This window comes from Mustela erminea, chromosome 1 (assembly GCF_009829155.1).
Source record: "Mustela erminea isolate mMusErm1 chromosome 1, mMusErm1.Pri, whole genome shotgun sequence".
Classification (NCBI taxonomy): Eukaryota; Metazoa; Chordata; class Mammalia; order Carnivora; family Mustelidae; genus Mustela; species Mustela erminea.
This window is the reverse complement of record NC_045614.1, coordinates 160,842,122-161,130,479: the sequence shown is the minus strand read 5'-3', so window position 1 is coordinate 161,130,479 and position 288,358 is coordinate 160,842,122. Positions and strand designations below refer to the sequence as shown.

At 38.2% G+C, this 288,358-nt stretch overlaps 5 protein-coding genes, 1 non-coding gene and 1 pseudogene across 13 annotated transcripts; 1 reads left to right on the top strand and 6 right to left on the bottom strand.

Moving 5' to 3' along the window:
- Positions 1 to 7,963: 7,963 nt before the first annotated feature.
- On the bottom strand, positions 7,964 to 9,323 carry LOC116594036 (annotated as a pseudogene).
- Positions 9,324 to 94,304: 84,981 nt separating this feature from the next.
- On the bottom strand, positions 94,305 to 229,225 carry LOC116594003 (cell surface glycoprotein CD200 receptor 1-like). Of its 2 annotated transcripts, XM_032348829.1 has the most exons (7): positions 228,866 to 229,225; positions 211,017 to 211,079; positions 103,368 to 103,427; positions 100,308 to 100,622; positions 99,939 to 100,187; positions 95,318 to 95,441; positions 94,305 to 94,935 (listed from the first exon to the last, which is right to left on the bottom strand). In XM_032348829.1, exons 1-7 carry the CDS (start codon positions 228,930 to 228,932, stop codon positions 94,929 to 94,931), a joined length of 885 nt encoding a protein of 294 aa, XP_032204720.1. In that variant the 5' UTR covers positions 228,933 to 229,225; the 3' UTR covers positions 94,305 to 94,928. The 2 variants fall into 2 exon arrangements, with proteins under 2 accessions (XP_032204720.1, XP_032204727.1); XM_032348836.1 differs by lacking the exons at positions 211,017 to 211,079; positions 228,866 to 229,225 and adding an exon at positions 115,982 to 116,071.
- Positions 129,855 to 158,504, bottom strand: LOC116594019 (cell surface glycoprotein CD200 receptor 1-like). Of its 3 annotated transcripts, none has more exons than XM_032348871.1 (7): positions 158,396 to 158,504; positions 148,482 to 148,541; positions 138,620 to 138,934; positions 138,253 to 138,501; positions 132,865 to 132,970; positions 132,292 to 132,333; positions 129,855 to 131,622 (listed from the first exon to the last, which is right to left on the bottom strand). In XM_032348871.1, the coding sequence occupies exons 1-6, from the start codon at positions 158,454 to 158,456 to the stop codon at positions 132,324 to 132,326; spliced, it is 801 nt and encodes a 266-aa protein (XP_032204762.1). In that variant the 5' UTR covers positions 158,457 to 158,504; the 3' UTR covers positions 129,855 to 131,622; positions 132,292 to 132,323. The 3 variants fall into 3 exon arrangements, with proteins under 3 accessions (XP_032204762.1, XP_032204757.1, XP_032204751.1); XM_032348866.1 differs by having other exon boundaries at positions 129,855 to 131,611; XM_032348860.1 differs by lacking the exons at positions 129,855 to 131,622; positions 132,292 to 132,333 and having other exon boundaries at positions 132,362 to 132,970.
- Positions 137,242 to 137,367, bottom strand: LOC116581809. The gene has a single exon (XR_004282237.1). It is a non-coding gene; the product is annotated as a small nucleolar RNA SNORA40 (small nucleolar RNA).
- Positions 194,555 to 202,435, bottom strand: CD200R1 (CD200 receptor 1). Its single transcript, XM_032348849.1, is given in 7 exon segments — positions 194,555 to 195,944; positions 195,947 to 196,010; positions 196,684 to 196,729; positions 197,268 to 197,385; positions 200,724 to 200,972; positions 201,091 to 201,405; positions 202,289 to 202,435. Coding segments are annotated over 7 exon segments (882 nt in total). The 5' UTR covers positions 202,320 to 202,435; the 3' UTR covers positions 194,555 to 195,885.
- A 21,784-nt stretch (positions 229,226 to 251,009) lies between the features above and the next one.
- On the top strand, positions 251,010 to 266,308 carry GTPBP8 (GTP binding protein 8 (putative)). Of its 3 annotated transcripts, none has more exons than XM_032348812.1 (6): positions 251,010 to 251,422; positions 252,981 to 253,079; positions 254,624 to 254,754; positions 255,360 to 255,459; positions 257,620 to 257,733; positions 264,649 to 266,308. In XM_032348812.1, the coding sequence occupies exons 1-6, from the start codon at positions 251,087 to 251,089 to the stop codon at positions 264,715 to 264,717; spliced, it is 849 nt and encodes a 282-aa protein (XP_032204703.1). In that variant the 5' UTR covers positions 251,010 to 251,086; the 3' UTR covers positions 264,718 to 266,308. The 3 variants fall into 3 exon arrangements, with proteins under 3 accessions (XP_032204703.1, XP_032204712.1, XP_032204694.1); XM_032348821.1 differs by having other exon boundaries at positions 257,620 to 257,738; XM_032348803.1 differs by lacking the exon at positions 264,649 to 266,308 and adding an exon at positions 262,455 to 264,343 and having other exon boundaries at positions 251,011 to 251,422; positions 257,620 to 257,738.
- Positions 266,309 to 266,418: 110 nt separating this feature from the next.
- Positions 266,419 to 277,691, bottom strand: NEPRO (nucleolus and neural progenitor protein). Of its 3 annotated transcripts, none has more exons than XM_032348784.1 (9): positions 277,488 to 277,691; positions 275,698 to 275,852; positions 274,022 to 274,101; positions 273,521 to 273,652; positions 273,012 to 273,089; positions 272,019 to 272,380; positions 271,783 to 271,844; positions 269,036 to 269,289; positions 266,419 to 267,059 (listed from the first exon to the last, which is right to left on the bottom strand). In XM_032348784.1, exons 1-9 carry the CDS (start codon positions 277,588 to 277,590, stop codon positions 266,597 to 266,599), a joined length of 1,689 nt encoding a protein of 562 aa, XP_032204675.1. In that variant the 5' UTR covers positions 277,591 to 277,691; the 3' UTR covers positions 266,419 to 266,596. The 3 variants fall into 3 exon arrangements, 1 of the variants encoding a protein (XP_032204675.1); XR_004287017.1 differs by lacking the exon at positions 266,419 to 267,059 and adding an exon at positions 270,370 to 270,581 and having other exon boundaries at positions 269,201 to 269,289; XR_004287020.1 differs by lacking the exons at positions 266,419 to 267,059; positions 269,036 to 269,289 and adding exons at positions 270,012 to 270,180; positions 270,370 to 270,581.
- Between the last annotated feature and the right edge of the window lie 10,667 nt (positions 277,692 to 288,358).

The following is a 288,358-nucleotide window of genomic DNA, read 5'->3' as shown; positions in this document are numbered from 1 at the left end:
TATGATTTTACAAATGAGGAAACTGGGACTTAGAAAAGCAATATCCCACAGTGAGTAAATAAAGAACCAAGATTCCAACTGAACTATCAGATGCTAGATCCTGTGTTAGGAGGAGGTATGTGGAACAAGCTTTGCCTGTTTCATGGACGGTTTTATATTTGCTGTGGGTGCTCTGTGGAAAGCATCCTTCAGAAATCTAAATTCTATTAACAGACTCTGAATAAACTGGGTAACTGAAGAAGTGTTGCTCAGTTCACATTAACAACTCTCTGGCACCCAGACAAGAGCCAGAATGGGTCTCTCAAGAAAATTCGGAGTTGTCTTCTGCTGTGGACTCTCCAGGGCATGTTTCTGCACCTGTCCCAGGATGTCCTGTGCCCCACCCTTTAGGACGAGTAAGGGGATGCTCTGCAGCATCCCTATCACTTCAACAGCAGCTGCTAGGGTCCAAGCTAGTTGAAGAATATCAAAGATGGCTCAGTTCAGGAGGCCCAAGCGGAAACTCTAACCTTCTATGTGAATGCTCTAGGCCCCAGGTAGTCTTTCTTGGGACTGAGGTTTTTTCAGGGTAGACCATTTTTCTGGCTTTCAATATTTTTGGTTACAATTTATGTTGACTCAGCTGCAGGCACTCTAGCTCACACAGCTGTGTCATCAGCTAAAGACTTAATTCCTCATATAAATGGAATATATCAGCTTTGGTCTGGGTCTTTCTGGAAAATAAGTGACCAAGTTCCCCTCTCCAAAATTACATAGGAGTCACAAACCCAGTGGTGGGAGGCTACCACACATTCTAAACATCTTATACTGTTCACTGCTATACTAGCCAAGCTTTAAATTGTGCCACTCAAGTAATTTTCTCTCATATATATTCCTTCTACCAACTCGTGGCCCTCACCCTACCCCAGATGTTTCTGTAAAATATGTGAGATACAAAAAGAGCACCTCCAGTTTGTAACAAGGAAATCAAAGTCCAGAAATAAAGAGTATATTGCCTAATGTAAAGCTGAACCAGAACTCTGAAGTGGGAAGTCCTTATTGAGTGAACTTTGCAGTAGAGTACAGTTCCTGAGGTGAACACTCTGGCCTGCCCACCTTTGGCCTATCCACATATCCCTACTATGGAATAAGAATTGTCAGTTCCACACGGATACTCAACCTGTGAAAAATACTCTGCTTCCTCTGGACTTTCTGTAGATCCTGTATTAGTGTCTTATAGCTGTGATTAAAAAAAAATTATCACAAACTTGGCAGCCTAAAGGAATAAAAATTTATTCTCTTACATTCTGGAGGCTGCTGGAAGTCCACAGTCAAAGGGTAAGCAGACATGGTTCCTTCTGAAGACTCTGAGGGAGAATCAGTTCCATGGTTCTCTGTTAGTTTGTGGGGTTTGCCAGAAATAACTGGTGCTCCCTGACTTACAGAAGCAGCACTCCCAACCTCTGCCTCCATCTTCACCTCAGCTTCTCCTCTGTGTGTGTCTGTCATCTCTGGGTCTCTTATAGGACATCTGTTATTAGGCTTGGGACCCATGCAGATAATCTAGGATGATATCTCAAGATCTTCATCTTAGTTACATTTGCAAAGATCTCTTTTCCAAGTAAAGTCACATTCACAGCTTCTAGGGATTAAGACGTGGGCATATCTTTTTGCGGGGCCTCCATTCACCCCACTACAGATCCCCCATAGCCTATTCTTTAAGATTTATTTGAGTCATCTTGGGCTTGGTACATGCTGGAGCCAAGTAGAATACCAGCATCTAACTGAAGTTAGACAATTATGGAGTTTCTACCATGAAAAGAATTGAGCTTGGAGACATAAAAACAAATGGCATCTTGTTGCCCATCAAAATGTATAACTAATCTATTAACAAGTGCACAAGTAACTAACCCAGGACACTGATGAGGTTCAAGTGCAGCAGTAGACATTATGCCACCATCCTTTGGGAAATGCACTTAGCATATATGAGCATTTTTAAAAAAGATTTTATTTATTTATTTGACAGAGATCACAAGTAGGCAGAGAGGCAGGCAGAGAGAGAGAGAGAGGGAAAAGCAGGCTCCCTGCTGAGTGGAGAGCCTGATGCGGGGCTCTATCCCAGGACCCTGGGTTCATGACCTGAGCTGAAGACAGAGGCTTAACACACTGAGCCACCCAGGCACCCCAATATATGAGCATTTTCAATAACCACTACAACAAAAGAAGTCTCTCCTAAAATCCCACCCATAGTTAAAGGAAATGGCACTATTTCTTTTGCCCTTGGTGTGAACTCTAATATCAGAGATGACATTACAGGAAGCTAGCAGACTTAAGATGTGTCAAACTTGACCCTATGAAAAGATTTTATGTGGTATGTATCAGAACTTGGGCCAATTTCATCTCTCTTTGTTTCCTGTGGCCAGACACTTTAAAGTAAATGTGGGACTCAAAAACAAAAACAGAAACAAAAATTGTCGCTATATCAAGTGATCAACATTGTGAATAACTCTCCAAAGCAATGAAGAATCCAAAGATGGGACTCAATAAATGAGCCTTATAGAAAAATTACCACTCTTAATCTTTTTTCCCCTGAAGCTAACAAAGGAGTCCCTAGAAACAAGTACTAGTTCCTCTATGGCTCCATACTTTCACCTGGTTGAGAGACTGTCCTATCTCACTAACATTTTCTGTCAGTGTGGATTTCAGGAGTAATTCACTAAGCAAGACCCTAAACCAGCAGAATTTATAGGAATCAAGATCACTGAATGAATTATATCTAAAAATTAAGAAGTGCCAAATGCTTTTAATCTCACTCGGTATTGCATTCCATTCCCCAGTTATGACAGTTGATTATTCCTCTATTATTCTGAAACCTCAGCTCAGCAAGAGTGTGCCATTTTTTAAGCACAGGATCTTCAATGTTTTCTTAATGCAACAACATCTGAAAGATAGTGTTTGTGAGAAGAGAAAAGAAGAGAAGAGAAGAGAAGAGGAGAGGAGAGGAGAAATAGCATTTTATACCTTTATGTATGCATATTCTTCAGTTTTGCAAGAAATATTAGAAAAGGTTCAACCCTCTATAATTCTAAGAGAGTAAAACTTAAAAGCAAGACTTGAGCAAAGCAGTGAATTTTACCACCATTCTGTTGGCATGAGTTATAATTGAGATCAGAGGCCAGGATACTGTGGATTGGGCTTCCTAGGAAGAGAGAGAGAGAATTCATGAGTTAGGGTGTGGGGAGAGAGAAGGGAGAGAGAATAAAAGAATGCTTTTTGAATTTGGTAGAACTGGGTAAATGTCTGCCCTGATCAAAGGCGCTACTTGCCAAAGCATCTGGCAAGGGCAGGTATTTCAGAGAAAGGAATTAGGATGGAGCACTGTCAACAAGGTACTTGATTCAGATTCTAACTTAAATTAGCAAGACAGGAAACAACATGGGTTGGAGAGGATGTGGAGAAGGGGGAACCCTCTTACACTGTTGGTGGGAATGCAAGTTGGTGCAGCCTCTTTGGAGAACAGTGTGGAGATTCCTCAAGAAATTAAAAATAGAGCTTCCCTATGAAGGAAGCTGCACTGCAGTGCACTGCACTGCAATTGCACTACTGGGTATTGACCCCAAAGATACAGATGTAGTGAAAAGAAGGGTCATCTGTACCCCAATGTTTATAGCAGCAATGGCCACAGTCGCCAAATTGTGGAAAGAACCAAGATGCCCTTCAACGGACAAATGGATAAGGAAGATGTGGTCCATATACACTATGGAGTATTATGCCTCTGTCAGAAAGGATGAATACCCAACTTTTGTAGCAACATGGACAGGACTGGAAGAGATTATGCTGACTTATTTCAAAAGATTGAAATAAGTCAAGCAGAGAGAGTCAATTATCATATGGTTTCACTTATTTGTGGAGCATAACAAATAACATAGAGGACATCGGGAGATTGGAGAGATGAAGGAAGTTGAAGGAAATTGGAAGGGGAGGTGAACCATGAGAGACTATGGACTCTGAAAAACCACCTGAGGGTCTTGAAGGGGTGGGGGGTGGGAGGTTGGGGGAACAAGGTGGTGGGTATTGGAGAGAGCACATATTGCATGGAGCACTGGGTGTGGTGCAAAAACAATGAATACTGTTACGCTGAAAAGAAATTTTTTAAAAAATTGCATTTTCAGGCCTAGAGAAGGATGCTGTTTTGATTGATTCTTCTTGCTATTGTGATGACAAGAATTCTTCTGATCCACATCCAGGCTTAATTGGTTGGTTGCATTTTATCTGAGACCATGAGTTCCACTAGAAGATTATAGTATTTAAGAATGGTTCACTGTGGGGACTCCAGTCTGGCATTACACCAGATGGGAAGCTGCCTCGTGGCTTTTGGTCCTTTTACAGCAATGCATTTCTTGCCCCCAAAGTAAGTACCCATATGCTCTTCCCAGCCCCCCTTATGATTCTTTTTTGGCATTCTGCAAGCTGCAGAAATCTTCTAAGTTGCCTCCGGAAGATTTCTTTACTTTGAATTGCTTATCCTCAAGGCCACAAGACTATGGGAGATTTACCCAGACCCTGACCACTTTTCGCTTTAGGATGGACTCTAGATACCTTCATTATAGCTACAGCTACAGCAGCATTTCTTGTGTATGTAACCCTGTAGCTTTGATATTTAATGAAATAGACAATATGTATTCCCAAATGCAGAGATTTCTTGGGACATTTTCCAGGTGCTATGGTCCTTCAGATATGGTTATTAAGTCCACAAAAGTTGTGCTCCTTAGACTGCCTGGTCCTTTGCTTTCAGTCTCTGTTGTCTATGGGAAAACCAGTAAAGCCGGTCACAAAGTAGGTCACAAGGGATGCTCTCTTTTGCCTGTCACTTCATGATGCTGAACATCATTCAGCAAAAGATTGGAATAAGGATGTGCTACTTCTCTCTCCGTTGTGCCTTGAGGGTGAACCTAGCACATACAGGGAAAAAAAAAAAAAAAGCAAGCTATAAAGTACAAACACTATTGGAAGAGGACTAGAGAAATGTAGAAGATAATGGTTTCATTTGACCAAATGATCACGCTCATATGTTCGGTTAAGGTGCATTGGTTTTTTGTTCCTGCTGCATGTTCACTTTAGTGAATTTGTCTCAGAGTGCTAGATTTAAAAAGTCCAGGCACACACTGTCTTCTTGGAGGACGTGTGGATCCCAAGAGCATGAAATCATGATTTCTTAATTCAAATGTGAAGGTGATTGTAATAAGAAGTATTACCCGGAGTTGATGACAGTTAAAAAGAAAAGTTTAAAAAGGTAAGTTTTATTTTTTCTTCAAATTTTTAAAATTCTAGTCAGTTAACATGTAGTGTAATATTCAGGAGTAGGATTCAGTGACTCATCACTTACATACAACACCCATGCTCATCACAAATGCCCTCCTAAATGTCCATCACCATCTAGCCCATCCCCCACCTCCCTCCTTCCATCAGCCCAGTTTGTTCTTTATCAGTAAGAGCCTCTAATGGTTTGCTTCTCTCTCTCTCTTTTTCCCTGAAGAAGGTAAGTTTTGAGGTCAAGCCTGGCTTCTCTGTTTTCTCCTTTCCTGAACTTACTTAGGTCTGCTTTGTTATAGTGCCGTTTTAAGACAAAGAGAAAGCTTCTCGATGGACATAAACTTACAAAGATCAGAACTCTTCAGTCACTGTTAGTGACCACTTGGTAACCTCTATGATTAAGTCTTTTATTCTGGCCACTTTCTTTCACTGATAAATTTATGTAAATCCAAGAAAATAAAGAAAAGAGCTAGAAAGTTCAGCTGTATTTTACCTACCAGGGACAAGAAAGTAAATGGAATTGAGCCTATTAAGATGGCTCCACTACAACAGATGAATGTGGTTATTAGAGTAAGGCACTTCTTAGCTATGAAATAAATTCCAATCTGAAGAAATATTTCGAGGTAGAATAAACAAGCAATGGTGAAATAGTTTGAGATAGTTGGAATGTTGTTTTCATCTGAGACTAGAAATAATTCATTGGGACATACTTTTTTTTTTTAATAGAGTCTATTGAGTTTGCTTTTTATGATAAAACTAGGAAAAATTAGGGAAAAGAAACACAAAAAAGGAGGAAGGAAAAAAACCTACCTATAGTTCCCACTAGACTGGAAATCATCTGGGGTGTTGGTACGATTTTGTGAAAAAGACACAGCCTTTGGGATCAGAAAGATCTGGATATAATTGCAGTTCTAAGTTGTTTGACCATGGGCAAATTCCTTCAATTTGAGCAGATGCTTAATAAATAAAAGTTGATCTAAAAGAAAGAGAGAGAGAAAGGAGGGGCAAATGATGGAGAAGTAGGAGACCCTGTTTCAACTAGTCCCCTATAGTGAACTAGTTGTCTACCAAACACTCTGGACACCGATGAAATCAGCCTGAGATGTAGGATTATACACTTCTGGATCTCTACAGGGACAGAAGACACCAGTGGTGAGGTAAAGCAGCAGAGTTTGAATGATAGGACTGATATCAGAGGATTAACAGAAGGGGAAGGGAGCCATCAGAAGCTACCCATTGGAAAGTAATACCCCAATATGAAAGTGCCCTGTGCTTGGGGACCACCATTAACTTGGAGTCTGGTAAAAAGCACTCAAAAAGAGCAAAAGATCTTAAGGGGTAACTGGTGGAATTGGGCGGTCATGGGCATGGGCCTAAGCCCATGGACCCAGGATGGCCACCGCCGATGACCACCCATGCCAGAGAGAGTGCAACAGGCCTCCAGGCCATGGTCCCTGAGCCCTGGCTTTCTGCAGCTTGTACCTGTGCTGGCCACTGTCCTGCATGAGAGAGTCTGGTGTGGACACCAGCCAATGCTCTGTAGAACCACAGTCTTTTGCACTCTGCACACACACTGCGTGACCAGGGTCTGAACCATGCTCCCAACCCGTGCCTGAGAGAGGTCCATGTGGGTGCCGGCCAGCGGTCTCCAGGACCTGCGGAGAGTCTGAACACTCCCAGTCTGGGCATGCAAAACTCAGTACACTGTCTCTGATTGGGATCTCTCCATGGGGGACCTGAGAAACCCTGAGGTCTGAACCCCAGACAGCAGTCCCAACAAAGGCAGCCACTGGAAGTGGGCTCCCTGGACCAATATTGCTAGTGGTTTTAGTGGCACGGGCATGCAGAGACAAGAGCCCTTTGAGTGACTCCTGAGATGGTGGCTGGGGACATGCACTTTCTGCATGAGGTTGCATGGCTCAGTGGTCTGTGTGTTCTGAACCACCCAGAGGGGAGCAGATTGAGGCTTCTCTCTGAGATGGAGGTCTGGGTGCAGTTTTCTTTCCACTAAACCTCCAAAAATCTGCAAAAAGCCACCAAAGAACAAAAACCTCCGGAGAACAAAAGCCTGAAAAACCAGTTTCCACAGAGCCCAGCCCCTTGATAGGAGGCAGGAGGACTCAACCCAAGCAAGACTGACTGAAAAAGTATGTGGCAGGCCCCTCCCCAAGAAAGCCAGCCAAAAGAACAAGAGGACAACCACCACAGGGTCCAAATAAAACTGTAAAACCCCCAAATCAGGGGAAAACAAGATATTAAACTGCCAGTATTGCCCTAATATTGCCCCGTATATTTCATAGATACATTTCTTTTTAACTTGTTCTCACTATTCTTGTTCTTTTTAATTTTTTTAACCTATGTACTATTACAACGAGAGGTTCAACACAACATATTCTGTAATAACCTTTTAACTTGAACTTTTTTCATACATATACCTGTGTTTTTCTTCTGCTTTTCTATTTTTTTAATATACATATAGATATAAGCTTCAAGGTAATCCTCTTTCCCTAATCAATACTACCATTATATATAAACCAGATTTAATCTCCCTTTATCTCTGGAAAGCTGAGTCCTTTTTTTTTTTTCCCCAGAGCTTTTATATTTGAGTTTATTCTTCATTTAACTTTTAAGAGTCTCATGCTCTACCGACTGAGCTAGCCGGGCACCGCTCTCATTTAACTTTTAAAACACTACTATAGTTGAATATTAAAACAAAAACAATAGAAAGTAGTGAGCTATGATTATAGTCCTTCACTCATTCACTACTGCACATAAAATGCCAGCAGTGTTATTCACTGGCCCCATTAAGAGGTCTGACACTGAACACCACCCCTGGGATGATGTCCATCATCCTCATATGCTTCCCCATTGTAATGGCGCCATCTTTCCTGATTTGGATCAAAGTCCACCAGTTCTACCTGGTCCATTCCATCAGTCTCTTCTACTTCCTTCCTCTCAGGTAGGAGTTTTTCCAGCAAAGAGAGTTTATCAGGAGACAGAAAGCCATTCTCAGGAAAGTTTACCTTAAATTCGATGATGAGGCGACCCTTCTCATATGGCCTACAATAAATTGGCATGCCTTCATTTAGCACACACTTGATATCTCCATGCTTGACAATCTGACCTGGATGAGAGGTGATGACAGTGGCTCAGTTGTCAAGAGTAGATATTGGCTTTTGAAAACGGCACAGTGCTTCAACCAGCTGTATGTCCATACACATGAAAAAGTCTTCTCCTCGCCAAGTAAAAACAGCATGGTCCTTCTAATCTAAAACAATGATAATATCTCCTGGTTCCAGTCCTGGTTCTTGGTCTCCTTCACCATGGAATGTTATCTCCTTGCCATCTTTCATGCCTTTATCAATATGAACTTCTAGAATCTTCTTCTCTCGAACTACCTTCCTTCCATTGCAGCTTTTACACCTATCTTTAAAACTGACCTGTTCCCCACGGCCCTGGCACTCCATGCACACAGACTGAATTTGCTGAACCATTTCAGGTTCTATCTGATGAATTCTTATTTGCATTCCAGTACCTCGGCAACTGGGACAACACTCAACTGCTCCTTTCTTACCACCTCAGCCTTCACATTTATCGCAAATCACATTTTTTTGCAGAGCTTGTTTTCTTGTTGCACCATTATATAAAATCTTCTAAGGTTACTGAGAGCTGATGTACAACATTTTTACCTCTCCTTTCTCTCTGCATTCTTCCTCCTCCTCCATAAAACATATCAAAGATGTCCATGGGGGAGCCAAAACCACCACCAGGTCCACCTTCTTTAATTCCCTGTTCATCTCCTTTGTCATATAATTCCCTTTTCTTTGCATCAGAGAGTACTTCATAAACTTGAGAAATCTGTTTAAATTTCTCTCCTTCATTTGGATTCTTATCAGGGTGGTACTTCAAGGCCAGTTTCCTCTAGGCCTTTTTCAGTTCTTGGGTGGCATTGGGTTTGACCCCCCAAACATCATAATAAGTGGTTTCTTTCACCATTTTCTACAGCCAGTGAGAGGGCAGAGGCCGATGTGGGGGAGCAGGAAGGAGCGCGTTGCTGGGCGCAGCTCGGGTAGCCGCTGCTCCTCCGCATCTCACCAAGCATTCTGGAAAGTTCCCAAAAGTTGAGTCCTTTAACAAAGATATCAAGATACACCCAGGAAGAATTAAAATAACCTTCCTTGCCCACATCAAGGATTTATAACCATCTTCCCATCTTTTTCTTCTGTCAGTGTTTCTGTGTATTTGTTTTTGTTCTGGTATTATATAAATCTTATACTTGGGGTTCATTTTGGTTGGGTTCTTTTTTTTTTTCTTGTCATTTACTTTTGTTGGTCTTTTTGTTTGTTTGTTTTGTTTTGTTGTATACCTTATAAATCTTACCTTTGGGGCCCATTCTGGCTGGGTCTTCTCTCTCTCTCTCTCTCTCTCTCTCTTTTCCTGTCTCTCTCCTTTTTCTTTTTTCTTTCCTTTTGGTGGTGACTTCCGATTGCTTAGAAGCTTTCCAGGGTGCACTTTGCCTGGATCACAGTTGATATATTCAGCTACACATCCCCTCAACCACCTCTCACCAAAATGACTAGGAGGAGGAATACCCAACAGAGGAAAAATTCAGAGACTGCCCTCTCCATCAGAACTATTGGATATGGATGTAAACAGTATGTCAGAAAGGGAATATAGGGTAACAATTACTCAGGCAATGGCTAGGTTGGAGAAAATCATTAGTGGAATTGATTAGGACAGAAGTGAAAGTCACCCAGGAAGAAGGTAAAAGTGCTATCAATGACATCCAGTCTAATCTAAATTCTCTAACATCTAGGGTAACCAAGGCAGAAGATAGAATTAGTGATCTAGAGGACAAACTGATTGAGAAAAAGGATCAGGAGGAGGCCTGGAACAAACAGTTAGAAGCCATGAAAACAGAATTAGGGAAATAAATGATGCCATGAAACATTCCTACATCAGAATTATTGGGATCCCTGAGGGGGAGGAGAAAGAAAGAAGACTAGAAGTTATAGTTGAACAAATTTTCCCAGTCTGGGGAATGGAACCAACATTCATGTCCTAGAGGCAGAAAGATCACCTCCCAAGATCAACAAATCTGGAAAGACCTTGAGACACTTGATTGTGAGACTGATGAATCAAGAACTCTTGAGAGCAGCTAGGAGGAAGAGATTCCTTACATACAGAGGAAGGTCCATCAGAATAATGTCAGACCTATCCACAGAACCTGACAAGCCATATATGGCTGGCAAGACATATTCAGGGCACTAAAGGAGAAGAACATGCAGCCAAGAGTAATTTATCCAGAAGGCTGATGTTCAAAATGGATGGAGAGATAAAGAGCTTCCAAGACTGGCAAGGTTTAAAAGAGTATGTGATCACCAAGCCGGCACTACAAGAAATATTAAAAGGGGTTCTATAGAAGAAGAAAGAACCCAAGAGTGTCATAGAACAGAAATTTACAGAGACAATCTATAGAAATAAGGACTTCACAGGCAACATGATGTCAATAAAAATGTATCTTTCAATAATCACTCTCAACGTGAATGGCCTAAACACTCCAATAAAATGGCACAGGGTTGCAGATTGGATAAAAACAACAGGACCCATCCATATGTTGTCTATAAGAGACCTATTTAGAACCTAAGGGTACACCCAGACTGAAAGTGAAGGGATGGAGAAGCATCTTTCATGCCAACGGGCCTCAAAAGAAAGCTGCGATAGCTATTCTCATATCAGATAAATTAAAGTTTAAACTAAAGACTGTAGTCAGATATAAAGAAGGACACTATATCATTCTTAAAGTGTCTATCCACCAAGAAGATTAACCAATACCAAAAGATTGAGATTATTACCTGCATATTCTCGTACCGCAGTAATTTGAAACTAGAACTCAACCAAAAGAAAAGGTTTGGAAGGAATTCAAACACTTGGAAGCTAAAGACCACCCTGCCTAAGAATGTTTGGATCAACCAGGAAATCAAAGAAGAACGTAAAAAATTCATGGTAATCAATGAAAATTAAGACACTTCAGTCCAAAATCTATGGGATACAGCAAAGGTGGTCCTAAGGGGGAAATACATAGCCATCCAAGCCTCCCTCAAAGAAAAAGAAAAGAAAAATCCAGAATACACCAGCTCCCTTTACACCTTAAAAAACTGGACAATCAACAACAAATTAAGTCAATTCCACACACAAGAAGGGAAATAATCAAGATTAGAGCAGAGATCAATGAGATGGAAACTAGAGATACAGTAGAACACATCAATGAAACTAGAATCTGGTTTTAGAAAGAATCTATAAGATTGATAAGCCATTGGCCAAAATAATCCAAAAGAAAAGAGAGAGGACCCAAATCAATAAAATTATGAATGAAAAGAGAGAGATCATGACTAACACCAAGGAAATAGAAAAAAATCATCAGAAATTATTATCAAAACTTATATGCCAATAAGTTAAGCAACCAAGATGAAATACATTCCTGGAAATCTATAAACTTCCAAAACAGAATCAGGATGAAATTGACAACCTGAATAGACCAATATCTAGTAACGAGACTGAAGCAGTGATCAAAAACCTCCCAAAAAACAAGAGCCCAGGACCTGATGAATTCCCTGGAGAATTCTACCAAACATTCAAAGACGAAATATAATCTATTCTCCTGAATCTGTTTCAAAAAATAGAAACAGATGGAAAACTTCCAGACTCTTTTTAATAAGCCAGCATTACCCTGATCCCCAAACCTGGCAAGGACCCCACCACAAAGGAGAATTTCCGATCAATATCCCTGATGAATATGGATGCTAAAATTCTCAACAAAATCCTAGCTAATAGGATCCAACATTACATTGAAAAGATTATCTATCATGAGCAGATGGGATTTATCCATGATGCAAGTGTGGGTCAACATTTGCCAATCAATCAATGTGATAGAACAAATCAGTAAGAGAAGAGAGAAGAACCACATGGTCCTCTGAATTGATGCACAAAAAGCATTTGACAAGATACAAAGTCCATACTTGATTAAAATGATTCAAAGTATAGAAATAGAGGGAACATTTTTCAACTTCATAAAATCTACCTATGAATAATGCACAGCGAATATCATCCTCAATGGGGAAAAGCGGACAGCCTTCTCTTTGAGATCAGGAACACAAGGATGCCCACTCTTGCCACTGTTGTTCAACATAGTACTAGAATTCCTAGCAACAACAATCAGACAACACAAATAAAAGGTATTCAAATTGGCAATGAAGAAGTCAAACTCTCTCTCTTCACAGATGACATGATACTTTATATGAAAAACCCAAAAGACTCTACCCCAAAACTATAGAACTCATACAGCAATTCAGTAATGTGGCAGGATACAAAATCAATGTACAAAAATCAGTTGATTTATTATATACTAACAATGAAGATACAGAAAGGGAGATTAGAGAATTGATTCCATTTACTATAGCACCAAGAACCATAAGATACCTGGGAATAAACCTAACCAAAGAGATAGAGGATCTGTACTCAAGGAACTACAGAACACTCATCAAAGAAATTGAAGAAGACACAAACAGATGGAAGAGCATTCCATGTTCATGGATCAGAAGAATAAACATTGTTAAAATGTCTCTACTGCCTAGAATAATCTATACTTCCAATGCCATTCTGATCAAAATCCCATGGTGTTTTCCAAAGAGCAGGAAAAAACAATCCTAAAATTTGTATGGAACCAGATGAGACCCCGAATTTGCTCAGGAAATGTTGAAAACAAAACAAAACAAAACAAAACTGGGGGCATCACATTACCTGATTTCAAGCTTTACTACAAAGCTGTGATCACCAAGACAGCATGGTATTGGCACAAAAACGGACACATAGACCAGTGGAACAGAATAGAGACCCCAGATATGGACCCTCAATTCTATGGTAAAGTAATCTTCAACAAAGCTGGAAAAAATATGCTGTGGAAAAAAGACAGTCTCTTCAATAAATAGTGCTGGGAAAACTGGACAGCTATGTGTAGAAGAATGAAACTCGACCGTTCTCTTACACCATACACAAAGATAAACTCGAAATGGATAAAAGACCTCAACATGAGGCAGGAATCTATCAAAGTGCTAGAGAAGAACATAGGCAGTAATCTCTTGGACACTGGCCACAGCAACTTCTTTCAAGATATGTCTCCAAAAGCAAAGGAAACAAAAGTGAAAATAAACTTTGGGACTTCATCAAAATCAAAATCAAAAGCTTCTGCACAGCAAAGGAAACAGTCAACAAAACAGAGGCAACCCACGGAATGGGAGAAGATATTCACAAATGACACTACAGACCAAGGGCTGATATCCAAGATCCATAAAGAACTCCTCAAACTCATCACACACAGAACAGATAATCAAGTCAAAAAATGGGCTGAAGACATGAACAGACACTTCTCCAAAGAAGATATACAAATGGGTATCAGACACATGAAAAAATGTTCATCATCATTAGCCATAAGGGAGATTCAAATCAAAACCACATTGAGATACCACCTTACACCAGTTTGAATGGCCAAAATTAATAAGACAGTAAACAACATGTGTTGGAGAGAATGTGGAGAAAGGGGAATCCTCTTACACTGTTGGTGGGAATGCAAGTTGGTGCAGCCACTTTGGAAAACAGTGTGGAGATTCCTCAAGTAATTAAAAATAGAACTACCCTATAACCCTGTGATTGCACCACTGGGTATTTACCCCAAAGATAAAGATGTAGTGAAAATAAGGGTCATCTGTACCCCAATGCTCATAGCAGCAATGGCCACAGTTGCCAAACTATGGAAAGAACCAAGATGCCCTTCAACAGACGAATGGGTAAAGAAGATATGGTCCATATATACAATGGAGTATTATGCCTCCATCAGAATGGATGAATACCCAACTTTTGTATCAATATGGACAGGACTGGAAGAGATTATGCTGAGTGAAATAAATCAAGCAGAGAGAGTCAATTACCATATGGTTTCACTTATTTGTGGAGCATAAGAAATAGCATGGAGGATATTAGCAGAAGAAAAGGAAGAGTGAATTGGGGGAAATTGGCGGGGGGGAGACGAACCATGAGAGATGGCGGACTCTGAGAAACAAACTGAGGGTTTTGGAGGGGAAGGGGTTGGGGAGTTGGCTGAGTCTGGTGGTGGGTATTATGGAGGATATATATTGTATGGAGTACAGGGTGTGGTGCATAAACAATGAATTTTAGAATACCAAAAAGAAATAAAATAAAATAAAATAAAAAAGAAAGAAAGAAAGAAAGAAAAAAACCCACCCAAACCTGAGTATTTTTACATTCCAGAGTCATTGGAGAGGAATACTTCCCTTTCTTTTTCATGTATGACACTATTTTAGTGTCAATGTTTAACAACATTTAATATTCTTGTTTGGACTTGTTTATTCTTCATTGTTGTGAGCTGAACTGCATTCCTGGCTTTCTCACTTGGCACTCCCATTACAGCCTTATTTTAGTTTTTTTATTTTTTTAAAGTAATCTCTACATCAACATGGGGCTCAAACTCACAACCCCAAAATGAAGAGTCATATGCTTTTCTGACTGAGCAAGCCAGATGCCCCTATTTAAGATTTTGCCATGACTCTTCTCATTGTAGCTCTCACTTTCCTCCCATGAATTGGTTTTAACCCTTTTCAAGACACATTCAGTCTCTATCTACCAGCCTCAGCCATACCAGTAATGAATCACTCTCCACCCAGAAGGAGGATGGGCAACCCATGAACTTGAGTCTGCAATTCCTTCTTCATTCTTAAAGTAAATGAAGGTTAAAATAAAAATGGCTGTGATAAACCATACTGATGCTGTGTTTCAGAGAACTTACTATGGTATATATTAACATGATAAAGTAATTCAGAATTCAAATGTTGGAAAAGTCTACTCCATCTCATGCCTACTGGACTATCTCATCTGATTCTGTGTGCTTTGGAAGAGTACCCACCACTGCTCTGTAACTCTCCCTCAAACTGCTTGCAGAGCAGCATCCTAGAGTCCTAGAAACCACTCTCCTGGGTAGGAGGAAACTGAGGGTCTACATACAACCTCTTTTCTTTACTCTGGCCACTCAGAGAGCCTTCTGGAAAACATGGGCAAAATTCAAAAGGCCCACACAGTGGTGAAATCTTAATGCTTATCAAAGACCAAAGCAAAACCAGACAAAAATTGACCTTATTTATCAATATGTTTCTTGGCATAAGATGAATGGATACTTTATGAAAAGCCATGGATTGTGAAAATGAGTTTGATGAGAGGAGTTCAGCATTTTTTTTAAGTGAAAGAACATAATAAAATAGAAAATGTCAAAGTGTAAAATATGTGGTATATGCAGATATTATTTCATGAACATTATTAAAAAAAGTGTGTGTGTGTGTGTGTGTGTGTGTTCATAAGGCAAAATATATTTTCTATGGTCACAATAAGAAATGTTTTTAAAAAGCCCAGTGATACATGAAAATGGACTCAAAATGGATGAAAGACCTCAATGTGAGACAGGAATCCATCAAAGTCCTTGAGGAGAACACAGGCAGCAACCTCTTTGACCTCAGCCACAGCAACTTCTTCCTAGAAACATCACCAAAGGCAAGGGAAACAAGGGCAAAAATGAACTATTGGGACTTCATCAAGATCAAAAGATTTGGCACAGCAAAGGAAACAGTTAACAAAATCAAAAGACAACTTACAGAATGGGAAAAGATATTCACAAATGACATATCAGATAAGTGGCTAGTATCCAAAATCTATAAAGAACTTATCAAACTCAATATCCAAAGAACAGATAATCCAGTCAAGAAATGGGCAGAGGACATGAACAGACATTTCTGCAAAGAAGACATCCAGAAGGCCAACAGACACATGAAAAAGTGCTCCATATCACTCGGCATCAGGGAAATACAAATCAAAACCATAATGAGATATCACCTCACACCAGTCAGAATGGCTAAAATCAACAAGTCAGGAAATGACAGATGCTGGCGAAGATGCGGAGAAAGGGGAACTCTCCTACACTGTTGGTGGGAATGCAAGCTGATGCAGCCACTCTGGAAAGCAGCATGGAGGTTCCTCAAAAAGTTGAAAATAAAGCTACCCTATGACCCAGCAATTGTACTACTAGGTATTTACCCTAAAGCTACAAACGTAGTGATCCAAAGGGCATGTGCACCTGAATGTTTATAGAAGTAATGTCCACAACAGCCAAACTATGGAAAAAAGACCTAGATGTCCATCAACAGATGAATGGATAAAGAAGAAGGGGTATATATACACAATAGAATCCTATGCAGCCATCAAAAGAATGAAATCTTGCCATTTGCAAGATCTTGTATCCATTTGTGGATGGAACTAGAGGATATTATGCTGAGTGAAATAAGTCAATCAGAGAAAGACAACTATCATATGATCTCCCTGATATGAGGAATTTGAGAGGATGAGTAGGGAGTTTGGGGGATAGCGAAGGAAAAAATGAAACAAGTTGGGATTGGGAGGGAGGCAAGCCATAAGAGACTGTTAATCTCACAAAACAGAGGGTTGCTGGGGGTGGGGGGTTATGGAGATGGTAATTAGGTTATGGACATTGGGGAGGGTATGTGATATGGTGAGTGCTGTGAAATGTGTAAGCCTGATGATTCACAGATCTGTACCCCTGGGGCCAATAATATATTATATGTTAATAAAAATAAATATGTTAATAAAAATAATTAATAACAAAAAACCTATGATAATAACGTTGTCTAGGATAGAGTGGAAGTGATTCCAGAGGCTTGAAAGAGGCAGGTTGGGAAAAAGAGGGCAGTGATGGGGTTAGGCAGGCACCTGGGCAGGTACCAAAATCAGGCCAGTCCTCCCTTCACAGTTCTGTCAAACTCACACATACCACACCATATCATAGCCTACATACACATTTGCCCATCCGTAACACCACTCTCCTAAATTACCAAGCCCTACCCCTATAATTGTTGTCTCTGGCATAGATGCCATAGACTCCTGTCTTGACCCAAAGGAGTCTTCTTGGAAAATATCAGTCTGGGTGGATGTCCACAGGAAGGAGATCAAGAACAACCAGAGACTTCTGTTTCCTTCCTGGATTGGGTGTCATGAAGGGGTGACTGACCCACTTGTGTTTTACATAGCTTCCTATTTTAGAGTTTCTGCTCTAGAATATTATTTTTAAGATTTTATTTTTTTTTAATTTTTATTAATTTATTTTTTATTTTTTATTTTTTATAAACATATATTTTTATTCCCAGGGGTACAGGTCTGTGAATCGCCAGGTTTACACACTTCAGAGCATCATCTTAGCACATACCCTCCCCAATGTCCATAACCCCACCCCCCTTCTCCCAACCCCCCTACCCCCACCAACCTTCAATTTGTTTTGTGAGATTAAGAGTCACTTATGGTTTGTCTCCCTCCCAATCCCATGATGCAACATGGGTGGTTAAGGGGGTAGGAGAAGAATAAATGAAATAAGATTTTATTTTTAAGTAAACTCTACACACAACACAGGAATCAACCCACAACCCCGAGACCAACAGCCACATGATCCAGCCACCCAGTCAGCCAGATGCCCCTGCTTTTGAATATTTATATTAATAACATATATAGACAGAGCCACCCTCTCAGGTTACATAAGCAGCTGTCACTGAAACATGAAAAAGCCTTGTTTTATGTTCTTAGTCACCTGTATCACGTGCTTTACAAATGTTGCAAGAGTCTTTCCTGAGGAAGTGTCCAGTTAAACCACAGTCACCCTAGGTTCTCTCTGAATTGGGCAAGGAGAGCACGTGTGGTTCACTCATCCTGTGTTTGCTCTCAGGCAGAACCTTCAACTGCTGCAGTCCAGGCAGTTTAGCTAAAGCCACAAGTCTCTTTACCTCTCTTCATCTGGGGACCCTCACATTTTTCTCACCTTTCTTACCAAAATGTAAACCTCATAGAGAGAGTGTGAGAATGAGGTTGAGAGGGTCCCACAGAGATAACTGAGAAGCACTCAGCAGCTAACCCAGATCTCCTTGGTTGTGGGCTGTGGCTGTGATGTCTCCCCAGCCCCCAGTGGGGTGTGGGACGTGGAATGCTCAACCCTCCCCAGCCCCCTTCCTCCTCCTATGGGGCTGAGAGGCAGCCTCCTCCCTGTTCTTGGAGCTCCTTTCCTGCCATGACTCCCACCCCCTACCCTATAACACTTTGCAGTAGTGGGTACAAGCACTAGGCAGCTGTTCACATCACCTCACCATGAAACTTCCTTTCAGTGATCCTGACTTCATTTATTAGCATCTGAAAATTTAATTTCTACAACTATTCACCTTAATTTTGATCTGCCCTGTAGGATATTTAATTGTTAGTGCTCCTAACTCAAGGTCATGAAGGGAGATGCTGGGGTGCCAGTATTCTTCCATTTCTTGATCTAAGTGGTTATTTCATGCCTGTGTTCAGTCTGTGTTGGTCCATTAAGCTGAATACTTGTGATTTGTGTGCTTTCCTGTATATATGTTGTATTTCAATAAAAGGATTATTCCTATCTTGACTACTCCCTGAGAACCTTAGTTCCTACATATCTCTTAAACTAAAGCAAAATGCCTGGCACTAAAAGACATATCAAGAGGCATTGATTTAAATGTTAGTCACCCTTGGGGCACCTGGATTGCACACAGTAAATTAAGTGGCCTACTCTTGCTTTTGGCTCAGGTTGTGATTTCAGGGTTGTGAGATGGAGCCCTGTGTCAAGCTCTACACTCAGTGGGAAGTCTGCTTAAGATTCTCTCTCCCTCTCTCTTCCCCTCTACCCATGTACACACACTCTCTTTCTGTATCTCTTGAAAATAAATAAATAAATCTTAAATAAAATTGTTAGTCATCCTGCTACAGAGGTAGAAATGTCCAGTAGAAAAACATTGGACTAGAAATATGGAAACTTGAATTCTCGTCCTGGGCCTGATGTTATTAGTTTAACATCAGTTATTATTAGTTATTGAATAGTAGTTCATTAGTTATTGAACTAATGTAGACAAGATATCAGCCTCCCTAAAGGTCATCTTGTACATCTATAAAATGGACCCCATGCACCTGCCTTCTTGACCTCACAAGCATCCCCCTAGGGATTGGATGAGTTCATGGCATAAAAGTATATAGAAGTAAGACATACAGGACAAATGTGAGATCAGTTTTCTCAGGAGATTCCAGCTTATATCCACGCTCCTTGGTCCAGACTGGATTGCAGGAAGCCAGGGCTGGGGCCTTTGCTTCTCTTTTTATGAAGGAGCAATAATGAAGAATTATTTTAAAAGGATATCTCCACTTCCCCCAGGCTGGCTTTCTAAGACACCTCAGAGAGCCTCCCCTGCTCTTTCTGAGTTTCCGTTTTCAATATTCCATGAGGTGTGACTCATGAGGACCCCTTCTGCCTTTACCACTGGGGCCACACACTGGACTGGCTTGCTTCCCACCCTGCATACTGCTGTGACTGGGCAGGAAGCAGCTGCAGTGGACCTAACAAGTCTTTAGGAGGTGGGGCAAGAGGGAGGAACATGGGGTGTGTAAGAAGGAAAAGGAGCATGCAAAGAGAAGGGCTGGCTCACCTCCACCTTGGGGCTGAAGTGGAAAGGGGGGTTCCCTTGGACTGGAGGCTATTGAACTGCTCAGAAGTTGACTCTTTAGTCAAAAGAAATTCTATCTAGCAATTCTATAGGTCTTTCTATCCTGGGTAAAAGATGTGGGGTCTCATCAGGTCTAAAAAGCTACCTAAGGGCTGGGAGGGGAAGCATGATGGAAGTCTCAGGGACTTCAGTGGTCAAGTGGACTTCAGTCTGAAGCTGGGCTCTGTAGATTTCCAGCTAGAGACCTTAGCCTTCATAAACAACACTTTTTTTTATATCTGAAAATGTGTTAGTAGGTATCTGATGAATTTTTCATGACATTAAATGAGAAAACACATGGACTTAGCACACAGTAAGCTCTCAGTAAGTAGTATTAATTCTTTTCACTATTAAATTCAAAGGAGAGCCCTGTGAGATTTTGAAATAGAACACAAAGGTAGCCCCGGGGGATGTAAGGACAAATGGGGGGAAAAGACCACAGAGCCAGCATGAAAATATAAGTATGAGGTTTGGGGGAGTGAAGAAATTGAGTCAAGGCACAGAACTTAATGCCACGTAGAAAGAAGGATAACACAAATGGTTTGGTTTGTCACATGGTTTTCAGAATTGTTAGAGGTCAAGTCTGTTAGCTTTTAGGCTCTCCCACTGCGGAATGTGTTGGCGACATTCCCTAACTTTAAACTGGCTATACTTTAAACAGATTACAAAATTCATTAACTTTTAGAGGAAAAGATTAATTAGACTTCATTAAATTTAAGAACTGCTCCTAAAGAGACGTCCATTAAGAGCATGAAAAGATAAGCTATGGACTGGAAAAAAATGTTTGCAACCCAGGTATAACCCAAATAAATACAGTTTTAAGGGGAAGGGGCAAGTGGCAAAAGACTTGAACTATACAAGTCCGATATCCAAACAGCCACTAAGCATATGAAAAAGAGTGTAGTCATCTGGGAAATGCCAATTAAAACCACTCCTTGTCCTATAAATGGGGGGAAAAGATATTGGCAAAGATATGGAACATCTGGAACTCTCATACATTGCTACTGGGACTGGAACTTGGTGTAAACACCTTGGAAATTCTGCCACTGTACACATACATTTCCTGTAATCCCAAATTCCACTCCTTAGTGTGCGGGATAGTCAGAACAGCATAGTTCACATAGTCCCAAACTAAAACAGTCTGAATACACATTAACAATAGAATGAACAAGCCAATTGTGATACATTTATGGAAGTGGAATATTATACAACACTGAAAGTGAGCAGACGACTGCTAACATAACAACATGGATGGATCTCACAAACAGAATGTTGAATGAAGGAAGTCCAACACAAGGGTGCAACTGCATTACATAAAGCTAAAATGATGACCAATGGCAAGGCAGTCATCATCTTTAGGGGAGGGGAGATGTCTGAGAAGGACAATAAGGGGGCTGTTGGAAAGATTTTCATGATCTATTTCTTGATTTTATGAAGGTTATAAAAATTTTATAAACTCACTGATTTGTTCACTTGTGAATTTTATATTTTTTCCAAATGTATTATATGTAGGTCAATAAAAAATAAGTTTACTTATAAACCAAGGAGAACTTGCCCATCACCCCACTGTGTAACGCCTAAAAGAAAACTGCATCACTGTGACCTATGAGATGTAGCACTGTGTGTCCAATCACTTTGTCAGACGATGTGGGGCTCTGAAGCCCTGGTGGGAAAGGGACCCATCATCTCCTCCATGATGCTAAGGCATTGGCAGAAAGATCAGGAGGGCAATGAGGTATGAATCAGGCACAACTCCATGAGAATCTCTGTGAATTAATGAAACGGCTTATATACCTTTAGCCCAAGTATGCTCAGCACTACCAGCCCGCCAGGGCCCTGCGTCCTCCTAGGTTTATGCAACAGGGTGCAGGGGAGGGCCTCAAGGAGGCAGCAGAGACTGCATCTGAGCCTTGGACTTCCCCAAGAGGCAGGCACAGTGGCAGTTAAGTACCCAGCCCCAGGCACCTGCCATGAAGTGGCAAGGTCTGAAACCAGTCCTTGAACTCCAAAAGCCTGGCTCCAGAACTTGGAAACTTGGCTCCTATGCTGTGCAGCCTCTTGAAGTATCCATGAACTCTAAGACAGGGCTGTCAGCAGGTATGCAAAGGGAGCCACATATGAAAAAGAAAGAAGAAAGAGGTGAACTAATGTTAATGCTATATTTTATTTAAATTGATACATCCAAAACTTATCATTTTCACATGTAATAAATATAAAAATAATTCTGGATGATACCATTTCTCTAACACTAAGTCTTTGAAGTCCTGTAGGTATTTCACACTTACAGTACATCTACGCTTCAAGTCCATATGTGGCTAGGAGCCCCATTTTGGACAGCCCAGGTCTGGGAGGAGACCTGGAGGACCATCCAGGTAAGCAGAATGATTTGTGGAAAGACTTACAGGTGGGAGTGTTTAGTGCATTTGGGGCATCTTTCTGTATTGCCTAATTCTGAGCATCATGACAGCTGCTCCCAGGGAAATTACTCTGCCACTTGGCACTCCTCTCTGCCTCGAGTGTTTAAAGAGAGCTGAAAGCACAGATCAGTGAACTCAGGCTTTCAGACCCGTAGTGAGTATGAGCCAGCATGAGTCACACATTCAGCCATGTCACCATCAGTCCCATGGTGCAGGCCAAGCCTAGACCCTCACTTCCCAAGTTATCCCTCTCTCCCCTTCAGAGCTCATTCTTTACTGTTCTCGTCTCCCCGACCCACCCCTCACTCCTTCCTCACTTCTGCCTTCACAACTCAGGGACTGCTACCCTGTCTTCTTGCCTCTTCTCTCTTCCTCTCCAAACCCCATCCACCCTTTGCTTAGGACCCTGATATAGCCTCCTCACATAATTTATGAAGAGCCTTGCTCTAACCAGCAACCCCAGTTTGGCGGCACAATCCTATAGGTTCTTCCTCATGTATTTTTGTCTGGTCAGTTTCATAGCTAATTGGTCCCCCAATCAGAATTGTGTCTTCTGTCAATGTCAGATAGATTAAGGGCAACCTATAAATAAGTGTCGTGAGAATAAAACATTCAAGGTTTGGGGCGCCTGGGTGGCTCAGTGGTTAAAGCCTCTGCCTTCTGCTCAGGTCATGATCCCAGGGTCCTGGGATCGAGCCTCACATCGGGCTCTCTGCTCGGCAGGGAGCCTGCCTCCTCCTCTCTCTCTCTGCCTGCCTCTCTGCCTACTTGTGATCTGTCTGTCAAATAAATAAAAATCTTAAAAAAAAAAAAACATTTAAAAAAAAAATTAAAGGTTCAAAGAAACTGAATTCCCATGCCAATGCGACTCTCCAAACAGGACGAATGAGGTAACTGCACTTTATGGTCATTGCGCATTTGCCAAATAACAGCCTGTTGAATCATTCCCTGAAGTCTGTCTGATTACATCATTAATTATGAATTAATTCTCCATCTGCATAGGAAATAATGATATGCCATAATGTGAGCTATGCACATATTTAACTCCCTTGGAAACACTGGAATTCACATTTCTAGATGCTCCGACAGGAATGGGCTGAGACGCTCACTTACAGACAAGCATTCCATGGCGTGTGGGCAGGTCCTAAACAATGACAACTGTTAGGATCAGCCACTTCCAGAGACATATGAAATGTAAATAAATAATTTTCTCAAAAGGTTTGCAATAATACCTTGTTCTTCTGTCACCCTAGGAAAAATTTAATTAAAATAATTTTAATATTGGGGCTCCTGGGGGGCTCAGTCTGTTAAGTGTTTGCCTATGGCTCAGGTCATGATCCCAGGGTCCTGGGATCGAGTCCCGCATCAGACTTTCTGCTCAGTGGGAGCCTGCTTCTCCTTCAGCCCCTCCCTCTGCTCATGTGCTCTCTCTCTCTCTCCCTAAAACAAATGAATATTTTTAAATAATAATTTATTATCATCCTTGAATGTATAGACCTTGCTTTGAGGCCTCCATCAAACAATGCCAGAGAAATTCCTCTGATTCATGGAAACAGTGGCTATTTCTGCAGAGGAAACCAATGGGTGAGTTATAAACCACAGGACCACACCTCCACACTAGGAACTTGGGTCAAGTGCCAGTTCCACTGATAATCTGCAAGGTCACTACCTCTCTGAACTGCTTTTCTTCTCATCTGTAAAATGGAAGGAAGTAGACTTAGATTTTTAGGGTGAAGTAAAACACCAGCTAGAATGCACACATTGCAGGGTTCTGCTACTTGCAGGAGGGAGACCTGAGGAAGAAAATGAGAATGATCTTGTCTTCTTTGACCCTCTCTAAAGTTGGAAAGGAGCTTTGCATCTAGTTTCATGAAGAGAATTATGGGGGAGGGGGGCCATAGGAACTCCAGGGAACCTCCCTAACTCATGGCACCCAATCATTACCATCCAGGCAAGGCCTTTTCTTGTTTTGTTTGGTTTTGTCTTACACATTTCCTCCACTTGCCCTCACTCCAGATACTCACTAATATGTACTTGGATGTGTGTGTACACTTACACACTTGAAATTTTATGATGTTATGTTGTCTTTGTATGCATTTTAAATATTTATCTACCTATGTGTGTATCACATTCGTTTGTCATTGATGACACAGAGGTAGATCATAAAACACATGATTGGGTGTCTGGGAGCCAGACTGGCTGGTATCGTTCCAATTTGCCAAGAGTATGAACTGAGCCCATTCACTCAATTTCCCATATTTCAGCCTCCCATTTCTAAAGCAGAGAGAGTTGTAGTATCTACCTTGTGCACAGTGCTGAGAACATGTAAAATGCTAGGCACACATAAGCTCCTAGCAAGTGGTAACCGTCATTATCATCATCACCATGATTATTATTCCTGCACCCACTACCGCACAGAGCACCCTCCTACACATCCCTATTTGATCCGGGCCTGAGTTTCTCTGGGGCGTAGACTCCAGAGACTGATGGGTCATAGGGTGTGCACTTATTTTAGCCAACTACTGCCAAATTGCTGTCTGGAATGACTGCCCCAGTCCACATTCCCACCACCAGTTCCTGAGGGTTCCGGGAAAAGTTTTCTCAGCCAGTGAGAGCACAGATTTTAACAAGTCTTTTCTCTGGTTGCACTGACATCATCTGTCTGGGAGACTTCTGTCCAAGTTGGGTGGAGAAACAGCTTTAAGACACGTGGCTGATTTTGGAGTCTGTCCTATTCCATACTCCAGAGTCCTAAGACCTATAGTGATTATCAAATAGTAGGCTCACAACCTTAGGGAACATCAAAATCATCCTGGAGGGGGATGTTCAAAGTGCTTCCCTATGGGATTCTGGCCCACACACCTCAGGGGACCATGTACCTCCCTTTCTCTAACCCCAGGTAAGAGTCCCTGCCTCTGGGAGCCACTGCTGCCGATGGACAGATGTTTTCAGCACAGGACAAAAGGTGGAGAACCACTAGAAGAAGGGTAAGCCTGCAGTGGCCCTAGGCCCCGGAACTGCTGGAGACTATCGTTACAACCTGATGGAGTTGGAAGATCCCTTTGTCCAGAAAGTTCTCCTATTGCTAAAGATCTCTCTCTAGCCTGGATAATAAAGGAAATGACACTACTTAATTCAGGCTTTTAAATTAAGCCCATGTTTTCTCTGGAAGATCATGCACTGTCAACACGTTACTTGGGCTCTATATCACCTGACCTCTATTACCTATGGCTCAATGCCTGCCAATACCAGAAGGTGTAAACATCTAAGCAGGAGTCCCTGAGGGACTTGGACGTTTGGCAGGCCAGGTATGAGAAATGTCTGATAAATTTAGGAGATGCATTTGGCTCCACCGCGGTAGTGAGTACAGTTCCAGAGGAGATCCTGCGGTTCGTTTAAGGGTGTCATTTAAATTCACCTTGGCACCTACACCATCATAAAGATGCTAAAGAGTACACACTTAATAGCTAGCTACCAGTAATCCCAGATCTAGGTCTGGAACCCAAAGGCCCCCCAAATATCCCTTTTCAAGAGAGGTAAGTCAGTAAAGTTTTTTTTTCCCTCTGTGTCTAATGAGAGTTTATTAAACTTCAGGAGCAGAAAGCAGGTAATTCACCCATTGCCTCGCCCACTGGTGAGCTATTTCTTACCCAGGGCTCCTTTCTCTTTCTGAAAAGAAACCACAAGGATCCAATTTCATGAGAGAAGCAGAGAAGGAGGCTCTGCACCGGTGAAAGGCAGGCAGCATCCTGCCGTGTGTAGTAATGGTTAGTGATGGCCTTTGGCTGGAAGCTCACACACTCTTCTCGGCAGTGTCTGCCAGTGTGGGTGAATGGTGAAGCACATTTTTGGATGCTGGAGCAGATAAGGTTTAAATTGCCATAGTAATAGGTAACTAATTTTTAAATATTGTTCATATCTTTCTTATTACTCTTTGCTCTAAGTAATTTTTTTGTATGGATCAATAGCTGGCATCCAGTAGGTTCTGAGTAAATATTATTGCATGAGTGGCTGGTCATTGCACAGCATGGCTCTTCTGTTCAGATCTCACTCAGGCGGAGATGACTTTCACCTTTCCACATAATCTCTTGATACTATAAGGCACATATTGGTTAAAATAAAAAAAAATACTAGTCTATAATATAAAAATGCCAGGTGAAGTTTGGTCTAGCTCCAGCCAAAGAGCTAGCAGGAAGCATGCCTGGATGGGGATTGAGTGACCATAAGGCCAGATCATCAGCTGGTTCAAGAGGAAGAGAGGCCTAGGCCCTGTGGGGTCCACTGTTAGGAAATGGATCAGCCTGAGGAATGACCATGCTTACAATAAACTCTTAAAAGGCAAGGGCTAATGTTGCAAAGGCAAGGATGAATTAAACAGGAAGCATCTGTTAGAAGAACCAGGTTGGAAGCTGATATCAGGGGTGGGGTTTGGGCACAGAGGGCAAGGGCAGGAACCAGATGTCCAAAGTTGGGAGAGGTTTGGATGAGTAAAATAACAAAGAATAAAAGAGGTCATGTCTTGAGAACTGGACCTAGAGACCAGAGAGGGAGGTTTTTTTCATTTCCCTTTATCCATGTTTTCTCCCCTACAACATATTCTTTCTCTACCCTACCCCCGCTTCTATATGCAGACATCAGGGCTGAATTACATCCAAGGAAGGGATGCATCTTCTGAGATTTTGTCTTTCGAGTTCGGTGCCAAATTGATATTGGTAAGTGTCTCTGTTTTCTGGAATCAGGCCCTTCTGGGTCCCAGCTCCCATGGGCTCCCAAGTTCCTCAATCCCCATCAAAAGGTTTGCCCTGACCTAAAAGGAGAAATTTAAGCCAGTCCTGCCCAGCCATCATCTGGATTCTGGCCCCAATTATTGTGGTCTCAAAACTCTCCCTGACTTTGACCTTCAATTCTGAAAACTGGGCCTCAACCTTAGCTCAAAAATGTTTATGGAACCCCTGCTATGAACCAGGCATTCTGGCCTTCACTAGGGATAAAGTTGCAAATAAGTTACTGGCCTAGCTTCACAGTGACTACAGGATAATGAGAGACAGGGTCCGGTATACAGGAAGTTGCAAGCTGTGATAAATACTGGGATGGGGAAATAGAAACATGTAGGAGGGCAGCTAACCCCAGCTGGGGGAGGAAGGGTGGGGCAGGAAAGACTTCCTAGGGGAAGTGATAACTGAAACCTCATGCAAAGACAAGTAGACCTGCGCCCAGCAAAGAAGAGGGCCATGGGTGTGGGTGGGGCAGTGATGCTGCGTGAAGGAACAATAAGTTCAATGGCCTAACGATTAAAGAAAGCAGAACAGGTTTCAGGATCTGAACATGATTCAATAAGGCTGATGCTACAGTGGACTATGGAAGAAGGACGAAAGACATGACTCCAGTTGTAAGAGCCATATAATGACTGGGTGACTACATGAATTTATTGTCCAAATTGAGGACTGGGCCATTATAAAACTTATAAAGATTTACAGCTTTATAAACTTATGAACCAAGTTAACGATTTGCCTCTAACTGAATCTGGGTCTCAATTAGAGAGACCCAGCCTCACCACAGTGGTCTGCCTGAACTGTAAGTCCCTCCTGTATAGAGGCCCTGACTTGCTCTTGCTGAATTTCTCCTATATATGCCCGACACATGTCTAGTCAGTCTTATCCCAGGGCAGTCAACCAGAAGGTGTCAGAGAAATTATATATAGAATCTGCAAAAAGCATCTTCCTGTGTCATATACTTTCTAACAAAGCAAGTCAACTTTTCACACAAAGAATGCTTCATTTTCATAGTCAATGCTTTTGGTTGATCTTTTCCAAATTTTACGATATACATGCTCCCAGGAAGATGAACCACAAAAGGTAACCAGATTTTTTTTTTAAGATTGTATTTATTTATTTGTTTATTTATTTATTTATTTTTTATTTATTTTTTATTTTCAGCATAACAGTATTCATTGTTTTTGCACTACAACCAGTGCTCCATGCAATCCGTGCCCTCTCTGATACCCACCACCTGGTTCCCCCAACCTCCCATCCCCCACCCCTCCAAACTTCTCAGATTATTTTTCAGAGTCCATAGTCTCTCATAGTTCACCTCCCCTTCCAATTTCCCCCAACTCCCTTCTCCTCTCTAACTCCCCTTGTCCTCCATGCTATTTGTTATGCTCCACAAATAAGTGAAACCATATGATAATTGACTCTCTCTGCTTGACTTATTTCACTCAGCATCATCTCTTCCAGCCCCGTCCATGTTGGGTATTCATCCTTTCTGATGGAGGCATAATACTCCATAGTGTATATGGACCACGGTAAGGAGATTTTTACCTTTTTCTCCAGAAGAAAAAATCTATAATGGCTTCCCTAAGAGGCAGGAGTTGACAACCTAAGTAAGAACCCCTTGCCACATGGTTGAGTTATTGTATCTAATGCCCCACTCTCTCTCTGCCTGCCTGCCTAGGAAACTTCCTTTCTATTTACTGAAGTTCACAGTGACTTCATGGACCATAGAATCAGTTTGGGTCTACAGTAATAGCTGTGATGTAAATCTCCTACCTTCAGACTCAAGAGTTTGTGTGTGTATCCTTCTAAGGATGTGGTCTTGTCTTGAAGTTCCAATGTGTACCAGTCTTTGTGACATCCTAAAGAACAACCTGATCCTCAGTCACGATGGCCAAAGCCAGCTTCTCTCTGAAGCTGTGGGACATGGCACCTACCACAATGAGTGGTGGGCGCTGGATCCTACTGCAGCAAGTTCCTCTGTGAGCAGTGTTCCTGGGACACACCTGTTCCTAAAATTCACAGACTAAAGTCTCCAGAACAGAGTTCTAGAGTTAAAGAACAGGATGCTCATTGAGACAGGTAAGAATAGCAGGTCCACATTGTTGGAATCTCCTTCACCTTATTCACTGCTATTTTTTAATGTCTAGCCCAGGGTTTGGAACTTAGTGTTTGTTCAGCAATTTTTGCATGCATGAATACAAATAATATCTAACAGGGACACCTTGGTAGTATAGTCAGTCAAACACCAACTCTTCGTTTCAGCTCAGGTCATGATCTCAAGGTCATGAGATTGAACCCTCATCAGACTCCACACTCAGGAAGGAGTCTGCTTGAGATTCTCTCTCCCTCTACTCCTCCCACTCATGAGCTTTCTTTCTCTCTCTCTAAAATAAGTAAATCTTAAAAAAAAAAAAATCTAACAGACTTAAAGATTTGAAAAAGAAAATCTAAAAAGCTAAATATAACAATTTCTTCTGTTTCAAGAAGAAAAAAATGTAAGAGGATTTAATATTAAAACAGTTGATGGGCTTAATCAGAGATGGAATATAACAGGCAGTACTGGGTAGTATGAACAGTTGATTCCCACTGCCTGGGTTCAGATGGTGACTTTGATGTTTACCAGTCATGTCAACGTGACAAATTAGTGAGTCTCTCTAAGCCTCCATTTTCTTATCTGTAAAATGGGAATAAAAATAATAGCTACCTATTGAAACTGTTGTGGAAATAACATGAGCTAATACATAGACATGGCATAGAGCCCTGGCTATAAAGTCAGTACCCATAATTATTAGCTCTTATTAGTAATAAAATAGTATTAATATTCTCTCACATGCAAATACAAATCATTTGGCGATGGCTTCCTGGAGGGCTATATGGAAGAGTGTGTCCACTGAGCAGCTGGGTTCGGAAGGGAGTGTGTCACGTCTTCCCGGGATGCTACATGAAGGAGTAGTGGAGCACAAGCCCTATGTATGCAATTCGTAGCCTGGATTGCAAATTTCCCCCCAAAATAGGGAGTGTGTTTTTTCATATCTGTATGAAAAGTATTTGATACATAGTAGTTTTGTCAATAAACATTTGTTCAAGTGTTCAAACTTTTCATTGGCTGGCTAATAGCTTTTCTCTGCTATAAATCCATTCGATGGTTCATTGCATTGGTAATATTATAGTCTCACGGTAAATACTGAAGCAAACTCTAGTCTCAGACAGGTGGTGGTGGTATATTAAGAATGAATACTCACACTCTAACAAAATGTTCCACATTCCATAAATTCAGTGCATTCCAAGAGGGATTAATGCTATATCAGGCTTCCCCCACATGGCACCACATATAAACATTCTGTTGATTTATGTGTATCTTTCTCCTCAGATGTCTGTTTTTTACAACCACATTTACAATCTTGTGTAAAAATTCTTTGAGATTATTGCAGTTTTGTAGCAATAATCTGGCAATGAATTGTCTACATTTCATAATTAAATACTGTAAAAAGCAACACCCAAAGCTTGCCAGTGAATTCTTCAACTGTCTTCCCTATGAGCTATTGAAATAGCAAAGCCTTTTTCTGTCATCAGCACATAGATGACTGAAGATTCAGGGGACAGTCCTGTTTTTTAAAAATTATCCAACATCAGAATAATAGAACAGTAATTTGAATTACTTTGGTTTTTATCTCTAAACACAAATTCCAGATTACTAAAAACATGCAAGTTTTCCTAACTTACTATTAGGGTTATAGAAGGAAGAATATTCCTAATAAGAAGTCTGAGGAAAGAGAGAGTGTATTTAGAAATAAGACAGTGTTCAGTAAATAGAGGACAAAGTAAATTGTGATAACACCATGGCATTGGATTTATATAAAAGTTGCCCTTGATGTTCTAAGAGAAGAATGCATTCATGCTAGTCTGAGCTACCCTGCTCCAGTAGGAGCAGGCAGCTTGTTACTTATCCGGGATAGAACAGGTAGAGCAGATTTGGGAACCTAGCTCTAGACCCAATTCTGTGTTCTAGGTAGGATAGGAACAGGATGGCAGGTGAGGGCTGGCCCAATCGGAGTTGATGAAAGGAAGTAGAAAAAACAGGTAAAGGATGTATAGCCATATAAAAACTCAGTCTTGCAACTGAGTAGTCATCTTTATACCACCTTCTTGGGAAAACAACTGTACTCTAAAGATCAAAATTCTAGGACACCTGGGTGGCTCAGTCAGTTAAGTATCTGCCTTCAGCTCAGGTCATGATCTTGGGGTCCTGGGATTGAGTCCCACAGAGAACAGGCTCTCTGTTCAGCAGGGAGCCTTCTTCTCCCTTTCTCTCTCTTTCTGTGCTTTCTCTCTCTCTCTCAAATAAATAAACAAAATCTTAAAAAAAGATCAAAATTCTAGATCAGAAAAGTTATGTAATTAAGCACAAAATTCGTGTGAAGTTGGTGGTTGGAAATTCTTAAGGTACATATCTATTTCACACTAGCATATCTGTTTTTAAAAACTAATTCAGAAATGTCTCAATAAGGAACATGTTGATGGAAACTAACCAAACCCTAAAACTGCTGGTAGAAGCAGATTTATTTTTTAAATCTTGAATGATTTAGTTGTTTAATACACTCTCTTTCACAATCTGGAACAAAATAACACAAATTCTAGCTTCAAAGAACAGAGAATTATTACTTTGAAAGACAGAGAAACTCTGAAGCAAACCCTCTAATGGCTTTTACCTAGATCCAGGGGAAGTGTGAAGATCTCAAAGAATAACAAAGGCCAGCCTGATCTGTTCAAGAAGAAATAGAACCATGCTAGTAAAGTCAGATGAGGTTACAGCATGAAAGAGTCCTGCCCCAGGACATCCTACTTAAAATTGCAAATTAGTACTGCCCTGGAACTTCCAATCCCTGGATTTTGCTCTGTTTGCTTTTTTCCCATAGCACTATCTCCTTCAAATGACTTTATTTTTTATTGTCTATCTTTTCTCAGCAGAATGTAAGCTCTACGAGGGTTAATGTTGAGTGCCAGTTTTTTTCACTGAGGTATCCCAACATCCTAGAACAGTGCCTGGTAAAGGTTAGATGTTGAATAAATTCGTGTTGAATGTTTACTCAGTGAGCCCTATGTAAACAGAACTAGATGACAGAACACCAAGTAGGGAAGGTCAGTGTGTTAAGGGGATGAGTGATTCAAACTTACTTATGAGCAAGTAGTGAAATATCTAACAGAGAAGGACCAAGAGTTGAAATTTAGTGAGCCCCAAGATTATAAGCTGTTCTGAAGCTTTATTTTTTTTTAGTTTTTATTTTCTAGAAGAATCTAATGTATAGTATTGTTTTTTACTTTTTAAAAATGTTTTTATTTAAATTAAAATAATTAACATATAATGTATTATTGGTTTCAGAGTTACAAGCCTGTGATTCATCAGCCTTATATAAAACCCAGTGCTCATTATATCATGTGTCTTCCTTAATGTTCATCACCCAGTTACCCAACCTCTCTACACCACTCCCCTACAGCAACCCTCGGTTTGTTTCCTATGATTAAGAGTCTCTATGGTTTATCTCCCTCTCTGGTTTCATCTTTCGTTTTTTCCTCTCCTATGATCCTCTGTTTCATTTCTTAAATTCCACATTATCAGTGAGATCATATGATGATTGCCTTTCTCTGATTGACTTATTTCACTTAGCATAATACCCTCTAGTTCCATACACATCCTTGCAAATGACAAGATTTCATTTTTTATTGTTTTATAATATTCCACTGTGTATATGTTCCACATCTTCTTTATCCATTCATCTGTCAGTGGACATCTTGACTCTTTCCATAGTTTGGCTATTGTGGACATTGCCACTATAACCACTGGGGTGCAGGTGCCCCTTCAGATTACTATCTTTGTATCTATAGGCAAATACCCAGTAGTGAGATTGCTGGGTAGTTCTATTTTCAACTTTTTGAGGAGCCTCCATACAGTTTTCCAGAGTGGCTGCACCAGCTTGCATTCCCACCAAAAATGTAGGAGGTATCTCCTTTCTCTTCATCCTCACCAGCATCTGTCATTTCCTGACTTGTTAATTTTAGCCATTCTGACTGATGTGAGGTGGTATTGCATTGTGGCTTTGATTTGTATTTTTTTTTTAAGATTTTATTTATTTATTTGAAAGAGACCACAAGTAGGCGGAGAGGCAGGTGGAGGGGGAAAGCAGGCTCCCCACTGAGCAGTCACCAGCATCTGTCATTTCCTGACTTGTTAATTTTAGCCATTCTGTCTGATGTGAGGTGGTATTGCATTGTGGCTTTGATTTGTATTTTTTTTTTAAGATTTTATTTATTTATTTGAAAGAGATCACAAGTAGGCAGAGAGGCAGGTGGAGGGGGAAAGCAGGCTCCCCGCTGAGCAGAGAGCGCAGTGCGGGGCTCGATTCCAGGACTCCGGGATATGACCGGAGCCAAAGGCAGAGGCTTAACCCACTGAGCCACCCAGGTGCCCCATTGATTTGTATTTCTTTGATGCTGAGTGATGTTGAGCATCTTTTCATGTGTCTGTTGGCCATTTATAGGTCTTTGGAAAAATGTCTGTTCATGTCTTTTGCTCCTTTTCTTACTGAATTATTTGTTCTTTGGATGTTGAGTTTGATAAATTCTCTATAGATTTTTGGTACTACCCCTTTATCTCATGTCATTTGCAAATATCTTTTCCCATTCTGTCAGTTGTCTTTTCCTTTTGTCAACTGTTTCCTTTGCTTTTTTTCTTTGCAAATTTTGTTATCTTGATGAAGTCCCAATAGTTCATTTTTGCCTTTCTTCCCCTTGCCTTTGAACATAGGTCTAGCATGAAGTTGCTGTGGCTGAGGTCAAAGAGGTTTTTCCCTATGTTCTTCTCTAGGGTTTTGATGGATTCCAGTTTCACATTGAGGTCTTTCATCCATTTGAGTCTATTTTTGTATATAGTGTAAGGAAATGGTCCAGAGTCATTCTTCTGCATGTGGCTGTCCAATTTTTCCAACACCATTTCTTGAAGAGGCTGCCTTTTTTCCACTGGATATGCTTTCATGCTTTGTCAAAGACTAGTTGCTCATAGGATTGAGGTTCCATTTCTGGGCTTCCTATTCTGTTCCACTGATCTATGTGTCTGTTTTTTGTGCCAGTGCCAAGCTGTCTTTATGGTTACAGCTTTGCAATAGAACTTAAAGTCCGGAATTGTGATGCCACCAGTTTTGGTTTTCTTTTTCAACTTTCCTTTGACTAGTCCGAGTCTTTTCTGTTTCCATACAAATTTTAGGATCTTTGTTCCAGCTCTGTGAAAAATGATGATGGTATTTTGATACGGATTGCATTAAAAGTATAGATTGCTCTAGTAAGCATAGACATTTTAACAATATTTATTCTTTTTAAAAATTTTTTTAAAATTTTTTATAAACATATAATGTATTATTAGCCCCAGGGGTACAGGTCTGTGAATCACCAGGTTTACACATTTCACAGCACTCACCATATCACATACCCTCCCCAATGTCCATAACCCCACCACCTTCTCCCTACCCCCCTCACCCCGGTCACCCTCAGGTTTTGTGTGTGTGTGTGTGTGTGTGTGTGTGTGTGTGTGTGTGTGACAGTAAGAGTCTCTTATGGTTTGTCTCCCTCCCAATCCCATCTTGTTTCATTTTTTCTTTTCCTAACCCCCAAAACCCCCATGTTGAATCTCCACTTCCTCATATCAGGGAGATCACATGATAGTTGTCTTTCTCTGCTTGACTTATTTCACTCAGCATAATACCCTCTAGTTCCATCCATGTCATCGCAAATGGCAAAATTTCATTTCTTTTGATGGCTGCATAGTATTCCATTGTATATATATACGACTTCTTCTTTATCCATTCATCTGTTGATGGACATCTAGGTTCTTTCCATAGTTTGGCTATTGTGGACATTGCTGCTATAAACATTTGGGTGCACATGCCCCTTTGGATCACTACGTTTGTACCTTTAGGGTAAATACCCATGCTGGGTTGTAAGGTAGCTCTATTTTCAACTTTTTGAGGAACCTCCATGCTGTTTTTCAGAGTTGCTGCAACAGCTTGCATTCCCACTAACAGTGTAGGAGGGTTCCCCTTTCTCTGCCTCCTCACCAGCATCTGTCATTTCCTGACTTGCCAATTTTAGCCATTCTGACTGGTGTGGGGTGGTATCTCATTGTGGTTTTGATTTGCATTTCCCTGATGCTGAGTGATGTGGAGCACTTTTTCATGTGTCTGTTGGCCATCTGGATGTCTTCTTTGCAGAAATGTCTGTTCATGTCCTCTGCCCATTTCTTGACTGGATTATTTGTTCTTTGGGTGTTGAGTTTGCTAAGTTCTTCATAGATTTTGGATACTAGCCCTTTATCTGATATGTTGTTTGCAAATATCTTCTCCCATTCTGTCAGTTGTCTTTTGGTTTTGTTAACTGTTTCCTTTGTTGTGCAAAACCTTTTGATCTTGATGAAGACCCAGTAGTTTATTTTTGCCCTTGCTTCAGTTGGTGATGTTCCTAGGAAGAGGTTGCTGCGGTTGAGGTCGAAGAGGTTGCTGCCTGTGTTCTCCTCAAGACTTTGATGGATTCCTTTCTCACATTGAGGTCCTTCATCCATTTTGAGTCTATTTTTGTGTATGGTGTAAGGAAATGGTCCAATTTCATTTTTCTGCATGTGGCTGTCCAATTTTCCCAACACCATTTGTTGAAGAGGCTCTCTTTTTTCCATTCAGTATTCTTTCCTGCTTTGTTGAAGATTAGCTGACCATAGAGTTGAGGGTCTATTTCTGGGCTCTCTACTCTGTTCCATTGATCTATGTGTCTGTTTTTGTGCCAGTACCATAGTGTCTTGATGATGACAGCTTTGTAATAGAGCTTGAAGTTTGGAATTGGGATGCCACCAACTTTGGCTTTCTTTTTCAATATTCCTTTGGCTATTTGAGGTCTTTTCTGGTTCCATACAAATTTTAGGATTATTTGTTCCATTTCTTTGAAAAAATGGATGGTATTTTATAGGGATTGCATTAAATGTGCAGATTGCTTTGGACAGCATGGACATTTTCACAATATTTGTTCTTCCAATCCATGAGCATGAAACATTTTTCCATTTCTTTGTGTCTTCCTCAATTTCTTTCATGAGTACTTTACAATTTTCTGAGTATAGATTTTTTGCCTCTTTGGTTAGGTTTATTCCTAGGTATCTTATGGTTTTGGGTGCAGTTGTAAATGGGATTGACTCCTTAATTTCTATTTCTTCTGTCTTGTTGTTGGTGTAAAGAAATGCAACTGATTTCTGTGCATTGACTTTATATCCTGATACTTTACTGAATTTCTGTATGAGTTCTAACAGATGTGGGGTGGAGTCTTTTGGATTTTCCATATATAGAATCATATCATCTGTTAAGAGTGATAGTTTGACTTTTTCTTTGCCGATTTGGATGCCTTTAATTTCTTTTTTTTTTTTTTTTAAAGATTTTATTTATTTATTTGACAGAGAGAAATCACAAGTAGATGGAGAAGCAGGCAGAGAGAGAGAGAGAGGGAAGCAGGCTCTGCCGAGCAGAGAGCCCGATGCGGGACCCGATCCCAGGACCCTGAGATCATGACCTGAGCCGAAGGCAGCGGCTTAAACCACTGAGCCACCCAGGCGCCCCCTTTAATTTCTTTTTGTTGTCTGATTGCTGAGGCTAGGACTTCCAGTACTATGTTGAATAGCAGTGGTGATAATGGACATCCCTGCCATGTTCCTGACCTTAGCAAAAAAGCTCTCAGTTTTTCTCCATTGAGAATGATATTTGTGGTGGGTTTTTCATAGATGGCTTTGATAATATTGAGGTACGTGCCCTCTGTCCCTACACTTTGAAGAGTTTTGATCAGGAAAGGATGCTGTACTTTGTCAAATATTTTTTCAGCATCTATTGAGAATATCATATGGTTCTTGTTCTTTCTTTTATTAATGTGTTGTATCACATTGATTGATTTGTGGATATTGAACCAACCCTGCAACCCTGGAATAAATCCCACTTGGTCATAGTGAATAATCCTTTTAATGTACTGTTGGATCCTATTGGCTTATATTTTGGTGAGAATTTTTGTATCTGTATTCATCAAGGATATTGGTCTGTAATTCTCTTTTTTGATGGGATCCTTATCTGGTTTGAGGATCAAGGTGATGCTGGCCTCTTAAAATGAGTTTGGGAGTTTTCCTTCCATTTCTATTTTTTGGAATAGTTGCAGTGGAATAGGGATTAATTCTTCTTTAAATGTTTCGTAGGATTCCCCTGGGAAGCCATCTGGCCTTGGTTTTTGTTTGTTTGGAGATTTTTGATGACTGTTTCAATCTCCTTACTGGTTATGGGTCTGTTCAAGTTTTCTATTTTTTCCTGGTTCAGTTGTGGTAATTTATATGTCTCTAGGAATGTATCCATTTTTTCCAGAGTGTCAAATTTGTTGGCGTAGAGTTGCTCATAGTATGTTCTTATAATTATTTGTATTTCTTTGGTGTTGGTTGTGATCTTTCCTCTTTCATTCATGATTTTATTAATTTGGGTCCTTCCTCTTTTCTTTTTCATAAGTCTGGCCAGGGGTTTATCAATCTTATTAATTCTTTCAAAGAACTAGTTCCTAGTAGTGTTGATTTGTTCTATTTTTTTTTGGTTTCTATTTCATTGATTTCTGCTCTGATCTTTATTATTTCTTTTCTCCTGCTGGGTTTAGGCTTTCTTTGTTGTTCTTTCTCTAGCTCCTTTAGGTGAGACCTTTCTTGTTTCTTGAGAAAGGCTTGTATCGCTATATATTTTCCTCTCAGGACTGCCTTTGCTGTGTCCCACAGATTATGAACCATTGTGTTTCCATTTTCACTTGTTTTTGTGATTTTTTTCAATTCTTCTTTAATTTCCTGGTTGACCCATTCATTCTTTAGAAGGATGCTGTTTAGTCTCCATGTATTTGGGTTCTTTCCAAATTTCCTCTTGTGATTGAGTTCTAGCTTCAGAGCACTGTGGTCTGAAAATATGCAGGGAATGATCCCAATCTTTTGATACTGGTTGAGACCTGATTTATGACCCAGGATGTGATCTATTCTGGAGAATGTTCCATGTGCACTAGAGAAGAATGTATATTCTCTTGCTTTGGGATGGAATGTTCTGAATATATCTGTGATGGCTATCTGGTCCAGTGTGCCATTTAAGGCCTTTATTTCCTTGTTGATCTTTTGCTTGGATGATCTGTCCATTTCAGTGTTAAAATCCCCTACTATGACTGTATTATTGTCAATGTGTTTCTTTGATTTTGTTATTAATTGGTTTATATAGTAGGCTGCTCCCACTTTGGGGCATAGTTATTTAAAATTGTTAGATCTTCTTGTCGGACAGACCCTTTGAGTATGATATAGTGTCCTTCCTCATCTCTTACTATAGTCTTTGGCTTAAAATCTAATTGATCTGATATAAGGATTGCCACCCCAGCTTTCTTTTGATGTCCATTAGCATGGTAAATTGTTTTCCACCCCCTCACTTTAAATCTGGAGGTGTCTTTGGGTCTAAAATGAGTTTCTTGTAGGCAGCATATTGATGGATTTTGGTTTTTTTATCCATTCTGATACCCTGTTCTTTTGATTGGGGCATTTAGCCCATTTACATTCAGGGTAACTATTGAGAGATATGAATTCAGTTTCATTGTATTGCCTGTAAGGCGACTGTTACTGTACATTGTCTCTGTTCCTTTCTGGTCTACTACTTTTAGGGTATCTCTTTGTTTAGAGGACCCCTTTCAATATTTTCTGTAGAGTTGTTTTGGTGTTTGCAAATTCTTTCAGTTTTGTTTTGTTTTGTTTTGTCCTGGAAGATTTTTATCTCTCCTTCTATTTTCAATGATAGCCTAGCTGGATATAGGATTCTTGGCTGTGTATTTTTCTCATTTAGTGCTCTGAACATATCATGCCAGTTCTTTCTGGCCTTCCAGCTCTCTGTGGATAAGTCCACTGCCCATCTAATGTTTTTACCCTTGTATGTTACAGACTTCTTGTTCTGAGCTGCTTTCAGGATTTTCTCTTTGTCACTAAGACTTGTAAATTTTACTATTAGATGATAGGGTGTGGACTTATTCTTACTGATCTTGAGGGGGGTTCTCTGCACCTCCTGGATTTTGATGCTTGCTCCCTTTGCCAAAATTTGGGGTAATATATATATTAGACTGGTGACTAGAACAGGATCACCCACTTAATTTTGGGAGTATTTTGGTCTCTTAGAATAAACTACCTCCCAAAATTTTAAAGAATGAAAAACATATATAAGGGTAAAGACAATGAAGGGATAGAATATGACTACAAAGATGAAAAAAAAATTTTTTTTAATTTCTAAGAAAAAGAATTGATAAGGTAAGTTGGTTGGGAGAATAAAGAAAAAGAAGTTGGAGAGAATTTGCTCAGGCCAGAGAGTAAAACAAGCCTGGTGCTAGATTTAGGGTGTATTCTGATCTATTAGAAGAAGTTGTACCCCAAATTTTTTAGAAGAAAAAGCCCTATGTGTATACAAAAATGAAGTTAGATACAATGAAGGATAAAATATGAGTATAATAATGAAGGTCCAAAAAAGATTTTTTTTTTATGAAAGGTATTGTTAAAATAAACTAGTTTAAAAAAACGTTAAAAGAGGAAAGGGTAAAAGTTAAAAAAAAATTAGCAGTAGAAAAAAAAAATTAAAAAAAAATAATTAACTTTGCAAGACTAAAGAATCAGGGAGAAAGCCATGAATTCCATGATTTGCTTTCTCCTCCTCTGGAATTCCACTGTTCTCCTTGGTAAGTGAGCTTGGTCTTGGCTGGATTTCTTGTTGATCTTCTAGGGGAGGGGCATGTTGTAGTGATTCTCAAGTGTCTTTGCCTGAGGCAGAATTGTACCGCCCTTACCAGGGGCCAGGCTAAGTAATCCCCTCAGGTTCGCTTTGGGGAGCTTTTGTTCCCTGGTGCTTTCTGTAGAGTTCTGGAGGACGGGAATGAAAATGGCGGCCTCCCAATCTCTGGCCCAGAGGAGCCGAGAGCTCAGGGCCCCACTCCTCAGTGCACCCTCAGAGAAAAGTGCTCAATCACTCCCATCTCCCTGGCCTCTTGCTGCGCTCCAAGCTCACCCAGCCTGTGACCAAGCATCTCTGTCTCTGGCACACAGCTCTGCCTGGATTCTACGAACCCTGAAGATCCCTGAGCTCTTCTGGGGGGTGTCTCTCTAGTCTTGTGGGGACCCCACTCACAGATCAGTGGCCTGTGCCATGGATTACGGTTCAAGCTGACCCCGAACTGAGAGCTCACTCCTCAGCTCTGTCTCTGTAGCTGGCTTCCCTGTTCTAATACCTGCAAGCTCTGCGATGCTCAGACACCCCCTATCCTTCTGTGACCCCAGGGGACCTGTGACCATGGTGTCCCCACATGGGCTTCACCCCAGTTTAGCCTCTGGAGTGATGTCCCTTAGTGGAGCAGACTTTTAAAAGTCCTGATTTTGTGCTCTGTTGCTCTGCCACTTGCTGGGAACTGGCCCCGCCCCCCGCGGTCTATCTTCCCGTCGCTTTGGATTCACTTCTCCACTGTCCTACCTTTCAGAAAGTGGTCGATTTTCTGTTTCTAGAAATGTTGTTCTACTTCTCTTTGATCTCCTGTTAGATTTGTAGGTGTTTGGAATGGTTTGATAAGCTATCTAACTGATCTCCTGCTACCTGATGTTGTCTCAGCCTGCTGCTTCTCTGGCATCTTGACTCCTCTCCCCAACAATATTTATTCTTTCAATCCACTAGCATGGAACATTTTCCATTTCTTTGTGTCTTCTTCAATTTCTTTCATGAGTGTTCTATAGTTTTCTGAGTACAGAAAACTTAGGTTAGATTTATTCCTGGTATCTTTTGGTTTTGGGGGCAATTGTAAATGGGATAGACTCCTTAATTTCTCTTTCTACAGTCTCATTGTTAGTGTATAGGAATGCAACTGATTTCTGTGCACTGATCATATATCCTGCTACTTTGCTGAATTCCTGTATGAATTCTAGCAATTTTGGAGTAGAGTCTTTTGGGTTTTCCACATAGAGTATCATGTCATCTGCAAAGAGTGAGAGTTTAACTTCTTCTTTGCTGATTCTGATGCCTTTCATTCCTTCTTGTTTTCTGGTTGCTGAGGTTAGGACTTCTAATACTATATTGAACAGCAATGGTGAGAGAGGACATCCCTGCCCTGTTCCTGATCTTAGAGGAAAAGCTCTTTTTTTCCCCATTAAGCATGATATTCACTGTCTTTTCATATATGGCTTTTATGTTATTGAGGTATGTTCTCTCTAGCCCTACACTGTGAAGCGTTTTAACTAAGAAAGAATGCTGTACTTTGTCAAATGCTTTTCTGCATCTATTGAGAGTATCATATGGTTTTGTTCTTTCTTTTATTTATTTGGTGTATCACATTGGTTGATTTGTGGATGTTGAATCAAACTTGCAGCCAAGGAATAAATCTCATTTGGTTGTGGTGAGTTATCTTTTTAATGTACTGTTGGATACTATTGGCTAGTATATTGGTAAGAAGTATTGCATCCATGTTCATCAGGGATATTGGTTGGTAATTCTTTTAGGTGGGGTCTTTGTCTGGTTTTGGGATCAAGGGAATGCTGGCCTCATAAAATTAGTTTGGAAGTTTTCTTTTCATTTCTATTTTTTGAAACAGCTTCAGAAGCATAGGTATTAATTCTTCTTTAAATGTTTGGTAGAATTCCCCTGAGAAGTTATCTGGCCCTGGGCTCTTTTGGGGGGAGCCCAAAAGTCCTGGGGTTTGGTTGGGAGATTTTTTATTACTGCTTCAATTTCCTTGCTGATTATGGGTTTGTTCAGGTTTTCTGTTTCTTCATGGTTCAGTTTTGGTAGTTTACATATCTATAGGAATGGATACACTTTTTTCAGATTGCTTAATTTGTTGGCATATAGGTGTTCATAAAATGTTCTTACAATGTTTGTATTTCTTTGGTGTTGGTTGTTATCTCTCATCTTTCATAATTTTATTTACTTAGGTCCTTTCTCTTTTCTTTTTGATAAGTCTGGCCAGGGATTTATCAATCTTATTATTTCTTTCAAAGATCTAACTCCTAGTTTCATTGATCTCTTCTACTTATCTTTTGGTTTCTATTTCATTGATTTCTGCTCTGATCTTTATTATTTCTCTTATTTAGAAATTATTTGCTATTCGCTCTTCAGATCCTTTAGGTATAAGGTTAGGTTGTGTATTTGAGAAATTTCTTGTTTTTTGAGAAAGGCTTGTATTGCTTTTTACTTCCCTCTTAGGACCACCTTTGTTGCATTCCAAAGATTTTGAACAGTTATGTTTTCATTTTCATTTGTTTCCATGAATTGTTTAAATTCTTCTTTAATTTCCTGGTTGACTAATTCATTCTTTTGTAGGATGCTTTCTAGCCTCCATGCATTTGAGCTCTTTCCAAATTTCCTCTTCTTACTGAACTCTAGTTTCAAAGCATTGAAGTCCAAAAATATGCAGGAATGATCCCAGTCTTTTGATATTGGTTGAGACCTGATTTGTGACCTGGTATGTGATCTATTCTGGGGAATGTTCCATGCACATGAGAGAAGAATGTGCATGCTGTTGCTTTAGGATGGAACGTTCTAAATATATCTATGAAGTCCATCTGGTCTAGTGTGTCACTGAAAGCCCTTTATCTTTGTTGATTTTCTGCTTATATGATCTTTCCATTGCAGTGGGGTTTGTTAAAGTCCCCTACTGTTATTGTATTATTATGGATATGTTCTTTGATTTGGTTATTAATTGGCTTATGTATTTGGCTGCTCCCATGTTGGACACACAAATATTTATAATTGTTAGATCTTCTTGTTGAAAAGACCCTTTAATTATGATATAGTGTTCTTCCTCAGCTCTTTGATTTAAAATTTAATTTGTCTGATATAAAGATTGCCACCCAGCTTTCTATTTTTTTATTTTAACATCTTAATTTTATTTAATTTTTTTCAGTGTTCCAAAATTCATTGTTTATGCACCACACCCAGTGCTCCATACAATACATGCCCTCTTTAATACCCAACACCAGGCTCACCATCCCCCCTACCCCTTCCTGTCCAAAACCTCAGTTTGTTTCTCAGAGTCCACCATCTTTCATGCTTCATCTCCCCCTCCAATTTCCCCCAATTCACTCTTCCTTTCCTTCTCCTAATGTCCTCTACCTTATTCCTTATGTTCCACAAGTAAGTGAAGCCATATGATAATTGACTTTCCCTGCTTGACTTATTTCACTCAGCATGATCTCCTCTAGTCCCATTCATGTTGATATAAAAGTTGGGTATTCATCTTTTCTGATGGAGGTGTAATATTCCATTGTATATATGGACCACATCTTCTTTATCCATTCATCTGTTGAAGGGTATCTTGGTTCTTTCCATAGTTTGGTGATTGTGGACATTGCTGCTATGAACATTGGGGTAGAGATAGCCTTTCTTTTCACTTCTTTTATGTATCTTTGGAGTAAATACCCAGTAGTGCAATTGCAGGGCCATAGGGTAGCTTTATTTTTAATTTTTTGAGGAATCTTCACACTGTTTTCCAAAGTGGTTGCACCAATTTGCACTCCCACCAATAGTGTAAGAGGGCTCCCCTTTCTTCACATCCTCTCCAGCACTTGTTGTTTCCTGTCCTGTTGATTTTGACCATTCTAACTGATGTAATGTGGTATGTCAATGTGGTTTTGATTTCTTTTGATGTCTATTAGTATGAAAATTGGTTTTCAACCACCTCATTTTAAATCTGGAGATATCTTTGGGTCTAAAATGAATCTCTCACAAACAACATATCAACGAGGCTTGCTTTTTTTTTTTTTTTTTTTTTTTTTTTTTTTTAAATCCAGTCTGATACCCTGTGTTACTTTTGGGCTGTCTTTTCACTTAGAGCATTCCTTTTAATATTTCTTATAGGGCTGGTTTGATGATCACAAAGTCTTTAAGTTTCTGTTTGTCCGGAAACTTTTTATCTCTCCTTCTATTTTGAAAGTTATCCTAGCTGAATAAAGTATTCTTGGCTGCATATTTTTCTCATTTAGCACTCTGATTATATCATGCCAGTCCTTTCTGGCCTGCTAGGTCTCTATGGATAGGTCTGCTGCCAGTCTAACGTTTCTACCCCTGTACATTACTGACTTCTTGTCAAAGCTACTTCTAGTATTTTCTCTTTGTCTCTGAGATTTTTAAGTTTCTCATCATACGTTGCGGCATTGACCTGTTTTATTTATTTTGAGGGAGGTTCTGTATGCCTCCTGGATTTTAATGTCTATTCCCTTCCCCAGATTAGGGAATTTCTCTGCTATAATTTGCCTCAATATACCTTCTGCCCCCTCTCTCTTTCCTCTTCTGGGATCCTACTTATTCTAATATTGTTTTTGCTTTACAATATCACTTATTTCTCAGTTTTTCCCCTTGTGATCCAGTAGTTGTTTATCTCTTTTTCTCAGCTTCTTTGTTCTCCATCATTTGGTCTTCTATATCACCAAAGCCTCCATTTATGATTGCATCTCATTAATAATCTTTTTGAATTTGACTTGCTTAGACTGGTTTGGACTTGTTCAGAAAGGGATTCTCTAGTGTCTTTTATACTTTTTTCAAGCCCACTTAGCATCTTTATAATTGTTATTCTAAACTCTAGTTCTGACATCTTTCTTAGGTCCATACTGATTAGGTCCCTGACAGTCAATACTGTCTCTTGTTCTCTTTTTTTGAGGTGAGTTTTTCCATCTTGTCATTCTGTCCAGAGAATATGAATAAGAGAACAAAATACTAAAAGGTCAACAGTGACCCCAGGGAAATACATACGAAACAAATCCGATGTGTCCTGAAACTGGGAAAGAAAAAAAAAAAGAATATAATTAGACAGATGAGCAGAATAGAGCAAAACATGGATTCTCTGTGTATTTTGGTCTGTTATTTATAGAAAATTAGATCCCAAAATTATAAAGAAAAAATTAATATATGTACAAAAATATAATTACATATATGAAGGGATAGAATGTAACTGTTAAAATAGAAATTAAAAGATGAGAAAAAAACTAACAACAACAAATAAAGGAAGGGAATAGTATTCCCTTCCTTTTATTTAATCACCTACTGTTTTATTCACAGTAGGTGAATATTATTCACCTACTGTGAATAAAACAGAGCAATATCTATCTCCTGAGTATAATTTGGCCAGTTTGTTCAAAGAAACTATGTCTCAAAATTATAAAGAAACAAAAACTTATATATACAAAATAAAATTAAATATATTGAAAGGATAGAATGTAACTGTGAAGGTGAAAGATATAAAGACCAAAAGGTCTTTAGCAAAAAAAAAAAAAAAAAAAAAAAGAAGAAGAAGAAGAAGAAGAAGAAGAAAAAGAAAAGAAAGGAAAAAAAACCAACAACAACAAAAAGAAAGAGAGAGAGAGAGAGAGACTATGATCAGACAGAAAAATAGAACAGAGCCATACACTAGATTTTGGTTGTATTTTGGTCTGTTAGAAGAAACTGCACTGCCAAATTGTAAAGAAAGGAAAGCTTACATATATATACAAAAAAATAAGATTAAATACAAGGAAGGGGTAGAATATAACTATAAAAATAAAAATTAAAAAAGATTTTTAAAAAGAGTTGATAAAATAAGAATTGGTTGAAAAGGGAAAGAAAACATTTTTTAAAACATTAAAGTTGAAAGACTAAAGAATCATGGGGAAAAAGCTGTGAATTCTATATTCTGTTTTCCTCCAGCTCTGGAGTTTTGCAGTTCTCATTGATCCGTAACTTGGTCTTTGCTGGTTTTCTTGCTGATCTTCTGGGGGAGGGTCCTGTTGTGTTGATTCTCAAGTATATTTGCCCCAGGCAGGATTGTACAGCTCTTGCCAAGGGCCAGGCTAAGTAAGCTGCTCCTGGTTGCTCTATGTGACTTTTGTTCCCTGAAGGCTTTCCACACAGGTTTAGAGGATAAGAATAAAAATGGCAGCCTCCCAAACTCCAGCTCTAGAGCCAAGAGCTCAAGTATCAGTCACTCCGTTCTCCCAGGTCTCCAGCCACACTCAGTGCTCACTCAGACTATGACCAAGTGTTTCTATCTCAAGAACATGACCCCCTTTTGAGTTTCCAAAACTTCCAGACTCCTAAAATGTGTTCCTGCCCCCACTCCTCTCTGGAGAGGAGGGGGGAGTCTCATGAATTCTGCCACTTGCTGGGCCCTGCATGTGGAGAGCAATCATGTGACCATACCATGGTTCATGGTATATGGTAACCCTTAGCTGAGAGCCCACTCCTGGGTTCTCTTGCAGTTTGTTTCCCCAATCTGGTGCCTCAGAGCTCTGCCATGCTCAGGCATCCCTGGTATTCCTGTGACCCCAGGGTTCTGAAACCACATTCTCCCAGTTAGGGTTCTCACTCTGCTTGGCCACCTGAGTGATGTCCCTCAATGGAGCAAACTTCTAAAAGATCTGATTTTGTGTTCCACCACTATATCACTTTCCATTAGCTGCCTGATGGAGGCCCCCTTCCTCCTGCAGTCTATCTTCTCATATATCACTTCAGATTAACTTCACACTTCCTACCTTGCAGAAAGTAGTTACTTTTCTATTCATAGAGGTGCAGCTATTCTTTTATTTGATCTCTGGTCGAGTTCACAGGTATTCAGAATGATTTGATAGTTATCTAGCTGAATTTCTGGGACCAGATGAAATTAAGTTTCCTTAGTCCTCTGCCATCTTAGACTCTCCCCCTACCCTAAAGTTTTAAAGCCTGAAGCAAGTCAGTTAATAAGTGGGAATCCAGAAGACCTTTGACTCTGGCAGCCACTGTTAGCTAACTAACCACTTTCCATTCCCAACTCTTAATTGCCATCTGAAATCTATCTTTGTTTATACTGACATTATACACAACTTCAGAGATGGAACCATAGTTGTTCTAAGCCAATTGTGGCTTTTCCCAGTTTCTCAGTCTTTCATTCTGATCAGTAAGAACTCAAGTGGAAGTCAACCAGACATATTTCTAGAAAATTAAAATTAAATTTCTGATAAGTAGAGACATAAATGATTTCATGACCCTTCCCTCTCCTTCTTGTCTTGCACATATGACATAAGAAATGGAACTGCACCAGCCATCTCAAGTGACTAAGGAAAGACCAAGAGAATTTCAGGGTCACCTGCTTTTACCTCATTGACACTGAACCAACACTAACAGGTATTTATTTTGGGATCTCTTATTAAATAGGAAAATTAAATTTTCCTTATTTAATCTACTGTACTAGTTACTTACCTTTTATTCTCAAATTTATTGTACATCCTTTCCTCTAAGTGTTATTTCCAAATTTTCTTGCCAGCTAATGTCCAACTAAATATAGGCCATTGGCAGGCTAGCAGGGGATTGAAAAATGAGAAGAAAGGAGAAGCCAGAGAATTTCTCCATCTGTTCCTCTGCTTTAGGCTATATTTCTAGCATTAGCTGTATCTTCTCCATAATCTTAATTCCTGATGATCATTCCTCTTCCATGGTCCCATCTTCCTCAAGCATCTATCTTCTAGATCCAGCCCCAGGTGGCAAAGATTCCTAAGTTAGAGTAAGCATCATCTCTTTCATTTGTCCCTGAATCCCTGTGAGTGGTGGTGTCTTCCCACTTTTACCAGTCTTTGAGCTATTACTCTTTGAAACACCTTATTTGGTTTCTTAGCTTTTCCAACCCCTTTGTAACTAGTTCTCTATATTAAATTATTATTTATTGTATTACCTTTGGAGATTGTATTACCCTTCGGAGATTGTATTACCTTTTTAAATCGAAGTATAATTGACATACAATATCATATGAGTTTCAAGTGTACAACACAATGATTTGTCACTTATATACATGTTATGAAATGTTCACTAGGATAATTGTAATTACCATCTGTCACCATGCAAAGTTATTATAATATTATTGACTATATTCCCTATGCTGTATATTACATCCCCATGACTTATCTATCTTATAACTGGAAGTTTGTTCTTCTTAATCTTATCCACTAATTTCATCCATTCTCCCTCCTTCCTTCCCTCTAGAGACCACCAGTTTGATCTTTGTAGTTATGATAGTTATGAGTTTGTTTTTATTTTGTTTTATTTGATCTTTTTTTTTTTAGATTCCACATTTATAAGCGAAATCATACAGTAGTTGCCTTTCTCTTTCTGACTTATTTCACTTAGCATAATACCCTTTAGGTCTACCCATGTTGTTGCAAATGGCTAGATTTCATTCATGTTCATGGTTGAGTAATTCCTCTGTGTGTGTGTGTGTGTGTGTGTATCTCACATCTCTTCATTCATATAAATTATTAATGTTAGATTACTTGGCATGGACTGAGCTTTCCTGACTGGATCCTGACTGATATAGAACCTTAGTTAGACTTTCCCTTACCCAAAAAATCACTTCCTGAATTGATGTTGATTCACACCTTAAGAAATAGTTAAAGCTCTTTTACCTTGTGGATGTGTATATTTTAGTGAAGACCACCCTCCTTTATAATATATCTTACCATACCAAATCATTGTCTTTACTCTTTCCTCCCCCACACTGAGGTAATAGTCACCTTGTAAAAGTCATGGTTGCTCCCTGCCTGGAATCTGAGAATTATTCTGAAATTTGACTTTCCTACACCGTATTTGGAACACCCTTTCTTATCTGATCTCTAACCCACTCTATCCCAGTGGCTCTACCCTGATTCACCCTCTCTACCCTTAAGATTTATAACATATGTACATGTATGACCTTCCCACTTATTTTCTTGGCTGTGGTCACCAACAGCCATAAAGCAAATGAGGTGCTGCTCTGTCTAAAACCAATGGTCTGCAGGAACCAAAAGCAGCCTGGACCTAGAAACCTCTGGCCTGCTATCCCTGCAAAGAAAGATCCAAACTCTGTGCTCTGTGAGTGCATGTATGCATGCATGCATGTTTGTGGGTGTGCATACTTACTACAGGATGAATTTAGAAGTCCTTCCTTCTAATGGGTGGTGGGAAGCATAGGAAGTTTGGAGCATAAATATATTCATTATTTCAACCAATATATATTGAGCTATTTTTGTGTGTTCAGCCCTATTCTATATGCAAGTGATATAGCAGGTAACACAACAGAAAAGTCCCTACTCTCTGTTCTCCAAGAGTTGTTTCTGACTCTCCAGAATGGTAAAAAGAGCCACTTACAGCTAGCAAATCATGTTATTTAAGGTTATTAAAGTAATGTTTTCACAAAAAGTGGAGTCAAAACCTTAATATCAATATTTATTTTCATCCTATGAGATGAGATTATGTTAGTTGTCTTCTCCTAAAATGAATGTTCATCCTGGCAAGGTATGTTTGATTTCAGGGCAAATCAGCAAGAAAATAAGCCAGAACTCCTGATGATAGGTGGACCAAAATCAAATGGAGCCCCCACTTTTGCTTTTTTTCACTGACTAGAATCCAAACCTTCCCCCAACCATAGTCAACAACATCTAAGTTGCAGAGTCCTCATGAGCAACCAGTCCAGACTGAGGCATCTAGAGCACGCAGGATGCAAAAAGGATTTAAGTGGAGGGAGGTGGAAGAGAGAATCTCTGATTTTGGAAGTAGAATTCTCAGAGGAGAGAGATACACACACAGAGAAAGAGATTGAGGGTGTGGCACGAGAGATCATGTCTTCATGGGTATTCATTTTGAACGCTTAAGTATGTCAGACTCTGTAGCTACACCTGAAAAAAATGCGTTTTAAGTTTCAATTTAGCATTAATACTCCAGGATTCTAAGATCTAGAGCAAAATTTTTTAAAAAATTTATCAGTTGGATTATATTGCAGTTGCTAAGACTCGATTTTTCTATAGAAGATGTGCTGTGTTTTTATTAGTGCTCACAAAGAAATAAAAATTAAATCCTAATTTTCAAAAGCAGTTGTAAATTTTAATGTGGGAAAATCCAAGTTCAGTTAACATCACATTGGTCTTTAAAATCAAGATTACCCAGTGATGGGTATTAAGGAGGGCACATACTGCATGGAGCACTGGGTGTTATAAACAAACAATGAATCAATATTCCTTCTAAAAGTAAAAAAGCAGTTTCTGCGTTAAAATTAAGTGAGATCTTAAATTGTTCTAACAACACTAACTTAACTTTTATGATCTGGTTTAATTTTCACAAACACCCTATCACGTAAGTACTATTTTTAAATCCTATTTATAGTTGTTAAAATTAGAATGTGGAAAAGCTGAATAAACTGTTTAAATTCACCTGGCCAGTTAAGTGATGGAGCCAGAATTGGAATGTTCAAATCTTGTAGCTAGTTCACTATCCTATAGTGCATCAGATTGACTAGCAGATGTTACAGGAACAAAAGACTAAGAAAAATCTTGAACTCTGTTTACTTTGATAATTTTTCCTAAGAAATTTCAAACAAAACATGTTTTGTGTATTTTTTCTTAATAAACATATATTGTTCTCCTTGGTAAAATTCATACTTGTGGGGGGCGAGGAGTCAAGATGGTGGAGAAGTAGCAGGCTGAGACTACTTCAGCTAGCTGGAAATCAGCTAGATAGCTTATCTAAAGATTGCAAACACCTGAAAATCCATCGGCAGATCGAAGAGAAGAAGAACAGCAATTCTGGAAACAGAAAAACAACCACTTTCTGAAAGGTAGAACCGGCGGAGACATGAATCCAAAGCGACGGGAAGATAGACCCTGGGGGGAGGGGCCGGCTCCTGGCAAGCGGCGGAGCAACGGCGCACAAAATCAGGACTTTTAAAAGTCTGTTCCGCTGTGGGACATCGCTCCAGAGGCTAAACCGGGGCGAAGCCCACGCGGGGTCAGCGTGGCCTCAGGTCCCGCAGGGTCACAGAAGGATCGGGGGTGTCTGAGTGTCGCAGAGCTTGCGGGTATTGGAACAGGAAAGCCGGCTACAGAGACAGAGCCGACAGTAAGCTCACAGCTCGGTGTTACCTTGAACCGGTTGCAGGCTCGGTGAGCTCGGAGCGCGGCCGGAGGTCAGGCAGACGGGAGTAACTGGGCGCTGTTCTCTGAGGGCGCACTGAAGAGTGGGGCCCTGGGCTCTCAGCTCCTCCGGGCCGGAGACCAGGAGGCCGCCATTTGTATTCCCCGTCCTCTGGAACTCTACGGAAAGCGCTCAGGGAACAAAAGCTCCTGAAAGCAAACCCTAGCGGATTACTCATCCCGGCCCCTGATAAGGGCGGTGCAATTCCGCCTGGGGCAAAGACACTTGAGAATCACTACAACAGGCCCCTCCCCCAGAAGATCATCAAGAAATCCAGCCAAGACCAAGTTCACCTACCAAGGAGTGCGGTTTCAATACCAAGGAGAGCAGCAGAATTCCAGAGGAGGAGAAAGCAAAGCACGGAACTCATGGCTTTTTCCCTGTGATTTTTTTTAGTCTTGCAGTTAATTTAATTTTTTTTCTTTTTCATTTTTTGTTTTTTTTCTCGCCTTCTGGTAAAAATTTTTTTTAACTTTTACCTTTTTCTTTTTTAACGTTTTTTAACCAGTTTATCTAATATATATATTTTTTCTTTTTTATATTTTTCTTATTTGTTTTTTTAAATTCTTTTCTTTTTTTTTTTTTCTTTCTTCCTTTTTGAACCTCTTTTTATCCCCTTTCTCCCCCCTCACGATTTGGGATCTCTTCTAATTTGGTTAAAGCATATTTTCCTGGGGTTGTTGCCACCCTTTTAGTATTTTCCTTGCTCCTTCATATACTCTTATCTGGACAAAATGACAAGACGGAAAAATTCAACACAAAAAAAAGAACAAGAGGCAGTACCGAAGGCTAGGGACCTAATCAATACAGACATTGGTAATATGTCAGATCTAGAGTTCAGAATGACAATTCTCAAGGTTCTAGCCAGGCTCGAAAAAGGCATGGAAGATATTAGAGAAACCCTCTCGAGAGATATAAAAGCCCTTTCTGGAGAAATAAAAGAACTAAAATCTAACCAAGTTGAAATCAAAAAAGCTATTAATGAGGTGCAATCAAAAATGGAGGCTCTCACTGCTAGGATAAATGAGGCAGAAGAAAGAATTAGTGATATAGAAGACCAAATGACAGAGAATAAAGAAGCTGAGCAAAAGAGGGACAAACAGCTACTGGACCACGAGGGGAGAATTCGAGAGATAAGTGACACCATAAGACGAAACAACATTAGAATAATTGGGATTCCAGAAGAAGAAGAAAGAGAGAGGGGAGCAGAAGGTATACTGGAGAGAATTATTGGGGAGAATTTCCCCAATATGGCAAAGGGAACGAGCATCAAAATTCAGGAGGTTCAGAGAACGCCCCTCAAAATCATTAAGAATAGGCCCACACCCCGTCACCTAATAGTAAAATTTAGAAGTCTCAGTGACAAAGAGAAAATCCTGAAAGCAGCCCGGAAAAAGAAGTCTGTAACATACAATGGTAAAAATATTAGATTGGCAGCTGACTTATCCACAGAGACCTGGCAGGCCAGAAAGAGCTGGCATGATATTTTCAGAGCACTAAACGAGAAAAACATGCAGCCAAGAATACTATATCCAGCCAGGCTATCATTGAAAATAGAAGGAGAGATTAAAAGCCTCCAGGACAAACAAAAACTGAAAGAATTTGCAAACACCAAACCAGCTCTACAGGAAATATTGAAAGGGGTCCTCTAAGCAAAGAGAGAGCCTACAAGTGGTAGATCAGAAAGGAACAGAGACCATATACAGTAACATTCACCTTACAGGCAATACAATGGCACTAAATTCATATCTCTCAATAGTTACCCTGAATGTTAATGGGCTAAATGCCCCTGTCAAAAGACACAGGCTATCAGAATGGATAAAAAAACAAAACCCATCTATATGTTGCCTCCAAGAAACTCATTTTAAGCCCGAAGACACCTCCAGATTTAAAGTGAGGGGCTGGAAAAGAATTTACCATGCTAATGGACATCAGAAGAAAGCAGGAGTGGCAATCCTTATATCAGATCAATTAGATTTTAAGCCAAAGACTATAATAAGAGATGAGGAAGAACACTATATCATACTCAAAGTGTCTATCCAACAAGAAGATCTAACAATTTTAAATATCTATGCCCCCAACGTGGGAGCAGCCAACTATATAAACCAATTAATAACAAAATCACAGAAACACATCAACAATAATACAATAATAGTAGGGGACTTTAACACTCCCCTCACTGAAATGGACAGATCATCCAAGCAAAAGATCAGCAAGGAAATAAAGGCCTTAAACGACACACTGGACCAGATGGACATCACAGATATATTCAGAACATTCCATCCCAAAGCAACAGAATACACATTATTCTCTAGTGCACATGGAACATTCTCCAGAATAGATCACATCCTCGGTCCTAAATCAGGACTCAACCGGTATCAAAAGATTGGGATCATTCCCTGCATATTTTCAGACCACAATGCTCTAAAGCTAGAACTCAACCACAAAAGGAAGTTTGGAAAGAACCCAAATACATGGAGACTAAACAGCATCCTTCTAAAGAATGAATGGGTCAACCGGGAAATTAAAGAAGAATTGAAAAAAATCATGGAAACAAATGATAATGAAAATACAACAGTTCAAAATCTGTGGGACACAACAAAGGCAGTCCTGAGAGGAAAATATATAGCGGTTCAAGCCTTTCTCAAGAAACAAGAAAGGTCTCAGGTACACAACCTAACCCTACACCTAAAGGAGCTGCAGAAAGAACAAGAAAGAAACCCTAAGCCCAGCAGGAGAAGAGAAATCATAAAGATCAGAGCAGAAATCAATGAAATAGAAACCAAAAAAACAATAGAACAAATCAATGTAACTAGGAGCTGGTTCTTTGAAAGAATTAATAAAATTGATAAACCCCTGGCCCGACTTATCAAAAAGAAAAGAGAAAGGACCCAAATAAATAAAATCATGAATGAAAGAGGAGAGATCACAACTAACACCAAAGAAATACAAACTATTATAAGAACATACTATGAGCAACTCTACGCCAATAAATTTGACAATCTGGAAGAAATGGATGCATTCCTAGAAACATATAAACTACCACAACTGAACCAGGAAGAAATAGAAAGCCTGAACAGACCCATAACCAGTAAGGAGATTGAAACAGTCATTAAAAATCTCCAAACAAACAAAAGCCCAGGGCCAGACGGCTTCCCGGGGGAATTCTACCAAACATTTAAAGAAGAACTAATTCCTATTCTCCTGAAACTGTTCCAAAAAATAGAAATGGAAGGAAAACTTCCAAACTCATTTTATGAGGCCAGCATCACCTTGATCCCAAAACCAGACAAGGATCCCACCAAAAAAGAGAGCTATAGACCAATATCCTTGATGAACACAGATGCGAAAATACTCAACAAAATACTAGCCAATAGGATTCAACAGTACATTAAAAGGATTATTCACCACGACCAAGTGGGATTTATTCCAGGGCTGCAAGGTTGGTTCAACATCCGCAAATCAGTCAATGTGATACAACACATCAATAAAAGAAAGAACAAGAACCATATGATACTCTCAATAGATGCTGAAAAAGCATTTGACAAAGTACAGCATCCCTTCCTGATCAAAACTCTTCAAAGTGTAGGGATAGAGGGCACATACCTCAATATCATCAAAGCCATCTATGAAAAACCCACCACAAATATCATTCTCAATGGAGAAAAACTGAAAGCTTTTCCGCTAAGGTCAGGAACACGGCAGGGATGTCCATTATCACCACTGCTATTCAACATAGTACTAGAGGTCCTAGCCTCAGCAATCAGACAACAAAAGGAAATTAAAGGCATCCAAATCGGCAAAGAAGAAGTCAAATTATCACTCTTCGCAGATGATATGATACTATATGTGGAAAACCCAACAGACTCCACTCCAAAACTGCTAGAACTTATACAGGAATTCAGTAAAGTGTCAGGATATAAAATCAATGCACAGAAATCAGTTGCATTTCTCTACACCAACAGCAAGACAGAAGAAAGAGAAATTAAGGAGTCAATCCCATTTACAATTGCACCCAAAACCATAAGATACCTAGGAATAAACCTAACCAAAGAGGCACAGAATCTATACTCAGAAAACTATAAAGTACTCATGAAAGAAATTGAGGAAGACACAAAGAAATGGAAAAATGTTCCATGCTCCTGGATTGGAAGAATAAATATTGTGAAAATGTCTATGCTACCTAAAGCAATCTACACATTTAATGCAATTCCTATCAAAGTACCATCCATCTTTTTCAAAGAAATGGAACAAATAATTCTAAAATTTATATGGAACCAGAAAAGACCTCGAATAGCCAAAGGGATATTGAAAAAGAAAGCCAACGTTGGTGGCATCACAATTCCGGACTTCAAGCTCTATTACAAAGCTGTCATCATCAAGACAGCATGGTACTGGCACAAAAACAGACACATAGATCAATGGAACAGAATAGAGAGCCCATAAATAGACCCTCAACTCTACAGTCAACTAATCTTCGACAAAGCAGGAAAGAATGTCCAATGGCAAAAAGACAGCCTCTTCAATAAATGGTGCTGGGAAAATTGGACAGCCACATGCAGAAAAATGAAATTGGACCATTTCCTTACACCACACACAAAAATAGACTCAAAATGGATAAAGGACCTCAATGTGCGAAAGGAATCCATCAAAATCCTTGAGGAGAACATAGGCAGCAACCTCTTCGACCTCAGCCGCAGCAATATCTTCCTAGGAACAATGCCAAAGGCAAGGGAAGCAAGGGCAAAAATGAACTATTGGGACTTCATCAAGATCAAAAGCTTTTGCACAGCAAAGGAAACAGTTAACAAAATCAAAAGACAACTGACAGAATGGGAAAAGATATTTGCAAACGACATATCAGATAAAGGACTAGTGTCCAGAATCTATAAAGAACTTAGCAAACTCAACACCCAAAGAACAAATAATCCAATCAAGAAATGGGCAGAGGACATGAACAGACATTTCTGCAAAGAAGACATCCAGATGGCCAACAGACACATGAAAAAGTGCTCCATATCACTGGGCATCAGGGAAATACAAATCAAAACCGCAATGAGATATCACCTCACACCAGTCAGAATGGCTAAAATCAACAAGTCAGGAAATGACAGATGCTGGCGAGGATGCGGAGAAAGGGGAACCCTCCTACACTGTTGGTGGGAATGCAAGCTGGTGCAGCCACTCTGGAAAACAGCATGGAGGTTCCTCAAAATGTTGAAAATAGAACTTCCCTATGACCCAGCAATTGCACTATTGGGTATTTACCCTAAAGATACAAATGTAGTGATCCAAAGGGGCACGTGCACCCGAATGTTTATAGCAGCAATGTCCACAATAGCGAAACTATGGAAAGAACCTAGATGTCCATCAACAGAAGAATGGATCAAGAAGATGTGGTATATATACACAATGGAATACTATGCAGCCATCAAAAGAAATGAAATCTTGCCATTTGCGACAACATGGATGGAGGTAGAGCGTATCATGCTTAGCGAAATAAGTCAAGCAGAGAAAGACAACTATCATATGATCTCCCTGATATGAGGAAGTGGTGATGCAACATGGGGGCTTAAGTGGGTAGGAGAAGAATAAATGAAACAAGATGGGATTGGGAGGGAGACAAACCATAAGTGACTCTTAATCTCACAAAACAAACTGAGGGTTGCTGGGGGGAGGGGGTTTGGGAGAAGGGGGTGGGATTATGGACATTGGGGAGGGTATGTGCTTTGGTGAGTGCTCTGAAGTGTGTAAACCTGGTGATTCACAGACCTGTACCCCTGGGGATAAAAACATATGTTTATAAAAAATAAAAAATTAATAAAAACAATTCATACTTGTGATATATATACTAATTCACTTTCATCAAGTGATTAAATCATTTCACATAAGAAACTGAACATACAAAAATAAATTTGAGCAAACAATTGTAAAGCTAAGCACAACTCAAGAAATTGTTTCCCCAGATATCACATCCCACAAAGGCCACAACCATATGCAAAAACAGCTAGGTGTGTAAGTTTTCCAAGAACAGGATCACGGTTTTGTGCTTTTAGCACTATAATTGGGAGAGGTTAAAAACAGAGTAGAATACCTTCTCCAGACTTCTTAGGAGAGGCAAGAATCTTAGCAATTACTTCCACTTGAAACTTCTGTCTATCCTGCTTAGCATAGGATTTTCATCATGTGTGGTATATGAATTTTTTGGATCTTGAATTGTTTACTATTTCTTCCTCTGTAAGTGAAAAAGATAATTTCCTGGGTGAAATAGATGGGAAGATAACAGATGTGTTCCAGGACCTACAGCAAAGGCACTTGAAGACTGGAGTTCTGCCCATTATTGAGTTTATCAGGGGCCAGCCTCAAGGAACTAGTCAGAGACAACACCAAAGAGCTTCCAATTCTAAAGGCCCTTGTTTTCCAAGCTCTTTATCTTCAATTTAGGAGATAAGTAGCAACAAAATTGTGTATATCACTTCCTATAGCACCCTTGCTCCCTTTCTTCATATCCCTTCATCCAGTTTCAAAAAGGAAATACAACAGACTTTATCACCCTCGCTCAGTGATCTCTTTAAGCTCAAAGCATGATTGTCCTCAACTGCTTATTGGAACAAGTCCACGTTCCACATTTTGTGAACACAGCTGCTGACTGCCTTATCAGAGGGGCAAAGAATGGTCAGCACAGCCCACAAATTTATTTTTCTTCGTTAAAAATAAAAACACAGCCAGACAGCAGTCTGGGGATGGGCAGCAAATGGAAGGATATAGAACACTATTATGGAAAGGAGGAGAAAAATGGCAACACTCAGCTCCACGGAGCCTGGCTTTTTTATAATTTTTTAATGTCTGTGAACTGATAGCTATTGATGGAGTTTGTGAAATCAATTGATTCCAGCTGTATTGAATTTATAGTGAAGATCAGTCCTACCCTAAACTCCCAAACTTCTATGTATAGTACATTACCCCAGAGTTTACTGGAGCCCTCCAAAAAAGCCCACATGCCACAGGTTAGGAGATAGAGGATACTGATTCTCCAGCATTGAATGTAGAACTTGAAAACAATGTTCTCAACTTGAATTGCATATTGAAACCCCTCAGCAGCTTTAAAAACTGCTAATACCTGAGCCCTGGTCCTCGGCATTTCTGATTTAATCGAGTTAGGTAAGCTTAGGATCAGAATCTTCTCATTCATCATTTTGTCATTCATTGGTTTTTCTCATTGTAGACAAAACTGAGACCCACTCCTGCGGAATGCCACATCTGAGGTCCAGACCCCCTGCCTGGACACCAGAAGATTCTGGAGGATGGGGAAGCAGGATTTGAAAGAGTGCCAGTGAATATGGTTTTGGCCATATGAGGCAGTCTGTGGCTTTGCAAATCACTTCTTTAAATGATAACTACAGTTTAAGGATGGAAGTCTACCCGAGCATACCCACATGTCTCACTTTCCAACAATATAAAACCTCAGATATGAGTCAAAACTACAAAGACTGATCAAAGCCTCTCTTTCCTCCTACTAACCAACAATAGGTAGTATTAGTGGGCCAAGGATGAATCCCTCTAATCTGCTATTTGCTTCCTGGATATGACTTTCAGCCTAATTGAACTTAAACTCAGAATTAAATCACAAGAACATATCTTTGCCCCATAAATCAGGCTGGCCTGAAAGATATGCTACCTCTTCCCTTATTGCTGTGTCAAACACAGGTATTTGTCCCTCAGAGGACTAGGAATACGGCAAGGTCTTCAGAATTCTCAGAATTAGAGGTACATCCAATTTGACTTTAAAGATTTCCTGAAATCATGCATTGAACAAAGGCCTTAACACCCCTCTCTGGTTCCCTTCAGAGTATGTGAGTAATAAATTTATTACCCATGTTACATAAAAGTCCTTTGTGGACTTTTCCAGAGTCTTGAATCTAATCATGGTTAAGCCAACAAAGGGATTATAGCCTTATCAGGAGCTTATTTTGCAGAACTGCCACATAGCTTTGCCAGAGAGAGTATCCTGTTTTTCTCACTATGTTGAGCTCAAAGATCCCGTTAAATAAAGTTGAGGTCTTCAGTTATGCAGAAATATAAACAGACTGCTCAGTGTGATTTGGAATTATATTTTTATTTAGAAAAAAATACTGTCCAAATACTAAACAATGTTGACCTCCATAATTCAGAAACCTGGATATGATAGAAGGAGAAATTCTAAAGTCTCTCCACTGGAAAAAAGGCAATACATATTCAAAGCATGCACACACACACACACACACACACACACACACACACACACTTTGCCATTTTCTGTATCCTAGCCATGGAGTCTACTTGATTATTAATGAAGTCTAAAGTTTTTCAATGGATAAACTATTAAGAACTATTAAGAATATGGGACAATTTGAAAGCTTTGTAAAATCAAGTCTAAACCTTTCTCTTTTTTTAAAGATTTTATTTAGTTATTTGAGAGAGAGAGTGAGAGAGAGAAAGCGTGAGATAGGGGAGGGTCAGAGGGAGAAACAGAGTCCCACTGAGCAGGGACCCCCATCCCCCAACACAGGACTCTCCTGGAACTCCAGGATCATGACCTGAGCCAAAGGCAGATGCTTAACTAACTGAGTCACCCAGGAGCCCTAAACCATTTTGAGATGCAATTAGTTTAGCCTAATAGAAGCATATGGTATTTTGTGGGCTTGGTGATAGGTAGCTTGAGAAAAATATTATAGATAGGCTGAGGTGGCTGTATTATGTAGATTTCCATAGACTAAAGATCTAATTCTGCCTTAGTTGTAAGTAGGACAAACTAGTGAAATACAAGGTCCATGCCCACCCACATAGGACTAGATCCAATCAATCACTTTAAAACAAAATAATTTCCAATTTTGATGAAGTCCCAAAAGTTCATCTTTGCTTTTGTTTCCTTTGCCTTTGGAGACATATCTTGAAAGAAGTTGCTGTGGCTGATATTGAAGAGATTACTGCCTATGTTCTCCTCTAGGATTCTGATGGATTCCTGTCTCACATTGAGGTCTTTTATCCATTTTGAGTTTATCTTTGTGTACGGTGTAAGAGAATGGTCGAGTTTTATTCTTCTACATATAGCTGCCCAGTTTTCCCAGCACCATTTATTGAAGAGACTGTCTTTTTTCCACTGTATATTTTTTCCTGTTTTGTCAAAGATTATTTGACCATAGAGTTGAGGGTCCATATCTGGCTCTCTACTCTGTTCCACTGGTCTATATGTCTGTTTTTATGCAAGTACCATGCTGTCTTGGTGATCACAGCTTTGTAGTAAAGCTTGAAATCAGGTAATGTGATGCCCCCCATTTTATTTTTGTTTTTCAACATTTCCCTAGCGATTCGGGGTCTCTTCTGATTCCATACAAATTTTAGGATTATTTGCTCCAGCTCTTTGAAGAATACTGGTGGAATTTTGATCGGAATGGCATTAAAAGTATAGATTGCTCTAGGGAGTATAGACATTTCAACAATGTTTATTCTTCCGATCCAAGAGCATGGAATGGTCTTCCATCTTTTTGTGTCTTCTTCAATTTCTTTCATGAGTGTTCTGTAGTTCCTTGAGTACAGATCCTTTACCTCTTTGGTTAGGTTTATTCCCAGGTATCTTATGGTTCTTGGTGCTATAGTAAATGGAATCAATTCTCTAATTTCCCTTTCTGTATTTTCATTATTAGTGTATAAGAAAGCCACTGATTTCTGTACATTGACTTTGTATCCTGCCACGTTGCTGAATTGTTGTATGAGTTCTAGTAGTTTGGGGGTGGAGGCTTTTGGGTTTTCCATATAAAGAATCATGTCATCTGCAAAGAGAGAGAGTTTGACTTCTTCATTACCTATTTGGATACCTTTTATTTCTCTTTGTTGTCTGATTGCTGTTGCTAGGACTTCTAATACTATGTTGAACAAGAGTGGTGAGAGTGGGTATCCTTGTCGTGTTCCTGATCTCAACAGGAAGGATGCAAACTTTTTCCCATTGAGGATGATATTTGCTGTGGGTCTTTCATAGATAGATTTTATGAAGTTCAGGAATGTTCCCTCTATCCCTATACTTTGAAGCATTTTAATCAGGAATGGATGCTGGATTTTGTCAAGTGCTTTTTCTGCATCAATTGAGAGGACCATGTGGTTCTTCTCTCTTCTCTTATTAATTTGTTCTATCACATTGATTGATTTGCGAATGTTGAACGATCCTTGTAGCCCAGGGATGAATCCCACCTGGTCATGGTGGATATTCTTTTTAATGTGCTGTTGGATCCTGTTTGCTAGGATCTTGTTGAGAATCTTAGCATCCATATTCATCAGTGGTATTGGTCTGAAATTCTCCTTTTTGGTAGGGTCTTGGCCTGGTTTGGGGATCAGGGTAATGCTGGCTTCATAGAAAGAGTCTGGAAGTTTTCCAAAATCAAAAGCTTCTGCACAGCAAAGGAAACAGTCAAGAAAACAAAGAGGCAACCCACAGAATGGGGGTACAGACAAAAGGTTGATATCCAGGATCTATAATGAACTCCTCAAACTCAACACACACAAAACAGACAATCATATCAAAAAATGGGCAGAAGATATGGACAGACACTTCTCCAATGAAGACATACAAATGGCTATCAGACACATGAAAAAATGTTCATCATCACTAGCCATCAGGGAGATTCAAATTAAAACTACATTGAGATATCACCTTACACCAATTAGAATGGCCAAAATTAGCAAGACAGGAAACAGCATATGTTGGAGGGGATGTGGAGAAAGGGGAGCCCTCTTACACTGTTGGTGGGAATGCAAGTTGGTGCAGCCTCTTTGGAGAACAGTGTGGAGATTCCTCAAGAAATTAAAAATAGAACTTCCCTAATGACCCTGCCATTGCACTACTGGGTATTTACCCCAAAGATACAGATGTAGTGAAAAGAAGGGCCATCTGTACCCCAATGTTCATAGCAGCAATGGCCACGGTCGCCAAACTGTGGAAAGAACCAAGATGCCCTTCAATGGACGAATGGATAAGGAAGATGTGGTCCATATACACTATGGAGTATTATGCCTCCATCAGAAAGGACGAATACCCAACTTTTGTGACAACATGGACGGGACTGGAAGAGATAATGCTGAGTGAAATAAGTCAAGCAGAGAGTCAATTATCATATGGTTTCACTTATTTGTGGAGCATAACAAATAGCATGGAGGACATGGGGAGATGGAGAGGAGAAGGAAGTTGGGGGAAATTGGAAGGGGAGTTGAAGCATGAGAGACTATTGACTCTGAAAAACAATCTGAGGGTTTGGAAAGGGTGGGGGGTGGGAGGTTGGAGTACCAGATGGTGGGTATTATAGAGAGTACAGATTGCATGGAGCACTGGGTGTGGTACAAAAATAATGAATACTGTGATGCTGAAAATAAAAAATAAATTAAAAAAAAAGGAAGGAAGACCAAGATTCTGAACAAAAATTTTTTATTAGGCAAAAAAAAAAGAATATGTATATATAAAAAAATAAATAAAATATAATATAATATTACATTAGAAAAAAATAATTTCCAATTATATGTAAAATTATGAACCTCAATTACAAGGAAAAAAATCTCTTGTATATCCTCAGATGGCCGTATCTTTCTACTGACAGATGAAACTCAAGCCACATCTCCTCGGGTGCATTTCTTACAGTGCAGGGATGAGTGATTTAGTACAAGACAGTGGCAATGGAAGAGGGCTATAGAATTGGCTCTTCTGAAAGGACAATGATAACTCAATTCCATGTTGCATTTTTGTCCACTCACATTGTGGCTATAAAAGCAGAGTGGTTGAGCCTCTGGCTGTGACCCCCATGTAACCAGAGAGATTAAACTTTCAAAAATGGTTGCTATAAAATCCACCATTCTTCTCTCTCTTCTAGTATAAGACCTTGCCACCCTTCCCCCCCATCAAGAAAGGAGTCTGATTCCTCTTGGTGCAAATCTGGGCAGAGCTTGTGGCTGCTTCTACTATTAAAGCATGGTAGAAGTGATGCTGTGTGAGTTCCAAGATGGGTCATAAAAGGTAATGAAGCTTTGTCTTGTTTGCTAGAATACTTATACTTGGAGCCTGGAACTGACATGTAAGAAGTTCAACTACCATGAGGTCACCATGCTATCAGGAAGCCAAACCACATGAAAAAACCACAAGTAGGTGCTGCATCCAACAGTCCCTGTGACACTCCCAGCAAATAGTCAATACCAACTGTCAACCCTCTGAGTGAGTCATCTTGAACATCCAGCCCCATCTAGCTTTCAGATAATAGCTCCAATGACATCTGATTCCAACTACTGGAGAGACCCCCAAGCCAAAACCATCTAGCCAATCTCTTCCCAAATTCCTGACTCAAAATAGTAATAATAATAATAATAATAAGCAAAATAAAATTTCTGTTTTAAGTTACTAAGTTTAGGGGGTAATTTATTATGCAACAATAGCAGCCAGAACAGAATATTTTCAGAATTACTTTTACTTCCTACTATGCAAACTATTTTAGAATTTAAGAACATCAGAAATTTCTGACCACCTTCAAGAAAGGAGCCTCTTTTTGAGACACTTGACCCTGAATCTTCCAACATCCTGCTGCTCTTAGAATTTTCTAACAGCTAATGGCTCTGACAAGCAGTTATATTATGTAATCAGGTAGAGAAAATTCTATTCATTACAACTCTTCTAAGAGAGATTGCTCTCTATATTTGGGAAAATACTCTTTGATCACTGAATTGTGGGAATGAGATGAGAGTAAGGAAGAAAGAGACATTTAAGTTCATGTTCAAGTAGTAATAAGTAGTTGCTGAACATTTAAGTTCATGTTCAAGTAGTAATAAGTAGTTGCTGAACTTCCTTTTATGGGGGGAGGGAGAGCCCTATTCACTGTAGTAGACCTTTTTGCTTTGTTAAGCACCTAGCCGAGAGGACATTTCAAGTTTAGGAAAAGAACTGCATTGCTTAGCAAAACAGAGGAAAATGGACCATGTTTGGGAAAATGAAAAGGAGAACACCCTGCTTGCTGAGTAACCAAAATGAGAACTTTGGGGAACAGAGATATTTAACAGTGTGTTAAAGGAGTTTGCTATTGAATGTATAAGGAAAATTTTATCCCTTTTCAACCTTATGAGGGTTTTTGCAAATAATATGTTGCTCAATAATTCTCTTGTTGCTAGTGATCTAGAGAAGTAAAGAGATGTTCAGGTTAGCAAGAGGATGAAAAATAGAGTCCATATAGCATGAGCTGGTAGCTAGGGTACCCATATATTTGGAAGGATGTAACAGTGAAAAATTATTTTTTGAAAAGAGAAAGAAAACTGTCAAAAATAATTTACCCTATATGGTGAGTGCTGTGAAATGCGGAAGTCTGACAATTCACAGACATGTACCCCTGGGGCTAATAATACATTATATGTTAATTAAAAATAATAATAATTTACTCTAGCTATCACCCAGTCATGGAAGGCCCATTTTATTTAATTTTTTAAAGTCTTTTTTTTTTTTTTTTTTTAATTTGAGAGAGAGTGCTAGTAGGAGCAGGGGGAGGGGAAGAAGCAGACTCCCCACAGAGCAGAGAGCTTGATATGGTGTTTGATCCCAGGACCCTGGGACCCTGGAATCATGACCTGAGCCAGAAGCAGACACTTAATCTACTAAGCCATCCAGATGCCCCAGAAGGCCCATTTTAAAGGAAGAGTTTTACACATACTGTTGTCCCCTAAAAATTGCAAAAAAGGACAGGTACACAAAAGAATTCCCGAGCATTGTTTACTATTTGTTTTGCTTTGTTTTTTCCCAGTGCTAACAGTTGTTTAGTTTTGATGAAGAAATTTGTGGGAAAAGTTGAGCTGTTGATACACAGAAAGGGTTATTTACCAGAGTCGCATAAAAATGTCCCAATGCTTTTACCAACAGCTAACAGTGAGCTTTGTCTCTTGCTATCAATTTCAACCCTTTAAAAACTTTCTTCTTATCTGCCCCATTTTTGAGAACAAGTTGTAATGTGTTCTATTCTGATGAACAAATCTGCACTGATAATTAATAACTGGCAATAAGTGAGTCTATTTTATTCAGTTTAGTTCCCTGAGTCATTTGCATTTTATCTGTAGCCTATTTGAACTTTGCCCCACAAACTTGGGCAGGAGGAAAGGATATCATTTTTTTTTTTTTTACTTTTTTCAAATTAAATCCAAGTTTGAGCCTCTTCCCTCCTGAAATTGTAGAAAAAGTCTACTTCTGTCATTATTTTTATTGGTAGAGAGAAGTCTTTTCCTTTTTAGTTTCCAATTATAAATTAAGAGCTCGATGTGCTTCCTCAAAAGAGAGGGGGAAAGTGTGAGCCTTCCGTCCCTCTTAACCTGCTGATAGACACTGTTCAGGTTCTGTTGCTCTCTGCAGTCTGGTGACCCCATAGTTTCCTCCGCTATATATGGATATTACAGCTAAGGCAGGATCCCTGTTCTAGGGTTCAGTCTCCTCAACTGCAGCATTCCTAGTCCTGTCTCCAGCCTGAGTCTCTTTCATGGGTCAAGATTCTCCATGCAGAGTTTCTCCCTCCAGTCTTGGGAGGTCTGCTTTCCCAAAGAAAACTCACTTCTTTCCCATCTCCCTAGCACAATTCTCTCAAGCACTGGTCTCTGGGAACCTAAAAGCCAGGAAGCTCTTCTGCTACTGTCCATATCTCATTTTTCCTTCCCGTACCCATAACACAAACCTCCTCAGAGGCAAGGGAGGGGCTCAGAGAGTAAAACTATCTTCTTGGGAGAGGGAGAGGAAAACATGTAGCAAAAAGAAAACACAAAGTGACGTTTCAACAAAATACTCCAATATGTATTTAAGGAGACACTGCAGAAGCAGTAATATTTTTACACAAAGGAAGGGGACTTTTTAAATGGGTCCTTTAGTACTCCTCAGGGTTGGGCAGTGGTCTCTCTCCAGACAGGGTCCACTAAATTTCAAAGCACAATGCATTTGAAAAAATCCTGAGTTTAGGGATGTTGTTCTTGGGGTTGCCCCTTGGCAGAGGAGACATGCCTGTGAGGACACAGTCCTTAGGAATATATTTTCCTATCCCAGCCCCTACCCTCCAGGAGAACACCAGCAATAATTCTGGGTTAGTTAGCCAAAAGGCAGGCTCTGCCTTACCTGACTCCTGCCAGAGGCAACTCCCTTTGAAAATAGCTTTCTGTGTCAGAAGGAAGGAATAGGACCCTGGCACTGAGCAGACCTCGTACTTCCCTCACACCACTTGTTTACAGGCAGCACAGAGAAGGGGAAATAAGGTCAAGGAGCTGTTGCTATTTCCCTCTTTACTGAGGGAGGGGGCAGATGATCTTCAGTAGCAGATACCTTGATCCACTGCTTGGTGTCAATGAAGCTGTTAAAGCTGACATGTGACTTCAGAGAAGTTCTACTGAAAGCCCCTGTTAGTCGTCCAAGAATGGTAAAATTAGAAGTCTAAAGGGATATAGATCTTCGTATCCAAACTAAGAGAGGTATTCTAGAAAATCAAAGGTTATATTTTTCATAGGACATTTTTTTTTTTTTTTTTTTTTTTGCCTTTCACTCTGCTTAGGCAACCATCAGCTGAAGACCTTCTCTCCAGTTTCTTATTTCTTTTAACAGCCTCACTTTGCAGATCAGGTAAACTGAGGATCAGAGGGATTAAATGACTCATTTCAGATCCCCTATCTAGTAAATAATATAGTCCAGGACTGCAAGCTAAGATTTCTTATTGTATTTACCCATTTGTGGTCTTTTTGGGTGAATATTTCACCAAAACATTTTTAGGATTATCTGTTCTTTTAAGATAGATGCTTGAAGAAGACTGAAGCTTCCTAGCATTAAGAGGGGTTGAATCCGTGTTAGGAAAACCAGACAAGTATTAACAAAATTCTGAGTAAATTGTCTGTCTCTGCAGATACCAGTAGATCACAGTTGGCAAAGGAAGTCTAAACAGTTCTGTCAATTGCTTTACAAAAAGTTGCTTTCTATTTATGAACCATTAGCTCAATTTAAGCATTAGTGTGTATATTGTGTGTGTATGTGTGTGTGTGTGTGTTAGAAGGATCCAGCGGGTACACAAACAAGCTTTAATATAGAGCTGGAAAGAGCCAAAGAATAAGCACATTGTAGACAACAGAACAACTAGAGCATTCTGTAGCTTTGAAAAACATTGTGGCCAAACAAAATGTTCTGCCAGGGGCAACATGGTTAGCTTTCTATCATTTCAGTATGAACAGGTTATATTTTCAGGTGCTATTGACCTTCAAGGCCAACCTAATAAACTCTGTTCTTAGGCTGTTCAGTAAGACCAACAGTGACATTTGGGGAGCTGAGACAGGAGGAGCTAATGTTCAGTTCCCTGCAAAGAACTGCATATTTTCCAGAAAGAATCTTAGTCCTCAAAGTATCCTCTAAAGAAGGGGGCGGAGAGATTTTTTTTTTTTAACAAATTATAACATTTTGAAAGCACTTTTTTCAATTGGATGAGGGTTTCATTAGGACCATGTAATAGTAACTTAATTGAACATTAATTAGTAAAGATTAATTGAACACTCACTACAAAGAAGTACCATACCAACATGATCTCATTTAATCTTGAAGAAGGTTCAGGACAAAGGCAGCATTTATCAGACTTTCAAACCAGAAACTGGGGTTCAGAGGTTTTAAATAATTTGCTTACAAAGGTGCTATAAAAAGTAATGAAACTTTCTTATCTCAGCTCAAGTCTTTCTGACTCCCAAGTCTTACCATTGGGCACACTGCCTCGCAATTTGATATAAGGGAAATGATACCCACGTAGGAGAGGTAGGTGTAGGTTCTAGAGAACCAAGAACTAATCTGTGAGCATCCATCCTTCCAAATTAGAGTAAACTTGTAATCTTGATGTTCACTTTGAAGGGAACTCCTTTCCATAAGCACAGTCTTTATTTTTCCAGTTTTCTGCTGGGTCTACTGGAGGAAGAAAAGATATTAAAATAAATTTCCTTGAAGGAAACACTACTTTTTTCAACTTCTGGGACATTAAAAAGAACAACCCAGACACATAAAATTAGATCAAAATTAATTCACATGTAAAAAATTCTGAGCTAATCACATAAAGATTATTTTGTCCAAAAGGAAAATTACATGAAAATTTAAATGTTTCTATTTAAAGACACATTTAATGTCATTTGGATGTTCTTGGAAAGTAAAAATGGTAGCCCCCAAAATTGCGAAATTGTGATTGGTTTTGTCTGCTTGATATTACCAATGCTAAGGTCAAGAAGATAAATCACTTTTTTCAGTGCATACACAGACAAAAATAATGTATATCCATAATATACAAAAATACCTATAAATCAATAGGAAAAAACAATAATGCAATAGAAATATAGACGTAAAAATGAACAAGCAGAAAAACAAATGGATTAAGAACATATAAAAAGCCACTCAACTTCACTAATAATCAAAAATATGCATTTTAAAATCATGAAATATTTCTTAAAACATTCAGATTAGCAGAAGCTAAAAACAACAATTACAAGCACTGGAGATAATTTAGAAAAATAAAACTCTTGGTGTGTAAATTGACACAACCAGTTAGAACAATTGGTTGTATTTTACTAAAATTAAATACATAAACCTATTGCCTAACAATTTCATTTTGCAGATTATCCCCAGAACTCTCAACATATACATAATGAAACACATGGAAGAATTAGAAGCATAATTTGTCATAGTCAAAACGTGGGGAAATATATCAATTGTAGAATGTCTAAATAATTGTGATATATTCATATGACGGGATACTATTGAGCAGTAAAAATGAATGAACTAGAGTTAAACACATTAACATGGATGAATATTGTGGACATAATGAGAAGTAAAACAGATATTTCATGGGAATACACAAATATGCATCCATTTCCATTAAATTTAAAGTGTGTAAAATTATATGTTATAAGAATACAAACAAATGTGAAAGTTGTAGAGATTTTCGTGACAATGATACACTCCTAATTTAGGACACAGATTTATCTCTGGAGGAGAGGGAAGGAAATGAAATCTGGGTGGGGTACATGGAGGGCTTTAAATGGGTTTGTTTGTCAGGTTTTATTTCTTAAACTGGGAGATGGCTGAGATATTTCTCTTATACTATTTGCATCTTTTGGTGTTTTGAAAAATTCATACTTTTAAAAGTTCCTCAGTGACCAACATGAATAAAGAAAAGTCCTGCTCATCTCCTTTGGAAAACATTACCTTTTTTTGATCATGGCTGTGATTGAGTTTTTGAGAACTTAATTTCAGATGAAATAATGCAGACAGCTCAGAAGATCCCATTCTGGAAGAATGTGAAGCTGTCTCAAATTTACAATCTGTGGTCTATTCAACAACTCAAAAACTCAGTATGGATTCCACTCCCTTGCCCTCTGCCTGGAGCCAGTGTAGCAAGGACACTGACTTTCAAAACAAAGCTAGATTTAGGTTTAATTCCACCCTTGCCACTTTCTGGCTAGTTTCTTCACCTGTAAAATGGAACTAATAAACTACTTCATTGAACTTTTGTTAAGGATGGAATTAATTACGACATGCAAAGTGCCCACGGTGCAATAAACACTCACAAATAATGTCATCATGATTTACAGAAATTGCGAGGCTAGAAAGTTGTTCTGGTTCTCTTTCTTGCTCTCACTTTCTTCCAGATGTCTACCATTTTGGAGTTTGCCATGTAGGTAAATATTCTCATTCAAATCACTTTCCTGAGGCTTATAGTAACATGCATCCTGATTCATTGTTTGGATAGTCCATTTTCTAGGTATTTCTGAATTTAAAATTGAAATGTTCTATTTATCCACATTTCTTTCTTTCTTAAAAACACTAGTTGAGATCATGAGACCATTACCTCAGAGATCTCAGACATTATTAAAACAAATTACTCTGGATCAGTGTAAGGGGAGCCCTAACACCCACTCTTACCGAGGAGGCTGGGAGGTCCCTTGAGAAGGAGTGAAAGAATGGATCTCTTGTTGGCTCACACATGGCATTATTTAGACATAGCTGTTTTGCTAATATCACCAGATGGTTCCCAGCCATATATAAAAAATTCTAACCCACACTGATTTGTTTGACAAGTGTCCCACAACAAAAGTAGTTAACTGGACTGAAAAACATGTGTCTGTTTAGGAAAAACCTTGTTCAAGGTTCATGTCTGCTGATGAGAGCTCCTTCTTGCAAATAATAAAATCGTAATGCTAATGAGGAAAGTACGTGCTTGAGCCAGAAATTATGCATTTGTAATTTTATTCTACTACTTCCTGGTGACGTGCATGAGTAAACTGTTTAATTTCTAGGCTGTCATTTCTTCATTTGTAAGGCAGAGATAATAATATGTATCTCACAGTGTTCTAGTAAGATTTAAGTGATTATTATGAAAGAATTTGGAACAGAGATGAATCTACAGCAAACATCCAACAAATGTTAGGTGAAATATTAGTTGACTCCGTAGATCAATTTGAATATGTATCTTCAAATTTCAGAACCTAGTTTCATGAAGGAAGAGACAATAATGGAGTGGAAAAAGTGTTAAACTTTGAATCAAGGAAAAAGAACTGTACTTACTACTCACTGTGTGGATTTGGCAGATTGCTAAACTTTTCTGAGCCCTATTTTTTTTAAAGACTTTTTTTTTTTTTTTTAAAGATTTTATTTATTTATTTATTTATTTGACAGAGAGAAATCACAGGTAGATGGAGAGGCAGGCAGAGAGAGGGGAAGCAGGCTCCCTGCTGAGCAGAGAGCCCGATGCGGGACTCGATCCCAGGACCCTGAGATCATGACCTGAGCCGAAGGCAGCGGCTTAACCCACTGAGCCACCCAGGCGCCTTATTTATTTTAGAGAGAGGGGGGAGAGAGTGTGTGTGCATGGGTGGGGGAGGGGGATGGGGGAGAGAGAATCTCAAGCAGACTCTGCACCAAGAACAGAGCCCAACATGGGGATTGAGCCCATGATCCTGAGATCATGACCTGAGCAAAAATCAGAAGTCAGAGGTTTAACTGACTGAACCACTCAGGTGTCCCGTGAATCTTATTTTTTTAATGTGAAAAATGGGACATCATAATAATAATAATAATATCTCCACTCTGCAGTTTCTAGGATTACTGAGGGGGCAACATTTGTCTCTCTGTATCCCCAACCTTCAGATTCTTCCTTCCCTTCTGTTCTTAAATGTAACAATCATTGTTAAGTGTGTATTTGTGTTTTCTCAAAATACTGACTTCTAATGGAATGAATAGCTTTCAAAAAAAAAAAAAAAAATCCAGTGGTAGAATTACAGTTGAGTTCTGGAATTCAACAGTCTTTTCTGAGGAAGGACTTTATATGCATAGATGAATAGTAACTGCACAGCAGAACACTATTAACAGCTGTGGTTAAGATAATTACCCATCTCTGGAGAAATGCCACCACCTTCTGTGACATTATGCTTTCAAATTCAATAAGATGGAGTAATTTCATGATAATTTCAATCTCAGAACTACCTTTACTAAAAGTCTGAATATTCACTTCTTAACACTCTACAAATCAAATTTTATAGCCAATTGGCTGTTTTGTTGGATAAATCAAAGAATAAGCCTAGTGAAAGCCTGAGTTCATCAAAGATTCAGACCCAGTGACCTGGGCGGTATTCTAGAAAATAGGGTATGCATGGAAGTTACATAACATTGCCCAGAGGACAATAGCTTGAGTTTGATTTAATTTAGTTGAATAGAAAAATGCTCGAGTTAAGTTCTCTTCTTTCATTGTGTGTGTGTGGGGGGGAGGGAACACCTTCTCTTTAATTGATAAACAATACATGAATGTATTCTTACTTGAAAAATAATGTAAATCTTTTAAAGTTGCAGTCTCTTGCATCACCATTTCCCTTCTCAAATGTAAGTTTGAGTGCACTGTGCACTATTATCAGTGCACTGTGTAGATTTATTTTTTATTTATTTCTTCATTTTAGAGAGAGAGGGAGAGAGAGATCTTGTTGGAAAGGCAGAGGGAAAGAGAGAAAGAGAGAGAGAAAGAGAGTCTCAAGCAGGCTCCACATCGAGCATGGAGCCTGACATGGGGCTTCATCTCACAGCCCTGAACCTGAACTGAAATCAAGAGTTGGATGCTTAACTGACCCCAGTTGCCCCTCATTGTGTATCTTCTATGGAGTCTAGTACAGGGCTTGAACTCATGACGCTGGGATCAAGATCTGAGCTGAGATCAAGAGTTGGACACTTAAATGACTGAGCCAGTAGGTTCACCTGTGTATCCTTTTAACATATTTTCTCTGCCTTTTTCTTAATATGTAACATATTTATAGAAACACATAGTTTTTTGGTGTGTATTTGCCCATAAATATACAAACTGTCCTATAACTAGCTTTTTACCTCCAATGTATGTTAGAGACAGTCCCATGTCAGTACGCATTATCTGCCTCATCTTTTTTAACTATTACATAATACTCTACGGTGTGAATGTGTTCTCATTTGTTTAACTATTTAGCTATTGACTTACAAGGGAGTCATTTCAAATGCTTTGTTCTTATAACTGCAATAATAAGTTCTTAGGCATATGAGTAAATATAAAAAAGTAATTTCTGATCATAAGATATATACTTTTAAAATTATAGCACTGTCAACTTATCTTTCAAGATGTTTATGCCAGTTTATACTCTGAGCAACAGTATTTCATGGTAACCACTTCCCTATACTTTCACCAAAATTTGATAACAATATTTCAATGTCTTGCTTAATGGCAGGAAAATGGTATCTCATTGTTGTCTTTATTTGTATTTCTTTGGTTGATAGCAATACTGAGCATTTTTAATGAATGTATGGGTTTTTTGTACCTTCTCTTAAATAAACTACTGCTAATGCATGCATAAGCTCTTTCTGTACTTTATTCTATTCTTTTAATCTATTTTCATCTTTCTACAGAGATGGAACATGTGTTTAATCTAGATATTTAATATGTTTTAAACCTTCAGGGGAGAGACTTCTTTTCCATGAATGCTTTTACTTGCAAACTTCTTATGCAAGGTAGTAGCTAATCATGTACTGCACCTGTGACCAACAGATAGCTATTACTCTTTATTTCTTAGAAATAAGGAAATAAAACCACAAAATGTACAAAGTCAGATCTAAACCCCAGATTTTTGGGTCTAGTGCCTTTGCCTCTAAAGTTCTGCAATTATACCCAGATGCCAGAGGCTATTAGAGGGGAAGTAGAATAATCTATTTAATCTCCTCATTACAGATGAGCAAACTAAGGTATGGGAAAGCTAAATATCTATGACATGATACTAGAACACAGGTCTACAGGCTCTCCGTTTGGATTCTTTCCACTAAACCATGTAGATTTACATAATGGCAACATTTCACAAGCAAACTCTAGTGTTTTAGCCCTACCAATCACCTGGAAGGGCAAAAGAGTTGAGAACTCATTGCCAGACATTTAATTTTGTTTCCATTCTCTTATTTATTTATTCTCTTAAATAAAGGGAAACAAAATTGTTAAAGTTAAAACCGAACACACAAAAGTTAAAGCTCAATAGTCATACATTTTCACACTGGCTCTGTGAAAAAGACAAAGAAAATAGGGACATCCTCAGTTACAACAATATATTCTGTTTATCTACTGTCCACCTATTGAATGTTTCAAGTACTTCATGAATAGTGTTGCATCTATAAGCAAAGATGGGCAAACATGCTTGGAATGAGCAGTCTTGAGTTTCATGAGGACTCCCCTGGAACAAAAGTTGATTCAAGCTCTTCCCTTGATCAAGATCCAACACACACACTGGTTTTCAGTATTCTCAGCTGGGAAGTATAGGAACACTGGATTTCAACAGCTCTGTGGTTTTACCTGATAACACTTTTGTTTGTCTGGACAAAGGACAAGCATAGATTGACCTGTGTCACAAACTTCAAAGTTTTTGTAACTACTCTTGGAAAAACACATATTTAAGACTACCCTGAAAGAGAGCAATAAAATAATACTAGGTGACTTCAATAACACACTTTCAGCACTGGATAGATTATCCAGACAGAAAATCAACAAGGAAAAGTTGTACCTAAACTACACATTAGATGAGATGGACCTAACAGGCATTTATAGAACATTCCATTCAATAGCAGCAGAACACACATTCTTCTCAAGCCCACATGGAATTATTTCCATGTGTTAAGATACAAACCAAGTCTTAATAAATTTAAGAGCATTGAAATACTATCAAGTATCTTTTCTGACAGTGGTTTGAAACTGGAAATCAATTAAAGGAAAAAAATAGGAAATTCACAAGTATGTAGAAATTAAGCAGCATGCTCCTGAAAAACTGATGTGTCAAAGAATAAATCAGTCAAAATTAAAAAAAAAATATCTTGAGACAAATGAAAACTGAAACACAGCATACCAAAACATGAGATTCAGCAAAAGGGATTTTAAGAGGGAAGTTTATAGTGATAAATGCCTGTATTAAGAAAAAAGAGAGGTCTCAAACAGCTTAACTTTACACAACAAAGAACTAGACAAAGAAGAACAACTGAAGTCCAATGTTAGTAGAAGGATGAAAAACTACAAAGATCAGAGGATAAATTATTGAAATAGAGACAAACAAGACAATAGAAAAGAACAATGAAACTAAATGGTGGCTTTTTGAAAAGATAATCAAAATAGATAAACCTTTAGCTAGACCTACCAAGAAAAAAAAGAAAGAAAACTCAAGTAAATAAAATTAGAAGTGAAAGAGGAGACATTACAACTGATACCACAAGAGACAACAATGAACAATTTATGCCAACATATTGGACAACCTACAATAGGATAAATTCCTAAACACATACAACAAATTATGAACAAATAGATAAACTGACCAGACCAATTAATAGTAAGTAGATTGAATAACTAATCAAAAACTTCACAATAAGGCCCAGAATCAGATGGCTTCACTAGTGAATTCTACTAACCATTTAAAGAATAATTAATACCAATCCTTTTCAAAAGTTTCCAAAGAATTAAACAGGGTTGAACACTTTCAAACTCATTTTATGAGGCCAGGTTACTCTAATACCAAAACCAGAAAAAGACACTAAAAGAAAAGAAAATTAAATCAAATAACCCTGAAAAAAATAGTTGTGAAAATCTCAACAAATATTAGAAAGAATTCACAGTATTTTTTTTTTAAATCATACATCATGATCAACTAAGTTAATTCCAGGGATGCAAAGATGGCTCAACGTCTACAAATCAATCAATGTGATACACCACATTAACAAATAAAAATTACATGATCTTCTCAATTATTACAGAAAAAGCATTTGACAAAATTTGACACCCTTTCATAATAATAACCCTCAAAGAAATGGATATAGAGGGAACATAAGTCAACATAATAAAGTCCACATCCGACAAGCCCACAGCCATCATATTTAATGAAGAAAAACATTAAGAGCAACTCTACAAGAAATAAAAATAAAAAACATACAAATTAGAGAGGAAGAAGTAAAATTGTCTCTGTTTTCAGATGACATGATATTACATATAGGAAACCTTAAAAATTCCACCTAAAAACTGTTAGAATAACAGTTAGAATTCAGTGAAGTTGCAGTATAAAAAATCAATATGCAAAAATCAGTTGCATTTCTATACACTAACAATGAATTATCAGAAAGAGAAATTTAAAAAAACAATCCCACTTACAGTAGGATCCAAAAGAGTAAAATACTTAGAAATTAATATCCAAGACATGAAAGGTTTTTACACTGAAAATGATGACCTTGATGAAAGAAACTGACAAAGATACAAATAAATGGAAAAATATTCCATGTTCATGGAGTTAATATTGTTAAATTATCCATGCCACCCAAAGCAGTCTACAGATCCAATGCAATCCCTATCAAAATCCCAATGGTATTTTTCACAAAAATAGGGAAAAAAATCCTAAAATTCATATGGAGCCACAAAATATTCTGAATAGCTAAAGCAATCTTGAGAAAAACAAAGCTGGATACATCACAATTCTTGTTTTTAAACTATATTACATAGCTATAACAATTGAAACAGTATGGTATTGCATAAGAACAGACACATCGATCAATGAAACAGAATAGAAAGCTCAGAAATAAACCCAGGGACAAATACTTTATGACAAAGGAGCCACAAGTATACATATGGGAAAGGATAGTTTTTTCAGTGAGTGGTGTTGGGAAAACTGGATAGCCACATGCAAAAGAATGAAAGTGGATTCCAATTTTATACTGTACAGAAAAATCTAGTCAAAATGAACTAAAGATTTGAACATAAAACCTGAAACTATGAAACTCCTAGAAGAAAACATAGAAAGTAAGTCCTTAACATTGGTCTTGGTGATGATTTCTTGGATGTGATACCAAACGCAAAAGTAACAAAAGCAAAAATAAACAAATAGGAATACATCAAACTAAGAAGCTTCTGCTCAGCAAAAGAAACCATAAACGAAATTTAAAAAGCAAACTTTGAGATGGAAGAAAAATATTGGAAACCACATAGCTTATAAGGGATTACTATCCAAAATTTACAAGGAAGTCTTACCACTCAAGAGTAAAAACATAACCCAATTAAAAATAGGCAAAGGATCTGAATAGAACTTTTTCCAAAGAAGACATACAAACGGCCAACAGATACATAAAAAGGTGCTCACATCACAAATCATCAGGTAAATGCAAATCAAAAAAATAATGAGATATCACCTCTTACCTATTAGGGTGGTTATTATCAAAAAGACAAGAGATAGATAATGCTGGCAAAGATGTGGAGAAAAAAGGATGCTTGTACACTGTCATTGGGAATATAAACTGGTAGTCACTATAGAAAACAGTATGGAGATTCTTCAAGAAATTAAAAACAGAACTCCCATATGACCCAGCAATTCTACTTCTGGATATACAAGAAGGAAACAAAATCATTATCTAAGACATAATGTATTCCCATGTTCATTGTAGCATTATTCACAACTCAAAAGATACAACCATTATTCATTATTCAGAGTATGGAAATAACCTGTGTCCCATCAGTGGATGAATGGATCAAGAAAATGTGGTATATACATGCAATGGAGTATGATTCAGCCTTTAAAAAGAAGAATTCTTGGGGCACCTGGGTGGCCCACCTGGCTAAGCCACCAAGTCTAAATTTGCTTAGGTCATGATCTCAGGGTCATGAGATCAACCCCTGTGTCAGGCTCCAAACTCAGCAGGGAGTCTTCTTGGGATTCTTTTCCTCTCCCTCTGCCCCCCTTCATTCTACTCATGCTCTCTCTCTCTCTCTCAATCTCTCTCTCTCTAAAATGAATAAATAAACCTTTAAAAAAAGAAGAAGAATTCTTATCATTTGTGACAACATGGATGCAACTGAAGGACATTCTACTAAATGAAATGAGTCATCACTTATATATGGAATCTAGAAAGAGAGAGAGAGAAAGGGAGGGATGGAAGAAGGAAGGCAAGAAGTCATGAAGTCATGAAGGCAGGAAGCAAAGAAGGGAGCAAGAAAAGATGAAAGAAAAGAAAGGAAAAAAAAGAAGGAAAGGGGGAAAAGGAAGGAAGGAAGACAGGAAGGAAGAGAAAGAAAGAAATAAAGGGAGGGAAGAAGGGAGGAGGAAGGAAAGAAGGGAGGAAGGGAAAGAGAAGAGAAGTTGAACTCATAGAAAAAACAACAAAAAAAGTGGTTATCAGAAGCTGGAGGAAATATAGAGAAGTAGGTAAATGGATATAAATTTCAAATATAAGATATGGTCTGAGGATCTAACGTATAACATGGTCAACCATAGTAGGGAGCACTGTATTACATAATTAAAATTTGCTAAGAGAGTAGAACTTTCTGCAAACACACAAACTTAATATGTGAGGTGATATATTATAAATTAATTTGGGAGATCCTTTCATAATGTATATGTATATCAAATCATCACATCGTCTAACGTGAATATGTTACAGTTTTATTTGTCAGTTTTACCTCAGTAGTGCTGGGTGGAGTGGAGTGACAAACAAGGCTGTCCTTGTCTCAATATCTTCTGGATTTTGAGCCAGAATGAAAACAAAACAAAACAAAAATACAATGCTTGAGGTTTTAACCAAGTTTGGATCAAAGGCCTCAGAACCTCTGCAGGGTAAGTTACACAGCAGGAATGGAAAAGTCCACTACAGGGTCATGAGCCACGTAGTTTGAATGAATAATTCCTGCTTATTCTTGGGGTCCCCAAATTTCCATCTTACAACCCGCATTTACTCCATTTGTAGTCCTCAGGCAAATTCTTTAAGCCTTTTGGTTGCATTTTCTATTTCATCTTGTTATAAATAATAAGTCAGAACACATGTCTTGAATAGCTTAAGATCTAAAACATATGTTTGCGCAGTGAGACCACAGAGGTAGAACTACAGAACCTGAAACCAATTTTGTTTTCAGCAGAGACATTGGATGTCTGTTCAACACATTTATTAAAAAGTAATTTTTGTTCATCCCATGTACCATGCTGTCATGAAACATACCAAAGAAGACAACCAACTTCTTGTCCTCCAGGAGCATATAATCATTTTGGAGAGAAAATAGTCTCATTCCTCAATGCCCTTCTTCATGCATAGTAAATACCAGTTTAAGGAACTAGAGGTTCAAAAAAGGTAGAATAAAGATAACCTGAAGAGGAATGCGTTGTCCCTTTTAGGTCAGTTCCAAGCCAAAGAGAAATCCTTACCTATTATCTTTGAGCCCTTTAATAAGGGCTATAGATCTGTCAACTGAGTATGATGGCTCAGGTCTAATTTATAAAAACATTCCTTTGGCTCCTACAAGAATGCAGTTCTCCTATTCATGCACATAGTTTCCTGGCTCTACAGCAGAAACTTAGATGAAAAACCCATTTCATAGGTCAGCCTAGCTCCTTTCGATGAGGAAGGTTTTTGTCTGTTCAGATATTTCTCCCTTAAACTTTCTGTCTTTCTTCACTAACTTGGAAATACCTTTCTGCTCTTTCTGGAGATTTCTGGTCCGTAAATCATTTTACTTCTTCCTTTCCCTGTTCACAATTTGCTTGAGGAAGGTCTGGGAGATAACAGTACCGTGGGACAACACTGAGTTAGAACTTTAGCTCTCCACCACTTACTAATTAGAGCATCAATGTTCTCAACTGTAAAATAGATAAAATCATTAATAACTGCCTTCCTGGGAAGATTGATGAAATGATTATAGCACTCAAAGCTGGTGCCTTTATAAGTATGAGCATCTGTCTCCTTTTCCTAATGAAACCTTAAATTCTTCCTCTAGGCTATACACTTTCACATGCTGATCTGCAGTTACCTTTACTTCTCAAAAAAGCTTCTGGGGTTCTAGATTCTAAATATATCCCTGAACCAGTTTTTTCTGTCCTGTGAGCATTGCCCCACTTGGACCAACCAGCTTTATTTCCAGATGAAGCTCAGTTTTGTTTTTGTTTTTGTTTTATTTTGTTTTGTTTTGTTTTAAATAACTATCACCACCGCTACTACCTACTGTTGTAAACTAAATCATGGTAGCACCTTTTCAGGGTGTCTCCATTATAAACATCCTATAGGTACCAGGAAATTGGTGAATTAGTTCGCTAGGGCTGCCATAGCAAAAATATTGCAGACTAAGTGGTTTTAACAACAGAAATATGTTTGCTCACAGTTCTGGAGGTTGGAGGTTCAAGATCAGGATCGGCAGGTTTGACTTCTTCTGAGACCTCTCTCCCTGTCTTGCAAATATCCACTTTCTCACAGTGTCCTCACATAATCTTTCTTCTGTGCATCCATCATCCCTGGTGTCTCTTTCTGTGTCCATTTCCCTCTTCTTATAAGGACACCATTCCAATTGGATTAGAGCCTACCATAAGGGCCTCATTTTAACTTAACTGCCTCTTTAAAGGCCCTATCACCAATATAAATGTGTTCTGAAGTATAGGGGTTAAGGTTTCAAGATAAGAATTTTGGTGGAAAAAAAAGATATGAATTTTGGGAAGAGATAATTCAGCCCGTAACAACTGGTTCTTTCACAAGGTGCAGGGAATTAAAGAGGGAGCCCTGAGTTGCACCATGATGTAAGTATTCCTACTGTGGCCTACTTCAAGCTACCAATAATAGCTTGGTAACCAATTGCTAAAATTTCCTGAACAACCAATTGCCAAATTGCCTGAATATTTGGTATTAAATCTCACAAGCTAGTAAGAGCTGGCTCCAGCACATGGCTAGTACAGATTCTGGCCAAATGTTCCTTCTTTTATTGGGATGGGAGGGGTCTCCTCTGTATTCTGTATTACCCTATCAACCTTCGTAGGACATTCTACTATCTCGTTCTTTCAGCTGAGGGACACTTCTAATTTTTTACCCCTTTGCAGTGCTAGTTATTGACATACCCTTGTATGGGTATGCTCAATCTGTTTTCCAGCCCTTCCAGGATTAGATTATACATTCACTCACTTCCTGAGGATGGTAACTCATTCTCTCTGCACTTGAGAAGTTGGTAATCTGGAAGTTTTCCTTCCTCCCTCCCTCCCTCTCCTTCTCCCTTTCTCCTTTTCTTTTCTTTTCTTTCTTTCATTAATTCTTTTTTTCTCTCTTTCTTTCCATCTCAAGTGCAGTGATATTTATTTAAACCCAAAGGGACATACCTACAAATAATTTCACTTAGGACCAAAGAAGGAAAAACTTGTTAGATTTTTTCCATTTCTCAACTGATCTTGTGGGAGCAGCTGGATAAGAAAAAAGTGAGTCAACTTTGTGAGAGTTAAACAAGAAAAAGGTTTAGACATGTCCTAGCATGAAAAATAGTGGTCTTTATCTTTATCTTTTACCATTCATGTCCAACACTGCATAACTGCTCATAATTCCAGGTAAAGAGAATCTAATATTTTAAACAATTTAAGAACTTAACCAATCAGTTAGCACTCCAGCCAAACAATGCACCAAGAAGAACAAACCCCCTTAATTTTCTCATTTCTTATTTTATTCTGACAGCTTTGGAAGAGTAACAGGAAGTATCTTTTGATGAAGAAATTCTAAACTGGATTCAACTGAAAAAAAAATTCTTGAATCTATTTTGTGAGAGACTCTTAATTTCTGGCTTTTGTTTAATCATCATAATTTAATAGATTCAGGAAAGTTTTTGGCCTTCAAATCAAATAATTATGATACCCTCATTCCAAGTTTGTGTCTACATATCCGAGAGTCAAATGAATAGCAAATCTATTTGATTTTCCACTTTGATTATGAAATTAACTAGATAGTCCCCAAATTTCTCTTGTGTTTAGTGTGATGTCTGGCCTCCAGGGGTCCTCGCCTCCTGGTGTTCATGCCCCCAGGGTAGTTTTTTCCTATATGGAATGGGACTAACCTGTATTAGCAGAAGAATACTGTGCAGAAAACATTGCAACTTCTGCTTTGCTCTTTCTTGGCTTACTACAGTTTCTGTGTCATGAAAGCACTCAAATCCTGGAGGGAGGTTACGTGGGGAGAAACAGAGGCCTCCTTCCAACTGTTGGTATTAACTGTTAGCCTGTAAGTGCACCCTTAGAGGTGGATCCTTCAACCCCAGTCAAGCTTTCAGAAGACGCAGTTCCAGCTGATACCTTGTCTGCAACCTCACAAGAGATCCCAAGCAGGAACTGCCCAGTCAAGTTGCCTCTCAATTCCTGGCCCACAGAAACTGTGTGAAAGAATAAATGCTTCTTTTGGTTTTAAACTACTAAATTTTTGGTGTCATTTGTTATATAGCAACAGAAAACTAATACACTCAGGCATTTAACACCCAATATGCAGAGATCCAGTGTTCATACGTCTTTCAGGGTCAGGAAAAGAAAAAAGGCTCCACTTTAATCCCTGTGATAGACATTTATGGGTTTTTGCAATTCCTTGGGCTTTGAACCCCCCTCTTGTGTTTCTGACTTTTCCACCTTCCAAGTCTTGGTGAGATGTTCCTTCCACTCTAGACCCAGAGAATACAGAATACTTACTTTGCCAGTCTGTCTGGCAGTTGTTGGACAAATGCCCAGTCAGGCACACTTGTTCACAGTGATGGTTGTATGGCATCCACTGTGGTCCGCAGTTATGACAGCAGTGCTCCTCCTCATTAGACTGGTTTGCTCCTGCCCTTTTCCCAGTGCTGGTTTTCCAGTTACAGAGATTCTATGAGCTACCCGGTATTACTAGTTCTCTTTTGTGCATAATCATCATGATGCATTATGCATACTGTATCGTGGTAGGTCCAGTGGAAATCACAAGGGCATCAGATACATCAAAGGTCAATAGGAACTCCCTGAGAGAGAGGATTACTTGATGCTGGCCTCTTGAACTAGTCTTTGAAGGCACAACTTAATTGGCAGAAAGCTGAATTACAATACAGAAAGAAAAAGGTTAACGGAACACATTATCTTTAAGATAAATTATTATAGGTAGGCGTCAGTGCACCCAGAGTTTGGGACCCTCAAACACTGATGATTTATAAATGAAACACTTCTCAAAGTCTGAGTTTTTGTACTTCAGTAGTTTTATAATTACATGTTTATTAACTTGCTAAAATTTTTTCATATCATTCATTACCTACAAGAAACAAGGACATCAAGAAATGAAAAACAAAATTAATTTTAAAACCATACTAGTTAGAGCAAGGACACGTAGAAAATGAAATTTAAGTACATAATTGAAACCAGCTATAAAAGTATGAGATAGTCATAAATATCAGAATGTTATACTGTTTTCCTAAGTAATTAAAAAGCCATATCTATGACAGAACTTAGATTTAATGTTTCATTTTTCTCCTCATAAGCCTTTGATTAATTCTTGAGTTATAAATTCTGGCATTTTTAGGATGGTAGACAAATCTTTAGGGAGGCCAGAGGAATTACCTACATGAATAATCAGTAAAAATGTAGAATCACAGCTTTCTATAGGTTAGATTTAGACAGCTCTACCCCAGCCTTATCAGGTTTTCCCCTTAGAAGCCGTCAGCTCTAAACTCAATCCCTCTACATAGACTCAGCAAATATAACTCTTACCCAACCTTTGGCAAGAAAGTATATTGGGCTGTCTTTTTATCTTTTATCTTTGGAAATTTTTATTTTTAATTACACTGACTACATGAACACATTCTTTGTACAGAATCCAAACATTACAGATCAAGCCAAAGCCTCTATTCACTGCTAACCACAGTCCAAGTCCCCTGTGCATGCTTGCAAACTTCTAGATGTTTATCTATGTATCTACTGGATTATATAGGTACAAGTGTAATGCTCAACCTTTACTCTAAGTTGCAAAGAAAATAATTAATATTTAGAGTACTTATTCTGGTAGCATAGAAAGCATTGTTCCTAGTACATTGGACACTTTCCTCCTCTCTTCTGCTATGGCTGCATAATATTCTTTCATATATATATATATATATATATATATATATTCCATTATATATTGTATTCCATTATAATATTATAACAAAATATTATAATATTCCATTATATATTATTATATTCTATTTTTATATATTCCATAATATATAGATATATAAATAAGATATATTTATATAGATATATAAATAACACATCTTCCTTATCCATTCATCTACCAACGGGCGCTTAGATTTCCTCTGTATCTTGGCTCTTGTAAATAATGCAATAAACATATAAACATAGGGGTGCACATACCCTTCTGAATTTGTATTTTTGTTTTCTTTGGGTAAATACCCAGTAGTAGAATTATTACATCATATGGTAATCCTATCTTTAATTTTTTGAAAAACCACCATACTGTTTTCCGCAGTTGACTTACCAATTTACATTCCCACCGACAGTATACAAGTATACCATTTGTGACAACATGGGTAAACCTAGAGGGTATTATGCTAAGTGAAATGAATCAGACTGAAAAAGAAATATACTACATGATTTCACTCTTATATAGAATCTAAAAAATTTTTTAAAATTAAAAAAAAAAAAAAAAGCAGAATCAAACCTGTAAACACAGAGAACAAACTGATGGTTACCAGAAAGGAGAAGTGGTCGGGGGTGGGGGGCAAAATGGGCAAAGGAGAGTGGGAGGTAGAGGCTCCCAGTTATGGAATGAATAAGTAACAGGAATAAAAAGCACAGCATAAGGATAATAGTCAATGACATTGTAATAGCGTTGTATGGTGACAGATGGTAGCTACACTTGTGGGGAGCATAGCATAATGTTTACACTTGTGGAATCACTATGTTGTGCACCTGAAACTAAGGTAACATCATGTGTCAACTCTACTCAAATAAAAAAGTTAATGAAAATAAAATGGGATAAAGATAAGGTACATTTGCTGGCAATTAGGGAAGCATCTGGTCCTCTAAGTCATCTGTCTCACAGGCATTTGTGGCGAAAACCCTTGTTTCCCTCTGCTTGGCTCCTTAGAAATGGAGCCTGCCTTTGCCACGTCAAGACTGAAGAGTAAGAATCGGTCTACTGGTACTGCCTGTTAAAACAAGAGAATCCCTGCAAAGCCATCCAGGTTTTCTTCCACCAAAACTTCCTCTGCCTTTCAGCTTCTGACTGCTGTCTGGGTGAGATCGCCCCCGAAAAGAATCTGTATTCTCATCACATACCCCATTTTCCCTTCTTTGCTCAGCTCAAGGTTGGTTGTTGCTGTTGTTTGGGTTCTGGGGAGGGAAGAGGGAAAACATTCAGAATTCTGTTTCCCTAAAGGAATTTACACTATTGAAAACCAGAGTTAAGAGGAACCATGTATGACACATTCTTACCCTCTGCCCAAATATGTTTTTTTGTTAAGGTGATGAGCTTAAGATGGCCAAGTTTGAAATGAAAGGGGTTATGGAGAGAACAGAATTGTTAAAAAGACACTGAAAAAAAGTTGGTTTTATAATTACTATGCATAAATTATATCATCCTAGCTGTATTATTCTGTAACTTGCTTTTTCTTCTTGTTCATATGCCTTGAAGAAATGTCCATGATGCTACATATAGCTCCACATTCATCTTTCAATATCCACTTATTAAGCCCCTATTATGTGCCAGAGCTGCATATATAGCACTGGAAAAATAGACTAAGTATCTATTCTTGTCATTTTACATGTTAGAGAAGAAGAAAGATAATAGTCAAATATACACAGAGAAAGAAAGTAAGATAAAGGGGCAAATAGAAAAGTGGTATTTCAAAGAGTAGAGAGGACCCCTCTGTAGGGTCAACCTCATTCTTTACAGTTCTACACAGCCTAGCATGACATAGCCCTGCAGAAGGGTAGCAAGATTTGCTTCTCATTATAAACCATGTTGTTGTATTACCTCCTTGTGCACATGAACAAGAGTACTTTGAGTAGATGCTGAAAAACTGAAATGTTGAATAATCTCTGGAAACTGCCCTTTGAAGTGGCTTTACTGATTTTTACTCTCATCAGAAACTGCTCCCCATAAATCTCTTAGTTAATACTATAAAAATTATTGATTTTACAAAATGGGTGTATCCAAAAAATGGTATCTTGGATATTTTTTTTTTGTAATTAGCACTTCCCTTTACTACTCAGGTTGAATATGTTTTCATATGTTTGTTAGACATTTATATTCCCTATCTTGTAGAAATAGCTATACATAACCTTTTCCCATATTTCTATGGGTTTTTTTTTCTTTCTCTTTTGATTTGTTGGAACTAATGTACTCAAGCTAATAAAGGTTGCCTTACATATGTTCTAAATATTTTCTACCATTTTATTCATACCTTTAATACTCTTACCTTCATCAGTCTTCATTATTTTGAATTTTAAATTCAAATTCAGCATACATTTACTGAGTACTCACTACGTATAAGACACTTCACTAGGCGCTTTGGAAAATATAAAAATAGTTGAGGCCTGACATCTGCCCTCATTGATCTCACGATTCAGTGTTGGGGACACACGTACACAAGTATCTATAAAGCCAAGGGTCTTAATAATCCACAAAGTACTATAAAAAGAGGTACTACAGTGGGGCAATATCTCGCTCAGAACAAATCATGTGCAAAAATTTCACAGATGCAGTAGAATTGAAGAGACAGGCCTTTTGAAAGGCAGGGAGAGGTAAAAGTCTTCATCACAGAAGGAACAGCATAAGCCTGGCAGAAAGTGCAGTCAGGAAGAGCTGGGGAGAAATTTCTGGGAAGGCTGGAGAGTGGCTGTTCACTTAGGAATCAGAGGAGTCAATTCCGTGGAAGACCAGAGTGAAAAGGTCAGGTGGAAATATCTTAATCTTCTATCCATAAATAAGAACTAAGTGATAACTTCTACAACTCATAGTCTCCCTGAGAGGTAGTCATTCACGAAAAGAAGAACACTGTTGACTGTAAGATGTTAAGCAAAGATTCGGAGTAACTGGGAGAACAGGAATGGCCTCATCGGCAAGCTTGACAAACTCCTGAAGAGGGAAGCGCTGCAGCTCCCCCAGAGTGTGTCTGCTGATTTCCACCGGCCAGAGACAGCCCTCGCCTGAGAACAGCTGCATTTGGCAAGTCTTGAGTCTGTTTTACCATCCTGCAGAGGTAGGAGTTGGATAGCTTATGCACTATGACTTCACAGTCTTCTGGGGAGGCTGCCAAAGAAAGCATGTTTTGGAGAGGAATCTGAAAAAAAGTAAAAATAAAAAAAATAAAAATTTGAAATACCCAAGAGGAGTTTGGCATAGGGGTAAGGTTTCACATCCAGCTCCTCCCTAGGCTCTGCCATTTAATCATCCTCCAGAACACAGGGGCTGCCATGGATAGTGATTAGGCTTCCTTGGGCTGCATCAGCAAACACCCTCCTTTGATAGGCAGTTGGAAAGTAATGGGATTTGGGTTTTAGTTGCAAGAGGGAATGGTGGAAAATGTTACAAACAGGCGACCTTCTTTGCCCCCACTGAAATGGCTGCCTTTCTCTGCACATTTTATGTTGCTTTAGGGAGAATGACAAAAGACAGATGCTTCTTGCTGGAATGTGAGTTGTTTAATCTTTCTTTCTAGTCCCAAGACAGTTACTGTAGTTTCTTGGAGCAGACATCTTGGGCCACTCCTTGGTTTTCAACATCTTGTAAATGGTGTTGTGTTGTAATTTTCCATTATACGGAATATAGGAAAATCTGTAGGAGAGATTTTTTTTTAAGGTGTTGTGTCATAGATGATGTCCTCAGGCCAGAAGCCTTAAATTGGGTGTGTATAAATTGTAAATAACCTGTAAGCTGTTGTAGTCAATCACAAAATACATAACTGGACTGGCCTCATCACCTACAGAACATCAGCTAGGTGTACAGAGATGCGTATTTCCATTTGAAGGGTCACTAGCAATGTACAGAATCATCTTTTCACTAGCATGACCTATTTTCAAAGTACCCACAAAAGAGGAGAACTGCTTTCTCTCCAAGTTCTGCGACCCCCATGGAACCCCAGAAAGCTGCACAGTAGACAGAAATGCCCTTCAGAAACAGTAAAACTCATATGTTAGCACAAACCACTCTGCTGTCTGCTGCTGTCTCTTTTCATAAAGACAAAAAGTTTCATAAAGGTAATGAGATAAAGGAGAACCTAACAGGATGTGATGAACTCAAGCACTTGCATCATGTTAAGGCACAAGAGTAAATACCTAATCTCATAGCCAACCTCGCTTTCCCAGGAGAAGCACATTCTTATTAATAGGCAAATCATGACAGCAATTTGGAAGGTGATTCATATCTCCTAAAAGTCTTAACATTTGATGAAACATCACAAATCTTTTTCTTTTAGTGCATTTTATTTCATTTTTTTTTCTGATTTTGAGCCTGTGTATGTTTTTTCACTCCCTCTTATTAAATTTTCAAATTGCCTTGATTAGTCACATGTCCTCCTCCTACCTGTGCAGAGAAGATCACTTCCTCCCTCTCTAGTGATTGTCGTACCTCTACAGATCTCTTCCCTCAATGTGTGGGAACTTCAAGGTAGGCGACACAACTGGAAATGGAAATCTATGTCTATGGTTGTCTGTGGGTCGGGTCTCTGTGTTTTATGTAGGAGAGGTGTTTTAAGGCAGAGCACATTGCCATTTTTTTTTTTTTTTTTTACTTTCCTATGTGTGCATGAAAAGACATTTGAAAGCAGGGATTAATAACAAGACATTGTATTTCTATAGCATTTTTCCCAAGGATATTTGTAAGTTTATAAAGATTATCCTCAAAACTTTCTCTTCACTTGGGTTAAGAACAAGAATTATTTTCATATTTCATTAGAGGAAACCAGAATGAAGAGAAGCATCTCAACTCTCCCAGCTTTACCACATTCAGAAACTGAGTCCCGCCCTTCAGAGATGAGTGACATCATCCCGCCAACTTATTGCCTTTCTAGGCTGAGCTCCCCTGCCTTTCTTTGGTTGTCCACTGCGTATAAGCCAATGTTCTTGGCTCCTTATTTGATCTTAAAATCAGTGTTGGGTGAATCAGTCAGAAGATTTGGACATTCTGTTCAGAAAATGTTATAAATTCATCAAGATTTGCTCGATCTGCAAAACTCTTCTGGCATTCCCAATAGAATATCAGTCTTGTGTCCCCAGATGACTTTCTGAAATGCAGGACTTGTGTGGGATGATACAGTTTCCCCATTGCCTGGAAAGAGACATGCTCTGTTACAGCCCTTTACCTTTACCCTTTCGTCCCTGCCCTTGTCCACCTGTAGCATTCCTGTGCATCTTTTAGAACTCAGCTTGACTGTTACCATCTTTTTCACTAAGGCTTCTCAGGCATTCTCTCTGAAGTTCCAGTTTTTGTTTAGGTCTCTATTCATTCCTCTCCCACTAGGATATGTGCCTGGTGAAAGGTGCTGACTTTAGCCCAGCTCCACAGAAGTCCAAATCAACACAAAGAAAATCTCTGTCTCTGATTAGATAAAGAATTGTCCTGTGGCCTTGGCCAATTAGGTAAGAGAAGAAATGAATGTGGGGCTGTTGGTCCTCACGAGTAAGATGGAATTTGAGAAAGATATGGTCAACCCTTTCCCTCTGAACATGCCTTATGGTCTTGGGGTGGCTGCTGCCTTCTCACTTTCAGTCTGAGGATGAAACAAACACTGAAAATGGCAGAGCACAGATGAGGATAAAATCCAGGCCCTTCAAAGATTTCATAGAGCCACTGAAACAACCAAACTTGAAGTTGGTTCTACTTCTGGATGCCTCCTCCCCCTCCTCCTCCTCCTCCTCCTCCTCCTCCTCCTCCTCCTCCTCCTCCTCCTCCTTCTTCTTCTTCTTCAAGATTTTATTTATTTGAGAAAGAAAGAATGAGAGAGAGAGAAAGAGAAAGAGAGTATGAGCAAGGGAGGGGGCAGAGGGAGAGGGAGAAGCAGACTCCCTACTGAGCAGGGAGCCCAACACAGGGCCCAATGCTGGGACCCCGAGATTAGGACCTGAACGAAAGGCAGATGTTTAACCAACTGAGCCATCCAGGCTCCCCTTCTGGATACCTTCTTATGTAAGATAATAAATTTTTTAGAACCCTACTTTCTGTTTATTGCAGCTAGAAGCTCCCTAATTCATCCAATGCTTTTACTGACCTTCAACCCACATGTTCAGTCAGAATTGAGTATTCCTTCCTTTGATTGCTCTGGCACTGTGTACCTACCTCCATTACTGCATCAGTACTAGGTTTTCATGGTCTGCCTTTCTTTTCTGGCTTCTTGTTATCTCTTACTATAAACTTTAAATTCCAGATCAGTTTCTTAATCACCCTTAGTTTCTCATTACCTGAGCTGCCAGCTTCTGCCTTCCGTGTACTGTTTTCCCCAGGATGTGGGTAGGGTTCCCTTTTCCTTCATTTCTAAATCACGATTAATCACATGAAGACTGTTGTATATAACAGACTTTAACTCAATGCCAACAGAGAGGCATCCTTAATTCAAGAATTCTTTAGCTACCCTGTCATGGAGAATTTACAACCACCCAACTTTCTTTTTGTAGCTAATATCTAGTCTATTTCTTTTACTTGATTCCTTAAGAGTCCCCAGATTCCCATCATTGAAGCCCAGAAGCAACACTTTTTAAAAAAAATTATGCTGACCATTTTAGTTCCCTTTATTTTGGAATTCCCAATGCATTCTATCACCTGAGCTTTACCTTTCCTCTCTAATCTGTTGGTGTGTTTCACTAAACAGACAAAATTTCCTCTTCTGTCTCCTCCTGCTTCCAAATTGTAGGAAGGACTGAAGTAAGATTTAAACAAGGAATTTTTAAAAATTTTCTCCGTTGCAATTGTATTCTCAAACCTTAAATGTGGGGACACCTTAAATGTGGCTTCATTGGTTAAGTGTCCAACACTTGATTTTCAGCTCAGGTCATGACTCAGGGTCATCAACCCCTGCATCTGGCTCTGTGCTTGGCCAGGAGTCTGCTGGAGATTCTCTCCCTCTCTCTCTCTCCTCCTTCCCTCTCTCTCAAATAAATAAATAAATCTTTAAAAAAAAAAAAAAGAAAGAAAGTTTAAATGTGGTATCCTTGACATGTGGTGATGCTCAATTTTTAATGAGAATATCCAATCCTTCCTTGAAGATAATAGTCTCATGACATTTCATATGTTATTTCATTTTGTTACCCTTTCAAAGACCCCCATAAATTCCCTCTTGAACCCCAACTCTCACTGCAAACAAAACAAACTGTAAAGTTCACTGTGTGAGTGCTCTCATCAGCAAGCAAGGCAGGTCCACACTCCAGCTGGCTTCTTAGTAACACCCGACAGTCCGTTAACTCTGAATGTCTTAGTTTCCTTTTTTTGTAAAACGAGGATGTTGGTCTACTTATCTGTAGCTTCCTTCCAGCTTTAAAATACCACATAGGCCTCTAAAAGTCATGGTCCATGAGAAATGGGGCTGGACCCAAGAAGTAGAGAAGGCCAGCTAATTTTTATTTGTAGCTCAAACCATCTGCTGCTGTTAACACTAACAAGCAGCTATTTGTTCTTTAGTGATTGAAGAACTCAACACTCCATTTAAGAAATAAGTGAGTACTGATCTTGGTTTAACCACCAAGATATTCTTACATTTCCTCTTTCCCTGAAACTAAGCTATTAATATCCATCCTTATCTTGTTTGATAAACAAAATATTTCTACCAAAATTAAGTGGCAGGAGTAGTACAATTCAAGTTTGGGAACCAAACATTTTTTTTCTCTTTAATTTTAGCAATGGTTTTCTTCCTTCTGTAATTGTCCTAAAATTACCCAAGAAAACCTAAAGAATTAATAAATGTAGAAGCAGTTGAATGGAAAAATTAAAGAAAAAATGCAGGATTACTATCTGAGGCTAGATTTTAGCTTGCTTCAAAATGTTGAAAGAATTAAGTTGAAGCACCATCTAGTGGTTCTCAATTATGTTTTGCTAAAGGTTGCTCCCAATTTTCCTCAGTTTAGGACACAATTAATTTGTTGTGCATGTATATATGTATGTATATATGTATTTAGAAAAGAAAATTTTATTTTTTTATCTTTATGCAGGGCTAAGAGGTTGAGAGACAGTAGCTATAGCTTTTTACTCTTCCAGTCTGATATCACACAGAAAATCATGGCAGTGAAGAAGCGTGAATTCAGATAAATCTCTTCCAGGAATAATGGAGAGTAAAAAGGATTAACATAATAAAGCCCTATAGATTTCAGTTCTTCTGTTTCTTCTGATCAGATCCTCTCTAAGAGTCCAGAACAGTGTCTTTATCTTCCCAATCCTATGATGTAGACATGTCCTCACATGTGTAGGGATTGGTTGACTATTAGATGATCTTTGCACATTTCGAGATTCCCAAGTCTTTCCTATAACAAGCCCACTACTGTCCTTCAGTTTTATACAACCAGCAATTTTTCTGGAACTATCACAGAGATATCTCTTATACCTATGATTATTACCTTCGGAAGTTACATCTGTTTCATAATCTCTATGGGAAGAATGAAAATAGAATATGAAAAATGCACATGAATAGAATATAATATGTGTTGCAAGATTAGTAGCAAACTTTGAAATTGGCAAAGTAAGTACTTGTGTTAAGCAGGATTAAGTTCAACTTTGTATTGAGTAAAACTCAAAATAACAGTGGCACGAACACAATAGAGTATTTTCTCTCACATAAAGATGGTAAGGGGCGCCTGGGTGGCTCAGTGGCTTGAGCCTCTGCCTTCAGCTCTGGTTATGATCTCAGGGACCTAGGATCGAGCCCCATATCAGGCTCTCTGGTTGGCGAGGAGCCTGCTTCTCTCTTTCTCTTTCTCTGCCTGCTTGTGATCTCTGTCTGTCAAATAAATAAAATCTTAAAAAAAATTATAATCTTATGGTAGGTATTCTAGGGTTAGTATGGCAAGTCCATGCATTAGGACCCAGGAAACTTCTTTCTTTTCCATCATCTTATTGAGTAGCCATCCCCAATGTCACCCATGGCTCAAGTTGGCTGCTGGATCTCTAGTCATTACACCACTGTTGTAGTCCAGAAGATAAGGAGGAAAAGGAAAAGAGGATCTCTTATCTTTAAAGAGATATCCTAAAAATATCACACAAGTTATGTGCTTACACCTTATTTGTGAAAATTTTAATGCATATTCATACTCAGTTGCAATGGAAACTGAGAAATGTCTTACAGTTAAGTGTGTCTCCTTACAAAATAAAACTGGAGTCATGTTATTAAGCACTGTATCAGGAATCTATTACCACAATAATGCTGTGTAACAATCACAAAACCTCTGTAGCAACAATTGCTTAAATGTCTAGGATCATCTGAGGGTCAGGTCCGCAGCTCTTCTGACCTTGACTGAGCTTCTCCCTTGTTTAAGAGATGACAAACTGTTGCATTATCTAGGCTGACCTCAGCAATGAAGTGGCGAATGGGACTAGGATGACCCAGCTCTGCTCTACATGTTTCTCAACTTCCAGCAGACTAGCCCAGGCATATTCTCATGGACTAGCAACAGAAGTACACAGGACTTCTTGAGATGTAAGCTCAAAACTCGGTACACTGCCATTTCTGCCTCATTTGATTGGCTAAAGCAAATTACATAAGTTACAGAAACATGTACTTGCTTTATGTTTCCAACTCAAAAATTACTGACAAATTACATGGATAGAGGGAGGCGGAAAGATCTGGAGTCAAGAATGCAATCTTCTACTACTAACAGAAAGGGGAAGATGAGCATTGGCTCAGGCAGCTAGCAACCAGTATCACAGTGTTTTTGAGTCTGTAATGGAACGATGGCACTAGACTTTTTTCCATTCTATGCCCTGTTTTAAACACGCAGGAGTTACAATAAAAAAGAGAGAGCGAGAGAGGGAAAAGTTAATATAAGCTATAAATGAAATTATTTACTAGTTTATTTCTTGGCTCATGTTCAGTTACTAATGAAGTAGGTATTAATCTTAACACTTGTCCTTTCCTTTCCTATAGGTAGAAACTAGCTATCTACTAGCTATCTGTACCCAAACCCTGACTCTGTTTCTGCTGAGGCAGCTCCACTACATTCTCCAACTTACACAGAAGTTAGTGTGGCCATGTGACAAATACTAGCCAATAGAACATGAACAAATGTCTTTACTACTCCAGGCCCTGCTCATAAAAACCTCCTATATAAAATCCCTCATTCTCTATTTTTCCCATTCACCAGCTGAATGGAGAACACTTTGAGAAGGGCAGAGTTATAGGATAAAGTGTTACCTTAGAGAAGAACCATTCCTGTTCCCTCCCCTAGATCCACTAACCTGCCCTATGATATGAAGTGAGCAAAAACTAAACTTTCGTGGTATGAATACACTGAGATTGAGATGTTCTTTGTTTCAACAATTAGATTATCTTACTTATATATTATCTTCCAGATAGTAGTATGCATTCATTTTCTCCTTCTGAGACTTGCTAAAAATAAAAGTAATTGCTTGAATCACCTGCCACCTTACACAAGAAATTTTTCCTTTAAATAAAAGGATACTTTTTACTATAGAATTACCAGGTGTACCAATGAAGATAGGGTTCCAGTTTACAGTGGCCCTAGATATTGGGGTTTCACCAAGAACTCTTAACCTTCCTACCATTAATTCATTCCAACCTGGAGTACAGATAGGAGAGAATTGAGACAGTGGAGCTCTAAAAGTGAGGTTACATTCAGCATAGTCTCCAATGACTCTAAGAGCTCTTTATTTAGGATCCACTTAAAATTCCTTCAGCAGTAAAGGTACTACTAAAAATGACTTCTGGCCATTTTTTCAATAATCAGGCCAAACATGTACTAATTGCTAGCAAGCCAGAAAAGGATGGGAAGTTGGCTACAGGTCAACCAGAAGGCAGTGTTTGTAGTAGCTTCTGACATTGCAACGTTATTTAGCATTTTAAAAGGGCAGAGGAAACAAGAGGAAACAAGAAACAAGGATGAAAGCACTATCCAAAGAACCCAAAGGGGTGTAGAAAAACTGCAAAGCATTGTAATTTGCCATTTCCTGAGCCATCTTCCTCTTTAGGCTAAGAAGCTGGGCTATTTCTTGTTTGCAAATAAGAACTCAGTAAGGCGAAGGGGAAGGTAGATGAGTCATCGCAGGCATTTATAATGGCAGGCAGCAAGCCTTGGCTTATATATAAATACATGTTTGCTAAGAGTTTGAAACAGGATTTTACAGCTATCATAGTGATTCACATAAACACAAAGGTAGCAAATAGTAACAGGAGCAGTTGAGTTAGACGCTAAACCCCAGGTCTGATCTTCATGATGCTTCATCAAATCTAAATTGACTTCCAGATTTTTCAATTTTCATGCACTATGAAAAAAACATAAAATATATAATTAGCACAATGAATACAAGCTTTTAGAGACAGATAAACTAGGGAGTGAACACCTAAGAAGCACCTGTTGAACTTCATTTTCCCCACAGAATTCTTGAAGGGTGCCCCAGGACAGGCTATCTCTCAGGAAAGCACTGTAATGAAATAGAAGCTTTTGCCCCAGTGCTGCAGGCATCTCTTCCTGGGCTTCCATGTGTTAACAAAGATTATATACCAAAGAAAGGGCTAGGGGAACAAACAATGTGGGGAAAAAAAAAAAAAACCCATCATGCTGTTCCTAGGACATTGTAAACTTAAAGCCTTACAATGATGATTTCTTTCTGATAAATCTTTATTTTTTTAGACTTCCTCTCTTACCTGCAATCATTTGCTTTCTTGAAGTAGATGAATCCCACGGTGACCAGGATAACCAAGAACAGAGAGAATTTCACATAGAGAATGATCAGTAAGTCTGATGCTGGAAATTCCAGAGTTATGACACCTTTAAATACAAGCAACACAGGCAGAGGTAAGGAGCCATTTCAAGGATCCTTCTAATGAAAAAAGTAGGGTCAATTGTTTAAAAGAGGCATTTAAAATATTCTTAAAAGTTCACAGACTGTCGTAATCAATCCACTTTCTAGACGACAATTCAAATGCTGCTAAGATATTCTTTCATGACAGAGTTTAGAAACTATATCTGTGTTTTGTAACCTGGTAGATTTTCAATATTTTCTAAATTAATAAATGCACAGTAAATATTGCTAATACATCCCAACTTTATAAGAAAAAAGGAAATATGCTTTCTAACTTCCTGTGTAAATGTTAGTCTTTTAGGGTACTATTTTTAATATTTTTAGCACTATCTGCTATTTTCCACACAGTGAAGTAATTTTGTCTTTTTACTTTCATTTATTCGTCTGTAAAAGATGGCCCCAAGAATTGTTGAAAAGGTAAAATGAGACTAAGTAGGACTGTCATTCTGAAGTTTATTTCTACTATGAAAATGGCAACCACAAGTAAACTTTAAGTATTATTCTGACTCTTGGCTCCAAAAGTCATGTCACCCTGTTAAATGAGTTGCTTAAATACTAAACTAGAAGTATGTCAGACAATCTCCTTCTTATGCACTGTCAGGGAAGAAGAAGTCATGGTCTCAGCCTGAGCTCAAAAGACTCACAATCCAACTGGAGCCATCAGAGCCATACAAATGAAAAGATCACTTATGAGAGAACAAATATTGCTCAGTGATCATTACAGATTAGAAATCATCTCAGGAGTAAGAACGCTGAAACAACCCCAACTGGGAGGTTAGGGTAAAGTGGGATTTGAACTGGGCCTTGCCAATAGCAGGATTAAAAAGGTTAAGAAAAGAAGGAAGAACTTCCCAAGGGAAAGAAACAATTTGAACAAAAATTTGAAGAACTCATTAACTTAAATCAAATGTGGTAGAGCATAGAGTGGGGTATATCAAGATGAAGTCTGTGATGATCTGAACCTAATTCTGTAGCTATTTGTGTATGTTAGGCTCTATGTCAGACCCTGGATATAGAAATGAAGAATATAGTTCTGACTCTCAAAGAGTTTATCCTGCAGTGGGAGTCAGAGAAGTTACAGTCAATTCCAGTGCTATGAAGTACTCTGAGGCATGCATGAGGCATTACATGAGCTCAAAGTAGGAGCAACTAACCAAACTGCAGGGTGAAAAAAAAAATTAGCCCAGTTTCTAAGCCTTAAAACTTCATTAGGAGGGGCACCTGGGTGGCTGTCAGTTAATTGTTCAACTCTTGATTTCAGCTTAGGTTCTGACCTCAGAGTTGTGAGATCAAGCCCCGCAATAGGCTCTGTGCTCAGCAGGGATTCTCTCTCTCCCTCTGCCTTCCACCCAACCTTATTCATTCTATCTCTCTCTCTCTCTCAAATGAATAAATAAATCTTAAAAAAGAAAAAAGAAAGAAAACACTTAAATAGGAATTGAGCAACTGGAAGAAGAGAGGATGAGGAAAGAAGTACCTGGGGAAGAGGTAGAAATTGCATGTACAATGTACAATTGCATGTACAGAAGAATAAGAAAGATAAACACTTTTGAGGAGTCCAAAGAGGTCCACATGCATGGGGTGCAGGCTAAAGACTAGCAAGACATGAGACTAAGGAGAGTGACAGATCAAGCATTTAAGTAGGGAAGGGCATGTTTTTCATTTTAGGAAACTCAATGTGGTAACAGTTTAGGTGATAAAGTAGAAGGAAGTAAGATAGGGGCCAAGAGACCTGTTGCAAGAATATTGTAATAATTCTGGTGAGAGATGACCACAAGCTCAACTAATATGAAGGAAAGAAAAAAGTATAGATTTAAGAAAAAAAATTAAGATAAAATCAACAGAACATAGTGACCAATTTTGAATATGGGAAATAGGAGAGAGTGATATTGTATGATATCTTTAATTTTCTGGCTTGAGTCATTTATCAAAGCAAAATATAAGTATGGAGCTTATGAAGGGATAGAGAAGAGGAATTCCTTTTTAGGAACATGCAAGTTGAGGTGCTCTTGGTACATTCAAGTGCATGTGAAGCCCATTCAGTTGGAAATTGGTTTTGATCATGGCATAGCCAAGGAGAGAAATCTGGACTGAAAACAGAGATTTGAGCATCAGGAATTAGGCAGCAGTTGCAACCATATGTATGGATGAGGTCCTTCAAGGAATAGGGGTAAATGTGAAAAGAAAATATTTTCTTTTCAGTTCCTATTTAAGATGGAACTCAGAGAAATGCCTTCCTTCATATAATGAAGAGATGGAAAACTATTTAAGGAGGCTAAGGGTTTACTGAAGGTTAAGAAGAGAACCAAGTGATTATGGGAGGGAAATAGGTGAGAAGAGAGGAAAGACCATATCAAATATCACAAGGCTAATTCGTAACTACATATTAAAATGTTATATTTTGCTTGGCATTTGAGAGATCTTTAGCTTTTCATTAGAACATTTCCTGTGCAGAGAAATGCAAGAGAGTTAAGGAGTGGATGTGAGGTGCCATAGAAGGGACAATGAGGGTAGATCCTTCTTTTTAAAAAGTCTTGGGTGAATGAAGGGCAAGAGCTAAGAGTTTAAAGAATGCACAACATCTACTTTAAAAAAAAATGTATTAACATATAACATATTACTACATAGCATCTACTTTTTTTTTAACAGTGTTATTTATTATTTATTATTATGTTATGGTTTTTTTTGGATTTTTTTTAATTTATTTGTTATAAACATATATTTTTATCTACTTTTAAACTCAGAAGGAAAAGAGGCAGATTCATATAGTCAGCCTTAGGGAAAAGATCTGTGGAATAAAAAGGACTTAACAAAGGAGAGCAAAGGTAATTACTGAAGCCAAGTCTCTCAGGATATGGGAAGGGAGAAACAAGTACACAGTATAGGTTGAATATTTGATCTATGGAAAGGAAAGTCAGGTGGTACTGCAGATAAATGCATATGTCTAGAGACAAGAAGTATAAAATAAGAACGTAGAGATAGTGGGAAATTGAAGATCGAAAATAATGACTAGAAGTGAATGTATTAGTACATGCTACAGCATTGATGATGCTTGAAAACATTACCCCAAGTGAAAGGAACAAGTAACAAAAGTCATATATTATAGGGTTCCATTTATGTGAAATGTCCAAAATAGGAAAATCTATAGACAGGGAGTATGTTAGTGGCTACCTAAAGCTGGAGGATTTCTGGGATTATAGAGTGCTGGCTAAAGGATAGACGTTTCTTTTTGGAGTGATGAATACATTCTAAAATTGATTGTGGTGATGGTTGCACAACTCTGAATGTGCCAAAGATCACTAAGTGGTACACTTTAAATGGGTGAATTGTAAGGTATATAAATTAGGTCTTAGTAAAGCTGTTGCAAAAAAGTTTAATATGAGAAGTGTTATGAACAATAATTAATAGGATATGATGATCTTAATAATATGATAGTGAATATAATAGCTAATATATATTAATATAATAAACATAATAGCTAATATTTATTAATATAGAAGCTAACATTTGTCAGTAGAGTAAATACAGTAGCTAAAATTTACTGAGTACCAACTATGTGATAGCTATCATGTTAAGTAAATATAATTCTCCTTTTTAATTATTATGATAACTCTGTGAGGTAGGTTCTATCATCCCCTTAACAAATGAAGAAATCATGAGACATTCACTAAACTAATTGTAGTGATAATTTTGCAATATCTACAAATATCAAATCATTATGTTGTATATCTAAGATTAATTTATTATTATATGTCAGTTATATTTCCTTAAAAAGCCATGAAACAGAGAAATTAAATACTGTTCCAAGTCACATAGCTAGTAAAGGAGAAGCCATATTATACCAAAGATTTTGCTCCTAATCACGAGGTTTTACAGCCTGGAATGATATAAGACATGAACCTTGTCTTTTCATCTTTACATGGTTGCTTCAAACACATAATAACAATAAACAAATATTTGGCAAATAAATTGATGTATAGGTTTCAGAATGCAGTGGAGAGGGGGGGCAAAAACTTGTCTCCTACTCAGACTAACAAAAAGTGGTGAATACTACATAAACTATAAAAATCAAGAAGAGAATAATTATTGTTCTATGTACAGAATCAGTATTGTTATATATATAAAATTATTGCCATTTTATATGAATATTAATTTCAAAGTAAAAATCAATAGATATTAAGTTAACACAATTTTTGTGGCTTCCAGAATAAAAGGTACTTAGAGAATGTAGAGATAAGAAGTTATTAAATTCTTTCTTTTATTTGATAAAGGAATAGGAATTATTTCCCTAGCATACTAAGGAATTAATTACCCAGTTAAGTTTTAGAGAATATCTTCAAATGATTAGTACAAGTTTCCTTATTTTGTTCTTGGTTACTCATAATCTATGGAAGAAAATGCTAAGCATCAAGTTCATTACTCTACAAAAAAAAGCAAACAGAAACAAAAACCCAGGTGATTACCTTGATTCAAGGTGAAGTTCAAGTTCTTGTTGCCAGTCACATGGGAGACAGAGCAGGACACTTTAGACACCTGGCGGCCCTCCCAGTGGCATGTACTCTTGACGGTCACTGTACCATTGCCCAGGGGTTCTTCCTCAGTGTGACAATCTCCCTCTGGGGTCCAGAAGATCTGTGCAGATGGCTTCCCTGCAGCTGCCCTGCACACGATGGTTCCATTGCTGTCTCGAAACAGGGTCACCTTGGGGGGCACTGCAGAGACGCAGGGGAAAATGCTTCAGGCTTAACACATGGGGTATGGAATACAGAGACACATATGATTCAATCCCAGATCTGGTTATGTGACATAGCACAATATGTCATGCTCCTTACCTAACACTCGGAGGTAATATGTATGACCAAAAAGCCCATCATCTGCAGCCACTTCACACCTGTAATATCCATCATGAGTGAGGGCCACGGGGTCAATCTGAAGGGCAGGATTCTGATCAGGTCTGGACTCCCAGGATATTCTCGCATCAGTACAGTTTCTTTCACTGGTCTCATTGTTGTCTCTCCTGTGGACTCTAGTGCAGGGAGGCTGGTCTCTGGGGCTTATTGTCCATGTTACCAGCAAAGCTGTGGAGTTGTCAGGAGGACAAAGGAGCACAGCCTTTGTATCCACAAGTACGGACAGAGAAGAGTTAGCTGGACACACACACAAGGAGAATGATGAAAGAAAAGCTGGATTAAAAACACTTCAAGTGCTACATTTTCTACTACATATTGCATAAAGTGTACTAACGCATGACTTTGCTGGTCATCCTATTCCAAAATATTAGGCTTACATTAAAAAATTAAACATGCACAAAATGTGTATAATGCATTAAACCTAATCCAAAGATGAACTTGTTTTTCTCCTATATTTGTATTATTAGATAAGCTACATTTATTATTATATGTGTGAAAAATATTTTAAGGGCTTAAAATTGCCTCAGAGGTTTTATTGAAAACAAACAAGAAAACACAATATAAATTAAAGGACAAAGACATCTAAATCTAATCCTTCAGTCTAAGAAACTATTAGACTTATAACTCGTGCTCCTTCCACAGAAAGTGGAAAAATTGGTGATGTGCTTTTCTCCTAAGTTTTGATCAGAGACAATAAATCAGTAGTAGAAGAATGAAATTCCTATACCAAAGGGTACCCCTTTGGACAAACCCCAATAAAAACTATCAGATGACATTCAGGTTGAACAGACTGGACCTTCTTAAGCTACTCTTCACTTGGAGATTCACAAAGTCAGTAAAACCAACAAACCAACCTTTCTTCCTTCCTTCCTATTCATGGACTGCCAAACAGTCCAACCCTGAACTTTGTTTACAGATCTTGTTTATGTTTTACTTAATTATGAGTATTAAATGAAGAAGGTTACTGCTTTTGCCCATCTTCAGTATAAAAAATTAACTCTGAAACCTACAATTATTCTCCAATCTAGAAGCTCCAGCTCTCCCATAAACACTCATAATTCATCCATGACTGGCTTTGCTGAGAGAGGTTTGGGGCATCAGGTACAACATACCTGCAAACCCAGGTGAGTGGCAGCGAGCTCATCACCTTAATAGGAGCAGAGCCAGCTGAGGTGGAGCAAAGTGTTATGTGGATGAAATTCCTAATGCTAAACTGTGCATGTGAGGTCTCTCCTCTCCTCCTTTGGTTCATTTGCCTCTTCTGTGATAGACTCAAGCCCTTGCATTTCACAGCCAAATCAAGATCCCATAGATACAGGAAGCAAGTGGGGATGGATTTTAGAGCAGACTTGAAAGGCAGTTAAATACATGTTCCTTCCCCCACTGCAAGTGTGTCCCTACTCCGGGCACAGGGAGCCTGCAATTTGGCCAAGGCTTAGAGGTGAGCGGCAACACAGGGGCTTGGAGATCAGCTAGAGGTGAGTATGGGTGAGCACACAGGTGCCTGAGGGCAGGATGCAGAAGATGAACCCAGAAAGAGAAGAGGCTGGTGAGAAGCAGGTTGAGAGTGTTCTCTGTTTGCACTTCAGCTTGTGAGCAGTCTTAGGCTCTCATATTTTGCCTGATACTTATTCTCAAGATCTGGCTCTATTATTTTAAAGGAACCTACGAGCTGATCAATCAAACATGTGCATTGTAACAAGGGCACCGTCTCCTGTGAAGGAGCTCCATCAGTGAGGATCCCACGCACCATGCGTAGTCTCTGCTCTTTCTCCATGCTCTGCTCTGTGACCCTCCAGCATTCCTACTTCACTCTCAATGAGACTTCTTACCTGATTCCTGTTATTCACCTTTTCTTAATCCTCTTCTTCCTCTTTTCATACCTGTTGTGATAATTTGCCAATGCCCAGTCCCTCCCCCACACTCAGTGGGTTGGCCCTTGTCCAACAAATATAATCTCCACACAGCCCTGTGATCAGCTATGGTGACCTCACCTCCCCCTTCACAGAGGGGTAGCAGGTAGATTCTCATATTTGCTCCAGAACAGCAGCGATGTCCCAGCATTGCTGCATCCTGTGTCTCTGACTCCCCTCCAGCCTCCTGCCGCCTTCTGCACACAGGCAATCCCTTTTCCTTTCTCTTCTCACTGCCATACCCTACTTAAGACCCCATCACCGCACCTGGGTTACTACAGAAGGCTCCTACCATCTCCTCTGTCTCAAAACTCTCCTCTCCTCAGCTCTCACCTTACCTTGCAGCCAGGTCCAGGATTCTGTAACACAGGGGTGATCCCCTCCACTCTGACACCCTTCAGAGATCTCTCACTGCCTGAAGACAACACTGGCATGTCTTTGTGCTGGCTTTGAAATTCCTCTTTTTCAAATTGACTCATCTTGGCAATCTTATCACCCCTCTGTCGCCCCCACACTTGAGAAAGGAAACAGCAAGCACAACTGCGTATCTAGGTCTTCCTTCAATAGTCCTTGCAGTCTGGGATGCCTGCACAGCACTTCTGTCTATGAAAATGTTCCTCTTCCTTTAAGAGCTAATTCACATGCTGCTTCCTCCGTGATGCCTTCCCAGAGCCTTGGTGCTCACGCTCCCTCCTCTACATTCCCAGCACACTTGATGTGAGGGCTTATCTCCCCTACTTTATATGGCATCTGTGTTTATTTCTGGGTTCCCCCATAAAACCGAGTCCCTTACGGTGCTCTGGCAGTCTAGCTTCTTGTTCATCTCTGTTCTCCCCACAAAACCTGGCACAGGGCATGATAGAGAGAGAACTCCAGAATAGTCACATGGAATTGAACTGCCTTGGGGGAGGAGGACGGGGTCCCCCACATTGCAGCATTTGGTTCACCACACTCTTCAACTGTGCTCAAGTCTGGCCTCCTGACCAGTCCATCAGATATGTTTCTAAGGCAATTCCACATTTACTCCCTTTAGTACTGGATTCTAGAAAAAAATTAAAAATCACTTTACCTTCTGCAGGAGGTGTGAGGCTTCTCTCCTTTCCTTTCACAGATGAACTATGTGTTGAAGCTAGAAAATATTCAGAGAAAAGTAAAAGAAATCAATTTCAGGTGCCTAAAAGTGCAAACCACTATGTATCCACAAATCTTACAGCCACCATGATAGAAAATCAGTTAACTGTAAGTGAATCCCATGAAAAGCTTTGCAAAATAGAAATTAGATGTCATTCCATCATTAAGTGGAAAAACATGTTAACACTTAAAAATTACATTATAACTTCTTAATCAATTATTTCCTGCTTATGGGACACTATGCTGCACACTTGATCATTATTCTGTCCAAGATAACCCTGCTTCCACCTCTTTCCTAGCCACTGGTTTGGCCCATCATGGGTACCTCACACGAGCTGGGCTGAGTAGTGCTTTCTCCAGATGCCACCCCCAGGATTAAAGTTGTTTTATCTACTGGTGGGCCTCACCTAGCTGCACAAATGAGATTACTTTCAGGAAAATTTGGAACCAGATTCAGAGGAATAATTCATCCCTTTTTTTCCCCATTTTTCCTACTGTGACTGCTAATTTTATGTGTCAGCCTGGCTTGGACATGGTTCCCAAGTATTCAGTTAAACAATATTCTAGATGTTTCTGTGAAGGTAATTTTTTTTAGATAAGATTAACATTTAAATGAGTAGACTTTCAATAAAGTAAATTACCCTCCATATGTGAGTGGGCCTTATCCAATCAGTCAAAGGCTGCTAGTAAAAAAAGAGTGGCCTCCTGGGAAAGTGAGTTCTACAGCATATTGTCTCAGACTCAAACTTCTGTGCTCTCTGGGTCTCTAGCTCTGGCCCATCCTGCAGATTCTGGACTTGCCAAGGCTCTGCAATTATGTGAGCCAATTCTTTAAAATAAATATCTCTCTCTCTGCCCCTATTCTTCCTCCCTCCTCCTCCTCTCTCTCTCCTTCTCCTTCTATTATTCTGTTTCTCTGAGGAACTGATTAATATGCCCATCTTGGGAAGAATGAACAAGAATCAGAAAGATAGATAATGATACTCTTCACCTCACACATTTCTAATTCCGTAGTCCTAAGATCCACATGCATTCCTTCACTTAGGTTCTACAAAAGTTTCTGACAAAGTACTCCTAATGTACTTCAAAGCCGGGTTCTGAAAAATTATTTATTAAGTGATTTTTATAAATTTGAAACTATGATATATCTTTTGGAATATTCTGTGTGTGCTTAGAAGATAGCGTTCTACTGTGTTTGGAAGGAACGTTCTGTACATCTCTGTCAGGCCTACAGGTCTACAGTGTTGTTCAAGTGCAGTGTTTCCTTACTGATTTAATGTCAGAATGATCTATCCATTTTTCAATGTGGGGTATTATAGTTCCCTACAACAGCTGTATTGTTGCCCATTTCTCCTTCAGTTCTGTTCCTATCTGCTCTACATATTTAGGTGCTCCAATGTTGGATGCATAAATATTTACAAGTGTTATGATGAATTGACTCCTTCACCATTAGATAGTGACCTTCTTTGCCATAAGTTACATTTTTTTTTACTTAAAGTCTATTTTCTCTAAATTAAGAATAGCTATTCTTATTAGCATGGGGCGCTTTTCTCCACCCCTTCACTTTCAGCTTATTGTATCTGTAGAGCTAGAGTCAGTCTCTTACAGGTAGCATATTGTTGAATCTTGATTTTTATCCATTCAGTTACTATATACCATATGATTGGAGAATTTATTCTATTTATATTAGGATAACTGATAGGTAAGTACATACTATTGTCATTTTGTTCATTGTTTTCTGACTATTTTGAAGTTCCTTTGTTCCTTTCTTCCTCTCTTTCTGTTCCTTTGTGATTTGCTGGTTTTTCATAGCAGTATGCTTCGATTCCTTTTTTTATATCTTTAGTGTGTCTACCAAATATTTTTTTATTTGCGGTTACTAAAGCTTATATGAAACACCTTATGGTTATTTTAAGCTGCTTACAACTTAATTATCATTACATGCAATATTCAATGCTTTTACTTCTCTCCCCTTTTTATTTTATTGATATACCAATTTGCATTCACTAACAGATTATTAAAACTATAATTATTTTTATACTTTTCTTTTTGACATTTGTTTTAGAGTTAAAAGTGCTTTCCACAACACTGTTGCAGTATTAGACTATTCTGAATTCAACTATGTATTTACCTTTAGCAATGTGTTTTATTTTCCATATTTTTCATATGTCTTCATTAGCATTCTCTCATTAAACTTGAAGAGCTCCCTTTAGGATTTCTTCTTTTCTTAAGATTTTATTTATTTTTTTGAGAGAGAGCCCAAACAAGAGGAGCAGCAGGCAGAGGGAGAGGGAGAAGCAGACTCTCCACTGAGCTGAGACCCCCAACGTCGGCTTGATCCCAGGAACCTGGGACACTTAACCAACTGAACCACCTAGGTGCCCTCCCTTTATAATTTCTTGTAAGCAGGTCTAGTACTGACAAATTTTGTCAGATTTTATTTTTCAAGGAAAGTTATTATCTCATCTTTATTTTTTGGTTTGTCAAATAAAGTATTCTTCCATGCCAGGCTTTTTCTTTCAGCTCTTTGAATATATCATCCCACTCTTCTAGTCTGTAAGGTCTATGCTGAGAAATCTAGTTTTATGGGGCTACTTTATATGTGATGAGTCACCTATCCCCTCCTGCTTTAAAAGTCTCTCTTTTCCATTTGATTATAATGTATCTCAGTGAAGATTCCTTTATGGTCAGTCAAGTATTTGGGCTTCTGGATTTTGATGTTAATTCTCCATACCCATTGCCGCCAAAGTTTTATGAAGTTGTCTCCCATTATTTCTTTAAATTAGATGTGGGCTCTATTCTTTTTTATGTCCATTTGAGGCTCCCATAATGCTCACATTATTTTGTTTATTGGTGTTTCATAAGACCCATAGAATTTCACCACTCATTATTTTGTTCTTGCTTTTCTATCTCTGACTAGGTGATTTCAAATTATGTCTTTACATTCACTGATTCTTTCTTCTGCTTGAAGAATTTGCTGTTGAAACTCTATATTGAATTTTTCAATATCGTATCACCCTCTCTATGGCCAGCACCACTATACCACACCACAGATGGTGTGCATCTCCTTAGTTAGAGATGGCACACAACCACACAAGTCATTGCATTATTCAGCCCCAAAATTTGTGTTTCTTTTCATGACTTCTATCATTTTCTTGAAACTTTGTTTTGTTCATGTACTGTTTTCCAGATTTTGTTTTGTTTTGTTGTCTATCTGTGTTTTCTTACAGCTCACTGAGCTTCCTTACATAGACTGTTTTTGATTTCTTTGTCAGACATGCAGATATCCATTTCTTTGTTATTAGACCCTAGAGTTTTATTTTTTTTCCTTTGGTGATGTCACCTTTCTTTAATTTTTTGGAATTTTGCATTGCTAGGGTCTTCACATTTGTGGACGCTGTCACTTCCTTCTGTCTTTACTGACTGGCTTCAGGGAAAAAAAGGTCTTCACCTGTCAGCCCAGCTAGTGATTCTGGTAGGTTTCTAAGACCTTTCCTAAAGATGCATTCCTTCTCCATTCCCTCTAGCTCCTTCTCAGGGCAGAAGGCTTAAGATTTTGTGTCTTCTTTTAAATCCACAAAAACAGACAGAATTCTGAAAGTCTTCCATTTATTTACACTAGCGAATTACCCTGAAGTGTTCAGGGTTGTGTGCCATCTCCCTATTCATCAGAATAAAGTGAGTACTCTTATCCATGCACACTAACTAAGGAGATGCACACCATCTGTGGTATAGTGGTGCTGGCCATAGAGAGGGTGATACGATTCTGTAGTACCAGGACAAGGTGACAGCACTTAACAGTCACAGGAAAGTGGATAACCATAAACACTAACAAGGCCAGAATGACAATGAAGAGGCTCTGACCTAAAGGATTTGTGAAAAAAATTAAGTAAACCTTAACCTGGGATAAGATGAAAGGGCAGCCAAAGAGGGTATGGTTTGCCTTATATAACTAAATCAAGTGTAAACAAGCATCTTAGTTTTGCCTCCTGCAAAAAAACCACCACAGAGTGGCTTAGATAACAAACTTTTTTTTTTTTTTTCTTCACAGTTCTAGAGGCTGGGTAGTATAAGATCAAATCACCGGCAGATATGGTGTCTGGTGAAAGCCCACTTCCTGGCTTGTGGACAGCTGCCTTCTTACTGTATTCTAATATGTCAGGGCCAGAAGGGGAGAGAAAGACATAAAGCAAGCTCTCTTGGGTCTCCTTTTGTAAGGGTACTGATCAAAAGCACCACCCTCATGACAAATTCCCTCACAAAGCTTTCGTCTCCTAATACCATCACATTGGAGATTACATTCCAACATATGAAATTTGGAGGACATATTCAGTCCATAGCAGTGAGTAAAGACTCAGGTTAGCTATCATAATGGAAAATGATGATCCTTCACCAGGTTTCTATAACCCAGTTCTCAGACACAAAGTCACATAATTATGAGTTCATATTCCAAAGTTACAAAACATGTAGGGGGGGAGGAATGCAACCACAAAATGAGATAATGTACTTTTTATTGGCTGCCCTCCCTTTCCTAAACGGAGAATAAGATTCAGAACTTCTGAGTTTAGAATTATTAAATGTAGGGTATAAAATAAATATATGGAGAGTGTTTAAAGAAATAAAAGCAGAATTTAAAAAAAAAAAAAGAAAAAATATATACTCTCTTCACATACTCTCACCCCCCAAAAACTATACCAATTACAAGAACACAGCAGAGGTCTCATTGTTACTCATTGATTCCTTACTTACCCAAACTGAAAAATGAGAGAGAACAACACAAATATACATGAAAAGAAAAAGGCAATAGAATTTCACAAAGTCCTTTAGGACCTCTTCTTTCAATATAAGATGGTTTCCTTTCAATTAAAAATCTGTTGTTTATTGTAGCCACCTTCATGAATTATTTGAGCTAGATCTTCTGGATAACTTGCTGCAGCTTCTACATCAGCAGTTGCTGTTTTACCTGGCACTTTTATGGTTTGGAGATGGCTTTTTTCTTTAAACCTCATGAACCAACCTCTTCTAGCTTCCCACTTTTATTTCTGCAGCTTCTTCATCTCTTTTAACCTCCACAGAATTGAAGAGAGTAAGGTCTTGCTCTAGATTAGGTTTTGGTTTCAGGGAATGTTGTGGCTGATCTGACACTCTATCCAGATCACTCAAGCTTTCTCCAAATTACAATAAAGCTGTTTCATTTTCTCATCATTAGTGTGTTCCTTAGAGTAGCACTTTTAATTTCCTTCAAGAATTTTCCCTTCACATTCACAACTTGACTACTTCTTTGCACAAGAGGATTGGATTTTGATCTGTCTTAGCTTTCAACATGCCTTCCTCACTAAGCTTAATCCTTTCTAACTTCTAATTTAAAGTGAGAAATGTTACTCCTCCTTCTACATGAATATTTAGAGGTCATTTTGAGCTTCATGTTCAATATTGTTGTGTCTCAGGAAAGAAAGAGGTTTGAGGAGAGGGAGAGAGACATGGGAAATGACCAGTTGGTGATAGAGCTAGAACACACACACATATGTGTCATTTGGGTTCACCATCTTCTATGGACATGGTTAGTGACACAACAAAAAATTAAAATAGTAACATCATAGATCATTGACCACAGATCACTACAACAAATTTAAAGTAATAACAAATTTTCAAATATTTCTAGAATTACCAAAATGAGACGCAGAGAGGCAAAGTGTGCAAATGCTGTTGGCAAAATGGTGCTGATCGTGTTACTCCATGCAGGATTGCCACAAACCTTCAATTTCTAAAAACCACAATATCTGCAAAGTGCAGTGAAGTGAAACACAATAAAACAAGATATGCCCATAAACCTAATAAGAGTTTCAAAATACATAAGGCAAAGTTGACAAAATTAAATAAAAAAACACTGTAACAAAAATGAAGAATGTCTTTGATGAGCTTATTAATAAATTGGCTATGGCTGAGGAAAAATCTCTAAGCTAGAGAATATAACAATATAAACCTCCAAAACTGAAAAGCAAAGAGAACACTAAAAACAGCAACAACAACAAAAAAAAAACAAACAAAACAAATAACAAATCCCCCCATACAAAGAATATCCAAGGATTATGGGATAACCATGAAAACATGTAAAACAGGGGAGCAGCAACATGGCGGAGGAGTAGGAGACCTAAATTCCATCTGGTCCCAGGAATTCAGGTAGGTGGTTATCAAACCATTCTGAATACCCTCAAACTCAACAGGAGATCAAAGAGAAAAATATCATCAATTCTATGAACATAAACCATTTTCTGGAAGGTAGGACATGTAGATTAGTGAATCAGAGATGATATACTGGAAGATAGACCATGGGGGAGGGGCCAGCTCCTGGCAAGTGATAGAGCAACAGAGCACAAAATCGGAACTTTTGGAAGTCTGTTCCATGGGGGGACATCACTCCAGTGAATAAGTGGGGGGTGGAATCTTTGATGGGACAGTGTGGTCTCGGGACCCTTGGAGTCACAGAAAGACCAGGGGTGCCTAACTGTGGCAGAGCTCCCAGGTTTCAGAGCGGAGAAACCAGCTTCAAGGACAGAGACAAGGAGTGGGCTTTCAGCTCAGGGTTTCCATAAACCATGATCCAAGTCACAGTCAGGCCACTGCTCTTTGAGCAGGAACCCCACAAGTGTCAGATCCAGGGAGACTCTCCTTCCCCCACCAGGAAGAGTAGTACAAAAGTGTGCTGCAGGAATCTGCTGGGTTTGGAGACGACAAATGGGGTCATGTGCCAGATAGAAATGCTTGGTCACAAGCTGGGTGAACTCAGAGTGTGGCCAGAGACCGGGGAGACAGGAGTGATTGATTGCTTTTCTCTGAGGGTGCACTGAGGAGTGGGGCCCTGTGCTCTTGGCATCTCTGGGCCAGAGACTTGGAGGCCACCATTTTCATTTTTGTCCTCCAAAGCTGTACAGATCTTTCAGAGAACAAAAGCTACTGAGAGCAAACCCGAGCAGATTCCTTAGCCTGGCCCCTGGCAAGGGCAGTGCAATTCCACCTTGGGCAAAGATATTTGAGAATCATTGCAACAGGCCCATCCCCCAGAAGATCAGAAAGAGCATCCAGCTGATCAATGAGAACTGCAAAACTCCAGCACTTGGGAAATACAGCACATGGAATTCATAGCTTTTTATCCCATGATTTTTTAGTCTTTCAAAGTTAAATATTTAAATTTTCTTTATTTTATTCTTTTTCTTTTTTTTAATTTTTCCTCTTTCCTATTTTAAGAAACAACTTACAAATACTCTTTTTAAAAATCTTTTTTAATTTTCATTTTTACAGTCAAGTTACATCCCCCCATTGTATTTGATCTTATTTTTTTATATGTATGCAAGTTTTTCATTCTTTAAGATTGTAGGGATACAGTTTTTTCTAACAGACCAAAATATACCCTAAATCTAGTGTCTGGCTTTGTTCTAGGCTCCTGCCTGAACACATTCTCTCCCTTTAAAAAAAAAAAAAAATGTTTCTCTTTCTTTCTTCAACTAACTTCTTATCAATTCCTTTTTAAAAAATATTTTTCTATTTTCATCTTTACAGTAATATTCTATCCCTTTATCATACTTACCCTTATCTTTTGTGTGTGTATATACATATATATGTGTGTATATATATATATGTGTGTGTGTGTGTGTGTGCGTGTGTGTGTATTTTTTTTCCTTTCCTTAAAATTTGGGAGGCAGTTTCTTCCATCCCAAAGCAACAGAATACACATTCTTCTCTAGTGCATATGGAACATTCTCCACAATAGATCATATCCTGGGTCACAAATCAGGTCTTTACTGGTATCAAAAGATTGGCATCATTCCCTGCATATGTTCAGACCACAGTGCTTTGAAACTAGAACTCAATCACAAAAGGAAAGTTGGAAAGAGGTAAAATAAATGGAGGCTAAAGAGCATCCTACTTCAGAATGAATGGATCAACCAGGAAATTAAAGAACCAAAAAAATTCATGGAAACAAATGAAAATGAAAAAAACAACTGTTCAAAATCTTCAAGATGAAGCAAAGGTGGTCCTAAGAGGAAAGTATATAACAATACAAGCCTTTCAAAAGAAACAGAAAGGTCTGAAATATACAATCTAACCTGACACCTAAAGGAACTGGAGAAAGAACAGTAAATAAGGCCTAAACCCAGTAAGAGAAGAGAAATAATAAAGATCAGAGAAGAAATCAATGAAGAATCTATAAAGAACTTATCAAATTCCACACCCCAAGAACAAATAATCCAATCAAGAAATGGGCAGAGGACATGAACAGACATTTCTGCAAAGAAGACATCCAAATGGCCAAGAGACACATGAAAAAGTGCTTGACAGCACTCGGCACCAGGGAAATACAAATCAAAACCACAGTGAGATACTACCTTGCACCAGTCAGAATGGTTAAAATTGACAAATCAGGAAATGACAGGTATCGGCAAGAATGCGGAGAAAGGGGTACCCTCCTACACTGTTGGTGGGAAAGCAGGTTGGTTTTCACTATGGAAAACAGTATGGAGGTTCCTCAAAAAGTTGAAAATAGAATTACCCTATGACCCAGCAATTGCACTACTAGGTATTTACCCTAAGATACAAATGTAGTGATCCAAAGGGGCATGTACACCCCAATGTTTATAGCAGCAATGTTCACAACAGCCAAACCATGGGAAGAGCCTAGATGTCCATCAACAGATGAATGGATAAAGACCTGTGTGAGATAGACAGATAGATATATAGAGAGAGATATATAGATATAAATATAGATATGGATATAATGCAGCCATCAAAAAGAAATGAAATCTTGCCATTTGCAATGATGTGGATGGAACTAGAGGGTATTATGCTAAGCAAAATAAGTCAATCAGAGAAAGACAATTATCATATGATCTCACTAATATGAGAAATTTGAGAAAAAAGACAGAGGGTCATAAGTGTAGGGAGGGAAGAAACAGGACAAAATCAGAGAGGGTGACAAACCTTAAGAGACTCTTCATCTCAGAAAACCAACTGAGCATTGCTGGAGTGGAGAGGGTGGGGTAAGATGGGGGCAGGGTCATGGGCATTGGGGAGGGTATGTGCTATGGGGAGTGCTGTGAATTGTGTAAGGCTGAAGAATCACAGACTTGTACCCCTGAAATAATACATTATATGTTAACTTAAAAAGAAAGAAAAAGAAAACATGCAAAACACATGTAATGGAAAAATTAGAAGGAAAAGAAAGAAAGGAACAGAAGAAATCTTTGAAACAATAATTGAGAATTTCCCCAAGTTACTATCAGATACCAAACCAAAGTTCTAGGAAACTTGGAGACACCAAGCAGGCAAAATGTCAAACAACAACAACAAAAGTCCAAAAACATAAAATAAAACAAAACAAAAAAACAGAGCCTGACATATTATATTCAAACTACAGAAAATCAAAGATAAAGTACAAATTCTGAACAAAGCTAGAAAAACAAAACATCTTATAGAGGAACAAAGGTGAGAATTATATCCAACTTCTCCTAGGAAGCCAGGCAAGAAAAAGAGAAAGAAGTAAAATTTTTTTTAATTTTATTTTTTTATTAAGTTCTATTAATCAACAGAGTACATCATTAGTGCTTTATTTATTTTTTTTTCTTTTTTAAAATTTTTAAAAGATTTTATTTATTTATTTGACAGGGATGACAAGTAGGCAGGGAGATAGGCAGAGACAGAGGGGGAAGCAGGCTCCCTGCTGAGCAGAAAGCCCAATTTGGGGCTTGATCCCAGGACCCTGAGACCATGACCTGAGCCAAAGGCAGTGGCTTAATCCACTGAGTCATCCAGGAGCCCCAGGTCTTTTTTTTTTTTTTTTTTTTTTATGTTAAGTTAGTCCCCATACAGTACATCATTAGTTTTTGATGTAATGTCCCATGATTCATTGTTTGCATATAACACTCAGTTCTCCATACAATATGTGCCCTCCTTAATACCCATCACAGGGATAACCCATCATCCCTTCCCTCTAAAACCCTCGGTTTGTTTCTAATCACCATTACAGTACATCATTATGTAAAAGTCTGGTGGGGATGTAGTGGTCAATGATTAATTAGTTGCTTATAACATCCAGTTTTAAATGTTAAGAGGGAAAAAACCTGCAACCTAGAATTCTATATCTTATGAACTTACCCTTTAAAAGTGAAGGAGAAATAAAAGACTTTCTCAAGCAAACAAAAATTGAGGTCAGTTGATTCCAGTGGACTTGCCTTGCAAGAAATGTTAAGAGTTTTTCAGGAATAAGGAAATAATGTAACAAGAAACTCGGATGTATATGAAGGAAGAAAGAATACTGGAGAATAAATAAGTATAGGAAAAATAATAGATTTTATTTTCTTCTTAATTGATCTAACAGATAACAGTTTATTCAAAATAATAAGACAATGACATATTCTTTAGGTATATACTTCTATGCTCTATCTTATATATGTACTATATAAATATATCAGATATATTTATATATTATATAAATATTTAACCTAAGTATAAATATATACAACATAGAAATACATTTATATCTTGTTTAATTAGATAGAGTATATTTATATACAATTGAAATGAGTGACATCAATAATACAAGAAATGTCCAAAATCTATTAGTGGTCACTAATAAAACCAAATATTGGCAATGTTGTGAAGCAGCATGGACTCAATGATTACCAGTGGAATTGAAAAATGCTACAGCAACTTTGGAAGACAGGTTGGCAGTTTCTTAATATACTAAACATACTCTTACAATATGATCAATCAACAGCATTGCTTGGTATTTACCCAGTGGGATTGAAGATGTATGTCTTCATGAAAACCTGCACCCAGATGTTTGTAACAACTTTATTCATGTTGACTCAATGCAATGGCAACATTGTCAACACCTGGAAGCAACCAAGATGCCCTTCAGTAGGTAAGTGGCCAGATAAATGGAGGTAAATCCAGATACTGGAATATTATTCAGAGCTAAAGTCAATGAGCTATCAAGCCATGAAAAGACTAAGAGGAAACTGAAATACATATTACAAAGTGAAAAAAAAAAAAAAACCTTTGGAAGGCTACATACTGTGCAATTCTAACTGATATTATGCAAAAGGCAGAAACTGTGGAGACACTAAAAAGATTAGTGGTTTTCATGGTTTAGTGGCAAGTGAGGATGAATACACAGAACACAGAGGAATCTGGGGGCAGTGGAACTATGCTATATAATACTATATACTATAATACTATAATACTATAGTTGTGGATATGTGTTATTATACTTTTGTTCAAACTTATAGAATGTACCACCAAGAATGAGCCCTGTGTAAACTATGGCCTTTGGGGGATAATTATGTGTCAGTGCAGGTTCACCACTTATAACAAATGTAAAAGTCTGGTGGGGATGTTGATAATGAGATATAGGCTATGCACAGGTGGGGTCAGGAGGGATTTGGGAAATCTTTTGCTTTCCTCTCAAGACTGCTGTCAACATAAAACTGCCCTTAAAAAAGGGGGGGGGGTCTTAAAATTTTTTAAAAAAATCTTTTTATAATAAATGGATGTTTAATTTTATCACATACATTGTGCAACATTATGTTTATTCTCCTTCAAACAGGGAATGGAGTCAATTACATTAACTGGTTTTAATTACACTCTTCAATTACACCCTTTTGTTGCCATCTCTTTCCTGCCATGTCTCAATACTTCTCTAGCACTTGTCATGAGTCAGTTCTGTTAATCCTGTGTTTTGAGTTCTTCCCAAGTGTTCCCCCCTCCCTTCCAATTTCTTTCACCTTTTCCTCACCTTAGATTCCCACTTGTCTTTCTCCTAAGAGCTGGTTCTCTTCTCCCTTAACTAGACATAATATGGAAATGTGAAAAACAGTGTTTCTCAGAATGTTTTGGAACTTTTTTTGCAATAATTGCAAGGAACACAGAATGGATTCAAGTTTGTTTCCACTTTCACTCTAGTCATTTCTTCTATCTGTTCATGCTGTGGGATAAGATTCCCTTTATCTAAAGTATTCTGGTGTAGACATGAAATCCTTGACTTCAAGTAATTATTTATCATTTATATATTCTTATATTCTCTGATCCTCATTTTATGAAACAAATTTTACCCATTCATTTTTGCTTCTATTTTAAAATTTAACAACCATAAAAATGGAAACATAGGGTTTCCTTCTTAGCCTATGTGCTAGAAACATTAGAAATATCAAAGGAGAAAAAATACACATTAATAAATATAAGGCCAAAAAAATAAGAATTCAGGGAGACAATAAAAATACAAACCTAGAAACAGAAGGAAACACTGCATTTTGTCTAGTCACACAAGTTCAGTTTCACTCCATTCCAGGGCCCCTAGTATTACCCTGGACTCAGCTAGACAACTAGTCCATGCATGAATGGCATAAGGTAAATATGAAGGTTTGCTGGGTAATACACATATTTATCACTGCTACTAGGACAAATTAGAAAACATTTTATGAGTGGCTAAAGAGCCTCCTTGTCAATATTGAAATACAGCTTTACATTTTGCTGAAAATGCTACAGCATCATACTTACCAGATATGATGATATTGATAGAGATCACTACTCTCAAAGTTGAAATCCTCCCCAGAGTATGCATTTGGAGTGGTTAGCCACCAAGTAGCCAAGAACAGGAAATGTCACTGAGTTTTGTTGAGCAATGAAGCAATGAAGCAAAAAAGCCAATACTTAAGATCATTGGTTCTCCCACAGTACTGAAGTAACGCAATAAATTATAGAGCAATTTACTTAGAAAGCAGCATTTTAGGATGCATAAATTACATATGGTAAAATGCAAAAATATTTAGTGTACAGATTGATGAATTTTTATATATGAATGAACTCAGATAATGGTTTCCAAAACCAAGGTAAGACAGTTTCCACTATTCAAGATATTTCCTTCATGCTATTTCTCTGTCAATAGCCCTTCTCCAGAGAGAAATATTACTCTGATATCTATCACCATTTTTCCAGTTTTTAAATCCCATATAAATGAAATTATTTACATAGTTCATTTTTGTAATACTGTGTAGTGGTTTTCTAATCAGATCATGCCATAATTTTTTCAGCCATTTTGCTGTGTACTTGGATTTTCTATTTTAAGACTAACACGAATAAATCTTCCATGAACATTCCTGTTTTGTACATACCTTTTAATCTACTTATGCATTTGTTTCTTGCATGTATACCAGGAATAAAACCAGAGGATCACATGATAGGAGTAATGTGTGGCTTTGATAAATACTTCCTGTTATGAGTTGACTTTTGTCCTCTCAGAATTCATGTGTTGAAATTCTAATGCTCAGTACCCCAGAATGTGGTCTTATTTTGAACAGGGTCATTGCAGATGTAATTAGTCATCGTAAGGCCACTCTAGAGTCAGGTGAACCCTAATCCAATGACTGGTATCATTATAAAAAGAGGGAAATTGGACACAGATGCATGCACAGGAAGAATGCCATATAAAGATAGAGAGACCAAGGCAGATCCTCTGCAACCCAGTGAACTCCAAAGATTTCCAGAAAACCACCAGAAGGTAAGAGAAAAGCAAGAAACAGATTTACATTGTGTCCTCACATGGTAGAAGGGAAGAGCTAACTCTCTAGGATTTCTTTTATAAGGGCATTCATCCCTCTCGTGAAGGTTCTGTCGTTATGATCTAATCAGCTCCAAAAGACTACAACTCCAAATACTGCCTTTTAGAAAAACTGGTTTCAATATGTAAATTTGGATGAGGGGGACACAAATATTCAGTCTACAGTAGACTGAAAACACAGCTTAAGGGTGGACCCTGGAAAGTGTGGCTCAGGTGGCCTATCACTCCCGTTGCTCCAAGGTGACTGCCACCTGGGCTAGTAACTAGCCTGTGGAATTTAACCATTGAGGACTGTTGTTTGTTTTTTATTAACCTTCCAAAACCAAGAATATCTGAGTAAGGAGAGACATGGAAACCACCAGCAGACACAGCAGTAAGTTGCAAGGTTAAAACTCCCACTTACCAACAGGAAACAGTTCCTTCCCATGCTCTTCTTCTGGTGATTTGGAGTAAATTAGTAAGCCCAAAACAGAGCCCCAAGAAGCTATGCAAGAGTAAGGAGTCTTAGCGATGCTTTCTTGCTCACAGTGCCAAATGTTTTATAAGATTGAGAGTTTTGTTCTTTTGTTGTTTTGTTTGTTTGTTTTTTGATGGCGGAACTCAACAAATGACACTCACAATAAATGAAAGGCAGACTCTGTGACAATTCCAAATGAAATAAGGCTGCCATACAGGGCCATACAGAAAATAAACTGGGCTCAGAGTAACAGTGAGAACTGTAGGGAGAAGCTTATGTATGGCAGTAGGGCAGAGTTCACTAGATTCCCTGAGTTCTCATGCATTGGTCAGTTTGAATAATTTCATAGGATCAGGGCACAAGGGTGGTCCCTAGTTGTCTGGTGTTGGTCCTGGCAATCAGGGCAGGTGCATGGTGTCCCAGAATGGCAGCTCTAATAAGGAAGTGGTTGAGAGGTGGACTTAATCAAGTGTTCAAGAAGAAGAACTGACAGACCTCTAACTAGGGCCTCAAACCAAATAAAAATAGCATTAAAAAAAAAACACTGTAAAAAAAAAAAAAACACTGTATCAAATACTTCTTAGAAAGAACCAACCCTGCTAATGCCATGATCTTGGACTTCTAGCCCTCAGAACTGTGACACAGAATTTTTTGTTGCTTTAGCCACTTAGTTTGTGGTACTTTGTTAAGGCAACCCTAGAAAACTAATACACTTCCAAGCTAATAGTGCCATTTTCATTCCTACCATTGCAGAGAGCCAGTTACACACATACTCACCATCTCCCAAGATAATTTGCCACATCTTACATCTCAGCTCAGAATAGCCACAATTCAAGTGGTCAACAGCATAACAGCATTTGTGGCTGCCAACTAACATATTGGACACCATCATTCTAGAGCATTAATTGTTTTTATGGTCAATACAATGCTCTAAAATTTTCTGATAAAATTATTTCTTAAAGAAACAAATATGTTTAATCTTTCCTCAGAACTAGAAAATATTGCCAAAAAATTATTTTGAACTATTTTTCAACATACAATTTTAAAATATTTTATTTATTTATTTGAGAGAGAGACAGTGAGAGAGAGCATGAGCGAGGAGAAGGTCAGAGAGAGAAGCAGACTCCCCATGGAGCTGGGAGCCCGATGCGGGACTCGATCCCGGGAATCCAGGATCATGACCTGAGCCGAAGGCAGTCGTCCAACCAACTGAGCCACCCAGGTGTCCCACAACATACTATTTTAAATGGTAGATATACAGTTTATAACACAGCCATTAAAACATACACAAATTTTGAATTCTCCTGAAATTATTTACACAAGTTTTGCAGTAGAATTTAAATGAGTTGATACATGATTTTGGTAGGAAACATAGAAAAAAAATTCAGAAGAAGAAAAAAGAGGAAGAGGGGGAGGAAGAAAGAAAAGCCCATTCTCTTTTAGTTTTGGCTTTGATTTTGGTTTTTGTTTTGTTTTGTTTGGATTTTTGTTAGGTTTGGTTTGGTTTTAGTACAGGTAACTAAAGAGCATTTAGAAGAATTTGACAATATTCAACAACAAATTGTCTTTGTCCGGTAGGGCTGCTAGGCAAAATATCACAACCTTAATGACTTCAGAGGAATTTCTCAGTACTCTGGAGGATAGATGTCCAAGATCAAAGAACCAGCAAGGATCTGATTGGGGCATCTCTTCCTGGCTGAAAGAAATCTGCCTTCTCTCGTCATGTTTTCAGATGGCTTTCTTCTGTGTATGTGTGAGAGATACCTCTCACCTCTTTTGTTCTTCCCTTAAGAATAACAGTTTATTCCTTTAAGAATAACAGTTACAGAAACAGTTAAGCAAATGTCTTTAGTTCAGGTTATGATCCCAGGGTCCTGGGATAGAACCCCACATCAGGCTCCCTGCTCAGCAGGGATTCTGCTTATCCCTGCTTATCCCTCTCTCTCTGTCCCTTCCCCCCACTCAAGCTCTCTCTCTTACTCTCTCTCTCTCTCAAACAAATAAAATATTCTAAAAAATAAAGAATAACAGGTACATTAGGTTAGGGCTCCATCCTTTTTTTTAATTATTTTTTTAAATTTATTTATTTTCAGCATAACAGTATTCATTATTTTTGCAGCACACCCAGTGCTCCATGCAATCTGTGCCCTCTATAATACCCACCACCTGGTACCCCGACCTCTCACCCCCCGCCCCTTCAAAACCCTCATATTGTTTTTCAGAGTCCATAGTCTCTCATAGTTCACCTCCCCTTCCAATTTCCCCCAACTCCCTTCTCCTCTCTATCTCCCCATGTCCTCCATGCTATTTGTTATGCTCCACAAATAAGTGAAACCATATGATAATTGACTCTCTCTGCTTGACTTATTTCACTCAGCATAATCTCTTCCAGTCCCATCCATGTTGCTACAAAAGTTGGGTATTTGTCCTTTCTGATGGAGGCATAATACTCCATAGTGTATATGCACCACATCTTCCTTATCCATTCATCCATTGAAGGGCATCTTGGTTCTTTCCACAGTTTGGCGACCGTGGCCATTGCTGCTATAAACATTGGGGTACAGATGGCCCCATCCTTATGACTTAATTAAAGACCCTACTTCCTAATACAGTCACATTGGGGATAGGACATCAACATATCTATTGGCATAACACAAATTTGTGATAAAAACTCTAAAAAAATAGCAATTTGGGAAAGTTTTCCATTTTGATAAAGAGCATCTATAAAAGCCTACAGCTCGCACTATAAATAATTATGGAAGACTGAATGTTTTCCACCTAAAAGAGTGAATGAGGGAAGGATGCCTAGTCTCACAACTCTTATTCAACAGTGTTGAATAAGTTGTGAACAGTGCAACAAGGCAAGAAAACTAAATAAAGGGAATACAAATGAGAAAGAAAAAAGGAAAACTGTTCCTATTTGAAGATTACGTGAGAGAACTGTTTTGTATTTTAATCAATGTCAATATCCTAGTTGTATTGTTATAAATACCTAGATATAAAAACTATACTTTTGCAAAATGTTATTGTTGTAGAAAACTGGATTAAAAGCACATAAGATCTATAGATTATTTCTCACAACTATTTGTGAATCTATAATCATCTCAAAAAAAATTTAAAGTGAAAATTTTTATTTATTTATTTTTATTTGGGGGGATTCTTTTTTTTAATGTTATGTTAGTCACTATACAGTACATCATTAGTTTTTGATGTAGTGTTCCATGATTCATTGTTTATGTATAACACCCAGTGTTCTATGCAATATGTGCCCTTCTTAATACCCATACCAGGCTAATCCATCCCTCTACCCCTCTCCCTTCTAAAACCCTGTTTCCCAGAGTCCATAGTCCTTCATGGTTCATCTCCCTCTTTCATTCGTCTGCTTCATTTTTCCCTTCATGCTCCTAACACCCTTCGTGCTATTCCTTATGTTCCACAAATAAGTGAAACCATATGATAATCAACTTTCTCTGTTTGACTTATTTCATTTAGCATAATGTTCATAGCAGCAATTTCCACAATAACCAAACTATGGAAAGAGCTGAGATTCCCTTCAACAGACAAATGGATAAAGATGTGGTCCATATATACAATGCAATATTACTCAGCCATCAGAAAGGATGAATATCCAACTTTTTCATCAACATGGATAAAAGTGGAAACTTTTAAAAAGATTCCATTCTTGTATTTGTAAGATTGTCTAAACAATTTCCCTTCAGTTGTTACAAGAAAATAAAATGCACCTTTTTGTAGAAAATATGCATAATGTAAATTTTAACAGTTTATCCATTTTAAACTGTACTATTCAGTAGCCTTTAGTCCATTCGCAATGTAAAGAAGCCATCACCACTACCAAGTTCCAGAAAATTTTTGTCACCCTAAAGGAAACTGTAGTCATCAGTACTAATCCCATACCACCTGGCAATCACTAATCTTCTTTCTGTCTCTATGGATTTGCCTATTATAGATATTTCAGATAAATGTAATCCTAATATGTAGCATTTTGTGTCTGGCTTCATTCATGTATGATAGTGTTTTAAAGGTTTATCCATGTTGTGGCATGTATCAGTACTTCTTTTCTTTTTGTGGCTCAGTAATATTTCATGTATGGATCTACCACCTTTCTGTAAACATCCAACAACTGATGAGCTTTTAGATTGAGTACTACTTTGACTGTTATGAATAGTGCTGCTATGAACATTAGGTACAAGTTTTTGTTTGAACATCGGTTTTCAATTCTCTTGGCTATGTACCTATAAGTCGAATTGCTGAACTATATGTAATTCTACATTTAACTTATTTATGTACTTGCCAAATTATTGTTCATCATGGCTACACCACTGTATATTTCTATTAGCAATACATGAGAGTTCCAATTCCTCTACATCCTTTCCCACACTTGTTATTTTCATTATTATTAACCACCCTAGTTAGTGTGAAGTGTTATCTCATTGCAGTTTCAATTTGCATTTTCCTAATAACAAATAACATTGACCATCTTATCATGTATTTATTGGCTATTTGTTATTCTTTTTTGGGAAAATGCCTATTCAAGTCTTTCATCCATTTTTAAAAATTTGATTGTTTGCCTTCCAGTAGTAAAAAAATTTTATGTATTCTGGATATTTGAATCTTGTCAGATCATTTGCAATTATATTTTCACATTCTATGGGTTGTTTTCCACTCCTGATAGTGTACTCTAATACACAAAATTTTGTACATAAAACCTCTTAATATTGTTGAACTCTGATTTCTCTATGTTTTCCTTGGATGTTTGTCCCTTTGATGCCACACTTAAAAATGATTACCAAATCTTAAAGTAATGAAAACCTTTCCTTCTATGAATTTGATCATTTTAGCAATCATGTTTGGACTTTAACATACTTGGGGTTAGCTTCTTAATAGAGTGTCAGATAAAAACCCAACTTCATTCTTTTGTAGGTGATTATCTAGTTTGTTCATTTGTTGAAAGGACCATTCTTACCTCCCTGTGAATGGTCTTGGCATCTTTGCTGAAAATTAATGAGCCATAAAAGTGTGGTTTTATTTGTGGACTCCTCAAGTTCATTTTCCACTGGTCTGAATGTCTAGGCTTTGGTCAGTACCAAACTGTTTTATTATAGATTTGTAGAAGTTTTAAAATTGGGAATGTCAATTCTCCAAACTTATTCTTATATTTCAATATTGTTTCTATTTTTTGGGGTCTCTTGACATTCCATATGAATTAGATGATTTTCTGTTTCTTCCAAATAAGGCCATTTCTGATTTTGATAGTAATTGCATTGAATATATAGATCTCTTTGAGAAGTATTGCTGTTTTATCAATATTGCTTCTAATCTATGAATATAGGAATATATGTCCATCTGTTTAAATATATTTTACTTTCTTTTAGCCATGTCTTACAGTTTTCAATGTATAAGTCTTGCAACTCCTTAGTTACATTTTCTCTTCAGTATCTTATTCTTTCTGATGCTATTGTAAGTGGAACAATTTTCTTAATTTCCTTTCCAGGTTATTCATTGCTAATGTATAGAAATACATGCTTCTGCATGTTGATTTTGACTTCGTATCCTGGAACTTTGTTGAATTTGTTTATTAGCTCTAAATGTATTGGGGGATGGGAATTGGTAGTATGCTTCAGATTTTCTATATGTAAGTCATGTCATATGTGAAGAGCTGGTCCTAGGTCTTCCTCTGCAATTTGGATACTTTTCACTTTTTTTCCTTGTGCAATTGCTCTGGCTAAAATTTCTGGCATGATGTTGAATAGGAGTAGCAAAAGTGGACATTCTTGTCTTACTCATGATCTTAGAAAGAAAGCTTCCATTTTTTCACCAGTAAATATGATGGTTATTGATTCTTTCATCCCTCTTGGAACTTATTTTGTGGCAACGTGTGAGTTTTGGTGTATTGTGTTTCCATTCTCACTTCCTTCCAGATATTTTTTGATTTTCCTTTTTATTTCTTCATTTACCCATTTGTGGTTCTGGAGTGTTTAATTTCCAGATATTTGTGAATTTTCCAATTTTTCTCTTATTGTCAATTTCTAGTTTCATACCTCTGATTTAGAAAAGATAGTTGTTATCATCAAACTTCTTAAATTTGATAAGACTTTTTTTTGCCTTAACTTTGTGATCCATCCTGGATAATATTCTGTGTACACTTGAAAAGGATGTGTATTTTGCTGCTGCTGCTGAATGAAATGTTCTGTGTATGTTTATAAGGTCCATTTAGTCTACAGTATAGTTCAGGTTCAATGTTTCCTTTTAATTTCCTAAGTTGGGTATTGAAGTTTCTTGCCTTGATTTTATTCTTGTATTTCAGGTCTATTAGTACCTTGATATATTCAGGTTTTCCAATCCTGGGACATATATATTTGCAATTGTCATAACTTTGGTGTGTGTGCCTGTGTGTCTCAGTCAGTTAAACAGCTGACTTTGGCTCAGGTCATGATCTCAGGGTCCTGGGATCAAGCCTTGCATCTGGCTCCCTGCTGGAGGGAGTCTGCTTCTCCCTCTTCCTCTCCCCCTACCCTCTTTCAGGCTCTATCTTCTGTGTGTGTGCTCTCTCTTATGCTTTTTCTCTCAAATAAATAAGTAAAGTCTTCAAAACAACAACAACAACAATTATTATATCTTCTTGAGGAACTGATCCCTTTATGGTGATATAATGACTTTCTTTGTCTCTTGTTCAGGTTCTGATTTAAAATCTATTTTGTTTGATATAAGCATAATTATCCTTGCTCTCCTTTGATTTCCATTTGTGTGGAATTATCTTTTTCCATCTCATCACATTCAGGCCATGTGTGTCCTGAAAACTGAAGTAAGTCTCATAAGTAGCATAGATTTGGATCTTGGTTTTTTTGTCCATTTGACCACTCTCTGTCTTCAGATTGGAGAATTTGATCCATTTACATTTAAAATAATTACTGAAAAATCAGGACTGAGTACTGTACTTTTATTGATTTCTAGCCCTTTTGTCGATACTTTGTACTTTTCTTTGTCTCTTGCAGTATTGCTTTGTGACTTGATGACTTTTTATACTGATACACTTTAGTTACTTTCTCTTTATTTTTTGTGAATCTACTGGAGGTCTTTCCTTTATGGTTACCATGAGGTTTATATAAAACATCTTATAGTTATACCAGTCTATTTTAAGTTGATGACAGCTTCACTACAGTTATATAAAAACTATACTCTTTTACTGCTCCTCATTTTATGTTTTTGATGTCATAATTTACATCTTTTTATGTATACATTAACATTGTCATAGCTATACTTACTTTTAATGTTTTCATCTATTCATCTTTGTACTAGAATTATGTGATTTACATACCAGCATTACAGTGTTAGGGTAGTCTGAATTTGAATATACACTTACCATTGTCAGTGTGTTTTATACTTTTACATATCTTCATATTAGTAACAACTGATTGTTGAAAAGTTTGATCTAATGTAGAATCTGATTTCAGTTCTGTTTAGGACTTCTCTTTCTGGAAATACAGTTCATCATATACCCTGAAAAAAAATCTAGAGTTCAAAACACCAAAAATAAGAGCTTAAGTATATATAAATTTGTAATGCTTAACTAAGCTCACAAGTAATTAAGGAGAATTTCTGGAATCAAAAGTGAAAATCAGCAAACATGGAGAATAAAGATTGATTTAACCCAAACCATCAAAACTGATATTAGGAACATAGACACTAGGATTTTAAGACCCATTTAAGAAACAGAAGAATACTGGACCCAGGCAAAGCAGAAAGTAGAAACTGAGATTCCCCTCCTCTGAATAAAGGCCAGAATAAAGTTTAAATAACTTATTATTTGAAAAGAAAGAAGAGGAAATTACTTGCCATACCTTTCTTATTTTTATAAGAACAATGGAAAGTTTTCCACCATGAGTGTGTTACCACACTGCCCTCACATGCTTCTAGGGGTTGAATTTATATTGCTTATATCAAAGCAACTTTAATCTCAGAAATTAAAATGCACTATCCTCATCTTACTAGCGATCCCAAGAGCAGAAAATCCTCTGTCTCAAGATTCCAGATATAAATTAGTGAAATATGCGTACAAGATCCAAAATTACAACAGAAAGAACATCAAGGCAAATATTCATAGCAGGACATGACAAATAAAAATAAAGTAAGCAGACTTACAAAAAGATAAAAGTATTATAACATTAAAATAGATTTATAGAATATATACTTAAAATATTTAGAAAATGGTTATTTTTAACATGTTTATAAAAATTCAAAATGATACTCAAACTAAAAAAGAGATTTAAAGGAACTTAGTAGAACTTAGTAGAACTTAGAAATGAAATTTAATGTTAAAAGTTAAAATGCTAAGAACAGCCCAAATAGTAGATAAGAAACAAGTGAGGAAAAATTTGTGATCTCTAAGAGAAACCTGAAAAATATCACAAATACTACTATATAGCTAGACAAATATATAGAAAATATGAAACATGTTGAGTCATGGAAGATAGAGAAGACTTCATTAGATTTCCAGAAGAAGAGAACAGATAAAATTAATGAAACCTAGAATCCTGGGATTAAGTCCCGCACTGGACCCCTTGCTCGGTGGGGAACTGGCTTTTCCCTCTGCCTACTCTGCCTGCTCTGCCTGCTGCTCCCACAGCTTTTGCGCTCGCTCTCTCTCTCTCTCTCTCTCTCTCGCTAACAAATAAATAAATAAAAGCTTTTTAAAAAAGTAATGAAACCTAATGTCAAAGGAGATAATAACTAAGAGTTTTCCAGTATTGAATTAATTTTTAAAAATCCAGAATTTCCAAATTTGGGATACAGAGAAAATCATAAGCCAGAATAATAAAAAGAAATGCATATTTAGGTACACAGCAGTAAAATTACAAAACACTGATGACAAAGAGATGATCTTAAAAGCAATGAGGAAGAAAAGACAGATTACTTACCAGGCAATAACACTTGTACTGACATTAGAATTCTTAACAACAAATATGAAGGCCAAAATACATGGAATATCTTCAAACTGCTCAAGGAAAATAACTCTTTAGATTTAGCTATCCAGAAAATATATACTTTTTACAAATGAGGAGAAACTAAAGACCTTTCTTCTAGACAAACAAAAACTGACAGCTTATTACCAATAAATATAGAAAACCTCACTACATAAACTCTTGAACAAAATTTAAAAATGAGGAATGGAAAAAGGAAACTGATGTCAAGAGGAATGTCTACGTTTCAGAAAGAAATACGGAACAAACAAAATTGGTAAATGTAGGGATAAACTCTTATAAACCATTATAGTAATATCTAGCTTGGAGAATGGTTTCTAAAAAAAAATTATAAAGTCTCAACCTTTAGATGGAAGATGAAGTAATATGAGTTAAAATGTACTAAGATATTTTAACACTTTGAATAAAGTAATATTGATTAGCTCTAGATTTCAAGCATAAATATTGAAGGGGAATCTCAAAAGAATAAAAATAGAGTGTGAAATTTCCAGTACAATAAAAAATAGAACTTTTCATGCTCAGTAAGTCTAAGAGGAAGGGAAAAACATAACCACAGAAAAATCAGGATAAATAAAAATGATTATATGTTAATATGTAAATGTTATCATTTCAAATATATAACAATAAATATTAAAATTATCACAATTTCTTAACCCAATATATGATATATAATAAAAAACTTACTTAATCCTATACATTTAACAGTAGTAATGTACTACTGAACTGTATACTTAAAAATGGCTAAAATGGTCAATTTCATATTATGAATTATTACAAAAAATATTTTTAATTACAAGGTATTCAAAGAAACAAGAAAATGCAATTCACAATGAGGAAAAAAGACATTCAATTAAACCAACTCAAAACTGACACAGATGAAAGATAAGTGGACAAGGACACTAAAAGTCATTATATTACTATCCTCCATAAATTCCAAAGGTTTATTCAACATACAGAGGGAATTAAATAGACCAAAATCAGATTTCTAAAGATGAGTACTACAATATGTGCAGTGAAAAATACACTGAATAGAACAGCAGATTATACACTGCAAAAGAAAAAATATTGACCTTGATAATAGAAATTCTACAAAGATAAAAGGAGAGAAAAGATTACATTAACATGAAAGGAGTATCAGTCAGCTATGGGCCAATTTCAAGAAGCCTGATTACATATATATTTTTTGAATACCCTGGTTACATATTTAAATTTGGAATACCCAAAAGACAGAAGAGAGAAAAGGGACAGAAAAAATTTGTTGAGAAAATAATAACAAAACTGAGCTGTTTTTAGGTGTTCTAAAATAAAGCATAACCACTAATACATGTATACTACAATGGATTTTTTTGAACTAGAAGAGGTAAAATAAAAAAAAGAGAAAAAATATTAGCCACTCTAGCAAAGCAGTGTGAAAGAAATAGGTGACACAGAACATGGAGAGTAAACATAGAAAACAAGACATACAAATTAAAATTGTAAAAATATGACCAAATACATGTAATTAACCACAACAAATGTGGATGGTTTAAATTCTCATTAAAAGTTTAAATTCTCAAATAATTAATAAAAATCACCTTTACCCTGTCTATTAAAAAGCTAGAGTTTCTTTGTTAAAGGTATACCTAGAAAGAAGGGTGATTGGGCAGATGGGTGAGACTGGTGATGGGTGTTAAGGAGGGCATGGATTGCATTGAACACTGGGTGTTGTACACAATGAATCATGGAACACCACGTCAACAACTAATGATGTGTTGTATGGTGACTAACATAACACAATAAAAAAAATAATAAAAAAATAAAATTAAGCATCACATAGACGTTGAAGAGAGACAGGTGACAACATACCCAGCAAATACTAACTAATGAAAGGATGGACTGGGCAGCCATGGAGGTAAGGGGTTCAGACCTCCCATCAAGAGAGAATTTACCATTCACATGCAAGGAGTGCAATCAGCTGATGCCCTCCAGTTGCTAAGGCCTTCAGGATCCATTTCAGCTTTTGAGCTGAGACCTCAGCTCAAACTTCCCAGCCATTGATTAAACGTTTTGCACTTCTGTTCATGAAAGATTCTTCTTAGAAGCAGTCTTTTTTTCTCCAGGGTTTCTCATTGGTTTGGCTAAGACTTTGGCAGTTTTATGTCTGGATCTGAGGGTCTTGTATCCTGCTTCTTTCCCTTTCCTTTCACAGGTCTCTTTCAGATCAGTGTCATGGTCTGAAGCCTCTCCCTTCCCTATCCTACTTCCTGCCCCTTTAATCTTACACACAGAAAACCCCTCTCTCCCAAATAACCTTTACTGCTCCTAACTCCATCTCAGCCTCCACTTCCTGACCTGATACACCTGTTTTAGTTTCTAGATTTCTCCTGATTCAGCAGGTCTAAAGTGGATTTGGGTAATCTATGTAATTTTTTATTTCCCCACATAATTCTCAGGTTCAACCACATTTAGCACCCCTGTAGTGGAAGATTGTAATACATTTGTCTCCTGTGTATCATAATTTAGTATTTAACTATCTTGAAGTCTTTATTACATGATATTTTGACATATATTATCAAGATAAGGTGTAAACACAATTTTGCTTTTTTTGTTTTTCAGCGATACTTAAGCATATTTTTAAAATTTATTTTTTATTTATTTTCAGCATAACAGTATTCATTATTTTTTCACCACACCTAGTGCTCCATGCAATCCGTGCCCTCTCTAATACCCACCACCTGGTACCCCAACCTCCCACCGCCACCCCCCCCCCCCGCCACTTCAAACGCCTCAGATTGTTTTTCAGAGTCCATAGTCTCTCATGGTTCATATATTTTTGAACCCAGTTAACTGTGAGCCTCGTCCCGCCCAGAGATGGATGAAGAATTAATAAAACGTCAAGGACATGGTTTGATGTCTATTGTAGTGCACTGCTTGATAGTGCACCCGGCCCGCTACTTTGCCTTGGGCTACTGGCTGCGCTGGCCCGGAGCAGCCCCCAGGTGATGCTACTTGCCACCTACTTTCTGGAACTGTCTCTGCTGGAGGCCGAGGCTGCAGGATGGGAGCCCGGTCGGCGCGCAGCCGCGGCGCTGAGCCTGGCGCATCGCTTGCTCGAAGGCGAGGGCTCCAGCCTCGAGCCCTCGCTTTACAGATATGAGAGACCATGGCGGGGAGGCGGGGCCCAGACTTGACTTTTCTGGGTGTGAGAGAAAATGCCCCGCAGAGCTGCGCCCGCTCGAGCGGTGCATGGCCCGCGCCGCGCTCCGAGGCCCCGCTCCCGGCCGTGCCGCCATCTTTCTCAAGTACGCGCGGCCCCAGCGCCAGGGCACCAGCCTCGCCGCCGCCGCCTGCTCCGCCGCCCTCAGCGGCGCGGGTTAATGGACTGGTTTGGGGGCATAGTCAGATGGGGTCAAAATGGTTTGGTCATAATTATGTGCTCAATGTGATGAGACTAGTTTACCTCCAAAAGAAACTAAGAATCTTTTTAACAATAAAGCCTAGTATAACCAAAATGTCTGGAGGGAGGAAAACAGTGACAAAACCTCTGTCTTAAATCTTTCACATGGCAAAACGGAAAAATAAATGGATTTTGTTTTAATTTCTACCATGATTAAAAAATTAATGTTTTTTCTTTAGTGGAGAAGCAGACTGGTTCTTTTCATAAACTTCCATAAATAAGATATATTTTTCATAAGATTAAAAACAATTAATATACACATTTGTAAGACTGTATTCCACAGAAAAATTGACAGAAAATCATGTCATCCCTTCACAATTATCTTAACACAGAGAACTTATTTTATGGATACCCAAGTTCTTTACAATGCATATTAATTCATCTGCTTATATAGTCAATGAACATCTGTTATTTGTTAAATACCTCACAGTAAAATGTACATCGTTAAAACACACAATTTCAATTTATCACATCTGAGAAACTGTTAGGCTGTAGCTATCAATACCTCGATAGCAATATAACAAGTTCAGAAAGCTAACTCCTCGTGTGTTCCCTCTGTCTTAGTCCTGCTCTTTCTCATAAACATGACAGAAAATCATAAATCTGCTTTTATTGGTATAATTCATCTGGTTTTATTGGTACAATTCTTATTATAATGTTACATCACATTAGTTTGTTGTTAAAAAAAAGAAGTGTCAAATTACAGAAAATAAAATAACAGTATATGGAAAGGCACATTCAAACACAGTTGATGGGAATGAAAACTGATACAATTTGAAATATCAGTCAAAATAAAAATGCACCCCTTTGACCATGTAATTCCACTCAGGAATATTTTTATAGATACACTCAAATAAATACAAAAAGATCTACCCACAAGAAACATTCTATGTGTTATTGTTTATAATAACAAAACAAATAATCTAAATGTCTATCAATAGGTCTATGGTTTACTAATTATTACATAACCATACAATGGAATCTTTGTAATCATTAAAATGAATAAAACTGCTCTGCTTGTGTTGATATAGATCTCTAAGACTTATCATATTATTAGTAAGTACAGAAGAGTATCATGGTATGTTTCCATTCGTGTCTTGACAAGCATATGGCTATATATGTAAATAGACTCACAAATGTACATACATACCTGGGGTGTATAGACATATGTACCCTAAAATTTTCTGGAAGATTATATAAAAGCTGTTGATGGTTCCTCCTGCAGAGTTCTTTCGTGAGGAAACTCAGTTTTCATTATCTACTATACTGAAAAATTTGAGTATTTTATCATGAGCATTTGCTTTCTTTGTATGAATATCAATTCTTCAATATCTAGCTAAAAGCAGCTAACATTCTAAAATTTCTCAGTTGTATAAGAATATGAATTAAAGCCCTTTAAAATGTGTCTGTCTTAGAATCTTTGGGGGAAAAAAAAGAATCTTTGAAAAGCTAATTTCAAAACAGGTTTTCCATCCTAGAAATCTAAGAAAATCAAAGTGGTAGCTCTGCTGTATCTTTATTCATTTGTCCTGCTGTTAGATTCCAGTAACTTATGAAGAACTGTAAAGACACAGCCTCTCAACTTCACTTTGTAACACCTGAGACCTCTTCACTTGCTCACAGCATCATTGAGTGGAGTATTCTTCTCTGTATAGCTGACATAAGACTTCATTTCACCCTAAGAAAGAACTTAAAGTCAAATCAAATTAAAAAAAAAAAAAACAGAAGTCATCAACTACCTATGTTTTTCTCAAAGGTACACATAGCTTTTGTTTTCATAAGAGTACTTATATTTGTGTCTCTGGGCTTACGTGGATATAAGAAAAAGGCTGTTTTCTATTATTTTGTCAAAAAATTTACTGATTACTTAAGTCTCAGTGTGAGATGATAACATTTGCTTGACAGTAGGAATGGAGAAAAATGAAGTAATATGTGAAGTATTTCAATGGAGAAGGTCAGAGACTTGGTAAGTTACTGGTTATAAGAGATAATGGAACAGGAGAGGGAAGCACAAGAGGGAAATGAAGATGGTATGGAGAAAAGGAAGTCAAGGATTGGAGATGGTTTCATGGCAGAGAAAAGACCAATTCAGTTTCTCCAAATGTTACAGTCCAAATTTGACAAATATTATGTACTATATAGGATATAGTTCTTGAAATTACAATATTGTTCAGAATTTGTAGAAGTAGTACATGGTATATAATTAACAAAATAAGTACACTTGAGTGTTAGCATCATAAATTAGAATTTTTGCTTTTTAATTAAAATACTAACATTGATGTAAGTTATAAATTTCATGGCTATATTTTGACTTTGTGTCTTAAAAGTTTGCAAAAATACTTTTTAATGTTATCTTACCTCCTCAACATCTGAAGTGGTTTGTTTTTTAATTAGCATTTTCTGCAAAAATAAAAATAAGCTGGGGTGAATGTAATAAACATCATTTTTGAAAAGTGGGAAAACAAAAAATATACTATTGATGTGTGGTTTATTTTATATAGAAATCATTATAAGTCGGGAAAGGACTACAAGAAATAGAATGTTGCCTGCAATTAATACACCTAAACAAGATAATTCTGGATATGGGGAAAGGAAGTGGAATTATGCAACAGAAACCTAATACATGAAATAAATGTGGCACATCATTTTTGGTACATAAAATGAATTATTGTAATTCTTTTCTCAAATACAGATTAGCATACAATGTCTCTACCAAGATCTTGCCCTAAATGTCCTATTTCACTATGCTTATATGTCTAAGTAACCAAGTAAAACCCTCTTGTCATTTAGAGTAGTCCAAATATGACACCTTTAGGACACGCTTCTTGATTATGGGGGAGTTGATGTTAGCATATTAATTCTACCCCATCAATTCCATATACCTTACCCCTTCTAGCCCAATAAAGCTGAAGAAAAAACATTACTGAATACCTGCAGCAACCGATTCTCCAAAGCCAAATGGATCCCACAATGACCAAGGCAACCGAAATAGAGGAGGTGATATATAAAATAGTTAAGTTTAGTGATAATTGGTCACCTGCAAACATAGACACAAAAGTGTATGGTTAATCTGTGGTATATCCAGACAATGAAATATTATTTAGCACTAAAAAGAAATGAGCTATCAAGCCATGAAAAGACATGGAGGAAATTTAAATGCATAGCACTCAGTGAAAGAAACCAATCTAGCAATGCTACATTCTGTATGCTTCCAGGTATATGACATTCTAGAAAAGGCAAAACTATGAAGACAGAGTAAAGATCAGGGTTTCTAGAGGTTAGGGTGGAGGGAGGGATGAGTAAGTGGAGCATAAAGAATTTATAGAAAGGTGCAACTGCTCCGAGTGAAACTATGATGGATAGAGGCCACTTCCACATTTGTTAAAACTCATAGATGCACACCTAGAGTGAACCATAATGTAAACCACAAATTTTGAGTGGTAATGTTGTGTTAACTTAGGTTCATCAATTCTCATAAATGTACCAGTGTGGCATGGGGGATGTAAAGAGAGGGGGAGACAGTGCGTGTGTTGGGGCAGGGGTAATATGGGAACTCTTTGCACTTTCCGCTCAATTTTGCTATGATCCAAAAACTGCCCTGAAAACTAAATTCTAATATATATATATTATATATATATATAATTTAAAAAATTAAATATTATATGTATAAATTCTAATATATATCTTTTTAAATATATTTTTATATTAAACATTAAATGAATATTTAAATATATAATATAAATACAAATCATATAAATTTTATATATATATAACTGCAAAATAAAATATATGTTCAAGGATGTTCCAGAGTTCATGAAGTTCACTTTTGTCATTTTATTTTAAAGATTTTGATTCATTAATAGGTCAAATCACTGTTATAATAAAATTGCTTTATTAATTCTAATTCTAGGGTGTTTAGCAAGACATCATCCTAAGTAAAGTTTTTGTGGCTTTAAGGATTCATGAATAGTGAATTCGTATAGGAGAGACATGCAGACTAGATTTTTCAGTTAATAGCAGGGTGTTTCTCATCTCCATCATTCAGAAGTAAATGGGGAGATGTAAAGGAGGTAATCGGAAAACACCCTAATCCTGAAATCAGCTTTCTTCCAGGTCCTTGAAACTGACATGAGCGCATGGCAGCAACTTTCAATCATTTATAAACTCTGGCGGCAGTATCAAGCTCAGTCTGATAAAAGGAGATGTCAACAAAGGAATTGCCAGCTTTGAGAGGCGCAGCTTGTGTGTTTAAATTCAACTTAGTTAACATCTACTGTATTATTAGTTCTAAGCATAGAATTTAATGATTCATCAGTTGCTTATAACACAAGTGTACGTTCCATAATGTACCCTCTTTAATGCCCATAACCCAGTTACACCATTTCCCCCACCTATCTCCCCTCCAGCAACCCTCAGTTTCTTTCCCAGCATTGAGTCTCTTATAGTTTGCCTCTTGCTGTTTTCATCTTGGTTTATTTTTCCTTCCCTTCCTCTATGTTCATCTGTTTTGTTTCTTAAATTCCACATATAACTGCAATCATATATGGTATTTGTCTTTTTCTGACGGACTTATTTATCTTAACATAATATCCTCTAGTTCCATCTACATTGTTGCAAGGGGCAAGATTTCATTCTCTATGATGGCTGAGTAATCCCCCTCCCCCATATATATATGCCACATCTTCTTTATCCATTCATCTGTCGATGGACATCTGGATTCTTTCCATACTTGAGCCATGATGGGCATTGCTGCTATAAACTTTGGGGTGCAGATGCCCATTTGAATCGCTATGTTTGTATCCTTTAGATAAATACCTAGTAATACAATTGGGGGGTAAGGGTAGTTCTATTTTTAACTTTTTGAGGAACCTCCATACTGTTTTCCAGAGTGGATGCAGTAGTGCGCATTCCTACCCACAGTGTAAGAGGGTCACCCTTTCTCTGCATCCTCACCAAGATCTCTTGGTTCCTGTGTTGTTAACTTTAGCCATTTTTACTGATATAAGGTGGAATCTCATTGCCGTTTTGATCTGTATTTCCCTAATGTGGAGTGATGTTGAGTACTTTTTCGTGTGTCCATTGGCCATTTCTTTGCCTTTTTTGGAGAAACATCTGTTCATGTCTTCTGCCCATTTCTTCACTGAATTTTTTTATTTCTTTGGGTGTTGAGTTTCATAAGCTCTTTATAGACTTTATATACTAGTCTTTCATCTGGTAAGTCATTTGCAAATATTATCTGCCATTCTGGCAGTTGTTTTCCAGTTTTGTTGACTGTTTCCTTTGTTGTGCAAAAGTCTTTTATCCTGATTACGTCCCAGTAGTTCATTTTTTCTTTTGTTTCCCTTGCCTTGGAGACATGTCCAGCAAGAAGTTGCTGTAGCCAAGGTCAAAGAGGGGGCTATCTGTATTCTCCTGTAGGATTTTGATGGATTCTTGTCTCACATTTAGATCTTTCAACCATTTTAAGAGGCAGTGGTTCTAGGACCTTGCTCCTGCTGTACCCTGAATGGGGCTAAGGGCAGCAGACAGAGGTAAGCAGAGGCTTAGTTGGCTGATGCCCTCTCCCTCCACATCCTTTCAACAGTTTGTTTGTTTTTTTTTTTAAAGATTTTATTTATTTATTTGACAGACAGAGATCACAAGTAGGCAGAGAGGCAGGCAGAGAGGAGGTAGCAGGCTCCCTGCAGAGCAGAAAGCCCAATGGAGGGTTCGATCCCAGGATGCTGGGATCATGACCTGAGCCGAAGGCAGAGGCTTTAACCCACGAGCCACTCAGGCACCCCAAAAGTTTGTTTTTCAAACATGGCATTTCTCTCTTTTATTTGAAAAAAAAATTTTTTTGCACTTATAATCAACAGTATTGTTTTGAAACCTTATCTTGCAAATCAATGCATTCTCTTTCATTGGAAGTATAGCCACACAGGCTAAGGACCTGCCCTGCAAGGAGGCAGGAGGAGACCCCAGCACTGGCTGAGAATGAGTGAGACAGTCCCTTCAAGTCTAAGCATCCATAAACATGACAACATATTCTAATACCAGGTGGTCAGATTGCATACATAAGCATTACTCTCCTCAGTTAATACTCCCAAAATCTTTTTTAAAAAATCATTTTAATAATGGATATTAGAAAATGGTGGTTTAAAGATATGGGTTTTTTCTCTTCTCCCTTCTTAAACTTCCCTAAATTATCAATAGAAAAATTTTTTCCATAAAACTTGCAAAGACGAAGAATACGGATGAGATGAGCAGATAAAAATTTTCAACTTGTGGGGCGCCTGGGTGGCTCAGTGGGTTAAGCCGCTGCCTTCGGCTCAGGTCATGATCTCAGGGTCCTGGGATCGAGTCTCGCATCGGGCTCTCTGCTCAGCAGGGAGCCTGCTTCCCTCTCTCTCTCTCTGCCTGCCTCTCCGACTACTTGTGATTTCTCTCTGACAAATAAATAAATAAAATCTTTAAAAAAAAAAAATTTCAACTTGTGTATAGGTGAAAAATGAACAGATGAAGGCAAATAATTTAGGGTAGAATAAGTAAGAATCTTAGTATTCACAGAACACCAAAAAGACTCTAGAACAAGAAGGTCTAAATATATTAAATGGGATAAGTGAGGGGTAAAGTGTGAGTTAAAAGTTGGAAACTCCTTTGAAGGTCTATATTAAGAAAAGATAGGCAGCCAAGTCCACTCCCATCCTGAGCAGCCAGGTCACCAGTCACCACACCTTCCTAAACTGCAAGAAACAGGAAGTTTGCCCAGAAAAGCTGAACTGGAGAGATTCCAGAGTCAAGGATCCAAATGTAATGGAGGGTGGTGAGGAAGTACCAGACTGAAGAGAGACATTAAAGAAAAGTCTGAATTCTGAACAGTCTCTCTCTCTCTGTCACACACACACACACACACACACAAACACGTTCCCGTCTTATTTCCTGCTCTCATACCACTAATAGGTTTATTCCTCTAAGACAATAGACTGGAGAGTTATTTTCTTCAGAAACTGGACAATCTCAGAGAAAAGAATTTCAGATAACTGAATAACCCATATTTTAAAAACTTTTTTTTCATTTACCTCCTTTTAGCCTACTGAAGCTAACTAGCTGACAGAACCACCCACAGATGACATAGCTTCCAATAAGTTCATTTTTTTTTTGAAGATTTTTATTTTATTTATTTGACAGATCACAATGAGAGAGAGAGGGGAAAGCAGGCTCCCTGATCAGAGAGCCCGATGCAGGCCTTGATCCCAGAACCCTGAGATCATGACCTGAGCCGAAGACAGAAGCTTTAACCCACTGAGCCACCCAGGCACCCCGGATCTTGTTCCTTCTTATCTGTATCAAAACTCATACTGAGCCATGAGTTCTGGGTTGCAAAAGAGGATTTATTTTTTGCACTTTGTCTAAGTCTTTGTTCACAAACTAAACAAAAACAGCAAAAGTGTGATCAATAAGTTCATTTTTGAATGTTCACTTTGAAATTAATGGATAGCCAAGGATTACCAGAGAGTAAAGGAATGCTACATGCATAAAACAAAGAGATTAAAACTAGCAAATGTCTGGAAGGCAGAAGGAACTCAGAATAAACAGACATGGAATCAAGCAGAGCACTGTGGGAAAGAGAGTGCCCAGGACAATAGTTGTGCAGCAGGTCTAGTGACTACCGAGACCAGATTAGAACAAGAGTATGTAAAACTAAAGAAGGGAAGTCTGCAAGAAAAAAAAAAAGTAGAACTGATGGATTACCCAATAAATTTGACCATGTGGAAATTAAGATTAATAGGAGTTTTCTAATTTTGTCACTGAGCTTAGTGACAATTAACAATAAGTACATATATTTTTAAGGAAATTAAGAGTAAAGTTTAAATCAATCATAGAGGTTATTATAATATAGCCAAGAAATTCTAGGAAAAACCTAGAGGAGAAATTTCACCAAACTAAAAATATGTAAAGAAAACTTACGAGTGACTTGATCTTTCTTCTAAAAGCACAAAGAATTTTTTAAATACAATTTATTCTTCTCCTAAATCCATAAGTAATAATTTAAAACTACACTACCCAAGCCAACTTACTGCTTGTATACAGCGGATACGAAATTATTAAATTATTTTTCATTTTACTTTATTAAATAATAAATTTAATTCTAAAATCTGACTTCTTGAAAACAAATTTCTGTGTCATTCTTCTGGTTATAACTCTTAATGATGGAGAAGGACAGAAGAAAGAGTGTGGGGAGACTATGCTAGAGTGAAATTCTCCACACTCTCCTTTTTATTCTTCTATAACTTCCCTGAAAGAATGAACATACAAGCAAACATTGGAATTACTAACCTGTTTCCAGCTCTAAGAACAGACTCTTGTTGCCAGTCACATGGGAGACAGAGCAGGACACATTAGACACCTGGAGGTCCTCCCAGTGGCATGTACTCTGGACGGTCACTGTACCATTGCCCAGGGGTTCTTCCTCAGTGTGACAATCTCCCTCTGGGGTCCAGAAGATCTGTGCAGATGGCTTCCCTGCAGCTGCCCTGCACACGACAGTTCCATTGCTGCCTCGAAACAGGGTCACCTTGGGGGGTACTGCAGAGACGCAGGGGAAAATGCTTCAGGCTTAACACATGGGGTATGGAATACAGAGACATTTGATTCAATCCCAGATCTGGTTATGTGACGTACCACAATATGTCATGCTCCTTACCTAACACTCGGAGGTAATAAGTATGACCAAAAAGCCCATCAACTGCAGCCACTTCACACCTGTAATATCCATCATGAGTGAGGGCCACGGGGTCAATCTGAAGGGCAGGATTCTGATCAGGTCTGGACTCCCAGGATATTCTCGCATCAGTACAGTTTCTTACACTGGTCTCATTGTTGTCTCTCCTGTGGGCTCTACTGCAGGGAGGCTGGTCTCTGGGGCTTATTGTCCATGTTACCAGCAAAGCTGTGGGGTTGTCAGGAGGACAAAGGAGCACAGCCTTTGTATCCACAAGTACGGACAGAGAAGAGTTAGCTGGACACACACACAAGGAGAATGATGAAAGAAAAGCTGGATTAAAAACACTTCAAGTGTTACATTTTCTACTACATATTGCATAAAGTGTACTAACACATGACTTTGCTGGTCATCCTATTCCAAAACACTACGGTTACATAAAAAAATTAAACATGTACAAAATGTGTATAACCTAATCCAAAGATGAACTTGTTTTTCTCCTATATTTGTATTATTAGATAAGCTACATTTATGATATGTGTGAAAAATATTTTAAAGGCTTAAAATTGCCTCAGGAGTTTTATTGAAAACAAACAAGAAAACACAATATAAATTAAAGGACAAAGTCATCTACATCTAATCCTTCAGTCTAAGAAGCTATTAGACTTATCTTATAACTCATGCTCCTTCCACAGAAAGTGGAAAAATTGGTGATGTGCTTTTCTCCTCCTAAGTTTTGATCAGAGACAATAAATCAGTAGTATCAGAATGAAATGCCTCTACCAAAGGGTACCCCTTTGGACAAACACAAATAAAAACTATAGGATGGAGGGGGAGGAGTCAAGATGGCGGAGAAGTAGCAGGCTGAGACTGCTTCAGCTAGCCGGAGATCAGCTAGATAGCTTATCTAAAGATTGCAAACACCTGAAAATCCATCGGCAGATCAAAGAGAAGAAGAACAGCATTCTGGAAACAGAAAAACAACCACTTTCTGAAAGGTAGGACCAGCGGAGAAGTGAATCCAAAATGATGGGAAGATAGACCCCGGGGGGAGGGGCCGGCTCCCGGCAAGCGGTGGAGCAACGGTGCACAAAATCAGGACTTTTAAAAGTCTGTTCCGCTGAGGGACATCGCTCCAGAGGCTAAACCGGGGCGAAGCCCACGCGGGTTCAGCGTGGCCTCAGGTCCCGAAGGGTCACAGAAGGATCAGGGGTGTCTGAGTGTCGCAGACCTTGCGGGTATTGGAACAGGAAAGCCGGCTACAGAGACAGAGCTGACAGTAAGCTCACAGCTCGGTGTTACCTTGAACCGGTCACAGGCTCGGTGAGCTCGGAGCGCGGCCGGAGGTCAGGCAGACGGGAGTAACTGGGCACTGTTCTCTGAGGGCACACTGAGGAGTGGAGCCCTGGGCTCTCGGCTCCTCCGGGCCGGAGACCAGGAGGCCGCCATTTGTATTCCCGTCCTCCGGAACTCTACGGAAAGCGCTCAGGGAACAAAAGCTCCTGAAAGCAAACCCTAGCGGATTACTCACCCCGGCCCCGGGTAAGGGCGGTGTAATTCCGCCTGGGGCAAAGACACTTGAGAATCACTACAGCAGGCCCCTCCCCCAGAAGATCAACAAGAAAGTCAGCCGAGACCAACTTCACCTACCAAGGAGTGCGGTTTCACTACCAAGGAGAGCAGCAGAATTCCAGAGGAGGAGAAAGCCAAGCACGGAACTCATGGCTTTTTCCCTGTGATTTTTTTTTAGTCTTGCAGTTAATTTAATTTTTTTTCTTTTTTATTTTTTGTTTTTTTTTTTCTCGCCGTCGGGTAAAATTTTTTTTTTTTAACTGTTACCTCTTTCTTTTTTAATGATTTTTTACTAGTTTATCTAATATATACATTATTTCTTTTTTACATTTTTCTTAGGTGTTTTCTTTTTTTTTAAATTCTTTTCTTTTTTTTTTTTTTTTTTGTTCTTTTTTCTTTTTTTTTCTTTCTTCCTTTTTGAACCTCTTTTTATCCCCTTTCTCCCCCCTCACGATTTTGGAACTCTTCTAATTTGGTTAAAGCATTTTTTCCTGGGGTTGTTGCCACCCTTTTAGTATTTTACTTGCCCCTTCATATACTCTTATCTGGACAAAATGACAAGACGGAAAAATTCAACACAAAAAAAAGAACAAGAGGCAGTACCGAAGGCTAGGGACCTAATCAATACGGACATTGGTAATATGTCAGATCTAGAGTTCAGAATGACAATTCTCAAGGTTCTAGCCGGGCTCGAAAAAGGCATGGAAGATATTAGAGAAACCCTCTCGAGAGATATAAAAGCCCTTTCTGAAGAAATAAAAGAACTAAAATCTAACCAAGTTGAAATCAAAAAAGCTATTAATGAGGTGCAATCAAAAATGGAGGCTCTCACTGCTAGGATAAATGAGGCAGAAGAAAGAATTAGTGATATAGAAGACCAAATGACAGAGAATAAAGAAGCTGAGCAAAAGAGGGACAAACAGCTACTGGACCACGAGGGGAGAATTCGAGAGATAAGTGACACCATAAGACGAAACAACATGAGAATAATTGGGATTCCAGAAGAAGAAGAAAGAGAGAGGGGAGCAGAAGGTATACTGGAGAGAATTATTGGGGAGAATTTCCCCAATATGGCAAAGGGAACGAGCATCAAAATTCAGGAGGTTCAGAGAACGCCCCTCAAAATCAATAAGAATAGGCCCACACCCCGTCACCTAATAGTAAAATTTACAAGTCTCAGTGACAAAGAGAAAATCCTGAAAGCAGCCCGGAAAAAGAAGTCTGTAACATACAATGGTAAAAATATTAGATTGGCAGCTGACTTATCCACAGAGACCTGGCAGGCCAGAAAGAGCTGGCATGATATTTTCAGAGCACTAAACGAGAAAAACATGCAGCCAAGAATACTAAATCCAGCCAGGCTATCATTGAAAATAGAAGGAGAGATTAAAAGCTTCCAGGACAAACAAAAACTGAAAGAATTTGCAAACACCAAACCAGCTCTACAGGAAATATTGAAAGGGGTCCTCTAAGCAAAGAGAGAGCCTACAAGTGGTAGATCAGAAAGGAACAGAGACCATATACAGTAACAGTCACCTTACAGGCAATACAATGGCACTAAATTCATATCTCTCAATAGTTACCCTGAATGTTAATGGGCTAAATGCCCCTGTCAAAAGACACAGGCTATCAGAATGGATAAAAAAACAAAACCCATCTATATGTTGCCTCCAAGAAACTCATTTTAAGCCCGAAGACATCTCCAGATTTAAAGTGAGGGGGTGGAAAAGAATTTACCATGCTAATGGACATCAGAAGAAAGCTGAGGTGGCAATCCTTATATCAGATCAATTAGATTTTAAGCCAAAGACTATAATAAGAGATGAGGAAGGACACTATATCATACTGAAAGGGTTTGTCCAACAAGAAGACCTAACAATTTTAAATATCTACGCCCCCAACGTGGGAGCAGCCAACTATATAAACCAATTAATAATAAAATCAAAGAAATACATTGACACTAATACAATAATAGTAGGGGACTTTAACACTCCCCACACTGAAATGTACAGATCATCTAAGCAAAAAATCAACAAGGAAATAAAGGCCTTAAATGACACACACTGGACCAGATGAACATCACAGATATATTCAGAACATTCCATCCCAAAGCAACAGAATACACATTCTTCTCTAGTGCACATGGAACATTCTCCAGAATAGATCACATCCTCGGTCCTAAATCAGGACTCAACCGGTATCAAAAGATTGGGATCATTCCCTGCATATTTTCAGACCACAATGCTCTAAAGCTAGAACTCAACCACAAAAGGAAGTTTGGAAAGAACCCAAATACATGGAGACTAAACAGCATCCTTCTAAAGAATGAATGGGTCAACCGGGAAATTAAAGAAGAATTGAAAAAAATCATGGAAACAAATGATAATGAAAATACAATGGTTCAAAATCTGTGGGACACAACAAAGGCAGTCCTGAGAGGAAAATATATAGCGGTACAAGCCTTTCTCAAGAAACAAGAAAGGTCTCAGGTACACAACCTAACCCTACACCTAGAGGAGCTGGAGAAAGAACAAGAAAGAAACCCTAAGCCCAGCAGGAGAAGAGAAATCATAAAGATCAGAGCAGAAATCAATGAAATAGAAACCAAAAAAACAATAGAACAAATCAACGAAACTAGGAGCTGGTTCTTTGAAAGAATTAATAAAATTGATAAACCCCTGGCCCGACTTATCAAAAAGAAAAGAGAAAGGACCCAAATAAATAAAATCATGAATGAAAGAGGAGAGATCACAACTAACACCAAAGAAATACAAACTATTATAAGAACATACTATGAGCAACTCTACGCCAATAAATTTGACAATCTGGAAGAAATGGATGCATTCCTAGAAACATATAAACTACCACAACTGAACCAGGAAGAAATAGAAAGCCTGAACAGACCCATAACCAGTAAGGAGATTGAAACAGTCATTAAAAATCTCCAAACAAACAAAAGCCCAGGGCCAGATGGCTTCCCGGGGGAATTCTACCAAACATTTAAAGAAGAACTAATTCCTATTCTCCTGAAACTGTTCCAAAAAATAGAAATGGAAGGAAAACTTCCAAACTCATTTTATGAGGAAGGAAAACTTCCAAACTCATTTTATGAGGCCAGCATCACCTTGATCCCAAAACCAGACAAGGATCCCACCAAAAAAGAGAGCTATAGACCGATATCCTTGATGAACACAGATGCGAAAATACTCAACAAAATACTAGCCAATAGGATTCAACAGTACATTAAAAAGATTATTCACCACGACCAAGTGGGATTTATTCCAGGGCTGCAAGGTTGGTTCAACATCCGCAAATCAGTCAATGTGATACAACACATCAATAAAAGAAAGAACAAGAACCATATGATACTCTCAATAGATGCTGAAAAAGCATTTGACAAAGTACAGCATCCCTTCCTGATCAAAACTCTTCAAAGTGTAGGGATAGAGGGCACATACCTCAATATCATCAAAGCCATCTATGAAAAACCCACCGCAAATATCATTCTCAATGGAGAAAAACTGAAAGCTTTTCCGCTAAGGTCAGGAACACGGCAGGGATGTCCATTATCACCACTGCTATTCAACATAGTACTAGAGGTCCTAGCCTCAGCAATCAGACAACAAAAGGAAATTAAAGGCATCCAAATTGGCAAAGAAGAAATCAAATTATCACTCTTCGCAGATGATATGATACTATATGTGGAAAACCCAAAAGACTCCACTCCAAAACTGCTAGAACTTATACAGGAATTCAGTAAAGTGTCAAGATATAAAATCAATGCACAGAAATCAGTTGCATTTCTCTACACCAACAGCAAGACAGAAGAAAGAGAAATTAAGGAGTCAATCCCATTTACAATTGCACCCAAAACCATAAGATACCTAGGAATAAACCTAACCAAAGAGGCACAGAATCTATACTCAGAAAACTATAAAGTACTCATGAAAGAAATTGAGGAAGACACAAAGAAATGGAAAAATGTTCCATGCTCCTGGATTGGAAGAATAAATATTGTGAAAATGTCTATGCTACCTAAAGCAATCTACACATTTAATGCAATTCCTATCAAAGTACCATCCACCTTTTTCAAAGAAATGGAACAAATAATGCTAAAATTTATATGGAACCAGAAAAGACCTCGAATAGCCAAAGGGATATTGAAAAAGAAAGCCAACATTGGTGGCATCACAATTCCGGACTTCAAGCTCTATTACAAAGCTGTCGTCATCAAGACAGCATGGTACTGGCACAAAAACAGACACATAGATCAATGGAACAGAATAGAGAGCCCAGAAATAGACCCTCAACTCTATGGTCAACTAATCTTCGACAAAGCAGGAAAGAATGTCCAATGGAAAAAAGACAGCCTCTTCAATAAATGGTGCTGGGAAAATTGGACAGCCGCATGCAGAAAAATGAAATTGGACCATTTCCTTACACCACACACAAAAATAGACTCAAAATGGATGAAGGACCTCAATGTGCGAAAGGAATCCATCAAAATCCTTGAGGAGAACACAGGCAGCAACCTCTTTGACCTCTGCCGCAGCAACATCTTCCTAGGAACAACGCAAAAGGCAAGGGAAGCAAGGGCAAAAATGAACTATTGGGATTTCATCAAGATCAAAAGCTTTTGCACAGCAAAGGAAACAGTTAACAAAATCAAAAGACAACTGACAGAATGGGAGAAGATATTTGCAAACGACATATCAGATAAAGGACTAGTGTCCAGAATCTATAAAGAACTTAGCAAACTCAACACCCAAAGAACAAATAATCCAATCAAGAAATGGGCAGAGGACATGAACAGACATTTCTGCAAAGAAGACATCCAGATGGCCAACAGACACATGAAAAAGTGCTCCATATCACTCGGCATCAGGGAAATACAAATCAAAACCACAATGAGATATCACCTCACACCAGTCAGAATGGCTAAAATCATCAAGTCAGGAAATGACAGATGCTGGCGAGGATGCGGAGAAAGGGGAACCCTCCTACACTGTTGGTGGGAATGCAAGCTGGTGCAGCCACTCTGGAAAACAGCATGGAGGTTCCTCAAAATGTTGAAAATAGAACTGCCCTATGACCCAGCAATTGCACTATTGGGTATTTACCCTAAGGATACAAACGTAGTGATCCAAAGGGACACATGCACCCGAATGTTTATAGCAGCAATGTCCACAATAGCCAAACTATGGAAAGAACCTAGATGTCCATCAACAGATGAATGGATCAAGAAGATGTGGTATATATACACAATGGAATACTATGCAGCCATCAAAAGAAATGAGATCTTGCCATTTGCGACAACATGGATGGAACTAGAGCGTATCATGCTTAGCGAAATAAGTCAAGCAGAGAAAGACAACTATCATATGATCTCCCTGATATGAGGAAGTGGTGATGCAACATGGGGGCTTAAGTGGGTAGGAGAAGAATAAATGAAACAAGATGGGATTGGGAGGGAGACAAACCATAAGTGACTCTTAACCTCACAAAATAAACTGAGGGTTGCTGGGGGGAGGGGGGTTGGGAGAAGGGGGTGGGATTATGGACATTGGGGAGGGTATGTGCTTTGGTGAGTGCTGTGAAGTGTGTAAACCTGGTGATTCACAGACCTGTACCCCTGGGGATAAAAATATATGTTTATAAAAAAAATAAAAAAATTAATTAAAAAAAAAAAAAGAAAGAAATGTGGGAATCATCAAACCCATTCACTGGCTTCAGGGCCAAAAAAGAAGAATTGGGTTCTAGATCTCTGCATATAGCAATATATTTCTTAAAACCAGCCACAAAATAAAATTTGTATTAATAGGCAAACTTAATAATGAAAAAAAAAAAATCTATAGGATGACATTCAGGTTGAACAAACTGGACTTTCATAAACTACTCTTTATTTGGAGATTCACAAAGTCAGTAAAATCAACAAACCAACCTTCCTTCCTTCCTTCTTATTCATGGACTGCCAAACAGTCCAACTGTGAACTTTGTTTACAGATCTTATTTATGTTCAACCTAATTATAAGGATTAAATGAAGAAGGTTACTGCTTTTGCCCATCTTCAGTGTAAAAAATTAACTCTGAAATCTACAATTATTTTCCAATCTAGAAGCCCCAGCTCTCCCATAAACACTCATAATGCATCCATGACTGTCTTTGCTGAAAGAGGGTTCATCAGGTACAACATACCTGCAACCCGGGTGAATGGCAGCAAGCTCATCACCTTAATAGGCGCAGAGCCTGCTGAGGTGGAGCAAAGTTGTTATGTGGATGGAGTTCCTAATGCTAAACTGTCATGTGTGGTCTCTCCTCTCCTTTGGTTCATTTGCCTCTTCTTTGATGGACTCAAGCCCTTGAATTTCACAGCCAAATCAAGATCCCACAGCTATAGGAAGCAAGTGGGGATTGATTTTAGAGCAGACTTGAGAGGCAATTGAATCCATGTTCCTTCTCCCACTGCAAGTGTGTCCCTACTTCATGAACACAGAACCTGCAATTTGGCCAAGGTTTAGAGGTGAGCAGCAATACAGGGGCTTGGAGATCAGCTAGAGGTGGGTGTGGGTGAGCACACAGGTGCTCAAGGGCAGGATGCAGAAGATGAACCCAGAAAGAGAAGAAGCTGGTGAGAAGCAGGTTGAGTGCGTTCTCTGTTTGCACTTCAGCTTGTGAGCAATCTTCAGCTTTTATATTTTGCCTGATACTTATTCTCAAGATCTGGCTCTATTATTTTAAAGGAACCTATGAGCTGATCAATCAAACATATGCATTTTAACAAGGGCACCGTCTCCTGTGAAGGAGCTCCATCAGTGAGGATCCCACGCACCATGTGTAGTCTCTGCTCTTTCTCCATGCTCTGCTCTGTGACCCTCCAGCATTCCTACTTCACTCTCAATGAGACTTCTTACCTGATTCCTGTTATTCACCTTTTCCTAATCCTCTTCTTCCTCTTTTCATACCTGTTGTGATAATTTGCCAATGCCCAGTCCCTCCCCCACACTCAGTGGGTTGGCCCTGGTCCAACAAATATAATCTCCACACAGCCCTGTGATCAGCTATGGTGACCTCACTTCCGTTTTTACAGAGGGGTAGCAGGTAGATTCTCATATTTGCTCCAGAACAGCAACGATGTCCCAGCGTTGCTGCATCCTGTGTCTCTGACTCCCCTCCAGCCTCCTGCCGCCTTCTGCACACAGACAATCCCTTTTCCTTTCTCTTCTCAGTGCCATACCCTACTTAAGACCCCATCACCGCACCTGGGTTACTACAGAAGGCTCCTACCATCTCCTCTGTCTCAAAACTCTCCTCTCCTCAGCTCTCACCTTACCTTGCAGCCAGGTCCAGGATTCTGTAACACAGGGGTGATCTCCTCCACTCTGACACCCTTCAGAGATCTCTCACTGCCTGAAGACAACACTGGCATGTCTTTGTGCTGGCTTTGAAATTCCTCTTTTTCAAATTGACTCATCTTGGCAATTTTATCATCCCTCTGTTGCTCCCACACTTGAGAAAGGAAACAGCAAGCACAACTGCGTATCTAGGTCTTCCTTCAATAGTCCTTGCAGTCTGGGATGCCTGCACAGCACTTCTGTCTATGAAAATGTTCCTCTTCCTTTAAGAGCTAATTCACATGCTGCTTCCTCCGTGATACATTCCCAGAGCCTTGGTGCTCACGCTCCCTCCTCTACATTCCCAGCACACTTGATGTGAGGGCTTATCTCCCCTACTTTATATGGCATCTGTGTTTATTTCTGGGCTCCCCACAAAACTGAGCCCCTTAGGATGCTCTGGCAGTGTAGCTCACCTTGTTCATCTCTGTGTTCCCCACAAAACCTGGCACAGAGCGTGATAGAGAGAGAACTCCAGAATCTTCACATGGAATTGAACTGCTTTGGGTAAGGAGGACCGGGTCCCCCACATTGCAGCATTCAGTTCACCACACTCTTCAACTGGGCTCAAGGCTGGCCTCCTGACCAGCCCATCAGACATGTTTGGTTTTTTTTTTTTTTTAAGATTTTATTTATTTGACAGACAGAGATCACAATTAGGCAGAGAGGCAGGCAAAGTGAAAGGGGGAAGGAGGCTCCCCACCGAGCAAAAAGCCCAACACAGGGCTCGATCCCAGGACCCTGAGACCATTACCTGAACCGAAGGCAAAGGCTTTAACCCACTGAGCCATCCAAGTGCCCCCATCAGATATATTTCTAAAGAAGTTCCACTCTTCTCCCCTTTAGTACTGGTCTCTATAAAAAATTAAAAATCACTTTACCTTCTGCAGGAAGTGTGAGACTTCTCTGCTTGCCTTTCACAGATGAACTGAATGTTGAGGCTAGAAAATATTCAGAGAAAAGTAAAAAAATCAATTTTAGGTGCTTAAAAGGAGTACAAGCCAGTATGTATCCACAAATCTTACACATATCATGATAGAACATCAGTTAACTATAACTAATTCCATAAAAAACATTGCAAAATGAAAATTAGAAATTATTCCATCCTTAAGTGGAAAAAAACACGTTAACACTTAAAATTACGTTATAATTTCTTAATCAGTGATTTCCCATTTATGGGACACTATGCTGTATACTTGACCACCATTTTGTCCAAGGTAACCCTGCCTCCACTTCTTTCCTAGCCACTGGTTTGACCCATTATAGACCAGGCTGAGTAGTGCTCTCTCCAGGTGCCATCCCCAGGATTAAAGTTGTTTAATCCAGTGGTGGGCCTCACCCAGCTTCACAAATGAAATTGCTTTCAGGAAAATTTGGAACCAGTTTCAGAACCCATTTGGAACCCATTTTTCCTACTGTGACTGCTAATTTTATGTGTCAACCTGGCTTGGACATGGTTCCCATGTATTCAGTTAAACAATATTCTAGAGGTTTCTGTGAAAGTAATTTTTAAAGTAAGATTAATATTTAAATGAGTAGACTTTCAGTAAAGTAAATTACCCTCCATATGTGAGTGGGCTTTGTCCAATCAGTTGAAGGCCTCTAGTGAAAAAAGAGTGGCCTCCTGGGAAAGTGAGTTCTATAGCATATTGCCTTCAGACTCAAACTTCTGTGCTCTCTGGGTCTCTAGCTCTGGCCCACCCTGCAGATTCTGGACTTTCCAAGGCTCTGCAATCATGTGAGTCAATTCTTTAAAATCAATCTCTTTTTTTTCTCCTCCTCAATTCCTCTTCCATCCTCCTTCCTTTCTCTCTCCCCATCTCTCTCTCTCTCTCTCTGTTATTCTGTTTCTCTGAGGAACTGATTAATACACTCATCTTGGGAAGAATGAACCAGAAGCAGAAAGAGAATGATACTCCTCACCTCACTTGTTTCTAATTCCATAGTTCCTGAGATCCACAAGCATTCCTTCACTTAGGTTCTACAAAGTTTTCTGGGAATCAAAGTACTCCTAATATACTTCAAATCCAGGTTCTGAAAAATTCTGTATTGAAGTAATTTTTGTAGAAACTTTTTTTTTTGAAACTATGATTTATTCTGTGGAATAATCTGTGTGTGCATGAGAAGAATGTGTTCTGCTGTTGTTGGAAGGAATGTTCTGTACATGTCTGTTGGGCCACTGGGTCTACAGTGTTGTTCAAGTGCACTACTTCCTTAGTGATTTTATGTCGGAATGATCTATCCATTTTTCAGTGTGGGGTATTACAGTTCCCTACAACCCTATATTGTTGTCTATTTCTCCTTCAGTTCTTTTGCTGTCTGCTCTACATATTTAGGTGCTCCAATGTTGGATGCATAAATATTTACAAGTGTTATATCCTCTTGATGAATCGACTCCTTTACCATTAGAAAATGACATTCTTTGCCATTAGTTACAGTTTTTGACTTAAAGTCTCTTTTCTCTTATGTATATATGGCTATCTCTACTCTCTTTTGGTTTTCATTTGCATTGAACACCTTTTTGCATCCCTTCCCTTTCAGCCTAGTGTATCCATACAGCTAAAGTCAGTCTCTTACAGGTAGCATATTGTTGACTCATTATTTCATCTGTTCAGACATTATGTACCTTTTGATTAGAGTACTTAGTCCGTTTATATTAAGATAAGTGGTAGCTATGTACTTAGCACCCCATTTTGTTCTTTGTTTTCTCACTGCTTTGAAGTCCCTTTATTATTTTCTTCCTCTCTTTCTGTTCCTTTGTGATTTGCTAGTTTTTTGTAGTGGTGTGCTTTGATTTCTTTTTCTATATCTTTTGTGTATTTACCAGATGTTTTTCTTCATAGTTACTGTGAGACTTACATAAAACATCTTGGAATAAGGATGCCTGAGTGGGTCAGTCAGTTAAGCATCCAAATCAAGATTTGGCTTAGGTCATGATCTTGGGATCCTGAGATTGAGCCCTGTGCCTTGTTCCACAATCAGAGGGAAATTTGCTTGATATTCTCTCTCCCTCTCCCTCTGCCCCTCCCCCAGCTCATGTTTTCTCTCTTTCTCTTAAATAAATAATTTTTTATAAAAATACCTTGGACTTATTTTAAGCCAATTATAACAGTGCCTTGCATATAATACTGAATACTTTTACTTCTCCTCTCCCCAATTTTTATTAATGTCACAATTTATATATTTTTAGTTTGTGTAATCACTAACAGATTATTATAGCTATAATTGTTTTTAATGCTTTTCTTTTTAGCATTTGTACTAGAGTAAAAAGTGAATTATGTACCACCATTACAGTATTAGACTATTCTGAATTCAGTTTTATATTTGCCCATTACAATATTAGACTATTCTGAATTCAATTATAAATTTGATTTTATTAGTGTGTTTTATTGTCTATGTGTCTTCATTATGCTGATTAGCATCCTCTCATAACAATTTGAAAAGCTCTCTTTAGAATTAATTTTAAGCAAATCTAGTACTGATGAAGTTCATTTACTTTGTTTTTTTCTAGGAAATTCTTCATCTCACCTTTATGTCTGGTTTGCCAAGTAAAGTATTCTTCCATGACAGGATTTTTTTTTCAGTACTTTGAATTTACCATTCCACTCTCCTGGTCTGCAAAATTTCTGCTGAGAAATATGCTAGTTTTATGGGGCTCCTTCATAGGTGACCAGTCACCTTTCTCCTCCTTCATTCAAGTCTCTCATTTCCATTTGAGTATAATGTGTATCCGTGAAGATTTGTTGTTGTTGTTGTTGTTGTTAGGTGTAATGTAAGATTTTTTTATATATTTGAGAGAGAGAGAGAACAAGCAGGGGGAGTAGCAGAGGGAGAAAGAGAAGCAGGCTTCCAGGACCCTGAGATCATGACCTAGCTGAAGGCAGACACTTAACTGACTGAGCTACTCAGGCACCCCTCAGTGAAGATTTCTTTAGGTCCGTCAAGTTCTTTGAGCTTCATGGATCTGAATGTTCATTCCCCACAGGGAAGAGCTGGAGCAAATAATCCTAAAATTTGTATGGAATCAGAAGAGACCCCGAATCGCTAAGGAAATGTTGAAAAACAAAAATAAAATGGGGGGCATCACGTTACCTGATTTTAAGCTTTACTACAAATCTGCGACCACCAAGACAGCATGGTACTGGCATAAAAACAGACACATAGACCAGCGGAACAGAGTAGAGAGTCCAAATATGGACCCTCAACTCTATGGGCAAATAATCTTCGACAAAATAGGAAAAAATATACAGTGGAAAAAAGACAGTCTCTTCAATAAATGGTGCTGGGAAACCTGGACAGCTATATGTAGAAGAATGAAACTCGACAATTCTCTTACACCATACACAAAGATAAACTCAAAATGGATAAAAGACCTCAGTGTAAGACAGGAATTCATCAGAATCCTAGAGGAGAATAGGCAGTAATCTCTTCAATATCAGCCACAGCAACTTCTTTCAAGATATGTCTCCAAAGGCAAAGGAAACAAAAGCGAAAATAAACTTTTGGGACTTCATCAAAATCAAAAGCTTCTGCACAGCAAAGTAAACAGTCAACAAAACAAAGAGGCAATGGGAGAAGATATTTGCAAATGACAGTACAGACAAAAGGTTGATATCCAGGATCTATAATGAACTCCTCAAACTCAACACACACAAAACAGACAATCATATCAAAAAATGGGCAGAAGATATGGACAGACAATTCTCCAATGAAGACATACAAATGGGTATCAGACACATGAAAAAATGTTCATCATCACTAGCCATCAGGGAGATTCAAATTAAAACTACATTGAAATATCACCTTACACCAGTTAGAATGGCCAGAATTAGCAAGACAGGAAACAATATGTGTTGGAGAGGATGTGGAGAAAGGGGAACCCTCTTACATTGTTGGTGGGAATGCAAGTTGGTGCAGCCTCTTTGGAGAACAGTGTGGAGATTCCTCAAGAAATTAAAAATAGAATTTCCCTATGACCCTGCCATTGCACTACTGGGAAGTTGTCTCTTGTTTTTACTTTAAATTAGTTTTCTGCTCCTTTCTCTTTTATGTTTATCTGGGGCTCCCATGCCTATGTTATTTTGTTTGTTGGTATTTCACAAGACCTACAGACTTTCTTCACTCACTTTCATTCTTTTAGTTTGTTTGCTTTTCATCTCTTAGTAGCTGGTTTCAAATTACGTCCTTTTTTTAGCATTTTATTTATTTATTCATGCATGACAGAGTAGGGAGAGAGAAGCAGAGGCAGAGGGAGAAGCAGGCTCCCCCAGCAGGGAGCTCACTACAGGACTTGGTCCCAGGATCCTGGGATCATGATCTGAGCCAAAGGTAGATGCCCAACCAACTGAGCCACCCAGGCACCCTCAAGTTATGTCTTTATGTTCACTAATTCTCTCTTCTACTTGACAAATATGTTGCTGAAGTTCTCTATTGAATTTTTCAGTGCAGTCATTGTATTATTCAGCTCCAGAATTTGTGTTTGGTTCTTTGTCATGATTTCTATCTCTTCCTTGAAGTTTCCCTTTGTTCATGTGTTCTTTTCTAGAGTTTGTTTAATTGTCTATCTGTGTTTTCTTGTAGCTCACCTGAGCTTCTTTGAGTAGACTATTTTGTAATTCTTTGTCAGACATACAGATCTCTATTTCTTTGAGATGAGGCACTGGAGCTTTATTATGTTCCTTGAGTGGTATCATGTTTCCTTGATCTTTTGGAAGATTTACACTGTTAGTGTCTTCACAGTTGTAGAAGCTGTCATTCCACCCCTTCCCCCAGTCTTTACTGATTGGCTGCTTCAGAAAAAATCTTCACCTGTCAGCCCAACTAGAGATTCTAGGGGGTCTCTCAGATTGTTCTTCAAGAGGCACACTTTCTCCATTCCTCCTGGATCCTTCAGGGTGGAAGTCTTACGATTATGTGTCTTCTCTCAACCCCACAAAAACAGACAGAATTCTGAAATCCTGCCATTTATGGGTATGGTTTGCCCTATATAATCAAATCAAGGGTAAATGAGTATCTTAGTTTTGCCTGCTGCAACAAAAACACCATAGAGTGGCTTAGATAACAAACATTTTTTCTCACAGTTCTAGAGGCTGAGAAGTAGAAAATGAAAGCAGTGGCAGATATGTTGTCCAGTGATAGCCCACTTCCTGGCTTGTAGATAGCAACCTTCTCACTATATTCTCACATGGGAGGGCCAAAGGGAGAGAGAGAAAAAGAAAGCTCACCTGGCTCTCTTCTTATAAGTGTCCTAATCTGGAAACTTCACCATTATGACCTAATTACTTCCTAAAACTTCCACCTCCAAATACCATGGAGATTAGGTTCCAACATTTGAATTTTGGCATTCAATCCACAGCAGTGAGTAAAGACTTACATTAGTTGCCATAACGGAAGATGATGATCTTTCACCACGTTTTTATACTCAAACCAGTTCTCAGACTCAAACCAACACAGTTGTGAGCCACATTCCAAAATTTAAAAACCAGGAAAAAACAAGCAACCATAAAATCAGATAATGTACTTTTTAAAAGATTTTTAAAAATCTTTCTGTTGGGGTGGGGGGAGACAGAGGAGGAGAGAGAAAGAATCTGAAACAGAACCCATACAGAATACATAGCCCAACATGGGGCTCAATCCCACCACAGAGAGATCATGACCTGAGCCAGAACCAAGAGTCAGATGCTTAACTGACTCTGTGACCCAGGTGCTCCTGGATAATGTTCTTTTTATTGGCTACCCTCTCTTTTTCCTAAAGAGATGAATAAGATTCAGAACTTCAAGGGTGCCTGTGTGGCTCAGTGAGTTAAAGCCTCTGCCTTCAGCTCAGGTCATGATCTCAGGGTCCTGGGATTGAGTCCTGCATCAGGCTCTCTGCTCAGCAGGGAGTCTGCTTTCCACCCAACCTTGCCTGCCTCTCTGCCTACCTATCTCTGTCTGATCTCTCTCTATGTCAAATAAATAAATAAAATCTTTAAAAAAAAAAAAAGATTCAGAACTTCAGAGTTTGGAATTATTGAATATAGGGTATAAATTAAATGTGTTGAGAACGTTTAAAGAAATAAAAGAACAAATATATATGTCCCACCTGTTCTCCCAAAAGCCCTAGGCAGATTAAAAGAACACAATAGAGTTCAATTTACTCATTGTCTACTTTCTCAAACTGGAAAACTAAGATGAAGAACAAACATAAATGATATGAGAAAGGGAGAATTTCAGAAAGTCCTAGATGGCATCTTCTTCCAATACAAAGCAGTTTCATCTCCATTAAAAAAAATCTGTTGTTTAGTGTAGTTGCCTTTATAAATTATCTCAGCTAGATCTTCTGGTGAACTTGTTATAGCTTCTACATCGACATATCCTGCTTTACCTGCTTTACCATGCCTTACCATGAAGCCATGGAAATGGCTTCTTTCCTTAAACCTCATGAACTAACCCCTGCTAGCTTCCCATTTTTCTTTTGCAGCTTCCTCAGCTCTCTCCACCTCCACAGAATCAAAGAAAATAAGTGCCGTGGTCTAGATTAGGCTTTGGTTTAGGGAAATGTTGGTCTTCTTTCCAGGCCACTGAAACTTTCTCCTTATCAGCAATAAGGCTCTTTCACTTTCTTATCATTAGTGTATTCACTTGAGTAGTGTTTTTGATTTCCTTCAAGAATTTTTCCTTCACATTCACAACCTGGCTAAATACTTGGCATAAGACACACAAATAGCTTTTGGTCTATTTCGATTTTCAACATGTCTTCTTCACAAAGCTTAATCACTTCTAACTTTTGATTTAGTGAGATGTATATGACTCTTCCTTTCACTTGAATATTTAGGAGTCATTATGAGGTTATCAATTGGCCTAATTTCAACATTGTTGTGTCCTAGGGAAGAGGGAGGCCCAAGGAAAGGGAGAGAGAGAGGGCGAGTCAGTCGAAGAACCATAACACACACAAATATAACTTAAGTTCACCAACTTCTATGGGCATGGTTAGAGACATGGTGAAACAATTACAATAGCAATATTAAAGACCACTGATCATAGATCACCACACAAAATTTAATATAATAATAAAGTTTCAAATATTGCAAGAATTGCCAAAATGTAACACAACGAGACAAAATGAACAAAGGCTGTTGGAAAAATTTTACTAATACCCTCCATGCAGGGTTGCCACAAACCTTCATTTACTAAAACCACAATGTCTGTGAAGTGCATTAAAGTGAAACACAATAAAAGAAGATATGCCCATATACCTAATAAGAGCTTCAAAATACATGAGGCAAAGTTGACAGAATTAAATAAAAAATACTGTAGTAGAAATGAAGAATGTCTTTGATGAGCTTATTTATAGATGGGATATGGCTGAGGAAAGAATCTCTAAGCTAGAGAGTATATCAATAGAAACCACCAAAACTGAAAAGCAAAGAGGACACACACACACAGCAAAACAAACAAACAACAACATCAACAACAAAACACAGCATATCCAAGGACTATGGGACCACTATGAAAACATGTAAACACATGTAATGAAAAAATCAGAAGGAAAAGAAAGAGAAAAAGGAAGACTAGAAATATCTGAAGAAATGACTGAGAATTTCCTTAAGTTACTCAGATACCAAACCAAAGTTCTAGGAAGGTTCGAGAATACAAGCAGAATAAATGCCAGGAAAATCTTAGACCTGTGATATTAATTGAAACTACAGAAAATAAAAGATAAAGAAAAAATTGTGAAAAAAGCCAGAAAAACAAAATATCTTATAGAGGAACAAAGATGAGAATTATATCCAACTTCTCCTAGGAAATCAGACAAGAAAAAAGAATGAAATAAAATATTTAACATTGTGTGTCAACTCTACATTAAAAAAAAAAAAGAAAAAGAAAAAAGAAAAATGTAAACTAAATACTTTAAACTTCTCTGTAGCAATAGGGACACTGTTTTTTTACTAAAAAAAATTAATTTTTAAAAATTTTAATAAGAAAAGACCTCACCACACTAGAATTCTGTACCCTAGAAAATTACCTTCCCTTCTAAAGGGATGGAAAAATGGAAGTCTTTCTCAAACAAACAAAAATTGAGGTCAGTTGATTCCAGTGGACCTGACTTGAAAGAAATGTTGGCTTCAGGAACACAACAAGGATGTCCACTCTCACCACTGTTGTTCAACATAGTACAGAAGTGTTAGCAACAGCAATCGGACAACAAAAAGAAGGATAAGGTATTCAAATTGGCAAAGAAGTCAAACTCTCTTCCCAGATGACATGATACTTTATGTGGAAAGCCCAAAAGACTCCATCCCCAAATTACTAGAACTCATACAGCAATTCAGTAATATGGCAGTATACAAAATCAGTGCACAGAAATCTTATACACTAACAATGAAACTGTAGAAAGGGAAATTAGAGAATCAATTCCATTTGCAATAGCACCAAAACCCATAAGATACCCTAGAATAAACATAACCAATGAGGTAAAGGATCCATATTCAAAGAATTACAGAACACTCATGAAAGAAACTGAAGAAGACACAAAAAGATAGGAAAACATTCCATGCTCATGAATCGGAAGAATAAACATGGATAAAATGTCTATGCTGCCCATAACAATCTATACATTCAATGTCATCCCAATCAAAATACCATCAGCGTTTTTCGAAGTGGTAGAACAAACAATCCTAAAATTTGTATGGAACCAGAAAAGACCTCAAATTGCTAAAGAAATATTGAAAAAGAAAAACAAATCTGGGGGCATCACATTGCCTGTATTCAAGCTCTATTACAAAGCTGTAATCATCAAGACAATATGGTACTGGCACAAAAACTGACACATTGATCTATGAAACAATAGAGAGCCCAGAAATAGACATTAACAGGTTTTAATTACACTCTTTTCAATTACATCCTTTCGTTGCCATCTATTTCCTGCCATGTCTAAATATTTCTCTAGCACTTGTCATGAGTCAAATCTGTTATTCCCTGTCTTTTGAGTTCTCCCCAAGTGTTCCCCGCTCCTCCCAATTTCTTTCACCTTTTCCTCACCTTAGATTTCCAATTTTCTTTCTCCTAAGAACTGGTTCTCTTCTCTCATAACTAGACATAATATGGAAATGTGGAAGCCAGGGTTTCTCAGAATGTTTTGGAACTTCTTTGGAATGATGGCAAGGAAACACAGAATGGATTCAACTTTATTTTCACCTGCCTATGACTGCTCTAAATTCAGTCTCTCTACTCATTTCTTCTACCTGTTCATGTTTCAGGATAAGATCCATCATATAAAGTGTTCTGGTGTGAACTTGAAATTATTGACTTTGAATAACCATTTATATATTCTTATATTCTCTGACCCTCATTTTCTTAAACAAAATTACCCATTCACTTTTTGTCCCTATTTTAAAACTTAACAACCCCAAAAAGAAACAGGATTTCCTTCTTAACCTGTGTGCTAGAAATATTAGAAATATCAAAGGAGAAAAAAATAATTACACATTAATAAATATAAGGTTCAAAAAACAAGATTTCAAGGAGACAAAAAAATACAAACCAAGAAACTAGAGGAAACACTACATTTTGTCTAGTTACACAAGTTCAGTTTCACTCCATTCCAGGATCCCCAGTATTTCCCTGGGCTCAGCTAGACAACTAGTCAGTGTATGAATGACATAAAGTAAATATGAAGGTTTTCCAGATAATATACAAATTTATCACTGCTACTAGAACAAATTAGAACACATTTCATGAGTGGCTAAAGAGCAATCTTGGCACTTCAAAATACATTACATTTTGCTAAAAAATATCACAGCATCAGACTTACCAGATACCAGGATGTTGACAGACATCAGTACCCTCAAAGCTGAAGTCCCCAGAGTATGCATTTAAAGTGGTTAGCTGCCGACTGGCCAAGGACAGGAAATCTCACTGAGTTTTATTGAGCGATAAACCAAAAAAGCCAATACTAATGATTCATTGGTTCTTCCACAGTGCTGAAGTAACACACAATTTATTTAGAAAGTAGCATTTCAGGAAACATAAATTACATATGGAAAAATGCAAAAATATTTAGTGTAAAGCTTGATGAACTTTTACATATGCATGAATTCAGATAATGACCTCCAAAACCAAGGTAAGACCATTACACTATTCAAAATCTTCTTTCTTGTTTCTTCTCTGTCAATAGCCCTTCTCCAAAGAGAAACACTGCACTGACATCTATCACCATTTTGCCTAAATATAAATGAAACTGTTCCCATAGTTCATTTTTGTAACACTGTATAGTGTTTTTTTGGTCTGACCATGCCATAACTTATTAATCCATTTTGCTGTGGACCTGGATTTTTCAATTCAAAAATAACACAAATGAAACTTCTATGAACATTTCTGTTTTGTACATACCTTTTGGTCTGACTATGTATTTAATGAGTACATTAAACAAAATTCTTTGTATGAGAATGTTATTACTGTAATGTACTATGTGTGTTCATGGGGAAAGGTGGATGCACTTAGACTCCTGTATGCAAAGCCCATGTGTGATGGCAGGTCTGCTGAAGTACTCCATGGGTAGTCAAGTGAGGATGTATTGTGTCCCTTTGGAGAAGAAGGCAAACTGAGAGGCTGTTGAAATAAGCACTGAATGAAAGATACTAGATGATATTACTAATTTTAATAATGTTGGATATTGGACATGTGACCTTTAATGGATGTAGCAATGGTATTAAGTTTGCAATAATTTACCATGAGGAACCATTCATTCTTTGCAGATTTAAGAACCAGGCAAATTGAGCTGTCCAATGCAGAAGCAGTGGGAATAATCCCCTATTTATTGATTAGGTCTTTTTTTTTAACCTCCCTGATTTTTTTTTCTTATTCTTTTTTTTAATTAAATTAATTTATTTATTTTCAGCATAACAGTATTCATTATTTTTTTCACCACACCCAGTGCTCCATGCAATCCATGCCCTCTATAATACCCACCACCTGGTACCCCAGCCTCCCACCCCCCTGCCACTTCAAACCCCTCAGATTGTTTTTCAGAGTCCATAGTCTCTCATGATTAGGTCTTACAGAATGTTTCAGTCTATCAGGAGACTGTTTTAACTTGCACTGAGCCATATTAACTATTTTCACTGAAGGTCACCAGGTCCCATTTTGTCAAATTTAATTGATGACATAATTAATTCATTCATTCATTTTTTATTACTTATTGTATCAGAGTGTGTATGGCTTCTATTTTAGTCTGTTTGGGCTAATACAACAAAACATTATAGGCTGGGTAACATATAAACAATAGGAATTTCTTCCTCATACTTGTGTATGCTGGGAAGTCTAAAAACAAGTCACCAGTACATTCAGTACTGCTGAAGACCTGCTTTCTAGTTCATAGACCAATTTTACATTTCCTCCTCACATGGTAGAAGGGAAGAGCTAGCTTTCTAGGACATCTTTTCTAAGGACATTCATCTCATTCACGAAGTCTCTGTCATTCTGATCTAATCAGCCCCCAAAGGCCACACCTCCAAATACTGCCTTTCAGAAAAACTGGTTTCAATATGTAAATTTGGATGAGGGGGACACAAATATTCAGTCTATAGTAGACTGAAAACACAACTGAAGGGTGGACCCTGGAAAGTGTGGCTCAAGTGGCCTAGCTCCAAGGTGGCTGCCACCTGGGCTAGTATCTAGCCAGTGGAGTTTAGCCATTGAGGACTGTTGTTTGTTTTTTTATTAACCTTCCAAAACCAAGAAAATCTGGGTAAGGAGAGACATCATAGACACAGCAGCAAGCTGCAGGGTTAAAGTCCCCACTCACCAACAGGCAACAGTTCCTTCTCAAGCTCTTCTCCTGGTGGTTTGGAGTTAATTAGTAAGCCAAGAACAGACCCCAAGAAGCTATGCAAGAATCATGGTGATGCTTTCTTGCTCAGAGTGACAAAAAATTTATAAGATTGAAAAATTTTTTATTTTGATGGTGAGACACAACAAATGATACTCAGCATAGATGTAAGGCAGACTCTCTGTGACAATTCCATATAAAAGAAGGCTGACATACAGAGTCACACAGAGGATGAACTAGGTTCAGGGTAATAGTGAGAACTGTAGGGAGAAGTTTGTGTATGGCAAGTAGAGCAGAGTTAACTAGATTTCCTGGTTTCCCACACATTGGCTACTTTGTTCTTTTTTTTTTAAAAAAAATTATTATATTTAAATTCAATTAATTAGTGTATCATTAGTTTCAGAGGTAGAGTTCAATTATTTATCCATTGCATTTAACACCCAATGCTCATTATATCAGGTACCCTCCTTAATGCCCATCACCCAGTTACCTCAACACCCACCCCCTCCCCTTCAGCAACCCTCAGTTGCTATAGTTAAGAATGATTATGGTTTTTCTCTCTCTCTAATTTCATCTTGTTTTTTTTCCTCCCTTCCCTTATGTTCATCTGTTTTACTTTTAAACTCCACATATGAGTGAAATCATGTGATAAATTTATTTCTCTGATTGATTTATTTCACTTAGCATAATATCCCCTAGTTCCATCCACGTCATTACAAATGTAAGATTTCATTTTCTTTGAGGGTTGAGTAATATTTATATATCTATGTAGATATATATAGATATATGTATCTCACACTTTCTTTATCCATTCATCTGTCAATGAACATTGAGGCTTTTTCCGTATTTTAGCTATTATGGACATTGTTGCTATAAACATTGGTGTGCAGGAACCCCTTCAGTTCACTGTATCTTTAGGGTAAATACCTAGAAATGCAGTTGCTGGGTCATAGGGTAGCTCTATTTTTAACTTTTTGAGGAACCTCTATACTGTTTTCCACAGTGGCTGTACTAGTTTGCATTCCCCCCCAACACTGTAAGAGGGTTCTCTTTTAGCCACATCCTTACCAATGTTTGTCATTTCCTGACTTGTTAATTTTAGCCATTCTGACTGGTGTGAGGTGCTATCTAACTGTGGTTTTGATTTGTTATTTCCTTGACACCAAGTGATGTAGAGCATTTTCTCATGTATCCTTTGGCCATTTGTATGTCTTCCTTAGAAAAATTTCTGCTCATGTCTTCTGCCCATTTCTTGACTGGATTGTTTTTTAGGTGTCAAGTTTGTTAAGTTCTTTATAGACCTGGATATTACCCCATTATCCAATAAGACATTTGCAAATATCTTCTTCCATTCTGTAGGTTGTCTTTTTGGTTTTGCCGACTGTTTTCTTTGCTGTGCAAAAGATTTTTATCTTGGTGAATTGGCTAATTTGAATAATTTCATTGGCTCCAGGGCACAAGGGCTGCTCCTAGCTGTCTGGTGTTGGTCCTGGGACAATTAAGGCAGGTGCATGGTGGCCCAGAGTGGGAATTCTAGCAAGGAAGTTGTTGAGAGGTGGGATTTAATCAAGTGTTTAATAAGAAGGGGAACTAACTGGCTTCTGACCAAGGCATTAAAACTAAATAAAAACAGCATTAAGAAAACTCTGTCAAATAGATCTCAGAAAGAAGCAACTCTGCTGACACCATGATCTTGGACTTCTAGCTTTTAGAACTGTGACAGAGTATTTTCTGTTGATTTAGCCACTTAGTTGTGGTACTTTGTTAAGGCAGCTCTAGAAAACTAACACATTTCCAAGCTAATAGTGCCATTTTTATTCCTACCATTGCATATAGCCAGTTACACACATCCTCACCACATTTTCCAGTACAATTTGCTGCTTCTTACATCTCAACTAAGATTAGCTACAATTCAAGTGGTCAACAGCCCTGTGGCTGCCAACTAACATATAGGACACCATCATTCAAGAGCATTATTTGTCGTTATGGTCATTATGATGCTCTAAAATTTTTTGACAAAGGAACAAATATACTTAATCCTTTCTCAGAACTTGATAATATTGCAAAAATATTCTAATATCTTTCAACATAAAATTTTAAATGGTAGAGATGCAGTTCATAAAACAACCATCAAAATATGCATAAATTCTGAATACTCAAAATTTGCAATAAAACCTAAATGAGTTTATGCATGACCTTGGTAACAACGGAGTGAAGAAGAAGAAGAGGAAGAGGAAGAGGAAGAGGAAGAAGAAGAAGAAGAAGAAGAAGAAGAAGAAGAAGAAGAAGAAGGAGAAGAGGAGAAGGAGGAGGAGGAGTGGAGGAGGAAGAGGAAGAGGGAGGAGGGAGGAGGAGGAAGAGGAGGAGAAGGAGGAAAAAAAGGAGGAAGAGGAGGAGGGAGAGGAGGAGGGGGAGGAAAATAAGGAGGGGGAGAAGAAGGAAGAGAAAGAAAATTCCCTTCTCTTTAAATTTCCTTAAAGTTTCTCTCTCTCTCTCTTTTTTTTTTTCTCTCTTCCACATGCTACACATAACTAAAGTGCATTTATCAATCACTTCTACAATCAATTGTCTCAGTCCACTAGGGCTACTGTAGGAAAATATCACAAACTTAGTACCAGCAGGGTTCTGCTGAGGCTTCTCTTCCTGGCAGATAGCTGCCTTCTCATCATGTTTTCAGATGGCTTTCTTCTGTGTATGTGCTTGAGTGAAATATGTTTCTGGTGTCTCTTCGTCCTTTAAGAATAACAGTTATATTAGATTAGGACCCCGTCTTTAAAGCCACATTAAAGACATACTTCTTTTTTTTAAATTAATTAATTAATTATTTTTAATAAACATATATGTATTTTTATCCCCAGGGGTACAGGTCTGTAAATCACCAGGTTTACACATTTTGCAGCACTCATCATAGCACCTCCCCTCCCTAATGTCCATATCCTCATCACCCTCTCCCGTCCCCCCTCCCCCCAGCAACCCTCAGTCTGTTTTTTGAGATTGAGTCTTTTATGGTTTTTCTCCCTCCCAATCCCATCTTTTTTTCATCTTTTTCTTTTCAAACCGCCACATTGCATCTCCACTTCCTCATATCAGGGAGATTATATGATAGTTCTCTTTCTCTGATTGACTTATTTCGCTAAGCATAATACCCTCTAGTTCTATCCATGCCATCTCAAATGGCAAGATTTCATTCCTTTTGTGGCTGCATAGTATTCCATTGTGCATACATACCACAACTTCTTTATCCATTCATCTGTTGATGGACATCTAGGTTCTTTCCATAGTTTGTCTATTGTTGACATTGCTGCTATAAATATTCGGGTGCACGTGCCCCTTCGGAGCACCACGTTTGTATTGTTAGTATATATACCCAGTAGTGCAATCGCTGGGTCATAGGGTAGCTCTATTTTCAGTTTTTTGAGGAACCTCCACACTGTTTTCCAGAGTAGCTGCACCAACTTGCATTCCCACCAACAGTGTAAGAGGGTTCCCCTCTCTCCGCATCCTTGCCAACATTTGTCATTTCTTGACTTGTTAATTTTAGCCATTCTGACTGGTGTGAAGTGGTATCTTATTGTGGTTTTGATTTGTATTTCCCTGATGCCGAGTAATGTGGAGCATTTTTTCATGTGTCTGTTGGCCATCTGGATGTCTTCTTTGCAGAAAAGTCTGTTCATATCCTCTGCCCATTTCTTGATTGGATTATTTGTTCTTTGGTGTTGAGTTTGATAAGCTCTTTATAGATTTTGGATACTAGCCCTTTATCTGATATGTTGTTTGCAAATATCTTCTCCCATTCTGTCAGTTGTCTTTTGGTTTTGTTAACTGTTTCCTTTGCTATGCAAAAGCTTTTGATCTTGATTAAATCCCAGTAGTTAATTTTTGCCCTTGTTTCGGTTGCCTTTGGGGATGTTCCTAGGAAGAAGTTGCTGCGGTTGAGGTCAAAGAGACCTGTGTTTTTGCCTGTGTTCTCCTCAAGGATTTTGATGGATTCCTTTCTCACATTGAGGTCCTTCATCCATTTTGAGTCTATTTTCGTGTGTGGTGTAAGGAAACAGTACAATTTCATTTTTCTGCATGTGGCTGTCCAATTTTCCCAACATCATTTGTTGAAGAGGCTCTCTTTTTTCCAATCAGCATTCTTTCCTGCTTTGTTGAAGATTAGCTGACCATAGAGTTGAGGGTCTATTTCTGGGCTCTCTACTCTGTTCCATTGATCTATGTGTCTGTTTTTGTGCCAGTACCATACTGTCTTGATGATGACAGCTTTGTAATAGAGCTTGAAGTTTGGAATTGGGATGCCACCAACTTTGGCTTTCTTTTTCAATATTCCTTTGTCTATTCAAGGTCTTTTCTGGTTCCATGTAAATTTTAGGATAGTTTGTTCCATTTCTTTGAAAAAAATGGATGGGATTTTGATACGGATTGCATTAAATGTGTAGATCTCTTTAGGTAGAATAGACATTTTCACAATATTTGTTCTTCCAATCCATGAGCATGGAACATTTTTCCATTTCTTTGTGTCTTCCTCAGTTTCTTTCATGAGTACTTTATAGTTTTCTGAGTATAGATTCTTTGCTTCTTTGGTTAGGTTTATTCCTAGGTATCTTATGGTTTTGGGTGCAATTGTAAATGGACCCTTAATTGTAAATGGACCCTGACTCCTTAATTTTTCTTTCTTCTGTCTTGTTTTAGTGTAAAGAAATTCAGCAGATTTCTGTGCATTGACTTTATATCCTGACACTTTACTGAATTCCTGTACAAGTTCTAGCAGTTTTGGAGTGGAGCCTTTTGGGTTTTCCACATATAGTATCATATCCTCTGCGAAGAGTGGTAGTTTGACTTCTTTTTTGCCAATTTGGATGCCTTTAATTTCTTTTTGTTGTCTGATTGCTGGGGCTAGGACTTCTAGTACTATGTTGAACAGCAGTGGTGATAACGAACATCCTTGCCATGTTCCTGACCTTAGCGGAAAAGCTTTCAGCTTTTCTCCATTGAAAATGCTATTTGCAGTGGGTTTTTCATAGATGGCTTTGATAATATTGAGGTATGTACCCTCTATCCCTACACTTTGAAGAGTTTTAATCAGGAAGGGATGCTTCACTTTGTCAAATGCTTTTTCAGAATCTATTGAGAGTATCATATGGTTCTTACTCTTTCTTTTATTAATGTATTGTAACACATTGATTGATTTGCGGATGTTGAACCAACTTTGTAGCCCTGGAATAAATCCCACTTGGTTGTGGTGAATAATCCTTTTAATGTACTGTTGGATCCTATTGGCCAGTATTTTGGTGAGAATTTTCGCATCTATGTTCATCGGGGATATTGGTCTGTAATTCTCTTTTTTGATGGGATCCTTGTCTGGTTTTGGGATCAAGGTGATGCTGGCCTCATAAAATGAGTTTGAAAATTCTCCTTTCATTTCTATTTTTTGGAACAGTTTCAGGAGAATAGGAATTAGTTCTTCTGTAAATGTTTGGTCGAATTCCCCTGGGAAGCCATCTGGCCCTGGACTTTTGTTTGTTTGGAGATTTTTGATGACTGTTTCAATCTCCTTACTGGTTATGGGTTTGTTCAGGTTTTCCTTTTCTTCCTGGTTCAGTTGTGGTAGTTTATATGTCTCTAGAAATGTATCCATTTCTTCCAGATTGTCAAATTTGTTGGCATAGAGTTGCTCACAGTATGTTCTTATAATTGTATTTCTTTGGTGTGATCTCTCCTCTTTCATTCATGATTTTATTAATTTGGGTCCTTTCTCTTTTCTTTTTGATAAGTCTGGCTAGGGTTTGTCAATCTGATAATCCTTTCAAAGAACCAGATCCTAGTTGCGTTGATTTGTTCTATTGTTTTTTGTTTGTTTGTTTGTTTCTATTTCATTGATTTCTGCTCTGATCTTTATGATTTCTCTTCTCCTGCTGGGTTTAGGCTTTCTTTGTTGTTCTTTCTCCAGCTCCTTTAGGTGTAGGGTTAGGTTGTGTATTTGGGGCCTTTCTTGTTTCTTGAGAAAAGCTTGTACCGCTATATATTTTCCTCTCAGGACTGCCTTTGTTGTGTCCCACAGATTTTGAACCATTGTGTTTTCATTATCATTTGTTCCCATGAATTTTTTCAATTCTTCTTTAATTTCCTGGTTGACCCATTCATTCTTTAGAAGGATGCTGTTTAGTCTCCATGTATTTGGGTTCCTTCCAAATTTCCTCTTGTGATTGAGTTCTAGCTTCAGAGCATTGTGATCTGAAAATATGCAGGGAATGATCCCAATCTTTTGATACTGGTTGATACCTGGTTTATAACCCAGGATGTGATCTATTCTGGAGAATGTTCCATGTGCACTAGAGAAGAATGTGTATTCTGTTGCTTTGGGATGGAATGTTCTGAATATATCTGTGATGTCCATCTGGTCCAGTGTGTGTCATTTAAGGCCTTTATTTCCTTGTTGATTTTTTGCTTAGATGATCTGTCCATTTCAGTGTGGGGAGTGTTAAAGTCCCCTACTATTATTGTATTAGTGTCAATGTATTTCTTTGATTTTATTATTAATTGGTTTATATAGTTGGCTGCTCCCACGTTGGGGGCATAGATATTTAAAATTGTTAGGTCTTCTTGTTGGACAGACCCTTTGAGTATGATATAGTGTCCTTCCTCATCTCTTATTATAGTCTTTGGCTTAAAATCTAATTGATCTGATATAAGGATTGCCACCTCAGCTTTCTTTTGATGTCCATTAGCATGGTAAATTGTTTTCCACCCCCTCACTTTAAATCTGGAGGTGTCTTCGGGTCTAAAATGAGTTTCTTGTAGGCAGCATATTGATGGGTTTTGTTTTTTTATCCATTCTGATACCCTGTTCTTTTGATTGGGACATTTAGCCCATTAACACTCAGGGTAACTATTGAGAGATATGAATTTAGTGCCATTGTATTGCCTGTAAGATGGCTGTTACTGTATATTGTCTCTGTTTCTTTCTGATCTACTACTCTTAGGGTCTCTCTTTGCTTAGAGGACCCCTTTCAATATTTCCTGTAGAGCTGGTTTGGTGTTTGCAAATTCTTTCAGTTTTTGTTTGTCCTGGAAGCTTTTTATCTCTCATTCTATTTTCAATGATAGCCTAGCTGGATATAGTATTCTTGGCTGCATGTTTTTCTCATTTAGTGCTCTGAATATATCATGCCAGTTCTTTATGGCCTGCCACGTCTCTGTGGATAGGTCCGCTGCCAATCTAATGTTTTTACCCTTGTATGTTACAGACTTCTTGTCCCGGGCTGCTTTCAGGATTTTCTCTTTGTCACTAAGACTTGTAAATTTTACTATCAGGTGACGAGGTGTGGACCTATTTTTACTGATTTTGGGGGGCGTTCTTAGCATCTCATGGATTTTGATGTTTGTTCCCTTTGCCATATTAGGGAAATTCTCTACAATAATTCTCTCCAATATACCTTCTGCTCCCTTCTCTCTTCTTCCTCTGGAATCCCAATTATTCTAATGTGTTGTCTTATGGTGTCACTTATCTCTCTAATTCTCTCCTTGTGGTCCAGTATTTGTTTGTCTTTTTTGCTCAGCTTCTTTATTCTCTGTCATTTGGTCTTCTATGTCACTAATTCTTTCTTCTGCCTCATTTATCCTAGCAGTCAGAGCTTCCATTTTTTATTGCACCTCATTAATAGCTTTTTTTATTTCAACTTGGTTAGATTTTAGTTCTTTTATTTCTCCAGAAAGGGCTTTTATCTCTCCAGAGAAGGTTTCTCTAATATCTTCTATGCCTTTTTCGAGCTGGCTAGAACCCTAAGAATTGTCATTCTTAACTCTAGATCTGTCATATTACCAATGTCTGTATTGATTAGGTCCCCAGCCTTCTTTACTGCCTCTTGTTCTTTTTTTTTGTGGTGAGTTTTTCTGCCTTGTCATTTTGTCCAGATAAGATTTGCTTTCTCCTCCTCTGGAATTCCACTGTTCTCCTTGGTGAGTGAAGTTGGTCTTGGCTGGGTTTCTTGTTGATCTTCTGGGGGAGGGGCCTGTTGTAGTGATTCTCAAGTGTCTTTGCCTCAGGCGGAATTGCACCACCCTTACCAGGGGCCGGGCTAAGTAATCCTCTTGGGTTTGCTTTTAGGAACTTTTGTTCCCTGAGCACTTTCTGTAGAGTTCTGGAGGGTGGGAATAAAGATGGAGGCCTCCCAATCTCCAGCCCGGAAGAGCTGAGAGCTCGGGGTTCCGCTCCTCAGTGCACCCTCAGAGAAAAGTGCCCAACAGCCCCTGTCTCCCTGGCCTCTTATCACGCTTGGAGGAAAGCACTCAATCACTCACACTTGGAGAAAAGCACCCAGTCACTTCTGTCACCGTGGCCTCTGGCCGTGCTCTGAGCTCACCCAGCCTGTGACGGGTTCAAGGTAACTCCAAGCTGAGAGTTCACTCGTCGGCTTTGTCACTGTAGCCAGCTTCCCTGCTCTAATACCTGCAAGCTCTGCAGCACTCAGACACCCCCAGTCCTTCTGTGACCCCGCAGGACCCGGAGTTACACTGACCCCATGTGGGCTTCCCCCCAGTCTAGCCTCTGGAGCGATGTCCCTCTGTGGAGCATACTTTTAAAAGTCCTGATTTTGTGCTCTGTTGTTCCGCCACTTGCCGGGAGCCGGAACTTCTCCCTATGGTCTATCTTCCCATCACTTTGGATTCACTTCTCCTCAGGTCCTACCTTTCAGAAAGTGATCAATTTTCTGTTTCTAGAATTGTTGCTCTTCTTCTCTTTGATTTCCCATTGGATTTGTAGGTGTTCTCAATGGTTAGATAAGCTATCTAGCTGATCTCCTGCTACCTGATGTCGTCTCCGCCTGCTACTTCTCTGTGGAGAAGACCTACTTCTAAAGTAGGAGAAGTAGGAGAAGTAAAGTAAAGTAGGAGAAGACCTACTTCTAAAGACCTAAGACAGCTAAATACCTACTTCTTAACACAGTCACACCAGTGATAGGACTTCAACACACCTACTGCCATAACACAAACTTGTGATGAAAACTTTCAGAAAAATAGCAATAAAGGAAACTTCCCCATTTTGATAAAGGGCATCTATAAAAACCTACATCTCACCTTATAATTAATTGTTGAAGACTGGATGTTTTGCACCTTAAGTAGTGAACAAGGCAAGGATGCCTATTCTCAGAACTCTTATTCACAGTGTTGAAAGTTCTACCCAGTGCAAAAAGGCAGGAAAAAAAAAAAAGACTACAGATGATAAAGGAAAAAAAGAAATCTGTTCCTATTTGAAAAGAACACAAGTGAACTACTTTATATCTTGATCAATGTCAATGTCAATATAATAGTGATTTTGAGAGACTATGGACTCTGAAAAACAAACTGAGGGTTTTGGAAGGGAGGTGGGTGAAGGAATGGATAAGTCTGGTGGTGGGTATTAAGGAGAGCATGTATTGCAAGGAGCACAGGGTGTGGTGCATAAACAATGAATCTTGGAACACTGAAAAAATAAAATTAAATTAAGATGTTAAAAAAATAAAATAAAATAGTAATTATTATAATATAGTTTTACAAAATGTTACTATTGGGGAAAAAAAAGGGTTAAGGTGCATAGGATCTCTAGATTATTTCTTCTTTTTTTTTAATAGATTCCACAGCAATTCAGTAACATGGCAGGATACAAAGTCATTGTACAGAAATCAGTGGCTTTCTTATACACTAACAATGAAAATACAGAAAGGGAAATTAGAGAATCGATTCCATTTACTATAGCACCAAGAACCATAAGATACCTGGGAATAAACCTAACCAAAGAGGTAAAGGATCTGTACTTGAGGAACTACAGAACACTCATGAAAGAAATTGAAGAAGACACAAAAAGATGGAAGACCATTCCACACTCTTGGATCAGAAGAATAAACATTATTAAAATGTCTATACTATCTAGAGCAATCTATATTTTTAATGCCATTCTGATCAAAATTCCACCAGTATTTTTCAAAGAGCTGGAGCAAATAATCCTAAAATTTAGAATCAGAAGAGACCCCAAATTGCTGAGGAAATGTTGAAAAACAAAAATAAAACTGACAGCATCATGTTACCTGATTTCAAGCTTTACTACAAAACTGTGATCACCAAGACAACATGGTACTGTCATAAAAACAGACACATAGACCAGTGGAACAGAGTAGAGAGCCCAGACATGGACCCTCAACTCTATGGGCAAATCATCTTTGACAAAGCAAGAAAAAATATACAGTGGAAAAAAGGTAGTCTTTTCAAAAATTGGACAGCTATATGTAGAAGAATGAAACTCAACCATTCTCTTACACCGCACACAAAGATAAACTCGAAATGGATAAAAGACGTCAATGTGAGACAGGAATCCATCAGAATCCTAGAGGAGAACATAGGCAGTAACCTCTTTGATATCAGCCATAGCAACTTCTTTCAAAATATGTCTCCAAAGGCAAAGGAAACAAAAGCAAAAATGAACTTTTGGGACTTCATCAAGGCCAAGGAAGGGCTTGAACTCAAAACCCTGAGATCAACTCCTAAGCTAAGATCAAGCGTCAGACCATTTAACCAATTGAGTGACCTAAGTGCCCCACATCTAGCTTATTTCTTACAGTGGCTTGTGTATCTCTAATCATCTCAAAATTAAAGAAAATAATAATAATATAAAGTGAAAATCCCATTCTTGGGGCACCTGATGGCTTAGTGGGTTAAAGCTTCTGCTTTCAGCTCAGGTCATGATCTCAGGGTCCTGGGATCGAGCCCTATGTCAGGCTCTCTGCTCAGCAGGGAGCCTGCTTCCTCCCTCTCTCTGTACCTGCCTCTCTGCCTACTTGTGATTTCTCTCTCTTTCAAATAAATAAATAAAATCTTTCCCAAAAAATTCCATTCTCTTATTTGTAAGATTGCCTAAATAATTTTCTCTCAGGTGTTAACAAGTAACTGAAGTGTACTTTTTTGTGTTATGGCAAATATATATAACTTAAATTTCACCAGTTTTACCCATTTTAAAGTGTACAATTCACATTTGCACATTTAGTACATTCTCAATGTAAAGAAATCATCACTACCAAGTTTCAGGGGACTTTCAACATTCTAAAAGGAAACTCCATACTCATAAGTGCTCAACCCATAGCCACTGGCAATCACTAATCTGCTTTCTGTCTCTATGTATATGTCTATTTTAAATACTTCAGATATCCAATATCTTCAAAGTGCTGAAGGAAAATAACTGTTTAGATCGACTTATCTAGAAAAACATATTTTTCACAAATGAGGAGAAAATAAAGACCTCTTCTTGAGACAACAAAAACTGAGAACTTATTACCAACAAATACAGACCTCACTACCAAGACTCTGGAAAAACTTCAATTTAGGAAGGGAAGAAGGAAAATGGTATCAAAAAGATCTAAGTTTTAGGAAGAAATGCTGAACAAACAAAATTGTTAAATACATAAATAAACTTTTATAAAACATTATAATAATATCTAGTTTGGAGAATGTTTTTTTAAAACATGTAAAATTTCAAAAATAGATAATATAACTCTTAGATGGAAGATTAAGTAATTGGAGTAAAAATATCCTAAGATATTTTAATTCTTTAGCTAAGATAATATTGATTAATTTTAGATTTTAAGTATATATATACTGAAGGGGAATCTCAAAGAATAGGTATGCAGTATGTGATTTCCAGTACAATAAAAACAGAACTTTAAATGCTGTGTGAAGTCTAAAGGGAAGGGGGAAAGGATAAGCATAGAAAAATCAGGAAAATATAAAATATAATATATTAATATTTAATATTATATCAATCAAACATTAAAATAACAATAAATATTGAAATTGTCATTATTTTTGAACCTAGATAACATAATATGTAACAAAATACCTACCTAAAATACACACAACAGTGAGAATGTACTTAATATCACTAAACTGTACACTTAAAAGTAGTTAAAATGGTCATTTTATGTTATGAATATTTACAAAAAATATAAAGTGCACAGAGAAACAGGAAAATGCAATGCACAGTGAGAAAAGAAGACATTCAATTAAAACTAATTCAAAATTAACACGGATGAATGATATAGTGGACAAAAACACTAAAAGTCATTACAATATTATCATCCATATGTTCCAAAGGTTAATTCAACATATGGTATACATTAACTGAGACCCAAATTATATTTCTTTTTTTTTTTTTAATTCCAGCATAACAGTATTCATTATTTTTGCACCACACCCCGTGCTCCATGCAATCCGTGCCCTCTATAATACCCACCACCTGGTACCCCAACCTCCCACCCCCCGTCCCTTCAAAACCCTCAGATTGTTTTTCAGAGTCCATAGTCTCTCATGGTTCACCTCCCCTTCCAATTTCCCCCAACTCCCTTCTCCACTCTAAGTCCCCATGTCCTCTATGCTATTTGTTATGCTCCACAAATAAGTGAAACCATATGGTAATTGACTCTCTCTGCTTGACTTATTTCACTCAGCATAATCTCTTCCAGTCCCGTCCATGTTGCTACAAAAGTTGGGTATTCATCCTTTCTGATGGAGGCATAATACTCTATCCCCAGGGGTACAGGTCTGTGAATCACCAGGTTTACACACTTCACAGCACTCACCAAAGCACATACCCTCCCCAATGTCCATAATCCCACCCCCTTCTCCCAAACCCCCTCCCCCCAGCAACCCTCAGTTTGTTTTGTGAGATTAAAAGTCACTTATGGTTTGTCTCCCTCCCAATCCCATCTTGTTTCATTTATTCTTCTCCTACCCACTTAAGCCCCCATGTTGCATCACCACTTCCTCATATCAAGGAGATCATATGATAGTTGTCTTTCTCTGCTTGACTTATTTCGCTAAGCATGATACGCTCTAGTTCCATCCATGTTGTCGCAAATGGCAAGATCTCATTTCTTTTGATGGCTGCATAGTATTCCATTGTGTATATATACCACATCTTCTTGATCCATTCATCTGTTGATGGACATCTAGGTTCTTTCCATAGTTTGGCTATTGTGGACATTGCTGCTATAAACATTCGGGTGCATGTGCCCCTTTGGATCACTACGTTTGTATCCTTAGGGTAAATACCCAATAGTGCAATTGCTGGGTCATAGGGCAGTTCTATTTTCAACATTTTGAGGAACCTCCATGCTGTTTTCCAGAGTGGCTGCACCAGCTTGCATTCCCACCAACAGTGTAGGAGGGTTCCCCTTTCTCCGCATCCTCGCCAGCATCTGTCATTTCCTGACTTGATGATTTTAGCCATTCTGACTGGTGTGAGGTGATATCTCATTGTGGTTTTGATTTGTATTTCCCTGATGCCGAGTGATATGGAGCACTTTTTCATGTGTCTGTTGGCCATCTGGATGTCTTCTTTGCAGAAATGTCTGTTCATGTCCTCTGCCCATTTCTTGATTGGATTATTTGTTCTTTGGGTGTTGAGTTTGCTAAGTTCTTTATAGATTCTGGACACTAGTCCTTTATCTGATATGTCGTTTGCAAATATCTTCTCCCATTCTGTCAGTTGTCTTTTGATTTTGTTAACTGTTTCCTTTGCTGTGCAAAAGCTTTTGATCTTGATGAAATCCCAATAGTTCATTTTTGTCCTTGCTTCCCTTGCCTTTTGCGTTGTTCCTAGGAAGATGTTGCTGCGGCAGAGGTCAAAGAGGTTGCTGCCTGTGTTCTCCTCAAGGATTTTGATGGATTCCTTTCGCACATTGAGGTCCTTCATCCATTTTGAGTCTATTTTTGTGTGTGGTGTAAGGAAATGGTCCAATTTCATTTTTCTGCATGTGGCTGTCCAATTTTCCCAGCACCATTTATTGAAGAGGCTGTCTTTTTTCCATTGGACATTCTTTCCTGCTTTGTCGAAGATTAGTTGACCATAGAGTTGAGGGTCTATTTCTGGGCTCTCTATTCTGTTCCATTGATCTATGTGTCTGTTTTTGTGCCAGTACCATGCTGTCTTGATGACGACAGCTTTGTAATAGAGCTTGAAGTCCGGAATTGTGATGCCACCAACGTTGGCTTTCTTTTTCAATATCCCTTTGGCTATTCGAGGTCTTTTCTGGTTCCATATAAATTTTAGCATTATTTGTTCCATTTCTTTGAAAAAGATGGATGGTACTTTGATAGGAATTGCATTAAATGTGTAGATTGCTTTAGGTAGCATAGACATTTTCACAATATTTATTCTTCCAATCCAGGAGCATGGAACATTTTTCCATTTCTTTGTGTCTTCCTCAATTTCTTTCATGAGTACTTTATAGTTTTCTGAGTATAGATACTGTGTCTCTTTGGTTAGGTTTATTCCTAGGTATCATGGTTTTGGGTGCAATTGTAAATGGGATTGACTCCTTAATTTCTCTTTCTTCTGTCTTGCTGTTGGTGTAGAGAAATGCAACTGATTTCTGTGCATTGATTTTATATCCTGACACTTTACTGAATTCCTGTATAAGTTCTAGCAGTTTTGGAGTGGAGTCTTTTGGGTTTTCCACATATAGTATCATATCATCTGCGAAGAGTGATAATTTGACTTCTTTGCCGATTTGGATGCCTTTAATTTCCTTTTGTTGTCTGATTGCTGAGGCTAGGACCTCTAGTACTATGTTGAATAGCAGTGGTGATAATGGACATCCCTGCCGTGTTCCTGACCTTAGCGGAAAAGCTTTCAGTTTTTCTCCATTGAGAATGATATTTGCGGTGGGTTTTTCATAGATGGCTTTGATGATATTGAGGTATGTGCCTTCTATCCCTACACTTTGAAGAGTTTTGATCAGGAAGGGATGCTGTACTTTGTCAAATGCTTTTTCAGCATCTATTGAGAGTATCATATGGTTCTTGTTCTTTCTTTTATTGATGTGTTGTATCGCATTGACTGATTTGCGGATGTTGAACCAACCTTGCAGCCCTGGAATAAATCCCACTTGGTCGTGGTGAATAATCTTTTTAATGTACTGTTGAATCCTATTGGCTAGTATTTTGTTGAGTATTTTCGCATCTGTGTTCATCAAGGATATCGGTCTATAGCTCTCTTTTTTGGTGGGATCCTTGTCTGGTTTTAGGATCAAGGTGATGCTGGCCTCATAAAATGAGTTTGGAAGTTTTCCTTCCATTTCTATTTTTTGGAACAGTTTCAGGAGAATAGGAATTAGTTCTTCTTTAAATGTTTGGTAGAATTCCCCTGGGAAGCCGTCTGGCCCTGGGCTTTTGTTTGTTTGGAGATTTTTAATGACTGTTTCAATCTCCTTACTGGTTATGGGTCTGTTCAGGCTTTCTATTTCTTCCTGGTTCAGTTGTGGTAGTTTATATGTTTCTAGGAATGCATCCATTTCTTCCAGATTGTCAAATTTATTGGCGTAGAGTTGCTCATAGTATGTTCTTATAATAGTTTGTATTTCTTTGGTGTTAGTTGTGATCTCTCCTCTTTCATTCATGATTTTATTTATTTGGGTCCTTTCTCTTTTCTTTTTGATAAGTCGGGCCAGGGGTTTATCAATTTTATTAATTCTTTCAAAGAACCAGCTCCTAGTTTCGTTGATTTGTTCTATTGTTTTTTTGGTTTCTATTTCATTGATTTCTGCTCTGATCTTTATGATTTCTCTTCTCCTGCTGGGCTTAGGGTTTCTTTCTTGTTCTTTCTCCAGCTCCTTTAGGTGTAGGGTTAGGTTGTGTATCTGAGACCTTTCTTGTTTCTTGAGAAAGGCTTGTACCGCTATATATTTTCCTCTCAGGACTGCCTTTGTTGTGTCCCACAGATTTTGAACCGTTGTATTTTCATTATCATTTGTTTCCATGATTTTTTTCAATTCTTCTTTAATTTCCCGGTTGACCCATTCATTCTTTAGAAGGATGCTGTTTAGTCTCCATGTATTTGGGTTCTTTCCAAACTTCGTTTTGTGGTTGAGTTCTAGCTTTAGAGCATTGTGGTCTGAAAATATACAGGGAATGATCCCAATCTTTTGATACCGGTTGAGTCCTGATTTAGGACCGAGGATGTGATCTATTCTGGAGAATGTTCCATGTGCACTAGAGAAGAATGTGTATTCTGTTGCTTTGGGATGAAATATTCTGAATATATCTGTGATGTCCATCTGGTCCAGTGTGTCGTTTAAGGCCTTTATTTCCTTGCTGATCTTTTGCTTGGATGATCTGTCCATTTCAGTGAGAGGAGTGTTAAAGTCCCCTACTATTATTGTATTATTGTTGATGTGTTTCTTTGATTTTGTTATTAATTGGTTTATATAGTTGGCTGCTCCCACGTTGGGGGCATAGATATTTAAAATTGTTAAATCTTCTTGTTGGACAGACCCTTTGAGTATCATATAGTGTCCTTCTTCATCTCTTATTATAGTCTTTGGCTTAAAATCTAATTGATCTGATATAAGGATTGCCACTCCTGCTTTCTTCTGATGTCCATTAGCATGGTAAATTGTTTTCCACCCCCTCACTTTAAATCTGGAGGTGTCTTCGGGCTTAAAATGAGTTTCTTGGAGGCAACATATAGATGGGTTTTGTTTTTTTATCCATTCTGATACCCTGTGTCTTTTGACAGGGGCATTTAGCCCATTAACATTCAGGGTAACTATTGAGAGATATGAATTTAGTGCCATTGTATTGCCTGTAAGTTGACTGTTACTGTATATGGTCTCTGTTCCTTTCTGATCTACCACTTGTAGGCTCTCTCTTTGCTTAGAGGACCCCTTTCAAGATTTCCTGTAGAGCTGGTTTGGTGTTTGCAAATTCTTTCAGTTTTTGTTTGTCCTGGAAGCTTTTAATCTCTCCTTCTATTTTCAATGATAGCCTAGCTGGATATAGTATTCTTGGCTGCATGTTTTTCTCGTTTAGTGCTCTGAAAATATCATGCCAGCTCTTTCTGGCCTGCCAGGTCTCTGTGGATAAGTCAGCTGCCAATCTAATATTTTTACCATTGTATGTTACAGACTTCTTTTCCCGGGCTGCTTTCAGGATTTTCTCTTTGTCACTGAGACTTGTAAATTTTACTATTAGGTGACGGGGTGTGGGCCTATTCTTATTGATTTTGAGGGGCGTTCTCTGAACCTCCTGAATTTTGATGCTCGTTCCCTTTGCCATATTGGGGAAATTCTCCCCAATAATTCTCTCCAGTATACCTTCTGCTCCCCTCTCTCTTTCTTCTTCTTCTGGAATCCCAATTATTCTAATGTTGTTTCGTCTTATGGTGTCACTTATCTCTCGAATTCTCCCCTCGTGGTCCAGTAGCTGTTTGTCCCTCTTTTGCTCAGCTTCTTTATTCTCTGTCATTTGGTCTTCTATATCACTAATTCTTTCTTCTGCCTCATTTATCCTAGCAGTGAGAGCCTCCATTTTTGATTGCACTTCATTAATAGCTTTTTTTATTTCAACTTGGTTAGATTTTAGTTCTTTTATTTCTCCAGAAAGGGCTTTTATATCTCTCGAGAGGATTTCTCTAATATCTTCCATGCCTTTTTCGAGCCCGGCTAGAACCTTGAGAATTGTCATTCTGAACTCTAGATCTGACATATTACCAATGTCTGTATTGATTAGGTCCCTAGCCTTCGGTACTGCCTCTTGTTCTTTTTTTTGTGTTGAATTTTTCCGTCTTGTCATTTTGTCCAGATAAGAGTATATGAAGGGGCAAGTAAAATACTAAAAGGGTGGCAACAACCCCAGGAAAAAATGCTTTAACCAAATTAGAAGAGATCCAAAATCGTGAGGGGGGAGAAAGGGGATAAAAAGAGGTTCATAAAGGAAGAAAGAAAAAAAAAGAAAAAAGAAAAAAAAAAAAGAAAAAAGAAAAGAAAAGAATTTTAAAAAAAAAAAGGAAAACACCTAAGAAAAATGTAAAAAAGAAAATATATATATATTAGATAAACTAGTAAAAAATCGTTAAAAAAGAAAAAGGTAACAGTTAAAAAAAAAAAATTTTACCCGAAGGCGAGAAAGAAAAAAAAAAAAACTGAAAAAGAAAAAAATCAAATTAACTGCAAGACTAAAAAAAAAAAATCACAGGGAAAAAGCCATGAGTTCCGTGCTTGGCTTTCTCCTCCTCTGGAATTCTGCTGCTCTCCTTGGTATTGAAACCGCACTCCTTGGTAGGTGAACTTGGTCTCGGCTGGATTTCTTGTTGATCTTCTGGGGGAGGGGCCTGTTGTAGTGATTCTCAAGTGTCTTTGCCCCAGGCGGAATTACACCGCCCTTACCTGGGGCCGGGTTGAGTAATCCGCTCGGGTTTGCTTTCAGGAGCTTTTGTTCCCTGAGCGCTTTCCGTAGAGTTCCAGAGGACGGGAATACTAATGGCGGCCTCCTGGTCTCCAGTCCGGAGGAGCCGAGAGCCCAGGGCCCCACTCCTCAGTGCGCCCTCAGAGACCAGCGCCCAGTTACTCCCGTCTGCCTGACCTCCGGCCGCGCTCCGAGCTCTCCGAGCCTGCGACCAGTTCAAGGTAACACCGAGCTGTGAGCTTACTGTCGGCTCTGTCTCTGTAGCCGGCTTTCCCGTTCCAATACCCGCAAGGTCTGCGACACTCAGACACCCCTACTCCTTCTGTGACCCTGCGGGACCTGAGGCCACGCTGACCCCGCGTGGGCTTCGCCCCGGTTTAGCCTCTGGAGCGATGTCCCACAGCGGAACAGACTTTTAAAAGTCCTGATTTTGTGCACCGTTGCTCCACCGCTTGCCGGGAGCCGGCCCCTCCCCCCGGGGTCTATCTTCCCGTCGCTTTGGATTCACTTCTCCGCCGGTCCTACCTTTCAGAAAGTGGTTGTTTTTCTGTTTCCAGAATTGCTGTTCTTCTTCTCTTCGATCTGCCGATGGATTTTCAGGTGTTTGCAATCTTTAGATAAGCTATCTAGCTGATCTCCGGCTAGCTGAAGCAGTCTCAGCCTGCTACTTCTCCGCCATCTTGACTCCTCCCCAAATTATATTTCTAATGATGAATGCTACAATATATGAAGTGAAAAGTACACTGAATATAATTAACAGGAGACTACACATTGCAAAAGAAATAAATTATTGACTTTGAAAATAGAAATTACACTAAGATAGACAGAAAAAAAGAATGGAATATCAGTGAACTGTGGCCAATTTCAAGAGGATTGACTACATATACAAATTTGGAGTCGCCAAAGGACAAAAGAGAGAAAAGACCAAAAAAAAAAGAAAAAACTTTCGAGGAAAGAATAGCAAAAAAAAATTTCCTAGTTTAATAAATGGTACAAAACTACAGCTCCAAAAATGTAAAAATTCCAGGCACAAAAAATATGAAGAAAACTACACCAAAGCACACAGTAATCAAATTGCTCAAAACCACTGATAAAGGGGGGAGGAGACAAAATGGCAGAGAAATAGGACACACTGTTTCAACCTGTTCCCTAAAGTGAGCTGATTACCTACGAAAGAATTCTGATCACCCATGAAATCAGTCCGAGATTAGAATTATACACTTCTGGATCTCTATGGGGGCAAAAGATGCCAGTGGACAGGTAAATCAGAGTGGGAACATCAGACTGATATCATAAGATAAAAAGGAGAGGAAACCACCAGACCCCATTGGAAAGTGACCCACTGGAGAAAGTAATACCCCAATAAGAGAGTGCCCAGTGATTGGGGACCAGCATTAACTTGGAGTCTGGTTGAAAGCACTCAAAATGAGCAAAAGATCTTAAGGGGAAATTGGTGGAATTGGGCAGTTAGGGACAGGGACTTAAGCCCATGGACCCAGGATGGCCACCGCTGGCAGGGAACCCTCAGAGAGTGCAGCAAAGCCCAGTCTTGGTCCCTGAGCCACCAGCATGCCTGAAAGCATCTGGGTGGCAGTTGCTGTGAGGTCTGGGGTGGACGCCAGCAGGCAGAACCACAGCCTTTTGCACTCTGCACGCCCACTGCATGACCAGAGTCTCAGTCACACCCCACACACTCCCCTGAGAGGTCCGGCTGGGTGCTAGCCGGCACTCTCTAGGACCTGGAGAGTTGAGCACTCCCAGCCCAGGCCACTGTGAAAATCTCAGTGTGCTCTCTGCACGGGACCTCTCTGGTGGTCTGGACCTGCTCAGACAGCTGCAGCTAGTATTTCTCATGGTTTGGGGTACAAGCAAGAGTTCCTGTAACCCCAGAGACCATGACTGGGGACTTGCTCTGCCAGCAGCAGAGGGGGAATTTATGTGCTCTGGAGCACCCAGAGAGGAACAGACTGAAGCTTCTCTCTGAGAGGGAGGTCTGGGTGCAGTTTGCTTTCCTCTAAACCTCCAAAGAACAGCCAAAAGCCACCAAGGAGAGAGAAAACTAACAAACAAACAAAAACCTCCAGAGAACAAAGACTTGAAAAACGTTTCCTCAGAGCCCAGCCCCTTGATGGAGGCAGGAGGACTCAACTACAGCAAGACTCCCGAAAAAACCACGCAGCAGGCCCCTCCCCCAGAAAGCCAGCCAAAACAAACAAACAAACAAAAGAACAACTACACTACTTCATAGGTACTTTTATTTTTAACTCATTCCCACTATTCTGGTTCTTTTCATTTTTATTTTTTATATAACTCTTTAACCTATTTACCATCACAATGAGATGTTCAGTACATTAAATTCCATAATAACCTTTTAACCTGAACTTTTTTGATACATATACCTGTGTTTTTCTTTTGCTTTTCTGTTTTTTAATTTACCTTATTTTATTTTATTTCTTTAATATTCATATAGAGATAAGCTTCAAGGTAATCCCCTTTCCATAATCAATGCTATCCCTATATGTAAACCAGTTTTAATCCCCCTTTATCTCAGGAAAGTTGAGTCCTTTAACAAAGATATCAATATACACCCAGGAAGAATCAAAATAAACTTTCTTGCCCACACTGAGAATTTATAACCACCCTCCCATCTTTTTCTTCTGTCAGTGTTTCTGTGTATTTTTTTTTTGTTCTGGTAGTATATAAATCTTATACTTGGTGTTCATTTTGACAGAGTTCTCTTTATTTATTTATTTTTTCTCTTGTTAACTACTATTGTCAGTCTTTTTGTTTGTCTGTTTTTGCTTGTATACTTCATAAATCTTACCTTTGGGGCCCATTCTGGCTGGGTCTTCTCTTTTTCTTTCCTGTCTCTCTCTTTCTCTGTCTCTTTTTTCTTTTTTTCTTTCTTTTTGGTGGTGACTTCCAATTGCTCAGAAGCGTTCCAGGGTGCACCTTGCCTGCACTACAGTTGATACATTCAGCTACACATCCATTCAGCCATCTCTCACCAAAATGACTAGGAGGAGGAATACCCAACAGAAGAAAAATTCAGAGACTGGCCCTTCTCCATCAGAGCTTTTGGATATGGACATAAATAGTATGTTGGAAAGGGAATTCAGGATAACAATTGTCCAGGCAATAGCTAGGTTGGAGAAAGTTTTGATGACAAAATGGAATTGATTAGGGCAGAAATGAAAGTCACCAGAGAAGATGTTAACAATGCTATCAGTGACATCCAATATAATCTAAATTCTCTAAAAGCTCGGGTAACTGGGGAAAGAAAAGATAGAATTAGTGATCTGGAGGACAAACAGATAGAGAAAAAGGATCAGGAGGAAGCCTGGAACAAACAGCTTAGAAGCCATGAAAACAGAATTAGGGAAATAAATGATGCAATGAAACATTCCAACATCAGAATTATTGGAATCCCCGATGGGGAAGAGAAAGAAAGAAGACTAGAAGATGTAGTTAAACAAATTCTCCACGAAAATTTTCCCAATCTCGTGAAGGAACCAGCATTCATGTACTGGAGGCAGAAAGGTCTCCCTCCAAGGTCATAGAATCTAGAAAGACCTCAAGACACCTGATTGTGAAAATGATGAATCATAATTTTAGACAGGAGCTCTTGAAAGCAGCTAAGGGGAAGAGATTCTTTATGTACAGAGGAAGGTCCATCAGAATAACATCAGACCTGTCCACAGAAACCTGGAAAGCCAGAAAGGGCTGGCAAGATGTATTCATGGCACTAAATGAGAAGAATATGCAGCCAAAAATACTTTATCCAGCAAGACTGCAATTCAAAATGGATAGAGAGATACAGAGCTTCCAAGACCAGCAAGGTTTAAAAGAGTATGTGACACTGGCACTGCAAGAAATATTAAGGGGGATTCTATAAAAGAGGGAAAAAACTAAGAATATCATTGAACAGAAATATATGGAGACAATCTATAGAAACAAAGACTTCACAGGTAACACGATGTCAATAAAAACGTATCTCTCAATAATCACTCTCAACGTGAATGGCCTAAATGCGCCCATAAAACGACACAGGGTTGCTGATTGGATAAAATGACAGGACCCACCCATATGTTGTCTACAAGAGACCCATTTTGAACCTAAAGATACATCCAAACTGAAAGTGAAGGGCTGGAGAAGCATCTTTCATGCTAATGGACCTCAAAAGAAGGCTGAGGTAGTGATTCTCCATCAGATAAATTAGATTTTAAACTAAAGACTGTGGTCAGAGATACAGAAGGACACTACATAATTCTTAAAGGGACTATCCACCAAGAAGATCTAACAATTGTAAATATTTATGCCCCCAATATGGGAGCAGCCAATTACATAAGAAAACTGTTAATCAAGATAAAGAGTAAGATTGATATGAATACATTAATAGTAGGAGATCTTAACATGCCACTCCCAATAACAGACAGATCATCCAAGCAGAAAATCAATAAAGAAACAAGAGCATTGAAGGACACATTGGACCAGATGGACCTCATAGATATATACAGAACATACCACCCTAAAACAACAGAATACTCATTCTTCTCCAGTGCACATGAAACTTTCTCCAGAATAGATCACATACTAGGTCACAAATCAGGGTTCAACCCATATCAAAAGATTGAGATTATTCCCTGCATATTCTCAGATCACAATGCTTTGAAACTGGAGCTCAACCACAAGGAAAAGTTTGGAAGGAATTAAAACACCTGGAAGCTAAAACCACTTTGCTAAAGAATGTTTGGAGAACATGGGGAGTTAGAGAAGAGAAGGGAGTTGGGGGATATTGGAAGGGGAGGTGAATCATGAGAGACTATGGACTCTGAAAAACAATCTGAGTGGCTTGAAGTGGCAGAGGGGCGGGAGGTTGGAGTACCAGGTGGTGGGTATTATAGAGGGCACGGATTGCATGGAGCACTGGGTGTGGTGAAAAATAATGAATACTGTTATGTTGAAAATAAATAAATAAATTAAAAAAAAAAGAATGCTTGGATCAACGAGGAAATCAAAGAAGAACTTAAACAATTCATGGAAACCAATGAGAATGAAGACTCTTCAGTCCAAAACCTGTGAGATACAGCAAAGGCAGTCCTAAGGGGGAAATACATAGCCTTACAAGCCTCCCTCAAAAAAATTGAAAAATCCAGAATACACCAGCTGTCTCTACAGCTCAAAGAACTGGAGAATCAACAACAAATTAAGCCAACTCCACACACAAGATGGGAAATAATCAAGATTAGAGCACAGATCAATGAGATAGAAACTAGAGATGCAGCAGAATGCATCAATGAAAAAGAGGCTGATTTTTTGAAAGAATCAATAAGATCAAAAACCATTGGCCAAACTAATCCAAAAGAAAAGAGAGAAGACTCAAATTAATATAATTATGAATGAAAATGGAGAGATCACAACTAACACCAAAGAAGTAGAAACAATCATAAGAAATTGTTATCAACAGTTATATGCCAATAAATTAGCAACCTAGATGAAGTGGATGCATTCCTGGAAAACTATAAACTACCAAAATTGAACCAGGAAGAAATTGACAACCTAAACAGACCAATATCTAGTAATGAGATTGAAGCAGTGATCAAAAACCTCCCAAAAAACAAGAGCCCAGGACCTGATGGATTCCCTGGGGAATTTTACCAAACTTTCAAAGAAGAAAAAACACCTATTCCATGAAGCTGTTTCAAAAAAAATGAAGAAGAAGGAAAAATTTCCAGACTCTTTTTATGAAGCCAACATTACCCTGATACCCACACCAGGCAAAGACCCAACCGAAAAGGAGAATTTCAGACCAATATCCCTGATGAATATGGATGCTAAGATTCTCAACAAGATCCTTAGCTAATAGGATCCAACAGCACATTAAAAAGATTATCCACCATGACCGGGTGGGATTCATCCCTGGGTTGCAAGTATGGTTCAACATTTTCAAATCAAACAATGTCATAGAACAAATCAATAAGAGAAGAGAGAAGAATCACATGGTCCTCTCAATTGATGCAGAAAAAGCATCTGACAAAATCCAGCATCCTTTCTTGATTAAAAAGCTTCAAAGTATAGGGATAAAGGGAAAACATGCAGCCAACTTCATAAAATCTATCTATGAACAACCCACAGCCAATATCATCTCCAATGGGACAAAACTGACAGCCTTCCCATTGAGATCAGGAACATGACAAGGATGCCCATTCTCACCACTCTTGTTCAACATAGTATTAGAAGTCCTAGCAACAGCAATCAGACAACAAAAAGAAATAAAAGGTATTCAAATTGGCAGTGAAGAAGTCAAACTCTCTCTCTTTGCAGATGACATAATATGGAATACCCCAAAGACTCCACCCCCAAACTACTAGAACTCATACAGCAATTCAGTAATGTGGCAGGATACAAAGTCAATGTACAGAAATCAGCTGCTTCCTTATACACTAACAATGAAAATGCAGAAAGGGAAATTAGAGAATTTATTCTATTAACTACAGCAAAAAGAACCATAAGATATCTGGGAATAAACCTAACCAAAGAGATAAAGGATCTGCACTTGAGGAACTACAGAACTCTCATGAAAGAAACTGAAGAAGACACAAAAAGATGAAAGACCATTCCATGCTCATGGATCGGAAAAATAAACATTGTTAAAATGTCTGCTGCCTAGAGCAATCTATACTTTCAATGCCATCTCGATCAAAATACCAGGAGCATTTTTCAAAGAGCTGGAGCAAACAGTCCTAAAATTTGTATGGAATCAGAAGAGCCCCTGAATTGCTAAGGAAATTTTGAAAAAGAAAAACAAAACTGGGGGCATTATGTTGCCTGATTTCAAGCTTTACTACAAAGCTGTGCTCACCAAGACATCATGGTACTGGCATAAAAACAGACACATAGACCAGTGGAACAGAGTAGAGAGCCCAGATATGGACCCTCAATTCTATGGTCAAATAATCTTTGACAAAGCAGGAAAAAATACCCAGTGGAAAAAAGAGAGTCTCTTCAATAAATAGTGCTGGGAAAATTGGACAGCTATGTGTAGAAGAATGAAATTTGACCATTCTCTCACACCATACACAAACATAAACTCAAAATGGATAAAAGACCTCAACTGAGACAGGAATCCATCAGAATCCTAGAGGAGAACATAGGGAGTAGCCTCTTGGACATTGACCACAGCAACTTCTTTCAAGATACGTCTCCAAAGGCAAAGGAAACAAAAGCGAAAATGAACTTTTGGGACTTCATAGAGATCAAAAGCTTCTGCACAGCAAAGGAAACAGTCAACAACAACAACAACAAAAAAAAAAGGCAACCCACAGAATGGGAGAAGGTATTCACCAATGACACTACAGACAAAGCACTGATATCCAAGATCTATAAAGAACTCCTCAAACTCAACACACACAAAACAGATAATCATGTCAAAAAGTGGGCAGAAGACATGAACAGACACTTCTCCAAAGAAGACATACAAATGGCTAACAGACACTTGAAAAAATGTTCAATATCACTAGTCATCAGGGAGATTCAAACCAAAACCACATTGAGATACCACCTTACACCAGTTAGAATGACCAAAATTAACAAAACAGGAAACAACATGTGTTGGAGAGGATGTAGAGAAGGGGGAACCCTCTTACACTGTTGGTGGCAATGCAAGTTGGTGCAGACACCAACTGAGAGTTTTAGAGGGGAGTGGGGGAGGGGGTTGGATGAGCCTGGTGGTGGGTATTATGGAGAGCACTATTGCATGGAGCACTGGGTGTGGTGCATAAACAATGATTCTGGAACACTGACACTAAAAAAAAATTTAAAATTAAAAAAAGATAACATAAAATATTTACATCTTTTCAATATTTAAAAATAAAATACAGAATTAAAATAAAGAAATAATTTAAAACTGTTTAATCCACAAAATTAGTTTAGTACATAGTTAGGTATGTGTACTATTTAACATAATATTAATATCATAGGTAAAGTTATAGCATGACACAAAACACAAATGCTGAGAGGAAGAAATGGAAGTTTACTATTTCGAGACAATTATATTATATGTGAAACATCATAATATCACTTGAAGGTAGAATACAATCAGTTAAAGAGATATACTATAGATCCTATAATAACCACACAAATAACAACAACAGAAAGTGTTGTAGCTAATGAGGATATAACATAGTATCATAAAAATTAGTAAATTCTCAAAGTGGTAAAAGGGGGGAAGGGAAATATACAAGAAATAAAATATGAAGGAAAGTAGAAAACAAATAGTATATTGATAGATTTCAACCTAAGCATATCAATAAGCAAATGTCAATGGTCTCAATCTGAAATTAAAAACAAAGATGTTCGGGGCACCTGGGTGGCTCAGTGAGTTAAAGCCTCTGGCTTTAGCTCAGGTCATAATCCCAGGGTCCTGGGATAGAGCCCCATATCGGGCTCTCTGCTCAGCAGGGAGCTTACTTCCTCCTCTCCACCCCGCCCCCCGCCTCTCTGCCTACTTGTGATCTCTGTTCAAATAAATAAATAAAATCTTTAAAAAAAAAAATATGTTCAAAATGGATAGAAAAGACAAAACAATTATATGTTGCCTATAAGAAACATACTTTAAATATAAAGATAAATAATTTAACAGGAACATAATGGGAAAAGATACATGGTATTAACATTAATTGAAAGAAATCTAAAGAGACTGTATGAATATAAAAAATGGTAAATTTGAGAGAAAAAAATATTACCAGGGGCTCCTGGGTGACTCAGCGGGTTAAAGCCTCTGCCTTTGGCTCAGGTCATGATCCCAGGGTCCTAGGATCAAGCCCCACATCCCCACATCGGGCTCTCTGCTCGGCAGGGAGCCTGCTTCCCCACCCCACCCCCCACTCTCTCTGTGCCTGCCTTTCTGCCTACTTGTGATCTCTGTCTGTCAAAGAAATGAATAAAATCTTAAAAAAATATATTACCAGAGATAAGAACTTTATTTCATAATGATAAAGGAGTGAATTCATAAAGCAGATGTAGCATTCCTAAAATTTTTTACCTTTATACCAGAGCTTCAAAATATGTAAAGCAAAATCAGATAGAACTACAAGGAAAATGAAACAAATTTACAATCATAATCAGATATTTCACTAGATCTCCTCAATAACAGAAGTACGCAGACATCAACAAGTACATAGAAGATCTGAACAACACTATCAACCCATTGACATTTGTTGAACACTCCAAAGAAGAGAAGAATACACACTATTTTCAAATATACATAGAACATTTACCAAGTTAGTCCTCTATCACAATCACACACCATGTCTCAATAAATTTGAAAGATCTCAACCCATCTATACAAAATATGTTCTCCGATCACAAAGGAATGAAATAAGAAATAAATTATAGAAAGATATCTGGAAAATCCTCAAATATTTGGAAATTGAATAGCACGTTTTTAAATAATCCACAGGTCAAAAAGCAATCTAAAAAAAAAAATATGATGTATTTTGAGCTAAATGAAAATTAAAACCTTCACAAAAGAAGATTCCAAGTCCACATGACTCTCTTAAGCCATTTTAAAAGATATTCCCAGTTATACAAAAATTCTTCTAAAGTAACTAAAAGGAGGGATTACTTCCTATCTCGGTCAGCTCAGGCTATTATAACAAAATACCATAGACTGGATGGCTTTAAGTAACAGATATTTTTTTCTTTCAGTTGGAGAGGCTGGGAGGTCCAAGATCAAGGTGCTGACCAATTTGGTTCCTGATTAGATCTTTTTTATGGCTTGTAGACAGCTGTTTTTTCACTGTATCCTTAGTGGTAGAGAGAGAGATCTTGCCTCTCTTTCTCTTTTTATAAGGACACTAATCCCATCATAGATCCCTCATAATCTTGTCTAAATTATCACCCAAAACTGTGGCCTCCTGACACATCACATTGGGGACTGGATTGAATTTTGAAGGGACACAAACATCAGTCCATAACCTTGTGCCAACTCCTTCTATAACACCAGCGTTAAGTTGATACCAGATAAAACAAGGGAAAATATTACTGGGAAACTACAGATAAGAAGTGACCATAGATGCAAAAATTCAAAGGAAAATTTTAACAAATATAATACAACAATATATAAAATAAGGATGATACATATATCCAAGTGGAATTAAATCCAAGAATGCCAGCTGATTTAATATTTTGCAAAAATCAATATTACCATATTAAAAACTAAAAGGAAAAAAATTTTGATCATCTCAGTTGGCACAAAAAAACCTTGCAACATCAAAGATCTGTTCCTGTTTAAAACTTTGAGAAATGAGGACTATAAGAAACACTCTTCTACCCAATAGAGGGCATCTGAAAATAAAACAAAGAAAACAAACAGAACGCTGCAACTAATATTGTATTTCATAGTGAACGTCTACATGCCCTGCCCCAAGACCAGGAATAAGACAAGAATGTCCACTTTCACTACTTCTCATCAACATTGTACTAAAGGATTTAGCCAGTGTAATAAGTAAACTTGATCTTGGGTTCAAATAAATACATACTTTATTGTTCCCACAGAGGTCTTAAAACTCTTGTAATTTCCTGAGTAATAGAGATGAGAGGAATGTCCTTTATTATTCATAAGAAACCCCTTTCAATCATGCCTGAGTTTATGCTAGTGAGTGACTTTGATCAGCCTCTGAATACCTTCAGGAAAGGGGACTTCTTGCCAGAGGAACAAACCACATGATTACAGAGTTGGAAACTTCAAGCCTACCCCATGACCTCCAGGACCAATGATTTAGTCATCATGCCTACACAATGTAACCTGTATAAAAGTCCTAAACAAAGGGGTTCAGAAGACTTCTGCTTTGGTGTATACATCCATGTGCCAGAAAGGTGGCACACTCCAAACTCCATGGGGACAGAGTTCCTATTCTTGGGAACTATTCACACCTGGTGTATATACATCTTCATCTGGCTGTTCAGTATAATAAGCCAGAAATAATAAGGGTGTTTTCTTGAGTACTGTGAGACATTATAGCAAATTATCAAACCTGGGGAAAGAGGTCTTATTGGAACTCCCAATTTGTAGCCAGCTTGAATGAAAAGTGTAAGTAATGTAGAGACCCACCACTTAAAATTGGCCTCTGAAGTAAGGGCTGTCCTTTGGTACTCATCCCTTAATCTATGGGGTCTAAGTTAATTATGGATAATTCACGTCAAAATTGAATGAAATTGGTCATCCAGTTTGTATCCAGAGAGAATTGGAGAATTGCTTGGTGTTGAAAATCCACAAGTATTAGAAGTGTTGTGAGTAGAGAAGCAGTTATTTATTAAGTAAAACAAATAAAAGCCTTCCATATTGGAAAGGAAGAAATGAAATTGTCTGCATTCACATGCATCATGATCGTCTATGTAGTAAATCTGACAGAAATTACAAAAATTATTAGAACCATCAAGTACATTTATCAAATTTACAGAATATATAAGGTCAACATACACAACTCAACTGAAATTTTTTTGAGATTTTATTTATTTATTTGAAAGGTAAAGAGAGAGAGAAAATGAGGGAAGGATGGGCAAAGAGAGAGGGAGAAACAGACTCCTCGCTGAGCAGGGAGCCAATACAGGGCTTAATCCCAGGACCCTGAGATCATGACCTGAGTCGAACGCAGAGTTGAAGGTAGAGCCACCCAGGTGCTCCATCAATTCAAGTGAGTTTTTATATAATATCAAGGAAAAATTAGAAATTGACATTTAAAAATAATATCATTTATAATAGCATCAAAGAATATGAAATATAGTATTTAGGGTTAAGCCTGACCAAGATTTATAAAAACTATACACAAAAAAATTACAAAACACTGCAAAGAGAAATGGGGAAAGGCCTGAATAAATAGGTAATCTACTATGCTCATGGACTGGAAGAATTATTATTGTTAAGATATCAGTTCTCCTCAAATTGACATAAACTTCAACATAATCAAGTCACAATCCTAAAAGTCTTCTTTGCAGAAATTGATAAACTAAGTCTAAAATTCAGATGGAAATGGAAGGTACCCAGGATAGCCAAAAAAAACTTTGAAAAAGAACAAAGCCAGAGAGCTAAAACTACCTGACTTCAAGATTTATAAAGCTACAAGACAGTATGATATTGGTGTAACATAGACAAATAGTTCAATAAAACAGAACAAAGTGCCCATAAGTAGGCCCATACAGATGGGCACAAATTAGTTTTGACAAAAATAGAAGGTAATTTACTGGTGCTGGGATATGCACATGAGTATCAAAATGCAAAAAAAAAAAAAAAAAAACTTCAGTCTGTATGTCACATAAATGTCATATGTCATACAAAATTCCATCAAAATGGATTCTAGACCTAAATGTGTAACCTAAACTATGAAACTTCTAGAATAAAACACTCTAAGATTTTGTGATACCAAAAAATTTTCTTAGTTGCAATACCAAAACTATAATCCATAAAAGAAAAATGTCAATAAATTATTCATCAAAATAAAAAAGAGTCCTCTTTTAAAAACAAAACAACCAAAACCAAAAACATCTCTTCAAAAGACACTGAACACTGTAAAAAGAAAGAAAGAACTTGTATTCAGAATATACAAAGAATTTTCAATAAAGAGAAACTGTACCCCAGGTTTTTTTTCTGATTAAAAGATATTTGTTATCAGAGCCTATGAATTATATTGACTACCCAGTTTTTCTAAAGGAGAAAAACATTTCAGCACTTACCAAAGAAAATATATGAGTGTTAAGTAAGTTAATAATAGGACAGTCATCAGTCTTTATGGAGATTATATTAAAACCACAATGAAAGATAATTAATACATAACACTGTATGCCAACTATACTTCAATAATAATTTTTAAAACCATAAGAGAAAATACACATATACCGTAATGTCTAAAATTAAAAAGACCAACCATACCATATATTGATAAAAATGCAGGAGAACAGGAAATCTCAGACATTGGTGGGAGGAATGTAAAATAGTGTGACCACTTAGAAAAAACACTTTTGCAATTTCTTTAAAAGTTAGACAACTACATACTGTGTGATACAGCAATAGCCTTCACAGGTTTTTACCCAGGAAAACGGAAGGTCCACAAAAATATTTGCACAAGAATGTTTACAGCTTTATTTATGATGGCATAAAATTGGAAACAAACCAAATGTCCATCAACAGATAAACAGATAAACAAAATGGTATATTCATACAAAGAAATATTATTTAGCAATAAAAAGAATGAGCTATTAATGTGTGAACTTATCTCAAGTAATTATGCTCAGTGAAAGAAACCAGGAATCCCCACCACCAAAAAAAGAAAAAAAAAAAAGGGAGCACATATTGTATAATTACATCTATATAAAAATCTAGAATATGCAAACTGAGATATAGTTATAGAAAGCAGATCAGTGGTTGCCTGGGGATGGAAGGAGGGCAAGAGTTTTGGGGTAGGATTATAAAGAAGAATAAGAAAACGGGGATGATGGATAAGTTCATTATCTTGATTATGCTGATGATTCACAAGTATAAAACAAGGTCAAGATGTAATAAATTATATGCTTGAAATACGTGCAAAATTTAACAAATTGTTATATCAATTATACCACAATAAAGCTCTTTTTAGGTGTTCTGAAATAAAGCATAAGCACTAATACATTTATATTACAAGGAATATCTTTTAAACTAGTACTCAGAAAAAGAAAGTATAGCCAAAATGTTAGCCAATCTAGCAAAGCAGGGCAAAGAAAAAAGTGAAACAGGGCATGGAAAGTAAACATAGTAAACAATATATAAAAATTAAGATTGTAAAACAGTGACCAAATATGTAAGTAACCACAACAAATATGAATGGTTTAAACTCTCCTATTAAAAGTTAAAATTCTCAGAGTTCATAAAAATGGGGTATATATTTTCTATTAAAAAGCTGTAGCGGGCGCCTGGGTGGCTCAGTGGTTTAAAGCCTCTGCCTTCGGCTCAGGTCATGATCTCAGGGTCCTGGGTTCAAGACCTGCATCGGGCTCTCTACTCAGCGGGGAGTCTGCTTCTCCCCCTCTCTCTCTGCCTGCCTCTCTGCCTATGTGTGATCTCTGTCAAATAAATAAATAAAATCTTAAAAAAAAATAGCTTTGGCTGTAAAAGGTATACATAATATAAAATGTCACAGAGAATTGAAGAGAGACAGACTACGACATATCTGGCAAATACTAACTACTGAAAGGATGGACTGGGCAGCCATGGAAGTAAGGGGTTCAGATCTCCCATCAAGAGAGAACTTACCATTCACATGCAAGGAGTGCAATCAGCTGATGCCCTCCAGTTGCTAAGGCCTTCAGGATCCATTTTAGCTTTTGAGGCTGAGGTCATACACTTCCCAGCCAATGACTAAATGTTTTGCACTGCTGTTCATGAAAGATTCTGGGTTTTTCATTGGTTTGGCTAAGACTCTGGCAGTTCTATGTCTGGATCTGAGGCTCTTGTATCCTGCTTCTTCCCCTTTCCTTTCACAGGTCTCATTCAGATCAGTGCAATGGTCTGAAGCCTCTTCCTTCCCTATCCTACTTCCTGCCCCTTTAATCTTTCACACATAGAACCCCTCTCTCCCAAATAAACTTTACTGCTCCTAACTCCATCTCAGCCTCTGCTTTCTGGAGGACCTAACATATAGCTGTTATAGTTTCTAGATTTCTCCTGATTCAGCAGGTCTAAAAAGTGGATCTGGGTAATTATTTTTTTTATTTCCCCACATAATTCTCAGGTTCAACCACATTTAGCACCCCTGTAGTGGAAGATTCTAATACATTTGTTTCCTGTACCTTATAATTTAGCATTTGTAAACTATCTTGAAGTCTTTATTTACAGGGCAAATACATTCTATTTTGTTTGTTTTTTAAGATTTTATTTATTTATTTGACAGACAGAGATCACTAGTAGGCAGAGAGGGAGGCGGAGAGAGACATAGAAGCAGGCTCCCCGCCGAGCAGGGAGCCCGCGACGGGGCTCCATCCCAGAACCCTGGGATCACAACCGAAGTCGAAGGCAGAGGCTTTAACCCACTGAGCCACCCAGGTGCCCCTACAGGGCTGTTTTGACATATGTTATCAAGTTAAGGTGTAAACACAATCTTGCTTTTTTGTTTTTCAGTAATATTTAAGCAGGTATCTTGGAACCCAGTTGTTTGTGAACCTCATCCCACCCAGGAATGGATGAAGAATTAAGAAAAGGTCAAGGACAGGGTTTGATGTCTACTGTGTATTGCTTGGTAATATTTATATGGGGAAACTTAATGGACTGGTTTGGGGGCATACCTAAATGGTGTCAAAATGGTTTGGTCAAAATTATGTGCTCAATGTGATGAGATTAGTTTACCTCCAAAAGAAACTAAGAATCTTTTTAATGATAAAGCCTAGTGTAACCAAAATGTCTGGAGGGAGGAAAACAGTGACAAAAGAACTGTCTTAAAAGTTTCATGTTTCTGGGGCACCTGAGTGGCTCAGTGGGTTAAGCCTCTGCCTTTGGCTCGGGTCATGATCTCAGGGTCCTGGGATCAAGTCCCACATCAGGCTTTCTGCTCAGCAGGGAGCCTGCTTCCTCCTCTCTCTCTCTCTGCCTGCCTCTCTGCCTACTTGTGATCTCTGTCTGTCAAATGAATAAATAAAATATTTAAAAAAGAAAGTTTCATGTTTCTTCATTGTTTCATTTCATTCATTTCTTCATGTTTCATTCATGCAAAATGAAAGAATGAATGGATTTTGTTTTAATTTCTACCATAATGAAAATTTTTAATATTTTTCCTGCTATGGAGAGCCAGGCTTTTTTTCATAAATTTTTATAAATAAAATATATTTTTCATAAACTTAAAAACAATATGTACATTCTTTTTTTTCTTTTTTCTTTTCTTTTCTTTTATTTTTTCAGTGTTCCAAGATTCATTGTTTATGCCCCACACCCAGTGCTCCATGTAATACATGCCCTCCTTAATACCCACCTCCACATTATTAATACTGTATTCCACAGAAAAATTGAAGGCAAGAGTCATGTCATCCCTTGGCCATTCTCTTAGCACAGACACCAAATTCTATGGATATTCAAGTTCTTCATAATGCATATTTAGCTGCTTATATGCTCAATGAACATTGATTATTTGCTAAACACCTCACAATAAAATGTACATCAGGAAAATACACAATTTCAATTTATCACATCTTTAGAAACTATTAGGCATTAGCTATCAATTTCTATTGAGATATGAGTTCAGAAAGTAATTCCTCACATGTGTTCCCTCTCTCTTATTCCTGCTTTCTTTCATGACAGAAAAACATAAATTCAATTTTGTCAAACAGTGTAATTTTTATTATAATCATATATTACATTAGTTAACTGATTAAAAACAAGAAGTGGGAATTTGTAGATACTAAAATAACAGTATATGGAAAGGCACATTCAAACACGTTTGAAGGGAATGTAAATTGATACAATTTAACATATCAATGCAATAAAAAAAAATGCACAAACCCTTTTGACCTGAAATTCCATTATATTTATTCTATAAATATACTTAAACAAATACAAAGAGATCTTTCTACAAGAAACGTTCTATGTGGTATTGCTTATAATACTGAAACAAACAAATAAAACTTAAAGGAATCTAAATGTCTATCACTAGGACTTTGATTAATTAAATTATGACATAACCATACAATGGAATTTTATAACCATTAAAAAGAATGAGGTAGCTCTGCTTCTTTGATATAAAAGATCTCCAAGACCTATCATATTATTAGCTTTCTATAAGTGCAGAAGAACATCATGATATGTTCCCATTTGTGTCTTAGCAAGGATATGTGTATATATATGTAAATAGATCTATGAATATACACCCATACCTTGGGTGTACAGATGTATGTACATAAAATTTTCAGGAAGAATACATAAAATATGTTGATTGTTTCTTCTACAGAGTTCTTTCTAGAGGAAACTCAGTTTTCATTATCTATTACACTAAACAATTTGAGTATTTTATCATGAGCATTTGCTTTCTTTGTAATAATATCAGTTCTTCAGAGAACTAGCTAATAGCAGCTAATATTCTAAAATTTCAATTACAAAAGGATATGTATCCAAATTCTTTAAAAATCTCTATCTTCTCATAATCCTTGAAAAGCTAATTCCAAAATGGGTTTTCCATAATAGAGCTCTAAGAAAATCAAAATAGTAGCTCTGCCTTATATTTACTCATTTGTTCTGCTGCTCCAATAACTTATGAAGTATGGAGATACAGTCTATCAATTTTACTTTGTAACACCTGAGACCACTTCACTTGCTCACAGTATCATAGAGTGGATTGTTCTTCTCTGTGTAGCTGGCATAAGGTTGCATTTCTTCCTAAGAAAGAACTCAAAGTCAAAAGCAATTCAAAAAAGCCAGAAATCATCAAGTACACCTATGTTTTCCTCACAGGTGCCCCCAGATTCAGTCATCTACAGGAGTGCTTATATTTGTGTCTCTGGGCTTATATGGATATAAAAGAAGGACTGTTTTCTATTATTTAGTCAAAAATTTATTGATTATTTAAGTGTGAGATGGTAATGTTGTGTGATGGTAGGAATGAAAAAGAATGAGGTAACATGAAAGGTATTTCAAAGGAGAGGGTCACAGACTTGGTAAGCTACTGGTTATGAGATTATGGAGCAGGAGATATTTAAGACCAATTAAGAAGGAAATGATGATAGTATGGAGAAAGAGAAGTCAAGAATTAGAGAGTTTTATGAGGGAGGAAAGACTAATTCAGTTTCTCCAAACATTACGATCAAAATTTGGCAAATATTATGAGCTATATAGGATACAGTTCTTGAAATGAAAATGTTGTTCAGAATGTGTATGAATTGTATAAGATAGATAATTGACAAAATAAGCACACCCGAGTATTAGCATTATAAAATTAGAATTTTTGCTTTTTAATTAAAAATACTAATATTGAGGCAACTTACAAATTGCCTGGCTATATTTTGACATTGAAGCTTAAAATTTGCAAAAATACTTTTTAATATTATCTTACCTCCTCAACAACTGAAGTAGCTGCTGTTTTTTTTAATTTGCATTTTCTGCAAAAATAAAAATGAGCTGGAGTGAATTCAGAAAACATCATTATTTAATTAAAAATGGGAAAACAAAACAGTATACAATTGACAAGTGTGGTTCATTTTTTTTATAGAAGTTATAATAATATAGAAAGGAATTAACAGAAATAAGAATGCTAGTGGTAGCTAATACACCTAAATGAGATAATTCTCATATGGGAAGAGGAGTGAACTTATGCAAAAGAATCCTGATATATAGGATAAATGTGACACATCCTTTTTGTTACATAAAATGAATTATTATAATTCTTTACCCAAATAGAGAATTAAAATCTGTCTCTACGAAGATATTGCCCTAAACAGTTTAATTCACTATGTTTGCATACCTAAGTAACCAAGTAAAATCCCTCTTGTCATTTAGAGGAATCCAAATAGAACACCTTTAGGACACGCTTCTTGATTATGGGAAAGTTAATGTTAACATATTAATTTTACCCCATCAATTCCGTATACCTTACCCCTTCTAGCCCAATAAAGCTGAAGAAAAAGCATTACTCAATACCTGCAGCAATGGGTTTTCCAAAGCCCAATGGATCCCACAACGATCAAGGCAACCAAAACGAAGGCAAACCAAAAAAAGGAGGTTATATAAAAAGTAGAGTTTAGTGATAACTGGTCACCTGTAAACATAGACACAAAAGCATACGGTTTATCTGTGGTGCATCCAATGAAATATTATTTAGCACTATAAAGAAATGAGCTATCAAGCCATGAAAAGACATGAAGGAACAAACTGAGGGTTTGGAAGGGAGGAGAGTGGGGGATTGGGAAAACCCAGTGGTGGGTATTAAGGAGGGCACGTACTACATGAGCACTGGGTGTGGTGCATAAACAATGAATCTTGGAACACTGAAAAAATAAAATTAAATTTTAAAAAAAGACATGGAGGAAATTTAAACACATAGCACTCAGTAAAAGAAACCAATATGACACTGCTACATTCTGCATGAATACAAGCATATGACATTTTGGAAAGGACAAAACTATGGAGATAGTATAAAGATCAGGGGTTGCTAGAGGTTAGGGTGGAGGGAGGGATGAGTTAAGTGGAGAACAGAGGACCTTCGGGACGGTGAAACTGCTCTGTATGAAACTACAATGGTGGAGAGATACCAGTTCTACATTTGCTAAAACTCATAGAATGTACACCTAGAGTGAACCATAATGTAAACTATAAACTTTGAGTGATAATGTTGTCTTAATGTAGGTTCATCAATTCTCACAAATGTACAAGTGTGACATGGTTGATGTAGAGAAAGCGGGAGACCGTGCGTCTGTTGGGGCAATGGAAATATGGGAACTCTCTGCTGTGGACCTAAAACTGCTCTAAAAACTAAAGTCAGACACATACACACACACACACACACACACACACACACACAGTTCAAGAATGTTTCATGGTTCATGAAATTCACTTCTGTGATTTTAAACAGTTATGACTCATTAATAGCTCAAATCATTATAATAAATTGATGTATTTCTGATTCGTGAGTGTTTATCAAGACATTAATCCGCAATCAATATTTTGTGGCTTTCAGGATTCATAAATGGTGACTTCATTGGTGGAGGCGGGGGTCTGAAGATTAGATTTCTCAGTTACAGAAATAGCAGGGTGTTTCTCATCTCCAATATTCAGAAGTAAATAAGGAGTTGTAAAGGAGGTAATTGGAAAAACAATCTAATCCTGAAGTCACCTTTCTTCCAGGTCCTTCAAACTGACATGAATGCATGGCAGCAACTTTCAAATATTTATTAACTCTGGCAACAATATAAGGCTCAGTTTGACAAAAAAAGTCAACAAAGGAGTCGCCAGCTCTGGTAGGCAGGGGTTCTAAGACCTCACTGGGGCTGCATCATGAATGGGGCTGAGGGGAGCAGACAGAGGTGAATGGAGGCTAAGCAGAGTGGTATCCTTTTCCTCCACACTCCTTCAACAGTTTGTTTCTAAACATTGCATTTTTCTTTTATTTGAAAAAGAAAAAAATTTTTTACAGTTAACATCAACATCATTGTCTTGAAACCCTCTCTTGCAAACTGATGCATATTCTTTTGTTGGAAGTATGGCCACAGACACTGAAGATCCACCCTGCAAGGAGACAGGGAGGAGACCCCAACACTGGCTGAGAGTAAGTGAGACAGTCCCTTCAAGTCTGAGGATCCATAAACATGACATGATATTCTAATACCAGGTGGTCAGAATGCGTACAAAAGCATTACTCTCCTCAGTAAATACTGCTAAAAACTTTTTTTTAAATCACTTGAACAATGGGTATTGGAAAATGGTGGTTTAAAGACACAGGTTTTTCCCTTCCCTCTTCTTAAATTTTGCTAAATCATCAGTAGGAAATTTTTCTAAGTCTAGTCTACTTAAATATAGACAATGAACATGGATGAAGATAAGAGGATGAAAAAATTCAACTTGTTTTTAGGTGAAAAAGGAACAGATGAAGGCAAATAATTTAGGGTAGAATAAGTAAGAATCTTAGTGTTCACAGAACACCAAAAAGACTCTAGAACAAGAAGGTCTAAATATATTAAATTGGATAAGTGAGGGGTAAAGTGTGAGTTAAAAGTTGGAAACTCTTTTGAAGGTCTATATTAAGAAGAAATAGGCGGCCAAGTCCATTCCACCCTGAGAAGTCAGGTCACCATGTCACTACACCTTCCTAAACTGCAAGAAACAGGAAGTTTGCCCAGAAAAGGTGAACTAGAGAGATTCCAGAGTCAAGGATCCAAATGTAGTGGAGGGTGGACAAGAAGACCAGACTGAAAAGAGATATTAAAGAAAAGTCTGAATTCTGAACAGTCTCTCTCTCTCTCTCTCTCTCTCTCTCTCTCTCACACACACACACACGTTCCCCTCTTATTTCCTGCTCTCATAACACTAATAGGTTTATCTCTCTAAGACAATAGACTAGAGAGTTATTTTCTGCAAAAACTGGACAATCTCAGAGAAAAGAATTTCAGATAACTAAAGAATCCATATTTTAAAAACTTTTTTCATTTACTTCCTTTTAGCCTACTGAAGCTAACTAGTTGACAGAACCACCCACAGATGACATAGCTTCCAATAAGTTCATTTTTGAATGTTCACTTTGAAATTAATGGATAGCCAAGGATTACCAGAGAGTAAAAGAATGCTACATGCATAAAACAAAGAAATTAAAACTAGCAAATGTCTGGAAGGCAGAAGGAACTCAGATTAAACAAACATGGAATCAAGCAGAGCACTATGGGAAAGAGAGTGCCCAGGACCATAGTTGTGCAGCAGGTCTAGTGACTACAGAGGCCAGATTAGAACAAGAGTATGTAAAACTCAAGAAGGGAAGTTGGCAAGAAAAAAAAAAAAGAAGAACTGATGGATTACCCAATAAATTTGACCATGTGGAAATTAAGATTAATAGGAGTTTTCTAATTTTGTCACTGAGCTTAGTGATAATTAACAATAAGTACATATATTTTTAAGGAAACTAAAGAATAAAGTTTAAATCAATCATAGAGGTTATTATAATATAGCCAAGAATTCTAGGAAGAACCTAGAGTAGAAATCCCACCAAACTTTAGTTATGTATGTAAAGAAAACTTATGAGTGACTTGATCCTTCTTCTAAAAGCACAAAAAAAAATTTTTAAATGCAATTTATTCTTCTCCTAAAACCGTAAGTATTACCTTAAAAGTACACTACCCAAGCCAAATTACTGCTTGTATAGAGTGGATATTAAACTATTAAATTATTTTTCATTTTACTTTATTAAATAATAAACATCATTCTAAAATCTGGCTTCTTGAAAACAAATTTCTGTGTCATTCTTCTGGTTATAACTCTTAATGATGGAGAAGGACAGAAGAAAGAGTGTGGGGAGACTATGCTAGAGTGAAATTCTCCACACTCTCCTTTTTATTCTTCTATAACTTCCCTGAAAGAATGAACATACAAGCAAACACTGGAATTACTAACCTGTTTTCAGGTGTAAGAACAGACTCTGGTTGCCAGTCACATGGGAGACAGAGCAGGACACATTAGACACCTGGAGGTCCTCCCAGTGGCATGTACTCTGGACGGTCACTGTACCATTGCCCAGGGGTTCTTCCTCAGTGTGACAATCTCCCTCTGGGGTCCAGAAGATCTGTGCAGATGGCTTCCCTGCAGCTGCCCTGCACACGACAGTTCCATTGCTGCCTTGAAACAGGGTCACCTTGGGGGGCACTGCAGAGACGCAGGGGAAAATGCTTCAGGCTTAACACATGGGGTATGGAATACAGAGACATTTGATTCAATCCCAGATCTGGTTATGTGACATAGCACAATATGTCATGCTCCTTACCTAACACTTGGAGGTAATATGTATGACCAAAAAGCCCATCAGCTGCAGCCACTTCACACCTGTAACATCCATCATGAGTGAGGGCCACGGGGTCAATCTGAAGGGAAGGATTCTGATCAGGTCTGGACTCCCAGGATATTCTCGCATCAGTACAGTTTCTTTCACTGGTCTCATTGTTGTCTCTCCTGTGGGCTCTAGTGCAGGGAGGCTGGTCTCTGGGGCTTATTGTCCATGTTACCAGCAAAGCTGTGGAGTTGTCAGGAGGACAAAGGAGCACAGCCTTTGTATCCACAAGTACGGACAGAGAAGAGTTAGCTGGACACACACACAAGGAGAATGATGAAAGAAAAGCTGGATTAAAAACACTTTAAGTGTTACATTTTCTACTACATATTGCATAAAGTGTACTAACGCATGACTTTGCTGGTCATCCTATTCCAAAATACTAGGGCTACATAAAAAAATTAAACATGTACAAAATGTGTAAACACATTAAACCTAATCCAAAGATGAACCCATTTTTCTCCTATATTTGTATTATTAGATAAGCTACATTTATTATATGTGTGAAAAATATTTTAAGAGCTTAAAATAGTCTCAGGAGTTTTATTGAAAACAAACAAGAAAACACAATATAAATTAAAGGACAAAGTCATCTACATCTAATCCTTCAGTCTAAGAAGCTATTAGACTTATCTTATAACTCATGCTCCTTCCACAGAAAGTGGAAAAATTGGTGATGTGCTTTTCTCCTCCTAAGTTTTGATCAGAGACAATAAATCAGTAGTATCAGAATGAAATGCCTTTACCGAAGGGTACCCCTTTGGACAAACACAAATAAAAACTATCAGATGACATTCAGGTTGAACAAACTGGACTTTCTTAAGCTATTCTTTACTTGGAGATTCACAAAGTCAGTAAAATCAACAAAACAACCTTCCTTCCTTCCTATTCAGTCACATATATACTGCCAAACAGTCCAACTGTAAACTTTGTTTACAGATCCTGTTTATGTTCTACCTAATCATGAGGATTAAATGAAGGAGGTTACTGCTTTTGCCCATCTTCAGTGTAAACAGTTAGCCCTGAAATCTACAATTATTCTCCAATCTAGAAGCTCCAGCTCTCCCATAAACACTCATAATGCATCCATGACTGGCTTTGCTGAGAGAGGGTTGGGGCATCAGGTACAACATACCTGCAACCCGGGTGAGTGGCAGCGAGCTCATCACCTTAATAGGAGCAGAGCCAGCTGAGGTGGAGCAAAGTCCTTATGTGGATGAAATTCCTAATGCTAAACTGTGCATGTGTGGTCTCTCCTCTCCTCTCCTCCTTTGTTCATTTGTCTCTTCTGTAATGGACTCAAGCCCTTGAATTTCACAGCCAAATCAAGATCCCACAGCTATAGGAAGCAAGTGGGGATGGGTTTTAGAGCAGATCTGTGAGGCAGTTAAATCCATATTCCTTCCCCCACTGCAAGTGTGTCTCTACTCCGAGCACGGGGACCCTGCAATGTGGCCAAAGCTTAGAGGTGAGTAGGAACACAGGGGCTTGGAGATCAGCTAGAGGTGGGTGTGGGTGAGCACCAGGTGCCTGAGGGCAGGATGCAGAAGATGAACCCAGAAAGAGAAGAGACTGGTGAGAAGCAGGTTGAGAGTGTTCTCTGCACTTCAACTTCTGAGCAGTCTTAGGCTTTCATATTTTGCCTGATACTTATTCTCAAGATCTGGCTCTATTATTTTAAAGGAACCTACGTGCTGATCAATCAAACATGTGCATTGTAACAAGGGAACCTTCTCCTGTGAAGGAGCTCCATCAGTGAGGATCCCACGCACCATGCGTAGTCTCTGCTCTTTCTCCATGCTCTGCTCTGTGACCCTCCAGCATTCCTACTTCACTCTCAATGAGACTTCTTACCTGATTGCTGTTATTCACCTTTTCTTAATCCTCTTCTTCCTCTTTTCATATCTGTTGTGATAATTTGCCAATGCCCAGTCCCTCCCCCACACTCAATGGGTTGGCCCTGGTCCAACAAATATAATCTCCACACAGCCCTGTGATCAGCTATGGTGACTTCCCCTCCCCCTTCACAGAGGGGTAGCAGGTAGATTCTCATATTTGCTCCAGAACAGCAGCGATGTCCCAGCGTTGCTGCATCCTGTGTCTCTGACTCCCCTCCAGTCTCCTGCCGCCTTCTGCACACAGACAATCCCTTTTCCTTTCTCTTCTCACTGCCATACCCTACTTTAAGACCCCATCACCACACCTGGGTTACTACAGAAGGCTCCTACCATCTCCTCTGTCTCAAAACTCTCCTCTCCTCAGCTCTCACCTTACCTTGCAGCCAGGTCCAGGATTCTGTAACACAGGGGTGATCTCCTCCACTCTGACACCCTTCAGAGATCTCTCACTGCCTGAAGACAACACTGACATGTCTTTGTGCTGGCTTTGAAAGCCTTCTTTTTCAAATTGACTCACCTTGGCAATCTTATCACCCCTCTGTTGCCACCACACTTGAGTAGGAAATAGCAAGCACAACTGCATATCTCGGTCTTCCCTCAGTGGTCCTTGCAGTCTGGGATGCCTGCACAGCACTTCTGTCTACGAAAATGCTCCTCTTCCTTCAAGAGCCAATTCACATGCTGCTTCCTCCGTGATGCCTTCCCAGAGCCTTGGTGATCACGCTCCCTCCTCTACATTCCCAGCACACTTGATGTGAGGGCTTATCTCCCCTACTTTATATGGCATCTGTGTTTATTTCTTGGTTCCCCCATAAAACTGAGCCCCTTAGGGTGCTCTGGCAGTCTAGCTCACCTTGCTCATCTCTGTTCTCCCCACAAAGCCTGGCACAGGGCCTGATAGAGAGAACTCCAGAATCTTCACATGGAATTGAACTGTTTGGGGGAGGAGGACGGGGTTCCCCACATTGCAGTATTTGGTTCATCACAATCTTCGACTGGGCTCAAGACTGGCCTCCTAACCAGTCCATCAACTATGTTTCTAAGGCAATTCCAAACTTACTCCCTTTAAGCTGGATTCTAGAAAAAAATTAAAAATCACTTTACCTTCTGCAGGATGTGTGAGGCTTCTCTCCTTTCCTTTCACAGATGAACTCTGTGTTGTAGCTAGAAAATATTCAGAGAAAAGTAGAAAAATCAATTTTAGGTGCCTAAAAGGAGTACAAGCCACTATGCATTCACAAATCTTACAGAGACCATGAAAGAATTTCAGTTAATTGTAACTGATTCCATAAAAAGCTTTGCAAAACAGAAATCAGAGGTTATTCCATCAAGGGGAAAAGCATGTGAACACCTGCCAAATCAGAGTACTTTCTCAAGAATTTTGGAACCAGGGGCACCTGGGTGGCTCAGTGGTTAAAGCCTCTTCCTTCAGCTCAGGTCATGATCTCAGGGTCCTGGGATCCAGCCCCACATCGGGCTCTCTGCTCAGCGGGAAGCCTGCTTCCCTTCCTTTCTCTCTGCCTGCCTCTCTGCCTATTTGTGATCTCTGTCTTTCAAATAAATAAATAAAATCTTTTTTAAAAAAAAGAATTTGGGAACCAAATTTAGACAAGTAGTTCATTCCCCTTTCTCCTTCATTTTTCCTACTGTGATGGCTAATTTTATGTGTCAACTTGGTTAGGCCATCGTTCCTAAGTATTTAATTAAACATTATTCTAGATGTGTCTGTGAAAGTGTTTTTTATATGAGATTTACATTTAAATCAGAAGACTTTTAGTAAAACAAAGTACTCTCCAACTTGTGGGTGGGCCTTATGCAATCAGTTGAAGACCTTAGTAGAAAAAGGCTGACTTCTTGAAAAAGGAATTCTGCCAGTTCACTGCCTGCAGATTCAAACTACAACTTTTCCCTGGGTCTCCAGGCTGCTTGCCCACTCTGTAGATTTTGCATTCGCCAAGCATCCACAATCATATGAGCCAATTCTTTAAAATAAATATTTCTCTCGATATACTGATAGGTATTTGGATATAGAGATGATGACAGATAACAATAGGTAGATGATAGATGATAAACAGATAGATGATAGATAGATGATAAATATCTCACTGTTCTTTTTCTCTTAGGAACCCTGACTAATACACTTACCTTCTGAAGAATGAAGCAGAAACAGAGAGAGAAACGACATCCTTCACCTAGCTCAAGTTTCTAAATATGTATAGTTCATGAGATCCACATGTATTCTTTTCTTGTGTTCTGTAGTCACTGAAAATCAAAATAGTGCTAATCTACTTCAAACTTGGTTTCTGATAATTCCCATTTAAGTATTGTTTTTTAAAAGCAACACCAATGAAAAAAATATTTCTGTGACTTAAAAACCTAACAAAGTTCTTCCTTGGGTTTATAAGACCACGATTTAATAAGCATTTTATGCTCTCTGCTTATAAAAATATACTTCTTGCTCCCCATTCTAATTATATAACCAATTCTACCACATTAAAAAATAAACAAAAAAATTCAGTAAAGGTCTTAGAAATAAACATAGTCAGATCTCTACAATAATTGGGCTTTTTTAGGCAACTAAGTTTTATTAGTTTGGTCTGGAAGGAAGGCAAAGAATGAAGTTGTGGGGCAACCTGGGTGGCTCAGTTGGTTAAGTGTCTGCCTTCATCTCAGGTCATGCTTCTGAAGTTCCAGGATCAAGTCCTGCATCTGGCTTTCTGCTCAGCGGAGAGTCTGCTCCTTCCTCTGCCCCTAAACCCTGCTCATGTGCACTCTCTTTCTCTCTCTCTTTCAAATAAAAAAATAAAATCTTTTTTTAAATGAAGTTGAATGATTAAATTTAGCTCAGATTGGGCTCAAGAATCGATTCCAGAAACAAGTCAGAGCTGACCTCAGAGGGCTTACTGAAATTGAGCTATAAATTAGATATTCTAGATTTTAAAGCTCAATTATAACAATATAGTTTAGTCTTTCCAGACCTCTCCAATCCTATTATATCTGGCTTCTCAGAAGCCTCAGGTCTGACAATTTCTTCCTTTGTCAAATTCACCAGCAACCAAGACTGAGGGTTTATAATGAGATAAAACTTAGGATGTGGGTAGTTTTGATGATGGTACTGTAGTTTCCACTTGGAAGTGTCAAAAAGAAATTTCTTTTTTATTTTATTTTATGCTATTATGTTATGTTAGTCACCACACAGTACATCATTAGTTTTTGATGTAGTGTTCCATGATTCATTGTTTGCATATAACACTGAGTACTCCATGCAATACATGCCCTCCTTAATACCTGTCACTGGGCTAACCCATCCCCCCCTCCAAAACCCTCAGTTTGTTTCCTGTAGTCCATACTCTCTCGTGGTTCATCTCCCCCTCTAATTTCCCCTCCTCCCTCTTTCCCTTTCTTCTCCTAATGTCTCCATTCTATTCTTTACGTTCCACATATAAGTGAAACTTTATGATAATTGTCTTTCTCTGCTTGACTTATTTCACTTAGCATAATCTCCTCCAGTTCCATCCCTGTCAATGCAAATGGTGGGTATTCATCCTTTCTGATGGTTGAGTAATATTCCACTGTATATACGGACAACATCTTTATCCATTCATCTGTTGAAGGGCATCTTGTCTCCTTCTACAGTTTGGCTATTGTGGACATTGCTGCTATGAACATTGCTGTGCATGTTCCCCTTCTTTTCACTATATCTGTATTGCTGGGTCATAAGGTAGCTCTATTTTTAACTTTTTGGGGAAACTCCATACTGTTTTCCAAAGTAGCTATACCAGCTTGCATTCCTACCAACAGTGTAAGAGGGTTCCCCTTTCTCCATATCCCCTCCAACATTTGTTGTTACATTTGTTGTTTCCTGCCTTGTCAATTTTGGCCATTCTAACTGGTATAAGTGGTATCTCATTGTGGTTTTGATTTGCATTTCTGTGATGGCTAATGATGTTAAACATTTTTTTATGTGTTTGTTAACCATTCTTATGTCTTCTTTGGAGAACTATCAGTTCATGTCTTCTGCCCATTTTTGACATAATTATTTGTTTTTTGGGTGTTGAATTTGAGAAGTTCTTTATCAACGTGAGACAGGACTTGGCTGAAATCCAAGAGGAGAACATAGGCAGTAATCTCTTTGACATCGGCCACAGCAACTTCTTTCAAGACACGTCTCCAAAGGCAAGGGAAACAAAAGCAAAAATGAAATTTTGGGGCTTCATCAAGATCAATAGCTTCTGCACAGCAAAGGAAACAGTCACCAAAAGGAAATTTCTAAGTTGTATTAGGTCTAAAGGGCATAAGTGAGGTGGGCTGGGGTTACTAGAAGAGAAAAATCAAAAACTGCAAGCTTTTTCCATAAAAGAACAAAGAGTAAACATTTGAGGTTTTGCAGTCTATATGGTCTCCATTGAAAGTATTCAATCTTATGATTGCAGCAAGAAAGCAAACAAGTATAATATATGAATAAATTGGCATGTTTTTTTCCCAATAAAACTTTAATTACAAAAATGAGCTGGCTGGATTTTACCCATGGGCTATAATTTACTGACTCTTGATTTAAAGTACACTGTTGGTGGGAATGCACGTTGATCTGGCCACTTTGGACAACAGTGTGGAGATTCCTTAAGAAATTAAAAATAGAGCTTCTCTATGACCCTGCAATGGCACTACTGGGTATATACCCCAAAGATACAGATGTAGTGAGAAGAAGAGCCATATGCATCCCAATTCATATTAGCAATGTCCACAATCACCAAACTATGGAAAGAACCGAGATGCCCTTCAACGACGAATGGGTAAAGATGTGGTCCATATACACAATGGAACATTATGCCTCCATCATAAAGGATGCATATGAGAGACTGTGGACTCTGAGAAACAAACTGAGGGGTTTGGAAGGGAAGGGGGTGGGGGGATGGGCAAGCCTGATGGTGGGTATTAAGGAGGGCATGTACTGCAGGGAGCACTGGGTATGGTGCATAAACAATGAATCTTGGAACACTGAAAAAAATTAATTTAATTTAAAAAATATAATATTTGAAAACTTCATTTAAATCAGTTATGAAGGCATCACTTAATGCCAGACCAGGCTCTTCTAACAGACTCCTATACTATCCAGACACAGACTTAGTTATATCTGCTAAGAACTAAATTGCCGATACTTCCAGACAAGATGACTACGACTTCTCATGCCAGAGATAAAACCCACAAGTCAGAATGTATTCTTAAATGTGCAAAAGGATTGTTTTCAGAAGAGAAGAAAATGCTTCTTTTCACAAATATTCCTCTAATTACTTTTACGATATTGGAAATGACTTTTAAACTTTGTTAACTGTTGATATAGGAGTCCTTTAGTTTTATTATCTCAACTTCAGCAAGTTGCCATGAAATTTTGATTTCATATCAAGTATCTTCACTGAAAATTCCTTATCCAGTCTTGCTTGAAGCTTCGTGTACACCAAAGTAGTAAAACAGATGTGTCAGCCTTCTGGTCAGTGGTCCTGTGATTTCTTTCTTTACTTTATTTATCTGAAACCAAATTTTCTTTAAAGTTCATAAAAATTATACTTTTACACTGTTAAGATCAGAAGCCTAATTTAATACTTTATATATATATATATATAGATAGATATATACAGAAACAAATGTGAATTGTGTTTGTTTTGTAGAAAAGTAACTTAATGACTCATTAGATTAGCCACCGAGGGCTGCCTTAATATAAAATGACCAACTTGGTCAAATTAAAAAATAACAAAACAGAAATGTATTTGTTTATATTTCTGGAATCCAAGAGTCTGAAACTAACATGTGAGTAGGGCTGTGTTTCTTCCAACAGCACAAGGGAAGAATCCTTCTTAGTTCTTCCAGCTTGTGGTGGCAACTAGCAATCTGCGGTGTTCCTCAGCTTGTAGACATGTCATTTCAATCATGGTCTCCATCTTCATATTGCCTCTCCCTGTGTCCTCTTCTTTTCTTTTCACTTCTAAAGACTCTTTTCATTGGATTTAGGCCCACTCTGATCCAGGATGATCTCTTCTCAAGAGCTTTAACTTAATTGCATCTTCAAAGATCCTTTTCCTAAATGCAGCCACATTCGCAAGATCCAGCTGGACTTTCTGTTGGGGGCGACACCATTCAACCTACCATTCTTGGGGAGGCACCACTGATGCATTGTTTCCAACCTTTAGAGTCATAGTTTATATAATTATTTTACTTATTTACCTATAATTATATAATTATTTTAATTATTTACCTGGAATCTAATTTTTCTAGATGGTGAAGTAATTGAGTGAAATTAGAAAGTATATTTATAAGACCAGCAATGCATTTTGGAGTCACGGGAATTATTTTTCAATGAAGTAAGGTATACAACAAAAATTAAAATTTAAAATATAAAGAAGAAGTTAAGTATAATGGCAACTTTGGAAGACAGTAGGGCTGAGTGGGGAACAGAGACAATAAATTACTAATATCTGCTAAGACCTATTTTTTAAACCCATTTTTCAAAAACTGAATGAGAATTTTTTCTTTTTTTTTATTAAGTTATGTTAATCAACATAGAGCACTTCTTTAGTTTTTGATGTAGTATCCATGACTCATATTTGTGTATAACACCCAGTGAAAATTTTTTAACATGCCATTGGTTTGTTTAGTGATCACCATTCTTGAAAAAGTCACTAAATAAGCACAGAAATCATTTTAGAATGAAAAAATTATGAACTCTTCATAAAACAGGCAATATTATATTTAGACACTTTTAAACAAGAGCCTATAACTACACAGAAGACGATTCAAGTTCTATTTTTTTTTAAGACGATTGACAGAGAGAGAGGTCACAAGTAAGCAGAGAGGCAGGCAGAGAGTGGGGGGAAGCAGGCTCCCCACTGAGCAAAGAGCCTGATGCGGGGCTTGATCCCAGGACCCTGAGATCATGACCTGAGCCGAAGGCAGAGGCTTAACCCACTGAGCCACCCAGAAGCCCCTAAGCTCTGTAGGGTTTTTTTGTTTGTTTGTTTTGTTTTGTTTTCATATTTTTTTAATTTTTTTATTTTTTATAAACATATAATATATTTTTATCCCCAGGGGTACAGGTCTGTGAATCACCAGGTTTACACACTTCATAGCACTCACCAAAACACATACCCTCCCCAATGCATAACCCCACCCCCCTTCTCCCAACCTCCCTCCCCCCAGCAGCCCTCAGTTTGTTTTGTGAGATTAAGAGTCACTTATGGTTTGTCTCCCTCCCAATCCCATCTTGTTTCATTTATTCTTCTCCTACCCACTTAAGCCCCCATGTTGCATCTCCTCTGCCTCATATCAGGGAGATCATTTGATAGTTGTCTTTCTCCGATTGACTTATTTCGCTAAGCATGATACCCTCTAGTTCCATCCACGTCGTCGCAAATGGCAAGATTTCATTTCTTTTGATGGCTGCACAGTATTCCATTGTGTATATATACCACCTCTTCTTTATCCATTCATCTGTTGATGGACATCTAGGTTCTTTCCATAGTTTGGCTATTGTAGACATTGCTGCTATAAACATTCGGGTGCACGTGCCCCTTCGGATCACTACATTTGTATCTTTAGGGTAAATACCCAGTAGTGCAATTGCTGGGTCATAGGGTAGTTCTATTTTCAACATTTTGAGGAACCTCCATGCTGTTTTCCAGAGTGGTTGCACCAGCTTGCATTCCCACCAACAGTGTAGGAGGGTTCCCCTTTCTCCGCATCCTCGCCAGCATCTGTCATTTCCTGACTTGTTGATTTTAGCCATTCTGACTGGTGTGAGGTGATATCTCATTGTGGTTTTGATTTGTATTTCCCTGATGCCGAGTGATGTGGAGCACTTTTTTAGGTAAGACGATTCAAGTTCTTAACATACAAACTGTACCAGCATCAAGCACACTTCTAATAGAACTATCGTTAAAAGATGACCATTACCCAAACTGTAATTGTCCATACCTGTTTGTTGCTTCGTTGAGTTCCCTGGTGTCCCAGAACTTCCCACTCCTGCACGTATGCACTCTGAAAAGACATATGGGGTGATCAGAAGAATAACATTAGTATTTCTGACTCCTACTTAAAGTCACAATTTTTTCACATTCTACATGCCATTTTTGGATTGCAGTTGCCAAAAGAAACATAAGTTATGACAGTCAAGACGCCTCAGGACAATTTTCCCCATGATGAACTTTGACTTTAACTTCTTACCTTTTTGGCATACACCTACTTTAGATGCAAAGTGTCTGTCACCACCCAGCTATCTTTATATTCAAGTCAAAGTATTTCTTATTCCTGGCTTATATGCATTTACTTTACCTCCAATCGTGAAAAGGGTTTTACCATCCATTATAGGCTTTGGGGCCACCAGTTAGTAGGTCAAGAAAGTTTAGTAGTGATGTGTTCATTGGGGGCTGGTATGGAACAAAAAAGGATTTTCCTAAGCATTGTTGAAATCATATCATATGGACAATGGTCTATTAAGTTCAAATCTTGTAAGGCAAACTCTAAGTGGGAATTGCTAATAAACTTTTTTTTTTTATTATTTTGAGCAGCAACTTCTGGCAAAGTACTCACCAAGAATAGAAACATCATAATAAACAATGCCCACTTGTCTCCAAGACAAGAGGTCCAGATAAGGAAGCAGCTATTTATATGATCAGAAGGTAAAGTTTTCAGGGTGATGATAGAAGTAAAATAATGTCCAGAAGTTAAAAAGAAAAAATGGTACTGGGAAAACTGGACAGCTATATGTAGAAAAATGAAACTCGACCATTCTCTTACACCATACACAAAGATAAACTGAAAATGGATAAAAGACCTCAACATGAGACAGGAATCCATCAGAACCCTAGAGGAGAACATAGGCAGTAACCTCTTCGATATCAGCCGCAGCAACTTCTTTCAAGATATGTCTCCAAAGGCAAAGGAAACAAAAGCGAAGATGAACTTCTGGGACTTCATCAAGATCAAAAGCTTCTGCACAACAAAGGAAACAGTCAGCAAAACAAAGAGGCAACCCACGGAATGGGAGAAGATATTTGCAAATGACAGTACAGACAAAAGGTTGATATCCAGGATCTATAAAGAACTTCTCAAACTCAACACACACAAAACAGACAATCATATAAAAAAAATGGGCAGAAGATATAGACAGACACTTCTCGAATGAAGACATAAAAATGGCTATCAGACCCATGAAAAAATGTTTATCATCATTAGCCATCAGGGAGATTCAAATTAAAACCACACTGAGATACCACCTTACACCAGTTAGAGTGGCCAAAATTAACAAGACAGGAAACAGCATGTGTTGGAGAGGATGTGGAGAAAGGGGAACCCTCCTACACTGTTGGTGGGAATGCAAGTTGGTGCAGCCACTTTGGAGAACAGTGTGGAGATTCCTCAAGTAATTAAAAATAGAACTTCCCTATGACCCTGCCATTGCACTTCCTCAAGTAATTAAAAATAGAACTTCCCTATGACCCTGCCATTGCACTATTTACCCCAAAGATACAGATGTAGTGAAAAGAAGGGCCATCTGTACCCCAATGTTTATAGCAGCAATGGCCACAGTTGCCAAACTGTGTAAAGAACCAAGATGCCCTTCAACAGACGAATGGATAAGGAAGATGTGGTCCATATACACTATGGAGTATTATGCCTCCATCAGAAAGGATGAATACCCAACTTTTGTAGCAACATGGACAGGACTGGAAGAGATTATGCTGAATGAAGTAAATCAAGCAGAGAGAGTCAATTATCATATGGTTTCACTTACTTGTGGAGCATAGTAAATAGCATGGAGGACAAGGGAAGATGGAGAGGAGAAGGGAGTTGGGGGAAATTGGAAGGGGAGATGAAACATGAGAGACTACGGACTCTGAAAAACAATCTGAGGGTTTTGAAGGGGTAGGGGGTGGGAGGGTGGGGGAACCAGGTGGTGGTATTGGAGAGGGCACGGATTGTATGGAGCACTGGGTGTGGTGCAAAAACAATGAATACTGTTATGCTGAAAAAAATTAATTAATTAAAATTTTAAAAAAAATGTTTAATTCTAAAAGAGCAAGGGTTAAAGGGAAGATTTTAACAGGTGATATTTGAGCTGGATCTCAGTAGATAAGTTCTGCAGAGAGAAAGAAGGAAATCTTTTTGCATACAAAAAGAAAAGTCATTTAGAAGAAGATAGGAAGCTCAGTGGGTTAAGCCTCTGCCTTCAGCTCAGGTCATGATTCCAGGGTCCTGGGATCAAGCCCTACATCTGGCTCTCTGCTCAGCAGGGAGCCTGCTTTCTCCCCCTCTCTCCCTGCCTGCCTGTCCGCCTACTTGTGATCTCTCTCTCTCTCTCTCTCTCTCTCTCTCTGTAAAATAAATAAATAAAATCTTTAAAAAAAAAAAAAGAAGAAGATGATAAGAAGCTACATGGGACTTTCAAAGAATTACAAATAGCTCAGTGTTGTCATTAAGTGAGAAAAACCAGATGTGCGATTAGAGTTGAGGCTGGTTATTGGCAAGTTCTCACTGTGGAAGGCGCAACACTCCTAGAAAGTGTTCACAAGAAAATGATACATCTCCAATACATCTAGAGTGGGTGCACCTGACTAGCAAAGAGAAACATTTTAGCATAAGATTTAAGGCAGTGTTTTTCTGAAGAAATTTTGAACCCACTGCTCCTCCAAGCTACCATTTACTTTAATAAAACACTGTTTTTAAAAATTAACAGTTTTTGAGCACTTGCTCAAAAGTTTGCTAGGAACAAATTTTGGGTAACTAGCATATGCTATTTATTTCAGTCTCCCCACACTGTCAAGTATTTTAACATCATCTTACAGACAAAGAAATGCAGACTCACGGTGATGAAGCAATTCATCCAAGGCTGCCCAGCTTGAAAGCTGCTCTAATTGCCCAACTATTCTTGTACAAAGGTCCTACAATTGAATAGAAACCAAGGCTTGGATCTAAAGAATGCACTGGGATAAAAGCAGTACCCAAATTAATCTAAATTAAGAGAGTCAATGAAGCAAATCCAACCCATGTTTTGGGGGAAACACAGAGACAAAGGTCTGAAAGAGTACATCAAATGATTAAGTCAATAGAATCAAGATTACAATGGTGTATGGACACAAGCAATATGAATTCCAAATCTGAACAGAAATAGTTAAGGTAAGGAGGACGGTGGGAGACAATTGCCAAAATTTGTGGGCCAAACTCATCACTCCCTCACTAGATTCTAAACTAGATTATATACTAGATTATAAATTCCATAAATGCAGGGATTTTCATTTATATTTTTCATTCCACATCTTCAGTGCTTAGAAGAGTGGTTTGCACAGCTGCCTGTCATGTAGGTGACTCAAACTGTGCTAAAAATATAAAGGTCAACACAACCTTACAGTAAACTGTACCTAAAGATATGGAGATTTAGTTTACAGAAGCAGTACAAAAGTCTTTTAGTCATATAGGAAGATGCTCGTACAACATTCATGGTAAAATAAATGCAAATTAAAACTATGCAGAAATACCATTTCTCACCTATTAGACTGCCAAAGGCCAAAAAATTGACAATGTATTTTGGAGCTGTGGAGTGATAGGCGTGCCAATATCAGGCTGGCAGGAATGTAGAGCATTACAATGTCCACAGAAGGAAATTTGGCAAGATATAGCAAAATTACATATGCATTTCTCTTCCCCAGCAATACCAAATCCCAGAATCTATCCTAAAGAAACGCAGGCAACAGTATGAAAAGAATATATGCAAGGACTATTCGTTACAACATTGTCGTGGCAAGACTTTGAGAAATAACCCAATGACCTCTCATAGAGGGTTAGTTTTCTATACTACGGTACATACACCAAATTAAATATAATGAAACTCTTAAAAAGAATGAGGGATAGCTCTATAAACTATTATGGAGGGATCTTCAAGATAAATTGGGTTTTTTGGGGGGTTTTTTTTTTTAAGATGTTATTTATTTATTTGACAGACAGAGATCACAAGTAGGCAGAGAGGCAGGCAGAGAGAGGGAGAGGAAAGCAGGTTCCCTGCTGAGCAGAGAGCCCGATATGGGGCTCGATCCCAGGACCCTGGGATCATGACCTGAGCCGAAGGCAAAGGCTTTAACCGTCTGAGCCACCCAGGCGCCCCATCCAAGATATATTGTTAAGAAGAAAAAGCAGGATACACAAAATCGTATATAGTACACTACTGTTCATCTAAGTGTGTATGTGTGTGTGTGTGTTCTTTCTTTCCTTGCTTATAATTTCAAAACTAAATGGATGAATTGGGAACAAGCATAGAAATAATAAGTCTCTGATTTTATAGATTTGACTTTGGAACCATGTAACCATTTTCTGTAATTATAAAACATGACCAAATTACTTGTAAACACTAAAATTATGAAGCAAAGTGAAACAAATGAACTTATGCAGGTAGAACTGGTTGCATAACCACATACAGAGAAGCTATTCCAACCGATTTTCAAAACACAACAGTTTGACTCTATTAGTGGAATGTAAGTTAATAACAAAAATAATTGCAAAAAAAAAATCTTTACCTATTTTCAATAATCATATTGTTAGTGTTAGTGGAAACTACACTAAAAAAGTCAAACATCTGTCCACCATACAACCTAACAATTCCAATCTCGGTATTTACTCAAGAGAAATGAAAATATATGTCCACACAAAGACTTGTGCATGAAACTCATAGCCGCTTTGTTCACAATGGCCAAAAGCTGGACACAACCTAAACATCAATTAATGGATACATGGGTAAATTGTCTGTGTGATGGAATATGACTCAGCAACAAAAGGAGTGCACAGCAACCTTGATGATTCTCAAACTCATTCTGTTGTGTGAAACAAGCAGACACAAAGAATATACACTATACACTGCACAAAAGAACGCTGCTGAGATGAAATGCTAACTCATCAGTCTGTGGTGCCAAACAGCAGATCAGTGGTTGCCTGCAGATAGGGACCAAGGCAAGGATGGACTGCAAATATACATGAAAGAATGTATGGGGAATGATGGAAATGTCCTGTGTCTTGTTTGTGAGGATTCACAGGAATAGGTCAAAACTCATCAAATTGTACCTTTTAAATGGATACGGTTAATTGTACATAAATTGTCCCTCAATTGAACTAAATACAGTATCAGAAACATCAGGTTTTAACACATGTAACTTTAGAACATGCATCCACACAAACACAAAACAAAATACAAATGGAAAAACCCTTTACACTGAAAATAATGGTTAAAAAAAAAAAAAAAACTTTTCCATCTAAGTCAAAAGTATCAGTAGAAGTAAGATTGTTTTGTGATTTTAGTACAAATGAAACCTCTTACTCACTTTGAGCACCAGAAGTTTCCTTTCCCAAATCGTCATTGTCATATGCCTGAGCAAGCATACACCACCCACATGCAGACATTGTATGGGCATGACTGTGCAAAGCCATACTCCAAAGGCTTCCTCCAGTGAAGGGGGGAAAAGGCTCTCAGAAAGAACACATGGTTTTTTGTGTGAGGTTAAATAGTTTTTATCTCTTCTAAAACCCTGTGGTCTGCTGTGCTGTCCTGACTAAAAAAGGGAGAGATAGGCATTGTTCATACTTAAACCACTCCCAATAAAAACCCCTGGTCCAGCAACTGCTAGTAACCTAATTAGAATGTGGATTATGCCATCCTCCAATAGTTACTAGGGTTGCTAAAATTCATGTATTTCCGGCATATGGGGATGGGAAACGGAAAAGTTAAAGATCTCTTGTCCTTTCATTCATTTGCAGGTTCTTTGAGGAGAAGGCATACAAAGCAGTAAGGAGGCTAAAACAATGAATTTTAAGTTAAAATAATGCTTAACTGGGGGACAAAATTGGAGCCTAAACCATTTGTTATGCTCTAATAAGATGCCCAAGTGTCTGCAAAAGAAAATCATGTGGCATAGTTCCATTTTTAAGTTTCTTTTGACATTTCTTTACAGAACCTGGAGCCTCTATGCTAGTACTAACAAGAACTCATTCTTACTGCTTATTATGGTCTTTCCGTCGTCACTGGTCATCTTTCTTGTTATTTAACATTGAATTTACTACTTTGAAAAATACAGAATACACTGAAATAAATACATTTCAACACATTGAGATACATGGAAATACCCTGATATGGTGTGTATGTGTGTGTGTAACAGAAAACCAAGTAACAGAATTATTTCACTCTACATTTGATGTTTCAAGCTTTCAAACTTCAGAACTCTACTGGTTATTATAACAAATATAGTGCTGAACCATCATGGATTAGCAATGGCTACAAAATATGAGAGATATGAGTTTTCTCACTCTGTTTCATTTTAGATAATTAAATGAATTCATATGCTCTAGGTTCCCCCTCTGCAAAACACAGACTCTCATTCTTAAACTAATGAGAGGAATAACTCATGAAAAGTATTCAAAGCACATGACAGACTGAGGTATTAAACCTAGTCATAAAGAAGCAGTACACTTGGGCGCCTGGGTGGCTCAGTGGGTTGAGCCGCTGCCTTCGGCTCGGGTCATGATCTCGGGGTCCTGGGATCGAGTCCCGCATCGGGCTCTCTGCTCAGCGGGGAGCCTGCTTCCCTCTCTCTCTCTCTCTCTCTGCCTGACTCTCCATCTACTTGTGATTTCTCTCTGTCAAATAAATAAATAAAATCTTTAAAAAAAAAAAAAAAAGAAGCAGTACACTTCACCTAAAGAGTCAAGGTTTCATTTAAAATAAATGCAACTTTGAGGCTGAGATCTTAATCACACAAAGATCTGGAAACTCAAATTATGCTGCTAGAACAATCTTTATTTAGCTACACTAAGTACGTAAGTTTTTCTAGTCAACAGTATGGTAAAGTCAATACAATACAGAAACCTTTACTTTCAACCTTTACTTCTGGCTCCAGAAAGCTTTAAATACCAAACTTAACATTTTAGTTAGTGAATATTTGTATTGCATTTTATAAAACCTCACCTTGCAGATGTAGGTTAGACATAAAAGTATTATTTCCCAACAGTTATGAATGGATTCAAGCAAGAATTTGTGAAATTAAATTATGTCTTTTTTTACAGATACTGAGGAATTGTCACCCAAATAGGCTACCTCTATTTCTTCCTCTAATGCAATGGTTTTCACATCGGGATCTAGGAATTATGAAAGTCCATGGTAGCCAAACAAAAAATCTATGAACTTTCTAACCTTTGGAGGAGGAAGCCTAAATCATAATTTTATTTCGATATATAATTAAAAAGCAGTATCATCCTGTAGGAATAAATGAAATCATCACTAATTCTTCCCCAAATTCTGTTATTTATATATACCTAATAGGAATGCTTGAACTAAAAGACTTATCTGAATCTTTTTTCTACTAAAGCTGCCTGAAGCCTAATACATTAATTTTATGATAAATTTTGGAAATAAAGGAAACATTTTCTGCCTTCTAAGATTATGATCAGATTATGATCACTAGTAGTTTTCATTCAAAGGGAAGAATGGCCCCCTATCAGTTATTTTAGAACTTTTGGACTGATGGAGGGCAACTTGAAGCTATATTAATATTCCTTTATTAAACTACAGTAGCTAGGCACTAAATAAATGCCTATTTATCCTGGAGTGTCAATTTACTGTGAACAATAAACATTAACCAAATAATCAAATAATTATGTGAAATTGCAATAACAGCAAATGGAAAGTATAAAAATGTACCCTGAGCAACTTATCCTTGTCTCGAGGTGGTGGACAGCCCCTAAAGTGGTTCCCAATGTTCTCTCTTCCTGATATTCATGTCTGTAAAATTCCCTCCTCTTGACTGCGGGTTGGACTCACTCATACACTTAATGACTACAATACATAAAAGTGATGGATATCAGTGCTGAGAGTCAATTATAAAAAGACTGCGGTTTCCAGTGTGTGCTCACTCGTGCTCCATCTCTCTCTCTCTCTCCCCCTTGGGTCACTGCAAGAAAATAAATACTTGTTTGGGGATAATTTATTATGTAACAATAAGTAATTAATACAAGATCTAATAGACAAGAAGCCAATAATAAGAGTGAGAGAGAGAGAGGAAAGAATATTCTAAATAAAATACTATTATGTGCAGGTGACACGTGCCTGAAGGGATTATAGAAAACTAAGATCTGAAGACCCAGGGCTGGGCCTCCTGGGTGGTATAGTTAGCTAAGCTCTAGACTCTTGGTTTCAGCTCAGATCATGGTCTCAGGGTCATGATCTCAAGGTTGTGGGATCATTGGGCTCCGTACTCAGTGAGGAGTCTGCTTAGATTTCTCTCTCTCTCTCTCCCTCTCCCTCTGCTCCTCATACCCCCTTCCATGCTCTCTCTCACAAAAACAAATAAATGTCTTAAAAAAAAAAAAAAAAAGGAAGGAGGGAAGAAGAAAGGAAGGAAAGGGAACCACACCATGGCCAAAAAGAAACAATCTCATTTTTTCCTATTATTCTAGTCTCACATAATGATTTCAGAAAAAATTTTCCCTGAGACAAATTTATCTTTCTATGGAAGGGGAACAGAAGAGAAAAATAAACATTTGCCATTTTAGCTATATGAGACATAACATATTTTTTAAATGAAAACTTTCTCCTTTATATGTTCATATGTATTACAGCTTAATATCTCCATTATCATGAATCCTTGTGTCCGAAAAAGAAAGAAACTGAAATACAAAATAGGAGATTTCTTTTTTTTTAAGATTTTATTTATTTATTTGACAGAGAGAGAGATCACAAGTAGGCAGAGAGGCAGGCAGAGAGAGAGGGGGAAGCGGGCTCCCTGCTGAGCAGAGAGCCCGATGCGGGGCTCGAACCCAGGACCTTGAGATCATGACCTGAGCAGAAGGCAGAGGCTTAACCCACTGAGCCACCCAGGTGCCCTGAGATTTCTTACCTTAAATCATATTTGTTATTTCTGCACCAGAACTTTTTCAAGGAAAAAAAACTGTTTTGCAGGCATTTGAAATTTTAGGATAAAAATTATTTATATTAATGTACTATAACTATAAACTTAAGCATGAGTAAATCTCACACATACTATTCAGCAAATGAAAACAATGATAAAATAATATACAGAGTATGATTTCATCTACATGCAAACAAAAAAAGGCAAAATAACTCTTATTGTTTAGGGCTGGATACATACGTGGTAAAATGTAAAAAAAAAAAAAAAAAAAAAAAAGGCAGGGAATTATTATCCCAAAAGATAACAGCTTACAGCAAAGGTTGGGCGGTAGAACTTACATAAACTTTCATAAACATTCACTGTGTAATTGTTCTTTGAAATGCACATATGTAATACACTCAGCAATATATATGTTAATATAAAAGAAAATTAAAATAACAAGTTCAAAGAAACACAAAAACTACAATTTGTATATACATGTTTTAATATAACAATGTGAGCAACTGGGACGCCTGGGTGGCTCAGTTGGTTAAGCAGCTGCCTTGGGCTCAGGTCATGATCCCAGCGTCTTGGGATCAAGTCCCACATTGGGCTCCTTGCTCAGCAGGGAGCCTGCTTCTCCCTCTGTCTCTGCCTGCCATTCTGTCTGCCTGTGCTCGCTCTCTCCCCCTCTCTCTCTCTGATAAATAAATAAAATGTTAAAAAAAAAAAAAAAAACCAATGTGAGCAACTGATCCCTGTGTCACAGCATCAATGATGTTGCATTGTTATGCTTTAATTTATAAATATGATTTGCATTTTCAAAGGTATTTATTTAGTAGCAGACAACACCTAATTAGGTGTTCAATAAGCAAAATATTGGATGGGAACCCAAAGTTCTAGCAGAACAAATTCAGAAAAACAACAAAATTAGAGTAAAGAAAATTGACCAATATTTTGGCTCTTCTATTTATTACTTCTACAGTCTTGCACAGATTACTCTCTGAATCTCAGTTGCTTAATCCATACATGTAAGAATTTAGTATCTGATAAAAGTGGTCATTCAAACTCATATGGGGAAAGATAATTACTTATATCCTTGATATATGGTATTAGGAAACTTATCTAGTCATTTAGGAAAACAACAACAACAGATTCCTACCTCACTTGTCACACAAAAAGAAAATAAAATGAACCAAAGACAGAAATCATTGATAGATGATAGATAGATTAACTGGAAGAAAGCATGGGTGTTTTGTTTTGTTTTTTTAATCTTAAATGGAACATGGACTGAGTAACACGTGGTTTGCCAGGTTTCCTGGGACATAAGATGTTTAATGCTAAAACCAGGAAAGTCAGGGCACATGGGTGACTCAGTCAGTTAAGTGTCTGCCTTCCTGCTCAGGTCATGATCCGGGTTCTGGAATCAACCCCCCCCACTCCCCTCTGACTCTGTGCTCAGTGGGGAGCCTGCTTCTTTCTCTCCCTTCACTGCTCACCCTGCGTATGCTCTCTCTCTCTCAAATAAATAAATAAAATATTTTAAAAAATAAAAATAAATTTAAAAAATAAAAATAAAAGCAGGAAAGTCCGAGGCAAACTGGGACAGTTGTCACTGTGAGTAAAAAACCTTCTAACCCTGGTACAAAACAGAAACCACAAAAGAAAACATGGAGAAAGATGACTATAGAAAGAATCTTACATTTCTGCATGGCAAAAAGAAAAGAAAATGTGTAAACTAATGCTGACAATCAAAAACCTGTGGAATATTTTGAACATTTACAATAAACAAAAGACTAATTTCCTCCAAAAAATATACAGAAAACACATAAACCAGGAAAAAAAACAGAGAGAGAGAGAGAGAGAAAGAGAGAGAGATGGACAACCCAATGGAAAAAATGGGCAAAAGATACGAACAGGCCAATAAAAGATAAGGTTAAGTAGTATGTTGAAAGGTGACTTAGATGATAACTATAATTATATTCTTCAGATACAACACAGAGAGAAAAATAAAACACCCAAATGGTTTATAAAAAGGAAGAGTGAGAAAAAAGTTTAAGTATCAAGCTCCAAAACATAAGAATCCAATAACGAATTCCATGGATGAATAAAATTTGAAAGCCAAAAGAATTATGGTAAATAACAAATTTGACCCTAGTTTCCAAAATGATATCATCAAAAATCCTCTATCAGTTGGTCAGGATACTATGCTAATAAAACCCATATTGCTGGGTTAATTTTTTTTTTCAGGCAATTACCATCACATAGTCTGAAATTAGTGAATAGGGACAGATTTGTTCCCTAGCCCAGGACAGATGTTGTACAAATGTGTAACAATTACCACAAGGGACAGTGTGTTGAATGGATAGTGAATATTTATACATATCAATATGCAAAGCTATATGTACTAGAATGTTAATTTCAGCATAGTTTATAATTCCAGAAAACAAAACAACTAGGAAGTTGATCTCTAAGAGTTAATTAAATAAATTTTGAAATAATACCTATGAAAGATATTTGAAAACTGCAAAATAATAATTAAGATACCACCTTTTGAATGTAAAATTCAGATGGTGTTATGTGCTTGATATACATAATTTAACTTTACCCTCTCAGAAACCCTAGATTCTAGGTCAGGGGTTTGGGGTAAAAAAATCTCCCAATTTTAAAGTAGTGGCAACTAATTCAGATTTTTTTTAAATGTTACACAAGCCAATGAAAAGTGTCTGCAAGCCAGATCTAGTCCATAGGCTGCCAAATTGCTGTCTCTGATACGGAAATTAGAGAATAGGCCAAAATCAAAATCTCAAAAACATTTATAATCAGATAGCTGTTGGAAGAAGCAGAGTTAGCAAAAATGATGAAGAAAGTAAATGCAATGCCATAAACCAGGGAGGAGATTCAAGACAGGAATCATCAAAATCAAATCACATAGGAAGGGACACCTGGGTGGCTCAGTCAGTAAGCATCTGCCTTTGGCTCAGGTCACAATCCCAGGGTCCTGGGTTCGAGCCCCTCATCGGGTTTCCTACTCAGTAGGAAGACTGCTTCTCCCTTTTTCACTCCCCCTAGCTGCTGTTCCCTCTTTCGCTATGTCGCTCTCCGTCAAATAAATAAAATAAAATAAAATAAAATCACGTGGGAAAAGCCTTAAGTTAAGGACTAAGAGGCTTTATGATTTACTAACAAGAAAGTGGTCAGAGAGCTGTAGCGTCTGTAAGAGAGTAGTGTTAAGACAGAGGTAGGAGTACAAGATTGAAAGGAGCCAAGCAGAAACAACGGTCAGCACATGGAGACTTACTCTTTCAAGACCCTGAAAGTATGGGAGAATGACAAGAGTCTTTATCCTTTCGTGTCAAACCTGAGAGAGATGGATGGGATGATATTTGGAACTATGAGGAGGGAGAAGGTATCTAACAGAGGAGAGCACAGCTTATCTGTAGACAGAAAGGGAGGGAGCTAGAATTTACACCAGCAGGATCCTAGTGGTACTGGCAGGAAATGAGGCCAAAGCAAAGTGGAAGTTTGCTTTTGAAAAGACTGATACTGGGACTCTTGGGTGGCTCAGTTGGTTAAGTGACAGACTCTTGATTTCATCTCAGGTCATGATCTCGGGGTCCTGGGATCGAGCCCTGCTTTGTGCTCCCTGCTCGGTGGGGAGTCTGCTTGAGGATTCGCTCTCCTTCCCTCTCTCCCTCTGCCCATACCCCAGCTTTCTTGCTCTCACTCTTTCTCTCTCAAGTAAATAGATAAGTTGAAGAAGAAGAAGAAGAAGGTGCAGGAGGAGAAAAAGAAAAAGAAGGGGAAAATACATGGTCTCTTAAAAGAGAAGCAGAAAGGTCAAGAGAAGTTACAGACACAGATATTTGGGGGAAGCTCATGTTGAGGAACATTTTTGGAGTATCTTTATTTAGCATCCGTACCTGTGCAGAGCCCTGGGGGGCTGATAGGATGCATGAAGTAAGGTCTCTACCCTCAGGAAGGTCATCATTTGGTTTAAGAAATCCACAGTGGATGACAGGAAAGCAAAAGTGAGCAGCCATCTGCTGAGTATGCAGGATAAGAGGGATAGTTTGCGTGATAAAGAACTAAGAGAGTGTTTAAATCCAAGCTCCCATCAGAACCATCTGCAAAGATTTATGAAAGCCCAGATCTCAGACTCTGCACCCTGATTAGTCTGATTGAGTAGATTTGAGTTGACATCACAGTATCTTTAATGATTTAGGTTCCTATAGGTGACTCTCAACTAGCTTATTTACTGGTTTAGAATAACCCTTGGGGAACATCTAGGAAGGATCCAACAAACAAGAGATGGGATGATTTTTTAGAAAATAAAAGTAACATGGTTTCATCATTTTGACTTGGACATTTTTTTCTGAAAAATTGTCAGTACCACAAAACAAGATCATATAACCAGATACTCTCATATTACGTAATAGTTCACCTTCAGGGAGAGGTAGCATTTCATGGCAAACTAACCAAATGGCAAGGAAAAAGAAAATAAGTCACTAAACAACTAACAGCTACATATACACACACCCAGTCTGGAAAAGAACCTTGACCAAATCACTGAATGTTCTCAGATGACACCCTTTGATCACACTCAGGTTTCCCCTATATTGGTTGAAAGAAATTAGATGCTGCTTTCTCCTAACTGTGATCCTTTCTCCTTTTGTTACTGCCAAATGTCTGGAATGAATGGTCTGTGACCACAGCCTCAATTTCCTCCACACCCACCCTCTCCTCAACACCAGCAATCTTGTGGCTCCTATACCCTTCCATTCAGAACCCAGTTTTCAAGGTCACCAGCTCCTTTGGCCTTTTTTCAGGACTGGTGCCCCTGGGTTGTTGGAAGATTCTGATGCTATTAACCACTTCCCTTTCCTGGTGAATCCCTTTTCTTACCCCCTACCCCCTGTCTCCTTCGCTTTCTCTGCAAGCCCGTCTTTCCCTTAGGCACGTTAATGCAGACATTCCCCAGTGTCTCATCTGCCCAGCTTTCTCTCTGCACCTTTTCTCATCATTCTCCCTCACTCCCAGAACCCCAACTGAGCCTCAATACAGTTGATTTCTCTTTGGTTTTTTGTTTTTGTTTTATTTACCACTGCAGTCATAGTTCAGTTCCCTCTGCCCTTCATACAAGGTGCTTGACCTGCCTGGAATGTGAGTCCCTCAATGCTTCCTGCCTCGCTCTTTTCTGCTTCTCTTCATCTCAAACATCACTTCCAAAGGGAAGCCTTCCCTGACCCTCACAGACGAGACTATACTTACCAATTACACATTTCCATGTCACCCTCTCTTTCTCCTTACACATTACTTATGTGCAATAGTTTATTTAATGCTCACCTCTCCTCTGAGAGTCTGAGCTTCATGAGAGCATGATTTATGTCTGTCTTGTTCAAGTATCGCCAGCATGAAGCACAGTTCCTCACACATGACACACACACCCTTACTTACTAACTAAAAAAATAACTAACCCACATTTTAGCCTTGCCTTCTTTTTCCTAGACAGGAATCTCCTATTATCCCACACATACTTGCCACATCTCTTTTACCTTGTATGTTTGATACCATGGATGAGTTTCAAGCTCAGTTCATTTACTAAAAAGTTGGGTGGTATCTTTAGTAATTCCTTGAACAAATGCTGGGCTTTATTTGCCCACGTATGAAATGAAATTTGAAGGTTTCTAAAGCCCTTCCTGTTTGAAAACTATATTTCTCAAAAGTCTCCTACATCTCCTTCATTTCACGAATGAGGAAATTCTTGTCAAAGAGGGTAAACAATTTCTTAAAGATGACACAGTTAGTGGTTAAAAGTATACCTCACGACAAACCTTTAAACGTAACACAGATATACAAGAATCAAGAAATTTAGGGAAAAGAGATTGAGATTTTTTTTTTAAGATTTTATTTATTTATTTGAGAGAAAGAGGAAAAAAATCACAAGCAGGGGGAGCCACAGAGAGAGAGGAAGAAGCAGGCTCTCCGCTGAGCAGGGAGCCGAATTCTGGACTCTATCCCAGGACCCTGGCTGGGATCATGACCTGAGCGGAAGGCAGATGCTTAATCAGCTGAGACACCCAGGCGCCCGGAGATTAAGATTTTACTGAGAAAATGCAAAGCACCAAAATATTCCATGCATGGATGAAATATGGAAGCAAAGGGGCATTAAATAATATACAGTACATTCAATTTCACTGTAAATATCTACCTTTCCCCATCTACCCAAAAATATCATTCAAGATCCATTTTTTCCATTAAGACTTCAACAGCTCTAATCCACTGTAATATCTACCATCTTTGGGACCAATTTAAAATATTCTCCAATTATTTTGTCTTACCTTGATCTCCCTAATTTATATTGCTAATAACTTTTAGCCACTATTCACAAACACATCATAAACAATTCAGTGTTCCTAATACTTTTTATTACTTTATTAATTGCTTAAGCATAGATGTTTAGAGGAAGCCATTATGCAAATTCATAACTCTCAAACTAGAAAAAGGAGACAGGACTGAAATTAATGAAAATAAACCCTTTCTCTTTTGCAATTGTTTTTTATCTTTCGCAAACATGCTGAAGCTACCAACCGCCCTGTTTTGATTTTTAGTTCCTCTTCTTGTTACTTCCTGCCCTCTAGTGGAAGACAATGACAAATGAACCAAATAAGCCCAAAGAAGTAAAAAAGTGGAGGAGTCCTTAGTAATCAGGATCTTAGTACCAGTGACTTTGATAAAAGGTAGAATCAAGTTGATTAGGATAGCAAGATATAATGTGAACACAAGAAAAAAAGCTGGAATACAGATAGGCTACAGTAAGGAGATTATGAGGGAAGAAGACCAGACACAGCATTGGAGAGCCTTGCTAGACCGTGGACCGCTTAGATTGTTTTAATTTTTCCCTGCAGGCATTTTTTTAATAAACTTTGCCTACCAACTACCACATTGCTTGAATTCATAGGCAAATAAATCCACATAAAAGCAATAGCACTACTGGGTATTTACCCTAAAGATACAAAAGTAAAAAGATTTTTTAAGTGCTATGTTTTACACTGAAGTCATTAGCTCTTTTTTTTTTTAAAGATTTTTATTTATTTATTTGATAGAGAGAACACAAGCAGGGGAAGTGGTAGTCAGAGGAAGAAGGAGAAACAGCCTCCCCACTGAGCAGGGACCCCCAACACAGGGCTCGATCCCAAAACCCTGGGATCATGACCTGAGCCAAAGGCCAATAAACCACCCAGGCCTAGTTCTGAAGTCATTAGTTCTTAGGCGCCTTTGTGAATTCATCTTGTACAACAAATTGAGTTACTTCTGTTTGGCAGTATTAATAACAAAGCAGTATTAGTAATAAAGACGTAAAGTCATACCCCAAGTAGTTTGCTTCTCGTTATTCTAAATTATTTCATGGTGAATTTATCATGTAAATCTCTGCATGTAATGTAATTTGCTTTTTTGTATCCTGATCCTAAATATTTCGATAACTTTGCAATTATATAAGCACAGCTTTCAGAGATTTGACTTAGGTAGTATCTTCTGGTTACATTCAGAAACAGTTTTAAAATGCAAACCTTTAAAACATTACAATTCAAAATTACCATTACGATTTCATCTTGATTTTTTTTGTCCTTTACCCAAAAGTCATAATGTGATCTGACATGAAAAATAGCCTCTTGCCTGGCTGGCTTCCCTGCCAAGTTGGGTCTTTGCTTCCCATAATCAGATCTCAACTACTGAAATATTTAGATTACTTGATTTTTCTTAAGTGAGTAAGCAGTCCATTAAGCCCATAACCAAGCATGGGCATAATTTTTTTTTCCATGGTGTTAAAAATAGTGGTGCTTTTTCGTGAAAGGCATAAGCCTATTCAAATGTCTGGTGATGCTACAGGCGGGACTGGGTGTGACTCTGTCACTGACAAGTGGTGTTGGACAAATCAATTCACCTCTCCAGGCCTCAATTTCTACCTTCATAAAATGGAAAACTGTCTTCAATGCCTACTTCACTGGTTTGCTTTGCAGATCAAAGGACAAAAAGTATATGAAAATTCTGCTTAGAAAGGCACAGGAATACAATACGATTATTTTACTTGTGCTCACCAGGAAGACTGTCATGTGGAAAACAGTTTTGCTGGAAGGTAGTCAGTATTTTCAAGTCTTTTATTTCTTCAATGATCAAATTATGAAATGTAATGCCAACTACACTGTTCCCTTGTGGCTGCTCCCATTTACTAAAAGTGAAACCTGAAAACTCCCTCCCACATCAACTCCTACCAACCCTCTGTAGTGAAACCAGGACACCCCCCCCCGCCAAGAGCCCCCAGTGTCCTACAACTCCTATGAGAACCTAGATGTTGCAGTGCCCTCTCATCCAGAAAGTGTCTTTTACAGCCTACACGTCTTAAAGATAAATACAGACATACCTCACAGATGCACCGCCACGCTGTGTGTGCGTTCTATTTTAGAAAGCACCTGGCCATAGAAAGCGATTAAAAGCCATAAACTCTCCTAATTTATACTGTGAACAATATGGACCTGAATGAGGTGGGATTAATTTTTTTGAAGGGCAGAGAGAACCCAGATGACTTGGCTCGTTACTAGAAAATACTTAATTTATTCTGCCTCTTTCAGAAAAGGGGAGGGGGAGAACGTGGAAATAAGGAAGTAGGCAGTGAGGCAAATTATAGATACCTATAGTACCATAGGATACAAAGTAAAATAAGTAAGACCAAGCACAGAGTAAGGAGAATAAAATGAAATAAATCTGAGAGTAACCCCTGACCCCATCTCTTGTGACCACATTATCTTGCCTCGCTCCACAAGAAAAGCAAAGCAAACTTAGCAAAAGCTGAGCTACGTTTCTGGCCATGCTCCTGTTGCTCTCTCACAGACAATTGAGACTTACCGAGGGCTAAGTAGACAGTCAAAATCGGTAGAAGCCGTGGTTTAGGAGTTCTCCTAGTGCAGGGCATTGCCGATTTCTTGTATTCTGCCTTTACTTGGTACTTTGCCTCCACACAGGTATGAAAGGAGCTCTGGACATGGTGGGGCTCTCCCTGGTGAGCGGCTCGGGGCTGGATCCTCTTAGCCCATCCACAGCAGGACACTCCCTTTCTACCAACCTCCTCCTTCCACTCTGTGTCTCAGGCTGATTCGTAAGTTGGAACAGAAGAAACTCTTCTCTGGAACTTGACACAGCAATAGATTTCCTGTATGCAGTGAAGCGAAGACGGAGGAAGCAGATTGACTGAGGTCTCTTTCAGCTCATTGGTCCCCCTCTCACTTCTGCTGCTCACAGATCAACTTTACAGTAAAGCACTGAATGTGCCCAAGATAAACAGATTTGTCTAAACTTTGGATCACAAAGCAAAACAGGATATGTATCTGTCCTTGGCCCATCGCTTTACATTTCCCAGTCACAGTAACTTTTAGAAGCTTCTCTGTGTTGAAGAACTACGCAGCCTCAATAATGAAGTTTGGAGGAAAATATAAGGTCTACAACTCTAGAAGAATCATAATGAGATTAATTTCCTACTGATACTATAATTGATTACCACAAACCCAGTGACTTTAAAAAAACACAAATGTATCTTACAGTTCTAGAGGTCAGAAGTCTGAAATAGACCTTCCAGGACTAAAAGGTGTCAGAGGGCCATGTTCTTTCTGGACACGTGCAGAAAACCCATTCATTGCCTTTTCCAACTCCTGGGGGCCACCAGCATTCCTTGGATTGTGGCTGCATCATTCTCACCTCATTCCTTTGTCACATCTCCTTGGGTTGTAAACACCCCTGCCTCCTTCTTATAAAGACCCTCCTGAGGGGTGCCTGAGTGGCTCAGTCAGTCATTTAAGCATCTGACTCTTGATCTCAGCTCAAGCCTTGATCTCAGAATTGTGAGTTGGCATGGAGCCTACATATATATATATATATATATATATATATATATATATATATATTTTTTTTTTTTTTTTTAAAGACCCTTGTGGGTACATTGGACTGCTCAGATAATCCAGGATAATCTCCACACCTCAAAACTCTTAATCACATCTGCAAAGTCCCTTTTCCTATGTTAGGTTACCTATTTATAAGTTTCAGACAAGGACACAGACATTTTGGGAGGCCATTATTCTATCACCATTTAGTACTTACTTCCATTTATTTACTTTCACCTCCAAAGAGCCTCTAAAGACTGATCATTTGAGCCAAATTACCAATAAACACCCATCTTTAGCTGTCACATACCTGGAAATCAGACTTTCCCAAAACAACTCTGCCTTAATGTGGCTACCTCACATGCATTTAAATTATGTTTGGGAAGAAAGAAATCCGTTATGTGTTACGAATTTTCTAACCCAAGGCAAAACTCTCCAGGAAAGGGAAGAAAACACTGCAAACAGGATAAAGATGAAACAACATGCATTTTTTTCTTTTAGGTTAGCAGTTTCATCTTCCCTCTTGCCAAACATTAAACTATATATATATTTCCCCCCTTCCCCTTCTTAAGCTTTCCTTCCTGTGAACTAACTTGATTGAGACAGTGAAATCAGACACTCGAGGGCATGGAGTACTTGAAGATATATGCTGTGTAACAATGATGGACTATAGCAAAGGCAACTTCCCCTTTGCTTAATATTTCACCAGGTGTCAGAAAATTAGTAATGAAAGGTCATTTAAAATAAAGCATCTAGGGGTGCCTGGGTGGCTTAGTGGGTTAAAGCCTCTGCCATCAGCTCAGGTCATGGTGTCAGGGTCCTGGGATCGAGCCCCACATCGGGCTCTCTGCTCAGTGGGGGGCCTGTCTCCTCTTCTCTCTCTCTGTCTGCTTCTCTGACTACTTGTGATCTCCGTCTGTCAAATAAATAAATAAAATCTTAAAAAAAAAAAAAAAGAAAAGAAAAAATAATAATAAAATAAAGCATCTAGGAGCACCTAGAGCCTTCGGCTCAGGTCATGATCTCAGGGTCCCCGATCTACTCCCGCATGGGACTCCTGCTTGGTTGGGAGTCTGCTTCTCTCCCTGCTCATGCTCGCTCTCTCATTCATTCTCCCACTGAAATAAATAAATAAATAAATAAATAAATAAATAAATAAATAAATGGGATCTTTAAAAAAATAAAGCATTCTGGTTTCCACCATGAAGAGGCTAAGGCTAAGAGGTCAAGACCTTGGGTTTTGATAATGGATAGATCCAGGGTTGAGCCTCTGCTGGGTAATTACTCGTCTAATGATATGAGGCAAGTTTCTTACTCAAGTCTGAACCTGTTTTTTCCACTTAGAATTATACTGACATGAGCATTTTTTCTCATATCATTTCATATCATCAAAAAATTATGATGTTCATCTATTTTACTGCCTTTTCAATTCCACAACCCATACTAAAGCACAGAAGGACTAAATGGCCTGCCTAAGATCTCCAAGTGACTGGCGACATAGCCGGGTGTAAAACCAGAGTTTCATGTGTGCTAGCCTGATGGTCTCCCCACTGGTGGTCTCTCTGGGTTGAATGGTAGGCCAACAGCTTTCAGAGATACTCATATTCTCATGCCAGTCAGACACATCTACAATTAGCAGTCAACAGAATGGTGTAGAAACATAGAATTCTCCAAGTAGATTTGGGAGGATGAGGCTTTCTTCCCCATTTCTTTACCTCCTCCATCCAGAGGTTAGGGGAGTAAACCCCTGACCTCCCAACTCTCACCCTTACCTCTTAGAGAGTGCCAGTGCTTAGAAAAACAATAAAGGGACCAGGAGTTTGCAAGCCAACAATATGCCATGAACGTCAACATAATAATAGAAAAACGTGCTCATCAAGTAAATGCACCTCCTTGAAAAAATCTAAAGGCCCCAGATTCTCCTGAGCTGTGGTCCTTGGCACAGAGACCCAAAAGCAGAGCAGAAGAGTAAGACATGATCGAGAGAAGGGTGTGGCTCAAACCAGAAGCCCAAACCTTTTGTTCTATCAAGTCTTCCAGCTCCTTTTCAGTACTGCCACTTAAGAATCAATGCCCGTGAGGACTATCAAAACAAAAAGCCTCACATAGAGGAAGGAACAGTCAATGAAGCTAAAAGGCAAACTACTGAATGGGAGGAGATATTTACACATGACATCACCAATAAAGGGTTAGTGTCCAAAATATATAAAGAATTGATACAACTCACACCAAATAAATAAATAAATAATAAAAATAACCACACCAAATAATCTGATTTAAAAATGGGCAGAAGACATGAACAGATCCTTCTCCAAAAAAAAGACACACACATAGCCGACAGACACATGAAAGATGCTCAGCATCACTCATCATCAGGGAAATGCTGATCAAAACTGCAATTAAAAAACAACTACTATGACACATCACCTCATGCCTGTCAGAATGGCTAAAATCAACAGCACAAGAAACAAGTGTTGGTGACGCTGTAGAGAAATAGGAACCCTCATGTACTGTTGGTGGGAATGCAAACTAGGGCAGCCACTGTGGAAAACAATACAGAGGTTCCTCAAAAAATTAAAAATAGAACTACACTATGATCCAGTAATCGCACTAGTGGGAGTTTACCCAAAGAATATGAAAACACTAATTCTTTTGTTGTTGTTGTTGTTTAATTTTTATTTTTTAAAAGATTTTTTTTTAATTTTTTCAATTTATTTATTTTCAGAAAAACAGTATTCATTATTTTTTCACCACACCCAGTGCCCCATGCAATCCGTGCCCTCTATAATACCCACCACCTGGTACCCCAACCTCCCACCCCCCTGCCACTTCAAACCCCTCAGATTGTTTTTCAGAGTCCATAGTCTCTCATGATTCACTTCCCCTTCCAATTTACCCCAACTCCCTTCTTCTCTCTAACACCCCTGTCCTCCATGATATTTGTTATGCTCCACACATAAGTGAAACCATATGATAATTGACTCTCTCTGCTTGACTTATTTCATTCAGCATAACCTCTTCCAGTCCCGTCCATGTTGCTACAAAAGTTGGGTATTCATCCTTTCTGATGGAGGCATAATACTCCATAGTGTATATGGACCACATCTTCCTTATCCATTCGTCCGTTGATTTTTATTTACTTATTTGACAGAGAAAGATCACAAGTAGGCAGAGAGGCAGGCAGGGGGGGGGGGGGGAAGCAGACTCCCTGATGAGCAGAGAGCCTGATGCGGGGCTCGATCCCAGGACCCTGAGATCATGACCTGAGCCAAAGGCAGAGGCTTAACCCACTGAGCCACCCAGGTGCCCTGAAAACACTAATTCAAAAGGATACATGCACCTTTGTGTGTGTGTGTGTGTGTGTGTGTGTGTTTAAGATTTTGTTTATGTATTTGACAGACAGAGGTCACGAGTAGGCAGAGAGGCAGGCAGAGAGAGAGAGGGAAGCAGGCTCCCCGCCGAGCAGAGAGCCTGATGCGGGGCTCAATCCCAGAACTCCAGGATCACGAGCCAAGCTGAAGGCAGAGGCCCAACCCACTGAGCCACCCAGGCGCCCCACCCTTGTGTTTTTTGCAGCACTATTTACAATAACCAAGACATTGCAAAGCTGCCCAAGTGTCCATATATATACAATGGAACATTATTCTGCCATAAAAAAAGAATGAAATCTTGCTATTTGCTACAACATGGACAGAACTAGAGAGTATAATGCTAAGCGAAATAAGTCAGTTAGAGAAAGACAAATGCCATATGCTCTCACGCATATATGAAATTCAAGATACAAACAAATGAGCAAAGGAGTGGGGAGAAAGAGACAAACCAAGAAACAGACTCTTAACTATAAAGAACAAACTGATGGTTACCCAAGGGGAGGTGGGTGGGGATGGTATGTGAAATAGGTGACAGGAATTAGAGTACACTTATCATGACGAGCACTGAGTAATGTATAGAATGAATGATTGAGTTGCTATACTGTATACCTGAAACTAATATAATGCTGTATGTTAACTATACTGGAATCAAAATTAAAAAAAAAAAAATCAGCGCACATGAGAGACAGAGAGAACTATGTTATGCTGGTTAATGTTGTGGTAGCCAAAACAAAGGGGCTTAGGAAGCTTTAATACATTAGAGCTGCTTTAAGATATAATGCCCCCAAATTGATTAGGGGCATTATATTATATTATATTACTGTTGATTTACTCAAAAACTGATTTATCTGCCTATAAATGCTTTTGAAGTAAACTTTTTCCAGCCAAATGTCCCCAGTGTTAGATTCATACTTAGCCACAACTGAAACCAGGTAAGATATTGCTCTCTTGTCCATTACGTAGAAGCTTTGCATGATCTTGAATACTTACTGGACAGACTCTATTGGCCTTTTACTCCTGACTTTTTGTTCTCCATTGCCTGTCTTTTGCCTCCTGGATCTGAGTGCTCACTGCCTAGAACACAAGTACCTGCTTGCCTCTCCTTTCTTAGCTGAATTTTCCGGATGTGTATTCTTGCAAAAATGAGCCAATACTTATTTGTCTTATTATTTTTACTTTCTGTGAGCTCTCTGCCTTAGACACATGGCTTAATTTACCCTGCACGCGCGTGCGTGCACACACACACACACACACACACACACACACACACACACACTACTAAACACTTGGTCCCAGATCTCTCGATCAACCCTGTCCTCCTACTACCCAAGTACTAATGTAACAATTTCACAGAGGTGAAAGACCAGTGCCTAGCAATGTGGAGAATTTCAAAGACCTCAAACTCTACAACATTCCAGTATTTATTTCACTTCTGCCCTGCCCTTGTGGCATGATGGTTAGAGATTTGACGCTAATGAATTACTACTATAATTGAGACATGATAATTCAATGTACAATAACATAAAATGGCTGCTGTCTTGGCCATACCCTATTTCCCCATTCTCTCCTTCATCTCTCTGCAATCTTCATTGATTCAAGCTTTGAAGGTTCAAGCTCTTCTGAAATCCTGGATTCTTCCATGCATAATCATTAAATGTACCAATAAATAACTTGAAAGAGCCTCACTAATTGTTATTTGTATTTCTACATTCTACTATTATGCCAATGTTTACCTGAATTTTTTCACTTCGAATATACAGCTAATGCTATGTCATCCCTATAATTCTTCTTAAAAAGTTAGACATAACACCTACCACGTGAGAGTTAATCATTATTTTTTCTTAAAATTCAAAGCTTATGCAAAAAGAAAAATTTGAAAATGTTTGAAAATAAAATATGTGCAATATCACCAAGGAAAGCAAGAGCAGAAAAATTAGTAACCACATTTTGAATTTTTCTAAATATTAATTCTAGGCACCACTCATGTCCATACAATAGCATATGTCAAACCCTTAGTTTAACATGCAGGTCTCATTCTAAACACTTTATAAATATGGCCTCATTTAATCCTCTTAACAACCCTATGAAATGCATACTACTATCCCCATTTTACAGTTGAGGAAACTGAAGCCAGAGAGATTGAGTAAATTGTCCAGTTCCACAGCTAATGAGTGAGGAAGACATTATTTGACCCCAGGAAATCTCACCCCAATGTCTATCCCTTAACTAAGGGATTAATTAGCTTACTATTTATGTTTTAACTCTCTGCCTTGTCTCCAATACATCTCCTACACTCCTCACCTCTCTTAAATCTGTTCATTCACTCACTCTTTTGACAAGTTGGGCACTCCTACAACTTCACAGTCACCGGCTTTGGAGAGAGAGAGAGAGAGAAAGAGAGAGAGAGCAGTGGGAATTGAAAGGAAGCGAGATGGAGGAAATGAAGCAACGAACGAGGAAGGAAAAAAAGAAAGGAAAAAACCCTGTTCTGTCCCTAATCATCTATTTGCGAATTTACTAATTTAAAATTACTCTCTGCTGCCCCCTGGAGATAATTTGGTGAAACTAAAATTAATGTTTTCATAAACTTATTTCATAAATTCAGTAATAGAAGCACTTTGAGATTTTGGTAATGTTTTGATGTGGTTTTGATTGCATACCTCACATTGCACATTTATTTATCTCTTTTGGAAGCTAGCGAAACAATATATGACTACTTGATGGGCAGTATAGATATGATGACCTAAAAAATATTACTGAAAAGAATAATTATCTTCTGAGACACAGATGGCTCAATAAAAATGGTAGGATAAAGAGATGGATGGATTGGTGGATGGATGGATGGTTGGCTGGATGGCTGGATGGATGGAAAATAGATTCCATGCCTCCTTCCTGGGAAATTTGAGATAAAATTGTCATAGGTTGAATATCCTAGAAAGCATACTCTAAAATGGAGTTTAGTGTGAAAGATGTTTATTAAAGAATAACCTTGAACTCATCACTTGTGAAAATGAAGGAACAGGAACTGGAGTGGACAGAGCCAGAATTAAAACGATAAGGTAGGTCCACAAGTTCAGCTAACCCCATGGGAAGCTCTGGAGCTTGAATGCCCTTTAGAGTTGTCCTCTGTTTTGCTAAAATGGCCATATTTTATCCTCCTGTAACTATCAGTCATTAGATATAGCTCCTAAGAAGAAGCCTGACATAGGATGAGGTCATCCATGAAAGGCCTGACTTTAACTGACAACACTTACCAACACTGGAGAAAAAAATCCTTTACCAAAGGAATCAGGTGGTACCTCACAATGCCTGCCATGTGGGTAAATCTTGGAAGATAATCTGATCTAATTCTGGTCTCAAGTACAGTGGTATGTCAGTCAGCCAACTGTCTTTCACCCCCAAGAAACAAATTACTGAATAAAAATCTTGTTGAAAATGTAACCAGGGTGCCTGGGTGGCTGAGTGGGTTAAGTGTGGGACTCTTGACTTTGGCTTGGGTCATGATCTCAGGGTCATGAGATCGAGCCCTGTATCAGGCAATCAGCATGGAGCCGCTTAAGATTCTCTCTCATCTTTTTCTTCTTCTTCATCTCTCACCTCCCACTCACGGTTTTCTCTCTCTCTCTCTCAAAAAAAAAAAAAAAGAAAGAAAGAAAGAAACAAGAAACAGAACCTGGGGGATTTCTACATTAAGGTGCAGGAAAAAAGGAAAAAGGAATCCCCACCCCAATGCTGGGACCCTCCACTTCCTGAGGCCTACACACACTACACCTTCTTCCTACAGCCCCATATTCCAGCTCCCTGAAGGGAAACTAGACCTGAGGGATGGGAACATGGGGAATGGGGAAGGGTGCTGGCCAGAAGAGAACCCCTTTCGCATGGCATTAGAAAAGGGAGAGATAGCTGGGGTCCCTCCCACCATTACCCCTTTCTGTAAAGTCCCGATCAGCCCCTCAACAAGAGTCTGATCCTCTTGTTTCCCCTCGTGCACCTTTTGGTGAATCTTCTGAGATGATTTTTGGCCACTTTGGGACTAGACAGCAATTCTCACAGTGGGGGATGGGAGGTGAACTTTAAAGGCAGCTATGTTATTTTCATCTATGAATGACAAATGGGAAGGGGAAGTCCAGAAAAATACAGAAATGGATTAGAAAGAATGAAAACCCAAGTCATACGCCATGCCTGAAACCTAACATTTAGGCAAGAAGGGACAGGAAATTTTAAAAAGAAATATTCCAGTGGCACCTGGGTGGCTCAGTGGGTTAAGCCTCTGCCTTTGGCTCAGGTCATGATCTCAGGGTCCTAGGACGGAGGCCCACATCAGGCTCTCTGCCCAGCAGGAAGCCCGCTTCCCCTCTCTCTCTGCCTGCCTCTCTGTCTACTTGTGATCTCTGTCTGTCAAATAAATAAATAAAATCTTAAAAAAAAGAAAAGAAATATTCCAGAATGAGCCAAATGGGATCACTTTAAATGTTTCAGACGGTATTAAATTAACAATAAACAATTTCTGTGTAACTTTCTAGAAAAAGAATATGAAACATAAAAAGCTGGTATCTGTCTGCAATTTCATTTAATTTACAATGGACCTTTTTCAGGAGAATGATAAATGTTCTTTTGAACTACTATGGTTTTACTATATCAGCAACTTAAAATTTTTGTTTCCAAAGTACATGTTTGAACCATGCTGTCTATCTTTTATAAGATGTTGTTACATTTTTAATGAATAAATAGAAAATAGTCTAAGTGGTTTAACTTCAAGGAGTTAAATTTGGAAGTTTAGAAATGTTAGAATTTTTTTCCTAGTTTTGAAATAACTGTTAGGACTTTGGTCCCTGAAGATGAACTTCCCCAATTCACACTTCAGTTTTGCTACTTAGTTCTTGTTTACTGTATTGTGTTTTTTTTTTCTTTCTTTCTTTCTGTTCTAGAATATTTGTTTTATTCTTTTTTCAAAATTGCTGTTATTGGGGCACCTGGGTGACTCAGTGGGTTAAAGCCTCTCCCTTCGACTCAGGTCAAGACCCCAGGTTCCTGGGATAGAGCCCCACATCGGGCTCTTTGCTCGGCTGGGAGCCTGCTTTTCCCTCTCTCTCTGCCTGCCTCTCCTCCTACTTGTGATCTCTGTCTGTCAGATGAATAAATAAAATCCTAAAAAAAAAAAATTGCTGTTGTTTTTGTAATTTCTAGTTCTCTACCGAAACTTTTAATTTTGCCTTTTTTTTTGTCTCTTTGAACATTAAATGACGATTTTAGAGTCTCTGTCTGATAATTCCAGTATGTAGAGTGTCTGTGGATAAATATTATCTATTGTTTCTGTTCTTTCTGTGAAGTTAGTTTCCTCCTGTTTCAGGTATTACATTTTGCTTTTTAAATTGTAGAAATAATTTGAGGATGTATAATGATCTTATCTTCCTCCAAAAACAATGTTCACTGAGTTCTGTCAGGACTCTGTGAATTTAACAATCTGGGATCATCTTAATCCAATTTTAAGGACAGATTTTCATAAAATCTAACCTCAAAGCTAGATTGAAATCTATGTGGGGAACGGTTTTATTTTCTCCCCCTTCTTCCCTCCTCTCCCTGCCCCAGAAGAGGCTATCAAAACACCCCTTAAAAACAATCTGAGGGTTTTGGAGGGGTGGAGGGTGGGAGGTTGGGTGAGCCTGGTGGTAGGTATTATGGGGGGCATGTATTGCATGGAGCACTGGGTGTGGTGCATGAACAATGAATTCTGGAACACTGAAAAGAAATTTTAAAAATAAATTTAAAAAAAAAATCCCTTAAGCTTTCAGTCAGCTCATTCAGATTAATGAATATCCCAAAGTAAAAGTAGTTTCAAATACCAGCTTCATGAATCCCTATATTTTTTTCTCAATCTTGGCCAGGTAATTCTTTGTTACCTTGCAAGTTCCATGATGAATCCCAGAAGAATTATTATAATACTTATTGCTATTGCTAACTTTTCTACTTTCCTTTATTGGGAAGGTTGGTATAAATTTCTGTCTGCCATTACTGGATATGGAAGTCTCATCCTTTGATTCTTTACTATTCCTAATTTCTCACAATCCCTCAGCAAGTCTTTCTGATTCCTCCTTTAAATACTTCCAGATTTTGACCATTTTACCAGTGTCCACTGTATTGGATTAGGGGAAAAAAGAGGATAAAATTGTGAATTCATGGTTTTTAAAAATAAATCAATATGTCACTTAACTTTGGGGCAGCAGCAAAAACATAGAGACAACAGAAGCTGAAGAACCCTGTGTTTAACAGCTGCTTCATTTCATAAAACTTCCTTCAGTCTTCAAAACATCCCTTATTTTAGACACTTGTCACATAATGTTAATGAAATATAAAAACTCAGATATTCCTTTTAACAAATCCAAAAAATTTTTAAGTCCTACATTTAGATATTTTTCCTTGAGTACTTTTCCTTGAGTACTAATACCTGCATTAACATCTAAATTATTTTTCCATCGACTGCTCTCCTGCTAGTGACCTTTCTTTCTTAAATGTTCTGTTTCTTCTTCTTAAATTCTTATTTAATATGCTACCGATGGTTTTGGAGTGGTTTAATATGATTTGAAAGTGTATCTAGGGGAATTTTCTAAGGAACACTGTTAAGATTATCTCACCTTTGGGGGAAAAAAAGGTTATGAGACTTGAAAATGTTTAGATGTTAAATGCTCTGTGCTGAGAAAAAGGTAGATAAGATCTTTTCTTTTTTAATTTAGTGTTTCTATATTTTACTTGGCTGAGCATGATAAAGCAATTAGAACTCTGAGAAGCTTCTAACCAAATCGTCCTAAGAGTGAGTAAACCAATTAAGACTGAGCCACTACTGGTTATAAGAACCCTAGAGAGAATGAGACAGGGATGAGCTTGCACCACAAGTTAATCTATAAACCCTAATTCTTCAAAACAAGAACCTCAGAACCACCACCCATGGAAACACCAGCAGTCATCCCTCCATCTTCAAAAGTCAATCACTATCACAATATCTGCCTTGAGGCACCTCCAACAACAGGGAACGGCACCCCCACTTTTGGGAGATATTTGGGAAGAAAGGATGTAGGCAGTGATGTAAAAAGTAGACTGCTTATATCTTTGTCCATTGTACATGTGTTAAATAATTTCTGCTTTAAGATCATGCATTTTATGACCACTTAAATCGGGTTTGCCAGTATGAAATTATTAGGAAAAGAGGGAAATAAACAATTATTACTGCGAAGAGTTAAGTTTTCCAGGTGTCCCATGAAAGGAAGGCGTTGGCAAAATGGCCTCCAAAGGCTGAAGGAGCCACACATCTGAAGATAAAGGCTGACAAGTCCAGCCTGATAAAAAGTGGTTTATTAGGGGGACTTACAGAGAGACATGTGTCTCGGGTACCACAGGACAAGTACAGCTCAGCAACCCCACTTTCTAGAGACCTGCTTTGATAGTCCTAGAAGCTGAGAAACTGCTGGGGGATCACCCAAGAGAACTTTTAAGAATTGGTGTGAGTCATGGTCATATCTCCACAGCAGATCAAAGACGTTGTGCCTAGAGGGCGTACTAAGGGTATGGCTGAACAAAAGAAAGAATGTGGGGGTGGGTGACTGTACCTAAGAAGGCTTCAGGTCCTAGAGCAGTCCTCAGAGCAGAATTGTCTAAGATGGCATTAGATGTCATTGAGTATTTAACTTAATATTTATCTTAGGCCCATTTGAAAGTAACTAACTCCTTGTCCCCTGGGATAGCAATATTAATGAATAAGACTCCATACACAGACTGGAACTAGTTTGGGGGAAGTGACATACTGAAATACTTCCTAAACATCTTTTTTTTTTTTAATGCCTTACTTACAGTTGTTTATCCCACTTTTTTCCTTCTTCCAAAAGATATTCCCTTCAAGTGCAAAGATTAGGTAATTCAATTATGCTCTGTTTATATCAGTTTGGATCTCTATTAAATGGGATTATTATTTCCCTCAGGCTCTGTGCTGCAGCTCAGAGTCTGCTTCAGATTCTCTCTCCCTCTCACCCTTCCTCCCCCCCCTCTGCCTTCCCCCACTTGCGTGCATAAGCTCTCTCTCTCTCTCTCCCTCTCTAAAATAAATAAATAAAATCTTTTTTTTTTAATGGGATTGGTTCAACCCAATGACTTTAAGAGTCCATAGAAATAATGTTTCTACTAGGCGAAGAGAAGCATAATATAAAATTTATTTTCTATTAAAAGAAACAACAAAAGTGACTGAGAGATCAAAATATTTTTAATAATTATTCTTATAAAAGTAATATCTTTTGGCAAAACCAATTTAAACAGTAGTACAAAATAATATAAGGTAAAAAGTAACAATATTCATCCAAGATCTCCAATTTCCACCTGCCTTCCAATTCCATGCTCCAGTTGTGGTAGAGAGAGGAATGTCCATGTCCTCTGCCCTAGAATATGTAAATATGTTACCCTACATAGCAAAGGGATTTTGCACATGTGATTAAATTAAGGAGCCTGGAATGGGGAGATTATTTTGTCTTATATAAGCATAAAGGTCCTCTTAAGGGAAGGAGGGAAGGCAAAGAGTCAGAGTCAGAGAGAGAGAGAAAACTTTATAGGCTGATTTAAAGATGGAGGATGGAGTCCCAAGGCCAGGATGACAAGCTCTGCCTCTAGAACCTGATAAAGGCAAGGAAACAGCTTCTCCTCTAGAGCTTCCAGAAGGATCACAGCCTTGCCAACACCTTGATTTTAGCCCAGTTAAAGCCATTTCAGACTTCTGACCTCCAGAACTGTAAGACAAAAAATTTGTCTTATTATAAGTCACTGAGTTACTTTGTTACAGGAGCAATAGGAAATTACTACATCATTTAACCACTGCAGTATCTTACTCAAACTTCTGCGGTAGTTATAAAGGCCTGCTATGATGTTGCTTTATAATTCTGCTTCCTTTATCAGGCCTGCCCCTAATATTTGTGGAGCCAGGTGAAAGTGCAGGTGCAGGCCCATGGATGGTACAGCCAAATACTTTTTTAAAGTTATAAATTAAGGTAACAAATTGTTAAATGAAATACATTCTATCCTCCTTACAAAAACTACAGGTTTCCATTAAAAAATTTTTGTTCCAAACATATACCTGTATATAACCTGTAGCTTTTGTAAGGACAAATGCTGGCAAAATATCAAATTTGTCAAAATTTAATTACTAGTATTAAGCCTGAGTGTTCTTTTAATGGTCCCTCTATATTTAGAAGAGTCATAAGCCATTGTGTGATTGTCATAAATCCATTTCTTATTTCTACACAATTTAGTTCCCCCCTTGGTGAACTAACCATTCATATGCTTTGCCTAGCTTTTTTTCTATTTAGGTTAAATATATTTATGTGTGTATGTGTGTATATATATACACATGTATATATACATACATATATATTTATAATTTTATTCTAGATATTAGTCCCCTCAGCTATCTCCTGCTTCCAATAAATAGTTTAGAAGAAAATGAAAGCTACATTTTAAAAATTATTTTTATTAACATATAAGGTATTATTTACTCCAGGGGTACAGGTCTGTGAATCATCAGGCTTACACTTTTCACAGCACTCACCATAGTTCATCTTCCCTACTGTCCATATACCCCACCCCCACTCCCCAGCAACCCTGTTTTTGTGAGATTGAGTCTCTTATGGTTTATCTCCCTCCCGATCCCATCTTGTTTCATTTTTCCCTTCCCTACCCCCCATAACCCCCCACCCTGCCTCCCAAATTCTTCATATCAGAGAGATCATTTGATAATTGTCTCTGATTGACTTATTTCACTCAGCAGAACACCCTCTAGTTCCATCCACATCATGCAATGGCAGGATTTTATTTCTTTTGATGACTGGAGTGTTTTCCATTGTATATATATATACCACATCTTCTTTATCCATTCATCTGTTGATGGACATCTAGGTTCTTTCCATAGTTTGGCTATTGTAGACATTGCTGCTATATAAACATTCGAGTGCACATGCCCCTTCCGATCACTACATTTGCATTTTTAGGGTAAATACCTAGTAGTTTGATTGCTGGTCATAGGGCAGCTCTATTTTCAACTTTTTGAGGAACCTCCATGCTGTTTTCCAGAGTGGCTGCACCAGCTTGCATTCCCACTAACACTGTAGGAGGGTTCCCCTTTCTCCACATCCTCGCCAACATCTGTTATTTCCTGACTTGTTAATTTTAGCGGAGTGAGGTGGTATTTCATTGTGGTTTTGATTTGTATTTCCCTGATGCCAAGTGATGTGGAGAACTTTTTCATGTGTCTGTTGGCCATGTGAATGTCTTCTTTGCAGTAATGTCTATTCATGTCTTCTGGAAAGGCTACATACTTTTATTTTAAACTTTGACTCAAAGACAATATATAAAATTATCTGATGGATTTGAAACTTGTATTTTGTTGTCTTATTTGGTTTTTTTTAACCAATATAAGAATCTTTTACCATTTAATTGGCTTAGACTATTTATATTTATTATGTTTCTGCGATATTAGGTCTTATTTCTGTCATCTTATTTCTAATTATTTAGTTACCATTCTCTTTAAGGTTATTTACTTATCTTTTTCTTATTTTTCCATTAAAAAAATGCTATTTCCTTGTTCTATTTTAAAAGATCTGCATCCTGGTTCTAGTCTTATGGTGTATAGTCCAACTTAATAAGTTCATATATATGCTTATTTTTCCCTATAAAGTGTTAAGGTTTATCAGTACCTACATCTTCTCTCCACTGAAAAACCAAGAAAAACCTCTAAGCTCACTCTTCTGTTCCTAGGGTCTTGCACACTTTCACCCACACACAATGTGGTGATAGCTTCCAGACCAGTGCTACTGAAAAGATGATCCACAAACAAGCACTGGTCCACAAATTTGCAATTAAAAAAAAAAAAAAGGTTTATGCCAGTGTAAATACTCTATTACTAAGCACACAGTTTAGTCCAGCTGACTTTCTTTTCTTAGCAAGATTTTCTCAATAAAAGCAGCAGCATATTGATTTGATGTACATTCACACACAAGCTCCTTATCTCACCCAGATAAGGACAATAAACTGTTTTTGGATTGGGCCTTTGAGTAGCATTGATCTTGGATTTTAGGATATATTTTCATGTGTCACTGCTTAGTCAATAAAATTTACTAAGCTTGATTTTTACTTTTATCAATGTTTTAAAAATGCTACTTTAGTCTCTTCTTGCATCTAGTGCTGTAACTCAGAAAACTCAGTCGGACTTTTTTTTTTTTTTGCTTAGTGGTTGACCTGCATTTTTCCTCTGGAAAGTTTTAGCACTTGCTTTATTGAATTTGGTGGTCTAAAATGTGAATTTAAAATATCTAGGTATAGAGTTTTCTCATCTATTCTATTCTATGAGCCCTTTCAAATTGAGGTCTTACATCTTCCATTCCAGAAATTTTCAGTAATTATTTTTCTTTTCTTTTTATTTTTTTTAAAGATTTTATTGTATTTATTCACTTACTTATTTGAAAGAGAGAAAGAGAGCAAGCTTGGGAGGAGAAGAAGGGGGGAGTGAGAGGGAGGGGAAGACTGAGGGGCAAAAAGTCTCTGGCAGACTCCCTGCTGAGCACAGAGCCCAATGCAGAACTCAATCCCATGACCCTGAGATCATGACCTGAGCCAAAACCAAGAGTCAGAGCCTCAATTGACTGCAACACCCAGGCACCCCAATAATTACTTTTCAAATACTAACATCTTACCATTTATTTTACAGCCATGCTGATATTAACTTTCCCTCTCTTATCCCCAACAGCTCTTAATGTATTTTCTTATTTACTTATTTTTGAAGATTTTATTTTAAGTAATCTCTACACCCAATATGGGACTCGAACTTACTACCCCAAGACCAAGAGTTGCATGCTTCACCCACTGAGCCGTCACTATTTTGTTCTTCAGCTGTATTCACTCTGCTGTTCAATTATGAAACCCATCCATTGAGATCTTTACTTCAACAAGAATATATTGATGTCCAGTACCTAATTTGTTCTTCTTGGAAGCTTCCTGTTTCATAATTCCTAGATTCTCCCATTTCTGTGAGGATATTTACTGGTTTTATTTTAAATTCTTTACACACCAAGTCTGTTCACTCTACTCCTTCTAGAATGATTTTCTTTTTTTTTCATTCTAGGTTCATAATGTGAGTCTGTGAGTTCATCTCATCATGGTAAAATCAGTTAGCTACCTTGGAAAATAACAAATATCCATGGAGAAGAGTCAACATCTAGGCCCTGGTTTTTACCGGTTTAGGCAGTAGAGGGGTACATCACAGCATGAAGACAACCTAACATTACATTCTACACTTAACCACTCCTGTACCCTCCACCCATGAGATCTATCAGGTAACGGCCTGGTACCTCTACTGAAGGCATTACTGCTTTGTAAAAGCAATCATTAAAAAATCTTTTGTAATATGTTATCGAGCCCATGAGGGGTATGAGTAAGCAGGTTGGAGGGAATGAATGACCAAGGACCTCGCTGCATTCAACAGCAGTTAAATACCCCAGGGCACACCTAGTCAACCTAGGATCTGCTGTTCAAAGCAGCCACTATTGTGCAGTGCAAACTGTTCTCTAGAGGCCCCATACTTCATTACAGGCAGCTGATGTAGCTACTTCCCCCAAAGTTCTAGTTTTGCCATGTCCTACTAAAAAGATGAGAGCAGGTTTATCACACTTTTCTCAAAAATCTCCAGAGAAGTCATTTGTATTTAGAGCAGAACTTGCAATATAATTTCCCTACAATTAAACAATCTCATAATAAGTACAGATGAGAAACTTCTTATTTTAAAATTTTTTACCTTATGGGGCACCTAGGTAGCTCAGTCTGTTGGGCATCTAACTCCGGTTTCAGCTCCGGTGGTAATCTCACGGTTGTGGGATCCAGCCCCTGGTTGAGCTGTGTGTTCAGCATGGAGACTGCTCGGAATTCATTCCTCTACCCACTCCCTCCTGCTCTGCTCCTCTCCCTATTCACACCTGCTCTCTCTCTTTCTTAAATAAATAAATAAAATCTTTAAATTTTTTACCTTTTAATCTATGTACAAAAAAAGAGTTAACATAGCAGGCTTGTGACTGCAGTCTCAGAAAGGCTTGTTTACAGATTGGCCCTTGGCTGGTGTCTGTGAACTTGATTAGAAAACATTCCCTAAATGATAACAGTGGCTCAGTGTACCTCTACTAATTGTATGAACAATACAATGAGGCTTGTGCTAGGCACCTGCTTTCCTTCCGAGAGTCTGGAATTTCAGTGACTATATATAGTCAGTTACACAGCCACTACGGGCTTACAAGGCCAGACTGTGATACAAATTCTGAAGTCTAGGCTCAAGCAGGTGTTCCTGGGAGACATTTCACACATTATGGCAGAGTCAGGTGCATCCTGAGCAACACCACTGGGAAAGGACACATAGAAGCTTGTGACTGATTTACCTCCAGACTTTATCTTGAGTGCCTTTCCCTTAACCAGTTCTGCTTTGTATACTTTCATGGTGATAAATCATAGCCAAAAGTACAATCATATGCTGAGCCCTGTGAGTCTTCCTAAGGATCCACCAAATCTGGGGAGTAATCTTGGGGACTCCTGAAAAAATCTATCTGTAAGTGAATTAAACAATCTGAACATATCTCAACCTCTCTGCCTCTAGAACACCATCTCTTCTACTCAGGGTGCAAGAGAACACAGCCTTCACTCACAATAAAGCAATGAAGATACAGACTGGAGATATACAACAAGGTAAATGTACGCATTAAAATAACCTTGTCTACTAGGCAAGAAGAATTAAAAGTTACTGAAGTTATGAGTGAGAACAGCAAAATCCACATCTTTTTCTGGCAAACACACAAACCTATATATAAAAACACCAGTTGAAGAGTGTTCTAAAATATTTTAATAGCACTAATATGGCAGAGAAATCAAACACACAAGTACAAATGAGAAAAACTGACTACATAAAACAACTTTTTCTATTGAGAAAAACAACCTTGAAGGAAGTGAAGCTCTACACTACCCTTCCTCCAAACCCAAATCATTCTAAGAACTCACCTCCTACACATGAGCACTGTCTGCTATTTAATCTCCAGATCTCTTTAAAGAAATCTGTTAGTACAGTAGGCACAACCTTAAAAGAAAGCTCAAAAGACTTCTGTAAAGGAAAAACCCTCTCTGAAGTCAGAAATATTCTCTAAAGGTACATTAAGGAAATATAAAGTGAAACTAAATTATTTAATGAGCTACCAAAGAAGAGGATCGTAGGAAATATATCTCTGCTGTTTCTTGAATGACGGCAAAATAATAAATCTCAAAAATAATTTATAATCCAGTTAGAAAATTAGAGAAACAAGTCATACATCATGTTGTATGTGTGGGCCATAAAGATTTGTCAACATGTTAGGAGATACGTAATGTATATTTTTAAATTAAATTTATTTGAGAGATAGAGAGAGAAACTTTAGCAGACACTACAGTGAGCACGGAGCCCAATGCAGGGCTCCCTCCCACTCGCAATCCTGAGATCACCACCCGAACAGAAACCAAGAGTTGGATGCTTAACCAACTGAGCCACCCAGGCACTGCTAATGTACATTTTTTAAATGAAATGAGCTGTTGTGCAGAAAACTTGAGAAAAACATAATCAAGCGCATTTTAAATTTACAGCATCCATTCAGATAGTAGTTATGACAACTTAAGCAATTTAAGTCACATGTGGTAGGTTCTCACACATTGCTCTCATTCATATAGTGCCTCTTCTTTCTTCCTTCCCCCCAATATTTTCTTCCTAAAACAAGGGTTGGAGGTCCCAATTAGGTTGTGACTATGTTTTTCTTATATTTTTATTCCTGGCATCCATATCAATGCCAGGAACAGCAGGCACTTATTACATGCCAATTACTATTGCTAAAACAAGGGGAGAGTATGGTAGGACAATGTTGCATGTAGACTGGACACTGAGACCTAGTCCATTACTTTTCTCCTCATTTAAAAGTGAGTTTTCCTAGAATCTCTGCCTTTGCTTCTGTCAGAGCATATAAACCATTTTTGGCCTAAGATGAGAGTTGATCTATGTGTATGCTATGCTTGCTGACTCTCTGATGTTATTGATTCTACCTATTTTGGCCTACAGTGTTGGCCTTCTCAGGGCCTTAGATAGATTCCCTAAACGTGACATCTACAGAATTTAAACATAAATTGAAATCGCTCTGGAACTAATGGCCAATCATCATAGAGACAGACATCACTGATGGAACAATTGAGATAGCCCTGTCCTCATGGTAAGATCCTGCCACTGTTCTACCTGTGTTCCCCCCATTCTCATTAGGTGAACATGACAAGCTATGGCATTTAGGCCAGATAGAGTGTAGCAATAAAAGCTGGTGCTAAGAAATGCATGCAAAGTAGGTAATACTTCCCCAAGTTACTAAATAGGAAAATCTTGTTAACTTTGTGGTGAACAACCTCCCAAGCTGTCAAACAGAAGGTACTTTTTCTCAGGAGGATGAACCATAAACACATCCTGAACTCTGCTAATTTTCACAATGTAACTAGATTAGTGACCTTTACCAAACATCATAAATACCCACTGGATGAGAAAATATCCTGAATGGAAGGGAAAAATGAACTCCCTGAAGTCCAGGGAGGATAGCATTTTGGCCTGCCTAACCTGCAGCCACAGGTGCTTTAAGCCCTAAAGCTTTACTATGTGTCCTCTGTAATAGGTTTGACATTTACATAGGCCACTCCAACTATCCCACTAGTCTGATGGCTCCGGATTTACAAGAGAACAACAAAACATCTTACAATGTTGTATTAATCAAGACGCTTGATTGCAGTCAAATCTATGTCAAATCAGATCCAGTAAATGCAAGATGAGGAACGAATTGACTTGTGTGATTGAGGAGCTGGGGGACAGAGAACATGATATTCAACATAGTTCATCAGGAGTCACACTGCCTGGACCCCTATCTCTCCGTATTGTTTTTGTGTGTTAGCATCATTGTCTCTTAAATCACTGTAGGTGCCCCCCTCGTAGCTGGAAAGAATGGCCATCATGAGTGCTAGACTCACATTCTAGCATTTTGACTTAATGGCAGAGCCAGCTGCCCAACCAACTTCAACATAATGACTGTCCCTGTTGGGGTCACCTGCACATTACCCACGTAGTCATTATTCTCACAATACATACAATGTATGACCAAACCCTACCTCCTGTGATCGGTAGAGTTCTATTATCAATAGCCCCAACAGTACCACAGGAGCAGATGCTTCCTCTCTATGCAAGGGATGCTGAACAGCAAAAGACAATACACATTCAGTTCAAATGTCTTTATCCAAACACTAATTTGATAGGAATAATATGTATTAATAGTCACTGTATGCATCTATCCTTGTTTACTCCACTCTGGCCACATTGGCCTCCTTGCTGTTCTTCAAAAAGCCATACACACTCCTGTCTCTGAGCCTTTGCACATATATCTGGAATGCTTCTCTCACCTCCTTCAAGTTTGCATTCAAATACCATCTGTTCAGTGAGGATCATACTACAATGCAACACCCCTACAGCTCTACACACACACACACAGAACCTAGTGACTCAGCTTTGGCTTTTTCCTAAGCATTTATTATCTAATATATTCTGTGTTTTACTTAACTACTGTCTCAAGGCAACAGCATGAGGACAGAAATTCTTATCTGTTTCATTTACTCACTGATATATCTCCAGCACCTAGTGTAATGCCTGGCATATAATCGGTGTTCATTATATAGTTGATGAATTAACAAATGATGGAATCTAGCAGGGATGCCTCATGACTCTGTTAGATAAGGTACATTATAGTATTAAACAGGGGAGTACATCATAGTACAGTACATGAATACAGTCTTCATTTATTGGCCTCCCTAGGCTTCTACAGTCTAGCAAAATACACCCAACCTCAGCTATGTGGAACTAGACCCAGGGTGGGATTTCCACAGTTCTCTGGGAGGAGGGATCACCTTAGATCAATTCAAGCCTTATCTCACATCCTTGTTGTATTTCCGCAATCCACAGGACTCAGTAGCTGCTAGCTTTCCTAATCCACTTTCCTTTCCCCCCCCACTACGATTTAAATCCTATTCTGAATCTAAACCCTGACACCCTACCTAGCCAGGAGGCTAGATCCTTTGAAGAGGATGCTACTTCAGCCAGACGGACCACCTGGAACCAACATGCTGTTAACCATCAGTGAGAATATCCCAAGAACATGGAGAATGGTGTTGCCACATCCCATCCACCAGACAATCCCTTTAATACTGATTTGGTCTGATCTTCCTGGACTTCGACAGTTCCCTCTCGGACTCGATATGCATTGCCGCTCTCCACCGGAATCCGGTCTGCCGAGTGATGCGCACGTCAACAAACATCAATGATCCGTGAGATAAATGGATTCTCTGAGGAGTAAACAGGCCTGGAATCCAACAGAGCTTCACACGTTTGCTCCTTCGTGTGACACTCAAAGGCCACAGGGCCCAGGTGTGTCTTTTCACCTCTGCAAACTGTCAAACGACCTCCCCACAGTGATACAGAAGTCAAAGGCTCAGTCGTCAGTCTGCCGTTGAGCGTGAGTCAACCGTCAGCCCCCGAGTCCCCACCCCCACCTCCCGGTCTCTGAGAAACCCGGCCTCGGGCTTTCTGGATTGGAAGCGTTGCGGCGGAAACGAGTGAGGCCAGATGAGACTACAATTCCCAGCAGGCATAGCGGAAGAGGTGTCGCCCGGGCGCAGGCCAGAGTTTGGCGCGAAGCCCTGCGCGGGACTTCTGGGAGAGGAAAATGACAGCCCCAGGCTTGCGGCCGATCACCCGCAAGCTACTGGAGCTTATCGGGGCGTTGCGGCGCGTGAACCGAGCTTGCAGCACGTTCCAGACCTTCGCGGAAGTTCTCAGGCTGCCCAAGACACAAATGACGAAGCTCGCGTTCCCACTACAGGAACTCCAGCGGCACCTCACTCCAGACGCGAGGTTGGACCTTCACGTGAAGATCTTCGACCCGAGCTTGGAGGACATCTCCAAGGCGGAGAGCGTCTTCACGGCCACCGGCCGCAACCGCATCGAGTACCTCAGCTCCGCGGTGCGTCTCGACCACGCCCCAGACCTCGCCCACCCCGAGGTGAGACTCCGGTCGTGAGGACTGGGGCTGGCATTTTGCCCTCGCCTATTCTTGTCACCGAACGAGAGAGATTTTCTAGCTCTGTGGGGACGCATAAAATTATCTTAACTAAATACGCATATATAGTTTTAGTTACTTTGGTAATGAATATACATTAAATGATTGTAAAAACCAAACCAGTGCAAAAATTAAATGGCTTTTTATTCTTTCTCCTTCTTAATTGACGGAGGGAAAAACATGCCGAGACAAATGAGACAAAGTGAATAGGAAAAGTGCAATAGTTACACAAATGTGATGGTCCTTTCACACAATCTGAATTTCCTGTCGTGCAGAAATAATAATTACATATACATGGCCACAATGTGGTTTTTATTAAACAACTTAAGTGAAATTCCACGAGTAGGCATTTTATGCATGTCTTAGAGATCTCATTATTTGCAACTGCACCACTGCAGTGGAAACTTTCCTTCGAATTAGAACTGCTATGATAGTTTAAATAGTCAGAACTAAGGGGAATAAAAGTTTCATAATTTTGAGACAACATCGTGTTTTGACTGAAGCTTCTGAATTGCTGGGCTTTTTGTCCAGTAACTTTTTGTTTCTTGAAATTTAGTTTTATTTATATATTATCACAGATTTAATCTGGCAGAGCATTTGAAACTTATGCAGGACTCAGATCAATTCATACTGAAGGACTGACCCCAGTCTTGCAAAATATGTAGCATCCCTCGCCCCGCCCACTAAGTGCCACCCAGTCCTATTCATAAGTAGAAATGCCCTTACAAATTTATAAAACACCCCCCAGAGGGTGATAACCACCCTCACCTAGAACCACTGATTGGTATTGTACCCCCTTCAATACCATGTTAAAAAGCAGTCATGTATATTAATGGTTAGTATCGGGAACATTATGTTCCTTTCTACACTATAGAGGTCTAAAGGAGAGAAGTTTAATTGCAACAAGAGAGTCAAGAGAAAAGAATAACCTCATAAATGCAGTGGTGTTACAGTCAACTCTGGGAGTTTGTGGGGCAATGCAGTTTGAGACATGTAGTTGTACTTTAAAATAAATTTTGTTGACATGCATATAATTTTTAACTTCAAAAAACTTTGTAAATAAGGAATGCTTAATAAATGTCCCAGATGTTCTTGAGTAGTATAATGTAATTAAAGGCACAAGTTCTGAATATAGATGTCCTGAGTTTAAATTCCAGCTTCTTCCCTTCTAGCTATATAATTTTGGGCCAGTTGTTTAGCCTCTCCCTGCCTCTAGTTTTATCATTTGTAAAATGGGGATAATAATATTACCTACCTGATAGGGAAAGATAAAAAGTAGATAAGAAAATTTATGCTAAGTGCTTTGAACAGTACCTGGCCCTGGGAATCATTCAGTAGATAGTAGTTATATGTCAGAATTTGAGGTTCAACTAAACATAAGCCACCTTTTTACATGGCTAGGAAAGACAGTCGTTTAACAGATTTTTGCAGCGAATACAATATATAATAAAAATGTATATATAAACCTTGTACTCAGTTATCTTCTTTTTCCTTGTATAAGGTGTGTTTTATAGGCAGAAGCAATGTTGGAAAATCCTCTCTAATAAAAGCCTTATTTGCCCTGGCTCCAGAGGTTGAAGTCAGAGTCTCCAAGAAACCGGTATGTTGAAGGAAAGTGTTGGGGAGGCCCATGGGATATAAAAGAAACAGTATATTGAAATGTAAAACATGTCTGAACCATCTCTGAATTGACTAAAGTGACTAATTAATGTTGAGAGGTACAAGAAATCATACTTGCTAAGTTTCTAGAACAGTGATTTCTTTCAAACAAGTAGTAAACTAAGACATTTTATTGACACCTGTACCTATCCCTGAAGAAGAAGGAAGTATGTCTGGATTTATTTTGGTTGTCTTGCCAGTTTCTTGAGGAAATCTTTTGTTCAAATCTTTTCCAAAGAGTTGCCACATGAAGTATTGTTGCCATTCTGTATTTGCTTCTTTAAGATTGATCATCTACTCCTGCCCTGATTTTAGAGGAAATTGCTTTGAAGTGATTTTTCTCCTATAATACTATAATCTTGTATACTTTGCTAAATCCTTTCTCCCTCCCTTCTTCTACTACCCCTTCTCTCTTTATATATAGATATAGATACAGATATATATATGTATACATATATATGTGTATATATACATATATATATATATATGCATATATAGTCTTCTCTTGCTCCCCATTTCTTCATGTAGTTAATTTGGCTTCATCGCTAATGCTGATGATTGTAGTTCATTAAATCTCCTATCCTTAGGCCTACTCTGTCTCCTCAAATAACACAGCTAAACTCTGATTTCGAGGTAGGTTGGGTTCCCTTCCTGCTTGAGAGGACAATGGAAGAAGTGTATTCTTGACTTCCTAATCTGTCATTTTTCTATGGATAGACACATCAACTGACTGGGAACCGAAGCACTGTTTTTACAGAATATTTCCTCTGAAAATATTTGTTCTAAGTTCAACAATTGACTTTTTAATTTGCTTATCTTAATCTTTTGTTTTCTGATAAATAGCATCATTAGACACAAAACCATGACTTTTTACCATCTTTACATCATTTTAGTTTAACACATATTTTTAGTGTTGTACATGCTTTTAAAAAATGGTTTACCGAAAGCTCTAAAACCATCTAATGAAACATGCAAAACATCTTGATTCTAGGGAAGCAGTAGTCTAGATGTAACAAACTATCAAGTTTTGCATCTAGGTTTTATGAAAACCTATATGACTAACAGTAAGTATTTTTAGTTTAACCAATCTGTGCCATAATTTATATCTCTTTAAAATTGAGATAAATTATTCATCAGAGAATATTGACTAATGCAGTGACACCATTATAGAATAACCTTTCACTGAGAAAGAGCTAATGAAAAGACTCCAACATATTTTGGGTACATATTTCTAATCAGAAGTTCTTCTTAAGTCATATAGATACTCTTAAAAAGGAATTGGAGGGAAGAAGTAGCATCATCTAAGCTTATCTCCAGCCACTTCTCTTCTATATTCTTTTCCTGTATCATCAGCATAGCTAGGATTATATTCAGAACACTTAGCCTTTTAATAAATATTTGCTGATTGAATAGAAAATGTTGAGTCATTAAATATATACAGGATGTATTCTAAGGAAGCTTTTATTTTTCCATTTATTTTATCAGGGGCACACAAAGAAAATGAATTTTTTCAAAGTTGGAAAATATTTTACATTGGTGGACATGCCAGGTTATGGTTATAGAGCTCCCGAAGATTTTGTTGACATGGTAGAGACCTATCTAAAAGAACGAAGGAAGTAAGGAAAATATTTTCTTATAAATCTAATTCAAAAGCATGTTATAGTTAATTGGATTCATGTCTCTTTCTCCCACTAGAGTTCGAGCTTTTTTTTTTTTTTCTTTAAGATTGTATTTATTCATTTGTTGGAGAGAGAGAGAGCACAAGCATGGGGAGCTGCAGGCAGAGCAGGCAGTGGGAAAGCAGGCTCCCCGCCAAGCAAGGAACCCAATGCAGAACTTGATTCCAGGATCCTGGGATCATTACCTGAGTCAAAGGCAGACATTTATCCAACTGAGTCACCAGGCATCCCTAGAATTCAAGCTTTTAAAGGAAGGTACTCACTCATCTTTGTGTTCAGCCCAAGCAGAGGATCTTAGGTCTAATATCTGCTATTAAAATAAATTAATATTTAGTAAACTTAGTTATTGAAAGTAATAGCATTGAGATTTATTGGATTATAGGATGAACTTCTAATAAACTGAAAATTCCTTTTGCCTAAAAAATTTTTAAATTTTGGAGTGAAAATTATTCAAAAAATTTCTCAGCATAGTGAGGGTCAGGGAAGAAATGAATGAGTATATTTGATATTGTCATTAATTTTTTATTTCTGCATTCTTATAGTTTGATGAGAACATTTCTGTTAGTGGATAGTGTTGTCGGAATTCAAAAAACCGACAGTATTGCCATAGGAATGTGTGAAGAATTTTCATTACCTTATGTGGTAAGTATTTCCTTTGAATCACAGTTGCTATTGGAAATACCAGTTTGTGTGTATACATGTGCAAATGCTTGTGTGTGTGTGTGTGTGTGTGTGTGTGTGTCTTTTCAGTGAAAGAGCAGTTCTTATCTCTGCAAGGATAGTTTTTGAATAATCTTTTTAATTATCAACCAGTAGTAGATAAGTTCTGTGGTACTTTAATTCTCTTTTCTTTCTCTCAGCTTTAAGTTTTCAAAATTATAGTCAAAATAAAGTATTTTTAAGCTGTTCATTTAGTGTTCCTAAGTGCTTTTTCCTTTCATTTTTTTAATGGCAATATAAATATTTGTCTAAAACATATTAGTGGCTCTTTAACAGCAGTTTGGCATATAGTACATATCGAAGTGTAAATGAAGTTGCAACTGAAAAACTTGCTAAAGCAATTGTAGTTTAAGAACCATTGCAAGAAAATAACAGGCTCCAGCACATACAGGTAGGATTTTTATGTTCCTTAGGAAAACAATATTTCTTCTGGTTATATCTTACTTGTATTTTTTTTCTGTTGTTTGCCCTAGAATAGAATACAGATTAGTAGGTTGGTATCCACATTTATTTTGCTTCATGAGTTTTCCAGATAACATAGACCTCTGAAGTTCCTTTCTAAGAAAAAGAATCCTTTGACTGTAATTTGGTTTCAAAAAAAGAAACCACTAAAATGTAACAGTGAAGTTTAATGCAAATCAAACCATGTTACTAGTCAGTGATGTTTTTGTTTTCTTGGGGTTATGGAATTTTGGGATTTTGCAAAAGCCCTATGAAGCATAAGCTATAACTACAGTTAGTACGAGGAGTCAAAGGTTTGATTATAGTCCACATAATAGAAAATACCCAGTAGTGCCAAACTGGTTTTAAGTGATACAGTATTCCTGATTTGGTATCATAGGTACCAGTTTATAAAATTGTATATTTTTCTCAGCTTCAAATTTAAAGAAATTCTACTTTCTCTTTTGGAAAGAGGTTGTGATAGAGGAATTATGCCTCCTTTTAAATACTAGCATATTTGCTTTTATGAGAAAAGACTCCCAATTGGAGGGACTCACAAGTCATTAGAAACCACATGCTTTCTGCTACTCACTTCTTTTACCATTAACGTTTTTTAATAACTGGAAATCATAAATGATTAGTCAGGAAATTTTAATTTTGTAGAAATTCCCCAGGAAATTGATGGATCAAAGTTTTACTTTTTAATTGATTTTGTAATCATTCCTATAAGTGTAGTGGATATAAGATACAAATAGCCTGATTTCTAGTTTTTCCTTTGTATTATTGCATATAAGGCAGAACCATTTTGTAGGTCAAAAGTGATTATAAGTTGGCAATTTTATTTGGATCAACCTAATACTATTCGTCTTAGTTAACATAAGATATATAGTGATCATATGAAATTTGTCTTATGTCAATTACAAATATGGCCCAAAGTCCTTTTCACTGGTCTTGAATCCAAGATATTTTTTGGCCATTTGTAGTTAAAGCACCATTAAACAGCAAACACATAGTATATGCTTTATCCATTGCATACATTAACTCATTTAATCTTCATGGTAACTCCTTTTGGGGGTGTTGCTTTTATTTTATAGATGAAAAAATAAGTATAGAGAGAATAAGAAACTTACCAGGGTCATCTAGTGGTTATTAACCATGTGTAGTTAGGGGCACCTGGGTTGTGTAGTTGGTTAAGCATCTGACTTTTGGTTTCAGGTCAGGTCATGATCTTGGTATGGTGGAATTGAGCCCTGCAATGGGGCTCCACGCTCAGCCAGAGTCTGCTAAGTTTTCTGTTTCCCTCTCCCTCCCCCACCACTGTGCATTCATTCTCTGTCTAGAATAAATAAATAAGTCTTTAAAAATAATTGTAGCTAAAACATAAAATTTTGTATTAAAGATCATTTATTTATTTATTTATTTGACAAGACAGATCACAAGTTGGCAGAGAGGCAGGCAGAGAGAGAGGGAGAAACAGGCTCCCTGCTCAGTAGAGAGCCCGATGTGGGGCTCAATCCCAGGACCCTGGGATCATAACCTGAGTTGAAGACAGAGGCTTTAACCCACTGAGCCACCCAGGTGCCCAAAATTTTGTATTAAAGACTTTTTATTTCTAATGCTTAAATATTTATTTTCTTACAGATGGTATTAACAAAAATTGACAAATCTTCCAAGGGACATCTTTTAAAACAAGTACTTCAGATCCAGAAATTTGTTGACAGTGAAACACAAGGATGTTTTCCTCAGTTGTTTCCTGTAAGGTAAGAGCTGAATTATTTTGTAACTTTATGTACTAACATCCTTTCGTATTACATAGTATTTCTTAAATTGAGGGATCTCTTAAAATAAGAGGAGTTTGGAAGACTATGTACTTAACCATGATTTATTGGTACAATCCATCAGCGTTTTTATTTTTTCTTCCTTCTATTTTGTCTTCCTTCTACATGGTAGGTATCTTCCCTGTAGGTATCTTCATTCTCTTTCTGCCTCATCCTAGCTCAATCCTAGATCACAGCAGAAATAAAAACTTCTTACTTTATAAAATCAGCTAAATAACAGCCACAATAAAGATACTACCATGCTTTTCTCAATTTCAAAGAAAAATTATCTTTATGGTAGAAAGCTTATTCAGGCTGTGAGGAATAAAAATTTTTCTTTAAAAAGACCATATGTAAAGAAATGCTTCCTTTAAGTTAGAATTAAGCATTGGTAGCAGATAGAATGGTTACTTCTAGAGCTGACAATTTTGAGATATTTGATAGAGTTTAGTGATGAAACATGAGTTTCATATACCTTGGATATACTGTACCTTGTACTGGAGCCGAGATACAGTGCCACTCCCATTTGACTTTCTTACTCTCACTTCTTTGTGGAAAGTAATAGGGTATTTGCAATGAGAAATAATTAAAAACAAGTAATAGTTGTATATGAAACTGTCCTCTAATCAGTCATTCAAGGTCCTACCAATCCAGATCACATTTAAATTGTTTGTAATTATGAACATGCCTATCAGAATCCTTCGTTCAGTCATTCCTACAAAGTGCTCTTTTCCCTTGACTTTCTTTCAAGTATTTATCTTGTTCACTTGTCTGTGTCCCATCTATATAATGAAGACTCCTAAGGGCAGGTATGAAATCCTATTTCTTAGAGCCCTGAGCATTGGCATAGAAGAATAGCTATTCTTTTAACTGTTTAATAAGAAGGAAGTGAGACCTTCACTAAAAATGCAGCACAAACATAAGATGGACAGATTATGGCTTAACAGCAGCATTTATTGGGGAAAAAATTAAGTTTTAGTTGACCGTAAGCTGAATTTGAATTAACAGTTTATTGGAGCTGGGGAGAAACTGACAATGTTTTCTTGACCTACATTAATAAAATTATAGTGTTCCAAGCAAGGAAATGATCTAGCACTAGCTCCACACTGCTTTGAGCTACAGGCCCTCAGACCAATCAGGATAGACTGTGGCTAGACATTAAGAACTAGAGTTATCTGAAAACAGATGGTCTTGGGGAAGGTTACATCATTCATAATACTCACTTGGTTCTCACAGTCAACATCCCTATTTTCAGTTACGGTCACAGGTCAAGGAAATGAAGTGGGTTGCAGAGAGGTAATTGTTTAAATAGAAGGAGCACAGGCTTTGGGGTCAGACAGCCTAGATTTTGCATGGTTCCTCTACTTCTTGGCCATAGATTTTAAAGCAACTTACTTCATTTTCTGAGTCTGTTTTCTCACTAGTAAAAATATGATTGTTACAAGGATCAAATAAAATGTATTGTGACTGATGCACACACAGCCACATAATAAATGTTAGCTTCCTTTCTTACCAAGTCAGTAAGTAGCAAGGTTAGGCCAACAACCTGTAGTATCAGATTCTCACTACTTTTTAAAGATACTCCCTTCTTTAGATACATCAGCATTCTCTCCTGTATGACCCTGGAATCACTGCTGCCACTGTACTTGCCACAAGTGACCAAGGCACTGTAGAAGCCATACAAGTTTAAGTTTAATTGAGATGCAGGAACCTGGTGACTTCCAAGAACTTCAACATGTACTGTATATAGAGGAATTTGGCATACTATACTATGTAGCTCTCAAAACCCAACTCAGAAAGTAGCGTTATATACGTTCCTTGGTTTTATGTGCAAGACCAAGTCCTAGTCCATCCCTCCAGAAAGAAGTTTGGCCTGTTCACAAAATAATTATTATAAAATAAGTCGGGTTTTATTTCCTTCTTATACGATCCTTGTAGGAGAAAGGGGGAATTATAGTCCAGCAAGCTTTGGCCTATAAGGCTTTGGCAAAAGTTAAATGCTGAACTTCATGTCAGAACTCTGCCCCAGCTGAGTAGGGATTTGTAAATGGAGTAAAGCCCCTAATGATGCTGGGATCAATCTGTTTTTATAGCTGTCATGGGAGAAATATGTAAGTAGGTAGAGTATAATTGCTTTCTATATAGTGGAATTCCAAGCAAAGACAATGGACTCTAAGGACAAAGAAAATCACATTAATTGATAAAAATGTTGCAGTTGAGTTCAAGATGCCATAATTAGTGTGTGGACAATCTAACTTCTATTTCTCCTTCAAGCTATATAACTTCACTTATAACCCAGAAATCATTATAGGCTGTTCTCAAGCAAGCAGCTTTGGTCAAAAAGTCTAAAATGCTATAATATATCAAGAAGGGAATTAAGAGTACAGAAAATATTTTGCCTGTTTTATGTACAGGTATATATGATTCTTATATCCACAAAAGTCATAGAGTATTCATAAAAGTCTATGTATCCTGAGAAATCATGTGGTCACTTACAGCTGACATATGGATGGAATTAGTAAGATGAGTAGACAATAATAGACACAATAGTGGTGATTATGATTTTTTAAAATAACCAAAAAAAGGTCTAAATTATCAAGGTTGTTGAATCTTTGTCACAAAAAGAACAAACTAAAGAAATAAAAACTTATAGTCTGGAAAATAAAAAGCAAAATAGAATATATTACAATGATATTTTTCACAGAAATAGAACAATCTTAAAATTTGTATGGAACCATAAAAGACCACAAATAGCCAAAGCAATCTTACAAAGAACAATGTTGAAGGTATCATGTTCCCTGATTTCAAACTGTATTATGAAGTTACAATAATCAAAAAGGTATGGTACTGGCATTAAAAAAAAGACACATAGATCAATGGAACAGAATAGAGAGCCCAGAAATAACCCCACAAATATATGGTCACTATGACAAAGAAGCCAACAATATAAAATGGGAAGAAGGCAGCATCTTCAGTAAATGGTGTTGGCAAAACAGAAGAGCCACATGCAAAAGAATGAGATTTAGATTACTGTTTTACACTGTATATAAAAATTAACTCAAAATGGATTAAAGATTTGAATATTAAGACCTGAAACCATTAAACTCCTAGAAGAAAACATAGGCCCTTAACATCAGACATGGCAATGATTTTTTGGATTCAACACCAAAAGCAAAAGCAACAATAGCAAAAATAAACATGAGGGACTACATTGAACTGTAAGAAAGCTGCACAGCAAAGTAAACCATCCAGAAAAGGAAAAGGCAACCTCCTGAATGAAAGAAAATATTTGCAAATCATGTATCTGATAAGGGGTTAGTAACTGAAATACATAACTCCTATAACTCAATAGCAAAAAAAAAAAAAAAGATTAAAAAATGGGCAGAGGATCTGAATAGACGTTTTCCCAAAGAATGCACACACATGGCCAACAGGAAAAAATGAAAACAAAGATGCTTAGCAGTACTAACCATCAGGGAAATGCAACCAAAACTACCACAATGAGATACCACCTCACACCTACTGGAATAACTATTATCAAAAAGGCAAAAGAAAAAAAAAAAAAGACAAGAAATAACAAGCATTGGTGATAATGTGGAGAAAGGGAACCCTTGTGCACTCTTGGAAATGAAATTAGTACAGACACTATGGGAAACTGTATGAGATTCCTCAAAAAATAGAATTACCATATGATCAAAAAATACGTATAGGTATTTCTCTGAAGAAAACAAAAAGTCTAATTTGAAAAGATATCTGCACCCCCATGTTCCTGCAGCATTGTTTACAGTAGCCAAGATATGGAAACAGCCTGTCCATTAGTAGATGAATGGACAAAGCAAATGTGGTATGTATATATATATATATATATATATATATATATATATACAATGGAATACAATTCAACCATTAAAAAAGTGAAATCTTGCCATTTGTGACAACATGGGTGGATTTTGAGGGGATTAATTTAAGTGAAATAAGTCAGGCAGAGAAAGACAAATATCACATGATCTCACTTATATGTAGAATTTGAGAAACAACAAAAAAGCAAAATCATAGATACAGAGATTGGTGGTTGTCAGAGGTAGAGGTTAGGAAATAGGAGATATGAGTGAAGGGGATCAAAAGGTACAAACTTCCAATTATAAAATAATCAAGTCATTGAGATGTAATATACAGCATGGTGGTGTTTATACTGTATTACATATTTGAAAGTTGCTGAGAGCAGATCTTAAAAGTCCTCATCACAAGAAAAGGAAGAATTATAATTATGACTGGTGACAGAAGTTAACTAAATTTTACTGTGATCATTTCACAATATATACAAGTACCTAGGCATTATGTTGTACTACTGAAGCTAATATTACATGTCAATTATACCTCAATTAAAAAAAAAAAAAACTTAGTCTGCTTAATAAAAGGCAAAGTAGTAGATATGGTGAAATTTTTAGGATCCTGAAGGAAACTGGATCAAATAATGTGTATCATCAGATTTAGAATACAAGAGGCTGGTGGAAGAGAGGAAAGATAGAACAAATCAAGACATTCTGTTTCATACATGGAACTCAAAAGTTTTTAAGCAGTTTTTAAGTTAGATGAATTCAGGCATGTTACTACATCTTAAGTAAAGAAGAAAATTTTTCTTTTCTTTTCTTTTCACAGTTCCGTGACCTATTCTGGAATCCATCTGTTGAGATGCTTTATAGCAGATATAACAGGGAATCTTAAGACTGATGGCTTTGGCCAACTGCAGTTGAATACCTAGAATTTCAACATTGTTTTAAATGTTGTGTATCTGTAATTTGCAGAAGGAACATTTCAACTTTAAAACCTGCATCTTTCCAAAGCACAAATGAATTTGTGCTGGGGAAAAAGATCTTGTAAATAATTAAATTGTGCAGTTCATTAGAACAGATACCCTTCTTATTTTAACAGCGTTTCTGTTTTAACAAACTGACAAACAAGAGCATATAGAAGTCCATAATATGAAAACCTATTTACTACTATGTAGAGAATGGTTTTTATTGGGCTTTTGTCTTTTAAAGAAAATGTCTGTTATGTATATTTAAGTATTAAAATGGACTAGGTAAAAAGGGGCTACTTTTCTGTTGAGCACTTTCAGGTAGATGGAAGATAAATGCTTCTCTCTATGCCTATAATTAGTCTTTTTTCCGAGTCCTTATTTGAATATAAAATATTCTTGATAAAATTTCAGTCAGTCCATGCTGAAAACATCAGTCTTTTCAGACTGGGATCATTCACCTTCAAGTGAACAGAGGATTCAGAAACAGAAGATCAGAATTTAAGTACCAGTTCTAGTATTTATTAGTTTGGGCTTTGGGCAAATTACTTGATTTCTCTTCCCTTAATTTATAACTCACAAAGCTACAGAGATTAAAATGGTATTGTACGTGTAAAGAATATCTGTATACTCTATATATCTGTAAAGTGAAACCAATGAAGAATACAGCAAAATTCAGATTTATCACAGAAAGCCTCTTGTCATAGAGGAGGTAACATTTTCTCTACTGAAAGACAAAAACCAAGAACTAGTTTTAAGTGAGAACACTGATATTTGCAAAAGGGAGAAGAAAAAAGTTGATGGACCAGTGTAGAATTGGTACAGTAAGGTTCAGAATGGAAAGATAAAGCCTTACTTTGAGCTAAAGTTAACAGAAAAATTTTTTATGAAGATGCTACTGACCTGCTCGTGTAAGTGGCATAGCTTTTCAATGTGAGGCTGAATATTAAGATTATAGCAGTAGCCCTGGTTAAAAACTAAGTCTGTAAACAAGTTTGTGGCTTTTTTAGGGAATTCAATTATGAATATATTTTCAGTTTTATAATTGATAATCCTGGTCTATTCTAACCACCAGTGTTTTAAGCTGAAAGAAACAAAAAACTTTATGTAGGCATTCACAAAGTGAAATATATGGTGACAGTAGAACAATCTTAGAAGTCATCATTTTGCCTGCCAGTATTACTTTACTCCTTATCTTAGCCTTGGTTCTCCTAAAAGCAGAGCCCAAGACAAGTTTGCATACAGTCGTTTATTTGGCAAGTGACCCCAGGGAATAGGAGTGATGGAAAAAGGAAAGAGAAGAAAGGAAAGTCAACCAATGATGCAAGAGTTGGACATCACATAGGTACTAGTCTTGATCTTGAGGCACCTTTTGGGGAGACTTAGGAAACGTGCCTCTGTGTTGCCTTTGAAGTGGGGAGAAGGTGGCTCCACACTTCTTCCAACTTGTGCATGCCTAAGTGCCAAGCAGTTCCTGCAACTTGTCAGGAGCATGACAGAGGTCTCTGGAACATCATGCAAAGTGCAGTTGTCCACTCCTACTGGAAACTGGTGGCCACAGGAGGATTTGGTAAGGCCAAGAGGATTTGGGCATGGGAGGTCTCACCACAGTGCTCTTATGAATGATCTAAGTGTTTTAATGCTACCAGAGGGGTAAAACCGGTATTCACGATGACACTAACAGTATTTTTTTTTTCTTTTTTCGTTGGGGTATGGAGACCAGAGGGAGAGGGAAAATACAGAACTTTAAGGGGGTTCCACACTCAGCACGGAGCCCAATGTGGGGCTCAGTCTCATGACCCTGAGATAATGGCCTGAGCTGAAATCAAGAGTTGGGTACTTAACCAACTGAGCCACCCAGGCACCGCCACTAACTAATCTAATTTACTAGTAAGTTATGGTTTGTATATTTTAGATTTTACTTTTAAAAATTTAAGACGTTGGAATTTTAAGTTGTTTGGAAAGATTAACTGATCTAAGATATTACATTTCTTATACATATTTATAAAATATCGTTTGGTGAACACATGTGAAGCTTTTTTACTATTCCCCCAGAATTCTAAGGAGCAAGAGAGGGGAAGAGGAGATGAGGAAACTTACTCCAAAGGAACATTAATTAAGTAGAAAAAAGTGATAGGCCTGTAGTTCAATCCAGGCTCTAGCCTCCATAGACAAATCACTGAACACTCTGGTTTTCTCACTGAGGGAAAATCTCTTTGAACACTTCAAGTTTCTGATTCTTGAACAATGATGCCACTTCAGATGAAGCAGTCAAAGTCCAGGGAAACTAACTGTGTGGATTCATCTGCAAATGAAAACAGAAGCAAGACTGGACCTTAAATCTTAAAATCACAAAAGCTGATGGCTATGGCTAGACTTGTTATAAATGAGATCTCCCTAGCATTATCTGTGTTTTAAGGTACTAAGTAGCTACTATCGCTTGGTAGCAAGCCAGGAAAAATATAAACAATGAAAAGGGACTAGAAATGTATTAAGAACTTTGAAGTAAATCAGGATGTTTGCAAGGCTTCAGGAAAAAAAGAATCTAAAGCGGTGTTTGACTCTGCTTTGCAGGCTACTTGCATCAGATCACCTAAGCGCCTTGTTAAAAATGCAGGCTTATGGGCACCTGGATAGCTCAGTCAGTTGGGCATCTGACTCCAGATCTCGACTTGGGTTTTGATCTCAGGCTCCATGAGGTCATGCAGGCTTCTGTCCCCGTCCCCTGGCTGTGTTTATCAGTCTCTTCAGAAGGGAATCTGCATTTTAAACAACCCACCAAGTGATTCTCAAAACAAGAACCCCCAGTAGAGATAAGTGGGAAAGGTGCAGAAAGAACAAGTCCAGATAAAGAGTGGAACGGAAATAGAGTGAGGATGGTGAAGGAAAAGGTTGGGTATGATATATACTGGGGAACTGTTTTACTTTTCTATAAGTCTACATGTAACAGAAAACTTAATACCACAACCTTCTTAACAAATAGAAGCTTACTGACCTAATTCTAGTAAACTAGAATATTTGAAAATATGTAAAGATTTACCATCTCTGGCAATGGTAAAACAATATAAAAATATCAGATGGTAGCATCAACAGTAAATTATTGATATATATGTGGCCTCATTCCTGGTTCTGTTTTGTGTAACTAAGCTTTATTTTTTCATTTAACTTTCATATCTACTTCTACTTTGCTATCTTCTTTGTATTTCATGTATGGTTATACATGTCACCTTACATCCTTTTTGGAAAAAAAGTTTATTCAGAATCACTCACTAGCACCCAAATAAGTAAACCAGAAAAAAACCCAAAAACTTTTAGAGAACTCCAAAAGCATTTTAATTTGCCCTCCTGTGAGATAAGGTGAACAAATGAAGTAAAATAATGGTAGTGACCAGTCCCTGAGAATACAGTTAGTGGCAAAATTTTTTAGACCCTGGTGATGATCAATTCTAATTTATAATCAAGTCAGCACAATCATTAGAAGCTACAAATATGGGTATTCAGAGATGGACTTATCTACAACGGAGCCAGTTAAGACCAAAGTAACTTTTCAAGCACTCCTTGATACTTCCTAGGCCAGCTGATTCCTATATAACCCTAAAGCATAGGGTAGGGTTTTATAAACCTAATAACTCAGTTCTTAATTCCCTGGTAAATCATAAAATTATTCTGTTTTTCAGGGACCCAGCAGGTTTAATCAAGGAATTATATCTGCTTTTCAAGGACAGGATATGGTAGATTTCTTTTTTCATCTAAACCCCTGGCACAAAGTCAGATTCAAAATTTGACTATTTAATATTCAAATACTTGTCAGTTAAATGACACAGAGCTACTATAAATGTTTATTGAACTGAAATGAACTGCTGTACAATGTTACACTAAAGCAGCTCCTCTATGAGTCCAAGTGGTACTTCCAAGTCTTTCCAGATTTTTTTTTCAGCAGTTCCACAAAAAACAGCAGGACACCAGATCAGTTTAAGTACTTAAATGTCTCACAAATGAGCATCTAAACTCCCATTAAAGCAAAAATATCATCAATGTCATCTGTCTCCTTAATGGTTCCTGATGTATTATGTTTGTTCATTTGCAGTATTGTCCATGAATCAGTTTCATTTTCATTGCTTCCTGTAAGGTTTTCATGAATTTGTTTCTCTTTAGTTTGTATGACAGGATTTGAAATTCTGCTACTCAGGAGAAGCTTACTGTTAGGGGAGAGATCAGTTCTCTGAACTGTATAGTGCGAGAGTCTCCATTTACTGCTATCTGTAGCATTCTGAGTCTCTTGAGGGGATGGCTGAATTTCTTTTGAAAGAGTTAACTGCAACTTTCTCTGTAGTTTCCTCTGTTCCAGTAAAAATCTATTCTGAGATCTTCTTCGTCTCACATGACGCTTTGAAGTTTTGATTCCTGAGCCACGAAGAAGGCAGTTGCAAACAGATGTTTTTATGCACTCTAATTTCTTTGGCAAACTTTAAAGGACAAGAGAAAGGCAAAATCTGGGATTAAGACACAGAAAGACATTTTCAAAAACTTTTGTCTCCCTTTTTGTCAACTCCTAAAAGTACACAAAACTGTATAGAGGTCCTATAACTGTGTACAACCCCAGAATCATCACAAAAAATAAACAGGAGCTTCAACCCAAATCTGTGTTTTCAGAGCAGAGTTTCCCTCTGATTCAGATTATAGCCAAGTATGTCCCCATTTTGTTCCCTAAGTGAAGTACCTCCTACAACTGCCTAGCAAGGTAGCTGTCAGGTAGCTCCCTGATAACCGCCAAACTGTTCTTAATGTAACAGGAGTGGAGCTGGGGAAAGGATGTATCACAAACAGAACATCCGCCTGGATGCATTAATCTATCTGGATAAGTAACTTCATGTTGTAGCAGGGAGTGAACAAGGGAAAAGGAATCAAAGTCAGAGACGGAGTTTACCTAAGAATGAGAAGACAGAGCTTCTGGCGTAGACCACCTGATACCCTGGGCTGCCCTAATTGTGATTCATATATCTTCCTCAAGTGTGAGAATTCAGAACTCAAATTGCTGATTATTTTAGGTGCTTTGCTTCTGAATAAGGTATACTGTGACAAGGTACATTACATTGTCTTGTAATGCACTTGCTAACTGCCTCACTGTGTTACATTTCAAAAGATTAGCACGGATCTGTAACTTCTACCCCGTCACTCCCCCTTTTTCTTTTTAAATAAATATATAACTTTGAGGAAGCCTTTATAATGTAGTGATTCAAGACCAGTTTCCAAAAGCTTTTCTTGTCTTACTCTAAGTGGTAACTTTTAAGTGGGGAGAGGGTAAGTGTACCTCTTAATTAAAATGGAAATAGAAAAATATGCAAACAGAAGAATCAGAGGATCTGAATTGAGTTCTAGATCTCCAGATGTAACAATCTGAACAAAATCCCCTATATCCTCAGCTACAAAATGGGAATAATACTGCCTACCTCAGAGAGCTATGGACATTATGCAAATTTAAACATACTACAGAATACTGAAACAGCAAAACAACAGTACAAAAGAGCAGGTTTTTTGTGGGGTAGGGAATAATGGTTTAACCAAATACCACTTTGTTACCCTTCTCACTAACTCTTAGTTGTTATCATCTCTGTCTCTTCTACCCCTTCTCCATCTCAGGCTGAGTTCCACCCTAGAATGGATCATTTTTAGATGGCTACAGTTCTTTAAAGGACCTTAATGTAGAAACCCTTCCAACAATTCTTTCCTTAGGAATATTTAACTTCTCCCACAGCTCTCAATCAAAACTTGTTCTTGTTGATCTTTACAGCCTTTTTTGTCTAAAATTGTTATGACGGGCATCTATTATTTTTTCAATAAAAATATAAAACCCTAAGGCATCTGACTTCATTATAATGCTTCAAGTAATACTGACTCACAATCAAAGATAACCACCCTTAAGCAGTTCTGTTAACCTAAGAACCAGAGGGAAAGGAAGAAATCAATACATGGAGAGTGTGGCACTCACAAACAAACATTACCTAACCCTAAGCCCAGAGTCTGGTGTGTGTACTTCTGCTCTCACACCCTCATCCTGCTGCCCTGAAGCTGTGGGGAGACTGGCTGTCTCTCCTACCAGAGCAGGAGTGAGAGCTAGTGCTCCATGAGGATTAAGTCCGTCTTACACAATGCATCCCCTGGCTTAGCATACCACAAACACTCCTAAGGCTTTCTGAATGAACAAATGGAATGGTGAAGAATATAAATGAATAAATCTAATTAACCAAGTTAACTTTCTTCTTCCCAGTGAGACAGCTGTGACCAACAAAAGCAAACAAAACTGCAGTTTGAATAGATTCTTCTTTTAGCCCCCCTAGGGGGGCTATCCCATTTTTCAGAAAGCTAACTTGAATATATATATACTTTTGCCCTACATAACAACAGAAAAAATAAAGGAATGGAATTCTTATTATATACCTACCTACACCCTTGAGCTTCCACATGTTTAAGCCGGTTACTTTTAAGAAGTTTGTTACCCAGAAAGGAGGCCAGAGCCTTGAGTTTTTTGCTTCTGCACCACAAAATTGCTGTTCGGATTTCTTCAGAAAGTTGAATGAAATTCTCAGCCTCTCGAAATCTCTGCACAAAACTTTTGGCACAGGGAGTTCCTGTTGCTTTCTGAGAAGAATGTTTGGTTGCCTTTAGTTTGGACTGAGAACATTTTAAGTTGGTCTCCTGAAATATGGAAAGGTGAGAAAAATATATTGGATTTCCTACTGACTTGCAAATATATAACCAGAGAAAAGCTGACCCCCTATGAAAATTAGAAAATGTCTTTTTAAAAGAAGGAAAACTTTTAAAGCTCACTGTGCTTTCCTTTGTCTTAAAAAACAATGGGAAGTCATCAGAGAGGAAGACAAACCATGAGACTCTTAACTGTAGGAAACAAACTGAGGGTTGCTAGAGGGTAGGTGGGTCAGGATTGGGGTAACTAGGTATGGGCATTGAGGAGGGCATGTGATGTGATGTGCAATGAGTGTTACATGCAACTGATCAATTACTGAACTCAACATCTGAAACTAATGTTGGTTAACTAATGTTGGCTAGTTGAATTTAAATTTTTTAAAAAACTTAATTTTTTTATCCACTGCTACTAACACGAGATTTTTTTCCTCCTCTATGCAACAACAGACCCCATCTATAACTGAATTCAGATGCGAACCATAATACAAATATTCTAACACATACAGCTATTTAATCTATACATAAGAATGAAACTGAATAAATATTAGTCAAGGTCTATCTGGTAGGGAAAAGAAAAATCACTGAAGAGCCCTTTCCCTTGACATCTATACCAAGTTACTCCTCAATGATGGGTCAAAAATGTTACTGAAAACGCACAAAGGGATGATGCTGAATGTGTGTTAAAAATGCTTAACTGAAAAAAAAAAAAAAATGCTTAACTGAGCAACACTTCCAATTCAGCCATCTTTTGATGTGTCTCTTCAAACCCCATCTTTCTATGTTAAGTAAAGTCTGAATTATACCAGCCTTCATTGTTTACAAAAATATGCCACTTACTAGATCTGCTTTCATTTTTCATTCAAAACTGCTCCCAATTTCTCACTTTCAAGAAAAACATTAAAAAGTAGTAGAAAATATAAAAGTCGAGAACTATCAATACTTAGTGTTGGTAACTGATAAAAGAAATTTGACCTTAGAAGCAAGCTGAGCATGTTAGTGCTAACTGTTAAAACTGTGATTAGTCATGAATAGGGACTGGGGACCAACCAAACGGCTTTAAAACCAGCTCACCCAGGAACAGATAGATGTACTGCAGAATTTTCAAGGGTCAGAGAGCCATAGTTCTTGAGACAGAGTTGACAAAACGATTTGGGGGACTGATATAATGATAAAGAACAAAGACTGTGAAACCAAACTGTCTGTGTTCAAATCCCAGCTTTGCCCCATACTTGCGGTGCGGCCTAAGCAAGTTTCTTGTCCTTTCTAAGCCTCAATTTTCTCACCTGAAATATGGAAACAATAATAATAGCACCAGCCTAACAGGGCTTTTGCAAGGATTGTAGGAATTAACACACATAAAGCATTTCAAGAGTAAATGCAATATACATATTAGCTATTATTAGGGCTATGATGATTCCTCCCTCTAGAACTCATAAATTGGACAGAATATAAATCCAAGCTAGAATCCTTGTAAACATTCAAGAAAGAACTCTGATTTATCAAAAATAATTAAGAATTCTTAAATAGAAAAGAAGATATCCATGTAGGACACCAGGAGAAAACAATCTGGGGACAGATGATAAAAGAAGTCAAGTAGTTACCACATGAAAGTGGGTAACACTGATGTATTTATCTGTTGCTAGGTCCAGAACAGAATTTACAGACAATGACTAAGAGGGATCATGTTAAAGCTTGAAGCCTAACCGGGAAAGAAAGAGAAGCCTCCTGACGAAAGATGAGGATGACAGTAACGATGAGAGTAGTTAATAACATCTGACCACAGTGAAGTGCTTAACCATACTCCAGACTCTGTGCTGAAGACTTTACATGCATGGAAACTGCATAACTCTATGGGGGGCATACTGTATTAGAAAACAGAGGTATGGGCAGGTCAAGAAACTTACATAACGCCACACCGCTAGTACCAACTAAAGCCCGGACTCAAACCATTTCTGTCTCACTGCAAAGCTCATACTCTTTTTTTTTTTTTTTTTTTTAAGATTTTATTCATTTATTTGAGAGAGAGAGAGCATGTGCAGGGAGCAGAAGCAGAGGGGGAGGGAAAGGGATAAGCAGATTCCACACTGAGTGCAGAGCCTTAATGTGAGGCTCAATCCCAGGATGCCAAGATCATGACCTGAGCCAAAATCAAGAGACAGACGCTCAACTGACTGAGCCACCCAGGCACCGCCAAAGCTCATACCCTTAACATAATCCTACACCTACAATGGATCCTAGAGACACTTTAGAATTCTAGCAAAACTCTGAGTAAAATGTTTTTGAAGACATTCTATAACCTGAATTTACTGGATGCACTCAGTCCCTTGGGCCTCTATTCATTCAGAAGCTTAGGAGGAAAACTAAGGTGGCACTAAGCTGAGAGCTGGGGATAAAAACAGAGACTCAATCTCTGCCCTTGGTAAATGGTATCTATTCCACAAATTAGCAGAAATCATAAGCCATAGTAATAGAAGCCAGACAAACCTGAGTAGCTTTGTGTTTCAGCTGTTTGCAGAAAGCTCTCACATCAAATTCTGATGACTTTTCTGTAGAAATGGAGAGACCACGGATACAAAAACTGTTTTCAATATCATGCTATTTTCATACTATTAGCATACTATTTTCAAATCAAATTCTTAAGTATATGACATTTCTTGCCAAATTACTACAAAAGAAATAAAGGGACTTGTAAAAGTCTGTGCTATGTAAAAGTAAATTACCTTTGAAAACTTTCTTATTCTTTATTGGCTGTCCAAGATCCACATTATTCTGTGTATTGATCCTCATTTGTTTAGCTTTTTTGGAAATTCTGAGTATAGTTTCTTGGTTAAACCTTGGTGATTGCTCTTTTGTTAAAAACAGTTTATTTAACAGTTTAGTTACTCCTTTAGCTGCAAAAGCTGTAGGCATTTTTTTCTTAAAGACCTCAAAATAGGGCTGTCCTAAAAACTCAGCAATATCAGAAGGAAAAGTAAAATCTTTGAAGTAAGGCAGTGGTTGAATCCTAGAGACCTGCTGAAGCAATCTGAACAATGGCTCATATAAAGACGTCAGCCTTTTCAAAACACCTTTATAGAGAACCCTAGAAAAAGACAGGAAGTCATGAATTAGCAAGCAATTATAATCTGCAGCTTATGTAATAACCACAATAGATTCAAAGCTGAAAATAAGTATCAGTCTGTCACTATAGATTAAAAATCCTCTAGCACATATTTGCGAAGAGCGAGATTAGTCCAGCCCAAGCAGAAAAACCCAAGTACAAAATGTTACTTAAAACTAAATAAAGTACTCAACGGGAAGGTGTCTCAAAGGATATGTATGGTTTTAGCTACATGGTGAGATTTTAGGCAAGTTTCAGATTCTCTACATCATCTCTGTTCTTTTGGAATGTCTTAAAAGAAGCAAAAATTAAAGCTATTTCCATTACAGAAAAGAATAATAAGTTAGCTGTTATTCATTCTAATCTTATCACCTCTAAGAATAAGCAGAATAAACAAGATGATTGCAAATAATACTTGAGAGACCCAAATAATACCTGAGAGACATCAAAGACCTAACCGTGAACATTTAGGTTCCCAATTCACCACAAGTAAAACAGGAATCAAGTGAAGAAACAGAACCCCTGCACCATCAGCATCCCACAGGAAAAGAAATATGAAAACCTAGGCTGAGTTAGATGAAAAAGAAATGAAGGATTTTATATACATACATACCATAACCTGCTCACCAGCCCAACCATCACAAGGTTTAAAATAATGAATTCTTGCAAGCCTAGGTGCTTCACAGTCAAGCTGGAGAATCAAGTTAAAGTTGGAAAACAAAACCAAAGTAATCTGAATTTTGCAAGTTACGTTTACAAAAAAAACAGATGGGAAATAGAATTTTCTTGAAGAAATTAAAGCCTTAAAATGTTCTATTTCAGTCACGGAAACTTAAAGTAATATGCACTCTTCCAGAGCTCTCAATATTTAGCTTCTATGATGTAGAATTTCTAACTGTCAGTGCCCTTAGGATAATACATGCTAGATGGAGACTGACAGTCTCTGGCAATGGCTGTATCAGGCAATTCCTAGGAAAAGGCCAAGATGCAAAATTTTAAACATACATTATAACTTCCTATAACCTCCTTCCTATAACCTCGTAGCTTTCAAACAGAAATACGAATTAAATATATCCAAAGAATTCCAATTCAGAGGAAAGCATTTCAGTTGATCAAGGATACAGAAATGTCTTGCAGCAACAGTCCAAGAAGCGAAGTAACAACTTGCAGGCTCCCAAAATCTTCATGAGCACCAGCTCAACCACTGGTTGGCTAGGAATGACACATGCCTTGGTATTTACAGGCTGATTTTCACTTCACAAAAATGGAAAAGAATGTTATTTTCTGTTATTTTCATTCTTAAACTTCATTACTAGTGAAGCACTTACACAGCTATTTTCAAGCACAGATGAGCTGGAAGCTCCTCACTGGAGTTGACTGACAACAATGTTTCAATATAATCTATCTTGACCCAGAGTTTAGTGTCCTGCTAGTCCCTCCCACAAACCAACAGAGGAGAGATTATCACAAATACGAGGTGCCCTTTATTAAAACAAAATTTGTAAAACTCCCCAGTTGGGTTGTATCCCAACACCAAGCAAAGAAGTCCAATGGAGATCACATTGAAGACCATGAGTTCCCAGCCCACCACACAGACCATTACAAAGCCACTGGCCCGCTTACTTGGAAGAAAACAACTCAGACAGATGTTGAATTGAACCCTCCAAATCCATGTTTTTCAAACGTTTTAAACATTGTTCAACCTGAAAGGGGAAGAACAGCTCAAATTTATATCACACAAACATGGCCACTGATAGGATCACAAAAGCAAAGAAATGGAAAAGTTCAAAGTATGGAAATACACTCAACACAAGAGAATACCTTCATTTTAGGGTAAAGTAATGTGTAGCCCAAAAACAGCTGCCCCTACTTAAAGATTGAAATTAACCCAGCCAAACATATTTCTCAAATCAGTTTATAACTAGGAATTTACTATATGTCAGGATGTCACTGATGCTCTAAAGGGCACCAAAGTAAGTATGAGATTATTCTCAAGATTTTTCTGAAAAACATGCTTTCTAATCTTGAAACTACTTAAACAAGATAGTAAAGCTAAGAGGTTTCACCTTTATTCAGAAGACAATGGAGAACCATTAAAAATATCAAACCTTGTTTTAGGATGATTACCCTGGCTTTGGCATATAGAACATGCAAGCATAGAGGAAAAACTGGAGTTGAGGAAGAATCAATTAGGATAGCAAGACAACTAAATGTTGACAAGTTCTGAAGAAAGAAGATGCAGAACTAAAAGAAGGGTCTAGATTCAGAGAAAGTTTTGACTGGTCAATGGACTGAATGGGAGAGATACCTAAAAGGAAGATGCAGAGAAAACAGAACACCCAATTTTTCTGATAGATAATTATTCATAGCTTGGAAGCCAGGAGGAAAAAGAGGTTCGATCTGATATGTTCAACATGAAATACATTCAGGTTTGGTTTTGGAGTAAAAGACTCATAAGGAAATAAAAAGCTGCCCCAGCGAAGAAAACTTAGGGAAGGACCACACACTCCCAGATCTTTCTTTGATGAAGAAATCTCCATTCTTTTTGCCTTAAGTAATGGGAGTAGAAAAAAACCAAAGGGTACAAATCTGTAAATTTAGAGAATATGTCTGTTTCACCCCTGTATTCCGAGCACCACGCAAAATGCCTGGCACATAGAACTTACAAAAAATACCTGCAGAATTAATAAGGTGAATGAATTTATGACCTTATAAGGAATCCAGCTTAGGAGACTTGTCTGTATAGGGTAGTCCCTAAACTAGAGGGCCCAACTGTGTCTTAAACTCTAAATATTACAGAAACCACTTCCCAAAACTTGTTATACAGCTATTTAGTCTAAATATTACTGATTAGATTATATGCCCTATAATATAATAGATATTATATTATATAATATATAAACCACAACTTTGTTCTTTTTATGATTTTAGGATTTTCATTATGATTAGGAAATTGTTTCTTAATGCAACACTTTGTCTTGCTCAAATCACTGTATCTGTGAACTAGGCAAAAGTACTGTAATTTATTATGTTATATATAATGGAATTTTTCATAAAAATTACCCATTAGAAGCAAGACTGGAAAAGAATTAAACATAGTACCTTTCTAAATAAATTGCTCTTTGAAATGGTTTCAAGAAAAAAAAAAATGAAATCCCACATGCAACTGTGGACTGATGATCTATGAAGTCACAAGTAATTGACTGGGTTTCCCATAATAACAAAATATTAAGTGGCAGTGCAATCTCATTTTCATCAAGCAAACATGTTGAGTCGTAAACGCAGGGCTTCCTCCTTACCTGTTTGAGGGCTAAATGGGGCTTGTGGCGGCCCATCCTGTTGTGATTGCTGTAAAGGACTGCACATAGCACATCTGTCTCTGCATCTAAGATTTGGTTCTTCAGTGACAGTGTAACAAGACAGCATTCTCTAATTACAGCTGCAACACAAAGGTCTAAACCAGAGATATTTAATAAAACTTAGTATGTATTTCTATGTGAAATTTATTATGTAAAAATCCTCTGAAGAAACATCTTCCCTTATTAAGGGGATTAAGAACAAATTAATATAATCAGCTTTAACAACAAGAACACTATTAACAATTTTAAGTATGTGAGAAGATGGAAAATGGTGACCGATGATACAAAGTCTAGAAATCATTAAGAGGACATCTGTTAAACAATAACACGTATCTTCGTATCACATTTTATTATGATTTTTAAGAATCTTTCATACGAATACTTTGCAGTCATTTGGTGTACACTTACCTTAAGTACTTTGATGGTGGGGTACCTGTTCTATGCTTCTCTAAATCCCCTAAATCCCCTATTTTGTTATGTACATAAGCAAGGCAGAATGGATATACTCTTAAAAGCAAAGGTGTGGTATGAGTGTACTACTTTCAGGTAAGAATACATTCAGGTAAGAGAAACAACTGTGCCAACTGTTATGTAATGTATGTAACCATAATGTAATGTAACTGAAAGTTACACTACTTGATCAATGTTTGACTGAACATGGGGTGCTCAGAATGATATAACAGCTTCCTAGTCTGAAAAGCTGTGAAGTAGAAGATGGAGGTAATGTCTCTGTGTCACTAAGGGAAGCACTAGCATCCCAGATGGACGGACTACAAAGGCAGATTACTACAGAACAGGGAGAACTTTATTTTGTCCCAACTATGTGAAGCCAGAAAGGACTGCTTTGAGAATGGGGAGTTGCTGAATTTCCAGGCCTAACAGAATCCTGTTAAAGAATTTTTTAATAGAGGAAGAGGAAGATTATAAATTGCGCAGGTTGGATGGATGGTGAGGAGGATGTGATTAGATAGGTGGTATTTAAAATTAACTATCACTTAAGTGTCCATTTACCGTATCAGGCACTGTTCCAAATGCTTTCTAACTGTACCTCTTCCTCCAAACAGCCCTCTGAGGCAGGTTCTATGTTTATCCGCATGTGAAAATGAGCTGAGCACAGAAAGGTTAAATAACGACACCCCCCAACCTGCCCACCTCCAGCAGAGCGAAGTGCCAGGATTCAAACCCAATTTGGCTCCTGAGGCACGCTCCTAACTACTGGGCCCTCCTGCCTGAAAACAGCCGTACCACGGATAAAACACGTTAAAGAGCACTTTCCCCTAATGACATCATTAGACGCTTTCGACAACCGGTGATAGGCAGGGAGCACTAATCCTAACCCGTAATACAGATGCGGACTGCCGTGTAAACACAGAGTGCCCCTGCGCCTTCCTAAGAGATCAGGATACAGACTGCAGGGTGAAGGGGGCTGCTGGGGGCCGGAGGGAGCCCAGGCTTTCCAGGCAGCACTTCTCCCAGACGCCAGGGGCGTCCACCTCTCTCCGCTCCCCTGGGAGCGGGGCCGGGCCTTGGGCGTCCGTCGCTCCAGGCATGGCGTGCCGTGGGCACAGTGGGTTTAGTGAAGGATTCCAAAGCAAACCAGAGCCCCTACAAAATCCCTAGCAAACTCGGGACCGAGGGCTCAGGAAGTCCCGCCCCCACCGCGCACGTGCGCCGGCCCGGCCGGACGCCGCCTCCGGAAGCGTCTGCGGTTCTCCGGGCCCTTCGCTCACCCAGAGCTGCGTCGGGGTCCGGTATGGTCACTGTGCTGCGGCTCCCCGCCTTCGGGATTCTCACGCGGTTCCACGGCTCCAGGCCCGGCCGCACCGTAGCCATCTCGGGAGGTCGGGGAGGGGCGCGGAAGGGCGGAGCTCGGCGAGACCTAAAGAAGCGACTGAGGGAGGAGAGAAGAGAGGAAATCTGGGGGAGGGAGAGGACAAGGGGTGGGGCTGGGGCGGGGCCCAGTGGTGGGGGCGGGACCTTCTCGAATGGTGTGCCAAATACAGCGGACTGGAGAGGATGGTCGTCCGGACTCTGGTCACCAACGCTTGGCCGGTTATCAGAAGCATTTGGGGGGAGTTTGGGGTTGGGAGCTAGGGAGCAGTCCCAGTACTGCTTAATCAGAATCGCCGAAGGGGGGAGGAATCTGCGTTGGATTTAGGCTCCCACACAGGGAAGTTTGAAATTAACGTCAAGGCATTTTACAGATGTAGAAACTGAGGTTACCCATACACCCCTACCCCTGTCTCCGTATCAGACATTAGGGAGAACGGAAGAAATTAAATAAAGAGGTTTATGGAAGGTGTGGCATGTGAAACACAGAAGAGGGGATTTACTTTGTCCAAGACAGTCAAGGAAGTTTCCTCTATCTTCATCAACAATAAACGGCGTGGCAATTGAAACACAGAAGAGATTTCTTTTGTCCAAGACCGCCAAGGAAGTTTCCTCTAGCTCCACCAACAGCAAAACCGAGATCACATCAAAGAAACTTAGAGACCATCTGACTCTCTCCATCAACCCCATCCTCTGTCAGTGTTTAAGACATGACGGTATCACCAGCTCTGCTGATCCTCACCTCGTTAATAACTTTCTCATAGAGTCTTTATCTTCAGCCACACTGACACTACCTTACTTGAGAAAGTCATTCACTGTAGTGTATAAAAGAGGCAGTCCGTGGGTTTTGGAGACAGACCACTAAGGTTCTCATTCTAGCTCTGCCGTTTACTAGCTCTGTGACCTCAGGAAAGTTATGTAACTCCTCCAAACCTTAGTATCCTTGTAGGTAAAATAAAAATTATAGTCTCTACCTTAGGATTGTATAGTGCTTTAGAACAGTGCCTGGCATTAAAAAGGGGAGACCATATTTACTCTTACCAGAATTAATACTGTTTAATACAAGTGGCCTTGCCCTGTTGAAGCACTTGGCCATGCTCTTCCTACAAGCCTTACAAATACTAATCCCTCACTTGGATCATTGCTCCGAAATACAGTCTCCCTCAGCTCTGGTGTCATCACCTCTGAGTAATTCTTCCTGAGCTTCCCATCCCCAGTCCATAACTTGATATAGAGACCCCTTTATATACTACCATTGTGCCTTGAATTGGCCTCTGTATTAGCTCCCTATTGCTGCTGTAATAAATCATTACAAACTTAGTTGCTTAAAAGACATATTTCTGGAGGTCAGAAATCCAAAATGGATCCCACCAGACTACAGTTGGCAGGACTGGATCCTTCTGGAGGCTCTAGTGGAGGATTCATTTACTTTTTCCAGTTTCTAAAGGCTACTTGCATTGCAGTCCTTTGTTCATGTGTCCATCTTCCATTTTCAAAACCAGTAACATAGCATCTTCCAGTCTCCCTCCATGTTCTCTTTCTCTCATCCTCCTGCCTGCTTAGAAGTACCCTGGTGATTACACTGGGCCCACCAAAATAACCTGGTATAAGCATCCCATCTCAGAATCTCTAACTTAATCACATCTGCAGAAACTGTTTTGCAATGTAAGGTAACATAGTCACAGATTCTGAGGATTAAGATATGGACATCTTTGGGGAGCCATTATTCAGTTACCATAGACACTCTCACTAAGTTGTATTTGTATGTCTTCTTCAATGGCATATGAGCTTACTGAAGGCAATACTAACCAATATAGTTCACTAATCTTTATATCTTAGTGCTTAGCTGAGAGCCTGGCATCTAGTAGAACCTGAATAAATTTTAATAACTTTACTGAGGTATAATTACTATAAGAGAACCACACATATTTAATGTATAAAATTTGTCAATATTTACTGGTTGAATAAGGGACTAGATAATGCTTGAATAGAGTTTTTAAAAGATGATAAGGAATTTCTCAGACAGATAAGGGAAGAAGGACATCCCTGACAGAATGATGTTAAACAACATGGGTTGGAAGAAGCACTAGTCCTGGGTCAGTATTGCTGGAGCATGATATGTGCTGAGGGGTGAAGCTGGGAGTGGTGGTGTCAGATTCTGGGCAGAACTTGGATTTTACCCTGAAGGCTGGTGGTTCCCCAAACTGGCTCATCATAATTAACCTAGTTAGCTTTTAAACAATAGAAACTATCAGGCCCCACTTTGGAAAATTTTACTCATTAGGTATGAGTACGTCTCTAATCTTTGTTTTGTTAAAAGCTCCTTTTGATGGTAGTTTGGATTGGGGAGCCCTTGCTGTAGCTGATAAAGGAGTCTCTGAGTCTTAGGCAGGACAATTTTGGTCACCTTGTATCAAAGAGCACCCTGAAGAACAGATTTAAAGGAGATGAGACTGGGCATAAGGAGGTAAAGGAATCTGTTGCAAACAGGCAAGACACGATTATAGCCTGGATTCAAACATAGGCACTGAAGATGAATAGTAGAACTTATTTAAATGTCTGGTATTTAGATATTGAGTTGTCTAGCATGACTTTTAGATTTTTGCTTTGAGTTTTTGATGTAGCATTCAAAAGTAGAACAGATTTAGGTAGGTGGCAAGGATAATGAGATAACTTTTGATGTATTAAGTTTGAAGTCACCCACAGGCTGTCCACAAGTATATGGCCAATTCACCAGTTGAGTAAATGGAACTATAGCTCAAAGTGTGATTGCAAAGGGAGGAATATAGAGATGATGAATATAGGATAATATTTTTTAAAGGTTAGATTAAAAAGGGGAGACCATTTAACTTGTAATAGGGTATTGTTTTGGTTCTCATTTTAAGATAGTATATCAGGGTTCCACTGTTCAAACAGAATCAATAGGATATATATATATATATATATATATGTAAATTTTTAAAGGGATTTTTTGAAAGAAATTGGCTTGCACAATTTTGGGGCTTGATAATCAAGTTTGAAATCCATAACAGCAGGCCAACAAGAGCAGGCGAAAAACTCAGTCAGGAGCTGTAGCTACTATTATCTATAAATGGGATTTCTTCCTCCTTCTTATTTTCAGAGAAACCTCAGTTCTGTTTTTAGGACTTTCTAAACTGATTGGATTGGGTTTACCCAGATTTCCCAGAATAATCTCTTGTACATAAAGTCAACTGATCGTAGCTGACAGTCCCATCTACAGAATACTTTCACAGAAACACCTAGACTTGTGTTTGACTGAGTAACAGGGTTCTATAGCCTAGCCCAATTGATACACAAAATTGACTATCACGGACAGGAAATTACTTGCTCACATATAGGGTAAAGGAAAAGAGCCAAAGAGTTAGAGAAGCTAGCCATATCATGGAGATAGAGGGGAGAAAATTAATAGAACAAGACCCATTATCCACTCCATAAAGTTTTTGAGCATCAGTTGTTTGCCAGGTACCATACTATATCCCAGAGGAGACAAGGATAGGATCAAATATTCAGGTAAAGAGGTTGACTTAAAGATCAAAAAAGCCTTTATGGTCCAAGTCAGGAAGAAAAATAAAAATAGCTTTAGATATGGAGACATTTAGGGTGGGGTGCTAGGAGGATGAGGGACACCAGAGCAAAAGCATCTGTGTAGTCTGTGAGGAGGACTGGCTCTCATTACCAAAAGTAGAGGACAGGGAAATGGGGTTGCCTGTGAGCGGTGGATATTTGAAGTCAGAGCTTCCTTGAACTGGGGGAGGGTGGGTAAATGGAAGAGACATGGACTCTGTACATTAGACAGAAAGTAAGGTTTTAAGGCCATGCTTGGAAAATTTAGAATCTGTAAAGAAAGACTGCCACAGATACAAATGACCATCAAATAAACAAAACCCTGGCCATCTCATTAGTAATCCAAGAAATACCAGTTAAAATGATTTTCAGTTGTTATCAGAGTAAAAAGATTAAAAAGCATGGTGTCCCATGTTACTAGGACAAAAATTTAGATACAAAGTTAACCTTTGTTGTTTTCATAAAAATGGAAAATTTTTAATACTTACATGATGAATCAGTTGGTTTCTAATATTTTGGTAGTTGAATTTTTTTCCCCACAAAAATCAAATATCTAAAACAAGTAAAAGTGAAATTAGTTTTTGAGGTATATGGTAGAATGCAAGGCCTTCCCATTAAGTGTTATAAAGACACTTCGAGGAACAGTTTTGAAACCCACAGTTGTAAATAAATAAATATGTATTGATGTGAGCAATTTTTGGTGATACGGTAAGGTGTTTTTAAAAGGAGCTTAAAAAACGACATGTATAATACAATTACATGAAAGAATACACACCCATACATTGAAAAAAAGGTCTAGAAGGATCTAAATGAAGGTGTTAACAATGATTATCTTTCCAGCAATGGAGTACATCTTTTCTTCTTCTATGAGCTTATGTGTATTTTTTATTTAAAGGAAAGGAAAATAAGGAAAGAAATATGTGTTAATATTATAATAAGAAAAAATATTTTAATGCCAAAATAGTGTATACCAGGGCCTTAGGATGTGTGTGTGTGCAAGCACAGGCACATGTGCCCATGCTCTACACACACAACAGTATATTTAGAGATACATGCTTTCTATTATGCATCTTACTATGGGCTCTCAGCTTCAGTCCTACCCTTCTATACTTTCCTCTGTGATTCTATGGCTGGGGCAGTGCAAAACCAAATCATCTTTGCCAGCTGGTAGTTACATCAACATGGACTGCTAGAGGGAGGTTGAAAGGCAGAAAGAGGAGAAAAGGGGCTTGTTCCTTCCTGTTTGCTCCTTTCTTTCTAACAGTATCACTCTGCAATAGCTCTTTATCCTGGGTAATGGCAGTTGGTTCTATTCCCTGACTTTTGACACACTAGCAGAACTTGTTGACCCCTCAAAGGTAGTAGCAGCACCTGGATGGTGTTCTCTGCTAAAAATTTTGGTCCCAATTCTGCATATCCCTTCCTCCAAAAGTCTACATTCTGATATCCCTTAACTCTTCCCCCTTGTTTTTTTCAGCTCCAGGATTTGTAACTGCTTTTGCATATATGCTTTTCAGTTCTTCAACACCTATTTAACCAGTTCCTTATGTTAAATTCTCTCTGGTGAAATAGGTAGTTTGAATCTGTCTTATTAATGGATTCTGACTATTATGATACTTAGAACAAGAAGTATTCCTGGAAAATAGCCCCTCAAATGGAACAAGGTTGGTTTGGCCATGTCCCTTAGCCTTTGAACTCAGTAGCTCCTTATCAAGAGGAAAGGGGACATGATAAATCCATGCTGTACTGTACTGTCATGCTTAATTACCAGAGGCTGATTGTGATGAAATGCCTTCTGAAGCCCCAAGAGCACTAGATGACTATTATGGTAGCAATGATGCTTCTGAGTGCCCTGGAGAGCCTACCAAAAAATGACAAGCTCAGATCTTTAACTCTTTGTTCAAGTCATAGAGAATCAGAGAGCTTCTGTGATGGCCCTGAAGGAATCACTTATTTCTTATAACTGCAGGGCTGAACTTGACCCCAAATTTACTTTTTTAAAAATATTTTATTTATTTATTTGACAGAGAGAGAGAGAGAGATCACAAGTAGGCAGAGAGGCAGGCAGAGAGAGAGAGGAGGGGAAGCAGGCTCCCCACCAAGCAGGGAGCCCGATATGGGGCTCGAACCCAGGACACTGAGATCATGACCTGGGCCGAAGGCAGAGGCTTAACCCACTGAGCCACCCAGGTGCCCCCCAAATTTACTTTTGTTGGTTGAATAATTCCAAAGTAAATTGAATTTATTGACTCTTAAGTCTCATATATATGAATTAGGACATTGATTGGCAAGAAGGACTCTTCAGACTTGGAATAGGAATTATCCAAGCTGAGGAAGCTTGTGTGAAGAACCTATAAAAACCTCAAGACCCATCCCAACCACTTCCCATCACCCCTAGAGCTATACCTTAAGTAGGATCTCATTTTACTCCAAGAGACAAATATAAAGTTTGACATGGAAAGAGATAGTTTATACTCCAAAATATTTGCAAAGTGTTGCTAATTTTTGGTGACAGAAACAGAAGTAATAGTGGATTTTAAGGTTATTAAACTAAAGCAGATGGAATATGAAACACTGGATTGGACCAAATGTGTCAATATGAGTCTCATCATACAAGTTGCTAGAGATTTTTGCAGTTAGAACTATGTCTGACAATTTTCTTTGTTGATTGAAACTTGAACTTGGCTATATGGTTTATATTCAATAAAGGCAAGATGTCCAATTTCCTGGCATGATGTAGAAGGAGGAATCCAAATTCTTAGGGAGGTTGGAATAATGGAATGGATATATAATCTGTGATCTTTATACTCATCCACCCACTCACCCCCAACTATGTCCTCTTAAAAGTCACTCCCTGCACTGAGGCACTGGGAAATACATTAATGAGGTACTACCAGTATCCTCACAAAGCTCTGTAATGGCTGTATTCTGTAGGCTTGGGCAATGATAGGAAGATACCACACTTGAAAGCTGCTCCCAGAATAATGAAGGCCACATGATACCAATTAATTATAAGAGACAAGATTGATGCATTTACTATAACAGACAACAGGAAGAAAATAGTAATCAAATTGTTTTTGACTAGCAGGGATCTTAAGTAGTAGCTAACTGATGATAGAGTCTGTGGAAATTCAATAGATTACAGCCCAATGAAATATTGCTTCATCTGTATAGCAGGGGCCAGAAACCTCATTTGAGCACCAAAATGGAGAGACATGACTTCTTATTCAATTTACAGACTTAAACAAGTTCAACAACATAGATTCCCTTGGTAGACAAGGAAGCCAGTAAAAAGATGTTCATTGCTGTTATTTACAGTAACAAAACTTTGGAAACATTTAAATGTCCAAATTTCAGTTACCTATTGCTATTTAACAATCAAGATCTTAGTGACAGGTCGTTGGACTGGATCTAGAAGACCCAAGATGGCCTTACAATTTTGGCCCTCTCTCTGGCATGGCTCAAATGGATGAGAATGAGAAGGGATGTCTGGGTCTCTCTCCTTTCAGGGCATGAGCTGGGCTCACACATGTTGTCTGGGACCTTGGTTCTCTTCCATATGACTTTGTCTCATGTGGCATCTCATCCTCTAGGACCTATCTCTCTATCTAGACTCTCTTCAGTAGGATAATCTGCACTTCTTTATATGGCAGCTGGATCCACCATGAGCAAAAGCAGATGCTACCAGGCTTTGTTTTGTCTGGGCTCAGAAGTTCCTGAATGCCACTTCCATCACATTCTATTGGCCAGAACAAGTCATAAGAGCAGTCAGATTCAAAGAATGGGCAAACAGACTCCAGCTCTTATTGGAAAAAGCAGTGAAGACACATTGCAACGAGGCATGGACACATGGAGACATCAGTCATTCTTTGGAGGCCCTTTTTAATAACATACTACAGTCTAATAAGAAGCATTTCTTTAAAAAAAAAAAAAAATAATGGTAGGGGCGCCTGGGTGGCTCAGTGGGTTAAAGCCTCTGCCTTTGGCTCAGGTCGTGATCCCAGAGTCCTGGGATTGAGCCCCACATCGGGCTCTCTGCTTGGAGGAGAGCCTGCTTCCCCTGCTCTCTCTCTGCCTGCCTCTCTGCCTATTTGTGATCTCTGTCCGTCAAATAAATAAATACAGTCTTTAAAAAAAAAAAAAATGGTAATGTTCTGGTCCAAGATGGCGATGTAGAAAGACCCTGAACTTGCCTCCTTTACAGAGCACACCAAATTACACCTATTCATAGAGTAATTCCTCCTGAAGAAGAACTTAGGGCCTGCTGAACAGCTTTTGCACAACAAAAGATAGAGATAATGGCAAAAGAGAATAGCAAGAGTGACAGACACTGGTAACAAAGGAAATCCCAACAAAGGGAACTCCACCCCAAACACTGCAAACTGCCTTGGAGAGGGATAGTACTGACGACAGGTGAATCTGTCCATGGGCACAGAAAAAAAAGCCTTGGATTGAAAGACAACTGGCATATGAAAGAGCAACCCCCCAGAATTCCAGTGGTAGGGCAAGCTGCAAGAGCACTCTCTGAGTCAGAGGGAGGATCTGGAGAACAACAAGGTTTATTTCTCTCCTCCACGTTGAAATCACAGAATTGAGCGGGGTCCAGACAGTATAGCCAACTTGCCACTTCAGCAAGAGCCAGGTCCTTTAACCCACACCAGCTGCAGTCATGCTGGGGCACAGAAAAAAGCCATGGTTTAAAAGAGCAACTAGCTTTAAAGAGAGTCAAGCTTAGAACTCTACCACCTGGCAGCTGCAGAAGGAGGGGAGCTATTGGAACAGTCTCTGGGTGGAAGGGGCTGGCGGACACAGTCTACACTCCACCTCCATCTTACTAATGTGAAGAATGTGAAGGGATGGAAAAACATTACCATGTAATGGAAGCAAAAGAAAAAAAGATGGATGGAACAAAACAGACTTTAAAACAAGGACTGTAACAAAAGCCAAAGGAAGGCATTACATAATGATAAAGGGATGGATCCACCAAGAGGATGTAGCAGTTGTAAATATCAACACACCCAACACTGGAGCACCTAATACATACAGCACATATTAGTGGACATAAAGAGAGAAATTGATGGTAATACAATCATAGAATGTATGATTTAACATCCCACTTATATCAATAGATAGATCATAGGCAGATAATTAATAAGGAAACAGTGTCTTTGATTAACACATTAGACCAGATGACAAAACAGATACATAGAACATTCCATCCAAAACAACAAAAGAAACATTTTTTTTTCAAGTACAAATGGAACAGTCTCCAGAACAGATCACATGTTAGGCCACAAAACAAGATTTAATATTGAAATCATACCATGCATATTTTCCAACCACAATGGTATGAAACTAGAAATCAATCTCAAGAAAAAAAAAAAAAAAACTAGAAAAAACACAAATTTGTGGAGGCACAACAACATGGTACTAAACAACCAATGAATCAATGAAGTAATCAAAGAAGAAATTTAAGAATACATGGAGACAAATGATAATGAAAACACAACGGTCCAAGAATCTTTGGGACATAGTGAAAGCAGTTTTAGGAGGGAAATATATACCATTACAGGCCAACCTCAAAAAACAAAAGAAAGTTCGAATAAACAATTTAAAATTACACCTAAAGGAACTAGAAAAAGAAAGACAAAGTCCAAGGTGTTTAGAAGGAAGAAGATAAAGATCAGAGCAGAAATAAATGACATAGAGACTAAAAAACAAAACAAAACAAAAACAATGAAACCAAGAGATGTTCTCTGAAAAGATCAACAAAATTGATAAACCTTTACCCAGACTCATCAAGAGAAAAAGAGAAAGGACCCAAATAAATAAAATAAGAAATGAAAGAGGAGTAACAAGCGACACCACAAGAAATACAAAGGATTATAAGAGAATACTACAAAAACGAATATACCAATGAATTGGACAACCTAAAAGAAATGATTAAATTCCTAGAAACACAATCTTCCAAAACTGAATCAGGAAGAAATAGAAAATTTAAACAGACCAACTACTAGTATCAAAATTTAATTGGCATTAAAAAAAAATACTACCAAAAAAACAAAAGTCCAAAACCAGGTAAACTCACAGGTGAATTCTAAGAAACATTTTTTTTAATATTTTATTTATTTGACAGAGAGAGATCACAAGTAGGCAGAGAGGCAGGCAGAGAGAGAGGGAGAAGCAGGCTCCCTGCTGAGCAGAGAGCCCGATGCAGGGCTCAATCCCAGGACCCTGAGATCATGACCTGAGCCGAAGGCAGAGGCTTAACCCATTGAGCCACCCAGGTGCCCCCTAAGAAACATTTAAAGGAAAGTTAATACCTACTCTCTTCAAATTATTCCAAAAAATAGAAGAGAAAGGAAAATTTTCACATACATTCTATAAGGCCAGCAGTACACTGATACTAAAACCAGATAAAACACCACAAAAAAAGAGAAACTTACAGACCAGTATCCCTGATGAACATAGATGCAAAGACCTCAACAAAATATTAACAAACTACATTCAACAATACATTAAAAAGGTAATTTGCCATGATCAAGTGGGCTTTATTCCAGGGATGCAAAGGTGATTCAGTATTCACAAATCAATCAATGTGTTACACATCAACAGAACAAAGGATAAAAGTCATATGATCATTTCAACAGATGCAGAAAAAGCATTTGATAAAATTCAATGCTCATTCATGACTTTTAAAAACTCTCAATAAAGTGGGTTTAGAGGAACATACCTCAACATAATAAAGGCCATATATGAAAAATGCATAGCTAACATCAGACTCAGTGGTGAAAAACTGAGATTTTCCTCAAAGATCAAGAGCAAGACAAGGATGTCCACTCTTATCACTTTCATTCGACATGATTCTGGAAGTCCAAGCCACAACAATCAGACAAGAAAACAAAATGGGGCATCCATATTGGTAAAGAAAAAGTTAAAACTGTCACTATTTGCAGATGACATGCAGATACATAGAAAACCTTAAGGCCTTCACCAAACAAACAAACAAACAAATAAAAACCTACTATAAGTAATAAATGAATTCAATAAATTTGTAGGATACAAAATTAATACCCAGAATTGGTAGCATTTCTAAACAATAATAACAAAGTAGTGGAAAGAGAAATTAAGAAAACAATCCCATTTACAGTCTCACCACAGGAATTAAATACCTAGGAATAAACTT

Bases quoted from the DNA above. Each gene is read 5' to 3' on its own strand.
- NEPRO (XM_032348784.1), bottom strand. From the start codon at position 277,590: ATGGCTACGGTGCGGCCGGGCCTGGAGCCGTGGAACCGCGTGAGAATC. The intron at 272,381-273,011 runs GTATGTATGTAT...GTCTTTTTCTAG, and splicing joins GGGCTGGTGAGCAGGTTATG to GGTTCTCTATAAAGGTGTTT. The intron at 271,845-272,018 runs GTAATTTACTTT...CCATTTCTACAG, and splicing joins GAATAAGAAAGTTTTCAAAG to AAAAGTCATCAGAATTTGAT.
- GTPBP8 (XM_032348803.1), top strand. From the start codon at position 251,087: ATGACAGCCCCAGGCTTGCGGCCGATCACCCGCAAGCTACTGGAGCTT. The intron at 251,423-252,980 runs GTGAGACTCCGG...TCCTTGTATAAG, and splicing joins CAGACCTCGCCCACCCCGAG to GTGTGTTTTATAGGCAGAAG. The intron at 254,755-255,359 runs GTAAGGAAAATA...GCATTCTTATAG, and splicing joins TATCTAAAAGAACGAAGGAA to TTTGATGAGAACATTTCTGT.
- LOC116594003 (XM_032348829.1), bottom strand. From the start codon at position 228,932: ATGCCCTGCACTAGGAGAACTCCTAAACCACGGCTTCTACCGATTTTG. The intron at 100,623-103,367 runs GTAAAGTGATTT...GTGTGTGTCCAG, and splicing joins CCTCACACCTCCTGCAGAAG to CTAACTCTTCTCTGTCCGTA. The intron at 95,442-99,938 runs GTAATCACCTGG...TTGTATTTAAAG, and splicing joins GAACTTCACCTTGAATCAAG to GTGTCATAACTCTGGAATTT.
- LOC116594019 (XM_032348860.1), bottom strand. From the start codon at position 158,456: ATGCATACTCTGGGGACTTCAGCTTTGAGGGTACTGATGTCTGTCAAC. The intron at 138,935-148,481 runs GTAAAGTGATTT...GTGTGTGTCCAG, and splicing joins TCTCACACTTCCTGCAGAAG to CTAACTCTTCTCTGTCCGTA. The intron at 138,502-138,619 runs GTAAGGAGCATG...GCGTCTCTGCAG, and splicing joins TTATTACCTCCGAGTGTTAG to TACCCCCCAAGGTGACCCTG.